The sequence below is a fragment of the Ciconia boyciana genome, chromosome 1 (genome assembly GCF_034638445.1).
Source record: "Ciconia boyciana chromosome 1, ASM3463844v1, whole genome shotgun sequence".
Classification (NCBI taxonomy): Eukaryota; Metazoa; Chordata; class Aves; order Ciconiiformes; family Ciconiidae; genus Ciconia; species Ciconia boyciana.
This window is the reverse complement of record NC_132934.1, coordinates 56369975-56606710: the sequence shown is the minus strand read 5'-3', so window position 1 is coordinate 56606710 and position 236736 is coordinate 56369975. Positions and strand designations below refer to the sequence as shown.

Here is a 236736-nt window from a genome sequence, read left to right as displayed (position 1 = left end):
GACTTGACATGGCCAAAATAAGGAATTGCAGTAGAAACTGAGTGGATACAAGGATGTGTTGGATGTCTTTCTGGTCTTATGGGGCCTTAACATAGAATCAGTGGAGGATATTTGGTATCTTTTTCCTGTTGTGATGGCAGCTGGCAGCAGCACATGTTTATTCTACAGTGCCTTCTTTTCAAGGAGCTTGTATGTTCTCTTGGGTGGGTGGGGAGCGAGTTTATAAATGTGCTAACTCTGCACATTATATTACTAGTTCCCTTCAGGAAATTTTGCAGCCATTAGTGATCTGAAAGATAGCAATGGAAAAAATGGCAACCTCTTACTCAACCTCCTTCCTATTGTGTTGGAATTCCTGTGCTGACCTCAGGACTTCAAATGCGTTTGTACTCATTTTTGCTCCTCCTGGCTACACCAGATCCGCAAAAGAGCGCAGAAAGGGTCTGGCTCCTGTTTGGTTTGTAGCGCTCTGTAGCGGCAACTGGAATGCCTTGGTTGAGAAATGTGCAAGAGCTGCATCCACCAAGCTCTTCTGGGTTTTGCTTGTTGTTGGTTGTGGTTGTTGGCTAGACATGGCCGCTGAGAAAACATTTGAAGTGTCTTAGGTGTCTTTCAAGTGATACAATTCTCTTACAGCTGGGAAGACTGTTGGGCTTTGAGAGGCTAAATCTGTGGGGTGACCAGGTTGCAAAAGTGGTTTCAACTTCCACTTGCCCCTGAATTCCCCTTCAGGCATCCCATGGCATTGTAGCCCTGTGTGACTGTTCAAGCAAGAAGGAATGGAGGTGACTGAAGAGCAGGCTAACACCTTCTCTGCTGATATGCAAAGCTGAGAGGCAGCCTACTGTGGTGCCTGGGGAAGCAGCAGGACCTGCAACAGGGTGGGAGTCCCAGCTCATGGATGTGGGTGAAACCTTGCTGGAGACCCTGTGTATATACCAGACCCACCAGCCAATGTAGCCTCTGCCTACAGGATGACACTGGAGCCACTTGCCTGCCCTGGAAGAGGCAGAGGGGCTGGAGATGCTGTTGTGTAGAGGCCTTGAAGCAAGAGTCTGTCTTCTGCCCTGCCTCAGTTGTCCAGCCTTGATGCTGGAAGGGGAGGTGGGAAGGGAGATCAGTGCTGCATGTAAGACCTGAGCAGGCTTCTAAGGAGTGAGAGGGCAGTGGAAGGAAACTGGGAGCAAACTGACGGTGAGGGCATCAAGCCAGAAGTTGGTGGTTTAGGTAGTTGCAAAAGGACAACATGGGACCAGCCTTCCTCCCCTCTGGAAAGGGGAGGTAGCAGAAGAGGCTGGCTTGGGAGGTAGCTAGGCAGAGTAGAGAGGAAAGGTGCTTGGCAGTATTCCAGACATGGAAAGATGTGAGTTCAAGTACCTTTTCCCTCTTGTGCTTGATCACAAGTTTATGGTCAAAACTGGCTCTTGAATGCTTTAATTCTGAAATTTGCTTCCAGCTTGTGAGAGCAGGCTCAGCACCCCAGCATGGCTGAGCAGGAGCAGCAAGCCTTTGAGCCAGATCCGTGTGCATGCTCTGTGGTGGCAGCATGGCAGCAATAGGCCATGCACCTGCACTTTGGAGGCCATGCTCCAGACTTTGTGCTGCGGGTGCACTCCGTGCCACAGTGCTTCTCAACCCACTCGTGCTTGAGGAGATTGCCTGTAGCTCCCAAACAGCAGCTGCTTAAGCCAGCTTCAGTCTTTGTCATCAGTCAGCTAATGCATTCATTTTATCCTGCTGGCTGCTTGTTTGCTCCTAAGGCTTTATATGCTATCTATAAATGTAAAATACATGATTTGAGGAGAAGTAGCCTCCTCACATTCTCCTAGATTCATGTACTGCCTCAATCCAGCAAGCAATGGGTGCTCCAGTGTCCTGCTGCTGCTTGGGACACTGCTGCAGCCCAGGAAAAGGTGCCATTTCCAAATCCTTCTCATCGGAAGGTAAGGCTGGCTTCACCGAGCTACAAGACTACAGGCTTACTGCAGGACATGAGGTCTGGGGACTTGCTGCACATCCCTTCTCGGCAACTAGGAGCTGCCACGGATGCTCACTGCCTCGTGCAGCACAACCCCTATCAGAATCTGTGAGATCAGGGATGTTCCCAGAGCTGAGGACACATAACCTACAAGTAGCTTCACCACAACGACATCTCAGCTACTCTTTGTACTACCAAGGCCTGCTGACCAAAAATGGCTCCTGAGAAGGGATTAATATCACGTTGTTGTGGTGTGCTGCCATTTGGTGGGGGCAGCCTTATATTTGGGCAGAAAGCCAGTCTCCATCAGAGCCTAGCTGGGGAGTGCCAGGCCTGGGGAGGGTCCCTGGGTGCTGCTGCTTGGGAGAGGAGGGATCATGGCGGCCAAGGCACCATCCTGCACCCTCAGGTTGGGGCTGTGCTGCCAGTGTGGCAGGCTGGATGTAATGCTCTCTTCCCCCACCCCAAACCTCCCAGTGGCTGGGGAGCAGATGGCTGGCTGGGGCACTCATTTGAGTAGTGCTGCTGGAGGGCTGTTTGTGGTCCCAAAATGTTGAGGAAAGATTATTTTGTGTTTAAGTTGCCTTTGAACACTGGGGCATCAAAACAATGATGGGCGTGGTGAAAAGTTGTGAGTGCAAGAGCTGGGGATCAGCTCTCCTGTCCGTGCAGCCAGGGCATGGTTGTGTTTGCTTGCTGCAGCTCACAGAGGGGCACATGGCTCCCCCCTGCCCAGAGTCACTGGCCTCTTGAGGCTCCAGGGTATGCATGCACGACAGGCAGGGCTGCTCACGGAGAAAGGCAGGCGTTTCAAACCCTTTGCGTTTCCCTGCCCAGTTAATACTAGCCTCAATACCTAAACCCAGCTGTGAAGAAATGCGCGGCGGCTCACAAGCAGGCCAAGCTGGGTGCTACCGGTGCCCGCTCGGCGTGGCCCAGCTTGACTCTGGAAGGAGGCAGCTGGCACAGGCAGCACCGCGCCCCGGGGCGAGCTCGGCCCCTGTCTGTGCCGCCCCAGCAGGGCTTTTGCCAGCCCGGCGAGCAGCCACCGGGAAGCGAACGCCCCCCGCCCCGGGCAGCCCCCAAATGGCGGTTGGGCCGCGCCCTTCCAACGGCCGCCGCGAGGTGGCGCTGCGGGAGCGCGCACCGCACCGACCTGCCCGGGCCTGGGCGGGCAGACGGCGGCAGCGCCCGCGGCCTCTGCCGCCCGCCTCACGGCCCGGGCGGGAAGGCTCTCCCTCACCCCATGGCCACGGGAGCCAGCACCCCTCCTCCGGCCCGGCGCTAGGCACAGCTCCCTCCTGGTCCCTGCAGCCCGACAGCAAACCAGGCAACCTCTGCGGTGGGGGGGAGAACAGCGAGGATCAGCTGAGGCGCTTGGGTGGGACACAGTGATGGCCTGGGAGTAACCTCTAAGAGATGAGAGGCTGGAGGAGGCAGCCTCAACCCTCCTGCAGGGAACTGCTGTCCCCTGACAGCTCTCCACAGCCTCCTGAACTAACCCGACCGTAGTCCTCATCAAGGCTACCACTTCAGGACAGCTCTGCCTGGGGCTCTGCCCAGCTGCCCCTGGCACTGAGGAGGACTCAGAGCAGGCAAAAATAGCTGGCACCCTCGTCACAAGCCTGAGGACCTTGTCATGGTAATGTGGTAACATGGGCTCCACACCACACAGAAGTGTAGGCCTGGTACTCCTATCCTGACCTGCACACACCGTAGTGTAGTGCCTGAGTCCAGACATGTAGGGACCATCCAGGGAACATCCTGACCACCTCATCCTGAAGGCACACCCTCACTTCCCATGGTGAAGGTCCACAGAAGCCTAAAGATATGAACACAGCAGAGGGAGCAAGTGGGAGAGAGCAAAGGTGTCTCTAGCATCCCCGAGCTCCTGCAACAGGGAAAATGCAGCCAAGGAGTCCCATAAGGGCATTGCTTCCCACAATGAACAACAGCTCTAGCTCCCCAGGTCACCCCAGCACACCAAGCCCAAGGGAAATGCCTTCCCGGCCCTAGAGCTGGCTTTGTCTTGAGCCTGTGAGCAAGGCAAACCAACAAACCCAAAGCATGACTAAGAGCAGCAGGAGTGGCCCTGTTCCTCCTCCCTGCCTCACCCCAACCCTGTGGCTAGCCCCAGCCAGAAACGTTACAGAGATGAAGGAGATTAAACAAGTTCCTAAAAACCCAGAAGGAAAAGAGGTGACCTCTTCCTTGCCTCTGCAAGGATCTGGGAGGACCCTGAAGCAGAAGACTAATAACATGTAACCTAAAGAGGATGCAACACATTGAGGTTTCAGCTCTGTACCAATCCCTCTGGGGACCAGCTTGGGGACGAGTGCAAGCTTCATTTCAGACATGTGTATGGCTCATTCTGGCTCCCTCCTCTCCTGCCATGCAGTGACTATCAGCCGGCTGCATCTCTTACCAAATCAGGCTTCTTCTGCCCACCTTCCAGCCTGACAGGCTGTCGCAGAAGTTTATACCATGGCTGGCTAGGAACTTCTTTCTAATTTTAAGTCTAAATATATTTGTGATCCAGATGAGCTTCTAGGAGTACAAATTAGACTTTCGCCCTAGCATGTATTTATGATGCGTAGATCCTGTGCCCCCCTCAGCTTCTCCTGTTTTAGATTAAACAAGCTGCACGCTCACAATGGCTGCTCACAAGCCTGCTCTGTACCTGCTGCGGGTCAGTTCCAGCCTTCCTGCGGAGAGATGTCTAGAGCAGCATCTACAATGCAGGTGAAGTGGTACCTCATACTTGTTAGTCTCTCCAGACAATTCTTTGATGGGCATATCCTTGAACTGAGTGTCTTTATTCAGAGCCAAAGTGGCAGCGCATGGGCAGCATCCACCCACTGCCAGTCTTCTTCCATCACTCCAGCTTGAGGGGCACCTGTCTTACAGCATTCTGGGGCAAAACACTGCTGGTTTTGACAACTCTCGTTTCCCTGTGACCGACACCACCTCTCTCTTAGCCAGCTCCTCACCCACCTTGCCTCTCCAGTGCCAGCAGCGTTCAGTGGGAAATGAGATGTTATGCAGTCCCCTGTTCCAGACCATCTGTCTCTTGCCCTCGATCTGAGGGACAGGGTGGTGCTGGGGTGTCACATTTCCACATGAGAAGGTAGGTTGTTTCTTTTTTCCCCCTCGAGATCCCTTCCGCTCTGTTCTGAGGAATTGCAATAACCCTGCGGCTCAAGGAGGAGGGAGTGACCTTTCTAACGTTACAGGGAGAGGCTGGGGGGAGGAAAAGGGCACCGCGAGTCCTGCCGGCAAGGAGGGCTGCGAGAGGTGGAGAGGATGTCAGGGGACTGTTGATGGGCAAGGAGGGCTGGACGAGGATGTGTCCTCCAGGTACCACCAGCCCCATGCTGAGGTGCTGCATGTCCCTCTGTAGCAGTACAAAGCATTGCTCAGGACCGGCTGGGCAGAGCCCGGCAGTACCAGTTGCTCCCATGGGGCTGGGGCTGGACATCCGCACAGCCTGGCTGGGGCTGCGGGGAAGAGCTGGAGAAGGGAGGCGGGGGGGGAGATTTAAAAATAGTCCTTGTCTCATTTTTGCAGCTGTCATTCATGGTGCGTAAGCAAGCCCGAGGCCTCCCAGCTCCTGTACACACTATGCCTTACATAATGGGAGACACACGGGCATCGCTTCGGGCCGGGAACAGGCAGGGACGTGACATTTACATGCCTTGCCAAAGCCGATGAGCAGCTCCCGGGTGCCGGGGCCCTGGAAAGAGCCTCCAGGCTGGGGAAAGCAGCTCGCATGGCTGGCAGGGGCAACCCAGCCGCAGCCACGGGCTAGGGAGGAGGTGAGGGAGAGCGGGGTGCAGCCCAAAGGCGAAGGCTGACCTCTTGGTATGGGCTGCTGGCAGAAAGCAGGCAGGAGCTGCCGAGCTGCTGCGGTGCTTCTGGGACAAACGGCTGTGGGAAGGGGTCGGGGGGCTGTGGGGATGGCTGGGCGAAATGCCACGGTAGGTCCTGAGGTTTGCCAGAGGGGAAGATGTGGCTGCAGGCGGTGGAGGAGGAGGGGTGCAGAGATGGCACCAGGAAGTGGGGAAGGAAAGGGGGTGCAGAGCAGCTCCCCAGGAGGCTTAGAAAGTGGGGAGAGCGGGAGGCGTGGGAGGACAGATCTGGGGGAGGAGGAGAGGGGCAGGCAGTGCAGGGAAGGACAGTGCTGAGGGGAGCTGGCAGAGGAGTGGGGGGGAGTGGATGGGGAGCGTTTGAGAGGGAGGCAGGGTGAGAAGGGCAGTGCTGGGACCGGTGGGGGCTGGGGAAATGGAGGATGATTCGAGTGCCTGAGGGAAGGGTGAAGGTCCATCCAAGCTGTCAGGACTGCCTATCCTTGTCTGCCTCCTCGGTGCTACAGGCCAAACGCTGCAAAGGGCAAAAGAGCGCTCCACGTTGTGTGTCCGTCCCCCCCATGTCAGCCACGCTTGGGCTCGGGCACTGCTCCCACATGCCTTTTGCCTACCTCCCCAAGCCACCCTGAGCTCTGAAAACTGCTGACTGGGGGAAATTCCAGAGACAAGGGGCTGCACATGTGGTGGCAGGTTAGGAGGACAGAGTTGGGCAGTGGTGGGGAGGCTGCCGCTCTGCGCCTGCAATCCTGAGCCTCCCAGCCGATCTCATCTAGAAACACTTCCACCCCTCCCACCTTCTGGCCAGGAACTGAGCCATATGTCTGCTCACTGTAGGATCCTCTCTTCTTCCAAAGATCACCGGCTTTCATGCTTTATACGCCAGCAGCCAGACTGCCTTGGGTAAGGCATGAGTCATTGTGGTGCGGTTATTTAAAGTGTGTCTTCTGAGTGCTAGCCACGTGCCTGTGCTGTGCAGGCTGAGAAGGAAAGCGCAGTCGGACCCCAGAGCTTACACGCAGAGGGCTGGATGCCGAAAGAAATGCTGAGCCCTGGTCAGCTTCTCCCAGAGCAAAGGGAAACCTCGGCATTTATCAGCAGCCCCCCCCTTGGTGGGGAGAACAACACAGCTCAGCCCAGGCTCAAGCAATGCTGAGCTATTTCCATAACCACAAACCAACCATGCTTCACAGGAGGTGACCAATTTGTCACCTGGGGGCTCAGCAGGCCTGGGGCTGGTTTGGCAGCCATGCAGCCACCTGCTGCACGGGAGGCATGACCTGGAGCCACCAGCATGGTACTGGGATGATGCTTGGGTTCTCCTGGTGCTGGAGCAGCAGCCAGAGTCCAATCCTGAAACTTCAGGCAGCTACGGACTTCTAACAACTGTTGGGGAAATTGATGTCTTAGCTAGTAAATATTTATGGCATATTCTAACAACTCCCTGCTGTTTTCCATTAGGACTGACATCCCAGAGCAATGAGTAAGTCCCACTGTATGTCCTTCCTGGCTCTGCATCACTCAGCCGGACCTGCTGTGAGGCCGCTGGCCTATGAATGAATTCAGGCTCAGGGAAGCTCATTCTCCCCCTGCATTCCGCTGGCACCAACTGAGGTCCCAGGCACACACCGTGCTTAGGCTGAGCCTCGCCACAGCCACCCCGTCCTGCCCCACTGAGGAGAGGTAGTAAGCCTCGTGTCCTGGCAGGAGGTTTGAGGGAGTGCTGCTGGCCAAGCTGAGGTGACACCAGGCATTTCTAGCATATGGAAAGTGAGGGGTCACTGGTGAGCGTGACATCCGCATTGGCAGTCAGCGGTGAGGAGCTGAAAGAGCAAAGCAGAGTTTTGCAGGAGGACCACGTGCAGACCAGCTAGACGTAAGCTCTCAGCTGTGTTTCCTTGCGAAAGTGATTTTCTCTGGCCCAGGGCAGGGGAAGCGCCTGTGATTTCCCAGTCTGGGGCAGTGAAAGTACAGGGCTGCTCTCACTGGTTGCAGGGCACCGAGCTGCCAGGATGCGTCCACAGCTTTCCCTTCCTTTGGACCGGGCCTCCTGGGACCAAAACAGCCCTTCCCTGGCTGCTTCTGCTGCCTCTTGCGCATTAACCTCTCAGGGAGGGTCTTTTTCACAGGGGTGCGATGATTCCTTGAGCCTACACAGGATCACTTTTCTCTCCTGTAACATAGGTCATTTAACTTCAAAGCATCACAAAAGGTATCAGGGAAGGTATTTGTGCTAATTGCTCATTAAGCATTTCTGGAAAAAAAACAGGCTCATCCTTTCCAAGATAGCAACAGCAGGGAAGAAATGTGCCAGGTATTGGGAGCTGTCGTCCTCTCCACGCCCAGCTCCTTCCTGCCTCCCTTTTCTGGCCTGTTGGAGGGCTGCTGTCTCTCTTCCATCTCTCCCTTTGTGTTACTCCTTGATTCTCCCTCCTTCCATCTCCTTTGCTTTCTACGCTTAATTTTTCTCTTGGCTAGACTTTGATCTTTGCATTTCTTTTGCTCTGTCCTCTTCCTTGTCCTTTTCCCTCTCCCCCCCACTGCCTCATCTCTCTCCCCCTTCATTCACCAGTCAGTGGTGGCCACGAGCCAAAGCAGTGCCGAAGCTGCCAATAAAAGAGCTCTGCAACTCCTACAAACCATATTACAGCCCCAAACACCATTTCTACCCGAGGCTGTGGGCTCCAAGCCCATCTGCAGCTCAAACCTCTCCCAGCTAAGCCCTCCTCCTACGCAGCTCCACCACACTAGACCTCCGCTACTTGTTGCTACAGCTGTAAAAGCAGAGTCTGACACAGCAGGGGAGGGATAGTAGCTGCTAAAACCAGGTGCTTCATGCACCAGCTCTCCTGTTAATCTACATCAGGCCCGTAAAGGCTGATGTTTTTATTGCATGTCTTCTCTCCACTGCCTGAAGTCCGTGTGCCACAGGCCCCTGCACACCTTGGGACCTTCACTGCAGTGATGGGACGCACTCAGGGGCTGCGTAGAGTCCACTTTGAGCCTGTCCTGACCCCCAGCTAACAAGCACCAAGCTGTTCTCTCGGGTCTCTCCCTTCACTTTGAAGTAGTTTCTTCATCCTTGTCTTCATTAGAGGAGCTGGAGAGGGGTCAGGACAGAGACTAACAGTTGCAAAATGATACAGGGCATGAAGAAGTATTTACATGAGGAACAGTAGGGCTTTGGGATTCTGCTTCCCATTGATGATAGTCTTATCCTGATCTTGAGTAAGACCACACTGAGCTACAATCCTCTTTGCAAGCTGAGACATCTTGGGCCTGCCTGGTATTAGGCCAGAAAAAATTATGGTTGCTGGAAATGGCATCGAACACTTGGGAGCCAGGGCTGTGCTCTGTGGATGGCTCTGAATCGATGCCTGGGCTTGGTGATGGGTAGCCTGGAGCTGCTTTCAGGTGGGATGATAACCTGATACCTTGACGACGATGTCTGGTGAATTAAGTCCTGTGGTATTTTTGTAATAGCAGAGCTGTGAATTGCAGCTTCCCAGCTAAATTGCACTTGAGTAATGCTCTCATGACTTGACTATCTCCCCAACATTTTAATTAGTCATTTCTGTCTTCCCTACTGCAACATGGTATTAGTACAAAATTATTGTTATTAGTACAAAATGACTGCCCTGACACCCACTGCCACACAGCTCTTTTCAAGATGGGGCTGTATTTCAGCAGCAATGGGTGGTCTTGAAGGTGTTTTTGGAGCCATTGGAGGAAAAAAGCATCAATGTAGTGGACAGAGACCCAAGAGCAGACCTTTTGACCCCTTTTCTTCGCAGCCCACTTGGGGGCTGACACCTGAGGGCCTGTAATGCTCCCACTGAAGTCAACTCTGATATTGAGCGCGACAGAAGCAGAAGCAGGCCCTGGGGAAGGACAGCAATGACAAGAGCTTGGGACAGAGAAGATTCAGAGGGTCCCTGTTCCCTGACTCCTCTGTGTGCGTAAGCAAGCAGAGCTGCATCAATACTCCTGCTTTATACAGAGCTCTACAGGAGCAGTTTGTACTCATAGATAACGCAGCGCGGTGATCACAAAAACCTGCCTCCCTTTTGGCTTAAGCAATTAGCCCATACTCAATGTTTCCATTAGTAAGCGAACTGAATGATGGCATTAGGTAGTTTGACATAATCCTGTTTGCCTCCAAAGAATATACAAACTCCTGCTTCTGTAAGCACAGCGGGAGTCAAACTGCATCAACAGCTTCTTTGGTCATAGCTCTAAGCCTCTTTTTAACCAGTTCTTCAACCTGCTTGGAAAAATCTCCTCAAGCTCTTGCTGCGTGTCAAGTTGCACGTTCTTTGCTGCACTGCCTGTATGCTTCTACAGTTTCCACTGCCACTCTTCAGCCTCTCCTCCCTCCCAGCTTCCCTCCATAGGTTTGCTTTGGGGTCAGTAGTTCCCAAGTGCCTCAGGCCATTTGTGGTAGACACACAGCACAGGAATTCGGTAATACAAAGCTGTCTTTCATCAGACAATGACATTTATGTCCATCATATTGCATCAACATGCATGGTGTGTCAATGCCCCATTGCCACTTTGCTTCTGATTAAACACCTTTGGGGTTTAATGAGTTTTCCTGCTGCTGTAAACCAGTGGTCATGGGTATGGTCACCCCAGTAATCCCAAGATAATTTTGGACATCCTGGGAGGGGTGGCAGAGCTAAATGCAGCTGCAGCATCCTTCAAAGGCTGAAGGGTGTTTTGGAGACTTCCACAAAGCAAGAATCCACCTTGCAAAACCCATCGTCCCAGCTGGTCAGCAGAGACTGGTCTCAACAAGCTGTTCAGAACGAGCTCCCCTCATCTCCAGCCACGCTTCTGCAATCCTCACATCTGCCACCTGCTCTGTCATTAGCTCTTGGGCCATAGCCAAAGACTGTGGCAACACCTGAACTACTAATTGGGCTATTGCAGCAGCGCTACAGCGCTGGGACGCCTCTGCCAGCCAAGCCAACTGCTCCAAGATGTGCCAGTGGGCAGCCAGCGCTCTCACTGTGCTTGAAGCCCCCTGCGCTACAATGCAGGGACGAGCTCCCGCAGCTACGTGCCATGCAGATATTTTTGCAAATTCTGTGTTGCTACACGGAGGGCAGCTGTTACCAGCCAGGCAGGGCATGTGTGAGGAGTGGAGAAGACCAGGAGGAGCTGTGGAGGGCGGAAAAAAAGGAACCAGCCGATCACAGGTGAATGGCACGGGAGGATTGGTCCAGCAGGAGGCAAAGGGACTATGGGGAGAGATATGGCTGCTCACTGGTGGCAGAACTCTCCCTTGTTCTCTGCTGCTGGCTGCTGTTTGCTCCCAGGACCAGACCACAGTATTCAGGGAAAATAATCCACTGGAGCAAGGAAGATAGAGAGGCAAAGAAGAGGAGAAGGCTGGGGCTCTAGAGAAGGATGCTTCCCAAATTCCAGAGGTGGATGAGTTCCCACCTGGGGAGTACCAGCACCCATGGTGGCATTAGCTGGTCTCAGAGAGCTGGGAAACCCTTCCACACTCTTGGGGTCTTCCTATAGCCTCTGCAGCAGGTGCATGTAACGGCAAACATTATAGAGATGCAGTTGCATCCTTCCTTTCTAGTCTGCTTGGTGAAGAGCATCCACAAGGGAGAGCAGACTCAGCTGCGGGCCAGTGTGAGTGTTTAACTCCCTGAGGTCCAACCTGCTTTGCTTGGCAAGGTGTGAAGAACACAGCACAAGCAAATGCTTTGGCAGGGCAGGCTCCAGGCAGGAGTGAAGCTGGCTGTGCCTCAGGGCAGGAGGCTTTTGAGTGGCTGAGAGGTGAAGAGCCATGGCCCTGCAGCCTGCTTTGCTGGTGGCAGAGCCTGGAAAGCCAGCCACTGCCACCACAAGATGAGTAAGACCCTGCCAAGTGACAATTACCTCCAGGAGGAAGCATGGCTCCCTCCAGGAGCAGCAGTTACTAATTCCCCCACCAATATCTTCAGGTGAAGAGGGTGGCCAACAGCCTCACCAGGCACAGGAGGAGAGGAAGAGCTCTCTGTGTATTCGGCTGGCAGGGCCATGGCACAGCCTGCAATGGAGACTCTTTTCTGTTTGCAGACCTTGAAGGGAGAGGGCAAAATTAAAGACAGTGAAGTAAATGGGGGTACCCTCACTAATCGTACCTTCCTCAACAGAATTGTATCACAGAAAAATACCTGGGGAGGTGTGGGGGTTTTTTTGGGAGATCATAGCCAGCTCCCTGTACCCAATTCTGTCGAGATCACACTGGATAAAATCAATATGGTTTTTCAACCAGGCAGACAGAGCGACCCCCCCTTTTACCTCCCAGGCTGTGGAAGCCGAAAGGCACCTTCAACCTTTTGCGGGAAGCTTTGCTGCACCACTGAGGCGACATGGGCTTCTCCAATGGGGTGCTGTGGTCTTGCTTTTGTGGCTTCCTCATGGTAATGGGCAGCTCCCACCAGCTCTTGCAGCCCTACATGGGGAGAGCAGCTCTAGGGAAGATGCTTGCGCAACTTTGCAGGACACTCCAGGTATGTTAAAGGAAGATGTCCAGCCCCAGCCGGTTCTGTACTATGAAGCTCTACTGGCCAGGCAAGGGAAGGGTCAGCACACAGTTACTAACACAGACCTCCACTTCCTAGTGATGCTTTGCAGATTAGTGTTGTGGTCCTCAGAGGACCTCGTTCAACCAGTTCATCCTGCTTTCCAGGGAAGCTCAGTGACGGAGCAGAGATCAATCGGGTGCTGCTGGAAGACCCACGGGTCCATGCAGCAGCTCTTAGCAGTTACTCTGTGTGCTCAGAGGAGTCAGTGCTTCAGTCTCAGGCACGCCATGATATAAAACACTGGGGCCAAGTTTGGATGGACTCAGGTCCCTTCGTAGCATTTTAAGGTGCACATTGGGAAGCCTGGAGTTTTTTATTAAAAATATAAAGTAGGAAAATCTCCTCAGCTGTGATGTTGTCTGTGTGCTGACTATCTGTATGACAAAGAGATGTGGTCAGTGGCTTTCTCCTGCAATAAATACCGGTCTAATATGACTTTGATGGAGTACATGCTGGTTAGATGCTGTATTATTCTCTCCTTGTTATGGAGCTATTGTAGTCCCCACTACCACCTCTGTAACCACTGACTTTGGGAAGGTTTCTACTTATGTGCACTGGTTGCTCAAAAAATTCCAAGAACAAGTATCTCCATGGAGGAAAATAATATTTTTCAAAGACTACTGTGCCTTTGGAGAAGAGAATAACTCCAAGATTAAAAATAAGGTCTTACCGGAATAAAATAGTCTTTCTTAGCTGGCTTTGTATCGACCAGTTAGTCTCAATGGCCAAGTTTCTAGTTTGAAGGACCAAGTGAGGTCTCTCTTGCATGGTTTTATACACTTGTTCTGTGCTGTGATTTATAATCTGGAATATAGGAAAGTTTCTTTGCTTACGTTTCCAAAAATCAGCAATTTGTGGTTGCCTGTGCTGATGTGTTAGCACTTAGGCTGTAGTTTATAGAGTTCAATGCCCTGTCCAACAGCGACAGCTTACACAGTGAGACTGCGCTCCTCAGCAGCGCTGGGCACCTTCGGCTCTGCCTCGGGGCATCACAGGCCACCCGTGCTCTTTCTGGGTTTATTTTGTTGAATCCTATTTTCATCTGGGTTTGTCAAGTCCTTTCCCTTCCTCAGTGGATGGCTGGCAATGGTGTGGCTGCAAGGGATAAGCTGTCCTCCCCTGGACTGTCTCCATCCCCTCCCTCTGCATCACCTCCTTTCGCACTCGGGGCAGCTCCTGGTGCTGGTGGGGTCAGCGTGAGGCGGCAGGAGAGACCGATGGGTGCCGGCCGCAGCGCTTATGCTCCCCATGAGCATGGTGAAGCCACGGCCCCTCCCTGAGCCTCCACGTCTCCATGTCTGCGCTGGAGGCAATGACAGCGCTGTGACTCACGGGCACGCTGCGAGAGCTGGCCGTGTCCTCAGAGGGGAACCACCGTGTCGGGACCAGCCCAGAGGAAGAGTCAGAGGATGATCGTGCAGGAGAGTGTGACAAGCAGGGACCCAGGTGGGGACGGGGAGGTTACGTTGGGCTGTGCCAGCCAGGAAGGAGGCCTGTGCAGCTGCTGCCCATGTTGGGTCACCAGGAACACGCACTGTTTCACTGGGTGGTGAAGGGAAGAGGGGAGTTCTAGCCTCCCTTGCCCCACTGCAACGTTTGCACCTCTGTGTAAACACCTCGGATGTCCCCAGGGTGCTGTCCTCCTTCCCTCTGCTCCTCAGTTCTTCCCTGGCTTGCGTTCGTGGTCTTTCAGACATCTCTGCTGCTCCTTTCCCCCGTGTTCTCTGCTGTGTTGCCAGTCTGTCCCCCCCCAAGGATGCAAACCCCAGCGCTCTGCCAGCAGATGAGGTCTCTTTGGTTCCCCCCAGTTTTCCTGCGTGCCCATGGTCTCTCACTTGCCCCGTGCATTGTGCGAGCGCTGCCGCTTTGGCAGGCGGCAGGCTCCGTGGGTGACACCAGTGTGTCCTCCCGGCTGCAGCCAGGCGCTGCACAGCGATGCTGGGCAGAGGCAGGGACAGAGGGTGACCTCGGCAGATTTTGGAAAGGCGCCCAGGGCCTGCTGTGACGTCGCTCAGGCCTCTGCGGGAGCCCAGAGCAGCACATGTTGACGCCGAACCTGACCGCAGGAAGATCAGGAAATGCAAAAGCGCCTGTTGCTGAGGGAAGCTGGAATTGGCCCTTGTGTGAATTCACCAAGCTTTGTGGGCAAAGTGAGGCCCATGGAAGAAGCATGTCCTGCTGCAGCAACATTGCCCGTTGCCCTCCCTGCACATCACCTTGTGTGGATTATTTTGGGTTTGTTTTTTTTTCTGATGAAAGCCCCAGCTGCACCTTCTGCAAGCAGTTTCTGTCTGATTCACTCGAAGGAAAACTTTGTCCTTGGTGGAAACACCCTGCCAAGTGGGAGGGACATGCTCCCTCCTGGGGATCTGCTTCCTTCAGCAGTCAGGCTGCGCAGGCAGTGCAGCAGGCTGCAAAGGCCAACAAAAATAAGCAAAAAAACCCCTCAACTAGGTCTCAACAACTGCGGAATAACACGGGGACCACACTTGCCTCCTCGACATTCGGTGAAGAAGGAGCGAGTTCCCCCATGCCTCCACCTGCACCATTCCCTGCCCCTCCTCAAGGCAAAGCAGCAAAATTTGACCCTGAAACTCCTTCACAGAGATCTCCTTTTCCTAACCCGCTGCCGTGCCTCTGAGAGCTTCTTGGGGAAAAAAAAATCATGTGTCCCTCCCCGGCACACACACTTACCATGCTGGAGTCACTTTTGCCGCTGGCAATGGCCGCACACAAATTGGCCGTCGTGCAAATTGGCCCTTCACTACGACTCAAAAGCACCACGCGTGCTGGCCGGGGCTTAGCCTTCACCGAGGCGTCTTGGGGGCAGGGAGTGAAAGCTTCGCTCTTCAACAGCTTTATAAAAAGCAGACCAAGTTTCTGGAGGTGACAACGCAAGCGGCGGCAGGGGGGACAGTGGAAGAACAGCTCTGCAAGGGCTGGGGTGAGCATGTTCCCGGCCATGTTTGAATTGGAGCCCGGCCATAGAAACCCAAGGAAAAAGCACAAGGTTTGGGCAGGCAGCTAACCTTGGCCACAACCTGCCTCTGGGCTGGTGCTTGCGTTCCCGCAGAGGACGCACGCAGGGTGGGAAGACCTGGCTGTCCCTCTGCGACTGTGGCGTCAGCCTCACCCCTTGCACCCGCCGGGGCCGCGGGCAGCACCCGGGGCTGCAGCCACGTGAGCAGGGAGCAGGTGGCATTGGCAGGAGCACTCCTCGGGGACGCCAAGGACTCGGCGGGTCCCGGTCCTCCCCCTGGTGTTTTTCCACCTCTCGGTCCTGGCACGTCGGCAAGTGCCGGGGCACGGGGAGGCACCTGCTGTCAGCGGCGCCTGCGCCATGTGTTACTCAATCCCAATAATCCCAAGTCTCCGGGAAGCTCTGGGGCACCGGGAGATGCTCTCCTGCCAGACCAAACTCGGGCTGTTTTGTTGGGCCTGTATTTAAAACACAGTCCAGGGCGCAGCCACCTTACAGACGGCTTTTCACGCTTGCATAAGGCTTTCCTCCGGGCACCAGCCCCTTCCCTCTCCCAGAACAGCCCAATGCATGTCAGAAACTGCTGTCACAGACTGAAAAGCCCAAGGCTGAAGCATGACATTTTCTACGCAAGCTGTCTCCTCCTTTCAGGTGGGAGCCCGCCCGCTCGGTGACTCAAGTTGCATGTTTCCTTCATAATAACGGAGTCCCCTGTGACGAGTGTCTAAACAACACCCCCACGCCCCTCACTTTGGAGGTTTCAGGAGACAAGTCCCATCTTGTTGACATGCCTTGCTGGAGCACCCTATTCGGGGACCAACTCGTCACTGCCCAAAGACCAGGCAAATATTCCCACACCCAGGCACCACCCGCACCAGCCAAGCGCAGGGCTCTGGCACCTCCTTTCCTCTCTGAAGGCTGACAGAGGGCAGATCCCCACCCCTGCGCGTCGCTTCCAGGGGGGTGTTTCACCCCTCCACACCCTTCCAGCTCCCTGAGACAGCACAGGGGCAAGCACCTCACAAGGAACAAGGCTCTACTAAACCTTTTCCCTAATCCCTACCCAGGACTGCGCAGCTATCAGCTGTAAACTAACTCCAGGCCCTATCGCTCGGCGTACCTGTGCCCAAAAAGGGAAAGGCTCCGTGCCTCCCTGCATCACAACCAAGCAAATGCAGGGCAAGGATCAGGAAGGCACATACTTGCCCTCGATTTTCCATTTCCAGAAACATGTCTAAGGGCAAGCATCTGTGTGTGCTTTAGATAAATGATTACAAGGGGTTTGAGACACAAAGGGGGAAAAAATAGTTTTGTTGCTTAGCAGAGTGTGATAGTCACATAGCGTGCAGCAGGCACGAGCAGCAGCCTAGCTCCCAGGGCTTGCAAAGCCAAGGGCCAAGCAGCCCAAGCTCTTCCAGGAAGAAATTCAGGCTAGAGGGGCTGAGGGAGCATGGGTAAGGATGCTAGTGGGAGCCAGCAGCCTGTACCAGCTCCACATTTGGTTTCCTCACATACATTCAGAGCAGCTCCCTTCAACAGCTTTTTAAGGAGGCGGTGTGGGGAGCTGCGAGCCACGCCTCAAGCAGGAGGCAGCAGGAGCACGGTGGGGCTGGGGAAGCTGGGTCACACAGCCACCCAGCACATATGGGGTGGGACAGGCATTTCAGCATCTTCTTCAGCACAGAGGGGCCATCTCATCTCGTTTTGCTAAAAAGGAGCAGATCCCTCTGGCAGAAATTCTGATTACAGCTGAGCAATGAGAGGTTAGAAAGAAGAGGGAAACAAAATCAGACCCTCATAATCACTGCTTGTTCTCATACCCAGCCTCAAGCCCACCCTGCTATGAGAAGTCACCCTGGCTGAGCATTCACAGCAGGGAGGGCACGGCCTGCACACACACCTTGAGGCTTCCTTTGCTTATCAAGTACCCCAGATGCCCCAGGATAAACCCAAACTGGTTTGTACAGAGGGGAGAGAAATCAACCCTCAAGCAGAAATCAACCCTCTGCAGGAACGACCGCCTGGGAAGGCTTCATCTACCCCATGCAATGACAGCAGACAGATCCCAGCCCAGCCCAGCCCTGCAGGTGCTGGCAAGCTGCAGCAGAAGCCGGGTATTTTAGGAACTCTGCTGATCGACTGAAGGCCCCTGAGGCACCACGCACCAAAGGCAAAGTGTCCCGCTCCCCCCTTGCCCCCATGGAGGAGGGCCAGCTCTCCCCCCCACCCCGGGGAGCTGAATCACAGCAGGACAGGGGAAGGCCAGGCACACCGCCGCTTTTTCCTATGCCCCTGCTATTCTTGGCAGCACAAGAGGTCAGGGAGACAGCTGCCCTCACCGTGTTGCACAAGCCTGGGCATCACCAGGCTATTCCTAATGCAACGAAACCTCCGCCAAGCGCACTGCAAACCAGTGACCTTGCCTGCGAGGAGATGACAAGCACCGATTCATCCAAAGGCAGGCAGGGAAGGCAGCCACGTCCCTCCTCGCCCAGGAACAGGCACAGCAGAGGTGTTCTCTCCCCACCAAGCACACACCACATGACAACCAGTTATTATATCATGCTTTTAATACAAACTTAAAAAAATCTGGAACAATAGAAACTGTACAGATTTGATCAACCTTTGTTTTTTTTGTTTTTAACTAAATCTCTAGACACACCAATGTCCCGTTCCAAAATATTGCACAACATTCTGAATACAAAACTCTGATTGTATTCCTCCTTTGCTAAAGAAAAAAAAAAGAAAAAAAAGACAGCAACTCCCTGGTTCCCCCTCTCAGTAGCCCCCTTCTCAGAAAGAAACCCAAGCAGAGCACACACAGAAACCCTCCGCTCGGAGACATACAGACTTCTGTCCTCTTTCACTCATTCTCTCCCACAAGGCAACTGTTGATTCACTCTTCAGAGAGGGGTGGGAAGGAAAGGAGGGAGGCTGACTGGGGAGAAAGGAATCTTCACCACTTCTTTTTTTTTTAAAGTTTTTTTCCTGAAAAAATATTTTTTTCTCTCCTCTTTTTAAGAAAAAATCTTGAAAAGAAAAAAATTACAGTTTTTTTACGTTAGAAATATACATATATTATATATACCTCTTACATTTTACAAATGTAGCAAATTATTCAATACAAACGGACATCAACAAAAAGAACACAAACCCATAAAAAATAAAAGTTAAAAAAAAATTTCTCTCTTCTCTTCCTAAGAAACCAGGTAAATTAGTGCAGGTTTTTAAAAAATAAAATTGAAGCTGAACATCTACATCCAAGACTAGAAAAGACCCGAAAAGGCCGTTAGTTTCCATTGCTGCCTGATGCTGGAGGAACATTTCTGAAGCACGCTTTTTTCCTTTTAAGATACAAAGAGGTTGGTCCCTCCTCTTTTCCTCCTTCCACTCACACCACTATTTTTAAAGCAGGTATAATACGTGTGGCAGGGCAAAGCGGCATCAAAGCTTCACACGCATAAGCAGGTGGCCATGGGGCATCCCCACCTCTCCCCTCCCTCCCTGTGCCAGAGGAGAGCACACTGTCCCACAGCAGCAGCTCACAGGTGGCTTTGCCAGATGTGGGGACAGTGGGGGCAACTGGATCGGGTCCTGCAATCACAGGCTGAACACCCCTCAGTCCAGCGTGGCAAGTGGGCTGGCACTCAGCAGCACACTCCTGGGGAGAAGGACAGAGTGGCAGTGGTAACATCCCTAAGTGGGGAGTTCAAAAAGAAGAAAAAAGGGAAACCCAACAGCTCAGCTGTTCCTCAAGAACTTGTCCTAGTCTGGAAACCTGCAGTTGAGGCTGCCAGTTTGGGTGAAGCTAGCTGGGCTCCGCTCTCCTCGCCCACCCGCCACGTTGGTCATAGCTCGATGGCAAGCAGCCTGCTCGGGAACCCATGCTGGGTGCGAGGTTGGGACCGTGCCTCCCCCAGTCACCCAGCAAGGGGAAGGGTGCACTGGAAACCCTCCTTAAAGAGCTCCGGGCAGTGGCAGTCTCCCTGGGACAGGCCATTACCTCTGCAAAGGCTCACTGGCAACACAACTACAAGAGGGCTGGAGTGCCTTCATCTCAGCTCGAGGGAAGGGAGTGGGAAAAGCACGAGTTCAAGCCCATCTCCCCTGAAACAGGGATGTCTTGAAAGAGCACATTGGTTCGACAGATACAGGAGAAGTGGGTTTCAGAGGGTGCTCCAGACACATCATTAAAAGAAAACCAAACCTCAAGTTTGGGAGGCAGCAAAAAGCTTATTTTTCTTTTAAACTGAGAACTTCAAAGACTGGAGTCTCATCATCTCCACCTCTCTCCTTTTTGCACGCTTCCATACTCCCACAACAGCCTCCAAGGAGACCTCCTTCCCACCTAGAGAGCCTCCACCCTGCCTGGGCAAGAAGCAGCCCTCCTTTGGCTTCCTGTGAAGGTGGGTTTTGGAGTCTCTGACACAGAAGCGACCTAGCTGAGAAGCCACTATCGCCTGACTGCAGCATATCATCCTGGGGAAAGCTGCAGGGGCGTTCCCAGATCCGGGCCCTGCAGCGGGGAGGCACTGTACATTCACATGCTGGGACGGCCACTCGCCTTCGGAGCGCCCATCCCTGCTCTGCTCTAAGCCTGCCACCGTCTGCGCTGATGTGATCTGGTTGGAATGATGAGTTTACGCTAGGTGCTTCCCTTCTGCACCAGATCAGCCACCTCCTCCCACTCCTCCAGAAGGGCAGGGGAGGGGATTTAGTCATGTGTATACCTGGCTGAAAGCACAAAACCTTATGCTACCACTCAAGAGAGCAGCTTCAACAACATAGCCCTTTCTCTTCCTCAAAAGTAGTGCTGCCTCTCAAAAAAAAAAAAAAAAGGAAAGAGGGAACTCCCTCTCTGAGACAATATGATGAATTCGCAGCAGGGAATGAGAACTCAGACCCAGGAGGCCGCCCCAGATGACCACCAGTGGATGCTGGCCCCTGCTGCTGGGGAGAATGTCCAGGAAGCGGGGGCAAGATCCAAGTGGGGCCGCCTTGCTCAGTGCCACCTCCCCCAGCCGCAGGGACAGGCGGGTGGTGTTTCTACACCACAGGGCTGTCACCCAGACCGACCAGCCGGCCCCAAGAGGGCACAGAAAAGCCCCCTCGCTCACACGCAGAAGGGGATGATAACCAGAGTCACTCAAAGCGCTGTTCTCCCATAGCTGCGGCTGGAAGTGCAGATGAGGAAGGGAGCAGGAAGAAGCCATTTCACAGTAACGCTCTGCCCTCCCTGCTGCGTGCTGGGAGATGGTCAAAGAGAAGAGTTAGTGCTTTTCAGCACACAGAACAGTTGACGCCAGCCTGGGCTGGAGAGCCTGGAGCAACAACTGCACAATGGTCTATGCCCGTGGGCACAGCAGAAGCTCTCCATCTACATGCAGAGCTGTAACAGAAAGCAAGCTCACCCACCCATTTCTGGCTAGCACACAACAACAGTGTGTGTATCTCCACTGACACCGACTCATCCTCTCCCCATCCCTCCTCCAGCGAGGTGGTACAAAGACAACATCCCTACACCCAGGTGGAAGGACCCTGTGTCCAGCGCTGGGAGGGGTGCAGGGAATCAGGAGCATCGTGACCTATGTTTGCACCAGTCCTGGGCTGGGGTGGGGGAAGGGGGAACACAAACCAAAAAAAATCCCAAGACTCATTTAAGGAGTAAAAAAGTGAGTAGGAAAAAAGCACAGGGACTGAGTTAAAAAACAAGTCAGTGCTTCAGGAGCGTTGCCAGCACAGCACAACAACACTGGGCTCTCTCTTTTCCCAAGAAGCTATATTTATAAGATTTGAATATTTTCTGTATATTTCTATTTTTCTTTTCTCTCCCTCTTTTTTGTTTGTTTTGTTCTTGTTCCCCCACCCCCACCCTCCCCCCCCAAATACTCTCCTTCCTTGTGTTCAGTTGGCCAGGACGACAGGCTGGAACGACTGGCTTGGATACTGCATGGCATTCAGGTTGTAGCTGAGTCCTTCCACAAAGGGAGACTTCTCCAAAAAGAGGCTGTTGGTGCTGCCACCGAAGACCTGAGCCATATCAAAGGTACCACCCGTACCGGTGTTGAACTGCGATGTCGGCGGGATGCTGCTGGCCTGGCTCTCACTGGCAACACCATCGAAGAAGAGACTGCTGGCTCCCGGCGACCCGCCACTGTAAACGAACTCCTTGGCGTTGGGGGAGAGCTGCGACTGTGGGGCTTGGCTCCCAGCGCTCCCGACGAAGTTCAGAGAGTGCATAGACAGGGAGAGACCCTTGTGCTTCAGCAGGTTGGTGGTGGGAGACCTGACCATCCTCGGCTGCTGCCCAGCCCCTGCTCCACCGCCCCCTCCTCCGGCTCCTCCGCTCTTCTTCATCTTGGTAGAGCCAAACTTTGTGGCAGCAAAGGTGGCAGTGGTGAAAGTGATGGGCTGGGCAGAGCGAGGGATGAAGGTGGGGCTAGGTGACTGGCCGAAGGAGGGGGATGGAGAGTTGGACAGTGAGTTGTCCTGGCTGCCGATGGGGACAAATACCTGGGCGTCAGGGTTGAAGCTGCTCTTGATTTCTTTGTCCAGCTCCACGGCGCTGCAGCCCTCGCTGTCATCCAGGTAGAGGACCTTAACAGAGCCCTTCTCGCCGATCTGGTAGGAAACCTCAAAAGGATCGATCCAGACACTCAGCTCTTCTGGCACATTGGCACGCACATCCTCCACAGCCAGCCCACTCCGCTTGGCTGCCAGCTCCACCACCGGATCCACTGTCTCCCCTATATGAACACAGCGATAGCCAGATCCCTTCAGAGGCTTCTCCGGGTACCAGTGACCCTCATATTTCTTCTTCAGCAGGCGCTCTAGCTCCTCACCAAACAGGTCTGCCCGCCTCCGAGGAAGCTTGTTGTACAAGTATGAGATGATGAAGTTAAGAGCAACTTTGATCTCCAGATGCATACTCCCTTCACAGCAAGCAAGTCAGGGCAGTGTATTAAAAGAGACAAAATGACACACGCATAGACAAGATTTGGCTCCAAACAGACCTAGGGAAAGAAAGAAAAGGATGGATGAAGATGAGCAAACACAACAACTCTCCACTTGTTGAGATGAACAGCCATGCTTTCTCATTAACAAAAGCAGAATGAGCAGTTTGCACAAACAGTAACAAGCATTGATGCTCTCTAGGAGAGTCACCCCAAATCTACTGGCCCTCAAAACAGAGAGATGCTGGTAGGGAGGAGTCTCCCTGCTCCTCTACAGAAAAAATAAGGGTGTAACTACTACCCGCGCACAGGCATGTACATTATACTCACCTCGCTGCCAAGTACCACTGCTGAAACCCGGCAGGCCAACTGTCTGCTCTGGCAGAGCTATTTCAGCACATCTAACACTCCTCCCTATGTCCTGGCAACTCGTCTGCTTCCAGCACGGCTCACCTGCACCAGCCACTCCAGAACATAAGCGCACCACCTGAACAGCCTCGTGACTCGCTCAGCAGCTTGTGCAGAGACCTGCTTGCGGTCAGAACGGCAGGGCCAGCCTCTCCTCCAGGAGGCCGGGTGGTCGTGCCGGGTGCCATGTCCTGCTGGCACAAGCGCAGGAGGGACGAGAAGGAGCAAGGGAGGGTGCTGAGGCACCAGCTGCCAGCTCGTGTTTACTATCTCCTTGACTGGCAGGCACGTATCTTATTAAGTGTACCCAGTTGAGGCTCTGCCTAGCTACAAGCCTAAAATCCCAGTTTAATTCAGTTGGGGGAGGAGAGGGGGGTAGGAAATATGTGTGGGGTCACAACACACACACGTGCCAACAGCCTGTCCAATACAGTTCACATCGCTTATCCCTGCGCAGAGGGAAGATGAGCTCTGCCAGGATCAGGTACCTACTTAATAAAAACTGAAATTGCTTGCCAAAGACTGAAGTAATCCTCCTTCCTTCCCTCGTTAGGAAGTCTCTGAAATGGAGAGAACCCACAAAAGCACAATGCAAAGCCACAACACTCAACTCTCCCATTATACACAGATTTGCAAACAATGTTCATCTGGGTACAAAAAACCCCAGGTAGGTCAGCACCACGCTCTGTCACCCATCCAAAGAAAATGAATCCCACAGATATTTTAAGAGGAAGCACACTTCCAGTAGCCTCCACGCCTCTCCAGGGGGAAGCAGAATATCCAGTTTTTAATTGACAGCTTAGTCAGAGGCCTCTCTGTCTTCAGCTGCCCTCACCTTGCTCAAACAGACACATTGTGTTCAACAGTCTTCCTAAAATGGGCTTCAGGGATGCTCTCACGCAGCACTCAAGCCAACATTTACAACTTGTGCCAATTATTTGGGGGTGGGGATGGAGTACAAACGTACGGTGTCAGCATTCCCCTGAAAAACTGGGAGGCCCGGCAGCACAACCAGGTATCCACACTGGCCTAGGTCAGGAGGAAGAAAAAACTGACCAGACTTGTTTGCTTTGGCCTGGTTTAGTGGACAAGAAGGATTAAACAAATTTTGAAGAAACCTTCAAGTATTTTGAGGCTTTATTACAAAAAAAGGGGGTGCACATTCTATGCTTTTTCTGTACTAGTCTGAGTTCAGAGAGGCTTGGCTTCAGGATGATGATAACCAGAAGCAGATCCCAAACCTCAAGTCTGCCAACAAGGTGGTCAGTTCTGGAAGAAATCCCCTTTGGGTTTGACTCGGCAACAAAAAAACCACAGAAACAAGGGGATGGAAAAAGAAGTCTTGCCTTTAAAACCTGCTTTAAGGAATTACTGCAGTGTAACAACTTTTGGTAGGTCACCAAGACCTGACCAAGTTCAAATAAGAACAGATGAACACCAAAGAAATAAGCAACCAGAGTTTTTCAGAGAACAGCAAGGAGAAGCCATTTTTAGAAGGCAAGAGTCTTGGCACAAAGACAGAGCCTTTTCCAGAGAAAACGGCACAAAGCAAAACCCTGAAAGAGCACACCTAAATGTTAACAAGAGCTTATACGGCCCATACTACCTCAAGAGGGGATTACATGGGGCCCTTTCGCTCCTTTGGCTTTAAGGCATCTGAGGGAGAGGACAGCTTGGGATCCCAGCAAATTAAGCAGGAAGAGAACGGCCAGTTTGTAAATCTTTTAATCTCATGTGATAAATTCTAATCCAGATCCAAAAATCTATTAAGAAATCAGAAATTACAGACTGGGAAAGAAACAAAGGCCAAAATTTGTTACCACCCTATTTGCAACACAAATGCCTCAATATACTTTGAGGAGCCCACACCCTCATCAACCTTCTGCAGAAGACAGTGAGAAGATACAATTATAAATCATTGCCTCCTTTTTTCTCTTCTTAAAGAAGTACTCCCCCTTCCTAAAAGGGGAATACTCAGTACCTTGACTATGAAAAAGATGAGTTAATTAGCCTAATAATACCAACAGCTGCCAAGGTAGCTGCATGTAGCTGTTACTTGCAGAAGGCACAAAAAGTCAGAGATACCACTGACTCCTCAGGCTGTTGACACAGCAAGATGTGCTCCTGTAGGACCCCCTCAATCTCTTTCTACTGCACCAAAATGTGATAATATCGCAATAAAAGAAGAAGAAGAAAAAAAACAGCTGAAGCAGCATAGCTCCAAGACAAGAAACAACTACGTATCAATTGTAAAAGGTATTTGACAAGGCTTCTATAGAGGCTTGCCCACATTGACAGCATTTCCAAAGTAAAGGCTTACTGTACCATGGGCAGAACACCGAGGTGCCGGCAGGGAACAAAGGGCTGCTCCTCTGCTCTGCGGAGGGAACGTAGGAGCCCCCTCAGACCCCCCGTCTATCAGCACACCGACGTGCTGAAGGAGAGGCCAAACAATCACTTGCATCAGAGGAGAGCAAACACGGGAACGATGCCCTCTCCTCCTCGCTACGCAAACACGGCGGGTGACCTTGCGAGTAACCCTCCACGCTCCTGAGAGAGGTCTGGCCCCCCGGGAACCGGCCGGCTGCCGCCTCACCCTCACCAGCGGCGCTTCCAGTGACTTTAACTGACGGCTGCCACGACGACCTGTGGTCCCACAGCAGGCCACACCCGTCCGGAACAAGGGCCCCCCTTCCAGCCTTCCCCCCACCCACGGGCGGCGGAGGGGCTCCCCCACTCGAGGCGAGAGGCCCTGTGGGGACGCACCCGAGGCAAGCGGCCGGCCGACCCCTCCCCGGGAGAGCGGCCATTTCTGGTGACCCGGCCAGACAGGTGGGCCGCCCTCCCCCTCCCCCCGCGGGGCACCCTGGGAGTTGTAGTCCTCGCCCTCCCCGCCCCGCGACCTACTTCGCCCCCGGCCTACGCCTCCCGTCGCGCCCCGCGGCCGGCCCGGCCCTTTGCTCGGCGGGGCAGGGCACAAAATTTTCCACGGCACATGCGCCCTGGCGGCCCGCCCGCCCCGGCGCTGCCCACGGCGGGGAACACGCCCCGCGGCCCGGCGCTCGGGACCGGCGGGCAGCCGCCCCCTTCTTCCCTTCCCTTCCCCTCCCTCTCGGCAGGGACGGGGAGGCGCGTCCCCACCCCACAGCAGCCTCCCCCCGCCGCACGGCTGCGGGACGGAGCCCAGGTGGCCACAAGCCCCGTGTCCGTCGCACCCCCCCCCCACCTGTCCCCGTCCCCCCGGTGGGGCACGCAGGGTCGCAAACAAGGTCCCCAAAAGAGCCCTTCGACGGAGCGGGGGAAAGGTCCCCCCCAAGGGCGAGCTCCTGGCCCCGCACACCCGGCGGGGCACCACGGCGGCCCCCGAGGCCTAAAGGACCGGGGTGTGGTGGGGAGGGGGTGAGTACCCCCGCCCCTCCCCAACACCCTCCCCCGAGGGAAACCCAGGCCCGGCCTTCCTCCGCAGCCGCATGACCCCTTCCCAGGGGCGGCCGTGCCCGCGAAGGGCACCTCGGACGGGCCCCCCCGCCTTCACGGGAGAGGCAGGGTCCCTCCGCCGGGAGAGGGGCCGCCGGCGGCGCCCAGCCCAGCCCCAGCAGCGCCTTTGTTGTCGCCGGGCTTCTCCCCCCCGGAGCCCGTGGGGGCTGGATCCGCTGTGCGGGAAGGGAGACACCCCGGCGACACCCGCCCTTCCCCCGGCAGCCCAGGGTGCCCGCCGCCGCCCCCGGGCCCAGCCTGCCCTTTTCGGGGCGGCTGCTGGGGCTGAGCCGCACCCCGCCCCCGTTCCCCCATCAGACTGGGGGGGGAAGACACCGAACAAAATGGTGAACTGGGGCACTGCAAAGCGTCACCGACCCAATGACTTTCACACCCCCCGCTCCCTTGAAGCCCCATTAATCCCCCCGGGGACCGGCAGCCGCACAGTCGCTCCACGGAGGAATAAATTATCCCCCCCGGGCGGGGAAGGGGACGATGAGCCCCCTCAGGCCGAGCCCACAAAGGGGATGGGGGCTGGGAGGACCCAGCCCGAGCAGGGGGGAGAGGGAGGGAAGCACCCCCGGCCTCACTTACTTCGTCCTCGGCTCCAGGGCCGGCGGCTGGTGGCGGCTGTCGGCGGGCAGGGGCCGTGGGCGCTGCCGGCGGAGCCCGGGCGGTGCGAGCGGGTCTCTGCCCCGTCCCGTCCCCTCCCTCGCCTTATCCCCGGCGGTGCGGTTCTTCCGCGGGGCGGGCCCGGGGGGCTGCAGCGCGGGCCGGAGGTGGTGCGGGACGCCCGGAGATGGGGGTGCGGATGCCGGTGCCTGTGTCGTCGTGGCCGCCGCCTCTCTTCGCCCCGCCGGCCCGGAGCCGCCCGCGCCCTGGCCCCAAGTGAGCCAACTCACGGCAAACTTTCACCCTTAGCAACCCCGCGCAGGGATCCGCGCTCCCGCCCAGCGTGATGCGGCACTGGAGGGCGGGCCGGGACTACTTCCCCCTCCCCTCGCCGCCCGCTCAGCCGCGCCGCCCGCAGCGCCCCGGGGACGGGGACGGTTTAATTCCCCTTTTCTCCCTCCGCTGCCGGTGCAACAGCCGCGGCCGGGGGCGCTGCCAGCCGCGTGGCACCGGGGACTGCCCCGACTCTGGGCGCCAGGGGAAGGAAGGGGCAGCGGGTTTAGCGGGGATGAGGATTGACCCGAGGATTTCCCCAAGCGGCTTAGCCTGAGGCGGGGGCCGGGGGGGGGGAGCACAGCGAGGTGACCGAATGGGAACCGGCCGGCGTTTTCCTCGCTTCCGCGCAGGACGGGTGCTTGGCAGCAGCCGCCACAGCAGGCCGGGGGGTCCTGGTGCTGTCAGGCCCCGGCTCCGTGGGAGGGCCGGCCCTGGGATGCGGGGGCCCTGGGGAATTCGGTCTCCCGAGGGGACAAGTCCCCTGCACAACCCCAGCAAAGTCTTCACGAACTCCCGTGCTGGAACCCCGAAGCCCTGCTAGCAGCGCGGGCGAGGGAGTTTGGGGGTGAGGCGCCCAGAAGGGTGTGAGGAGAACAGGCAACACCGGCTCCTTCCCTCACGGCAAACCCCTTGGGACCCCCGGCCCTGTGACGCGGGGGGGGGGGGGGGCAGGTACATCTCCTCACGGGACAACGGGACAAGGCCAAGCAGGCCTGCCGCTGTCACCCCAGGGAGGGCAGGAGCAGGCACAACCGCCCCTACGGCCCCGTGCCCCAGCACCCCGAGGCAGGGAGGGCGCCTCACGCCCACCGGCACCGCGCTCGCCGCCCCGCGGCGCAGAACCCGCGGACTACTTTGTCTCCACACGCCTGTGCGCCTCCGCCTTCAGCGGAGGGCCGGGCCAGCCCGGCCCGGCCGCGGCGAGGGACCCGCAAGGTGCGCGAGCGGCGGCCGTGCTAAAAATAACTGCGGCGTGTTAGCAACAGCCTTCCCATTGGCTAGCCGGGCCCGGCGGCGCCTTCGGATTGGTGCGCTGCCTCAGCCAGTGAGCCGAAGGGGGTGTGCGCAGGGGGGCGGTGACGGGCGCGGCGCGGGGGCTGCCGGGAGTTGTAGTCGCCAGGGCGGCGGCGGCCTGACCCCGCTTGGCCGCCCCCGTCCCGCACCGCGGGGTGTTCGAGGGCTCCGGCCGGGCCGGGCCGGGCCGGGCGGGCCTCGCCCGCCGTCGCCGTAGCGGCCGGGAGAGCCGTTATGTAAGCCGGCGCCGTGGCTGGTGCAAGGCGGGGGTTGCGTGCTGCCCTGGGGAAGGACAGCCACGGAGATGACCGTCCCCGGGGCCACCCAGGCGCCCGTCCGGGTCACGGGCAGACGGCAGGCACCTGCACCCCCAAAGGCTGAGCCTCAGCCGCCCACTAGCAAGCTGAAGGCACTCACCTAGCTCCACACGGCTTTTTATTCTGCAAACCTCAACAATGAAGAAAAAACAAGTGCACTTGCTTTGGGGTAGGAGACACCCGGGTGTGGTTACAAAGTCACCTAAAGCAGCCACACAAGGGGAAGTGTTACAGGGGGGGCTGTATTTTTCTCACGTACAATATCACCATACGCATTTAAAGGGCTCTAGCTGCCAGCACACACAGCTCCGCGCTCTGTATTTTAAACCAGACCTACTACTAGTTCTGAGGGAAATGAAGAAAATCCCTACAGGCACCCGCAGGCCATGTATTTTATGGTCCAAGGCCATCACCTTGGACAGACACCGCTTGCAAAGGGCTCTCGCTGCCCACATGTAAGGCAGCTTTTGATCCGAGTAAAGCTCCAAACAAGTGGAAGGGACACCAAGAACGGCATTTCCAGGCTCTCCCAGACACGTGTCAGACATCTTCCTCAGAGCTGATACAAGCAGACCAGGGAGGGAGAGACGGTCTCGGTGACCAAAGTGCTACCGCAATCCCTGTTGCAGCGGGGGTAGCTTGCCTGGCCCATGAAATGTCCCGTTTGTCTTGGTTCTGAAGAATTCCAGAGAACAATCCCATCGTGGAGTCACATTCCATCTTGGAATGGGATCTTCTCAGTAATACAGAGTTACGCTTGAATGTTTAATTTATCAGCCATTTCCAAAAGGGACAAAGACCACAGACGCTTCCCAAGCTGCTCCGTGCCCTCTGGTTAAATACTTCTCCGTAGCAACCGTCTCCTAAGTGCAAAAATACAAAGTTCCTCTCTTGCCCCGTTTCCACAAAGATCCTCAGCATCTTTCTGGGTTTGGTTTGTCCTCTCTCACTCAGGAACCCTTTACCTTAGGTACTGCCTTTGCCACTGACAAGGGCTCCTTCAAAAGGCAGTCAACACCACGCGATAAGGAATTTGTTAATGCTGTCCTTCCTAGCCACAGTACTACAGCAGCCGTCCTTGCTCATTTTCTCACAGATTAAAAAAAAAACAAAAAAAACCCCTCAACAACTTTTGAAGTTGTTTTTTCTTCTGCAGGGGAAGGGGGAGGAAGAGAAGGGGAAGATTTATGAGATCTATTATGAGCAGCCTTATTTTCATCACTCCTAGTTTAAAAGGAATTTAGTTACAAAAGAACGCTTTTTTTTCCTAATACTCCCTTGCTTTGCTGGAAACAAAAATCACGCTGTCAGCCAGAGATCAGGAAATTAAAATGACTGCGCTATTTTTAGCATTGTTAAGAAAAAAAGGCCATTACATTTCTAAAATTCTATTGTTGTTTTAATAAGGTGTTACTATGAGGGTGTTACACATTAGGGCTCTTTAAAATACTTGCGCCTTGACCGTGCTCCTTTAATTATCGCATCGCCCTGGTACACATGCAGGCAGAGGAATTCTGTCACAGTATCCGCTCACGCATTCTCAGCCATTTGGCTATTACGTCAAAGCAAAGCTACCGAATCATGTGTGCGCAGGGAGGGAAGGAATCGCCAGGCCAACGGGACAGAGCTCGTTTTGCTGGGTTATTTAATGCCAAGGAAGGGCAGTCAGGTTATAATCGGGTGTAATTAACACCACCATACCCTGAATCCTCTTGACATTCAAGTCACATGACAACCTCAAGGAAATGAAAAATTCTTTCCTGCTATTGAAACAGGCAAACAACATCTCCAGCTGATGCCCGTAATGAGAAAATAACAGCTCCTGTGCAGATAAGGTTCCAGAAGCAGGATTTTGTCTATGCAGCTCCTGCGGGGAAAGCTCACAGGTCTTTGCCCACCTTTGGGTTTTTTTAAAGAAAGGTAACGCTTCGGGCTCAAGGGCTTTGTCAAGAGAAGGTCTAGATGATTCAAAGGACCAGAGGTGTGTTACGGAGCTATTTGCTGAGCTCGGTTGTAGCTGTGGCTGGTAGTTGATCTGAAGAGTTGTGCAACAGGGAACATCTACATTTCAGAACACGGCAATGCCTTGTTAGTACTGGCAACAAAGAGGCCAATTACTTAATAGGCCAAGAGGTCCCATGTCCCCCCCCACCAGTGTAAATATTTGAAATAGAGGGATTTTTTTTACTTATTACATAACATCCTTTTGATTAAAAAAGAAAAAAAAGCGACAACCCTACCTAGAAAAGTAATGGCAGGAAGACACATTTAGCTCCATGCAATGCAATTACGATTTGCAGGCAGCACCACGGGGGTTCAGCTGCCACAGAGACGCAGCCATCCCTCCCACCCTTCCTTGCAGTTGTCATGCAAGTGCTTCACAGCTGGCAGCCAGGGAGCCCCTGACTCAGGCTGCTTAAGACTCCAAGGTCTGATGAAGCCCTTCCAGAGCTTGGCAGGCACACAGTAGCAGGACATGTCTTGTCTCACTCCCCCCCTGCAGGGAAGCTCGCCCTTTTAGCATGTGCTCTGGTCTCCAGTACTGCCAGGAAATCTCCTTCTACTGGACAAGTACTTTAAAATCTATTTAGGTAAGAAATATTGCACTTTTCTAAGGGCCCTGCTTGGGTTTCATTTGCTGGTGAACAGAAATCATTACCACGCCAGCAAGGCTGTTTTTCTGGGCTACCCAACTGTATCCCTTACCCTTGTCTGAATTAGCAGCTTCAAGGCAATGTCCCGTCCATGCTCTGAAAGTACCAGAAAGGCAGCGGCACTGAACTGATCTGAGCACCAGCAGCATTTGGCATTCTCCCCAGAGCTGTCTGAGCAAACAAGGCAAAGGGGAAAAAGCCTGTCCCTCCCTCTCTCCACCTGCCCAGTGACTCAGAACAACTAGAAATGGCAGCTTAACTCTCATTGCTGCCAGAACGCAGACTGATAGACCCAGCGGTCAGTTTGGGGGCATCTGGAGTGCCAAGAAAGTAAGTATGCTCAGCCGTTTTTGGGGGTGGGGGAAGGGATGGGGACACTCGTATCTCTATAGCAACCCCTGCCTGACTGATCCTGCTAAATGGTCAGGAACATGGGCTACTCTAAAATTAGATCTTCTAGGGGTCCCTGCACCTGGGGCAATAACTCTGAGACAAAAGAAATAATTCAAACTTCATTTTCCTCTACCTTCCCCGAACAACTTTTGTTATCTTAGAAACTTCCCGGAAAGAAAAAAAAAACCAACGTATAAACCTTCTGCATTCCTAATGTGATAACTTGGGTGGCCTGAGAGCAAATGATAAATTCTGGTTGAAGTGATAAAGTTCCAGGTACAAAAAAATCTGCATGTCATGCCCTGCTTTTAAAGAAATACAGAATTTAACACAGCTGATAATGGCTCTGACATGGGCCTCCAAGTCAGGAGCAAGAGGCAGCTGCTTATTCAGGTAGAATTCCTTTGAGAGAGTGTGTTTGCTGGAACCAAAGAACCAGTTTGCTCTGAACATCTTGGCAAATGGCATCCACATTAGTAAAAATTAACCAGAAGCTGTGTAAGGGAACCATGGTGCAGGGAAGAAGACATAGAGATACTCTCAGCACTGCAAAAAGCTTGGAAGAGAAACCTGACATAATTAGTAGATAGGGGGAGGAGAGGGAGGAGCAGCTGAGATAGCTGTAGGACCAGTCATAGCTAAAGCCAGCCGCAGCAGGAAGAAATGACTTTTAAGGGAAGGATGATCACAACTTGTCTGCTTGTTTTCACTCTTATCCAAAACACCTAAGTGGCTGGAGCAGGTAGAAGAGGCATTTAAGCCAGAGAGGAGTTAGAGGAATCAGTACTAACCTCAGGGGAACAACCGAAATCCTGGAAGGGGCACAAAACAGGCTCTGCACCCCAAGACTGCGCAAAGAGAATCCCGTTACTGTAGCGCGCACTCTGCTCAGACTATGAAGACTTTAAGGACTACAGGGCACGCTGAGCTAGGACTCTAATTTAACCATCTCAGGAGCGCACACACTAGTAGGGAACTCAGTTCCACCTCTGCATAAAGGCGCCCGTTCCCAGATCTCTGCTGAGCCAACAGACTGCTTTTAGCCTGTGCTGGTATTTGACAAACAAGCAGCCTCTGGTTTTCAGCATGCATATGGCTAATAGCCTAGAACACAATAGTTGGTTTCCAGTTACAGCAGGGAAGGCTTTAACTTATTCACAAGAACAGGATAGCAAGTCAAATAGCTTAGTAGGTTTTAGAAAGGGATTGGATGTTTGCATGGTGAAACAACATCCACAGCCGTATTAGCCAGGATAAGGGTTACAAGCTCAGCGATCCTCACGCTACGGGACAAAATGATCAGTGGCTGGGATCACAGGCAGACAAAAGCGACAGCCATTCCCTGAAGCTCCTTGCAGCAAGGTCACATGGCCATAAGCAGACACTGTCAGAAACCAGATAACCCATTGTGCAGTTCTAGCTGGGCTAATCCTGCATGTCCCCAGAAAGCTCCAGAGAGGCTAGGCACAGAATGAGCTGGAGAGAAATCCTTGTTATACAAAAAAATAAAAACAAAAGAAGAAGCTTTATTGGTATGCATCCTACAGAAATAGTTACAAGAAAGGACCTTGGATTAATCTGTCAAAGAAAACATGGAACAGCTGCGCTCTCCCTAGGAAGGCACCAGCCATGAGCAGGTTCCTTACAAAACAGGGCAGCATGGAAATATACTGGAGGAAGGGAGGCAGGGCGGAGCTGACATATGGGATTGGCGCTCTGTTCTTCAATACTGATGTATGGGGCGATTTCAAACAATTGAGAAGAGGCCTGGTAAGAACAACCGCAAGGTGTTTCCCCGCACCAAAAATGGCACTTGCTTTTTACTGAGCTGGTCTCCCCCATGTGTAAATACTTGCCCACCAGGATTTTTATAGCAAGCTGGGGCAGCTACTAGCAGAGCTTCTGAAAAGTCAAGAGACAGTAATCCTCATTTGCTCTTTCTGATAGTCAGTTCTGATCAGGTTTCAGTCCCCACTCAGTCTGTTACTTCTCCAACCCCAAGTATACTACTGAATTTGTACTGCTTTAGAAAAAAAATAATCAACCGGTTTTCAATAGTAAAGTCCAGAGATGTTCCAAGACCCTCTTGCCAACCCGACAGGAGGTGTAGCCACGTACAGATAGGATCACCTCTTCTTGAAGCCATACTTTTTCCTTTCATAGAAGAGATCTGTCTTGGAACTGCCCAGGTTGACAATCTTAGGGCAACCATCTCTCTGTAAGAAGAAAAGAGGATGTAAGTTAGGAAATGGGCAAACAGAACATCATCATCACTTACACTGGTCTAAGCAGGTTCTCAGGTCCCATGCTCCTCACCCCATCCTTAAGACGCATTTCGAACATCTGTGCAGACAAATTGCCCTCCAATTCTGGTTACTACCAGTAAGAGAGTGGAACAGAGAAGAGGATGGATACCTTTTTAACATCACTCTAGGATATTCTCTTCCTCAGGGTGAAGATGGAAAACAGCTCGTATAACATCAGCAGCTTAATGAAAAGGATGCTCAGAGCCTCAAGATTGGATTCTTTCTAAATTAGGATACAAAGGATTGATAGGGCCCAGAGGAATAACCTTTCCCCTCCTTAGCCAAAAAGAATCTTGTTGCTTTAGATGTCACCAAGCCATTCTCGTGTTTAGGGACCCCTCTCAGCTGTGACAGCAGAACTGAATCTCAGATTTCCTGCATCCTGGATTGATTACTGCAGAGGCTGTATGGTCATCTTGGGAGAGGACAGCTATTCACAGCAGCTACATGGATAAGTTCTTATACCTGAATTCCAGAGGACGGTGAGAAAAAAGCCACAAAAAAAAGCAAGAAGGGGAGCAGGGGAGACCCACCTTAGAGGTGTGGTTGCAAACACAAATCAGAGATGTACCTCTCGGTGTGCCATTTGTCCTTGGGCCATCTGAGTCCAGCATCTGCATAACTCTTAAGGGCAAAATGTTGTGGCTGGCAACAGCAGCTGTGAGGGTTCCAGCAGGCAGAGGAACACGTGTCCTTGGCTGTTGTGTAAGCCCGAGTGGATTAGATTTAGAAAGCCTCTGGGCAGATGTCAGCCGCTGTAGAAACTGCACCCAAGCTGCCCCACCAATACCTGCTCCTGTGCAGGAGATGCAACCCGGCGGGGAGGGTCTGCATGGTAGAAATAACAGGAGAGGGGGGGAAAAACCATCATCCCTCCCCCATACACCTGCCACAACCCGTATCTAGCTATTGTCTCCTTATTTGATTTTGAACCTCAATAGAAGGACTTTTCCAAGCCTTGCCTCCCACGATCCGGGGAGTCTGTGACAATCTTGACAGTATTATTGCAGAGCTCTGTTCATTCTTCCACCTCCTCCTAAGGAGGCAGCACAAGAGCATGCTCCTGTCCCCAGTAAAAGATTACTTTTTGCAACTCAGAGCTGTCCTGGGTAACATGGCAGAATTTTGGCCCTTACCCACAGAGAGAAGTGAGGTGAAACAATACCTCATTCCTCCCTCCATCAGAACAAACAAACCAAGAGTAACCAGGCCCTTTGCCTCGTGCCCAACAGCGTTCCACCTCCTCCCTCCATTTTAGGGTTTGCTTTCTTGCTTCACTATCTTTTTAATTCTTTCCCTGAGGAAGTGCTGTTACTGAAACCTTGGAGTGTTAGAGCTTCAGGTACCTCTGTCCATCTGCTTTTCTTATTCACTTCAGCACTAGCTACCATAATTGTGACAGGCGGCACACAACTGTTCTCATTCCGGGCATCTGCACCTGTGCCAGCACTTTTCAATCCTGCAAGTCAATCATGTCAAACCTGCTGTTTCAGATCTGCAACTTCACATCTGTAATAATCCCTAACATTTCAGTTTGCTGGTACAGAGCAACTGTCTTCACCCACTGCAGCCTTCACCCAGCTGTCAGAATACCTCAGTTCTGACTTATCATTCTCCTGCTCCTCCAGCTCTATGTTTTCTACAATCCTCCCTTGCAGAGCAGCTGGCTATTTCAGACCTGAACCAGACATCATAAGCTACAGGTGAGCTTAGGTTTTGAAAAAATACCTGTTGGGAATCAATATGAACTGGTAAAAATAAAACCAAGACTATTTTACTCATGACATATCAAGCCAGGTGTCTTGGTTCCAAAGGCAAGCGAACAAAACTACTGTTTCTCACAGCATTTCTAAAGCAGGAGGCAGCACCACCATCACAGCACTTATATCCATACTTAGATACTAAGAAAGATTATGGACCTGTCAGATCTAATGACTAAATTCAGACAAGGACTTGCCCCTGTCCAGAATTTAGCTGCAGGTCTCTAGAGAAAATGTAGGCACTGCAGAGAATTAAACCAGCAACTCACTCAGCTGAGCATGTTCCTCTAAATCAATCTGAACCATTCTCTCAGCATATTCTCCACTGTCATCAGGGTATGCTGGAAATGGCATTTGCAAAGCACCAAAACCGAAACAACCTTTAACAGACACTCTCACAGCTATCAGGTCAGTATTCTGGGGATATTGCAACTGTAAGCGTCATGTTCTTGATTCTCCCTAAGGTCTTTCTACCACTTCATTTGGAGCTCTTCATGTCCTGCACTCGTTGTGTTGGATATTAACAAATACCTTACCAGGGGTGAACAGCTGCCTCCCTTCATATGCGCAGTGGCTATCTTTCAGCACAAGAAGATTAAACAGCACTGACTATAGAAATAAGGGATCATTACACCAAAAAGTGTTGGCAGAAAAAGAGATGTCTACAATATAGGCCATTCCAGAAAAGAAAAAAAAAAAAATTAAATCATATCCCACTGAAATTATACAAGAAACTTTAAACTTGTAAAACACAGACAGCGTGCAGACTGCATTAGTAGTGCAGACACAGGACACTAAGATCTAGCTTTATGTTGGAATACAAAGTAAAACACAGGTGGTGACTCCATAGGCCTTACAGTACTGTACGCACCCTTGGTCAGTGGTTCATAATGGACTTCTAGTGAGGAGCTGCTCCTACCACAGCCTTTGCAGTGTCTGGAATATCTCTGACCCTGATAAAACCTAGGCTGAGAGATCTAGCAAGACAGCAACTTCAAGCTGTAACAAGCAGTGTGGGGAGGAAGTGAACTGTGAGTGTGCAGTGCAAAGTAGTCAGAGATCCTTCGGGATGAAGAGAGTTACGAAACCTCAAAATACGATACTTCAAAATGCTTTGCAAACACAGGGAACTACCAACAGGGGAAGAAAGGTATGAGGTAATGAAAACCAGTGCCAATATTGGTTGCGGAACCCCTGTTCCAACACCAGCTCCAGGCTCCTCAAAGATAAGCATGGCTACTAAATAAAGACATAACCAATTCAACAGGAGACTGTATGATAACATACATCTTTTTCCTGGATGGTACACTCCTTGCAGTAGTAGGCATCAGACACTCCTGGACCTCCGCAGATCACACAGCGCCCTTGGTACGAGCCGTAGTTACACTCATCACATATGCGCACGAGAGTGCAGGGCCGCACATAGGAGTCACAGATCACGCATTTGCCATCACCTGCAAGTACAGCAGAGCCTTTGGTTACAGAACGTCCTTTTCTCCACTCCCACACAGAAGAGAAAAAGCTTCCTAGTCAAGGAACTTGCCTGTACGCTCAAAGACAATACAACTGAACCACAGAAATTCATTTTGCAGGCACAGGGTGAAACTTTGTATTTGCACACAGACTTGAGAAGAATAAGGGCCAGTAGCCTGCAATATTTCAGTTCTTTTTTTTTTTTTTTTAAATAATGCATTCCACAATCAAAGAAGAAACCCAAAGTCACGTTTGTGATAAGCCAACACCAGCTTAGATCATACCATTACTTTTACTCTAGAACTTTTCCTGAATTTTTCACTTGTGAAAAAATGCTGGACTGACAGGACTAGCGTCCTTACCTACACAGAAGCAGCAGTGTAAGCTTCTCCCACAGTGCCACATCAACAAAAGTCTGGAGTTACTATCCTCAAAGAGATGAGATAAGAGATTGTACTCGTGGTCCTTTTAATCCTTCATCTGTGAGAAGGCCAAAGAAAGGGCAAACTGGCATAAACAGCCATTTCACAAAAGTTGCTCTTGCTTTCTCACGAGGAACTGAGTGAAACTCAAGTACTCATATCATACAGGCAAACAGCCATCAGATGCCATTAACAGGCTCTGCTGTGCTGGACCTTATCCAAAACACTGACCTAGGGATGAAAGGCTTCATATCCTATTACCAGTTCCCAAGGCATCTAATCCTGACTCCCACAAACAGTGCATCTAACCTGTTCTTAAATCTCCAGCACAACAGCCCTCAACTACTACCAATGGGAATCCGTTTCACTGCTAAGTGCTCTTGAAAACAATCTTGTTGCTTCAGACTGTGTTTCTCCCCACTTTGGTTACTTTCATACTATTTTTGAGTCGTGAACTAGTCATCTTATTTGTTCTGTTCCCCTACAAGGATCTAATGACAGATCATACTCTTTCTTCCCTTCTACAGTTGAGCACTGGCATTTGATTCTGCGGGTTTTTTTCTGGTCTAACTCTAGATGTTCCCCCCCCCATTTCTTATTCTCCTAGAATAACAGAGAACCTTCTGCTGAAGAGAACCTTCCTCAAGGTGTGAAGAAGTCAGATTCCAAAAATGCATTTTTTTCCCCTTTTTTTCATTTTTGAAATGATCAGGCTGATCATTTTGTATTACAGATTACAAGGAACCAATCAAGAAGTCACTGTAGCTTCAGCTACTGAAAATGCTGGCAGCATATGCTTTAGAACAGCATGCATTTATGTGAAATCTATTTAAGCGTGTAACTTTGTAAGTATTCATTGATTTACACTTGCAATACACAAGTAACTCTTCCCATCTCAAAAGGTAATATCACGTTTGTGGTTAAAGCAAAAATAGAATCCAATCCCCAAATCCAAACTATATGCTCTAGCCACAACACCATGTTCTCAAGCAACTATATGTAGAAGCTATACTTACATTTTTCACAAAGTCTTCCGATTGCTGTAAGAAGAAAAAGAAGAAAAAAAATTATTTGAGGCAGAAGCAGGAGAAAAATATAAGTAACTACAAACTTGAATGTCAAATAATTATCTTCTGCAGTGAGCCGCCTTTTTTTTTTTTAAAAAGTAAACTACAGAAACAGTTTGAGCATAAATACAAACACATTTATCATAAACAATATATATCCTCCTGGAGACATTTACCAAGATCAATGTTTAGATGCACTGTGAATACGTAATGATACCCATTGACAGTAAGAAAACCTACACTCATTATTCCATTTCAAACATAGCCAATGTACCTGACCAAAGGAAATCCTATACATAAGTCTTAGCATAGTTTTTACACTGGTTTTAATGAGACCAAAAAAAAAAAAATCAAGTGTTTATTTGATTTAAGGCAGCTCAAATACCTTCTTCACTTCAGAACAGGAAGGTAGTTAAACGTATCTTAGAAGTCTTGTCACTTGCCTAGGAAACTCACAACAATGATGTTAGTAACTTGGAAAAATGCCATGAATATCAAATTCTAAAGACCAGATGTCCACCTTCACAAAGACTAAATAGTGAGTCAGCTGAAGTTTGAGGGTCAAGGGATTCGTCAGGCTGGAAATGAATTTTCACCATAGATAGACTGTTAGCTGCATTAACTGTTCTAAAAAGCAGTTTCCTATAGACAGCGCAGCTGAATATTTTGTGTTTACAGTTCTTTCAGAAAACTACATGTTAAATTTGCTTTTCCAAGAAGTGAAAAAAATCTGGAAGAGATATCTTGACTTCTAATCTTGTATAAGACTTCTTTAAGACTCAGCAGAGCAGATGCTGACCCGAGTGCCAAGAACAAAGCTCATTATCTGTATACAGGTATAACCTGGAAGACAATTTTATCTTGCAGCCAGACAGATACTCCCAGCGCTGGCTGAAGCCTTCAACTCATTCTCCTGGCTGCACTGGTATGGCCAACGCAACAGGAGTAAAGTACATGAAAATAATCTTTTTCTGGGTACAGCCATCAACTCCATCTGCCTTTCCCCCCAACCTGAGGAATAAGAGGCTGCGGTCACGCACGCGTTAAAGCCATTCCGCTCTACCGAGAGAGGCCCAGGAGCACCTGCACGTCAGGGCGGGCCCCCGGGGGCATCCCGCAGGACAGGGTGACCCGGGAGCCCTCCTTACAGAGCCTCCTCTCCCGCTGCGGGGGAAGAACCCATAAACCGCGGCAGAACATCAAAATAAAAGTTAAATAAAATAGGAAAGGAGGAGCGAGCCGCGCGCCCCTCCCCCCCGCCAGGCCTAACGGCCACGCGCGCGCCTAACGGCCACTAACGGCGCACGCACACACACGCCCACGCGCCTCCCCCTCCCCTCGCAGCGGAGAGAGGGTGAGGGGGGACCCCTCCGGGACTCACCCACGCCCGCCTGCTTGCGGCAGAAGATGAGGTCCGGATGGTGCTTGGCCATGGCGACGCGACACCCGCCTGGCGCTGCCGCCGCCGCCTCGCGCGCTCACCTCCGACCCGCGCTCCACCACCGCCCCGGTCCTGGCTGGGGTGAGCGCAGCGCCTGCCAAAGCACTCGCCCCGAGAGGGAACGCCGGAGCGCGATCGCGCGGAGGGCTGCAGAGACAACTCTCTCCGCGGAGCCGCTCCATCGTTAACCTTCCCCCGCTCAGGGGAGACCCGCGTCGGCCGGTGGCCCTCCTCTTGGTGCTGGTACAACCCTGCTAGGACCTGCGAGACCCCGCCCCGCGGCGCCCCGCCCGCGCGCCGGAGGTTTGAAATGGGCCGCGTGACGCCATCGGGGCGCGACTTCATCTTTGTCAGTGAACAAAATGGCGCCGTACTGCGTCCTGGCGGCTCGGCTGCGGGTGAGCGGGGCGCCGGCGGCGGGCGGGCGGGGCGGGTGGCGGTCGGGAGGGAGCGAGTCGTGGCGGGGCCAGGGCCGTTACCCGCCGGGCGGGTGGCCGGCTGCAGCCTCCGGGCCGGGCCGTCCCCGCCTGTCCCCGCCTCCGCGTGTAGGTCAGCGTGTCCCCGGCGCGGCCCAGCGCCCCGTTTCCATGGCGATGGCGGGGAGGCCGCGGCGGCAGCGCGGCCGCCTCCCGGGCCCCGGGGCAGGGCGCCTCCCGCCGCTGCGCCCGGCCGGCCCTCAAGGTGAGCGCAAGGTGAACGGGGCGGCGGAGACGTGGCCTGGCCCCGCCGCCTCCCCCGGCCGGACCCCGCCTCGGTGGGCTGGGGTCGCTGTCAAACCCCGGGCCCGGCGGGGGGGTGAGCCTGAGGCCATAGGCTCTAACGGTGGAATAAAAAGCCTTTCCCGGGGCGTGCGTTTTTCTTCCTCTTGTTTTCTGTTTGTTCCCCTTATCAGCGTGCGGCAGCACAAGGTGACTCTCGTTGTGTTTAGTGAGCACAAAGGCTCGCTATCTTTTGCCTACTTTGCTTCAAAACTTCTACTTTTAATAACAACAGAGGCCCTTGGGTGAAAAAGATGCCAGGGTCTATATTATAAACGGGACCTAGAAAGACTGAAAAGCAACCCGGACAGGCACATTAACTGTCTCTTTTTCTAAGGCAGTGATAGTGATTCTCATAGTCTTGTCTATCGCGACCTCTAAAAATCATATCTGCCTGTAGTATGAGCTCGCCACAGAGATTCTCTTACTCGAGACATTATTGTGTTTAATGTGTACTCAATAATAAAGATTTCATGATCTTTTAAAGCCTGGAAGGCAAATATCAGGATGCAATTTTCTTTTTTTAGGGCTACTAACAGGGATAAGGAAGCCTTGCTCCCCTTAATAAAGCATGTGATGAAGTCAGGCAATTTGACTTTTTAGTTTGCCATTTGTGACCTTGGCCAACGTGTACCCTTTTCTTACAGAGCCAAAGTAAAAACTTGGCTTGTAGTATTCTGAAAGTACTTTGTGAAGCTTAATTTATGTTTTGTATTACTTTCTTACTTTACAGGTAGGTGTTTTAGTAAAGCTTTTTTAGTTTAAGCAAAAGTTACAGAATAGCACCATTTCAGTTAACTTGGTATATTCATTCTACTTGTTAAATAGTTTTTAATTTTTCCTTTGAACAGAAATGACTACTCATAAAATGAAGGTAAATCCTTTATTAGGATAATGAATTGGTTCTCGTTTTGTGGTGTGTCATTGCATGAGAACAAGCAGTCATTTGCTAAAGGCTGTGCTAGCACAGTGAATGTGGGGAATTTAGTATTCTGGGAGGCTGTCTTCTATTGTCAGGCTCAGGGTACATGTTTTTCCCCTGTGAAGGACTAAATCTGTGGTGGTAATCAAACATGCTTCTAGGTTATCTCTTTAGGAGGCAAATTTTTTTTTTGCACATATGTAGCAGCCTAGAGATTAATGAATAGGAGAATCACCTTGCCAATCACTGTGATAGTGCCAGCATTGACCATGGCATGTGTTATTAACGTCGATTCTACTCATCTCCCATCCTAGAACTGTTTTGGAATTGGAACTGCATAGGAAGCTTACCTCTGAAGGAATTAAATTGGAATTAGCCTGGTTTGGGCTGTCCTATTTAAAGTGCTATTATTCTAATAGTCTCAAAGGGTCAGGATCTTTTTCATGCCTATCTGAGAGATGCTTTTAGTAGCGCCCCATTTCTCAAGCCACGTTGGCTGAGGATTGACTGAATGAGTAGTACTGTCAAATGCTAAACCACCTGAAGTATCAGGGTTTTATTGAAGGCCTTGTAGGTAAGTACTGAAATTGTATATGGGAAGCTTTGTGTATGCTGGCAAAATGCAGTGTTGGCTAGAACTAAACTGATCTTCAGAACCGTAATTTTGGTTCCTCTTTGGAGGCGGGTCTAGAAAATTAGACTGCGTTTACAATTTGATTATACCACACTGCTTTTTTTAGGCTGAATCATGGTGAATCTTGGAAACTTGGCCAGTGTTCTTAGATCTGGGAGGATGAGGAAAGATGGTATTTTGGGTTTCAGCTAGGATTTCTAGGAGTGTGTGTAGCACAGTTGCTATGCTTTTGCTTACTGGATTTATCTACCATATCTGCTGCCAAAATGTAAGCTAGTTTCTGAATTCAGACTTCTCTTGCATCTGGACCATTCACTGTAGTGAGCTAAATGCAAGACAGCTAGCTTTTCAAGATGAGCTTTTAAAATCTATAAAGATAAGTGTTGGCTCTCTTAAGGAGATTTCAAAAGTAATGACCCATTTAATAGGCTAGCTTTTTTGTGTCTTTTAAGGAAGCTTTTCACCTACCAAAATACCGATAGACTTAGGAGCCCTGTAATGATTACTGCCATTTCTTTTACTGAAATCTGAATAAGGACACTCAGGTGCTGGGATAACAAATTCAATGCCAGATGAGAGGAGATCACTTGGCAGCTGTTTCCTGGGTGATCAGTCCAGAAATTAACAGTTCCTGGATAAAAAGGAAAATGTATAGATTGCTGGCTGCCTACTTCCCTTGGCTGTTGCTCTCAAGGCACTTCTTGCTACTCAGTAAAAAAAAAAACACTACAGAAGCCCCCCCAGACCACCTGCTATTTCAGGGAAGAGTGAGAGGGAATGAAGCTGGAAACTGTTAGGCTTGTGGCTTTTCCTTAATCTTGTAGTTCTGCCACCTCATTTCTGAGGATACAGTGGAAAAAGGACAGGCACAAAGAATCAACAAGTGTGATCAGTAATATATTGTCGACTCTTTATGAGGAGAGGTCAGACTTTTGAACCAGGCAGTGTATGCTGTTGCTCATCGCTGGTGATGGATCCTTAGGCTTGTTAGGTGCCAACGTGAGAACAACCATATTGAATCAAATCAGTTCTCAACAGAGTAGAGATGTGGAATGAGATTTACATCCTAGTAAAATGAAGATATCTTTCTTTTAAAAGGTGTCTTTTAAAAGTCTTACATAGACAAAAATGATTCTCTAGTCTTCTGAAATCGATTGGCCTAAGTGATCATTTTCACCCGGTCTTACTGGCCATCACAGAAACAGACCTTCAGTTTTCCAGACTTCTCTTGCCACTCTCCATGTCCAGCCAGCATTCTTCACTTCAAACATGCTCATTTCTCTCCCTTCCCACTTCTGGCAGCCTGAAGTTGTGGTCAAGCAGAAGTCAACTACTTTGTATTGCTACTTCTGTGATTACCATTTGAATATTTATATAGTATTTGAATAAATACTAGATTTAACCAAGCCATTTAAGGAATTAAAAAGGTACATAGATGTGTATATTTAAACAGAAGAGATTTTGTCTGAATTTTATCTGACACATTTCTTTGCACCTCTTTTTGGAGAGCTCTTTTTATCATAATCAGCTTTGGTCCCAGGCAAGACTAGAATGCTATGAAGCCCCTGCCATTGCTTTAATTTGCAAATCTGTTCCCCTTCTGTACTCTGAATTAAGGTGAAATTTAGCTTTCAGTTTAATGGGTGACATGGAGAAACTCCATTAATCAGTTGTGCTACAGGGTTAGATTGGGGGCGGCAGGGGAGGAAGGAATTACTGTGTTAAAAAAAATACCTTTCCTGGTCTGGGGAAGAGATAATTGTTTTTCCATGAACATTGTGGAGATACCTCAGTGGTTTTTCCAGCCACTCCAGCAGTTGGAGACTTTCACAATATAATGGATATCTTGTGACGTAAAGACAACATTGTCTACAGCATTAATTGTGCTGGGTAAATGCTTAAGTGGGGAGGGGGGTGAACAAAAAAGAAAAAAAAAAGGCAGAACAAAACAAAAACAGAAGTTACGTGGCTACTAGGTAAAGAGCAGCTTATGTATGTTAAACAATGAGAAGCTGGCTGGTGTTTGGTTTGGGTTTTTTGATTTCTTTGCTGGTGAAGGAAGGAAAAGTCTCACCTCTGACACCTGTGATACGTTCTGGAAGTTCTAAACTAAAGTGCAGCACAGTGAAATTTGATGAGTGGGTTTCATTTGCACTTCTGGAAGAGCAGTGCCCTCTCTTGTATCACCGTGTTCACTTGCTTCAGATTTTCTTTAAAGAAAATGGTGTGCAGCTGCTAGGTCTGTATTGCTCTTACTGAAAGCTGTATATCTAACAGCTTAGGACTTTAGTAAAAAAACAAACTACACCCTTATTGCTAATGTGCTGGCTATTATGATCTTGCCTAGATTTCCTGAAATTTTATTGTGTAAGATACTAACAAATGTTATCAAAAGGACAATAAGACAAGAGATTTGGATAAAAATTGGTGATGTCTCATTGATCATGATTATTTCAGGCAATGTTTTCAATGCTGGTAACAAGAAAACTGGAAAAAATATTCACAGGGAAAAATTAAAAATGCTTGAACAGATCTAAAGAATTGACTAGCATTTTTGATAATGCAAAAACAGTGGTTGGTATTGTGATTGTGTTCTGCGCAAGGAACATTTGCTGATTTACAGTCATATGTACAAAAGGGATATTTAGTGCAATACTGCTATGTTTATTAACCTGTACTTATCAAAACCTTGTAACGTTGAAGTAGAGGATGAATAGGAAAAAAAGGATTAAGATTAAAGTGTAATACTGGAGAAGGAAGAACTCTGAACTCCTGTCTTCAGTCTGTTTCCAGACTTCTAGTGCCGATGACTGAGACTTTCAAAGGATGCAAGAAATGCATGTGCCAAATCCTTGGAAGTTTTTATGGAGGCTGTCCTCTGACTCAGTTTTCAAAGCTGCGTGAGAGCCCTTTAACCCTGGGCACTGACCTGTCTCTTCTAGGTCAAGAGCTGTAAAGGTGTCTCGCCATAGCTTGCCCTTCTTCCATGTTCCAGGGAACTGTTTCAGTGTGGAGGCTGACAAGCAAAACTTGAGCTTTTTTTTTTTAATGGCATTTTCTGCTGATGTGTTCAGCCAACAGTATAGTTCATCTGTCCTGCTGTTAACTCACCTGTAGGGCAAGTGCAAGGCTTTTCTTAGGGGAAGGGTGAGGATGCCTTGGTGAGAGTGAAGATAAATAGCACGTGGATCTGCACAGCCAGGTTGGTGAAGCTGATTTGTTTGTTCCACATCTTGCCTCTCTCCTGCTTTGCGTTACATCGTAGACCAGACGCGTACATCAAAGTCACTCTAGCTAGCATTGAAACGTGGTTCACCTTAAGTGGAAATATAATAAGCTTTGTAACGGCATGCAGGGACCCTGCATAGGGAACTTAGTATGTGATAGTGGAAGAGATGGGTATCTACTTAGTCCCATACTGTGTCACCTGCCAGTCTGTCAATATAAACTCAATACCAGTGAGCAAATACAAACCTAAGGTTAGCTTGCTTTGGAAACTGAATAGGTTCTTCTCCACCATGGCTGTAGTATGTCAGGAGTATAGCAAACTGGTGTTTGCTTAAGAATTATTTCAGCATTGCCTGAAAGCAGATTTCTCACTGAAAGTGTAAGGCATCTGGTGCTGTAAATAGAAATGTAAAATAATTTGGTAAATGCTACCTGTTCTGGGTAACCTGGTGTCTCACTGTTTAACATAATATGCAATATTGTACAATCAAATGTTCCTTGGGTGCCTTTGAAAACATTTGCAATTTTTCTGTTCCTCAGCCCGTAAAATCCCAGGAATAACAACTGAAAAACAATTGGTTTACTGATATTTTATAGGAATTCACTCTGCAAGGTTCTAGTGCTAATACTCTCCTTTTTCCAGCATGCCTTGAACAGTGGGATACGACGCTACCATGTTGCTCCTGTCCTGTGCCAGCGGGCCAAGGTGGCCATGAGCCACTTTGAGCCTAATGAACACATAAATTATGAAAAGCTGGAGAAGAACATCAACATTGTCCGTAAGAGGTACGAGTGGAGGAGGGAAGAGGGGAGGGGTCAATGTGTAGCATGCAGCTATGCAGTGATGGGAGAGGAGGAAAAAAATGTCATGGGCCCTGGCACAGGGAATATTTACTAGGGAGAGCAGCTTTGCGCGGTGGCAGTCACAAATGTAGTGAAACAGGAGTTGTAGTGTCCCCAGGTAGTGGTGGGGCACTGTGGGAAGGGTTGAAGGTTACGATGAAGCACTGCGACATGCAGAGAACCAGGCCAGCGCAGAGGAGATGCTAGAAAGGGCTCTGTCCTCTTTGTTTAATGCCCTCTTTGAGGAGCCTTCATATTGGCCCTTGCTCCTTTCTCGGGAAGCAGCGCGTGGGCAGCGGTCATTATAGGGTAATGCTCCTTTGCACTGTGTTTCGACAGTGAATGTTCTCCTGTGTTCCACTGTAGGCGTTAGGCACGGAAAGGATGGCTGGGAATTTGTAGCATATGTAAACATAGTGACCTTAATCTGCTGATAGGGGCTTGTGTGCCTGCTAAGTTGTCATTCCTGCTCCACTTGCCTCGGCAGTGGTTTGTATGACATGTCCTTCAGTCTTTGCATCCTTTGTTAAATGCGGTAGCTCTCATTTCAAGTCATTGTATCTACTTAGTTACTTCTCAGAAGGTCTCACCACTGACATAAATAGGTTCCTCAACTGATACAGCTGCAAGATGAAAGGTCTGAGGTCATGAAACTCTGCTTAGTTGTACTTGCTTGCTGTGGGATCTGGTATTTGTGAATTGAATCTGACCTCTGTCTCTCCTCCACATTTGCTGCCCTGAGGTATGACTCAAGAAATGAGCAGAGTCAATGGTTTTTTTACTATATAGGAAGATTATAAAAGAAAGCATAAAGTTACATCAATCCATATACTTTTGAACTTTCTGAACTGAGCTCCTGTTTTAGCCGGCTGCCAGTTGATATTTTAGTGCTGTAAGAAGAGCATGCAGGTTTCTGTGTGTTAATAGGTCTTAACAGTCTGAGTGATACAGGGAAACGTTCTGTTACATGCTTAAAAGGGCAAATGTTGAAGTGCACAAGATGCAGATACTAAAATTTTTCTCCCTAGGCTTGACCGTCCCCTGACCTTGTCTGAGAAGATTGTATATGGACACCTGGATGACCCAGCAAAACAGGAGATTGAGCGGGGCAAGACCTATCTGCGCTTACGGCCAGACCGCGTGGCCATGCAGGATGCCACTGCTCAGATGGCAATGCTACAGTTCATCAGCAGCGGGCTGCCAAAAGTGGCTGTGCCTTCCACCATCCACTGTGATCACCTCATTGAAGCCCAGTCAGGTGGTGAAAAGGATCTTCGAAGAGCCAAGGTCACTATTGCAGAGACTGTGAATTTTCTGTCTGTTTGAAAGCCTCTTTCCAGTTGAAGGAAGAGATTTTTAGTTGTTTTTTTTCCCCCCACAGTTTTTCAGCTGTGATTCATCCATTACATGGTTTAAAGGACCATGAATGTAGGAAAAGCTAGTCTTAATCTATTAATGGTGGAAGCCCAGGTCATATGTGTGTTCTGGAGAGTGAGAAGATACTTCAGCTAAGGGAAGAGGAAAATCTATTTCAAAGGGAAAAAAAGGAATACAGATTACTCTAGAGAGTTATGCTCTTTATGCCGCAGTATGGCAGTGTGAAAACTTCCTGAACATGTGTCTGCATTGCACTGGTGTATCCTGTGAGGGGGGAGCAAATAACTACTTTCGTTTCCCAAACCATTTGCTAGTGATTAGCTGAAGAACACTCACTGAAGCATGTGCAGCTTTCAGGGCTAACGAGGGTAGGTATAAATGTGTATAGAAGCAAGGAGGATGTTGGTTTTTATTTGGGAATTTCAATGTGTTGTTTGTCCAACTGCTGATTCACTGTCTTTTTTAAACTTCCCGTTCACTGTTTTACTGCTTATTCCTCTGTAGGGGCTTCTGTTAAATACAGACACATTCACTCTGTCTTACATACCACAATGTATCTGCCAAGAAAGAACATGCTCTTAGCATAGCAGGGAGGTGAGGAAAATCTCGTTACTCCAAGTGGTCCTAGCCTAAGTTCACTGTCAGAGCCAGGAGGAATTGTGCCTTGGATGTTGATACCAAAATTTACGAACAGTAAACAGTTTGTGGGGGCTCAGCTGCATTTTAAGGTTTTAGTCCGTATCTATTCTCAGAAACTCCTGATGTTGAAGTAACTGCTTCTGGCTTCCTCCTTCAGGCCACAGTAAAGCAACTTACACCACTCAGGAGTGAATCTGGGGAGTTCTTGCTCCGCTTATCTCAGTCCTAAGTTGTGCCCAAATTGTGCAATTAAGAATTTGGGACTTACTAAATAAGATGGTTTCTCTTCTTCCTTTCACCTCCAGTCTTCCCCTTCCCCCTATTCCTGCATTTGTTCTCTGTAGTGCAATTATATTCACTGCAGTCCTGAGCTGAGCCGAGTCCCTCCTTTGCCATCCGCTCTGAGCAGAGCAAGTAAAGGTCCTGCCTTCTTCTGACTGGGTTCTGCTTCTGCTGCTGCCAGTTGGCACACAATGAATGCTGGCAGGCTGGAGAGCGGTTTGGATCTGCTCCTGGCATATCAGCATGCTTTACTGGGGGAGGGATGCACAAACAGAGTGAAGTGACCCGACTCCCAGTGGAAAACGAGGCTTAAAGAACTGCTGCTGCCTCATGGGAAACTTCAGCAAATGTGTGTTGAGACAATTCTTCCATTATCTCCAGTTTCCCCTTTCTCTTTATTCTGAAGCGTAGATGCATGAGAACAGTCTTTAAGAAACTCTCTCCTCCTAGCGCTTATCTTATCTACTCTGCCACTCCTCTGCCAAGAACTGTCAGGACATAAGAGTGTCATACTTCCTTGGCAACCATGGTTATTCTCACAAGCAATTTTCACAGTGTGACCTCCACCAGTAATGGTTATAGTGCAGCAAGAAAGGCAGCATTGTGTGAGTCTTAAACAGGGGACTTGGTAGAATGAGAAATGACACCCACCAACTCCGCTGGCAGCAAGAAACTTCCAGTTCCATTTCTTAATCTGTAAAAATAAAGGAGAAAGGCTTATCTAAAGGGTTTGAAATGTCTGCAAAGCATCTGTAAAGCAAAAGGAGCAGCTGGTAGAGAAGGAAGGAGGGGCTAGAAGAAGAAAGGGAAACAGGTTAAAAAAACCCCCTGAGAATACAAGAAATGAGCAGAGCATTTTGAAATGCCTTATTGGCAGGGTTTTCCTTTAATTGTGCTATTTCCCTTGTGCTGTTTGGAATTGGAAACTAAAAAAGTTGCTTTAGTAGAGCTACAAGTTGGATGAAATTAAATGGTCTGTTAACAACTGACTGGCAAACAGTCTTCATCCCTTTTGGTTTTAAAAGTGATATACACCTCCCTGTAGCTGCTACAAAACTGTGGAGCAAACTATGGACAGGCATGGGAGGGAAGGGAATGTGTTTGAATGAGCTCTTGATGTACGGAAGAACAAAGTGTGTTACTAATACTATGTGTTTCCCTGCGTGAATAGGACATAAACCAGGAGGTGTACAACTTTCTAGCAACGGCTGGTGCCAAGTATGGAGTGGGATTCTGGAAACCTGGGTCGGGAATCATTCACCAGGTAAAGTGTGTGTATGTGTTTGCAATCTTTGAACATGCAGTGGCTCTTTTACCTTATGGTGAAGAGAGAGCTCAAGTGCAACCCTTAGAGAATTTCACCAGCTTAGGGAAACAACTTGCTTTTGTTGAGGTGGGTGAGGTTTCTTGCTTGCTCTCTTTCAGTTATCTTGCCCAGAGAGGTGTTTCTTAAAGGTTATTTTGGTCAAACTGTAACCTGATGCATGATTAGGCAGTGCCAACAGCATGCCATGTGAATCACAGAAGCTTGAAATAACTGCTTGTGGGCTGGCTCCTCTTGGTATGATTGGGACAGTAAGGTGATGCCATGAAGCTGGCTACATAGGGCTAATGTGAATTGCTTTTGGTGGTAAGGAAAGCAGCTTTGGGAATATACTTTTTTTTAGGGTTATTTTGTATGTGTTTGGTTCCATAAAAACCAGGAGAGTATATAAGGACACAAAATAGAGAAGCTTACTTTAAGTACTCAAGAATGGCAACACTTAATGAGTTGCTATGTGAACTGATTAGAATGCAAAACAGTTTCCAACAGTTTCCAAGTATGAGATTCTCTTGTTATAGCACTTGCACCTTAAAAGAATATGACTGTCCCAAGATAACTTTCCACTTAATGAGGCTTTTTGTTTTTTAAAACCAACAACTCTGGCAGGATTTCCGTAACTTGCTTTTGGTTGATTTGCTTTGTGGGTCCAGTAGACATTTTTCATTGTTCCTCTGAGTCACAGGCAGTAAAAATTGAAGTGCAGCACGAAGCAAAAGGAGTGGAGAGGAGAATGCATGACTGGTAAGCATCCTGTCAGCAGGGAACTTGTGACCAGGTGGAGTCAAGAGCTCTGTCCTATGTTTTCTTAGCTACAAAATGAGTTACTAAGGTTACTTCAACGTGGTGTGACGCAACAGAGAAAGGAAATAGAACAGGTGAACTCCCCAAAAGGTTATGGGAACACCTCAGGTCATTTGTGTTCTGAAACCGCTTGTAACATCTGTCACATGGCAACATAGCTCCATGCTGTGTGTGGTTACCAGCTTTCTTGGGGCTGACTTTCTCCAGCTGGAGAAAATTGGTCGTGTTGTATAGCTTCAGAGTCCAACTCTTGCAAAGTGAGTCCTTGAAAGTGACCTTTCTTGCACAAGTATATTAATGTGAACTACAAGCAAATAAAGCTGGAAGTACTAGAGGCAAAACCTTGGTCATCGTAATAAAGGACCACCTTAGTTCTCTCCAAGCTGTTCTGTAACACACGTGCTGTGAGGTCTGCGCTTCCCAGAAAGGCTGTCCATAATGTTGGTATGGCACATATGCAGTGAGAAGTTCATTAGCATTGAGTTCTCTACTGTTTTGCTACCATAGAAAACTCATAATTTTTCATTGAAGAACTGTCTTGTGGCTTTGCTAGTAGTTGAAGAGTCTTGTGTGGAATCAATAGCAGCAGTAAGGGAAGGGCAGCCTCTTGGTGTATTTGTGAGGGATTCTTCTATGTGATTAGGTTTTGGCTGGCAGCATGGATTGGAGGAGCATGTTGGTATTCTGCTGCTGTGGGAGTATAAAGACTATGAAAGGTCTCGCTAGCATTGGATAGGTGAATTGGCTTGCTCAGCAATTGATTAAGGGTGTGGAGACTAAGGAACAGACTCTTGACCCCTAACAAAGGTGGCGCCTTAGCGAAAGCCTAAAGTGGAAGGAAGCAGTCTTCCAGTGAAAAAATGGAGATCACTTTTTAAGTTTTCTTACTGTTCTGGGATGAGCAAGGGGCTTATCGCAGGGGCTGAGACTTAGGGAAACAACTTGCTTTCCTTGAGGTGGGTGAAGTTTCTTGCTTGCTCTCTCTCAGTTATCTTGCCAAGAGTGGTGTTTCTTAAAGGTTATTTTGGTCAAACTGTAACCTGATGCATGATTAGGCAGTGCCAACAGCATGCCATGTGGGCATGCTGTTGAGGCTGAGACTTGGTACTTTGTTCTGTCATTACATCCTCCGCAAGGAGTTTGAAACAGATGTGAATTTCCAATCCAAACCAAATTCAATTACTTTCTTGCTACTGAAATCTGCAAATACAAACTGATCTAAATTATTATTCTTGTCTTCTTTCTTGCTGTCTTCCCCCTCCTTTCCCAACAAACAAGCAAGCAAACAATCCATTTTTATTTTCAGATCATTCTGGAGAACTACTCCTACCCTGGGGTTATGCTGATCGGCACAGATTCACACACCCCCAATGGAGGTGGCTTGGGAGGAATCTGCATTGGTGTGGGTGGAGCTGATGCTGTAGATGTCATGGCGGGAATCCCTTGGGAGCTCAAATGCCCAAAGGTAGGAGCAAAAGGAATACTAATCATCAATGTGAAGGGTGAGATATAAGATATGTAAGAAAAGTTGATTTTCAGGCACTATGTATATAAGGCACTATATACCATTATGGTCTTGGTGGTAATCACACACTGGCTTAAACAGCTGGTATCTGATTCATTGGCAGCTCTGAGTTTCCATTTCCAGCCTTTTTATTCAGGGACTGAGAGTGATAGGTGAGTAGTGATTTCCCTTCAGTTGGCCCTGTCAGTGGTTTCAGCCCTTGTGCACATGTTCTGATACTTCAGGATTTTCTCTTTTTTGGTATTGCGACCACTCAGATTCTTAGGAAAAATTCTGAGGAATTGTTTTGGCTGCTGAAAGGAAATGGTGTCAGTATTTTTTTTTTTTTCCCCACCCATTAATGTTGCTCAGGTTATTGGTGTAAAACTGACTGGCAAGCTTTCAGGCTGGAGTTCTCCTAAAGATGTGATCCTGAAAGTGGCTGGCATCCTCACTGTCAAGGGTGGAACAGGCGCCATCATCGAATACCACGGGCCTGGTGTGGATTCAATCTCTTGCACTGGTAAGACAACACGAATCTCTTATCTGGAGTGGATTGTTGTTGGAGTTGGGTGTTGTCTGTGGAGGCTGGGAAGGGAATCAGGCAAGAAGTGCTAAATGTTCTCCCTTAGCCTGGCCAGATGATTAGTACATGGCAAACTGGGAGAGTGGGTGAGAGTGGTGTAACAAGATAGCACTGCCTCTCAGTGAAAAAGTTAACTCTCTCTGTTAAATCTTCTTGTGACTTTGAGAACACTGAATGGTTAATTGTGAAGAATCCTGGAAGGTGGTGGCATCAGGATAAGAGTAAGGGTGGAGGTATTCCAGCGTATGCTTAGAGGGTGGAGATGTCAGAGATAAAGGATGACATTTTCATTTCAGCCTAAAATAGGCTGTGGAGAGAGGAAAGAAACAGGTTGAAGGGCGTACATGTGTGACAACTGCTAAAGAAAAAGCTTTTTAGAAAAGCAGGGCAGACGGGAGACCAGAAAGCAGCAGTTTGTAACATGCAGTCTTACACTAGCTAATTGTGGGTCTTTGGCTGCTGAATTTGAACCAGCAAAAATTGCAGTTGTCTGTAATAATGCTAGTTAGGACCGAATTATGAGAAGTGTCCCTTCCTTTGGCTTGAAGTGCAGCCTTCAATCTGGGCTTCTCATCTCCGTTTGCATGGCTTGGCTACAACTTGGAATATTTGGTTTTACAAACGTGAGAGCGATTTGGGATTTTTCTTCTGTGAAATCAGAGGAACTTGACCTGTGATATCTGCTTCTAGCTCATTAAATGTAAAAGCAGCTTCTGCAGCTTCATTGCTGTGTCCCTGAAAGGCATAGGTGATCCCCGTGCTGTGAGCAAATATTTTTTCTTTATTGTGTTCCATCACTGGAAGCTTTTTATTCGACCCATGAAGTTTCTCACAAATTTCTGGCTCTTGCAGTAAAGATAAATGAGATGGTAGGGAGGGACAGGACACCCATTGCAGGTAGCAGGGACACTGCTCATTGCTGTAAATATATTTGGTGCTCAGTGCAGAGAGGGGGTTCCCTGTCATCCCTTCCAGTATTTGCAAGAATCAGTGTAGCTTTCAGCTCCTTCTTTGCAGAAAAGTGGTCACAAGCACTGTATCGATCAGAAATGTTAGGGGCTGAGCCAGCCATTATGTAGCCAGTGTGTCCTCTCTGCTGTGAAATTGGGTTTCTGTGAAAAATGCCCTGGTCTCTCTTGGCTTTGCTGTCTTTTCCATGGACTGACTTTTGCAGAATTGGATGGCCGTGGACTTTCTCATTGACCCTGTGGTCTCTTCTCCCTCTCCTTCTCTAGGAATGGCAACAATCTGTAACATGGGGGCTGAAATCGGAGCTACTACATCAGTCTTCCCTTACAACGCACGGATGAAGAAATACTTGGGCAAGACTGGGCGAGCTGGTAAGAGGGTTTGGGGGTTGAAGTGCATAGAAGTGTGGGTTCAAGTGGAGAGGTGTATTCTGAGAGCAGCATCCTCCTACAATGGTGTCTGATGTGACTTCTGACCTTGCATGGTCCTGTAGGTCACCTGATACAAGCGGGAAGTCTGTAGATGAAGTGGCTGGGGAAGTATATGGTGGACCCCCTGTATTTAGCTGTTCCAAGTTTTTTTCTTTTCCCTCATATTTGCTGCACTTTCCAGATATCCCTTCTTTCTTATTCCAGACATAGCTGCGCTGGCGGACGAATTCCAGCAACACTTGGTACCAGATTCTGGTTGTCAGTATGACCAGGTGATAGAAATCAACCTCAGTGAGGTAAGGCTTCCTTCCTGCTTGCCATCTTGGATGTTGTGATGTGACTCTGCTTTGTGTGAATGAGGACCAAGCTGGGAGTTTGATGCGACACCCCTGGTGCTGTGCTAGAACATACAAAAAACACTCAGGTCTGCTTCACTGACAGCTCCTGCTCTGGTGTTTGTGTGGGAGAATCCTATTTAAACAGCTTCCAGATAGAGCTATGAAAGGAATTGATTTGCTGCTGTGTTTTGGGGTTTTTCTTGGCTACTGTAATTTCTGACTTTGTCACTGTTTCTTAAAGCTGAAACCGCATATCAATGGACCTTTCACACCAGACCTGGCGCACCCTGTGTCAGAGATTGGTGCTGTGGCAGAAAAGGAGGGCTGGCCTGTTGATATCAGAGTTGGTGGGTAGCATTTGCTCTTTCCTCTGCCTTCATCCTTGTAGCGTAAATGTTGCTGTCTTGGGATAAGCGGTTGATCACGCAGCTTGGGATCCAGTCCTTTAATTACTGCTGTATGCCCTTTGACTTTGCTGCAGTGTCATCTCTTCATGGCCATATGAATTTGCTGGGAAGATTAGTGACCACCTGGGTCAGGTGTGTGGGATGAGATCTGGGATAGTTGGAGGGATTTTAATCTCAAGAGGCAGACAAGTTTGTTTTTTTTCCTTCTTGGAAATTTTTGAATGATTGGGTTGGTGGGAATGTTACCTGTTGAAGAGCACCTTTGTTAAAAGTCTGTTGGATGGATTTGTCTGTTGCAAGATCTGTCAGGAGCCAGGAGCATGATTGTCAGTCCTCCCAGCAGCTGGCTGTTGAGCGCTTGGGACATAGTAAAGTTAGTATGTCCTAAAGAGCAGGCTTGGATACTTACACACTCACTTGTGGGATGGTAACCTGTCGTTTGGCTACTCAAGTGTTGGTCACTGGGGGAAAGAAAAGAATGCAACTATGTTGTAAAGGCCACATCCTAGGTGGGAAATGTATTATTTGATAGTGTTACAAATAGGATCAAGAGCAGCTGTAACTGCAAGAGTTTATTTTTTGCTGGTTAGCACCAGAATGCTGTCAGGACAGTATAGGATGTCCTCATGTGGTCTTTGTACTGTAACAAAGGATGCTTTCTTTTCATCATTTCCTCCATTTCTTGCCATCTTGATTTGAAGCCTCTTCTGTCTTCGTGGAACAATACCTCTCTGTGGTAATTTGCTTAACCAAAGTGCAAGTAGGCGACACTCTGATCTTGTAAAACAATAACCAGACTAGTGACCAGGTAGTGTGTTCTGACTTTGCAACTTCCAAAGCTGGACAAGGGATTGCTTGTGTCCACAGTATCTTGCTGGGAGGCTTGGCAGTGTTAGTACCTGAAATTGTTTCAGATTCCTTGTCAGCAGAAAACATGGTTGTCCCTTGTTTTTCTTCCTGAGAGATGAGTCAGGGAGAAGATTCCTAGAATGGGGGGCTGCAGTAACCACCTCCCTGTTTCTGTCAAACACCACAGGCTTGATTGGCAGCTGCACCAACTCCAGCTATGAGGACATGGGACGCTCTGCAGCTGTGGCAAAACAGGCACTAGCGCATGGATTGAAGTGCAAATCTCAGTTCACAATCACACCAGGCTCAGAGCAGATCCGTGCCACCATTGAAAGAGATGGTTATGTGAGTATGACTGCTCTTTACGCTTCCAAACAGTAAGTGTTAAACTCTCTTCCAGACAGTATTCGGGAGTCCAGATGTAACTAATGGAAACTTCTTAAACTTTGTCTTCACTTATTGCTAGAGGTGCAATTACTGGTGTAGTAACCAGTCTTGTGTTACTATGCCTGTGGGTCCTGCCAATCACCTTGATGGTGTTTTGATAGTAATATCTTTACTACCTGGGCGTATAAGACTGGGATTGGAACTGGGCAGAGCTGAGGCAGTTATCAGGACCTGGGGCCCTGAGGAGATAACAGTATGGATAGCAAGGAATGCCTTTTGTTTCTGGGATTCTGTGGATGGACGTGGCTGATGAAGGGCTAGCACCCACCTGCAATCCAGTTTTCTCCTTTAAGAACAGTTTAAGATGTGAGCAAGCCATTTGTCTGTAGGAAGGAAGTTCCCATTCTAGACTAAACTTATGGCGAAACTCATGTTTGATTAAAATGAAGTGTTTCTGTAGAGGAACCACCACCTACTTTCTCCCCTTTTCTGTGGGGAGCAGAAAATGATGTTTTGATTAGTTCTAGTATTTTAGTAAATACTAGATGCTGTCACAGCTTGGGGACCAACTATGTAAGTCTACATGTGGATATGTCCAGCCAATGCTTAATGCCTCCTCCAACAAGTCCACAGTCATACTTTTCCTTAACAGCTGCCCTCTCAATTGAATCATTTGCTGAATGGACTGAGCAGACACACATGCTTGCCTGCACTTTCACCAATTCTCCTTACGTGGACAGGAGGTATGTAGGGTATTGATCAGACCAGGCACTGCCCTTCAGTCAAATATCTGCGAGTAGCTGGATTGCTCAATTTGAAGTACGCAGAGAATGGGAACATCATGACAAGTCATCCTGTGCTCTTCTCCAGTGTTAATTTACAGCTTTACTGGGATCAAACCCCATGTATTTATAAAAGTGACTCAAAACTCGCAAGTGAAACAAGGGGAATTTTCTCAGGCTCGGTGCTTTCTGTTAGAAGGCAGGTGTCCTCTTCCCCTGAAAGAGCAACCCCAGAAACTTATTCCAGACTTCCTACTAGTAACAAAGTTGTTCTCTGCCCCCAGGCGCAAGTCCTGCGAGATGTTGGAGGGCTGGTTCTTGCCAACGCTTGTGGGCCATGCATTGGCCAGTGGGACAGGTAAAGTGAAAGACTGACCTCACTCTAGCTTTGTATCTCTTAGCTCCTAAAGCACTCTGTGAAGCCAAATTTGATTGTAAGTGTAACACACTGGGAATTAAAAATAAATGCTTAAAAACCCATTGGCCATAGCTGTCTGATATGCACTGGAGGAGGAGAAATGAAAGACTGCAGATTTATATTGAGCCTTTAGATGAAGGAAGCTACAGAATGGCCACAAGTGTGGCCACACCTGGAGGCTTCTTACAGTAGGCAAAAACTGGGGAGAGAGATTTGTTATCTGTGAGAGGGTGGACTGGAGTTTGTATGGTCTTTTTAAAATAGGAAAAGTGAATTAGTCCGACTTCAATCATTGGAGTGGCAGGGAGGAAAATTCCCAATAGAAGGGATGGGAGCCACATTCTCATGTGGCTTTGTCATTGCTAATGGTGGATGTCCAGAGGCAATGTGCTTATTTGATTATTGTTTAGACAGTTCAACAGTGCACAACATGGGCTATGAAAACTACTCCAGGAATCAGTGTCTGACTTGGTTTTGCACTGTCCTTGGTTTTGAGTCTGTGCTTAAGGGAGGAAAACATGTCCAGGCACCAATTCATGCCAAAAGATAGTGATTGCTACCAAAACCAAGCTGGGGGATTTTAGCAGTGAGACAAGTAGAAGCAATATTCCCTTTGGATTTGATGAGCATGTTTGTTTCTTTCACAGGAAGGACATCAAGAAAGGAGAGAAAAACACAATAGTTACGTCCTACAACAGGAATTTCACAGGTCGCAATGATGCCAATCCAGAAACTCATGCATTTGTGACCTCTCCGGAGGTAAGAAAAAGCCAGAGGGGGGCCGTGGAGTTGTTCAGGATGTCTTGGGACCTAATTCCTCTGCCTGCAGAAGACACCCAGTGTAGCTTGGCTGCTGGCTTTGAGACTGTTAGGCGTAGGACTTTCAAATGAAGAGATTGGTGCTAGAATATGCCTTTAAATTTGTCATTTTTTTCTTTCAGATTGTCACAGCCCTGTCCATTGCTGGCACTCTAAAATTTAACCCTGAGACAGATTACCTGACAGGAGCAGATGGGAAGAAGTTTAAACTAGAAGCACCTGATGCAGATGAGCTGCCCAAGCTGGTAACTGCTCAGTCTGGAGATGGGGGGAGGGAAGGCCTGTCACAAGTAGTGTTGTATATGTAGTAAGGGAACTTTCATGCACTGACTTCTTCCTTAGTGTTAAAGCTAGAATGGGTGCAGCTGCCTGTATTGGCTTGTTCTCTTAGTGTGCTGTTGGAGATGGCTGATGATTTTCCTTTCTTCTTTGGAAGGAGTTTGACCCAGGCCAGGACACCTATCAGTACCCTCCCAAGGATGGCAGCGGGCAGCATGTGGATGTGAGCCCCACCAGCCAGCGCCTCCAGCTTCTCGAGCCCTTCGATAAGTGGGATGGCAAGGATCTAGAAGACATGCTGATCCTCATCAAGGTCAGCAGTGAAGTTGGGGAACACCGGCTATGACAGGATTGCTTGAACAGGGGTTTGCACATCAATTGCTAGAAGCTTTGGATGTGCCTCTGAGCTATCTGTGATTCCCTCCCCTACAACCACATTGTTATGGAAGGTGAAGCAAGGGTCTTCCTTCCTTCCAAGTGTTTCCTTCTGATACTTCTATTATAACTAAGAGACTTTTCTCCTTTGGGCTAGTGGTTAGCTAATACCATGAAAAATGAAGCTTGTTATACCATGTGATATGATCCTACCCATACCATGCAGTCTGCAGAATTTGTCCCAGTTATAACCTGCAGCAGAAAGGTGGATGGGTTCTTTAATTAGCATCTCTAATACCTGACTGTTCCAAGATGCATTTTGTCTGAAATGAGGTTGTTAGGAACTTCTCATCCATCAGTATGTGTGTTCTCTTCCCATTGTACAGAAAGATAAATTACAATAGTTAAGCATTGCATTTCAGCCTCTTAATGAAGACATGAGTTTCTCCTCACTGCCTATGGTGAGTTAACAGGATGAAAACTTCAGTTAATACAATGATGAGTTCTGAAATGCAATCCCTTAGGAACTGACCTTCAGGAACATTGCTGATTCTCAATGGCAGAGAGTTGCAGGTACTCCCAAGGGCCATACTGAGCTGTGCTTGAGTTTTTGACACAGGCAATTCCTTTGCAAGCACTTTGGGACTTAGCAGTTGGAAGGCCATTATCTCTGGTTGGGAATTCTGTTCTTACAAGCTGAGAAGGCTTATGTGCAGATTGGAAACTTAAAGGAAACACCTGGCATCTTGCTGAACTCCCCCAGCAGGGAGGCCGAGCTGTAGCAGGAAGGGCTTAATTGCTTTTTGTACCTGAAGAACCTGCTACTGAGGGAAGTGGGACATGGCAGGAGGTGTCATGGCTAAGCTCATTTTTGTAATTTACCCTTTGGAACAGGGATGTTCTTCCTCCTCAATGCATGCAGAATGACCATTGTGTTCTGCCTTAGAGTGTCTTGATTCTGTAACAGATGCAATTCTCTTGGGTTCATGCCCTTAAAAAGAGATGTGAGGATCCTTCAGAATAAAAAGTGTTGAGGAAGGGTCAAGTCACTGATCCATCCTAAGACATTCTTCTCTTCTACTACCCTTTAGGTAAAAGGGAAATGCACCACTGACCATATTTCTGCAGCCGGACCGTGGCTCAAATTCCGTGGCCATCTGGACAACATCTCCAACAACCTGCTCATCGGTGCCATCAACATTGAAAATGGCAAAGCCAACTCTGTGAGGAATGCATTAACACAGGAGTTTGGGCCAGTCCCAGACACAGCCCGTTACTACAAGGTGAGACTTTTCCCTGATGTATCTATTTTAAGAGGACGTTTACACATCAGGCAGTCTGTGCCAAGACCGAGGATCTCACCCTCCTGCTCTCAAGTAACAGCAGCTGTGAATTCACTCAGTGTTGAGGCTTTTTCTTGGGACTTACTCTGGTGGCAGTTCCTGTAGGAGATTCTCTCCCTACCTGCTATGGGGAAGAGGGAGGAGGATCTTGTTGACCCAGAGGGGACCAGAAATCATAGACGAAAGGGGAAGAACTCCTTTAGGCACTGCACACCTTACAAGGCACGGGTGTGAACAGACTGCAACTAAATCTTGCCTCCTGGACTGTTTCACCTGTGACTAGTCTAATGTTTAAATAAATTCTAATCTTGTCCCCTTCATTCTTTAAAACTTGGCTTAGAACCTCCAGCAATGTCCTTTCACCCTCTGGTGGTCTCAGATTGGTTCTTCCAGTGGACAGAAGTTAAAGTTTTCTGTATTGCTTCCAGAAGTAAAGCAGGGATCATGACTGCTGTGAACGCTGCTCTGGCACAGGACCATGGAAGGAAAGGTGGCAGCAAGGATTTGCTCTGGGTCCCAAGCGCAATCCTCCTCAGCCCTCGTTAGCGAAGGATGGCAGTCCCTAACTGCTGTGAAGCACTTAATTCCTTTATTTCTGTCCTTCCTCAGAACCAAAGGGAGCCTTCTGGGAGGTGTCATAGCACAGCAATGTCAGTAGGGTAGCACGGAAATTACATGTGTGGGTGGATATTTATTGTTAGTTCCTCACTTGAGTGACTGCAGAAATGTAAATCTGTTTCTTTTGTCACAGAAAATGGGTGTCAAATGGGCAGTTATTGGGGATGAAAACTATGGTGAGGGATCAAGCCGGGAGCACGCAGCATTGGAGCCACGTCACTTGGGGGGCAGGGTCATCATCACCAAGAGCTTTGCCAGGATCCACGGTGAGTTGCATTTCCCCTGTGATGTGTGTAAACAGGATGTATTTGGTTTGGGTGGAAGCGGTGTTCACCTTGCCCCAGGGCTCAACACCTATGGGCACAAACCCTATCTGCTGACAGATCGCATGGTCCTTCTTGTCAGGAATCCTGTTACGTATCTAGTTAGATATGCCACAAACAGTGGATGTGCTGATTTTGCTACAAAGACAGTAATTGTTGCTGGAATACTACTCTGAGAAGCACTAGGCAGCCAGAAGGTACTCCTGATCCCCTGCAGTGTGTTCTTACAAGCGTGCTTGGTGGTTTGTTCTCCACAGAAACCAATCTGAAGAAGCAAGGTCTACTGCCTCTCACTTTTGCTGATCCAGCGGACTACAACAAGATTCATCCTGTGGACAAGCTAAGCATTGTGGGGCTGGCAGACTTCGCACCTGGAAAGGTAACTGTCTGGGTGTCTTGTCATTGCACTCGGGGGGCAGGGATCGGGGATGTGCCACTGTCCGGGAGCAGTGTGGAGCTGTGTGCCGGAGGCCTGAAGCAGCACAGGCACCCACGGGCAGTGCAGCCTGCCAGCCAGCCAGATGAGACACTTTGCGCCAGTGGTCTGGGGGCTAGAGAGCAAGTCAGAACCAGATCATGTTATTCTGAACAGTTACGAGAAACCCTTGTACAATATTCTGAATTCCTGGACTTGCTGCCTTAGGCACGAGTGCTCCCTAGAAGTGTTATCCCACAAGGAACTGCATCCGCACTTCTATGTTAAGACCCCCCTGAGCTGTAATTTTTCATTTTCAACCCTTTAAAAACATGTAGGAATTTTCCTCTGAGAAGCTTCAGTTAACTTGCTCCCTTGAAAGAGAAGGGGGGAAATAAAAACTGTCTTCTTCCTTTAGCCTCTGAAATGCATCATCAAGCATCCCAATGGGAGCCAAGAAACAATCATGCTGAACCACACCTTCAACGAGTCACAGATAGAGTGGTTTCAAGCTGGCAGTGCCCTGAACAGAATGAAGGAGCTGCAGCAGAAATCAAGCTAAGTGTGCACAATGCCCCAGTGCACTGGACTCGATTCAGCTTTGGCATTTTCATGAAAGTGCAATTCCATGCCTACTGTTGGAATAAATGTCTGATCAAATGTAACCATAGCTTCCTTTTTGTTATGGTACTTCCTCTTCACTGACACTATGAAAAGGGAGTGCAGCTAGGCTTACTTTTGTCTTTTAAATTCCCCAGCTCCCTTTTTCTATTTTGGCTCAATTTCGGTTGTCCCACAGTTATTTATATTTGGAAATAACCAGCTAAGGTGGGTTTGTCTGCTCAGTTGGTTGTTTTCTGCCCATTCACTTTACTGATGGTTAAAGAAATAAAATGAAAATAAAGAATGTGACCATCTCTTCTGTCTCATGTTATGTTCACAATCCTGCTCTTCAGCCCCTGCTTCCCCTGTCACTGTTGCTGGGAAAGAACTTCTTAGGGAGATGAGATGGTACCTGCCTAGTTCTTATTCTGTAAATCATTGCTGTGCACAGACACACATGGTAAAAAGAGCCCTCACAGCTGTCTTGCACTATTTATCCCTTGACATTAACCTACTGCAGGCTATGCTCGTGACTATCACCACCCTCCCAACTACATTCCTGGCCAGGGCAACAGTGCCACTACTGCACCAATGACAAACTTGCAAGGAGTGAGTGATTTATATGCTTTCCCAGCATTGTGCAGTAAACTAGTTTCCTCAAGCACGGCTTCCCTTCTCCACAACAGGAGACTGATGTTGAGGAGTATCTCATTAGATCAGCATGTAAAGCCATGCAGCTACCACCTTGCCACACTCCTGGGAGCTCTGACCCTGTGAAATGGGAGCTGAGCACATCAGCTACTTGGAGGTACCTGGGCTGTTTTCTTCCCCCTGCCCTGCACTAGGCACTACCCCCAGAACAGCCTGCATGGAAGCCTCTCTGGCTGTTGAGGCTCTAACTCACTTCACCTGAATTTCCACCTGTACAAACAGCTGGAAGTGTTGTGCAAACAGTTTGTTTCCACCATGTCTAGATGATTGCATGTCTGAGCACTACTGCTCTATAGACAGCATTCAGTAAGCTTATTGTCTGAGCAGATGGACCTCAGTTACTATGTGAACCTAAAGAATTCTAGGCTCTCTTTTAATTAGGGCAATGCACCAGGAATAACAGTTCAGAATTAAGGGGTTCTAACAACGCTGCAGGGAGGGCACTGGTGACTCAGGCTTTGTTTTCACAGTTGGAGGTTAAGCAGACCCACTATCCCAGGGAATTATAGCCCCTTCCTGCCAAACGTGGCTGGCTTTGTAATTATGTGCAACATCGTTCTCTTGGCAATGGGCCCTGCATAGATTTTACTCACTGTTTTGTTCCCCCCTTTCCTTTCACTGCTGTCAGGGAGGGTGATGGCAATTGTTACTGGCTGTTAGAGCAGAGCAAAGTGTTGGTCTCAACACTGTCTGCCTTGAAATCCAAGTAGCTACACTGCAGGAGGCAACTTTTTTCTTCCTGCTAGGCAGGAAGCTAATAGTTTCCCCACAAATTGTACAGGAAGGCAGGCTGTGTGGTTTTTACTATTTATTTCATTTCTGGTATTAGCACACCCCCACAAACAAGTATTTAACTTGTTCAAAGCAGCCTTGGTCCATTTCAGTTCATAAAGTAAGTTTGACTGTATTTTCAGTCAAACTCCTGCAAAGTGTAGCTCATTCTACATCAATACAGCCCACCCAATACTGTATTTCCATTCAGCACAGTAAGCAGCCTGTAGCCTTCCACAGTCGTCATCTTCACAGAGCCTAAGCTACTTTTGGGTAAACTACTGTCATTTCAGTTCTCTTTGGCTGACTTCATCAGTGGGTTAAGTGCCCATTCTTAGCAGAATATTACCACCACCTCCCCTGCCCTCCCAGCAGCAGCATTTTCCAGGTCTCCAGAGTACCACACCTCTATTACCTCTAGTCTTTCGCTGTTTCTTCTCCATTTCCTGTCAAGAGAAGGGCAGGTTTCTATGCCTCTGAGATCAAGCTCTCAGCCCAAGGAAGCAGTATTTCTTGACAGGCATTCTCTCCTGCTTTCACTTGCTGAAGTCAACTCCCTTCTTAATTCAGGCAAGTAAAGACCTCCCCAGTTTTCCCTCCAGGGCAGGAGACCAAAGCTCCAGCTGAGTTTGTTGCTGCTGTGCTCAAGGCTTTTTGTGCCTGTAAATTCACTTCTACAGATCAGTGAAGACATTTCTTGAAAGCGACTGTCTCGATCTGGCAGGTTGGAAGCTGAAGGGGAAACAGAGAATGGCAGGTCCAATTTCTCATTCAGCTTCAGAGGAGCAATGAGCACCAGCAGGATCCCATAAGCCCCCAAACATCCACCGGAAAAGACTTTCTGCGGAGCAGGCTCCGATTGCAGCTAACTGTTTGTCCACCACGACAGGAGGCCCAGGCCTGGCTCACTGATTGATCCCTGTTCACAGAGAGAAGAGAGCGTGCAATTATAAACTGCATAGAGAATACAGGAGTAAACGCATACAAATATAAAATCTCTCCCCCCTGAGTTACGGATGAGGTACTCACTTTTTTTCCTATCAGAGCCTGCCCAGCACTTGCCCAGACTCCTTTAAACCTTGTCAGCACCACACCAAACATTCAACGCTTGAAAATCAAGCACTTGCCCATTCCACCTCTGACTGTCCCAATATACTCCAGCTGTGAGAAAACACAGCTTTCATTGGTTTAGATCCATCTTTCTCTTGCATTGTACGCCGGTGGGTCTTAGCCAAAACACTGCATGGGAAAGACTGTTTAGCCGCTGTGTAAACATCGATGTGGTTCTCCCAGCTCTGTGCTCCTTGTATGCTCACTCCCACCTGCAGATCCTGCATCCACAGTCTGCTTTAAATCAGCCTCCCAGGGGGAACTCCACCAACCACCACAAAGTGTTCCGATGAAAACACACAGTGAACACAGAGCGACCACAAGAACAATCTCATTTCCCCCCTTTTCCACTCCTTTCATTTTGTGACTCTGTTTGCTTCACAGTCAGCTTAAAGCAATCAGTTCCTTGGGTAAGGGATGCTATTTTAGACATAGAATAAACTGCAACGTTCACAAGGCTGTATGAATTATGCATATAGTTACCACAAGAGTGTAGGGTGCCTCTTTCTTCTGAACTTCTTCTGTGGCACTTGAAGTGGAAGCCTCTGCAGAGCTCGGACCTGTTGGTGATGTATCGACAAATGTTTCATCCACGACTCGGAAGCGGATCTCCTCCCCAATGTCCATGTAAAGGTCATGGGCCCCTTCTTCCGTCTCATATTCCCACACCCACACCTGCTCTGCTTCATCGCTGGCCACACCAAGGGTTAAGGATGGAAACACTCAGTATTCCGCCTGACAGATCACTTTCTGACAGTTTTGGGAATAGACTCAACTCAAAGCCTTTCCACAATTATTTCTCAAACCACAACGCACTGTCCTAGGTCATCATCTGCACAGTCCAGGACCCCCATCTTGTTTCTGGTTTTCCTGTTTCAAGGTGTATGCTGCTGGGCAGAGTTGGGGTTACCCCCACCCACAAAAAAACCCAACAACAAAAAAGACCCCCAAACAAGCAAACCCCCTCAAACCCAAGAAGACCTCATCTACCACAAGTAAGTATATCAGACACACCATGTATCTAGACATTACATGATGCAGTAAAACCAGCATTCTGTCTTCAGCAGCCGCCAAGATTAGAGGCAGGGATTACAATGCAGTTGTTCGGGGGACATTGCCATTCGTTTCTATCAGTGGGCACAATGATCCTGCAAAACCTAATAAGCGTGAGGCCTGTCTAGCTGTGATAACAGTCTGTGGGACTTGCCCGACACAACAGCTTAGCTTCTGCCACTGAGCACCTTCATTGTTGCAACAGTGAATGCCTGTTGGGCCAGCACTGCACAATCTTTTGAAATGAAGTAGTAAAGTTATCAAAGGTGATCAAAGGATACAACTTAGCCGGCTGCTGCAGGGATTCTGGTGGGATGACAATATCATCAAAGAATCCAATAGAAACTGTGGAGAAAAAAACTTAAAGACTGAAATGATTCTTCGCAAATGATGTACCACAGCAATTCCTAAAATGCATTTCTAGACTCATTCTCCTTCCTCTTTCAGGAAGGACATCTGAGATCATGCAGGAATTATTCTTTGAGCCACAACGCTCAATTTCAGCTGGCAGCAAAGCAACCACCCAGCTGAAAAGTACATACAGCAACAGAGGGCACAGTCTTCACGCCCGCTGGGAAAGGAAAAGGCTGTTTGGAGCAGGATTGGAAACGAAAGCGTTCCAAGAAATGAGTCAGATGCTATAGAGGTCTGTGACAGAAAAGAGCTTAGAAATCACAGATGTAACATGTTAAATAAAGACCAATATAAAGTTAGAACAGCCCCCACCTCCCCCTTGAAACTTCATGATGTTGAATTTTAACAGAGAGTGGACATGCCCAAATTCAGCAACAAATGCAGCCAAGATAATCTTATTGTCCTAACTTAACAACAGAGCAGAGGAGCTCACTTGCATGGAAGACTCCTACAAGAAAGGAAAGCAACTCATCAATTATGTATTCCATTAATCTGACAGCACTCTGCACCCACAAAGACGTTTCCCTGCCATGTTTTCAGGTACAGGAAACGATCATGAATTTGCACATAACTATAGGGCACATAACTATATCAGACCAATACAAGCCGATGATACTACCACTTTAAAAAAAAACAAGTTCTGTTAACTGAAGCGAGAAAATGAATCCAGTCTACGCTCCAAATGGGCTTGCCTGTTCTTCTTGGGCATGCACATGAATGACAGAAAGAAAGGGGAGCACAGACAAAACCATCAAGGGCAGGGGAAGCTGCCAGGCTCAAACTACCAACCACCCTCAGGTCAGAGCAGCACTAGAGGCCAGTAATAGCCTTTAACCAGCCTACAGACAGCACTATACCACCTGAAATCAGAGTATCTCAAAGACCCAAGAGCTCTGCAGCTCATGGGTCCCCAATGTTAGAAGTTGCGGTTTACCATGAACGCCATCCTGACTGCAGCTTTTAATCTGTCCAATCAGAATCTCATCCAGGAAGGGATGGAAGACCACGTAGCGGAAATGCACTTAAAAGAAAATACATCATTAACGTTAGGTCCATGTTAGTGAACTATACTCTTTCCACAGGGTGGCAGCAAGTAAAACAAAATCCCACATCCTATATGCCTTCTAAAATGCTTACCCAGTTTCTTCCACAATTTCCTTACAGGCACTGATTAGATAGAAAAATGGGAATAAGAGCTCTGATTCCTAACTGTCTTGTATGAATTATGACAGTGGTTGATCAGCAGCCTCCTGTTCTCTACTCTTCAAGCTTGCAAGAGTTTAAGTTCACAGAATGAAGCTATAAATGAAGAACATGGAGCAGAACCTCTGCTTTAGTTATGATGTGAGCATTTCTGCACAATGCTTCAAGGCAAAGAATATTAGTTGAAATTATACTTTCTCATAATACTTCTGCTCCTTCTATCTTTGTCAGCAATGCTGTATTTTCTTTAAATGAAATATTTGCTATCAAATATTATTAGAGTAAATAAGATAACATAACTCTCTAACATAACTGTGTTTTTCATCCAGGTTAAATAAAATGTTTCTAACATAATTGATAAATTATAAGAATGCTATACTAAGACAATCTTAACCAAACAATGCTTATGAGCAATTTAAGGTAATTTTAGCTGTCCATACTCTGTGCTCCTCTTTTACATAAAATCAGGCAGTACATTAGAGAAAGAGTTATTACCAGACACAGCAGGATTTACTGAAGTGCTACCCCAGATTCTGAAAGCAGGAGGCTTTTTTCCAAGCTCAGAGAGAATATATTCTCTTGTTTCAGTTCAAGGAGTAATTAAAAGTTAAGAAGCTGAATGGAGATTAAAGCAAGCAGGAAAGTCTGCCATTCTCCTTCAGTATTAGAGAGGCTTTTATTTGCAGGGAGTTCTGTTGGAATTAAAATTTAAACAAGGGTAGCCACATACAGTCAGCCTAGTTCCCTTCTAACAGGAAAGATTTCATTTGCTCAAGCTACGCTTCCACATTGAAAATTGAACCTAGAAAAAAATGCATCTCTTTCCAGTTTAAAGAAACTTATTTTAACTTTAAAAAATATGAAATTTGCTTTTATGCATTTACTTTCAATTTTTACTCAGACAGATTTGCCAAAAGTCAAAGTAAAGAAATCAGTCATTTCTTATTAAAAAAAAAAGTCACTAGAAATGTGTGCTGAACCAGATCTGTCTAAGTCTCAAAGAAAAACGTCGCAAAACTTCCAGCTAGGAAAACAGCATCAAATGCTCTGCAAATGTTATATTTAGAAACATGTTTCAACATTCTAGATAGGGAAAATAAGCTTCAAAAAGAAAACATACTAGAGAAACGCAGTGCAATTAATACAACTTACTTTCTACGTGCAGATTTCCAATAATTTTAAATTAAATTAACCCCTTCTTTACCCCACGCTTATGGCCCTAATTGTGGAACAGAGATGGACTGCTGGAGAAGACAAACAGGACTGGCTGTTTAAAGGTGTATTTGTACCCCAAAAAATGCAAAGGAAAGATACTTTTGGCGTGTTCCTCTTGCCCTCCTAAAAGGAACAGAGTTATGGCTACAAACTTCGGTAAGTTCCTTTAAACTTACTTTCCCTAACAACTGAACTTAGTTTACATTTCCAGATCACTAACATTCTGCAAAACTGTGTAACTGAGGACAAGAATATACCTTTGGTATGTGATGCACCATCTCCAGGGAATATGTATGAATCTTCCAGCTTTGTGATATCATACAGACAGATGCAGAGGCCAACATTGTATACAACCTGCTCAAAGAAAAAAAAATAATTAAAAAGCAATAAATCAAGCAATCCACCAGGTTAAATCAAGCAAACCATCAAATTTATACACTGTGCACACCATTTCAAAGAAGGCAACAGAAGGGTGGCAAGATGGGAGGGAGGCTGTTTTGGTACACTCCTTCAACAGCCCCAGCCCTAACCACATTGCATTCTAGGAGAACCCCTAACTTATTCAAATGTTATGGGAGGATGTGTTTTCATTGGCACTGCAAAGAGCACCACTACAAACAGAAATGCTCGGGGTAATTGTCAGCGGTGAGAGAACTTGACCTGCCAAGATAGTAAACAGTTGCCCACAGACATCATTCACCAGCCCCACAGCTCGTCCAAAGGCTAAACATACTTTTCGCTGGAGTTACACTCTCAGAAGCCTCTAGGCTTGCCTTTGTCTTAAATTATATTAGCTCCAGGGAGAGACAAGAACTCTTGATTTCTCTGCTACTTCTGAGACAGCTTCACAGCCTACAAAATTTGAGGCGCCTACTAGTCATCAGTGGATGAGGGAAGAGTTTTGCCTTCCATTAACACCTTCATTTCTCTTCCAGTACTACTGTTCCACATTTGTTTACATTGTCTTTTTTAAAATTCCCCCACGGGATGGATTGGTTTGCATCTGTTTTTCAGACTGTGTTTTGGATTGCTGCTCCACACACAAGCCAGCAGTTACTCTCATTTCTCTTCCATGCTTCCCTGCCCCATCTGGTGTCTCAGTATCTTTGCATTACAGCATCAGCCATTAGAAAAAAGTCCCTTTTGAGATGATACATGGCTGTCTCTTTGTTTACAGTCTCTAATATTTCAGTCTCTGGGGATGGCCTTCACATCTAAACTGTTCTGATACCTCAGCCACACATCTCATTAGAAACAAATAAAAGGAAGAAACGCTCAGGGATGTTATGACGCTTGCATCAACCTGTACGTGACCCACGCTTTACCTTATTGGCCAATTTCTTGTTTAGCTCTTCCGCAATGGATTCATTCAGTTTCCTTTCAAACTGCCAGGGAGGAATTCTTACTGTGTCAGTCATCTCTACCAGGACAAACATGGTGGCGGGGAGCGCCTCTGAGAGAGAGAAGACACCAACAGCCTCAGGAACCAGAGCACCGCACAGGCAACCAAGACTCCCAACAACTGACGCGGGGCGGGCCTGGGAAACCACCCCAACGTCTTGCACGCAGTTTAGTGGGGCAGCACCCTGGTTATCCCAAAATGGGGGGGGGGGGGGGGGGTCTGAAGGCGGCCGCGCAACGGCTGTTGGGGGGAGGGGAAGAAGGAGAGGGGGTTGAAGGCGGCCACGCAACCGCTGTCGGAGACGGGCGGCCAGGCAGCCGCCGTTGCAGGGAGCGGGGGGAGCGCACCAACAGCCGCGCCGCTCGGCAGCCGGGAGCCCGGAGGAGCGGGGCTGGCGGCGGGCAGGCCGGAGGCGGGTGAGCCCGCCCGGCCCGGCGGAGCCGGAGCCGCAGCAGCGGCCGCGGCCGCTCCTCACCCACCTGCCGCACGCGGAGCCCGGCCGCGCGCTCCCGGGCCTCACGGCCCTTCCGGCGCCTCAGCCAATCACCCTCGGCAGGCGGGCCCGCGCTATGACTGACGCGGGGCGGAGCGCTCCCGGGACGTGGGGGCGGAGCCCTGCCGCGCCGGGCGGAGCGAAGCGTCCCGCCCCGTCCCGCCCCGCGGCGGCCATTTTGTCCCTCCTCAGTGCGGGGGGGGGGGGGCCTGGCCCGTTACCTGCGTTACCGGTGCGGGGCCGGGCCCGGCGGAGCTGGGCTGCGGTGGTTTCTGGTGGCCCCCGTGAGGGAGGTGGTTTTGGTCAATATAAACAGGGAAAGGCCCTCAGCAGCCGGGCGCCCTGCGCAGGGCTGCGCTGTACCTGCCTACCCCACCCCCGCCCCAGGTGTCTCCCTGGGCCGCCCCCCGGGCAGCGGTTGCGGTGCCGCAGCTATTGCCATTTCACTTATCGTTTTCGTAAGCTTCAATCCCGACAGGGCAGCAGAGATCAAAGTTTGCGTCTCTCCGAGAGCCAGTTTGCCTTCAGCTGTTTGCCTACCTCTACAGCAAAACTGGATGGGTTTATAGCCCCCGTGCCCCTGGAAGGTATTCTTCACGGCGGTGACTGCCCAATACTTAGGTCAAAGTTATTACCAGGTACAAATTAGCATCACATACAGCTGGAATAATTTATTCTGAGTGTTAATTACCAAAAAAAAAAATCCCTGTGGTATGATTTTGCAGCCCTTAGTGCATTCTGCAGTGAGGTAAGCAGCATGAGGGATGGCAGAAAACAAGGGGGTGTGCAAATGTCTGAAATTTGTTGGGAAAAATGAAAGGTTGTTTGAAGTGAGTTTAAAAAAAGATTCGCCAGGAAAACCAAGCATCTCTGGCTGACAGGCAAAACTGTGCTGTCAGCATAATGGCTTTGAAGCAAAGGCTAAGTGTGTCATCCCCCACACCCCCCAGCAGCGCATGGTGGGACAGTAATGAGTGTTTTAGATAAGAAATCATTAAATGTTGAGCTGTCTTGGAGCGGGAAGGGGAAAATGAGGTTGCAAATACTGTGGCTAGGCCTCATTAACAAGATACCTGTCTTGGCCAAGGAGTTTCTGATCTCTTTGCAGTGACTCCTGTTTCACCAGGATCTGTTGGGTTGTTGGGTTTTTTTTAAATAAACATGGCTGGTCTGCATGTTTGGTGTGTTTGTATTAAATGGGGGGCCCAGGAACAAGTTTTCCCCCGTCACCTGAGAAGAACAGCATTTTTCTTGGAGTGGCATCTACCTTTTCAGCAAGGAGCTCTGCTGCCAACGCAGCAAACACCGCTCTATCAGAACACCTCAACCCAAATCCCCAGCATTTCTTGCTCTTCTCGTCCTACTTCAGGGAGCCTTACAAAGGCTCTTTTCTCCTCCACTACAGTCGCGGCTGCGCTAATCTCGGCACGGCACAGTTTTGCTGGCACACGTGCCACATCCCTTGCTGTTCTGTCCTGGCCTCACGCAGGTCTGGCAGTGCAAGGTTTGACCTTTAGCTGGGGTGCAGGTTTTGCAGGTATCTGTAGCTACTTTTTCAGAAGAGAGAATAGTTCCTGACCCTGTCCCTCTTTCTGATGGCAGGGGAAGAAATAGCCTTGGTATCACACGAGGAGGTAGAAGTTAGACACTGTTGATATCGGCAAGGTGATCACTCTGGATGCTTTTGTATGTAAGAACTGCCAGGTTACGTAGGGGCAGGGGTTCAGGGGAATAGTAGGCTGAATACCTGCGAGAACATGGGAGATGGAGAGAAGTGGATTTGGACAGAGTCATATCACACTTCCATTTCTAGCCCATCCTTGAGCTAACATTTTTCATGCTTCCAATAGCCATGCCCCATTGGGGGCTGTTGGGTGCCCAATACGAAGCAGATGCATCTCCCTTCAGCCTGATCCACAGCCCCCAAAAACCAGCTGTGTGAGCAGCGGGGCTGCGAGGCCTTGCTTTGTACTGGCTCCTGTCTTATGGTTGGGTCTTAGGTGTCTTGTAAAGTGCAGGCACCAAGCAAGCTCTTCTAGGGTGGGGACATGCAGAATCTCTCCCTCCTGTATCGGCTCTATGATTGCCAACAAGGGCTGAACGCTGCAGGCTGTTCCTCGGGAAGGATGACAGGCTTCCTCTTCTCTATGCAGCTACGTATTTTGGTGAAACTTGCAGGTACTTTGATAATACTCTGGGGAAACGGAGTTGAAATGTGTGGAGGGAAAGCTGGAAATGGCAGTGTCAGATGAGCTTCATTGCCTTAGATACCAGGCTACAAACACCACCAGAGCTGAGTCTGACTGACAAGTTCTCAGCCTCCACCAGTAACATCACAGGCTGTGGGAAATGATTTCCAGTCTCACTCTCTGCAGGTAACCCCCCTGATCCCAAGTGGTGTGTGCCTGGACCTTTGTACACAGGATGGATGTTGCTCTGTTACCACCTAGGTTTTCTCCCTGGAGGAACTGTGTATTTCATAAGCACCGTCTCCAACGCAAAAATAAAAACAAAAGCCAAACTTTGCCCTGTAAAACCTGGGTGTTGTCTCAATTCAGCTATTGATAGTGCTCAGAGTTACGCTATATTTAACGCTGCAGCCAAGGTATCTTGATGTTGGAGATTGTGTGGACAGCCTCATTTTGCTGAGTTGTCTCTTTTTGTCCCAGTAGTACTGGCACAATGAATATCCACAAATCCACAGCACCTGTACACAACTTTTCATACATAACCATAAAGTCTCTAGAGTCTCTCTCAGCAGTATTGGTGCTTTTCCGAATTTTGGGAGCATGGTTTTTGGTTGCTACTTTTTTTGAAGCTTCAGCTGCTGGAATCCAGGGATTGCACAAGGGTCTTTCTGTCACTCAGAGAAAATCCCAGACATTTCTCATTCTCAGGATTGTACAGAAAAATTGGAAAATACTATTTGAAGTGCCTGAAGGCTCAGAAACTGGGAGGAAAATGAAAGGAACCCCCAAATTATTTTGCTTAAGATCTCCTCTGCCACCACATCCCCATGGGTGATGGGGAAAACTGGCTCAGGGACATTGAAGGAGATGAGTGGTAATTTGCATCTAGACTGTTTTGGCCCTCCTTTGATTGACTCCAAAGGAATTATGTATCTTCTCATGTACAAAGTCCTCCACGCTCCTGCCTTTGCTTCTGTCTCTGCAGGCATCTCCAGCACCCCCACTCCCGCTCTCTGTTTGATCAAAGCTTCCCCTCTTCTCCTTTTATCATTTTTGCATACTTTAGACTCTCTGCCTCCTCTGCTGCAGCGCATGCCCAGCTGCTTTCCAGTCAAACATACTTTGAGTTCCCGGGGCCTTTTCCATCGAGAGCCTTTAGTGACTATGTGGGAGAGTCAGGTTCTGACGCTTGTCTCCTCTGTTCAGTTTATATTGTTTAACACCTGCAGCTGGGCACATGGCTAACCCTGGTGTACCACAAATCAGGTGAGGAAGTACGGGTAATTATGATATTCAATGTACAAATGTTAAATGTTAAATGAATGCCTGGGGAAGAAGAAGGCATGCCCGTACTGCACGTCCCCAGCACTCTTCTGGCCTCCAGCTGTTTCCAGCTCAGGACCCTCCTGGTCTGGATGTGTAGAGCTATCCCTCAAGGAGAGGATGGGCCATCTCAGGAGAAGAGAGCTGGCTGGGTTTCTTCTCCCCTTCTTTTGCAAGCTTTTGAAGGGTAGACTGGGGAGATGAGCCTTGTGGTGTCTGTAGGGGGTGAATGGGGCTTCCCTTTTGTCATAGAAAACTGCTTGAAAAGCCACATGCAGAGTGTGATGGGCAATGGCAGAACCCACTGGCACGTGGGGTTTCAGTGCTTCTTGGTGGTCTTGCCATGCGCCGGTCTCTTCTGCCTACGGAGCCTTTTTCTGCACTATAGTGCATTGACAGGAGAGACACAACTGCTTTGTGATCCAGTCCCTTTGCCAAAGCCCCTGGACAGCCACGGATCAACACCCACCTACCTGGATGGATGGATACAGCCAGGCAGAGCAGTTGTGACCCCATCTCCTGACTCTGCGCCGTGCCTTGCAGCTTCCCACACAACTTGTAAGCCACCCTGCAGCCCCGGGGGTCGTTGGTGGAACACGTCCGGTTGGCACCATCGCGTTCAGCTACTTAGAATGACTCAAGGAAAGAGTCATGTTTAAGAAACCAAAAACAACCCACAACCACCCTACGTCACAAGATGCCTGTGACGGCTCCCTGCATCACCTGAATTCCCCCCAAAGGATGCCTACCCAGCCAGTTCTTAAAAACCTCCAGTCATGGAGGCTCTGGTGCTTCCCCAGGCAATCTACTTGAGTAATTAACTGTCTGTTCTGTTAGAAAGTGTTTCCTAATGTCTAGCATCAATCTTGCTCCTTGCAATTTAAACCCCATTACTCCTCACCCTATTCCCCAGCGGACGCAGCAAACGATTGATTCCCGTCCTCATCGCATCGCCCTGTGCCCCCAAGAGAGAAAGTCTCGGGCCGATTTATGACGTTGCCTCTGTCCGTGGAGATGGCTTTCCTGAGCACCGGCACGCCGGCACAGGGGAAAATGGAAAGAAAAGATCTTTTGAGGTCGGGGGGTTGGCATCGTGCACTGCTAGAAATGAGACCCTTAGAAAGCACCTGGGTTTGTGACGGCTACGAGCCCGGAGCAGGGGAGCAGGGCGGTAGGGTGGATTTGTGGCATGTGCCCCCTGTGCTCCCCAGCTGTGCTGGGGGTGACCGCGGCACCCGTGGGTGCTGGGGGGCTGCAGGCTTGGGCAGGCAGGGAGAGCGGCTGCAGCGGCACCAGCGGGACTCGGGGTGACAAGGGAAAGGTTTGACCCATCGCAGGGGACTCCTCCCGGTCCAGACCTGGCCTCCTGGCCCATTCCCCCCTCCGGTGCCTTCCCACCACCCCGTCCCGCTGTCCCTGCAGCCCGTGGGGCAGCCCCGTTGCGTCCGGCTGTGCCACCGATGCGCGTCACTGTGTAACCGGAGCAATGCAGCCCCCCGGGGCCGACCCTCATCCCCTCTGGCCCCCCATACAGACTTTCTCCTTTAAGCCTAGCTCAGAAATGACCAGGCTGATCCCTCCCACCTGCCCGCTCCCGCTGGCCTGGCCCTGACGTCAGGGGAAGGCGTGCGGATGCGTGTGTTTGCGAGGCGCACATCATACACACGCATCAGATACCGCAGATCCATCAGCAGGCAGCCGGCAGGCAGGCAGGCAGGCAGGCAGGCGGGCAGAGAAAGCCCCCCAGAGCCGGGCTGCAGGCGAGACCGCTGCTCCTCGCAAGGTAGCAGAGGAGCGTTTGGCCCCACCGAGCACCGATGCTTTGCGGAGCGCAGCTCCAGGGAGCCCGTCACTGCTAAGGAGGTAAGGGGAGGCACAATGGCCATCCAGCTTGCCCGGGCTATTGTAGCTGGAGGTTAAACTTCACGCACTGCCTTTTTCTTTCAAACCTGCTTTTTCCTTTTGACGACGGAGAGGTGCAAGGGTGAAGTGCGACTTCCCTCCTCCAGTTTGGTTATTCCCCACCAGCCTCAGGAACAATAACTCCTCTGGGGGTGGCGGCGGTGGCGTTGCATGTCTGCTTTGGCTGGGGGGCAAATTGCCGGGGCTTTGCCACGAGGGCTGAGATCAGCTGGGACGCAGCTCTCCGATTGCCGGGTGAGAGGGAGTAAAAGGGCGATTTGTAAAAAAATCTGTCTTATTAAAGCGGGCTGATAATGATGGGGGCTTGAATTGAGGTTTCTTTGGGACTGGCTGCACTATTCATTCCTGCAGACGGCAAGTTAGATCCACAAAGGAGGAAGGAAGGACACAGACGAGGACGTTTGCGCCCGGTCTTTGAACAGACACTATTCCAATGAAAAAAAAAAAACCACAACAAAACAACCAAATCCCACAAACTTGGTATTTGGGAGTGATTATTATGCATATATGCTTAAAAGGTAAATCAAGCCTCCATGATGGCTTCCCCTTTGCTTCCCCTTTGCATCTGGCAGCCTGCTTGCTCTCCCCCATGGCCTCCCCGAGAATTGGGCAGCCCGGCACTAAGGGAGCTTTTTATAATTGATCCATAAAGGTGACATTCATATTTTAGCGCTAAGCAGGCTGTATCGTAGGCGAGACTATCTCAGCAAAGATCCCTGGAGTTGTGAGTGTGATTGGCTTAGCTGGGGAGGGGACGCTGTCAGGGTGTATTCCCCAAAAACCGCCTAGTTTATTTTTCCTATAGTAATTTGTCTCAGCAAAAGGGTTTTTAACATGCAGGGTAGGCAAGGAAATCGCTTTGCTTGCTATTTAACTCTTAACAGCATGATCTGGTAACCAAAAAGGGGGGGGGGGGGGCTGAGAGGCTTTCATTAGCATCGGACAGAGACAGCATTTATAAAAACCTGCCAGACGCCACGGCTGTGAGCCTCCTCCGAGGAAGGGAGGATGGAGAAGCGTAGCCCAGCGAGCGCTGTGGAGGCCCTGCTTGTGGTAACCCCTGCCTGGAGCCATCCCGGTCCCCCAGCTGGTTCCTGCCCTTCACAGCAGCCCCTCGGGAAATGCCGATTCGGGATCTCTGCTGGCCACCGCGTTGTTGGTGGGTCCCTCGGCGTGTGAACGTGCCAAGCAGCTGAAAAATGGGATTTTTGTTTTTGCATCGAGCTCTGGGGACACGCTCCCGCGTCTGGAGGGGTGTAGCTCTTCTCTGTTTCAGCCCGTGTCTAGACAGGCTGGGTCTGGGGGGGCATCAGCCTCCCCGAGGATGGCGGCGGGCCAGAACGTCGCTTTCCCTGCTCCGTGGAGTGAGGAGATGGCTGCCGGCAGCCGGCTGTGGAGATGGGGTGTCTTTTTGGCATACAGAGACCTTTTTGCTACTGGGGTGGAAGGAGCAGGGGAGGTAACCCTGACTCCTAAACTGGGGCTACTGGCAGTCGCGAGGGATGGAGAAAACGTGATGGCGAGCGGCAGGGAAGAGCCCGTGCGGGAGCTCGCTGGAAAAGGCAGCAGAGGGAAAATAACCTCCAGCTCCTCGACTGGGGCAGGGGAGCGGCGGCACTCGGGAGACCCGAGCGTGGTGGCAGACAGCATCCGAGCCGGGGATTTGCAAAGGGACGCAGCAGCGTGAAAGGAAACGTCCCATAAAGACGATGGCGGGCCAACCGAAAGGTTACGTCCAGAGCCGGAGCGTGACAGCTGTCTGTCCATCCGTCCTGAGCAGTCCGGGGGTTCCGGCGGATGGGAAGGAGCACAAAGAAGCGCCGCGCGGGAGGGCCGACTCGCCGAGGGCGATTAAGCCAATTAAATATGTATTCCCTCACCCGGCTGAGGGACACGTGAGGGGTTTTTCTTCGCTGCCGCTAATGAACGGGGAGTGGCAGAGAGAGGCTGGTGCCTCTTCAAAAGGCTTCTTCCCCCCTTCTGGGGGACCTTGAAAGGCTGTTTAGTTAAACAAGGTCACAGCCAGCACCCAAGTCAATGTGTTTGGCTTTAAAGAGAGGGAGAGAGGCAGTGATTTTATTTGATAAACCGCAGACCTTTCAGTTGCTAGTGATGAATGGGGTACTTGGATCTCGAGATAAAAGCTGATGTGTCTACTGTCTGTCTGCCTTAATTGGCCTGGGTTTCCTGCGTTCGCCTGCGAGCGCTCCCGACTGTCAGCTCTGCTCGGAAGCCTGCCCTCTGAAAAATATAAAAGCAAAGCTGGCTGCCGCTGCCGAAGGAAACCCCATCAGCAGAGGGTTCTGGGGTTTCGCTCCGAGATGGTTTCTTTGGGAAGGGGGAAAGACGGACAGGGTGGGGTGTGTTTTTTACAAAGAGCATCCTTCCAGGGAGCGCTGGGCTCAGCGCCACTTACACACGTCCTTGGCTTGGAGGACTGTCACCCCGGGGGACCCTCGGAGCAAAGCCACCGAGGGGAGACAGGGAGGAGCGAGGTGGAGGTCCGGCAGCGGTGGCGGAGGGGGGGTTACGCTGGAAAGGCTTCCCCTGCCCCGCGGCAGAGCCGGGCTGCTGCAGCCTCTGCTCGCCTCCTCAAGTGACCCGATTTTGTCCCTGCACCGTATACATGCATGGGGTGGACACGGTGTCGTGGGTGGTGTGAGAGAGACCCGGGGCGGGGAGAGATGCTCTCGGCCCCGGCAGAGGTTGGCATGACCGCTGGCGATGGAGGAGAGAGGGCAAGTGCCTCCCGTGCCCCAGGTGCCCCCTCCTTGTCGCCTGCTGGGGCTGCAGCGTGGAGAAAGGGCTGGGGAGAGGATGGTGGGGTGGAGCACAGGGAGGGAAGGAGAAGGACAGGAGAGGCTTTCCCCGCTCTCTGGCTGGGCTGGGAGGGGAGGAGACACGGGCGAGGACATGCTAGTGTCTCCCCTCTTCTCTCAGCCTGCTTTTGCCGTGAGTTTAATTTTCTCAGTCCCTTTGTTTGCTGCGGGGATTTAAATGAGGTGGGAGGCAGGATGCCGCCCCGGAGCCCCCCGTGGTGCCAAAGCTCCCGCTCAGCCTCAGCTTCACCGGCACCAGCAAAGCCGGGTGTTCAGCCGCCAGGCCCCACGGCTGACCCACAAATTTGGGGTGCTCGAGCTGGGTGCTGGAGAGGGGCAGAGCACTGCTGGCGGTGGGAGCCAGCCTTGGCATGGCCTCAGGACGGGGTCTCTGCTCCAGCCCCCACTGCAAGCAGGGGTTAGCTGCAATGCCTCAGTTAGAGCAGGCTGCTCAGGGACGTGGCCGGGGGGGTTGCATACCCCCAGGGACGGGGATCCCACAGTCTCCCTGTGCCCTGTCCCCATGCTCATTCCGGTGAGCTGCCGCCCCGTGCCAGGGCTCTCCCCCACGTCCCCATGGGGCAGCCGGAGCCCCTCAAAGTGCCTGTGGGCGATTGCACCCAGCTTGTTCTCCCATGTGGGGCAAGCTCAGCTCATGGGGGCAAACAGCAGCCCCAGGAGGGCACCCTCCGCTGCTGCCCTTGGGCCTCAGGAGGGGGCTGTCTGCCTCTGCTCCCCCATGCCCACCATGCTCCTGCTCCCCACCACCGCTCGTCCCCCGAACCAGGGAGCCTTCCAGGGCACCCCAGCCTGGGCTGGTCCCACAGGTGAACCTGGGGCAAACCCACTCTCTGTTGCCACTTCATCTGCCCACGCCATTTTGTCCCTGCAAGGCTCCCCCTCTTGCATGCCCCTTCCCCTTCGCCTCTTATTTTTCTTTTGCCTCTGGGAAACTTCAATTTTTCCAGCCCCTTGTGGACCCGTCAGAGGAAGCTCTTTCTCCTGGCGCCAACCAACTCCCTCAGCATACTAATAGTTTGCTCCAAGCATCGTTATTCAGGTTAAATACCCTCCATTGTCCCTAATCTGGTGGGGGAACCGGAAGGCCTCGTCAGCGAAAGCGCATACCGAGGAGGCACGCCGTGGTGAGGCCATTTTCATAGTGGCAGCTCCGAGATGTGGCAGAGAACCAAGGGCCACTTCCCCCAAATTGTCCCCCTCATCCAGCCCTGACACCTCCTGGGAAGGCACCGGATCCTGCAGCGATGCTTGGGGACCACATCGCTTTTTGCTGCCCAAAAGCAGCCAGGCTGCTCGCCAGCGCAGGCAGGGCAGATGGACAGGGGCACAAATGGAGCAAAGAAGCAGCTTGGTGGCTGTCCCGTCTTTTGGGTGTCTCGTTTGGGTGCTCCCTGAGCCTCTCCAAGCTCCTCGGGCATGGGGGAAGGAGATGGTGAGCCTGAGCCTGGGCATGGGAGAAGGAGATGCTGGGCCTGGGCATGGGGGAAGGAGATGCTGGGCCTGGGCATGGAGGCAGGAGATGCTGGGCCCGGCAGGCTGGGAGCTGAGCAGCCCTGCTGCGGGGTGGGCCGTGGAGCAGAAGGCAGGTGTGTGTGCTCCAGTGGCTTCATGGCAGAGAGGAGCCGCTGAAGCGCAAGAAGGGTTTGGTGCGGGGGCAGATGGGAAGCCAGCGAGGGGAGAGACGTTTTGGAGGGGTTTGCGGCCGTGGCTGGCAGGCGTCTCGGAGGGCAGGAGGAAAGTGGTGGCTTCTGCCTCGGGGTGGGACTCTAGTGTGGCCTCTGCTGCCTGGACCTAGGGGTGAAGCTCTGCAGGGCTGAGAGGGGGCAGCTATTAGGACTGCTGTTAGGGCATGGATGGGCACCAAGGCTGGACTGGCAGCAGTCAGGACCCGGTGGCAGGCAGATCCCCTGGCAGGGGAAGCAGGCGGAGGTGGGCGAGGGGAACAGGAGTCACCTGGTCCCTCCCTGAAACTTCAGCTGCTCTAGAAACCTTTTCCCATGTCCTTGGTGCCTGCTAATTTCAGAGCGGAGGTGACCCCCTTTCACACGTCCCCCCAGGGCCTCTGTGTACTCAAGGGGCCGCAGATGAGTCAGAAACCAAATTAAATATTCTCCAGGTTTCCCGGTGTGTGCAGGTGTCATCCCAAAAGTTGCCGCACGCCCCAGCAGGGCGGGAGGGGCTGGAGGGGGTGGCGGGGAAGGGGATGGTAACTCCGTGGGATGTTGGGCTCCTCAGCTCCGGATGATGGGGAAACCCCCAAGCCTGAGGAGTGATGGAGATGGGTGAGCCCCCCGCCAGCACCCTCAAAGAGTGGTGCCCCCAGGCAGCTTCTGGAGTGGGGCACCCTGAGACAGAGGCACCCGGCATCAGATGCAGCAGCTGATGGGAAGAGAAATCAGCAGAGCAAAGGCTTTCTGAGCAAGCGGCCACAGTGCTGATCACGCACCAGAGCATCTCACTGGGAGGCTTAAATCCCCCCAGTTTCATGCTCAGGGTGGTTCGGTGAGGACAGCCATGCCCACGCTTGTTCTGGCTCCTGCTCTTCAGCAGGCGACCTTGCCCAGACCACGTCTTGCACATCCTCGGGCAGCCAAAGGTTGTGGGGTTTCTGCCCCTTGGGGCTTTAAGTCCTTGCAAACCGCATGATGCCAGCCAAAACCTGGAGTCTGATGATGGCAGTAGCAGGAGGTTGTGCTTCTGTCGTGGCTTGTCTGAGGTGCCCGAGGGATGTGTGTGCTGCTGGTGGCCCCAGAATAGCCTCCTGGTGTCCCTTCCCCATAGGGATATGCCTGGGTGGGCAGCGAGTCGCTGGCTGGGGCTGGGTTTGGTCCTAAATCGCATAGCACTGAGACAACCTCCATCAGTGGGGAGACCTCAGACCCCTGACCTTGACCTACCTGTTGTCTCAGCCTTTTTCCTTCACCCTTTTAGCAGAAATCTTGGGCTGAGGAGAGATCTCAGAGGCCAGGGCTGGGGGCCTGGGCATGCTGGCACTGCGTGGGCATCCTTCCCAAAATGGTCCCTGCCCATGGCAGCCCGTGCTCAGCTGCTCCTTCTCCCAGGGCATGCTTTTTAGCAACTTCATCTCTAATATGTGGGATTATCCCGGAAAATGAAAGATGAAGCCACAGACCAGGCTCTTTCCATCCCTCGGGATTGATTTGCTGGAACATCCTGGGTTGCTCCAAGCCGGGACAGGCTTCCCGGGGTGATTCCCAGCGCTGGGGGTTGGTGCCCAGTACCAAAGGCTGGCGGCACACTGCCTGCCCCCACAGATGTGCGGCCAGGAGCAGAGGGGGCAATTCCTGACAGCAAACTGTCCCTGCCACAAGCCCCCCTGGGGGGCCTGTAACCACCCCCCGCCTTGCTCCCCAGGTCGCAGGCAGCAGACCCGTGCGCCCGGGCACCCTTTCTTCTGCCGCCTGCCTGCCCGTCCCCAAAACGGAGGAGCCCGCCGGCCCCACCATGTCGTCGGACCCCAGCGCCCCGCCAGCGGTGCCACCTCTGCACTCCCCCAAGTCGCCGGTGTGGCCCACCTTCCCCTTCCAGCGGGAGGGCAGCCGCATCTGGGAGCGGGGCAACCTCCTGCTGCGGGACCTGCCCAGCCCCCTCCCCACCAAGAGGACCAGGACCTACTCGGCGTAAGTACCCGGCACTCTGTGAGCAGGCTTGGGACTGCCCGGCTGAGCCGAGCTGGGACCGTGGTCACCAGCAGCGCCTGCAGAACCCTTTATGCCTGGTGCACGCCGCCATTGCGGTGCCGGGCATCACCGCACCCACCTGCCTGGGGTGCTGCGGGTGGGTGCCATGCGCTCTCCCGGGAATGCCATGTTTTTATAGCAGACCTCTCCCCGTGCTGCTCCCTGGGCGAGTGCCACCGGTGAGACATCTCCGTCCTTTTCCTCCCACAGGACGGCACGTGCCTCCGCTGGCCCCATCTTCAAGGGTGTCTGCAAACAGTTCTCTCGCTCCCAGGGCCACGGGTTCATCACTCCCGAGAACGGCACAGAGGACATTTTTGTCCACGTGTCTGAGTAAGTCTGGGGGTCTTGTGGTGCCGGGACACCCTGGGGGAGCTGTGCCATCAGCATGGGGCTGGAGACCCGTGGGCTGGGGTGGGAATGTCTCCATGGGGTGGGGAGGGGGCTCTGCCTGTTCTCTACCCCCCATTGCAGTGGGTTTTCTTTCCCAAGGTGCAGATGGTGGGTTGGGTGCCTTCCTTGGTGCTGGGTGGTCCGGGATGGGGGTCCAGCTCTTGGGCCCAGCCCCACCACTTCTCCTCTCCCGCAGCATTGAGGGGGAGTACGTCCCGGTGGAGGGGGACGAGGTGACGTACAAGGTCTGCCCCATCCCTCCCAAGAACCAGAAGTTCCAGGCAGTGGAGGTGGTCCTCACCAACCTGGCGCCCCACACGAAGCATGAGACGTGGTCCGGCCAGATCATCGGCTCCTAGGCGCCCAGGGGGGGCCGCCAGCCGCTCGGCCCCACAGAGTAAGCCTGCCTGGCCGCTCACGGGGGGCATGGGGGGAGCCGAGGTGGCAATGGGGCCGGGGCTGCCCCCAAACATGCAGGCGTTTGCGTTCGGTGTCTTTTATAAGGTTACAGTTTCCTTTCTCTGTGTGTGTTTGTAAGTGTCTGTCGAGGGGGACGGGGGAAGCAGAGCCCTCCCCTGCTGTCCCCCAGCTCCGGGGGCAGCGCCAAGCCCCATGTCCCCTTCCTTGCCCCCGAGGCCGTGGGGAGCAGGGGAACCAGTCCTACACCCCAGCCCCCTGGCTGCCCTGGGCTGGAGCAGGTGCTGAGAGCAGGAGGGGGCCAGGGGGAGGCTGGGGGGGCTCGGCTCAGCCTCCTGAACCCTGGTCTGGCAAGACGGGCACCTCGCTTGGTCCCGCTGCCCACAGCACGGCAGCAGCAGGGCATGCTGTGGGGCTGGGGGGAAATGGGGTGGCCTGTGGTGGCATATCACTGTGCGGGGACTGGGTGGCTGAGACCCATCCCCATCGCTGGCAGCTCACGGCACCTGCCTGAGCCACGTCCCTCCATCAAAAGATCTCAGGTCAGCTGTGCCACGGGGAGGCAAGTGGCTTACAGAAAGAAAAAAATTTAGTTTTAAGGGGCAAACAGCTGCTGGCAGGGTGCCAGGGGTGCTCGGCGTTGTGCCCAGGGAGTGCGCCTGGGCGTGCACTTGGCATCTCTGTGGTCCCTGCCGCTGCTGGGCTGGTAATGCACTTTTCTTGGCTCGGTGCTGACATGGTTTTCGGGAGATGGCCGCCTCCTCCTCCTCCTCCCCTTGTCCCCCCAGCTCCCTGGGGACCCCCCTTCCACACGCACGTGTGTGTGTGTGTGTATGTGTGTGTGCACATCCGTAGCTTGCTGCGGGGGGGCGAGGGGCTGAGGGATTTGAGTAGCCTCGGCCATAGGGTGAGCACAGCCACCTCCTCCCCAGCCCCTCGGTGTAGGCAGGGTCTCGTATACAAAGCACAAACTTAGTTTTTGGTCTTCTCCACCATACCCTGGCCAGGTGGCTTCCGCGGCCCTGGGGAGGGACAGGGCAGAGGGTGGCAGGACAGGGGCAGAATGCACCCGGCTGGGCCTGAACTGACCCCAGGGAAACGGTGCAGGCACTCCGGAGATTATCAGCATCTTAAGGGGTTTATTTCGAAGCAGGGCAAGCAGCCCCCCAAGCAGGGTGGGTGACGATGGCCGGCTCCCCAGGCACCCACTCGGTAGGAGCCGCCGGCGCTGCCAGTCCTCAGCACTGATGGAGAGGGAAGTTTTCCACCTTTCTTGCTGCCGCTGTTGCGGTGGGGACAGGGGTCTGCTGTAAGCGGGGAGAGGAGGGGAGCAAGGCTGGTGCCACGTGGGACAGCTGGGGCCCTGTGGATTCGGGAGGACCACCGTGCACTGCCCCAGCCCGTGCTGGCGTGGGGACCGCCCCAGGCCCCTGCAGCCCATCACACTGCCAACCTGAAGGCCAGCTCACCCAGGGGCTGCAACGACGCTGGCTCAGGCCCCAGGCATCCCTGGGACACCCAGTCAGCTTGGCCACGGCAAACTTTGTTTGATTCTTTTTTTTCCCTCTCTCTTTTTTTTGGAAATAAACTAAAACCCTAGACTTGTTGGTGTTTTTACAACTCTGGTGTGGTTCCCGCCTGTCTGACCGTGTGTCGACCTTTGTAACATTGGCAATAAACCATTAAAAGTGACTTTCCCATGAGCCCTGCCCATCCTGGCTCTTTGTCCTGTGTACGTGTGTCGCAGTGGGGACACTGGTGACTCTCCCAGGTAAAGGACCTGGAGTGCCCAGGGATTTATCCAGACGGCAGGACGGACTCACCCACCTCCACACAGCATGTCCCAGGGGGTCCCAGGGTGCTCCAGCCTTGCTTGGGGGAGCAGACCCTGAGCCTGGGATGGGAGGCTGCTGCCCACCAGGAGGGGTGACTGGGACCGGGGCTGGTCCCCCGCTGCTGCAGGGATTTCAAAGTGCAGCTGCCTGCCGTCTGGCTCCGTTTCACCCCAGCAGAGCCCAGCACAAAGCACACGCTGCCTCCAACCACTGCATGTTGTAGCTTTAGTATGATTGATTTTATTTTTTTTAATATACATATATCTATGTCTTTAAATATATTTCTTATTTAACAGTTGGTATCAGCCAGACAGGAGCCACCCATCTCGCACAGATATGGAGCCATATGGCACGACAGTCCCCAACGTGGGGCCTGCCATGTCCGCTTGCTCATGCACACGCAGGGAGAAACCCCCACTCACGCCGTGGGCACCCACTGGGAGAGGGGCATCATGGCAAAGGGGTCCCAGGGATAGGCGTGCACCGTCCCCTAGGTGTAGGGCTCCCATGCCACCGCTGTGCCTCATCCCTGCCCTAAAAACACAGGGCAGGCAGCCGGGGCTCTCGGTGGCCCTGCTTCAGCAGGGAGGTGGGACCAGAAGACCTCCAGAGGTCCCTTCAACCTCAACCATTCTGTGGCTCTGAGACCCTGGGGCTGTCCCAGCTACTTCTGATGCCATCCTCCTCCTCATCCTTCCCACAAGACAGGGTCTCCTGGCAGGAGGTGCCCTCAACTAGCCCAAGCTTGGTGTAAGACAGAGACAGGAATGGGGAATGTTCCTGAACTTGATCTCACCCATGCACATGTGAGTTCCTGAGCAGAGAAAGTGATGGCTGGTACCTCGAAGGTCATCCCTGCCTCTGCTCTGCTCACCCTGCAACTCCCCTCACCCTGAGCAAGGGACGTGCTGCCATCAGGAGCACACTCGGACAGAGCCTGCCCTTCCCTTCAAATACGCAAGGCATCTTGGCCCCCAAGGGCACCACGGTGCCTTGTGCCTTCAGGGCCAAGACCTGCTCTTCACCCACCACCAAGCTCTCTAGAGATCCTGCTGACTTTGAATAGACTTACAGGAAAAATAAACCCCCAAAACCCACACATAACCTGATCCACAGTGAAACAGAGAAGGAGGAACCACAAAACACACGATTCCTCCATGAAGGTTGCAGTGGAGGGCCAAAACCAGTGGCCTGTGAAAAAGGCACCCTGCATCCAGGCTTCCGCAACAGGTCCTCTTCTCCCACACAGAAATTTTCTCTGGGTAGAAAGAGGAATTTGTGCATTTGTTGGGGATTTCCAGATGCTGGGCAGACGGCTGCACTCATGCAAATGTGATGCATTACAGACCTGATGTGTTGTAGAGTTAAGAGGTGCAGTCAGGTGGAGGAGATGGCACCCTGCCAGTGCTGGTCATGCAGCACCCCTGCTCCTGCGCCTGCAGCCAGGCAGCAGTGCCAAGGTCCACTCGGGACTCTTGCCCGTGGCAACATGGGAGCCCTGCCCTGGGTCTAAAAGCACCAACGTTATCTTGCCTGAGGAACTTGGCCCCTTGGTTTAAGTGGCAGTAGCCAGCGGAGAAACTTCTCTCTGCAGTCCAGCTGCTAGGTGGGAGATGAAGAGCAACAGTGAGGAAAGCAGGAACAGGAGAAAAAGAGGAGAGAAAACAAGACCAAGAGATGGGGCAGTGCCATACCAGCAGGGATATGCTGAGAAAGGCTCCCAGGGAGCAATGTGGGGAGCTTTTGCAGGAACCTCTGGCACCCTCCGGGTCCACAAACGCCAGACACGTGTGGTGTCCTGGGGAGCTATAAGCAGGACATCTCCCTGGAGGGGATCCCTGAGCTCCTCTTGAGCACCGAGTTGTGACTAGCGTCACTGGTGTGATCACACAGCCCAGCATAACGGCCAGGAATAAAGGGGCAACGTGAGGGAGGAGGTCAAGGGCCAAAGGAGACATGTGGTTTTGCAGCCCACGAAGACCCAGGAGAAGAGAGGAGCAGGAGGACACGACAGCTGCACTGGAGAACTTGCGTCCCTAAGGGTGACCATGTAAACCAAGTGTGTGGGACGAGATGGGGTGGAAAAGCAAGCTTGGAGGGCACTGTTGAGTGTGTACCTCTGTTGGCACTAGAAACCAGGTGTGGCCAATGTTGGCCTGCTCTGAAAATGTCTCTGGCAACATGATGGAAAGCTGAGCACTGGGAAGGAAGGGGACTCAGTCTGTTATGAATGCCCTGGGTAAGGTTTTACACTGACACATCTCTGACACCTAATGGACACGTGAGTGGGAAGACTGTTGGGAAGCCTTCTGCCCCCAACAACTCCGCAGGGTGCTTGGCACACGCCAGGCACCCGGGGTCCTCCAGCCGCAGCACAGAATCACAGAATCGTATAGGTTGGAAAAGACCTTTAAGATCATCGAGTCCAACCGTAAACCTAACACTACCAAGACCACCACTACACCATGTCCCTAAGCACCTCGTCCAAATGTCTTTTAAATACTTCCAGGGATGGTGACTCAACCACTTCCCTGGGCAGCCTGTTCCAATGCTTGATAACCCTTTCAGTAAAGTAAAATTTCCTAATATCCAGTCTAAACCTCCCCTGGTGCAACTTGAGGCCATTTCCTCTCGTCCTATCATTTGTTACTTGGGAGAAGAGACCGACCCCCACCTCTCTACAACCTCCTTTCAGGTAGTTGTAGACAGCAAAGTTGTAGCAGGCAAGGTCTGAGTTGACAACTTATGCAGAACATGGGAAATAAACCCACGGTAGCCTTTTTTTTTTTGGTAAGCTAATGAGGGAATTAGTTTCTTCATGCACCTGAGCAAAGCTCAGAGCAGGAGCAGAGTAATTTTAAAACTGTCATTCCCAGGTCACCTGTAGGGACTGGCACGGTATGGCACGGAGGTGAAGGACATGGTGATCCTCTCCATTAGGATGCACGATGCTGCAACGAGCTGGGGTCGCAGCTACCCCTTCCTACCACAGCTTGGAGCAAACAGCCTTCCTGGCCTCCCGCTTCAGAGCAGCCCTGGTGAGAGTGCCTGGGGCCTCAGCAGCCCCATCCTCCCCAGCCAGGACGCAAGGGGGAGAGAAAGGTGAGACGCATGTTCTCTCGTGCAGAAATGTTAAGAGAAACAGAGCGAAAAAGAAGAGAAGAGGGGAGGGAGCACGGGATGGACACACACGTGCTCTCATGACTGGCCCTTTCAAATGCTTTCCGACCATGAAAGCATCTGCATCGCTGCCCACCACGCCCGAACTGCCAAGAGAGAAGTTTTGCTGGAGGTGAGGAGTGTCTGGTCCCGTGAGCCCCAGCCGTAGATGGGGAGTGCCGAAGGGCTGCTCAGCGAAGGCCCCCTCCGGCACACCCACCCGCACTCACGCGGTACATCCCGACCAGCTCTGGAAAGTGGTTTTTTTTTCGGTCTACCCTGAGCAGATTCCTCAAATGAAGGTGCTTTTCCTGGCGGGGGGAGAGAGTGGGGCCGGGGCAGGGCTGCGGGGACCTGGCAGTCAGCACTCGTTTGCTCTCTCTGGAAAGAAGATTTCGCGGCATCGCTGGACCGTGTCCTGGGGGGACTGGACGCTGTGTCCCACCGTGCGGGGATCGTCGTAGATTTCATAATCGTTCCCTCCCTGCAGGGGAATAGAAGATAGGGAAAACGTTAGCAGGGTTTTCCTCCTTTTCCGTCAACAGAGCATCCTCATCCGTGAACCGGCCTCTTGCTCTGTCCTGTGAGGAGCTGGGGTGGGAGCCAGCGGCTGGGCAGGTAGGGACCTGCTGGGAAGGGGCTGCCAGCGCTGTGCTGGCTGCTGGGCTGGGAGCCCGGCTCCCTCCCTCTTGCCTCCCCCTTCAGTGCCAGAAGAGGAGCCTAGAAAGGATGGGGAAGGTCCTAGACCAGCAAAGCTTGTCCAGGAGCCTGGGGTTAACCCCTGCCCTGCCTGTGGAGGGGCTAGTAGAAGGTGGGGTGGGCACATTGGGGGGGGCAGAGGCTGCCATCATCTGGAAAGAGCCAAGCTGGTCTACAGCTGCAAGGAAGCACCCTCCACCACTCTAAAGGGAGGGCGAAGCTGTTCCTGCTGTTGAAAAGCCCTCTCCTAAGTGCTGGGGGCTCACGTTTTGGGCTGCAGGAGTGGCTGCCCCCCTCCCGAGGGTGCCGGCGGGAGGAAGGCGATGCTGAGGTGGACCTGCTGCCCAGCACAGTGAATCCACGGCGATTTCCCCACAACCCAGCGGGCCTGCCGCCGTCACGAGCCCGCCGCGAGCACGTGCCGCACGAGACCATCTCTCCCTCTCGCACCACCAGAGGTCTGTGTCGGCCGCCGGCGTGACCCAGGCGGCGGGACCCGTGATGGAGCAGCTCCGTGCAGGCTTACCAGGCCAAAGGAGGGAAAGCAGCCGTGTGTGGGGCGAGCGGGGCATACTCACAGGGGTTGTCTCATTCCCAAAGAAGTGGATGGTGTCAAATCTCTCGTCGTCAAGCACGTTGAGGCAGTAGCGCTTGTCCCAGCCCTCCGGGAAGACGTCAAAGCTGATCATGCCACCTGTCAGCAGAAGGGAGGGCATCGGGCAACGTTGGTGGGAGCCAGCAGGGTGTCCCCCCACCATGGGACAGGCAGGAGGAGGGAAGAGGGCTGGACATGTGGGGAAGCCCCCCCCCAAACAGCAGCCAGGCACCGGCTCTGCCTTGGTGTGCCTCTCCAGCATGTGGCTAGGACAGTGGCAGATGCTGTTCCTATGACAACAGGCTGGAGTGACATCAGCAAGGCTGGGGTGACATCAGCAAGGCTCCCCTGACTGCAGGCAGGCAGGCAAGCAGGAACCAGCAGGCTGCAGGGGGGGATACTGGAGTGGGAGGTCCCAAGAGACGCATCTGTGGGGGCGATCTGGGGTCACGCCTTGCAGATAGCATCAGCAGGTTCTGTGTCCCAGCGGGGGACAACGCCTCAGAGACTGGCACCACTCTGTCTCCTAGGCTCCTGCGTGGACATCACTGGCCCTTCTACAACCACTGCTCCAACGCTCCTTAGCCCTACAGGGACCAGGGGCTCCCAGCACCCTGCACATGCGAAGCAAACCCCCTGCACCGCACAGCTCAGGGGTCCCAGCTGGCTGCGCTGCAGGCCCCGAGCAGGCTCTGCACACTGATCAAGGACCAAGGACCTTGCCACGGAGGTACCATGAACCCGTCGACATAATTGGGGCACAACCCCACCCTGTCACCTCTCACCACAAGAGTCAACTGCAGGTTGCCAACATCGGGAGGGCCACCAAGGCAGGCGGAGCAAACGTACAGAGGTAAAGGAGCTTTCCCAGAGAGGATGCATATGCGTGCACATGGACACCCACAGCCACCAAGGGTTAACGAACTTCCTAGCCCTTGCTCTTAGACCAGGCAGAGTTTACCCCAGCACTGCGCTGCCTTTTGGGGGTGCACAGAGACAGCACCTTCCCCGTCTTCTCGAGCTGCCCCGCTCTGTGCACAGGCTGCAGAGCCAGTCCCTTGTCCCATCACTGACACAGGTGACACGCTCCTCCCAAAACAAAACCAGCAACTTAGGGCACGCATATGTTTGGGTCTCGCTTGGAACCTGGAGGAACAGGGATTTCAGCTGGGATGTGCCTTTCCCTGCCAGATCAGGTTTCTGCTCCTCTTCCTTTCAAGGGGGCCCCCCTGCTTCTCCAGGCAGTCTACTGAGCCACCAGCAATCCTGGAGTTTCACTCTCCTTCTTCATAAATCATAAATCCACCTCTCTTAGGAAGAGAGAGAGGAGACAGGTACCCTCAGGGGACGGTCCCTGCTGTGGGAGAGGCACTGATCCCCCAGGCTGTTCAAACACGTACATCCTGATGCCATGCTCCTCTCTTCCCTGGCTGCTTGAGGTGCTCCTGTTGATCCCAAACCAACCCTCCTTGGAGCCTGAGGAGCCAGGGATGGTGCCTGTGTGTCCAGCTTGGGGCAGAGGATTCACTGGACAGGACGCCCTGGGCAGGGCACTGCGGTACGGACAGGAGCAAGTGCCCTACAAGCTCAGGGATGGGGATGTCCCCAGGCTTGCAGCAGGAGCCAGCATCACAGCAGGAGCTAAACTTGGTTGCCTTCATTAAAATGCTTCCTGGTTTTGTATCCAAAGACATTTACCTGTGAAAAACGCTGCATTTTGCTGCGTTCTGGCCTTTTAAACAGAGCTAGGCAGCAAGAAGGGGCGCCTGATGCCATCTGGAGAGGGTAGGAAATCAAAGGGAGAAGAGGTGGTGTGGAGGACAGCCAGCACTGTCCCTTGCCTAGGCAGAGCATGGGTCTGGGGGGCTGCAGGGAGATCTCCTACAACCTCTGGGGCTTGCGTCCTCCACAGCCTGGGACAAGGCACACGGAGCCAGCTTGGCACAAGAGCCCCGTTTCTGCATGTCCCTGTTTTTGGATGCCTGACCTGAGACACCCCACGTTTTCTTTGTGGAGGAGCGCGGGGCCCGCAGCTCCCCTTGTCTTTATGCTTTTACACAACGGGCTCTTCATGGTGGCTTCCCAAGGTCAGAGCAGAAAGGCCCATTGTTCTGCTCTCGTCCCCCGTGCCTACAGGGACACGGCAGTGGGGACCTCGTCTTTCTCTGCTGTGACAAACGGTGTGTGTCAGTGCTGTGGGCAGCACAGGATGCCCCTGGCAGGACGCTGAAGGCAAGGGGAGGCTCTCAGGAGGAAAGCCCTTGGAGAACCAGAGGGCCAGACCCTTGGTACTGGCCCACACTGGGTGCAAGAGTGGGGAGTCACCTGCCGCCTCCCAGCCTCGTCATCCCCTTGCCCTTTGGCTAGGCTGTCACACGGCACCTCCTCATCCCACACATAACCCATCTGCTCTGCTGAGGGTCTTCCAGCGTCAGCCCCACCACTTACACACCCTTATTTTCCTCCCCATCCTGGCCAGACTCCTGGGATTGCTCAAGCCCCTCCTTCGGTTCCTCATCTTCAGTAAGCTGGCTGTAAGAGCCACCCCAAGAAGTGGTCCTGAGAAAGCCCATGGCATACAGCTGCAAACTCCTTGCCTCTCGGCAGCTCTTCCTCCAGGAAGAAAGATATTTCCCTTGTAGCCAACCCTCCCAAGAAAACCCCAGAGCTGAGACACGCATAAGGCTCCTGTCTCATTCCTAGAGAGGAGTGCATATGCCCGGAGCTCTGCTGGCCACCCTGCTGCTGATGCTCGAGCCAGAACAGACCTTCTAGGCAGGGGTGGGCTCCGCAGAGCTCACTGAAATTAAAGCAGGGATAACGTCACAGGACAGAAACCCACCTGTCTGGCTGATTCCTAGGGAGGCAAATCTGCAGCACGGTTTATTCTCTGCTGTCACCCTGCCACGGATGTGAACGTGACGCCTCTGCGGTGGCTTTCCAGGACCAGAAGCTCCTTGTGCTGTTCCCGGGGTCTCCAGGCCCCCAGAGGGAACAACCAGGATTCCCACTCCCCTTCCCAGCATTTTATGGGAAACACGATAAAGAGGCCAAGGCAAAGCCAGGGAAGCCCCCTCTGCTCACCTCGAGAGAAACGCAGACCTTTGCCAGCAAACTCCCTCTGCAAGGCTGCCACAAACTTCTCCCGGATCCGCTCTTTCTGTGGAGGAGGAGGAAAGGGAAGGAAAGAGGGTTTGAATAATTAGATGTTGACAGTCTACCAGAATCCACCGTAAGCTGTGTGCTGGGCAACTCTGGCTTATTGCTCTGCTCCCTTCCCACCTGCGCCAAGCCCCAGTGTAATGCCATTTAGCCAGCTTTCACCAGTCCTGCCCAGTGTCATCATAAAAGGCCACCAGCTCAGGGCAGCTCCAGCAGGCTCCTGGGAAGAGCAGATCCCAGCCCTTCCCTGGCAATGAAATGCAACTGCTTCAGTTTCCCAGAAGCCCAGTTCATAACCCAAAGTCTCCAGCTTTGCTTAAAAAGTCTTGCAAAGTCCGACTGATCCCTCAACCCCAAGAAAGCTCCCCCAGGCAGAAACTGCTGTGAGCATGGGCCAAGCGCTCCAGAGATCTGCCCAGCAGATCCACTGTGGCCCTCCCAGTCTGGAAAGCCCATTAGTTCCAGCTCTGTTGGGGCTGGGAGAGTGGGAGAGAGAAGACAGCTGCTGGGCCATCTTTGGTTACTGTAAACAAGGAAACACCCTGTTAAATAAATGCCTTATTCCCTGGGGCTCTCCCACAGCACAAGGAATCCTGCTGGCCATCCCACTGCATTGGTGGTTCCCAATGAAGTCAAATTATTCCACTCATCTGTGTCTCTACTTGGGTTTTCTAACCCCCAGCCCTGTCTCCACCTTGCTGCATGTGTTGGCCTGGTGCACAGCTCGGAGCTGGGCTCCTTTCTCCTCAGGGTGGGGGGAAGCAGGTAAGACCTGAGATCTGCAGTGGTGCAAAACCAGCAAAGGGTGAGCCCAAATCTGGCCCGTCTACCTTGTCCAGCTCGGAGAACTCGATTCGCTCCTCTGGCGTGCAGCTCCGTCCGATGGGGGAGATGTTCAGCATCCCGTTGCGAAACTCAATGAAGGTTCCTCTGTGGATGGGCAAGGGCACGAGGTTAATGGGACAGGGAGAGAGAAACAGACCTTTCCAGGGAAATGGCTGCTTGGTGAGGCATGCAGTCTCTGCAGGGACACTCAGGAGGAGAGAAGTCAATGCCCGCTCACAGGTGCTTCACACCAGGCAGAGACCAGGCATCAACAACTCTGCTTAAGGTCTCCAAGGGGCTCATAGTTTTATAAAAAGAGACTGTAAGAGAAGAGGAATAAACAGTTCCTGTGTGTCCTGGGGCTGGAAGCAACAAGCTTAGGTGAGATGATAGGAAACATTTTCTAATGTTGTAATAACTGCAAGGACAGCTATTGCCTGGTCTGGACCAACTGCCTGATGAGACTGTGGCATCTCCACTCCTGGAGGCTTTTAAGAAACGTTGGGTGAAGCTGGCAGTACCTTGGGGCAGTGGGATGGAACAGGTCAGTGTAACTCACTGCTGATGTCCGGTGGCAGGCTGATGAGCAATCAGGACCTCCTCGTGGGACATAAATCAGGTAGGACCTGCCTTTGTATCTCCTGTTTGTCGCCTGCACCTTTGACTGCAACTCTTATCTAAGTTTGCACGGACAGGACCCAGTTCCTGCTTTCACCCCCACCTTGCACTGGGATCACTACTCTTGCCACTTCCCCGGTGGGCTGGTTCAAAGCACTAAGCCGGCAGAAAACAGCTCCCTTCTTTTCTTGTTGCTATAAACCCATCCAGTTCTGTTTGTTTATCGCCTTGGAATAGCTCACCGAGGGGTCAGACAGGTACCAGCACTGGTGGGGCAGAAACAACAGGGGATGGCAGCACTGCCAATTTGAAAAGAGATTGAAACTCTTGTGGAAACTGAGCTGGAGCAGGGAGATTCCCTTCCCTGTCCAGCTGAGGAGCCCTGAGCTCATTAACCCTCCGATGTCCCTCCCAGCCCTGCCTGCTGTTTCTCTGTGATAAAGTGCTTAACACTCTGAGTCTGGGGGAAAAACTCTCCACCTCCTGTCTCATAACACAGTGAAGAACATCATGGGTAACAGACACAGGCAGTGATGCCTGCAGCCTGGGAGCAGCATCTCTGCAGCACCAAGGGTTTGGTGGCTCATGCCCCAGGCCAAGACTCAGGAGATGTGGGTTAAAGTCCTTGCTTTGCTAGAAATCCCATAAGCCTAAATCCACAGAGGCACTTGGGAGCTGAAACTTCACCAGGGTGTTGGGCAACCAGACAGCAATGAGGCAACCAAACAGCCTCGAGGGTTCTGGGTTACAGCCCACGCTTTCAGGGGCACGTTCAGCCGGCAGTCCTGTTGCAAGGAGCCACCCTGGCCCCTCTCACGGGTCCTCGTATTGCCACATGGTGACACATCAGGCAACTAATCTGGATCACAGTTTAGCAACTTTTACCAGTTTAATTTTGACCGGACAGCTCGCCTGCTCAGGTTCACCGTACAAACAGAAAGGGAGAGCAGGAACAAACCAGCCGGGGCGAGGGGAGGGCAGAGTCACTGCTTTCAACAGCCCTGCTGGCTCACGCTGGCTTCAAGCATTTGTGAAACTGTGGTCTGAGGGGTGGTTTGACACTGCACCCAGGCTGGTTTAACTGCAGGCTGCCTCTGAAAGAGGTCCTCCTGCTCTCCGCTTCCACCTTCATCCCATCTGTTCCCTCCCTCTCCTTTCTATGGTAACAGGGCAAGCCGATCCAATGGAAAACTACCCTTTTCTTTCCTGGCAGTGGCCTAGTCTTCCTTCAGAGGAGGTGTACCAACCCAACTCACCCTGTGGCTGCTGGATCTCACAGGGGGAAGCAGACAGGAACACACGGTCGGGGGCAGAGCAGGGCCAGCCCTATTACCAGTGGCACCAAGCGACACTGGGTTAGAAACAGCGTGAAACTGTGTGCTCAGGCACTGGACCTCCCATCTTAAGAGCCATTGTTTATCTGTTTGGAAACTCATACAACCAATGATGCCTGATGCCCTGACCAGTAACGAGCTGGTACCATTGTCCTAAATGAGACGCACGCAGTGGCTGTACCCTGATGCACACAGTGGCTGTACCCTGCTTCCCAGGGAAGAAAATCCAAGGGGGAAAAGAGCAGGCATTATACTAAAAAATAGTGCAGACTCTCCAGAACAAAGAACCTCCTCCATAATTTGCCCCCAGTGCCCAGCTTGGTGGGACACTGATCCTACACAGGGCCTCTAGATGCTAAGATAAAACCTGGAGCAAGACAAGCTCAGTAGCTCAGCTGTTCTTGGGAGAGCTCCGGAGCCCAGAGCTCCACAGAAATCAGTGATATAACTGCCATTTGCATGGGCCTGGGCCATTACCGTTTCTTGGGCAGCTTCAGCAGCGCCATGTAGTTGAGACAGAAGTTGATTAGATCCTGCAGCAGCTCTTCCCCCAGGTGGTCCTGAATGGCCTGCGGGAAGAGAAGGAGGAGTGAGGAAGATGCCTGACCTCCCATGAAGCCCACCCGAGAACATGACCTGGAGGAGTGGGACATTCAGATCTGGCATTTGGGGAGAAGAGGAGAGGAGAGAAGAGAAGAGACGAGACGAGACGAGATGAGATGAGACTGCCCATCTGCCTGGGGCCAGGTGCTGCTCCCCATGGCGTGCAGGGCACGGGGAAGGAGAGCCATGGCTGCAAGGGGGGCTGGACCTACCTGCTTGGAGACCAGCTGCCCGTTCTTGTATTGCACTGTGCCGTTCTCTGCGAAGACGTAGTCAAACTTATTGATGACTGAGGGGGGAGGAAACACAAGAGGAAACATGAGTACTGCCTGGGAAGAGGGGCCAAAAGGTCTGGCCTCAGGCCTGAGTGAGCCATCCTCCCAGTTCCTTAGTACTGTGCTTTCCACATCTCCTGTGCTCCGCAAAGGGCCACCGACCCTCCTCACTCTCTGCAAAGTGGGCAAGGAGATTATCTTCTGCTCACAGGTGGGGAGCTGACGCACGCAGGGGGAAACGACCTGACCGAGGTCACGGGCTGAATCAGTGGCAGGACGAAGATAAGGGCTCCAAAATGTCAGGCTTTCAACCACGTGCGTGTTGTGTTACTCTGCTCTCCCTCCTCCCCTCCCCACTGCCAGGGTGCTGGGGTGATGCAGTTACTGGTTATCTAACTCCAGCCCCCCCTGCAACCCGGACACACAGCGCTGCCGACTCAGCAATCAGCCTCAGCCGGGAATTTCTCGGCCTCCCTCTGCTAACAAGGCAGGAGACAGAGCTCGGAGCCCAGCCGCGCTTGGCATCCATGCCAGAGAAGAAAAACAAGGTGGAGGGAGCGGGAGCTGGCCCCTCGCCCTCCCGCTCCCTCCTCTACCCCATGTCCCTGTTTGAACACCACGAGGAACCCCCGGAGACCCCACCATGGAGCAGCAGGGAGGCAAAATTTGCAAGGGGCTCCTGCCCGCTCGGGGAGGAGGGGGGGAAGCTGTCAGAGCACAGATGAAGCTCATACAAACCCGACGCTGGAGCCGGCAGCGTGGGCTGGAGCATCCCTGCCTGCTCGCCGCAGAGGGAGAAGGAGCCGAGCGGCGGCTGCCGCCTGGGCACGGCAAGCCGCCCCAAGGGCAGGCTTGGGGCTCAGATTTAGGAGACAGGTGACCCCCGGGGGACCTCGTCGTCTGCATCTCACCTTCGTCCCCGTCCCCCAGCTGCTCGGCTATCTTGGCGTAGTCGGAGCCTCCCACCACGCCGATGTGGACCCTCTCCCGCAACTCCCGCAGGAACGCGTCCACCTCCGGCTCGATTTTCTGCAGGGGAAGCAGCGGGTGAGGGCCGCAACCGGCGGGACAAGCTCCGCCATGCTGACCTCGCACCCCCCCCCAAAAAAAAACCAAACCAAAACCCAAACAAACCAAAAGCAACCTCAATGCCCCCGTGCTTTGCTACCTGCCGAGCCGGCGTCAGGGTCCCGTCCACGTCGAAGAGGCACAGCACCCGACCCCTTGCCGCCGCCGCTGCCGCCATCCCCGCCACCGACCCGGCCTCTGCGAGCGGGAGGCGGGACCGCGCTGAGGAGGCGATGGCGGCCGCGCCGCCCTCCCCGGGCAGCCGCCGCACGAATGTGCGGCGGCTGCCCGGGGAGGGCCGGCGCGGCCCCGGAGGACCCCTCCAGCACCCCATCATCCGTACCCCCACGTCTCCGAAGGCCCCTCCAATGCTGCCGTAACGTGCAGGTCTTGAACGGCTTCCCCCGCTTCAGCTCTTTCGTTAAATCCTTTCCCTTCAGAGCGCTAAGGAAGGACCTGGGAGTTTGGGGGTGCATGGGGGTGCATCGCCTTTGCTGCTATTACCGCAGTGCCCCCCTGCATTTAGGGGCTGGGGGTCTGGATTGAGCTACCCGGTAAGCTCAGGTCCTCTGGGGGTTTCTGTGTCCTAAGGAAGGGGACAGGAGCAGCGTGCATTTTACCCGGTCGGTCCCCGTGCCTCACCTTGCATTTCTAATAGGATGCTGTTAATAGCTAAGATTTTCACGGGAGAAGTGCAGTTTTCAACCTCCACCCCTCTGCACAAAGCTAAATCTATTTCTTGCAGTAACTTTTGCTTTGGCCCACTTAGCAGTTACCCCATGAGTCGTTTAGGATTTAATCAGACCATCTGGTCAGATCATATTCATATGGCTCCATATTATGCTGGCCTGATACGTAATGGTGGACAGCCTGCCAGGCTGCCATCTCCTCCAAGAATTCCTGAGTTATTTTCCGACATCAAAAACAACGTGTGTGGAACATTCAATGCTTTGTGCTCAGCAGTTAGCTTGCTTTCTCTCCCCGGATGGCGGTCAGTGTGCTGAGCTAGGTTGGAACTGGGGGGGGGGGGAGATTTTTTTCAGTCTGATTGTTTTTTCTCAGTATTATTTGCTTCCAGGACATCGTGCAACCCCTTTCCCCAGTTCTCCACCAGATTCCTCTCAAAATGAAGCATTCAGGTGGCTTCACAGATTCTGGTTTTTTTGCTCATGGTTTTGTTTTTCCTGCTCCCACTCAATGAAAGGGGGATGTGCAGAAACAACGTTAATAATTTACCTCTGTCCCATTGCCTTGGACAAGGTTTACCAAAACATCCTCAGCTACTCACTGGGGGAGGCATTAATTGCATCCACCAGTTAATGTCACCAGGATAGCTATTTCCACACTGTTTCTGTGAGTTGCCTCCATAACATAGTGAGTCAGGCAGTCTTGGATGGGTATTACACATGGTATTTGCCCTGGCATTGATGTTCCTGCAAAATCACGGCCTCTGGGGCCTTCTGGATCAGACCCTGGTTATGAGCTCCCACCTCTGGAAAGCTGGACTCTTTTTTCAGATGCGTTGAAACTCCCAGAACGGTTTCTCGGCACCCAGCTTCTTAGTATGCAGTTGGGTGCTGAATTTTTAGTTCAGTTTAGGGTTATGCTCATTTATGGGGCTTGTCTAGGTGCGATTACATATATCCCTCATCAGTTAATGTGTGGACGCTTACTCCAGAATATGAATACTTCAAAGTGTGTCTACACTTCAAAGTGTGTCTACACATGGCATGCTGAAGAGTGAGTAGAGATTCCTTCATGGATTCGGGTTGCTTGCCTACCAGAAACCAAAGAGCTGCTCTCCCATGCAGCAGAGCCGTGAGCTAACGCCCAGGACTCTCAAAAGACAGCCAGGGGGTCAGATACACGGTGAACTCCCAGAGGTTCAGGAATGCAAGCCTTTATTTTTCATAAGCCACGACATGGTACGAGGATGAGACTTCCCACATCTGGGTGGAAGAGGCATGGTGTTAGGAAAACCTGCCAGCTCACTCCTGTTGCAGCCCTGGCATTGTAGCGGCACTCAGTTCTTGCTGGAGCCCAAGCTGCCCTATGGTCTTGTCTCCTACCTGCAGCTTTCTTGTCTGGGAGACACCTTCCTTCCTCTTTGCCTCTTTGCATTGACATTACTCTGGACATCCCAAAAGCAGGAGCTGCTCTCCCCGGGCTCAGGTGCATCCCTGCGCTGCAAGGCAGCAGTGCCACCTCGGGGCACTTCCCAGAATTGGGAAGTCTGCTAAAATACGGGTCAGCGTTCACATTTTTGCACTCCTACAGTGCCATTGGGTTTATGCTACCAGGAGAGCTTTCCAAAACTTGAACTACCTGCTGTGCTTTCTCCAGCTTATTTGTCATGCTGCTTTAGAAACTCTGTTCAAGTCAAAACACCTCTCCCAGCACCCCGACTGCTATTTGGTATCAGCCCATGAGGACTTGTGCCATCTTGGTTTCCCCGAGAGAATGAGTCTGCCTTTTGGTGAAGTGTACAGCTGTGCTCGTTCCTTCATCCGAGTTAGCTCCGAGAACAGGGCTGCTGCAGCTGTTTCAGTTATTTAATACTTTGCACGTAAAGCACTCTTGATACATTCCCTTGATTGCTGCTCGGATAGGCAGCAGCCACTGTCATGAATAAAATCTCTGTTACTAGCAGCAAGGGCAAATATTTTGTTTGACATTTAGAAGGTAAGTGGCTGTGAGCGCTGGCTTACTGTCTAGGGCTGCCATTAAGGTCAAGGTTTTCCTTTTATACATGTTCCCAGGTATTTTATGTGGGGCTAGTACCAGTACTTGATAGCAAACCAGCACCACATCTGAATAACACAGCCCAAAATAACCACAATCATGAATCTTAGTTACAGCCCCCTTCTGTTACAAGCCCTCTTCTGTATTACACTGATACAGACTGTTATACAAACAGCAAACCGTGTGGTTTATCATTTGGATGCCCCTGATAAGCATTCAGAAGGCTGAACCAAGCAGAATTCATTTCTTCCCCAGAGCCAGATATTTCCCCTGCTCCTTAACAGCCTACCAGCAGAAGCAGGATGGGCAGTGCTACATAATCCTCACCAATATCCTCTCTGCAGCTCCAGAGGAACCCAGGCATGAAATCTACTTCTTAAAGCTGCTTTTTTCCTTTTGACAGTAGTAGCATCAAGACAATCAGGAAAAGCTTAGAGCCTTTTCCTATGTTTAAGCTCTGTTGGGCCTCTTCTTCAACAGCAGACATTAGACATTTCATTCTTGCACACTTAGATGAGCAAGGGCTGCACAAAACCTGTGCTGACAGAACACCTACTGTCCAGCCTTCATTCACCTCATCCAAGCTGTGTCAGGCCTCAGGAGCGTGGTCTTGATAAGATACCACGGTGCTTACAGAAGGAAAATTTTCCCAGACTTAAATAAGAGTATTGCCTGTGACCAGTTCTAGCAAAGGGCAGTAGCCATCGCTACTTCCAGTAGCAGTACCTGGCACAAACTTCTTGGACAGTTTCTCATCTTGCACTTTCCAGCTGGGACCAGAGTGAAGACGACTTCTGGACAGCTGCATTTGCTGGGCAGCTGTGTGGACACATACATTCAAACAGGAAAACTTGCTGTATTTCTTTTTATTGTAATAGAAAAAAACCACAAATAAATCAAAACATCACTTTCTGCCTAAAGACGTTATTAACATTTTTAAAATGGCACGGGGGAACCCCAGCAATACAAGACAGAATAGTAAGTGTGGGCAAAAGGGTTCTGTTCCCTTTCAGGAGTTCAGTTTCCCTGCCCCTTTGTCAATCAGCTGGCTGAAGTTCATCATCTATATACACTTACATACACTTCTCAGTCTAGTTTATATTCCTATGAGTAGGTATGGCTGGGTAGAACGCTGGGGGCACAGTCCTGCAATTTACATGTAACCATCTTTGGAGAAAACGGGTTTCCTAAGAGGCCTACAGGGTACAGGGGTCTCATTACCCAGCAAGACCAAGCAAACAGGATTCCCTCCTATAGTTCTTTTGCCATGAAACACAGAGTAGGTCCCGAGCCCCGGAGACCCTGTAGGAGCTCCTTGGCTATTGTGAACAGTAAATGGCCAAGTGAAATTTTACCCAGTGACCTTAAAGTAGCAGCATTATCTCTGCAGAGGGGCTGCTCAGGAGAGGAAAAGGCAGATTGCAAAATGCATGAGGTGAACATTTTCCTTTTTTTTTCCATGCCTTCTGAGAGGATGTAAAAAGGCCTGAAGTAGGCAGCCAAGCAGAAACCAGGCTCAGGCCCTCTAAGGTGGTAGACATAGAGGGGATATCCTCATTGTGCAAGGGTGTGGGGCAGAAACCATGGCACCGGTGCTTCCACCGCAGGCAGCTGTGCCTGAAGTGATAGTTTGCTGAAAGACAAGCAACCACAGCTGTGCTGCTTGCAGGTACCAAACCAACATACCTAGATGTTGGGCTGCACTGTATCAGCTTGAGTATACCTGTTCAACTGAGGAAGCTCCAAGATCTCAAACATGCTACAGCATTTTGTGGCACAGTCATGTGTGTATTAAGATGAGAGACTGGTTAGTCTTCACAGAATAGGTATGGAAAAAGACTGGAGAGGATATACATACTAAACAGGAAAACTAAGCTATGGCTTAGCAGAAAACAAACACCAATCCTTCCTCCAGGAGCACCAAAAGGTATTCATAAATGACTTATTATAGAATGCTTTCTGCAAACAGGGCATTTTGATGGGAAAAGATTGAAAGCTTTTCTATAAACCAATCTGTACTAACTGCTACAGTTGTCTCCAAGTCCAGTCCATCAAATGAAATGCTTAAGGAGAAGCTGATGGCACAAGCAGAGAATGACAAGGAAAAAAAAAAAATCTAGGCTGCAAGGGCCACTGCTGTGCACTGAGAGCAGGTACACACATAAATGCAAAAGGGACTGACAGTACCCTATTTCCACTTGTGTAGTGACTCCATCAGGTGCAGGGCAACAGATTATTTGACAGAGTGACTAAACTGCAGTTTTCCTCCATTCCATCCCCTCAAAAATATGAACCATTATAGTCCACACCAACTAACAGGGTGAGAAACTTATCAGACCGTATTCTTCTGGGAGAAAGAGCCCAGCAGAGGAAAGACATCTCCTTTAGGTATGCAGGAAGTTTCCAGTGCAGGAAGTCTGAGATGCAGGACTGAACTTGCAGAAATACTTTTCACAACAAAGCACTGGACAAAGGGCTATACATTTGCATAGATGCTTTTTCAGCAGCATCTGGGACGTGCAATCCCCATTTATGGAGCATCAGCAATGTTATGGGGTTTGTCCGATGTCTGTCTTTGTTCCTTCCTAAATGTAACTGCTACAAAATTGTTCAGGAAAATAGTGTATATACATGCATGAAAAGAAATCAGTGTGCCTATTCTTTCATTCCCCTGATCTTTTTCCACTGCAAATAAGTGCAAAGCTATAAGAATCTTAAACTAGAAGATGCAGTATTGATACAATCTAATGTCAATCTAAGGACAGGACTGCTTCTGCATGTATCCCAATGAACTCAATTGCTCCACAGAAAAGCTTAATTTTACTCTTCCTCATTTTCTTTACATTTGGGGAGACCTACTACCTATTTCTCTTACACTTAAGCAGAGCCCTCTCTGATGTGCTTGACTGCTTTGGAAAGGACAGCAATATCAAAGAAAGTTGGAACTCCTACTCTGTCTGCAACTAGATATTGAAGACAGAATTGGTCCACCTTATATTATCGTGCAGTTGCCACGCTATTCCTGCCTTACTGTATTGTAACCCTGGCTTGGTAAGGAAAAAAAAAGCTCTTATGCAAAGGTAAATAGTTAAAAAGCTTCTGTCTATCTGCTGATAAGCTTACATGTGAGAAAAGGAAACATTTCACTTCATTTTACTTTCACCTGAAATTTATTTCCACCACTTCTGCTCATGAGATTCTGTTCTTTCAGCTGGTTCTTTCCCATAACTCTTGGATCTAGCATTACGAGGCTCTTGGTAACCTTCAGTTCCAGCCTCCCTCCCACACACAGCTAGTCCCATTGAAAGTTTCAACTTTTGAGTGTGACGCTGACACACAATTCAGCTTGATCACCTTTCCCACACAGCTGTGCCATTGCAAATATTCTAATCAGATGAGTTCAGCTTTTCCCCTGAGCAAATAACATAATGTCAATGAAATATGCAGAAGACTAATCCTGGGACACCTTCACTTCCTAGGCTACCAATACTTCCTTTGTCTTTTTGCTACAGACTTCAGCAAATACCCCCAATAATATAGGCAGTGACAGGAGAAAGAGATGCAAGCCTGCAAGGGATGGCTTGGACATCCCCTTATTTACTCCAAATTGTGTAACGGGCCCTTGAATGCTCATGGAATGAATTCCCACTTACCAGCACAGGAGTTACTTAGAAAGTCTCAGCCTACTCGGACAAGATAGCCTTTATAAATTAGTATAATACTATTAGAAATTATGGCAATCTTTTTGGTAGCATTGTCTTACATGCACCCTGATAAATCCTCTCCCTAGGAAATTTTAAAACTTGTCTTGTAACTTCTGTAGAGTTAATTCTGATGGGAAATTATAAAATAGAAATCTGGTAGATGTTTAAAAAGGAAGAGGCCTGGTGAGGCTGGGCACACTGGGTCACTCCTGTTAGCTCTGCCCATTATGTCTGCTGAAGGTATTTCCTCCGGGTGGCTGGATCTGGATGGAGTCCAGGAGGGGCCTTAAAGCTTGTCCAAAAGGTCTGAGAAGGTAAAGAAATAAACATCTCAAATAGCTTACTTGATGAACAACTTTTCCCATTTACTACTGAAGTGCACTCACTTCCTAGAGTGCAATCAAACCAACATTGTAGAAGCAAATTTGAAGAACAGACTTCCACTACAAACTAAAGCAAAGTAATTTAACCTATTAAAGAGAGTTTACTGTTCAATAACTAAGAATCTTAAACATGATTTTATATAAGCTAGTTCTGAGTCCCAACATGCCCAGACTGCTACTGTGGTAATACTGTGTCTGAAACTGGCTTTTAGTAACTCATTCTACTTAAGTGTGCAAACGAAATCCCTGTTATGCAACCGCTGTGCTCCATTAAGTACCACATCAATATTAAAGACTGCTAGAAGAATAGCCTTTAGCTCCCTCATAAGACAGTGGTTCAACACTCACAGAATAATTTCTGTTGCAATCTGTGGCACCTGGTTTATCTTTCAGTATGACTCACTCTGCTATAGACTTTATCTGATTTTGAGAGATCTGAAGCAATAAGAGCCCAGGGTAGAAGACATGTGTCTCCCAAATAATGTGGTATACCATTGTTATGAGAAATAAGACCTAAATGATGGAGCTTAAATCATCTCACTGGGATCCTCACTAGCTGAGAGTTTAAAGGGGGGGGGGGGGGGGGGGGGGAAGGTTGAGCTGAACTACCAGGGCAGGAATTCTTAATTTCCTCTGTTTTCTATCCTCTTTTTCCATCCAGTCCTAGCTTTAAAACTGCAGCATCAATTTAAAAATTACATCTCCCCTGCCTCGTCACAAGCAAAGCTGACACCTCCACTGCAATTATGGCGCTTAGAGTAAGAGAAGTGACCTTGAACAGACGCTGGTTTCCTAAGACAAAAAAACTTGCACCATTTTCTGAAACTTTCTATGCTTGTCTGGTCACATATGACAGACTATCACAAAATAACTAGTTTTAGTTAAAGGCAGAAGAACAACCTTTTCCTGCCTTCTTACTAATGCCAGTGCCAGTCAGCATTTGTCGTAGAGTGTTGTAAGTGTTGAAGTAAAGCAAATAGCATCCTCTCCTTAATCTTATGCTGGTCCTCAGAGAGAGCCAGCAGAAATTGGTACTGCTGGCTCTGTCCAATGTTTAAGCATTAGCATGAAGCAATACACTACAGAGAGAAGTGGCATGCATACTCACGTGGCAAGAACTTCAGCTGGAAGGTCAGTGATGTAGGAAGGGATTTTTCTTCCTGTCAGGAACTGTGCCACTTCATTACTGAAGGTGTTGCAGTTATGTTCAAAGAGGTTGTAAGACTCTCCTCTGTGCCACAGGAAAGGAATTGAAACATAAAAAAGACAGACTCAGCAATAAATCTAACAAGCAGAAAAACTTAGACCCCTAATGAGGAACATCTCCTTACATTAGCGCTTCTTTCCCCCATGAAGAATTCTAAGGCAAATAGGTAAAATAGACATCAATTCACCTTCAAATTCAATTGAATCAGGGTGGAAAATGACATCTCTCTGCATCACTGACTTTATACAATGTTTTTTTGGAGGATAAGTGAGGTCAGGTTTCTTCAATTAAAACCGCAGAAGGAATAACAAGAAATCACATGAATTATTGACACTGAAATATAGCCAGAACACTAAATGCTACTGTTTCCTATTCTTGTGAGAAGTAGACTAGACTCTTTAACAGTGAAGACCTTGCTTTTACATGTCTGAACGTTGGCGGCTTTATTACAATGCTTCACCTATGACTCGTGGGGCAAAGCACTATTTAGTGAAATATTTCATATAGTGCCTTCATTTTCCCTGGTGATTCTCTCAAAGGCTTTTCAGGCATTATTCCATTTTACAAAAAACAGTGTGAAAGACTTCCTGGAAGAATGCTTTCCCAGCCTAGCTCAAGGCTGGCACACCAGCGGGTTGCATATCTGGTAGCTCCTTCTATATTGGTACATCAGTTCCAGTCTCATATTTGGAGAGTACCAAATACTACACTAAACAGATAAAGCCTTGTGAGCAGGACTGGTTTCATAATACTTTCCTCCATTCTGCACCCCTTCGCCTAAAGGCTTTTTTTGTTATACAGATTTTACAGTACAAGCTGCTACTTACCGGAACATGGATTCCCCCAAAGAGGAAAGATACTCTAGAAAAATTTCTTCTGTGACTTCAGTGTTCCCCAGGTCAACAACTGAGTCTGGGGGGCCAAGAAGTGTCCCGCCCTGTAAAAATTAACAGCCAGAAGATAATGTTAAACGGACAGACTGAATTCTTTTGGAGGACTCTACTGAATACAGCTATTGTGGCTTGTCCAGGCACAAAAGGAGAAACTTTTGGTATGTTTGTTAAGCAAAAAGCCCTACTGGCCTCCTCTGTTCTGCACTCGGAGAATGAGAAGTAACATGCAACTTACGTTTCAGCTCATATACTCGGCTCTTTGTGCTGAAAGCTCTAAGCTATGGCAAAATTCTGCTTTAGAAGAATGGCCCATCAGTTTTGCCTCTCCAAGAACAGAAAGGTCTGACAAAGCATCATGATTTTTTTTTTTAATCTTAAAAAGGATGCCTTGAGTTGCCAAGTCTGCACGTAAAACCTATCGATACAGAATTAGACAAGGTGTCACTCTGGCAATGCAGCTGCAGAAGGTGTCTCAGAGAGATAGACTCCACCACCAGAAGCAACCCCCAACCTGTATTTAGTTGGGCTTAAACCCACTGTCCATGCTCCCTTTCCCTCAGATGCTCTGGGCAACCGTGGCAAGCAGCCACATCTGGCTGAATTCAGAAGCCTCTTGCTGCTTTTCTAAAAGACAGTGACACAAGCAATTCTGATCAGGTAACCCTATCACAAAATTATTTTATCAGAAAAATAAGTTTAACTTACAGGTGCACAGCTGGAGATTCCTCCACTGCCATAGAAGAACTCATCCTTATGGACTATTATGGAGGTGTGCCTGCCACAGAGAACAAAAAATGGGTGAAATAAAGGAAATATTTAACCTAGCACATAAATCACTGGTAAATTTGTGCACTCAAGGACATAATGAAGTTAATAACTGAAAGAAAAGGTCAATGTGTTTCTGTGAGTAGGAACAGGATCTGCTGGGACATGAATGGATATGGAAGCAATGATTATCAAGCCTACTGTAACTCTGTAAGCAGCTGGAAAAGAACATGCTTAGCTAGGTGCCCAAGCATGAAGGAACACAGGAAGAGAGGGACTTCCACACCAGCATGTGGAAGCAGCAGCCTCTTTCAGCTAAAGGGTTGAGAGTGAAGTCACAGAGACAGAGACACAGAGCTAGCCCTGCTACCACATTGACAGAAGTGCATGTCTGATAGACACTGACTGAGAAGGTCAGACAATCACTGGAGATGGATCAACAGAGAGGAAAATAGATGCACAAAGGTTTGGGGTTTTTGTTGCCTTTTTTTTTTTAAAAAAAAAAGCTATTGATATGAGTTATAGCAAATTGGGGGGTGCTTTTTAACTGAATGTAGCCACTGCTCTTATGTGCCAGAAGGCCTGATTCTGTAATACCTTCTTCCCACCTACTCTTTTACTCTCATGTTTAGTCATGCCTGCAATCAGAAGATGAAGTGCTTGGGACAAGGACAACATCCTACCCTTGAAAAAGTGTACAAGTGCACTAAAACACAACAACTACTACCAACACTTTTTTCATGGGGTCCACTGAGCTTTGAATGGAGAAGTTTAACCAGCACCTATCTGTACATCATCTTACTGTCAATCTGTATTCAGGAACAAAAAGTGCCTTGGTCTCTCTTCAGCACCAAAATGTTCTTAAGATCTGAAGCATATATAATCTCATATTGAAAATACTTCCTACACCACACAGTGTTTAACACACATTATGCAATTTAAATCTAGTCACTTACCAGATGCCATCCAGCTGTTTCCCTGTATGCAGAGAAAAGAAGAGTTATTAGCAACGTACTTTCCAGATTTCAGCCTACTTTCTGTCAGTCACTTAGGAACCATGCTTATTATTGCACCATGACAGTAATACCAAAGATTTCATCCCAGAGCTGCTTCTAAAGAAACAGAATATCTTTCTTTCAAATGAACTACTCCGTCCACACTACTGCTGTACTTTTTTCCTCCTGCATGCAGAGGTGACAATGCCATCCTATCCTGCCAGTGCTCACCTTCCTTGGGCTTTGTCTACAGACAAGAAAAGAAACCTTTTCCTAAAATTAGAGTCTTCAGTCAGGGCCAGAAGAGTTGCATTTTACACTGATTTCATAATTTCAGGCAGTTAGCCAGCACAGAGTATTCAGTTTTCTTTTTCAGTAACTGATGAGAGATCTGACTTAAACATATGGTCTGTGGTTTCCTCCTTCCCCTCCCTCCCCCTGCCCATAAAAATTAACAGTTTAAGTGGGAGTTGGGGGGGGGGGGGGGAGAAGTGCAGGGTTGAAATTTATACAAGTTATAAAATTGTGTGTTTTGTAGAACACAGCAGCAAAGACTTGCTTCAGGCACCACTAAACTGATAATATCATTGTGTCTTAGAGAAAAAGGCCCTTCCGAAATGATTTTCCAGTTCCCTAGAAGCGGGAAACCTAAACCTCTCTGTGTTCATGGTAGGATCTCAAGATCAAACCTCTCTTCAAAGGGTCACCAGCTGTTACTGCTCTAGGCTCAATTATTTTATCTATCATAACCTAAAGGCTTGGTCCCTGGTATCGTACCCCTTCGTAAACTTGTACGCAGCAAGAGCATGCTATGACAGATGCGCTATAACTTTATTTTGCCAAACAAGGTGCATAACACCCAGAAAAGTGAATTTAGAACAGAAAAAATGTGTGCATACCAACATTTGGTATTCTCCTGAACTCAAGCGGCAGGCTGGGTGCTCCTCTGCTGTAGCTTCTGCTTGCTTGCAGCAGGCTCCAGATCCTTTTAGTCAGCCTCCATGTGTAAGTGCTCTCCCCCAGCAGACCACTTCCCACACCACTACCCTTTATATCCAAGCAGCACCTCTTCCAAGATGTTTTGTTGTTATTGTTCAACTTTTAGATACAAGAATGTGATGTGATGATCTGCTAAAGTCATCTGCAGGTTTCCCAGAGCTAGATAAAAACCACTGTAGACATGACAAAAAAGCCACTTGAACATGAGAGGCACTGTTCTAGTAAAAATTTGTGCGGAAGGCTGATGGGTCAGCTTTCTGACCCATCAGCTGGCCAAAACTTTTGGCCAACAGGCTTTGCTCTGGTTTGGACACCATCTGTTTGCATCACACCAGCCTCAGGTCTCCCAGAGCTAGCCACAGACTTTCTTGCTTCCCGAATCCTGGGCCATTATGCCTAGATATTATCCTCCTTTAGACACAGCCTCAGAGCTGTGGTCTTCTTTTGAATGTTTTTTTCAAATGCTTGTGACATTCAGGCTTTTCTTAGCTATCTTGAGGGCCACTGCCTTAACTGAGCGTAACTCAGGATTCAGCTGCATCCCTCATCACACTGTCAGCTTTGCCTCTCCCTAGCAAATATTCCAGCAGCCACCCTGCTTGTATTCCCACAGCTTATGATGCTGAAAGTGCACTGTGACTGCTTTTCAAAAGGCTGGAATCAGATGCTCAGAATAACAATCAATTATTCCACTCATTAAAAAAAAGTTTGGTAAAAATGAAGCTTGGCTCAGTTGCATTCCCCTGCTCTTCCCCCACGATTCCCAAAGAGGAAGCAGAATGTTACACACTGGGCCGCAGTTAGCGTATCAGGGGCCTAAAGCTAAACCGTAGTTTGACAGAGCAATATTTAATCCCTCAGCCTCCAGGATGCTGGCTTCTCTGCTGAAACTTTAGGGGTCACTCTTCTTCTGTGGGTGTCCAGCTTCTTCTAAGATACCCGGTGCGGTAGCAGTGATGGGGTACGTCATCCCAGTTCCACTTGTCCTGTGGAAAGACATTCTCTGACTGTCCTTACTTAGATTAGTGCCACGGCATCAATGGCATACAGGGAGGCAGAGGCATTGCCCTTCCCTTTCTAATAGGCAGAGAGTCTTGGGGTATTTATCCCCTCCTACTCCTCTGGTAGGGCTGCTTTGGTCTCTGAGTGCCAGGAGCGAATATGCTACTTTGAAGCAGCAGTAGTTCTTCACGAGTTCCTTCTCTTGGGCAAAAGCAACTTCCTGTCATCAGGACTGGGTAAAACAGAGGAACAAAACTGATGAGGATAATCCTTCAAGAGTTCTGAGAAAAGGATGTTTATGTGTCCAAGTAAGGAATAAACAATCACTACCATATTTTTTCTGCTCAAGTCTGAAGCAAAATAGGCACAGAGATAGATACCTGCTTCAGACAAGGGTCATGTAAGAGCAGAGGCAGGGAAAAGGCTGTTGTGACAATAGAGACATCACTCAAAGCGAGCACACATGGTTTTGAAGTAGGTGGACTGATCTGTCACTATGATGGATCACAGCCAGGCAGCAAGCATATTCGCTGTCAACCCATCGCACAGAAATGTAGGCATGGAGTAGGATGAAGGCCAAAAGATAGTAGCAATGATGAGAGAAGCGGAGCAGTGTGTTGCAACATCTCAGGAACATTTGCTGCCCCTTTAGCGTGTCCCATGCTGTTGTGCTCCTCGATCCTCTGGCCCTTGTTCCACACCTTCCCCATCAGAGCTTTCACCTTGCTGTCTAGAGCTGCCAGAAACCAGTGACACTGCAGGCTCATCAGCAACACGTGAGGTAGGGTATAGTGCACTGCCCTAACTTTAGCAGCTGGCCTACAATAGGCTCTAACGCTTGGCTTTGCATAGTTAGTGTTCTGCATGTCTGTTAATAAATTATTACACATTTGTTCACAATAAATCACTGTTTTCCACTAGAAACTTGAACTTTATCCTTCAGGGCAGAGAAACAAACTGTTTCAAAGGCAGCACATACTAGAATTGTATCTGCCCTTTTGCATGCAAAATGGAAAAAGAACATCTTAATATTTACTTTCACACACATTTCCAGCAAACAATGACGAAAAGCTTTCCACAAAGCTGCCACTTTGCACCTAGATTCTGTGTGCAGGTGAAAGAGTTATAGCAGATGCTGACAATGTCACAGGTGCTGCCAGGAACCAGCTCACGCAACTACAACACCTACTTGAAAAGATCATTGCAGCAAAGGCTACCACACATTGGGCTGCTCTAGGAAGACTGCAGCCAGCAGCTCAAGGGAGGTGACTCTTCCCCCCATTTGATACCTGTGAGACCACATCGGGAGTGCCATGTCCACTTTTGGATCCCCCCGGTACAAAAGACACAGACATACTGGGCTGGAGCACTTGCTGTATTGAAGAGCGGCTGAGAGAACCGGTCTGTTCAGCCTCAAGAAGAGAAGGCCAAGAGTCCTTATTGCTGTCTACACCTACCTAATGGGTATGGAGGAGAGGGAGCCTTATTCTACTCGGAGGTGCACAGTGAAAGGCCACAGGTGCTAGTTGGAAAATGGGCAATTCTCAACTTAGTAAGAGGAGGAAAAAAATTACCATGAAGGTGGTCAAACACTGGGGCAGGGGTCCAGAAAGCATGTGGATTCCATTCTTGGAGATACTCAGAACTCAGCTGCCCAGGGCCCTGAAGAATCTGCTCTTGCTGGATCTACCTTGAGCAGGACCTCCAGAGGTCCCTTTCCACCAATGCAATTCTCTGATTGCATGAACAAAACCCAAACAGAATTCAGGTAAGGGACTTTGCATTAGACTGCAGTCCAGCCCTGAGGGGCTCCTCTCTGGCTGCTATACATGGAATCCGTAGCCAACAACAGGCAGCAACTGCCAGGGCAATAATAGGACAGCTCTTGGCAAGTGAAGCTGTCTGTCTTCACAAGGCAGGTCCGTCTGAGGCTGCTCAGCTAGGTCAGTTTGTGCCAAGTGCTGGTTTGATGATCTTAATGGAGCTGCTGACCTGCTATTTTTCCTTGGCTCCTGTAAGACATTAACCAGGTTGGCACTGTGGAAAACACATGCCAGATCTGCAGCACTGATGACGCTAAGGCATCCATGGTAGCTCTCCAGCCTGCTTGCAGACAAAATAAAATCCCTTTCTGCCACTGGTGGATTGTGCTTGGTCAGAGGCAGTGCAAGCCTCTCCAATGACAACACCGTTGGGGAATCCCATGCCTAAGAAACCTGCCATTATTGGCCATATACGCATCACCCAGAGACACCCAAGACCAAGAACTTTTGGTATGCTGCTGCAGTTTCTCACACTGCACAGCTGTCTGTTGTCATCTCAACTCCAAACTGACCAACAGAGGGAATAAGTCAATGGCCACCAGGTTCTGAGGAACTTGGGCAGCTCCCTTTCCTGCTGCTCAGCAAGAATCTCAATGTTGTTTGTCTGTTGCATCATGTGCAGACCTTCATGGACACCATCATCTTCCTCCTGAAGTTTTGCCTCTGTTGGTGGTCCTCCTATATGACTCTTCTTGCCCTTCTCTCAAACTCAGACATTGCACAGAACAGGTGACAGCTCACAACAACTGCCACTCCTGACAAGCTCACATAAAGCAATCAGGGCAGCCTGCACTAAGGAGTTATGTCTTGCCTTCTGCTGGACATTGTCCACTATATAGAAAATACATTGCTCGCAGCCTCTGAAGGCTTGATACACATACCAGCCCCAACAGTATGACTAAGCAAGGGTCAGTACGGCTCTGTTTCCGCAGCCAGCTGCCCAAGTGAGAGCATGAGTACAGCATCACTGTAGCAGTGCTAAGGCACAAGTCGTATCCAGGCCTTGCAGCGACACTTTCCAATAAAGCTGCTTCTGGCAGCACTGTCCAGCTTAAAAAAAAATAGAAGGTCAAGCTTGCCAGGGAGCCTCCCCAAATAATCCCACAGTGCAGGAGAGCTTACATCCTGTAGTCAATTGAGTGGTCTAGAAGGGATTGCAAATACCATCTGGGATACTGGCAAACATCATTGCTTTTCATGCTCTTCCACTCCTTGCCACAACACTCCAAACTCCCGTGGCATGCTGCAACGTGGGCAGAACTATACGCTGGTACTGCCACCAAAACCAACACATTTACTCATAACCTGAGGCTGTCTATAACTATATAGAAAAGTCTGATTCCCTAGTAATTTCCATTTGAGCTGCAAAAGCCTTTAGATTGCAGGCATTACCCTTCACTCAATACCTACAGCAAATCTAATCCAAACGATGCACAGTCATATAATGCAGAAGAGGAATGTCCTGATAGGATGATACTCTTTTGGGCATCTACTGTTCATCCAGGTAAAACAGAGAAACAGCAGGATGCCTAAAGAGTTTAAATATTCCAAGGGACAGAGGGCTGTTCAGCAGGAAAGGGTGTTGCAAATTTAGATGTATACACTTAACCATACAACAATTAGTGCACACGGTCAAGTTACCAGGTATCAGCTGTCCCACAGTAATTGCCTGTGTTCAAGCTCAGCCTGAAGTGAGGCAATTCAGCTTAATTTGATCTGCTTCCATTACAAGCTAACGCAAGTCAAGCTACCTTGCGTTTGTCACAGACCACAAACCCCGACATGAAAGTTACTGGGTTATATCTGTGAGAGTTTAGGGTGATAGCTTGTCAGTCTTTGGAAACCTGATCACATACCTATCTTTAAGTCTTTTTTGTTTTTACTTGCTGAGGTGCTTATATGGATCTTTCCTGAAAATACTCACTAGAACTCAGGAAGGGATGCCAATTCAGCATAGATCTGTGTGCTTAAGCATCTCAAAGATTCAAATTGTTTGAATGAGGGAGAGTATCATCTGTCAAGTAAACAAGGTTTTTTTATTTGCTGTTATTTTTCTTTATAACATTCATAGCTCAAACACTTTCATGGTGCTTACATGAGCCAGAAACCTATGAGAAAAATACAACATTCAAACGCATTAATTCCAGGACCCTCAGCTTAGTCACAGGAATGTGGAGAATGAAGTAGTTGGATTTGCTTGTTGTACAACTGATTCAGGAGACTGTCATAGTTAGGATACGAGGGTATTTTGAAAGAAGCAAGCAAGCCTGTATAATTTTAGAATACAATCAAACAGGATTACTTCCATGCTTGGATTTATCTGGAAGGCCAAGCAGAAGGGAGATTAGACGCTCGCCAATCTATTTTACTGGCACTGTTAATTTGTTAATCTTGAGGGCCACGCGATGTAGTTTATTCCCCTGCATTTCAAATATCAAATCAAAGTGGCGTTTGTATATTAATCCAAATTATTAGACTGAAGGACATAAGAGTTCCGAGACATGAAGGAATTATATAAGGAGATGCACACTTATTTTACCCCACTCAGAGCTTAGGCCACTCATCCCTCAGCACAAGAACAACACCTGTTCCTGAGCTGTAAAGTAAAGAAATAACAGGAAGCTTAGTATTTTTAACAACATATCTATGCTCTGCAATGGATATGCAAGCCCCAGAAGACCCTAAAAGACCCAAAAAAAGTAGTGAACTGGTCTCCTGTGGAACTGGAAGCAATATAATTTGGTCAACCACCATGGGTATTTCTAGCAGTGCATTCTTTTGCATATTGTTGCAATTTCCTTAGGCCAATCCATTAAGATTCCTGCCCTTTTTGAATTGAAAATTATCCTATGTGCTACCCAGGGTGCTCAACTGAAGCAAAAAAACCTAGCGGAGAGGGAGGAGCCTGCTTCAGTTCCCTTCTCCTTGAGGTGCCTCGAGAGACCAAGAAGTAGGCTAGACTGGGGGAGGGTAGTGCACTTGATTTTCATTAAATCTCTAGCAAATGCTCTGGAGCAAAGCTAATGGAATCTTACGCTGGAGCAATTCAAAACTCTTCAGAACTGGTGGAGGAGAGGCAGAGTAATGCGCTGGGTCTGGAAAAAAGGAACAAAGCAGAAGGTACCTCCTTTTAGCAGTTACCTTTTGCTCCGATTCCTTCTGGGCTGTTAAGTCCCTACAGCTGAATGCACCACCTAAATTTCAGCCAATACATACTCCCACTCAACTCACCATTAATTTATACTACACTGAGCCAAAGCTGCTGTGCTAAACTAAGCTCCTGCCCATTCTGTGTGTCACATGAGCAATAACCTCAGTTACAGGACAGGAGAACTTTGAGAGCTACAAGACATTTTTCTTTAAGCCCATGATGCAATAGGATTTTAGTCCTCCTTAAAAGATTTCTCTGCCTTTGGACATCTACTTCAAAATCAGCACCGCAAGCTGAACTATTTTGTTTTCCTCTCTACCCCCCACAGAATCAGGTGGATTATGTTTTCTGTCTTGAAAACAGAAATCTCATTGCCTTCAGGTTAACATTTATTATTATTAGATCACATAGTTGGACAGACAAATGTAGTCTCACAGACTGCGAATGGGGGAGAGAGGGAGAACAGTACCTGTAGAGAAGATGCACATAGAGCAAAAGCACACAAAAATTAAACACGCCACTTCTGATTATCAAAGACAACTGAACTACAATATTTGCTCATGTGTACTTTAGAATAGAAATATTCGCTGAAAAATTACAGGAAACTCACAGAAAAGTAAGAAGAACAAAAGTAGTCTGGGTAGAAAAAGAGTAAACTTGCCAAGAAAAGTGAAGACATGCCCAAGGGCATGACTAAGTCACTCTAAAGCCTGCTATGAACACTGCTGTATAGCTCTGCTTTCCAGGTTCATCATTCAACAACAACGGAGAGAAATGGCAGTGAAAAAGTTAGGATAACGTTTAGTAGTGAGAGCTGATCCTTGAATGCTGTACTGACATAATCCATAATACCTCTGGATCCTATTGGCACAACTGAAGACACCATGTGGTGATGCTCTCGCAGTGGTCAGCTCCATAAGAAGGGGTTCATCCCCCTCTGGCAGGGGGATCTGAGCTTCTGTTTTCGAGCATGCTAGGAATTGATTTTAGCGCAATCAATTATTGTATTTGTTTCTTCTCTCTAAAACACATGTATTTCAATATAGGTGATGTTACAGAATTATCACTCAAAGCAAAAGCATTGTTTCGATCAAACTTGGCATCTATGGAAAGAATACCATAAGTAGAGATGACAAATGTTTAGCACTAAATCATCTAAGAAATCCTTTTCTCTTCAATTTCTATGACTTTCTCTGATGATGAACAGTTTATGAACATCACTGACAAAAAAAAAAAAAGGAAAAATAGCTACTGACCATCTGAAAATTGACATACAGAGAAGTAACAACAGTTTTTGTTGTTCTTCAAGAAAAAAAAAAGGTGTGTACATGAAGGTACATGAAGCAAGAGGAGTATTCTCTCCATCACTTTGCTCTTGGGGAGGTTTCTAAATAATCCGGAGGTATGACAGAGCTGAGTGTAAACGCACAGAAGATACTTAACTTGAAGGAAAAAAAGGAAGAAACAATGGTTTGTTTTATGGACAATCCAGTTGCTGGATCTACATAATCGCAAATATTCTGCGGTCTGCGTTGTCACTGTGACCACGCAGGCCTAGTTGGCCCTGTTCCACAAACATGACTGAACTCAGCTAGTTACCAGGCAGTACTAGGGAGCAACACTTCCCACACTACTGAGACGTGTTCAGATTTTAAAGTTTTCCTTTTCATTGCTCAGACTCCTAGAAATTTAGCGCCAAACTGTATCACAAGCACAAAGTTTTTAAGTTGTTGTTTGGATAGCATAAAAAGCACCCAAAATGAAGTCATGCACTTAGTGTTTTTATGTGGAAATTCAGAAAGCTCCAAGATCCCAAGATTGACTTTGTGGGTAAGAAGAGAGCTAAAAAGCCTTCACTTGATCTGTGTGAAGATTGGCATGGAGATACATATAGTGACAACCTATTTCTGCATGAGTCTTTGCCTGGACCAACAGTTTGAAATAAGACTGGTTAAAATCTGCTCACCTCAAACACAGGTAAGTCATGCACACATGTAATCTGCATCTTAAGATTTATAACTCTTAGCACAAGATAAAACATGGCTATTATGAACTAACAGGTGAAGAGTTACTTCCCTGAGAGCTACAACAGAAGCATCTCTGACCACACAAAAAGTTTTGAGGTTATCCAGTGCAGGAAACACACATCCCCCAAAGTTGTTGTTGCTGTCTGGCTAACAGACCGCAACACATACAATCTCTATAATATTTTCTTCTCAACTTTGCAAGCCTGTCATTGACGTGTATGAAACCTCATGCTAAGAATTATTTGGACTTTCATTTTAAGCTTGCAGGAAAGCACAGAATCTCCTTGTAGGACAGATGAGTGAAGTGAATGCCAACAAACTGTAAAACAAGATTACATGGAGCCATCTGTTCAGACACTGAGCCTGTTGAGAAGTCACATCTCACAGACTGCTGGTCTGACACAGGCCAGAGTCTACATGTAACAGGCATGAACCACTCTCTCGTTGCGTTCCTAATTCACGCTTCCAAAACTTCAAGCAAAACCTAAGTTTCCTTCACATCCCCAGTCCAAGGTTCAGTGGAAAAGCACACATTCTTGATAGGACATACAACAAACTTTTACAAACTCCTCGGAAGGAGAAGGTGGCTAATTGCACATCGCAAACCATGCAACACCTAGCCCAGTCCAGCCTCACCACAACATGGAGCCACTTGAACTCAATAACCTTGTAAACAGCGGAAGGCTTTCTTCCAGTTCAGCCTTCCTGCCAAGGTGTCACAGCAGTCAGAGCATCAGGACCTGAGCTTTCCCTCACTTCAGGGGCTATGTACTACTTTTAACTGGCCTTTAGTAAATAACGCCAACGAAGTGGCAAAGGACAGATGGGGAAAAGAGGCTGGACCCTGTTCACCTGGAGCTGCCTTTACTGACAAAGCTCGTCCCGCTGACAACGGAGACAGGGACGCGGCAGCTAAAACCCACTTTGTTCCCACGCATCGGGCCCCCAAGCCAGGCCTGCAGACTCGCAAGTCGTGCTTCAGCCACCGGCCACCGCCGCGGCCCGGTGCCCGCAGCCGCCGAGGGCTGCCCGCACCCTCGGGGAGCCCTTCCCCGACGGGCCGTTCCCTCGGGAAAGCGGTACCGGGCGGGGGAAAGCCACCCCCGGGGCTGAAGGGAGTGATTTCGGCCCCGTTTCCCGGCGCGGCGAGGCCGGGCCGCGGCGGTCGGTGGGGGGGACGCGAGCCCCCGGGAGGAGGCGGCGGCGGGAGCGGTGGGCTGGGCCGGGCCGGGCCCCGCGCGGAGGCGGGGCGGTGCCGGTGCCCCTGCCGTGCTCTTACCCAGCATGAGGGGGCTGAGGCGCCGGGCCATGCCCTTGGACAGGTCGTACACATAGAGCTTCACGGGGTGCAGGGCCAGCGGCTCCTCCATGGGGGTGCGGGCACGGCCGCCGGGCGGCACCCGGAGCCCTGGCAGACGCCCGCCGCCCGCCGGGAAGCGGCGGGGAAAGGGAAAGGGAAAGGGCAACCCCGGGGCTGGTTCCGCCGCCGCTCCCGGGTGCGGCAGCGCCAACCGTGAGGTGACAGACGGAGCGGAAGGGGCGACGCTGCCTCTGCGCATGCGCGGCAGCCGGCGACCGGCCGGGCTGCCCCGTCACTGCGCCGTTATGCAGCGCGGGGGGTCGTTGCGGGGGCGGAGCTAGAGGCGGTGGGCGGGGATGGGGCAGTCCCCCTGCCGCCTCTTCCGACTTGCTAGCCGGAGCCACGCTCAGGGCGGGCAGAGCTTCCGCCTTCTTTCCCTTCCCGCAACCAATCCACGCGAAGGGGAGGAGCGGCTTCCCGTGGGAGGGGCAGGGCGCGGCGCCCTTCCTCTCTCGCCATTGGCCAGAGATACTATGGGAGGCGGGTCCCCTGATGAGTGGCAGGCAGCGGCGCGCAGCACGTTGGTTGAGCGTTTAGGGCAGGTAAGAGCGGGCGGGGCCAGCTCGCGCGGCCGGTGCGGGCACGGGCCGCCCCTCCCCCTCCCCCTGCGGTTCCACGGCCGTTGGGCGCTCGCGCCGTGCTGGGAGCCATGTCGGAGTGGGTGTCCTACTACCGGAGCGAGGGGCCGGAGGAGGAGGAGGAGGACGAACAGCAGGAGGAGGGGACTGAGGCTGTCGGTAAGGGCCCACCACCCCCTCACGGAGGGCAGCCGGGGGCCCGCTGCTCTCGGGGGTCAGCGGGCGGAGGGGGCCGCTGCTAAATCTGTTTCCCTCCCATTCCGTAGCGAACTACAGGTTCTCAGGTCGGGACAGCCTCATTTTCTTAGTCGATGCCTCCAAGGCCATGTTTGAGTCGGACGGGGACGGAGTGACTCCCTTCGACATGACCATCCAGGTAAGGCTGCTCAGGGAGCCCCGGGGCGCTTCACAACCCCCCCCAGGGATAGCCTTCTGCACCGCCACGGGTACAGCTACCGGCTTGTCGCTCGGCCTCATCTGTTGGCGTAAGGTCACCGTGGAACTCAAGCAACTCAGATCGCTGAATGGCTGTGGGTTTGGAAAGATCTGTTGCCTGATGGGCCGTGTCCAGAGTTCGGTGAGGGAAATGTTTTACAGAATGAATGGTCAATCCGTGTTCAGAGTGGTGTATTTAACAGATGCCTATTTCATTGATCTTGCTCATAGAAGGGGAATGGTAATGAAAAATACATAAGGCTGTGTACTGAAAAAAAGCTTTTTGAAAAACGAGATCCCAAATTCTTTCTGCCATTGAAATGTACCTTAAAGCATTTGTTACAGTTCCTCTGTTTGCTAGAGTCTACTTGTATAAACTGCTAATTGCCAAAGACAAAACTTTTGCCTCATTAATGCGACTGATGTTCTTCATATTCTGACCTGTGTACATTTTTTTCAGTGCATCCGGAATGTGTATACCAGCAAAATCATTAGTAGTGACAGGGACCTCTTAAGTGTCGTGTTCTATGGTACAGAAAAGAACAAGAACTCAGCAGATTTCAAGCACGTCTATGTTCTTCAGGAGCTGGACAATCCAGGTAAAGGCAGTAAAGTGATATGAAGGTTATGTAAAAAGATGGAGTAAGGAAATCTGTGTAGTAGCATTGTTGGTAACTGATCTCTCTGGAAACAGAGCTATCATATAACAAAAAAAATGCCTGTTACTGAGATATGTTGGGGGGTGGGGATAGATTGAGAAATTTATTGAAAGCTTGGAAACTTAGTGGGAGCTCAAGTTTTTCTGTTATACTTGGTGCAGATCCCTTTCCTATGCCTTTTCTTCTATTTTAACGTGGTGGTTCACCTGCTGTCTGCTAAACCTAAGAGGATCTCAATAGAACTCTTGAAAGCCCATCATGTGTCTGCCAAACTTCATAAAAGTGCATGTACATGCTAAGGCACCACGGATTCCAGCTGATGGAGAATACCACAGAATGACTGAGGTTGGATGGGATTTCTGGAGGTCATCTTGTCCAACCCTCTTGCTCAAGCACGGTCACCTAGAACAGGTTGTCCAATATGTTAACCTGTTTGGGATGTTCTGTCTCTTATTTCATAATAAGTTTTGCAATTCTTGAATTTAGGTCTTCCATTTTCTTAGAATTTCTTAGAATTCCCTAGCATCTTCTTGATAATGAGTGCCAGTTGCTGAATTGGAAAAGGTAGTAGGAGGAGTGCCAAGAATGCATGCTAGTGGTGACAAATTTTCTGACAGCGGTAAGTCTTGTAGGGGGATTTTGTCTACTAGCTTTTAATAGCAGGCTTTATCTCTGAGGAGGTTCGATTTCATTTTCTTAACCAGGAGGTGCAGGTTTAATAACACATGGGGTTCTCCTGAAAGAACTGTGCCTTGTCCTAGTTTCAGAATTAATTACAATGGGGACCTGACAAGACTGCCCTAGGTTCCTCTCCCTTTCCTGGCAGCAAGCACCCTAGGCTTCTCGCTCATCCTTTTTCCTCCTCCTTCCCTGCTTGTCCTTTTCCCTGTGTTAGAGGCAGTAGCTTCACCATGCTGATACAGTGCAGGTGAAAGGTGGGTGTTGTTAAAAAGGAATAGAATTGTGTATTTTCTGCCCCTGGAGATCAGCATGTTCTGGAGAGGGAAGAAATACTACAGTTAGTTATTATGTAGTACATAATTATGAACACTTATGCTATTAATTAAATGGCAGCTGAGGAGATAAAAGTAAAATAGCAAATGGGAGGGGGAAGACACGTTCCGATGAGATTTCAAAAGTGCTATAGAATTTGAGTGAAGGACAAAGGAAGAAGCTCTGCAGAATGCAGTAGCTGAAAAATGAAAGCTTGTCTCCCTTTGTAGAGTTATGGGAGAAGACAGAGAATCTGCTATTAGACAAGTGGGAAAAGGAGCCATAGTTGGGCTGGAGTAATCTGCAGAGCTTTAAAAAGGTCATCAATACCTGCCCTGAATGTTGCTGTGCTCCATGTGATGATCTGTGGGCTGAATCTGACCTCTAGGTTGATGCTATCTGGCATGTAGGGCAAGGGAGCAGGAAGAATTCTCCACCTTCCCAGTGTGCCGTGCAGATGCAGGATATATTTCAGCCTCCTCTCCTTTCTCTGGTGGCACAGCAATCTGCTGTGCCTCTGCAGCGGGTGCAATTGCTGCCTTTCCTGCTGAGAACTTGTCCTTTCAGTGTAGAGGATTGGCAATACTTTCATCCCTGCCTGTATCCCTCCTCCAGCAGGAAGGTGCCAGGGCACTTTGTGTCCTCTTGGCCCTAGTAGGTGCTTTCAAGTGGTAACCAGCTTGCAATATTGCAAATGTTAGGCTATCCAAAACAATTTTCTCAGCCAGGTGTTAGAAGAGCACCGCCACAGAGGTGCTAGGGGACATTACTCAGACGTCAGCTGCAAGGGACTCTCGGTGCATGTTTAGAAGAGTTTGCAGTACTTCTTTCAGTATTTTGAATGCACGTGAATGCTGTTATTGCCCCTAGGTGCAAAGCGTGTTCTAGAGCTGAACGACTACAGCGGAGACGAAGGACGAGTACTTTTCCGTGAGACCTTTGGCCACAATGCTGACTATTCACTGGGTGAAGCACTCTGGGCTTGCTCTAATCTCTTCAGTGATGTCCGAGTCAGACTGAGCCACAAAAGGATCATGCTCTTCACCAACGAGGATGACCCTCATGCCAATGATAGTGCTAAAGCCAAGCTGGCCAGGACCAGAGCTGGTGATCTGAGAGACACAGGTCATTATTTTCCCCTTTAATTTCAGGCAGAATAAAAGTGATGTATCCTTGCAGCAGATGTTAACTGCATTGCAAATTTGTGATGGAAAAAGAATGTAAAATCATCAGAACTGGGGAATCTTTCTGAAGCTTTCTAAATTAGAAATTTGGTATCTCATCTAAATTAGAAAATCTGTTATCCAATCTGGTATCCAACAACTAACACTTATTTTCTAGGATCAATTTTTCTACTCTGATAGCATAAATCAGGGCTTGAGAGAGCTGTTGAAAAACTCTACTTTATTTCATTGTTCCACCATTTTCCAGGAAGGGAATAACAACACCAAGTTAACACAAAAGGAAAATTTATGGCTCCATTTTGAATTAGCTGAAGAACAGCAACCTGAGCTCAGAGACTAGAGAGCAAATGCTCCATGAGTTCAACTATGTAGCTGAGATGATAACCAATGTTTTTGGAGTTCAGCAGATGTGCTGGATCTAGAAGATGTGAGGCTTCCTTAATCCATTAGCCCTTATAACTGGGAAAGGGGAAATTTCTGAACTCATTATTCCTCACTATGCCTGAGGTAAGATTATGTTTTATAGGAGCTTGTCAGAGCTGTTTCATCCACAATGTTGTCCAGATTCTTAATTAGGGAGGAAACATTTTCTATGCTACGTTGTTTTGACTGAAGTTGAAGAATGTCTTTGGCCTCTTTCCCTAGAAACTTTCACATCTGGTGCAGATGACAATTTGGAGCTTATTCTTGCTTAAATTCTTTGCTTAGTTAGAGAAATCTGAGAGTTCTGAGAAACATGCCAATGTAAGAAGAAAGCAGTGTCTGTGATCTTCCTCCTATCTCTTACTTTGTTTCTAGGTATCATCCTGGACTTGATGCACTTAAAGAAGCCTGGAGGGTTCGATATCTCATTGTTCTACAGGGATATCGTAAACATAGCAGAGGATGAGGACCTTGGGATCCAACCTGAGGAGTCAGAGAAACTGGAACATCTCAAGAAGAAAGTACGAGCAAAGGAGACCAAGAAACGGACTTTAGTCAGGTTTGTGCCTAGTCACAGTTTCATTCAATGGAGGCACCTGATGTTATTTTTAGATTACATCTCACCTCCCTCTTCTGGAATGATTGGTCTATAAAGGCATCAGTGCTTACATTCCTCAATCTTAATTCCTTAGTCCAAGATTGGTGTTTCTTCCATAGCTTCCAAGGATATTTGTCCTTGGTGGATGAGAAGAGTGGAGAGTGAAGCTAGGCCTCCTTTTTTCCTCTGTGTGACATCTCTTGTATTGAGCTTGGCCAGAAATTATAATTTTTCAAAAAATGACATCACTGCTAAGTAAAATCCTTACCAAAAAAATCTGCAACATGTAAAATGGTTAGTTTATAGTGAAATCTGATTGAAATCAGGCTTTTCTTACTAGTGTTAACTTAGAAAAATTTCATCTCAATGTAACTGGTATGTATTTTGGCCTATTATTAAATAGTTATATGTGGCCAGTCTGTCTAGACACTTGGCGTGGATTCACACAGCCTTGATATTTCTGATCTCCTACTGAAAGATCAGAGGTACTTACAGAGAGATTAAAGGGATCTTGACAAAGCAGATAGAAAGTATTTTTGGAACCATGTACTCCATAACAGTTGGTTTTTATAATGAGTGAGTTCATAGCAGAATGATGTGGAAGCACAGTAAGGGAATGAACTTCACAGCCTGGTGTTTTTTTAATATATATTAAAAAAAAAAATCCCAACCTGAGCTGTTGTCACTGGCATTCTTGCTCCTGCTCACAGCTTTATTTTCCTCTTCTGGGAATGTTCCTCAAGTTTTCTACTAACTGAGGAGGAAGAATCCCATACCAGTGATACCTTTTAGAGGAGAGGAAGTAATATTCACAGTAATTCACTGTTCTGCTCTCAGAACTTGAAGATTACCTCCAATTTTAAACCTTTACTTCTGAATTTTTCTCTAACTTCTGATTTTTTTTTTCTTAAATTGTAGTATTGTTTGTCTTGATGGGGTTCTTTTGGGGAATTTTGCCTTCTGCATGCACAGCTGTGTGAATTCAGAGGTCACATTGTATTAAGCACAAGTGGGGTGCCCAAATGTGAATTTGTCCTGTGCTCTGCTTGAGCATAGCTGCCCTTCAGAGTGAAAAAAGGTGAAAGAAATATGGTAAATTATTTGTGTTTAAATCATTTTTATGAAGAGAAGTGACAGCATTTCAAGCATTTTTTTATACAAGTGAGATTATGACTCAAGTAACAGTATGTTTCCAGAGATACATGTGATTTTGGGGGAGAAGGATAGGAGGAGGTCAAAGAAAATAAGTTATTTGAGGAGATTACTTTCTTTTGCAAAAGCGATCTTTTGGAAGTCTCAAGTCTGTATCTGCTTTTTTACACAGGATAAATCTATATCTGAACAAAGATCTGTCACTTTCTGTTGGTGTTTACAACCTTGTTCAAAAAGCTTATAAGCCATATCCCGTGAAGCTTTATCGGGAAACTAATGAACCGGTTAAAACAAAAACAAGGATGTTTAATGGAAAAACAGGCAGCTTGCTCCTGCCTAGTGACACAAAAAGGGCTCAGGTAACGTATTGATTATGTGCCTGCTTTTTCCTGTCTCTGTGATGTGGGGGGGAGATACTGATTCTCTTGCTGCTTTTGTTTGTATTTCACTTTCAATATCAGATGCAGAAATATTTACATCTGTGTGCCCCTGGGGATAGCCTGGTCACTTTGTAAGCCATGCAGAGTGAGAGTGGGTTGTTTCTCTGGCATGACTGTCAAGGGAAAGCATAGCTAGTGGTGGAAGTGCACTCAGAAATACAGGTCATTTCCTTCTGTGAGGCAGAACCAGGTTGTCAGAGCCTGACCTTATGTGGCCTTGTGCTATCACTGCTGGTGTTATCTTTTGATTCATTAGGAACAGATTTTGTCCATTTTATTGAACATACAAGTGTGAATCACGGGGGTGGGGGGGTGGGGTGGGTGTCAGAGCTCTTTTCCAAACAACAAAAAAGGCATATTACCTTTGTTTTTTGTTATTTTATTCTTTGCTTTGCCTTCCTGCTTGATAGTTTGGCTGATGTAGATTGAATGTCACATTCTGTTCAGGCACAGCCTTATTTCAAAGCAGGATATGCAGTTGCTAGGTATATTGTCACAAGCGCACTTTGTGTGTCCTTCCATGCTAAAGGCTCTTAAAGTTGTTGTCTTAAGATTAAATATTAAGTTTATTTATATTGGACATTAGTTTCTTGAAGTAAAGTACAGGAGATGAACAGAAAGCTGAGCATTAAGCCCTGATGTCTAACTTCAGCAGCTGGACTACAATATGTTTTTGTTTTTGTGATGTATGTGATGTTTTTTTTGTTTTTTGTTTTGTGACGTTTGTTTTCATATTGTGATGCTTCAAAAGCATTGTTTCTTGGTTACTGTTTCTGCCAGGAGTAGGTAGCTGATGTGCATCTGCTGAAGGAAGTTTAGAATCAGACAGGACCTCTGAAAATGTCTGGTCCAACCCAGCCCAGAGCAAGATTCACAAAACCAGATCAGGTCGCTAAGGGTTTGTTTGGGACAGCTCTGAAGAATGCCAGGGATGCGATGTGACAGCCTCTTTGTGCCAGGGCTTAACCATTGTCTTAGGAAAGTGTATTTTGCTAATGTCCAGGTGGAATTTCCCTTGGGATAATGGTCACAGACTGTGACTTGCCATTTCATTGTGCACTAATGATAAGAGTTTGCTCTGTCTTGTCTATAACCCTCTTTTCAGTAGTGGAAGACAGCAATTGCATCCTCTTCCTGCTCTCCCCCCACCACCCCACCATTTTTTTTATGCTGGCAGCACTGCTATCTGCTCTTTCCTGGTTTAGACATATGGAAACCGCCAGATTGTACTGGAGAAAGAGGAAACAGAAGAATTAAAACGGTTTGATTCTCCGGGCTTGTTTCTGATTGGCTTCAAACCACTTTCAATGCTAAAACGGCACCACCATATCAAGCCCTCCCAGTTCATCTATCCTGAGGAGTCCATAGTAAGTGGTAAGTAAAGATGGCGAGAGAAGATTCACTACCTTACATTAGGGTGACCAGCTGATTCACAGTGTGTTTGAGTGGGGATCATTGAGTGTAAAATCTTTGTCTAACTTAAAAACTTGCTAATGTTAAAAATTATAGAATTAACTGTTACTGCCCCTCTCAGCTGCAGTTAATTCTTGTTTTCTTCAATAGCAGAAGAGCCGATTGGGCTTCATGTTTCATCTATCATGACAAGCAGCTAATCAAACTATGCAGATATAGTCCCAAAATACTTGGTTTTGTCATTCATGAAAGTGAAGGATCCTAGTACCTGACAAGAAGGCAAAGGTGGTTAAAAAAACAAACAAAAAACCCCAAACCAGTGAAGATAATTGCTGTTTTTAAGTCCATATCAGCTAGGAGTGGAAACACAATACTCAGGAGGTACAGTTGAATTAACAGCACTTTATGGGCTTGTAAAGAGAGAAGGAGAGGATGCTTAGGACTGCTTTTTCTCCCCTTTTTATGTGTATATGTAAGTCTACTTATCTAGAAATCTAGTATTAATCCATCCCAAGCTGCAATAGTAAGGAAAGAACTCCAGCTCCTCAATCTACCAGTGGATAAAGAGGGCTGAGTTATGACCAGATGCTTTTCAGTGTCTGACTAAAGAAGAATCTTTACACTAGCTTCTCTAGCTTTGCCATTTCCTGAATCAAATACCTTACTTATATGTCAGTCTTTTCCTGACCGCCATGTCTGATAAAATACAAAGCAAACATGTTCCTCAAGAGAGGAATATTGCAATCTGAATTCTTAGTGTGTTACTTCTGCAAAAGGTCCTATGATGTGCTGCTACTATGATGTCCCACCAGACCAGAAAGAGGCTTTGTAGATAGCTGTTTCCAATTTTCAACCGTATTTCATTGTTTATATGCTAGTGATTTCATTTCTTTCACCAGACCTCTCACTGGCTGGTCAGGAGAGACACTAACATTGTCATTTTCGAGGGCTCCCCCTTCCAAAAGTTGCTTTTTAGCTCTGGAATATTGCAAGTATCTCAAAGAAGTCACAGGTATTGAAACTGTAATATCTAGGGTTACATTCCTGAACAAAGGATCAAAGCTGTCAATCTGACCAGTACAGTCTTTACTTTGCAGGGAGTACAACGCTGTTTAATGCCTTATTGATGAAATGCTTGGAGAAGGAGGTAATGGCATTGTGCAGATACACCGCCCGCCGGAACACTCCCCCTCGTTTCGTGGCCCTCGTTCCCCAGGAGGAAGAGGTGGATGAGCAGAAAGTGCAGATAGCCCCTCCAGGTATGGGAAGAGATGCTGCCTTTCCCTGCACGATTGGATGCAGTCACCATAATAGCCTCCTGTATAGCGTAAAAATATTCTTGGTGCTGCTCCCCTTAAAACTGGGGAGAGTGCTTTCCAGCATCCCTTTTCTTCAGTTGTGTCATTGTAAGCATCTGATGTTGAATCTGTTTCTAAAACTCCAGTTGCATCAGTGCTTGCTCAGGTATAAGATGGCTACAGTATTTTCCCGCCTCCTACCTTTTTTTAGCAGATTCAAGTAACTGACCTAAAAATTAAAAGCCCTTTTTTCTGTTTGCTGACTAGACGGAATGTCTTTCCCTGAATTTTATTGTATCCTTGGATACATTTTAAAGCCTTAATTAAATAATCTCACATACTGAGCCTCGCACCATAGCAGCTGAGTGGGGAATGATCAGGGAGGAAAGGCAGACTCTTGCTCTTTTCCATTTTCTCACCCCTTTAACTGGAAAATCCTCTTCTAGGAAGGATGGAAAGTAGGGGAATAACGCTGCTTGTGTACAATGTAAAGCATTTCAGAAATAAAATGTGGGCATTAACTTAATTTTCAAACAAGCCTTTTTCAAGCTCATATCCAGTGAGAGATGGGGAAGGTGCACGAGTTGATCTTGTGTATAAAAAGCAGGCAACAAGTTTCCAGCTCTTAGCTATGCATTTAGTTCGAATCACTTTCAAAAAGCCATTAGTGATGTTGGTTATATACATTGAGACTGGGATTGACTGTCATGCTGTAGGTACTAGGAAGTATTATGGATTGCTGCTGTTTACAGCAAAATAGTAGCTAGTTTGGGGAGTCATCAGAGCTATCTAGTAAGCATCTTGGTCTTTCCCATAAATTATGGTTTTGAGACGATGGTTCTGCATAACTGTTCTCTGCTCTCTGTCTTCTGTGTAGGTTTCCACATCATTTTCCTACCATATGCAGATGACAAACGGAATGTTGATTTTACAGAAAAGGTGCCAGCCAGTCGAGAGCAGGTAGACAAAATGAAGGAAATAATTCAAAAACTCCGATTCAAATACAGGTACATGGAGATAAATAGTGTGCATGTGAGGGGGTGGCATGGGGAAGAAAACGCAACACTATTGCTTGCTCTGTTGCATATGTTGTTCAGCTGTGGTGTCCACAAGGTGAGATTTTGATGCATTTTAATGCAAAATGCTTCCCTTTGCAGTAGCTTTGTCCAAACTTTATTCTTAATTATTCTGAATACCCAGGCACCACATGGAGTATGTAGCACATTCTGGAGTTCTTTATAGAATTGCTCTTGTTCTCTGGGCTGTTGTCATTTGTTGCAGAGGTATCACATTTTATTGTGGTTCTGCCAATCTATTGCAGATCAGACCTGGATCGTTTAAATTAGAGCACTTTAGAGAGAATAGTTAGGCCTTTTTCATTATAGATAAGATAAATTTTATGAAGTGCTTTTACAGGGAGATTTTTTTTCTATGTTTGTGGAAAGTAGCATAACTGGTATTAAAGTAGAATGCCACTGTCTCCATTTGTCTCACACACCTTTCTAAGTCTTGCACAGCTTTCTAAGTCTCACACAGCTTTCTGATGTGGTTGATGCATGACGGGATAGTGATTCAGCAGGTAAATTGAAAAGAGGAAAAGCAGTTCTTCGAATGAGATGGATTGTTATGTGGGAAAGAGGGAAGTTTTACTTTGAAATAGAATGGTGGCAGATCTTATGTGTCTTGTCTGTCTTCTTGGCAGCATGCATTGACATTTTTGGGGATTCTTGACAGGATTGACAGCTTTGAGAACCCAGTTTTGCAGCAGCACTTCAGGAATCTGGAGGCTTTGGCGCTGGATATGATGGAACCAGAACCAGCTGAGGATCTTACAAGTAAGAATTATTGGTTGGTGCGAAGGGAGGTGGGATAGAGGGCTCTTGACTTTGTTCTAAGTCAGAGATGTGCTACTACAAAACCAAATGTCTCTTAAAAAATATTTTAGTTGTGTGCAGTTCTAAGATGTAGAATTCTGGGTGTGTCCATTCTCAAATATTGAAACCTTACTTTCTAATGCTGTCACTTTTAATATAAAGGAAAAATTGATCACTTTACCTGCCAAAATTAAAATTGAATCACGTTTTTTCTATGGTGACAAATGTTTTCTCTGAAGTTCCTCTCTTCAAGAGCCTTATTAATAATTCATTCTGATAAATGGGCAGAATTACTTTGAGAATTATTCTGTTAGGAGGCAATGATGCCGCCTTGTGAGAGTTTCTATAGAAGAATATCTTGTCAAAGGATAGAAACCTACTCCCGAAGGGGAAGTTCCTTTTTTAAAATTATGTTGTACTCCAGGAATAGTGTTAGAGTAACTATTTGTCTCTTCTGAAGTCATACCTCACAAATAGTCTAGGTCCCTGTGCTAGATATCATACAAATACATGACAGAAACCAGGCACTGTTCTGCCTTAAACTACTCACAACCTTACATAGGAACCTGTTGTATTTTAAATGTCTGAGGTTAGACCTGAGTAACAGTGCAACCAGGTAGGAGATCTTCTATATCACTTCCACCGTGTCAGTTTTGTTCTGCGCATATATTTCCTGTTCGGGGATATGTGCGAGTCCATTACATATGTATAATACAAACTCTAGATATTACCAAGAGCTGTAAATTTCTCATTTGTGAATATCATAACATAGGTCTTTGTATTTTGCATGCTTGCAAGACACTTGCATGCTAGTTATCACAGAAGCACAATTGTATCTGGTGATGGTCTTGTTTAGACTTTCCTGTGGTCACTTTGTTTTTGAGAGGGCAAATCTTTCTCTTTTGCCAGTGCCAAAGACTGAAGAGATGAACCGCAGGCTGGGCAACCTGGTGGAGGAGTTTAAGCAGCTGGTTTATCCCCCTGACTACAATCCTGATGGGAAGGCTTTAAAGCGAAAACAAGGTAAGTAATGACAGTGCAGACATGCAGCATGGTGTCTATGTTCTTTGTTTAGAGGCTTCTGCAATTTCAGTTCGTCTCATAGTTTAAAGAAGCTGCTTGTGCAATAACTCTTTACTCATCTCTGCAATGAAGTGGACTTATATCTGGCGGTGATTCTTAGAGAGTAGAGGATATTGTGGTATCCAGCTAGAGAACTGCTGGAATGAGAAACTGCATAGTGAAAAAACAGAGAAGTATAGGAAGCAATGTGGGTAAATTACTGCAAAATATATATTTATTATTATTTTTATCATTATCATTTTTAACAACTTTGTTTTTTTTACAACAGAGTAGTAAAATAATTCATGCTTTCAGTTTGTGTTCTTTCTTGGTGAGGAAGCAGACTTTTATGCATGGGCTGTTTAGCAAGTCCAAGATAGGCATCTTTGGGGCTAAATGTCTAGGTAATGCTGAAGTACATGTGTAGTTTGGCAGTCTATGAAATTCTGCATAAAGTGGAGGTGTCAGTTAGCTGAACTCCCTGTGGAATAGTTGCATTGTCCTGTCTAGATGAGAATCCCTTAGAAGTTTCATTTGGGGGTGATCTTTCCATCAGAACACAAAGTTTCATACTTGAATTTGAGATCACTCATATCAATGAAATATAGTATATGACTTATGTAGTGAGTGACACCCCCTTCATAAAACAAAATATGGAAACTAGGTCTGTGAGTGTGTAGGTAGCTGTTAAAGTACCATGTGCTAACAGCCATTAACTGTGGTATGTATAAGAAACATTGATGTCATTCTATTAAGAAACATTTTTAAATCTTGGTGATCTAAAATTTATCTTTCTAGCTTCCGATGGTCAAACCGAGAAGAGGCCCAAGGTAGAAGTGTCAAAAGATGAGCTGTGGAGTCACGTGCAGAATGGCACTCTAGGCAAGCTCACTGTATCTGTTCTGAAGGACGCATGCAGGCTTTATGGGCTGAAGGGTGGGGGGAAGAAGCAGGAGCTCATGGACGCGCTAACTGAATACTTTAATGAGCACTAAGCAGGAGCAGAAGGCCCTGGTTGACTTCCATCTGCTTAAAGTTTTGGTTGTCCTGTGTGGATGCTGTGTCTGTTTAATCTTGCTATGGAGGAGAAGGCGACTAAATGTTGCTGAATCTAGCAGTGGAGAAACTTTTTACTCTTAGCTGTGAAACATCTCTGCAAAGTTGGGTTCTATTCACAGTAGCCAAAGGCAGAATTAAATTCCCTGCTAAAACTCAGGTCACCCACTGCAAGTAAACACAGTTGTGCCTTCCTGGTTTCTTAATAAAAGTTATTTTGGACTTCTTACTTTGCAACACTGGCTATACCGTCTTTGCATCATAAAGACAGCAAAACTTACTTCAGTGTAAGAAAACAATGATCTGTGTTAATGGCACCACATGAATTCAAGCAGCAGGTCAAGTCTGTGTGCTAACAGAGGGTATAAATGTGGTGTATTACTCTCCTGCTCTCCAAAACAGCCAATGTCAGTACTTGTAATCAAATTGGGTTCTTTTCCATCATCGGCGCTATAAAGATTACCAGCAGATCATAAAGGAGAGAATCATTACTGGGAAGCAGTAGCCAATCCTTTGGGCAAAAAGTCAGCACTTCACAAAGCTGCACAGCCAGGTCTTCCATTTTTAAATGGTAATAGCAAAAGCTGGTTTAAAAAAGGAAAAAACTAAGTCATGTTCCATGGAAGGCTGCAAACACCCCAGTTAAATTACTGAGATGGTATAGAGCTTTTCCACCTCTGTAGCGAGTATGACTCAGACTATTGTGCAGGCTTCTGTACTCAAATCTGTGCTTTAAAAATAAAAAAACAGTAAGTTGTGGAGAGTAGCCCTTGTTACTTCCAGTATTTTTATTTTTTTAATCGTACTTCTGGAGGCTGCATCTGGGGCTGTCTGTTTTGGTTTTTAAACTTCCACGCCTGGCACGTTCCACTTGCCTTGCAGTGCGAGATGATTAAACCCAATAGTCATTGCCCTTGCTCTAGGAAACAGTACTAATTGTTTAGCTAAACTGTAACTTTCTACGAGATGCAAACATGGGATACATGAGGTATCCATTTTGGTCTGTGTGGTGTTTTTAGGGATTCCTGTGTTTGGCACAGAAACTATTGGGCAACTTATCAAAGAATTAAGTCGTATATTAAGGTTGTGCCCATGCTGTAGTGTGGCACACGGATCGGAGCCAGCTGTGACCACTCTCTTGGCACTGTGACCACCCTCGCTGTGCCAGCACGCTGCTCACTTCCACCTCCACAGCTCCTCTCAGAAGAGCAGCTAGCCCATGTTGAGCTCTGCAGTATTGAAGCTACGTAGTCTATTTTACTTGTAATCAGCCTGCATTATAGTAGTTATTTTTAATAAAAATTTGTCTAAGCAATCAATTTATTTTGCCCTTTGGCAAATAAGTTACTGTAAATGCTTGTTGTAGCAAGACGTGAATTGAATGCAATAAAATAGTGAGACTATCCTGTCCTTAATTCTGTAAGTTTTCATTCCCCAAATGCCCTTGTTAACTTCTCTCTTGGCTTGCTAACCCCCAGGCATAATATGTTCCAGGCTTTGGATGATTATGGCATGTTTTGTCTAGCTTATTAGATCTTCCTCCTGGTTTGCTTTTTTTTTTAAAGCAGGCTATTGCATTAAGGAAAAGTTCAATAGGGATGGTGATGGAAGGCTTCAGAGCAGAAAATTAAGACAGTTTTGCTTGCTCAAGAATCCTTTATTTCTGCTCCTTATGTGCTTTGTCTTACATCAGCTGTCTTGGCATGGTACAACAGGGCAAGTCCTTTGCAAAGCTGTGGTTCTAAACACAACTAGCTCAACAGTCAGCACCAGCAGAAGGGAACAGCAGCATTTCTAAACCATACAAATGGAAGGACTCTCAGATCTTTGCATTAAGTTCACCTCAGTAAGGATATTAGCCATTTACAAAAATATACAGACGTGATTTGTCTTCAGTCTTCTGTAAGCTGATTTCATCTGCTTGGGATGTACTTAACTAAAGGTATGAAGTTAGTGCCTCTGTGGAAACATTACAGGAGAACTTACTTTCCCTTCTGCTGTTGTACCTATTGATCTTTCCATGCTAGCTTTGCTTTCGCATCCTGCAATAGAAGACAGGTTTGGTAGGACCCATTCCAACACAGAGGTTTAGACTCTTCTGCTCAGAGCAGTAAGTGGATTTATTTTACAATATTCAACTAAAGCTAGCTCCATAAAACCACCACTAATCCAGAATGCTGGTGGTGCTTCACGCTTTTCCAGAAGATGAGATTATCTAACATTCTCTTCTTGAGACACAAGTTGTTTTATCTGAAAAATTACTTGCTCTCTGTTGCCTTGGCCATGACTGAAAGGGTTTATCTTTAGTCAGGTGATGTACAGTATAGCAGCTTCCCTAAAAGCATGAGATATGTAGGCTACTTGTCACCCACAGCAGGCTGCTCTCTACCATGTGTTTTGTACTTAAATACCCCAGGAAGCCCAAGCTCATTGATATGGTCCACGCAAAGAAAACTCAAGGAATATGAACTACTACACTGCAATAGCCTTTAGGCAATCTGAGTAGTTTAGCTTCACAAGCAGGAACACTTCAGTTAGTTGCAAATGCTTCCCTGAGGGAATGACAATTGTATTTAGCTTTGTCAGCAATTTTTATTTTTCTTAAAAAGTCAGTATTTAAAAATAAGTGAGAGAAGATATTTCCCCTTGCGCACTGCCATAAGATTTCTGCTCCCCATACACCTCTTACAGAAGTCTCTTGTCTGGTTTCAAGAAGAAAAAGGATTGTGCTATGAGTACTGATCTTGGCTGTCATGCTACAGAGTAGCTGCTGCCTGCCTTATACATGGTCTTACGCTGCTCCATCGCTGAAACCAACAAATCCAGCAGTCTGCATGCACACACTGTGCAGGGAAATGACATGCCTTATCCTCAGTAGACTAAACCATTCAGAAACACAGAATTACTCACACCTGTTAGAGGCTGAAGCTTAGCAGAAATACTGCAACGCAGAGTAAGCTACTGGGTGGGTTAAAAAAAGCCCTGAGCAGGCAGACATGGAGATAAGGGGGGGATATTTTTTTTTCTTTCTTTTAAACATCAAACAGGAAATACAGTTGTACAATCACTTTTCAAGAATTAATACAATGAGAATGAATGTGTTGGAGTGGAATAATAGAAAAGAGGGGGAGGAGAGGCAGAAACACTAAAAATTAAGCTGTTATTAAACAAAAATGTGGTGTTTTGAAATGAAACACTGATATATAAACTAAATGTCTAGCTTCAGCTGAGATTAAATTCCCCCGACTTCAACTTTCCTATTCCACACACACTTAAACACATAGGCATTTAGACCAACAGTCTTTCTATAGCTTGCTGGACAGACTGGATCTGAGGCTTTAGCTGTGATCCCTCCTTGATGGTGATGGAGCAGGCGATGACAGGCCGGGAAACACCACATGCCCGGCCCAGGGCTTGCTTGGAACGCACAAACACATAAGGTACATTCTTGTCCTCGCAGAGAAGAGGGAGGTGCAGGATGATCTCCAAGGGCTCTGCATCTGCCGCCATCACAATGAACTCTGCTATCCCTCGGTTCAGTGTTTTGGTGGCTGTAAAAGAAACTGAAGAGTAAGTCTAGGTCCTTCTGGAAAGCACATCTAATGAAAAACAACATTAGGAGATGTCGAAATTGGCACGAGCAAGAAGGAGATCTAGTGGTAGCATGAGGACAGGCCAAAGGAAAGTGGCAGCCATAGGGCCAGGGAGGGGGTTCTTCACAGGGCTGCACCTGGGGGTTCTGTGCCCAGCGTTGCCCTCGAGCACAGCGGAGAGATTCACGAGGGAGAGAGGCCAGCCCCCAGCTGCTGACGGGCAGGGGGCTGGGGCGCATCATGGATGAGGGGGAGACTGAGGGAGCGGGGTTTGTTTAGCCTGGAGAAGAGAGGGCTGAGGTGGAAGTGGGGGGGATGCAGCTGCTGTCTTCTACTGCTTCAAGGGGACTGCAGAGAAGATGGAGACAGACTGTCCTTGTGAGTGCACAGGAAAAAGGACAAGTTGCAGGCTGTGACTGTTGCCTCAGGGAGATTCTGGGGACGTGCTGGAATTTTGTATTTTTTTTCCTCCCTTATGAGAGGGGTTTAAGGCATGGGACATGGGTCCTGAGAGATTGTGGAGTGCCTATCCTCAGGGATTGTTTTTTTTAAAAAGTTTGACTAGGGAAAGCCCCGAGCAACCTGATCCAACTGTGAAGGGAGCCACTCCCTGAGCAGGTTGCACTAGAGACCTCCAGAGGTCCCCTCAAACCCAAATCTTTTTATGATTCTAAACTGGCTAGGCATCTGGTAATCCCAGTGCCACACCACTAAAGTATGCGTGATCACAGGACACGCACCAGGAGCACAGTTTGGGGGTCTAACAGAACTGTATATAAATGTTGAAAAGATTACAGTTTAGTTCTGTCCCCGAATATTGCTTAAGCAGGCCAGAAGGAGGAGGAAGGAGAGGGACACTTGCAATATCCAGATCTATGTAACATTAGTGGCCCACCGCTAGAGAGAAGAGACAATCTCTAGCCACAGCTTCTCACAAAATCCTTGCTATGATTTCTAGCAACACACAGGTCCCACCTTCATTGGCTCCCTTGCGTAGCTGCTTATAGTTGCAGGATTGCTGCACAAGGTCCAACAGCGTTTTGGTGAGCTGTGCATCAGCCAGGGGGTAAGCTTTGGGATTCACTTCTGCCTCACTCTAGAGAAAGGAAAAAATAAAAGAGTATTACAACAGGAGCAAAGGGAGCTTTGTTCTGAACAACACTACATAGGCATCGTGTCCACCACATATACTGACTACTGGAGTCACCTCACCATTCTCAGTTGCTCTGCACATACACTAAAAATCCCACTGCATTTTATTTATAAAAAGGGATTCTTCTCATATTCAAAGTAGACACTATCTCTACTTACAGACAGCCAGTTTAGATCCTACAAACTAGCGGCAGTGAACTTACAAGGCAATCTTCACGCACTTGCTACCACGGATACTACACAAAATGAAGTGTTTCAGTGCACGAGGAACAAGCTCCTGCCAGCAGCAAGTTAACAAGCTCAGACATGAATTTTAAAGAAATCCCGAGAAGAGCACGTATCGGGTTTATTTCCGCAAGTTACAAGTAGCTTCTAAATGTTAACATCAACGGCGTAGCGGAACGGCAACGAAGCCACAAGCGGCATTAACGACCGGCACTGGCAGAACGGCAACTTCTTTAGCTCCCGCCGCTGCAGCCAAGGCAGGCGCTCCCAGCGCCTAGCAGGGGTCACCCCACGCCGCGATGCTCTGCCGCCTGCCCTCACACCCAACTACAACCCTGCCCCGGCCGCTCTCCCGCCAGCCGAGCACATGTTCCCGCTCCCCGCGGGGGCACAGTGGGGCCGGGACACGGTGCCGGGCCGGGAGAGCGGGTCCTGGGGGCACCCCAAGCATCCTCCCTCCGGCGCAGAGCGCCGAGCAGGAGACCCGTAACCGGCCGCAGCCCCGCCCGCCCGCGGCGCCCGGCCTCCACGTGCTCTCTGCCCCGCAGCCGCCGGGGAGGCAGCGTCCCTCCGCCCCAGGGCCCCCCGGCGTGGTGTCCCCTGAGGAGGAGGAGGAGGACACCGTCGCCCAGCCCCACTCACCATGGCCGCGGCCTGGCCTGGGCAGCGCGGTGCGGAGCGGCGCGGCGCGGCCCGGTCGCTCCCCTCAGCCCGAGTGCGTTGAGGGGGAGGAGGCGGGAGCGCTCCTGCGCGCTGCGCGCCGCGTCGCGTCGCCGCCGGAAGTCAGGCGTCCGCGAGCCCGGGGGCGGGGCCCGGGAGGCGGGACGGGGCCAGGGGCGGAGCCTCCGCCCCCGCGTGGTGCGGCACCGCCCAGCGGCGCCCGGCCCAGGCCGGGGCGGGGCGGGCGGTCAGGGCGCGGCCGAGCGCGGCTCTCCAGCGGCAGCTGCGGGTGCATACGGCGTTACAGGAGCGCGCACACTGCAGCGGTGCACGCTGTGACACACAGTGTCGCCGCAGGGGCACTGAGGAATCCCACCTGGTGGTTTATTTCTCCCCTGCCGAGCCAGGCTCAGCGCCTCAGGGCCGGTTACCGCTCCCCAGGGCGCTCAGGCTGCGCAGTAGCGCCTCACGGGAGCATCGTTCCGACACGACCAAGCTGTGCGGGTGGGGGTGACCTGTAAAAGGACCCTGTAAGAGCATGCAGCCCTGCGAGAGAGGGGAGGGGGCGGCAGCGGCAGCCTGAGGAGGCCGCCCCCGGAGCGCAGGGGAGGGCACGGACGGAGGGCAGGGGATCCGCCGGGACCCCCCGCCTCTCCCTGCCCGGCCCGCCACGGGCAGCGGCCCCGCGCATGCGCAGGGCGTGGCGCCGGGCGGCGGTTGGGCGATGGCGGCGGGGTGCGCGCGTCCCTCGGGCGGGCACGGGCAGCGCTGGGCCCTGCCGCTCCGCCCGCCGCTCTGCCTCGCCTGCGCGGTGGAGACCCTGGGCGACAGCAGCGCCTCGGTGGGCAGCGCCTGCCCCGCCGCCGCCCCTTCCCGGACAGAGCTGGCCGCCGCCGGCCGCGGAGCGTTGGCCCCTGAGCGTTGGCCCCTCACAGCTGGCCCTGCGGCAGCCCTCAGCGGTCCCCGCCCCGCCGGCCTGGCTGCCCCCTCCCCTACGCTGGCTGTGGGGCTGGGGGCCGGCCAGGTGTCTCACCTTGGCACTCGGGCCCTGGTGGCACTCTTTCCCCCCAGGGCGGTGGGAGCGGCGGGGTGGCTCGGACCTAAGTGCTAACGGGTTGTTGTCTCTGATCCGTAGCTGGTGCGCAAGAAGCACGTCCTCTCCCGTCTGCAGGATGCCCTGGCCTGGCAGGCGCTGCCAGTCGTCCAGCTGCTGGCACCGGATGAGAGGGTCTGCATTCATTTGATAGGAACTCTCTTTGGTAAGAGCTCTGCTGTGGCCTAGTGCAGCAGCAGGGAGAAGGCAGTTACCTTTTTTTGTATACACGTGAAGCTTCTCCACATTCGGAAAAAAAAAAAAAGGCGAAAGGATATTGAGGTACCTAATTCCATACTTCCACCATTCTGTGTTAGGTGTGCTATTACTCTCTGTGGAAAACTGCCTGTCATTTGATTTAGAATAGGTTAATTAATTTCCTTATTCCCCGAGGAGCAGGATTGGCATGTTTGTAAAGCTCTTGCAATTTTCCAAAGTATCTTGATGTATCTGTAAAGTCTTTCTGGAGAACAGGGAGTGCCTGGCGTATGACTCTTCCCTGAATGCCTTCCATTCTGGTCTCATGCCTCAGTGCTTTCTCATCTTGCTGAACTGTGGCATTATATGAAGATTCATACAGAGATGAAAGTGTGAGCTTAAAAAGGTGTTGCAGGATTTAATATCAAATGTGCAAAATACAAATCTACATGCTGGTATTTTCACACCATCACTTCACGTTTGTAGAAGTTCTTGTAGCCACAGGACTGTAATACCTGCTTCTTTCTGGTGGGTCAGCCTCACAGCAGAATAGTGCTCAGCAGGATGTCAGAAAGTGCCTTTCCAGTAACAGTCTCTGTGATCCTGAACATCTCTTATTGGTTTGTGTTTGCACAGCAGTGCTGTGGGAAAGGTCTTTAAAACGTTGCCTGAAATCTTGATGGAGAAGAAATAATGGTCTAAATGAGGGAACAGTAAGGCAGGAAGAGAAAGGTGGAGGGTATGAATGTGAGTGCTTTCAAAGGGGAAAGATACTGGATTCCTTTAATTCCATGATCTCATTTGCACATCACAGGTATTCTTGTTCTTTGGGGGAAAGTGACTTACAAGCCCCTTCCCCTGCCTTGACTCACTGAATAATTCAAACAGTGTTTTCCCAGTTGATTTCCCAGCACAAACTGTGTTGTGCATGTTTTGAAAGCAGCTTTGTTAGAAACAGAACTTTCTGCAGGTTTAGTTCTCTCTGTTGCACAAATTTTTACTGAGCGCTGTCTGCGCAAATAATCCTATACAGATGTGGAGGGAGTGGTGCTTATGGCCAATTCAGTTCTACACTATATGACCCTAACACGAAATACCCTAGAAGACAGGGGAGCTGTGCTTGCATTTCAGTGCTCTTGTCTGCTTTTAAATAATAATTCTCTCTCTCTTTACAAAGCTTTACAATTGGATGGTTTCGGGGCAGCTTTGGGATTTTACTGTACTTGGTGTAACTGCTAGAGCAGTTGGAATCCCAGTCTAAGTTTGGGGCTACAAACAATGACGTACATTTTGGATAGAGCTTGAATGAACCAAGGATCATTTGGTGCAAGAGTATAAGGGGGATCCCCAAAGGTTTGAGCAGTGCTGTGGAGGAAATATTAATAGTAAATTCAGGAAAATACATTCATTTTTGGAGAGAGAATATTGGGATAAGCACAGGCAGAAGAAAGAGGGTTAAGAGAACAGAGGTGTAGTGTGGAGTGTTACATATGAGGAGATGGTGAATTTCAGGTAAGCCTGAATTTCACCCGGCTAATATTGCAATGTTCACTAATGCTGTATGCAAATCTTTTCCAAAATATAAGGAAGTTACTGAGGATTGGGCGCATGAGGCAGGAAATAAGTAATTTCTTCACCTGCAATGTCATAACATTGCTTTAGCTGGTCAAATTTATGAGAGGTCATGGAGTCTCTGGAGTGGAGGTAATTTGACTGGATGTGTTGAAACAAGTGGTTTGGTGTGGCAGAAGTGGAGGTCTGAACCAGATGCCTGATGCTGTAGGTACCTGAAGTTGGAAGGAGCTGGGAGGTAGAGTTTCTTGTCTGTTGTGGTGTAGTAGAGTGAGACAGTGGCTTATTTTAATATATCCAATCTTACGCTGTCGTTGTACAAATGACTTGTAAAGTGGTGCCTTCAGTTTCAATTTAATGTTGGAATAGTTTCCTTATGCTTTAAACCTGGTGTTCAAGTTTGGTCTTGGGATTTTCAGTACTGTGGAGGGAGAAGACTATTCATGGTAACTGGTATGAATGGAAGATAGAAGGGAGAACTCATGGCTGGGCTCTAACTTCTGTCATTCTGGAGTGTTGTTTCAGATGGATAATATTGGATACAAGCAGTGAGATGTGGTGATGGTAGCAGTTACATATTTACTTACATAGGTGGAGCCATTGACTTCAACTATAAAGTACATAAAAAATTTGCAAGAAAACCAAATGCCGGTGTCCTGCTTATGGAGGCACCTTTTGCAATACTCCCTGAGAGTATCGGCCTTCCTTTGTCAAAGTCAGGCTGGTGTCATGCAAAGTGGGGAAAACAAAACAGTTCTGAAAAAAATTTGCAGCTCTTCTTACAAGAAGGCATTACAGCACTGATGATCACAAGCAGGAATGAGTTCTGTGACTGATTGTGGTTTATCTTTTAGGGATGTTGCATACTGTGGAAGACAGCAGTGCCCTGGACCTATTCGTAGAAGGTGAGAGGCAGATGCCATGTGTCAATTACTGGCAGTTTGTGAAGGGAGGCTCTGTCTTGTCTGATAACTATGGTGAGATGCTCAGCTTCTACACAGCTTGAATTGGGAAGAGCATCTATTTTCTGTCAATGCACCAGTGATGAGCAGACTGTTCCAATATTTGGGGACAGGGGAGTGCATGCAGATTTAAATATTTAGCATTTCTCTCTCAGGTTCTGTGTGTGCCATGAATTTAGTGTGAGATGGGTAACAGTGGTAAACAATGCCTCATCTTTGGACCTGACCAAAGTCTCAAAGCAAATGGAAATCTTCCTGTAGGCTCCAGTCTTTGGGATCTACTGCTTTCTCCTCAGGACAGAGTATTTGGGATTTACCTGTACAGGCTGCAGATTCCTCTTTGTGAGCAGTCCTTCATTTGAAATCTGAAGGAAACACCTGCAGGGCTGACAAAGGAAACTCTGCAGTCCAGTTAACCTTGGGCATCTCTGCTGAGTCTAGTGATATTAGCAATGGAATGATTTCCTCCTGTCCAGCCATGAAAGATGAAAGAGGGTGTGACCAGCTCCTCCTTCCAGAGGGGTTTCAGTTTTCAGGCACTTGATTTAAATGATGTTGAAAAGGTGAAAAGTCTCTGTCATGTTACCAGTCTGTTGAGAGATGGATGCTTTCAAACAAAGGAATTTTAACTTAGTGTTCCCTAACTTTTGAAAATTTTTAGAGATTCTGAGAATTCAGGGCAAGAAAGGGCCATTAAACCATCTATAAATCACCCCTCTCAAGATATGCCTCCGCTGAGATGCGTAGCTCTTTAGCTAAAGCAGGTCTCCTAGATAAACCTCCAATATTGCCCCGGATATACCAAGAGATGGTGAACCTAGAAGTCTCTGGTATTTTTTTTTATGATGCTTTCCTAGAATACAAATCAAGAGTGTGTTTTTCAAATGAGTCATGCCATGACAGCAAGATGCATCCAAGACAGCCTCACCAAATCCTATGGAACAATATTCTGCACAGTGTCTCAATAATGGGGCTATTGTCAAAACCTTATCTACTGAACATTTAGGTGCCCAGGTTCTAAAAATACCAGAAGAGGATCTTTGCTTCCTGAATCTGGTCCACTGGTATATGTGTGGAGGCAGAGGCAGCCTGCCAGCATCAGGCAACTCCCTTGTGATTTTGTTAGGGAAGCCCCAGGTGATGTGCAGCCAGTGCCTGGTAAACATAGTTTCTTGTTGATTCCTCTTACTAGGACAGAGCCGGCAGAGTTCTTAAAGTTGCAGTGAACCAAGAATGACAGCCCTTACTTGGGGCTGAGGAGGTGAACAGTACCACAAAGGTGACTGGGGCCTTGCTTTCTGGCGAGGTATATGGGGTAACTGCAGTGGGGAGGAACGGCTGATAGACTGCACTGTTACCTCAGGGACAGTAGCAGCTGGAGGAGGAGCTCTCAGTCTGCATCTAAGGATACTCAGCAGTTTCAGTTCTGCTATCTTATCTGGAAATATATGTTTTTAAAGACCAATTTTCATACTGTAGGAAGCCTGCTCTATTCAATTACCAGAAATTTTTATGCTTTTAAGCCAGGGCTTTGTTTCCTTCCCTTCTTAGTTCCTTGTGTTTACTTGGTGTGCTGATGCTCAGTTTGTCGCTTGCGGTTCATTTCCATGCATGGTTTGTAGTGCAGCTAGAACAGGACTGCTGTAATGTTGCTGAAGAGAGCTCGGGCTGGGCTATCAGAAGTAATAGTGCTGGGAATGCTGACATTACCCTGCTCTCTCAGCACCTCCGTGCTCATTTAATTTCTAAGCTCTGTGCTCACTGGTCTGCTAAAACCCTGTGGAAGATGGATTGTGAGTGCTCTTGGGTGTGAATTACTGATCCTGTTTCTTCTGCCTAGTTCTGGTGCGGCTTGTAGTGGAGCTGAAGTCAGAACAGTACTTGCGCTGCATTTTGGATGAAAGCCAAAAAGAGGTCAGTGAAGATGAATTCCCTGCCCTTTCTTTGAATCCTTCAGAGGTTGAGGAGATGGGAATGAGTGGCCCTGCAAGACTGCAGCTACTGTGCTGGGATGCAGCCTCTGTTGCAGTGGGATGTCCTAGTGCCAGCTCCCCTGCCGTGATTTTGGCAGTGTTGTTGGTGTCTACCCTAGAGTTTTCCCATTGTTCCCATGATGCCTTGCAGCCATATGGCTTCACTGATGCTCTTGTGAAGCTGTGTGGCTTCCTCAGGCTCTTCTTTTCCTACCTTACTGTTTCAGTGATATGGGGAGCTTTCCCAGCCTGTGCAGTGGGCTCTTGCTCTCTTCATTCCTAAGTTTGTGATGGTCCCATGGGGTACAAAAAATTGGGAAGTAGCAAAAGTGGGGAGAAGTTCAGCTGGTTCATCTGCTCATGTAAGAGCTGGAGGGGAGAGAGAAGAAAAGGAGCAACAAACAAGAGATTTCTTGGATTAATTAAAAGACATTTTGGACACTTAGCAGTGTGTTCAGGGTTTTCCTGTGGTTTATCCTAAGTGGTGAAGAGGACCCAGTTTAGGAAGAGATCCTGTTCTGGAGGATTATGCATCACCGAGAGCTTGCTGGTTTGGGTGCCTTTCTGCCTTTGGACTGTGTCCTCGCCAGTGAAGCATTTTCTTTCTCTGTCTCCTCTACAGCTGTGCAAAGCAAATACCATGAGAGGCAGCCTGCCCACATTCACTCTCTTGGGCAAGCTGGCAGATGCCATCCCAGGCTTTGCTGATATACTGGTGGTAGAGCACAGTGAGTAATGTGTCATGCCCCACTGAAGGGTATTATTCACAGCCCTAATACACATGTGCATGCACGCACTCCCCTGTTCCCTGTGCGAATTCATGAAGGTCACACAGAAGCCTGTCCAGAAGTCGGAGTGGTGTTCAGGCCTCCTGGGTTGCAGGTCAGTACCTTCATAGCAGGCTTGTCATTGTGCTCTTAGCCAGCCTGGCAAAACCAGCCTCTGTGAACTGGGATTTGTGGGTCTGCCTCACAGGCAACATACATTTAGTTTTTTTTTCCTTGGTCCAGCCCCTGGGGGTCTGGTGAGCAAGCTTAGCTGTTTGTGGAAGTAGCTGGGATGATGGATCTTCATATGGTGAACAGCGAGTTCCTCTAGCTGTTTATTACTGTACCTCTGCTCAGAGGGACAGATGGTGGTGAGCATATCATCTAATTGTGGCATTCATTAATCTGCATACACCAGTCTGTCCAGTGGGCTTTTGCAAGTTTTCAAGGGAAATAGGTTGGTCCTTCTAAAAAGTCAGTTCGTTAGTGTGAATGTTTGCCGTTTCTGTTCCTCACGCTAGGTAATTTAGTGGATCATCTGCTGATGGGCTTGATGTACCCAAATGAAGGTATAAAGGCTGCTGTCTGCTACTTATATGGCAAGCTGTACTCCTCTCCTGTTGGCACGGAACGGCTCTCAGCACACTTTGAAGAAAGGCTGTGTGGTCTCTTCTTGAATACCTTGGGGCGTGCACAGACAAAGGAGCTGCAGGTTAATTGTTTGGGTAAGGCATTGCTGAGAGAAACTGCAAGGTGCAAGGGAAGGCTTAGAATGAGGAAGAAATCCTTGGCTGGTTTAGACGCTCTAATGTGGGTTGTTCCCTAGAAGAGCTTTTTGCTGCTTGTCTGAAGCAGTCAATCCTTTCTGTTATGCCATAGCAATCAAATGGCTCAGACCTGCTGCTGAGCTCCCCCAGCCCTCCATTGTCCCTCGAGCCCCACATTTGCCTAGCACTGACTAATCTTCGGAGTCTCTTCAGAGCTTGCACAGTGGCCTGGCCTGTCTCAATTTGATGTTTCATCCTAGGAACAGAGCATCCCTCAAAGTGTCCGAATGCAAACACTATGTACAGACAGGTGGGTTTTGTAGAGCAGTGGGATGAAGTCTAACAAGTATGGTCGTTAGATGTGGGGCATCATGTTATTTAGGTTAGAAAGCTAATGTGGAAATGGCGCTTTCTTGCATTAATGCTTCCAACTGCACATATCAGCTGTTGCTGGGGAGCACAGTTTCAGCATCTCTGACATTGCTTGTTTGTAAACCATCCAGGGAATTCCTTTTTCTTGTAGGAGGTAAGCAGGAACTGGATTGCTCCTCAGATCATCTACTCAGCTACTAGAAATGGATGATGTCTCCTTTGAAAGTAGAATTCTATAGCTCAGACGATACCCCTTGTGAATTTGTACTGACATGTACTGATGATTTGCATCAATACCTGTAGCAGTGCTCTATACTTTTATCCTGAGGGCTTTTTTGTGTGTGTGGATATCCTTTAGCTAGACACAGCTGTTTCAGTAAGAGCCTGTGAAAGTAAAAGGGGAAGATAAATGCCAGTTCTCTAGGAAGTATTCCAGGGAAAGTGTCAAGTTATTGTTGGGTCACTGACTGTAGCATGGAGAAAAATGCAGGTCAAGAGCTCTCCCAAAAAACAGTTTAAGGGGTGGGTACTGGAGCACAGAAGACAATGCGAGTACAGTGCTCCTGAGATCACATACCAGTGCGGATGCACGTCTCTGAGAAGGAACAGGGTACTCAGCAAATCAGACCCAGCAAAAAGCATCAGTGGCAAGGGATTGCAAGACCTGGGGCTCATGGCAGTATCTGGGGACACAGTGAGAAGCAGCTCCCTAAACTGGAGGTGAGGGCCTTTGTTAGGAGTGCAGGAAAGGAGAGAAGTTGGCAACAAGTCTTAGGCTGTAAATACTCCTGTGTTAATATAATCCTTGCTATGCCCAGTATGGTGCTCACTCTTGCTCCCCCTTTTGCAGGTTTGCTAAAGGAGCTGCTGAAATCTGACTATTTTGTATCCATTCTTATGAATAATTCAAGGACAGAGGAGGAGTCTGAGAACCCTGACTTCTTAGAAGGGGAAAATCCACTGCCACTTGTTCTCAAAAAGGTGCTTGCTGAAGTAGTCGTGAATTGTCAGTAGACGTAAAGAATTTGCTGGCCTGTATTGAATCTTTATCTGAGGCACTTGAGTATGCTGTTGCCAACACCAGCAATAGAGGCTGCAGTGGGAAATGAGGACACCCCCATAGATCACCTCATTGTTCATTCCTGCATCCTGGAGGGGGGAAATTTTACTCCTGACCTCAGCTGATTTTACTCACTCACACTTGAGGTCTGATACAGCATTTGTAGTGCCAGCATGACTAAGCATGGGAGCAGAGCTATTCTTACTCATAATCTTCTCTGTTGTGGTTCTCATTTTGCATTTTTTTTAGTGTATTTGGTCCAGTGTTTTATCTTGCCTTAGCAAGTTTGATCTGTGAACTACATGCCAAAAGAGAGATCTTCATTTATGTTTTAAATTTTAAAATGTAGAGGAAACTGTTTCCTACTTATATCTGCATAGTTGACTTCCTCTCTCATTTTGACTTTTGTTTCCCAACAGCTTTTGTTGACCAGAGATGAGATGTTACAGGCAGCAAGTTCTCACTGTGTGACTGCAGTGCTGGTTCACTCTCCCAGCAGATATGCTCCTGCTTTTATCCATGCGGATGTACCAGGTGAAGAAATGCAGTAGCATCTTATTGTTCATCTCCCAATATCAAAGCATTCCCTGGCTGTTTGTTTTAGGAATCAGTCTGGCTCCATGAAATCCACTGATGGCACAATGTGTGCGGTGACCATTTTATACCAGTAAAAATGGCTAATGTGATTTTAGGAATAGAAGGGGAGAGTAAGTTTTCAACTGAAAGTATAAAAGCAGCTGTCAACAGGCAGAATGGAATTTCCACAGCAAGAATTTGGATAAGTCCTTGAGGTCAAGGTCCTTCTTGCAGGACCTTAGATACAAGCCTGAACAGACTGGGCTTCCATCTTATCCCACTAAATATTGTAAGTTTGCACAGAATTCGGTCTAGGATTTAGCTTTAGAATGCGGCTGTGGAAGATGGTTTATTATTTATCTCTAATTCCAAAAGACAGAAATGCTTTCATTTTACAAATTTTTTGGGAGATGTAAAAGTTCTGAGGAAAAAAAGATCACTGCATCTACGGTAAAGCTTGCTTTGTGACTTTTCATTTCTGCCAAAGGCTAGAGCCACAAGTCAGCTCCTGCCTGCTGAGTTTGTGCTGGGAAGATGCCGGCCTGTGGGACTCTGCTCTCCAGTCACCTTGTTTTGAAGATTAGCATACCCCCAAGCATCCAGTCCATTCTCCATTCCTGGCATTTCGTAATATAACCGTTCTCCCTGTGGCTGTTGCTATGTTTCCTTGTTTCCTTCTTCCTCTGCTCTGTTCTAGGAGCAGCTGCGCCGTGCTGTGAGCAGACTGCCTCTTACCAGGGTGACCTTATTTGTGTGTGTGTGTTTGCAGAATTCCTATTTGAGTGTCTCTCGTGCAACAGTGAAATTCTCATCTGGTCAGTGTATTGCTGCCTGCTTCTCCTAACTGAAGAACACCTTTTCTTCTCGAAGTGTCACACAGTCTATGGTGAGTCATCAACCTTTCTGACAGAGTGACTGCAGTAATACTGTGGGCATTTGTTGTGCCTCTGGCTGAATTTCAACACTTTACACACAATCACAATTCCCAGTCAGGATGGATAAAGGACTGGAAATGAGTACCTATCAGACATGTTTGTGATGTCCAACATAGCTTGGATTTACAGTGTCACTGTCCTAATGAGTTCCTGATGAGCATGCATTTGTTATAATAACCAGTTATCATGACTGACGCTACCTAAGTTACTATTAGGTGTTTCTGTGGACATGCCAAGAGTGGATTTAGGAAGAAATGCTAAAATCCTTCCGTTCTTCTGGACTTACCTCCAGCAGTGGAGGTTGGGGCCTATTATCAGGGAGCTGAGTGAACACTCAGCAGTTTTGGGCAGTTGTTTTTGTCAGTGGCTCAGAAGAATAATTGTTAAAATCTTCCTTCCTTTTAAAAATTAATTTTGCTTCTGTCCTGCAATTTGGGGTGTTAAAAGCTCTCTCTGTGACTTCTCTTGAACACGTGCAGGCATTGAATCTCTGGTGAGGAGTCTCCAAGATGTCCTGCAGCTGAACAATGTGGAGTTGCACAAACAAGGGCTCCTGCTCTTCACTGAAATACTGAAACGGTAAGGGAGTACCCCCTTCAAGCTTGCACAGGCAGAGTTTGGTGCCCCAAAATGGAGGCTGTGGTGCTTTTGCTTTTTAAGGTTTTTTGTCCGAGACCAAACATATACACCCCCAGAGCCTTTGTGTTTGAAAGACATTGCTAAACAAATGCATCTTCTTTATTCTTGTGAAGAAGGGCCTGATGGTTGTTTCCGAACCTCCCAGCTTGTCCTCTTTGCGCATACATCCACCAGTATATCTGCCTCTTCCTGCTTCCTTGTCAATCTGGGAGGTGAAATCTCTTTTCAGCTGTAGATAGAGCAGGAAGGAGGGCTGGGAAGGTCCAGGCGTATGTGAACAGGCCAGCTCCTGCTAAGTGCACCTGTGTGACAAAACAGAGCATGCAAATTCCATGGCTTCTAGTCTTGTATCATCATCTGAGCTAAATTCGAACAGCAAAAACAAATTCTAGGCTGAAATATTAATGTCTTCTGTCACTTTTTTCCCTCTTGTTTTCTGCTAAGGAATAACATAACCTGGCTTGTTTTTCTTCTGTGCTTCCTGTTCTTGCCTCTATGATCTTGTTCCTGTCCTGTCATGCTAGTGACAGAGTCTTGTTTTTGCCACTTAGTTCCCTCAAGAGAGCCCTTGAGCTGAATTTTGGAAATGTCATAGTCAATTTTGTAGCAAATGGCAGGGTAAAAAGGAGAAGAAAAAGCAACAGTGCTAGAACAGTGTGATGATGCCAGTGTGGGATCTGTCAAAAAGAGAAACCAGGATGTGGGAAACACTAATTACAGCATTTATGCTTGTAAAACAAAGAGAACGCTCTGTGCAATTACTCTCATTTTCTAGCATACCCATTCTGTTTCTCTGAGCCTTGCCTTAGAAATGATGTTTTATTTAAAACTATCTTGTAGTGGGGAAAGGGGTCTCATCCTGGAACCTCTCTTCTTGGTTTTTCCTTGCAGCTGGATTCTCTTGTGTAAGCGAGCCCCATGCTCTGGTGTTGTCCAAGCAGGACATACTACTCCCCTTGGCAGTATGTCAGGAATGGTGGGTAGCTCTCCCTGGCGTGTCCCTTGTCTCTCCCAGCACAACCAGAGTGGCAGACACAGTTTGGGGCCCAAAGACGAGAGGCTGCAGGAAGCTGCGAGAGTGCTGTCCGTCACACTTTTCTCCCAGGCCCTGAAGACATCATAGTGTACCATATTGCAAGTGGGTTTGTGCCTCTTGAATGAGTCAGCAATACTCCTCCATCCCTTCCTCCCTGCATGAGTCAGTGAAGACTTTTTTTTTTCCCTGATGTGTTTTATTTCAGAAGGTCAGTGATTAAAGAAAGGCAATACAGAGGATTAATAGAATTACAGTATAAGTAGAAACAATTTGGAAGTTCAGCACATCGCTTATGGCTTGGGCCAGAGGCTGCTCCTGGTGCCTGAGTTCCACAAGGCCTTTTCCTTGCCTTGCCCACCTCACAGCTTTTTCTCACAGCAGAACATGAGGTGACTGCCAAGCTGGGTTTCATCCCACTGAGTGACTAAAAAGAGTGGTTCTGCCTTTGTTCACTTTTTGTCCTGTAGCTGGGCTACTGGTGTAATTCTGCTGAAGTTCACTTTCCTGTTCCATTTGTGCATGGGAGCATGTGCTCCTGGCTTACTTTAGTCAGGCACATCTGTGAAAACTGAATAACAGGGAATACTTTTGGCTCCCAAGTCTGGCTCCTGTCGTGCTGTGCTGCTTTTCTTGCTTCACTTCGGAGAGGCCCTCTGGCAGGGTGTTAGTGCCTCTTGTCCGCATGTAACTGCCTGTCTTCTCCCTGCCTTCCCAACTACCTGACTTGCCAGGAGCCAAATGAGCACAGTCTGCCATTTATACAGCTCTGTCCAATAATGGGATTAATGGCTTGTCATCCCTCCATGCTCTCATGCTGAATGCTCAAAGGTGTTGAGCCACAAGGTGATCAGATGACCAAAATGCTCACTATCAAGAAGAATTGTCAGAACAGTTGGATTGTGTTTATTTTCCTGATTACTTTTCAAATTCATGAAAGTCCCTGCCCTTCTGGCAGCATCTGGCATTGGAAGTGCTATAGGACTGTGAGAGAAGCTATTCTCATGGTATCGTCCTTGTTCTAGGATGGTTGTGTTTGCTTGTTTACTCAGAAATATGAGTTGCCAGATGAACCCGCAAATGCCAGAGCAGATGGCCTCAGCATAGAGTCCTAGGGAGAGAGATGGTGGTGTTTTGCAAAGCCTGTTTTTCCTGTGCTTTTCATGTCAGTGTTTGCTGGTGCAGTCACACAGTTATCCAGGCTGTGGGTTTTTTTCATCGTAGTAGGGCTCCAGACCTGCTGAAGTTCACTCTTTGTAGCAAACCCCCCACCTGCTGAAGTTTGAGACTACATCCTTGAGAGCAGCTGGCTCTGAATACTGAAAAACATGTCTGGAACCACACGGCTCAGCTGTCCATTTGGTGAAATGAGGAGAGGGCACTACAGTTACTTAAGTCTGACAATATTCTCCTTGTTTACTTCATTTCCTCTTCTCAGGCAACCAGTGGAAATCAAATTATTCACAAACCGCGGTGTATGTATAGAAGCCATTGATGTTCTGATGGAGACAGTGAACTGCCCAGTGCTGGAGGTGGTAGTGGAGGCTGTAAGAGCTGTGGCAGCTTTCCTGAGGTAGGCAGGAAAGTCTTTGCAGGCTTTTCTTTAGATACATCTGTTGATACCATGTTGGTCTCTGCAGCTCCCCAGTGGCTGTGTGGGTGAGCATGCTCTGCAGTGGGACTTCTGGCTGAGACAGGCGTGGGTACAGCAGAGCTAGCTTCCCACCCACCTCAAAAGGCTGCCAGGGCAATGAAGCTGTGGTAGGCAGCAAGTCGCTGCAGCAAGGACCCCGCATCCCAGGCAGGTTTGTACTGCAGCTGCTGTGGCTTTGTCACTCTGTGCCCCATCCAGATAGATAACAGCTAGCATAAGACTCTGCACAGTCACATGCTTCCAGACTGTAGTGGGAGCAGACAGTGAATGCAGTGAGGGTGTGTTTGGGCTCACATCTGGATGAAGGCACTGTTCAGATACGGTGACCTTAGTATGCTGCACTAGAGAGAAGTGGCAATGGCATATTGCTGTCAGAAGAGCAGTTATTTCTGCTGGTGTTGCCTTCCCAGGTGGAATGTCCCCAGCAGGGAATGTGCATGCTGTCTTTCTCTCCGCTTGTTCAGGAAGGACCATCTGAGCTCCCCTCCAGTCCCATATGAAGAGCTACAGAAGCTGCTGGAGGCAGTGCTGAAGCGATGTGCTGACCTTTCCCCACCACAGAGTAGCAAGAGGCATGCAGTAAGTCAAAAGTTGTTGTTGCTTGTTGGTAGGACCAAGCAGGACAGGGATCATCCCTGATCCTCCTAGCACACTATGTAGATGTTGTATATATGTTCCGTCCCCTTACCCTGTGGCTGTTGGGTTCTCTAGTGTTTCTTTTGATCCTCATGCCTTGAGATGGTACCAATCTTTGTCTTTGAAGCAGCTGAAGATGGATGCTCGTGAATGTTGTCTTTCTAAATTCATGAAGATTTGTGGGGCACCACTTGAGCGTGCTGCTCTCTTTATGTGTCCAGTACTCCAAGGTCATTTGAACTTCCCTTCTTCAGGCCCCCACCTTGTAGGCTGTGTTGGTCAATCTATTTTTTTGGCAATGAACATCTCTTGCTGTGCCTTCAGACCAAGAGGGTCATCATACATGCACTGTGATGCCTCAGCAAGGGAGCTGGTAGCCACTCTTTGAACTGCAAATCCTTTCCTATTCCTGGAATATGTAGTTAGTGTGATGTGCTTCTGGGACCTATGCACTTCTGAGGAGAGCCTCCATTACAAGTGGCTAGTGAAAAGACACAGGCTGAGCCTTCTTGCTCTAGGGTTAGAGCCATGTAGGTTTAGATCGCATGTCTGTAGTGGCAAGAGCATCTTGCTGGAGTAGCAGAGCTCCAAATGCCTGCTGAACTGTCTTTAAGCCCAAGTTCTGTGGTACTAGATGTCTGTCTTCTTTGCCTGGAGGAGGCAGAACTGCTTTCTGCTGCACAGGCAGATGTTGGTCAGTCTGTTTGCACCCACACAGAGTGTGGTGTCCCATTCAGAATAAGGAGCTTCACAGGAAGGAAATTAGGCAGATCAGAAGGACATCCAGGCTGTCTTTAATGGGAGAAAAGGGAAAGTGATTGTACCTGTACTAAGGTATCTCAGCCATCAAATGCAGAAGGAGAAGGAGTTCTGAACTGCCAGGCCATGCCCTCCTCTGGTAGTATTTGGAGAAGACCACCACAACAGGGTAAGGCTTAAAGGCAGATTTTGAGTTCCAAGTGGTTCCCAGTTTTGGCAAATGATTAACTCTGACGCTGCAGTTGGCTTCTGGCTGAACTCAGTAGGATGCTGTGTGGGAACAAGAGCTAGTACATGGATAGTTGCTTACAAATCTGAGCCAAAGTAGAGAACTTCTAAGAGTTCAGTGCTGAGCAGGGAGAGGAACTGTTCAGCATTGTCTGAAGAGTAATTGGAAGAAACAAAATTTTTTAAAAATACCAAGTTTTCCCAAAGGGTTTGAAGCTCCATTAGCTGAGCTGTTTAAAACTCAGATTAGACCAAACCATGGCAATACAGACTGTAAAGACAGGGCAGTGTAGAACTAGTATCTCTGTAACTCTGTCCTCCCTAGGAAGGGCACGGAAGCTTTCTAACTCTGCCCTCCCTGGAAAAAGCACAATAGAAAAAAAAGTTATGTGAAATAAGTGAGTGAATGGAAATCTGTTGTTCTTCCTGCTGCTGGTATCAGAGAAGAAACCTATTTTTTCCAACAGTGGACATAAGATTTTTAGACTTCTCTCCTTTAACAGGGTGATCTCCTCTTCTCAGTGTCTCAGAGTCACCCAGCAAGCAGAAATCTCAGCAGAGTTCCTCAGAGACAGGGACAGTTCTTGCTCAACACCCTGGAAAGTTTCAGAAATGCTTGCAGGTGAGGACAAGTCAAGGAGCTGGGTGGGTGTTGTGTGTGTCCATGTCCGTCTGTCCTTGTAACGGAGTTCCTCTACCCAACCCCACCAATGAAATATCACAGGTGAGTTCAATGCGTGGCACTTGTCAGTGAAACAAAAGAAGGAGGGATATGGAGTGATAGTGAAAATTTGTGACACCTGTATGTGTCTCCCAAGAAATTTGCCTGGGACATATAAGTTTATTTCATGTCTTTGGCCTTTGAGGAACTGCTTGAAAGTTAGCCAAAACTGATGATGATGTAAGAATGGTTGGAAGGTATGTGTGAAACCATATTCCTGTGCCGTGGGGTATGTGGTCTCACTGCTGGAGGGAATTAACCATTTAACAAATGTGTGTCTGCTCCAGATGCTGGCCTTGGATTTGCTCATGTCTGTGACCTGTTACTCAAGTGGGTTTATAGGCACCAACTTTTCCTGTTTTTCTGGATGAGAGCTATCTCTCACTCTTAGCTGCACAGCAGGCAGTGGTGTGTGAAACCAGATCTGTTGTTAGGGAAGTCTGGCCAACTTAGTTATTTTGCCTTTCATCACTTGCATTTGGTTTGGCTGAGATCATTCAGTCAGAAGCAGGTGTCCCTGTCTGCACTGACCCAGTGTCTTGGGGTGGTGTTACAGGGCACTCGGGTTCTGTCATGGTTTTTAGAGCAGCTGAATGGTCCCCTGGCTGATTGTCATGAGGTTTGCTGTATTGTGCTCCAGGCACTCTGGCCTGGCTGGGAACCTCTAGTCTTGCCACACTAGGGCTTCCCACACCAGATACTTTCTTCACAGAAGTTAAGTCTTCCTTTCCCAACTTGTACTGTTGTGCAACATTGCTGACTTCTAATAGCTTTTAATAGCTTCACTCAAGAGCTATCACTCAAGCTCTCTGTGATTGCCAGGTTCCTGTGTTTCCAACCCATCAAGTGTTTGTGGGGTCCTTAATGGTGAAAGTTGTGATGGAAATGCAGTATTTCCCAACTTCCTTTGCAGAGTGAGGAGGATTCCTCTCTCCTCTGGTATCCGCTGTGTGTTTGTAGGTTAGCAGTGGAATTCCAGAGTGACCCCATGGCCCAGGAGAATGCTTTCACTGCCCCTAACTCTGAGAGCAAGGACACGCTGAGCAACTTCTCTGAGTTCCTGTTGAGGATTTGTGACAGTCTCTGCATCCCCATGGTCATGGTAGGGTTTCTTTTGAACTTGGTCTATTCCTTGGGTACCTGGAAAGGTACCAAGAGTGGGTTGCACAAGTTTTTTTTTGGGAAGAGAGCATGTAGAGTAAACCAAGAACAGGTGTGGCATTTGCCAACTCTCCAGAGCCAAATGTGGCATTATACAGTTCATGCAAAATGGGAGTGTACCATCTCAGGGGGTGGAGAAATTAATAAAGCTTCCATGTAGATGGCAGTGTGTTTCTTCAGACTGTGCAATCCCCATAGCCTACCTGCCATGTTATCTAATCCATGGCAGCTCTGGATGTTGCAGAAAATGAAGAGTGCCTGAACTGTTGTTTCCCCTTCTGCCACTTTTTCAAAACTTGCCTGTGTCCCGGAAAGCAGCGGTATTTTGCATCTGCAACTTCGTTTTCACACTTCTTTCCAGAAGGTATTGAGGAGGCTGCCCAGTCTACAAGGCAAGGGCAGTACTAAGCATTGTGCCTCAGTAAGGCCAGGGACATGGTTTAAAAATCAGCCATGGAGAGTCATGTGTGCTTTAGTGCTCCATACAGACCTGTCACTAAGACACTTTGAGCAGAATTGTCAAAACAATGGGACTCTGGTTGTGGTTCTAAATGTTGGCTAAATTTTGCTTGTGCTTTGCCACAGGTTCAGGTGTATGGATTCTTGCAGTTGTTGGGGGCTTGGAGATGTTTCGTTTTGTATGTTTTTAACCAGTCTCTTGGTAGGCAGCTGCAGTGGCATTGCTGTTCTCGTCCCTGAAGGGAGGGTGCAGTGCATATCCAGTTTGGCAAAGCTGGAGTCAGCGTGCTGTTTCTTGCTCATTGAACTTGGGTAAAAATTAATGGACTGTGAGAAAATTGTCCAGTGACCTTCTACAAGAGTGAGTTGAGTCGTTCTGTTCTAAACAGTTTAGGGCTGGACTCTGTAGAGAGCTTAAATGCCTGTGTTTGCCACTACTCAATAAAATGCTGAAGCACAGATGTTAAGTGTTACTGAAGTCAGCTGCACTTAAGCGTATGTCTTATGTTGTATGCCATGCTGGAGAATTAGCCATCTGACCTGTGAGACCAATTACTTCCAGGGCAATATGGGCAGTAACGTCAGTTGCTGTGCATTAAGGCCTAACTGGTTGTGAGCTGGAATCACTAAGACGTTTCTTGTTTGATGTAATGTCTTGCAGAGTTAGCAGCACAGCTCGTAATGTTGGCAGAGGGGAGAGTTAGTTGCTTTCAAAGTGCTCTGTAAGCCTGTGTACTTGCTGCCAGGCATTTTGGTAGAACTGTTACTCCATTTGTTTGGGTTTAGAAATCTAACTTTCTGGGCGGGCAGGAGGCTTGAAGAAAGCTGCTGCTTTCAGTGTTTATTGTGTATCACACACCTGATCTTTTCTTCTTTCCACAGAACTACCTGGAAAGGGCTGTCAGCCCATCAGTGATGGAGGTTTTCATCTCAACACTTAATACCCTCTTTACAGTGGTGCCAAACATGCGGAATAAGTTCTCCAAAAAGCTGGGTATGGGGTAGTGTGGGATCATGTTCTCTGTGCTCTTAACTGATGGAACTTGCTGCTACTGCATATTACTGAGGCAATGAGCTTAACGAGACTTTATGTGGAGGATTATATTACATGTTTATATGAGTAAGAATAGAGTGTGCAGTCATGTTCAGCAGGATGAAAAAGTTACTTGGTCTAGCAATGATGATGGGACAGATTTTATTTTAGATAAGTAAGTTGTGTCAGCTTTACCCTTTCCTCTGGAATATTCAGAATTCGCTGTTCCTGTAGACAGGGATTATGCTGGAATTGTTGGTGGGATTTTACTATGTAGAAATCCTATCTACTCTTTGTATTCCTTACTCTTTGGACATCAGAGAGGTGATGTAGAGAATTCCTCTATTCTAAACATGTGAAGCTGGCAAATCTTCCCTTCTCCTCCTGAGAAAACAAATGAATCTCAGATACTCCCCTCCAAACCAAACTTGGAGTAGTTTGCTTTGGGAGAGAAGGCCTAAAAAATGTATTCTTACTGAGATGGCCTGCCCTGTTCACCAGGTTTGCGTGGAGATGTGTGGGGACGGTTATGGGACCTGCCTACTTTTCTCCCTTATTGTACACGTTCTGTGCTCCTTCGACGTTTTTGTCTTGCTTTCTGTCTAGCATCCTCCTCCTTCATCCGACTGACACTGGAGCTGAAGGCCAGATTTTGCTCTGTACAAAGGTATTGTGATGTGGGTATTGTGAGCAAGTAAAAAATTTCCAGATGGGAAAGCAGATCATGCCTTATCTAATGCACCTGATCAGGCAACATGGGAGGCTGAAAAGACTCAAGAGTTGGTTGTATCCTATTGCAAAATGTAAATGGTAACTGACAATGGAAAAGCTGGATGTGGGAGAAGGGAGAAGCAGTCGGATAGGGGGCGGGTAGATTTACACAGCGTTGTGAGAATTCTGTGCTCCTTTGTGAGCTGTGCAGATAGAGATAAAGCCTCCTGACTTTGGAGTAGTCAAATCAGTGGGTGTTTTGAAGAGAAGTAACAGTAGCATCAGTTCCATCTGAGCTCTGGCTTCCTAGGCACATATTACCACTATCTTGGTTCCCCATGGTGTGATAGTGTGTAAGAAATGGGAGGGAGGAGGAAGATTTCAACAGCAGACATTGCAAAGGGTCTTCTGTAGCAGAGGCTATGATTTCTAGGTTGAGGAGCACTTGGGGAGACTCTTTGTGGGTCTGCAGAGATGTTTTACCTCCTCTTTCCTGTGACTACATCTCATTAAAAGAGCAAACAAAACACACAGCACCCCTAGTCCAGGTTACCACTGTGGAACTTGGAGTGGGGATGTTTATGCCTGTGAATGGTGTGTGGAGGGAGTGATCTAGGCCTCTCAATACAGTAGTGTGGGGCACCAAGGATGGTGTGTTACAGTGCAAAGGTGTTTGGTTATGTCCTATTCTGCAAGGAAATCATTGGAGAGAGAGAAATACCTGGAAATAGAGCTGTTCTCACACTTTTAGTTAACGTTTTGGCATTCTTCATTGTTCATCCCTGGAAACACCATTGCTACAAAATCTCCTTACTGGTGTTTGCCAGTGGAATCAGGTATCGGGAGCCACCCTCAAAAACCTCCCATTCTCTGGAGTGTTAGGGGTCCTGCCCTTACAGGACTCCCTGTGTATGCCAGGTATGATGATTGTGAGAGTACCCCACTGTATTCATATTGTCCCAAGGTATGTGAACATGTTCTCTGTCGTCACTGTGCTTACCCGCCACATCTGTGAGCTGACTCTCCTTTGGGAACTCCTCATTTTCCTGGAAGCCCAGGTTGGGTCCTGGAGTCTTGTTGTGATGGGGCAGGTGCTGCTTGTATGTGATCATTCGGTAAACTGAGGTTCTGGCAGACAGCATGTGATATTAGCAGTATGAAGAGGATGATTCTAGCCTTCTTCACTGTATGTTTCTGCTCTTCTTCACAGTAATCCTGCCTTGAATCAGGCCTGTTCCAGCTTCCTCTGCAGCTTGTGCCTGAGCCTTTATTCTGCCACAGAGAAGAAGAGAACTTCTTCTCAGGAGGGCAAGTTTGGGGAAAGAGACAAATTGCTTCATTTAGTTTGAGGCCCTGCCACCCTCTATTTAGGCAATAGGTGCAAAAATTAAAAAAAAAAAAAAAAAAAAAGACAAAGGAGGAGGGAAGGGAGGACACACATGCGCTCTATCTAGAGATTTTTTTTCCCAGCTTTTTTTAAGCTGGTCCAGCAAGGAGATAACACTCAGAGAATGCCTTTTGAAGAGTTTGGAACCGTACCTGAAAGAACGTGTTTCATCTGCCTATGGTTTTGTTTACATGGTGACATTTATTAGCACAAGTGTGCATGGCTTAATTGGAACAATATTACCTGCCACATAGTTACCCATATCTGCAGTTTAAGGTCATTTTTTCCTCTGGCATACTCTATAAAGCTTTCCTGTCTATACTGTGACTTTCTATAATAGGTAAGTCCCAAATAAAAGAGATGAAAGTTTCCACATCACAAAAGCCACTTTTCCCACTGGCAGTGGTTGGTCACCATACAGGCAGCATCAGCAAAGAGCTGGGAACCTCTAACAGAAGTGTCTTTTCATCCTCAAAGCCAGCTTTATTAAATCAGATCTCACACCCGTATTCATGCTAAATCATAGAGGTGTGCTTGCCATATGCAGGCTGTGGGGTAGTAGGTTGGCTTTGATATATCTTACATCAGGAGCTTCCCTAATTTAATGTGCTTGAGTTAGGGCAGGCAGATGCTTCCATCCCCCTGTTCCACTCTGCTTTGTCATAGACATTCCTCATCACTGCCTGCCTGCTCATATTAGTTTTATTTCTAGAGCAAGAGATGTCTGAGCTCCTGCAGAAGGGTCTACCTCAATTAAACTACACCGTTGCTGAAAGCCTTCTCCTCCTGGCTGAAACCCCTGAGCCTTTCTCTTTGGATCAGTCTCTTTGCAGCCACCAACACTGCTTCATACTACTCTTATACTTTGCCTACACCCTTGGGGACAGGTGAGCCAAGAGAAACAAGGCAAGTGGTTTTGTGGCCATTACATACCATGTATTGGTGAGTAAGGCATGTCTGATGTTATTGTTTCCACTCCAATCTCCTTGAATGCAGGTTTGTCCCAGAAGCAGAATTATTTTTAGCCATAAGAAATTTCCTCCTATCAGCACAGGACCATGGAGACTGTCCCCCTCCATACATACTCAGAGCTGCACTCTACCTCCTTGCTGTCTGTCAGGACAAAGGCAAAGCCCTGGACTTGGTAAAAGAAGATGTCTTTCCTACCTCTTGGACCCTTTTTGTTGAAACTAAGGTTTCTCCCCACTCCTATCAACCCTTGTGCAGAAAGTATTTTGACATAGGTGGTGAGCGGTGAATGAGTGAAGAGTGTGCAGTGCATCTACACTCTGGAAAGTTAACTGTGAAAAGCCACTAGGGAATATAGATTTGACTGAATAAACTTGTGCATGTGTGGGAAGTGTAAATGCGTTGGACAGGCTGTGAATTCACATACAGAATATAATAAATTTCATAGCTTCAGTCTCCTGAACACATCTACAGCCTCTGCAGCAGGCTTTCTAGTGTTCCCATATGGCTCTTTGCTGCTGCACAGCTTTGAGCACTGTATAAAGCCTACAAGTTTCTTAGCCTTTGTGATGCAAATGGGCTTCACAAAATGATGTTTAACTGATATATTTGATTGTCTACTTAAAAGGCAGTGTGACTGTTTCTCACGGTAAACTCTCATCACTTCAGCTTTTCGATATTCAGTATCTAGTGATTATTTTGTTCTCTCTCTCCCTCCCCCTTTCTCTCCCACACACTTACCAGAGGTCGTTGTGTACCATAAGGAGGATCCTGGATAATCTTCCAGATCTGAGCTTGGTCTACGTCCATTGTCCTCTCCTGCTGAAATTCTTCCTGCGCTACCCTGAACTTATGGGTAGATTTGGACACCAAGTCCTCCAACTCTGGTTTTCCTGGGGAGCCTGCAAGCAGGCTGAGACTGAAGAAGCTGGTTTTGGCATGTCTGAGCAGCTAAACAGTGCTAACCCGTTACTTCCCATTCTGAAGAGCAATTCCAGCATTTTGCTTATTTTACTGGTATGTGGCTTTCACAAGGACAGGCTGCTATCCTGGCCCTGATATGGGGAGCTTTTTGGTTCTTAAAGCTCTTAGTGCTGTTATGAGGCCAAGGATTCTGTTAGAAGGGCCCATGTGTATATACACAGACTTCCACCTCCCAGGGAAGCCCGATATGGAAAATGTGACTGTGTATGTGTGTTAGCTCTTTCTCTCATCCATCCACTGTGATAGAAAGGGGTCTTTTGAGAGTTGGCTAGGAAGGGATCGGAAAGGTGCTGCTGATGTATGCCATGAAAAACCCCATTCCTTTCTCTATCCAGATATACTGCTGAGTACTCCAGATTCTTCTGTGGCAGCCTTTCAAGAAGCTGTTTTGCTAATTTGGGAGCAATGGTTTACTACTGATAGATGAGAAGGGTATGAGGAACAAAGAACTTTGAAAAGGCAGCGTGCAGAGAACTGGTCTTAAGGGCACGGTTTTCTGTTTGCTTGGGGTTTTAATTTTGTTTGTTTTTAACTGGAGAGTCTTGTCAGAGATTTTTGCAGTACTCCTGAGTTTTCAGAACTGCAAATAGCACATTTTATTGCTCTTAAAAGATAAAATAAAAATCTTGGGACAGGGAAAAATAATCAGTGCAAGGGAGAAAGGGGTCTTGAAGTAGCAGGACTAGTGTGTTTGCCTTTAGCTGGTGTAATGAGCTCTGTTAATGGATGTAATCATGACAGAATCCAGGTCCTGATGGCTGCTCAGAGGCCTTCTCTCATTTCCACCTCTCCCACCTGCCCTGTCACCCCTCCCCATCAGTGGCCACTTGTCCCATGACTGTTCAGCCAGTCACATAGTAAATTCTTGCTAACATTTCCACACAAGAACGTGAGATTTGCCTGTAAGGGCGGAAGTTAAGAGCTGTGATGTTTCTTTTCCAGCCTGTTAGAGAAATTAAAACTATGTATCATTGAGAATAGAAGCCCATGTCAGCGAAGAGGCAAGGTTTGGTTCTAAGTGGGCACCCATCAGGCATTACAGATTGGCATGTATTTGTTCTGATCCAAGAGGCTATGAAGTAAATTTTAATATCCCGGGTTACTGAAATGAGTGACAGGAGGGCTCTTGCATAGGGCAGTTCTTTCACAGTTAGGTTGATATTGCAGAGTAGGTAGCAACATCCAGGCATTTGATACCATGGCACAGCATTAGTAAAAGTGATCAGGGTACTGTATCAGTACAAATTAAGGAGAAGTGTCCCATGAGACTTGCCTACGCTGTTACCTTTGGCAGTAGTTCTGGAACCTACCACTCCATAAACTAAAGCAGATGTATGCATCAGAGGTCTGTCAGTAAGGAAAAGAGAAACACTGGCTCCTTCCCTGAATGGTACAACATTCCTGCTTTCCCTTCCCTGTCTTGCCACGTGCTTTTGCAGAAATAAATTAATTTAGCGCTGTCCTGGTCTTTAAAGTGAGTTGTAATAAATCACAGGCTTTGACAATTCACCTTTCAGTTGGGGAAGAGCATAATCAATCTGAATTTAGATGGGCTAATAAAACAGTGCAATATCCTGGGATAAATATACTGTCAGATGTAAACAAAACTTATGAGGTGAATAACCTCAGCCTGAGAATGCACTAGTAAAATGGAAAGGCCTCTGCATGGTACAGTGAAACAAAAATGAATGTCCTTTCAAGGATGATTTATTTGCTTATCTGCTTTTAATAATTCTCTGGATTAGATAGACCAGATGGTTAGTGGCTTCATCTGACACCTTGAGCTCCTGAGTAGGAAGGAAAATGTTAACACAGTGATGCATTTACCAGGACCAGGAAGGCTGTGGCCCTTGGTTAGTACCATTTTGTTCTGTGTGTGTTCATCTGGGGGTAAATGTGGTCATGATCACACACTGTCCCACTTGTTTTTTCTATGCTCCAGATCTGAGCTGCTCTCTCAGAGAACGGAGATAGGCTGACTGATGTTAGATTACATTCCTGAATGTCTCATGGAGCAGATCTATGTCAGTGGAGCCAATTGTGCAGACAGCTCCCTGCTCCTTATTTCTGAAGGTCTCAGTTATGGGCAGGAATCAGGCTCAGAACTAGAGAGGTTTTTCTGGCACAGGCAGCCTGTTCTTACGTTAACTGCTTTCCCTGGGTATGGGGTCCCACAGACATTTCTTCTCCATCATTCCAGTCTGGATGCATGACTACTGTGTGATAGGGGAAGGCAGCTGGAAAAGGCAGTAGGCTGTCCTGGCAGGCTGTAGGCTTGGTTGCTGAGACCAGTTTTCTGTTTACCTCTTTCAGCTGTACCATTTGCAATGCAGTAGCCAGGACTACTGGGGGAGGAGAGGAAAGGTAGTGCTGACATAATACATGTTGAGACGATCATATTATGTCAGCGCTACCAGGCATTTTCTGCCTGATCTTTATGGAACTGCATCTGTACATGCTGTGCAGGTGAATTTAATGTTAAACACCTTAACAACAAAAGTATGACCAAATTAAGGCTATTGGCTGTGGGATTCAGCTCAGAGACTCCAGACAGAGCTCTGTAGTCAAGAAGCAGGCTCGTGGGCTGAATGCTGTGTACACGACTCTTCCATTTTCCGTGATTGAGTGATTGCTTGTCTGGTTTATGTACGTTTCATGCAGTTTAGCTGTTATGTTGCTACTGCAGATACAAGGCTGCCAGCCTTTTGAAAATGAGTAACTATGGACTGACTCATAAGCTTGATTTTAGGTAAGCATCTTTAATGTGCAACCTGATTTTTCAAAACAACAAGGAGAGCAGAAGTGCCAGAGGCTCTGTGCTGTTGGAAACAGGGCCCTGGCTTTAGGATCTCACTTGTCTAAAACCTTGACCTTAAATGTACGTTACCCCTACACTCGTGTGCTGGATGGGAGTTACATAGCCAAATGCATGCTTTAAACGGGATATTACTCAGAGGTGCCTATCAGATGAGAGTCCGTCTGCTTTATTCAGTTCTCTGTTTAATCAGGACATACTTAATCTGAGCGGTGCTTTATTAGGCTGTTTCCCAAGGCACCAGATTAGCATAATGGTATTAAATAGCAGTGACTTCTGCCTAATCAGGGCAGAAAGGTAATGTGTGTGCTTCTTCCCTCACAGGACCTGGTCTGCTCAAGCTCTGTGGAGGTGGCTTGGAAGGTGCTGATGACTCTAAGGACCTTCCTGGAAAGAAATGAGGATGTCCTTGTCTGTGACCTCCTCCGGAGTCAGTTCCTACAGATTCTGCAGCAGCTGCTGGTAGAGAGCAGCTCGGCCTCCTTACAAGGTGACTCCCCTCTGTGACTCGGTCTTGCTGTAAGATCAACTAGCAGGGTAGATGGCTGAAGGGATGCAGTCTGGGATAAAGTATTTTTGAACTGCTGATGTAGCTTCAGTACTTACCTGCATGAGGAAGTTTACGGACAGAACTGCGCTGATTTAGTTTCCTTCTCCGGAGATTCTTGTTTTGAAGTGAGAGAGTCTTTTTCTGATTTAGGTTGTTCTGGCTTCAAACTGTGATTGTTAAACCAAGGCAAGGTTTTCTTATGCTGTCGTAAGTGTTCAAGTGGAGAGCTGTACTGGTAAATCTCCCAGCTTGAACAGGGGCTCAACTGATGGCTGAAAGACATCCTCCTTTTTGCCTCTTCTCTGTGCAAAACAGCTTGATGTGCCTGAGTACACTCAGTTCCCAGGGCACAGGGACCAGGAGCAGAGATTGTTTGAATCATTCATGATATTGATCTCCAAGCAGGAACTGTGGTATCACCAGATCTCATAATTATATTAAATCTCTCAAAGATTTAGAAGGGTTGTGACTGGGGGAAATCCCTCTGTTTTCCTTACTAGCCCTGGCTGTGGAGTTAGGACTGTTGTTCCATCGTGAATGGTGCTGTGCAAAGCAGTCTGTGAGCTTGAACTGAAAAAGGGAGCAGTGCTAGGATGTCCCTGGCTCCCCTGGATAGGGGCCCAGCACAGGTTTTGCTTGTTCCCGAGGGGGCCGCTGACACTTGTAACAGCCTTGCTCTCTTTGGGGTGTTTTGCTGTGCAGCAGTTGGGATGAAAGCAGCAAGAGGGAAAGTGTTTTTGCCTTACCTCCAGCAAAGTCAGTAGGCTGGAGAAGAGGGGGGTTGAAAGCAGGAGCATGGTAGAGCATGAGGCTACAAGGTTATGGATAAAGAAGACAATGCTGGCATCTGCCAGATCTGATCTTGTTTGGAATTGTGCACATTTGGAGTTGTGGTGTCCCTCTGTCACTGATCTAGGGGTGCCAGGGTCTGTGGGGAGGTAGATTGTCCATTTCCTGTTGCGGGATTCAGACCTATTCCTCCAAACTGCTGGTGATGGAGACGGGACACTGGGCTAGAGGGACTTTTGCAAGATTAGAGCCCTTCTGCTGTGTCTAATATCCCCAGCTCCTCTTCATAATGCACCTTGAATTCGTTAGCTGAGTTACTGGCAGCCCCATCCAGAAAGTCAAACACCAGATGTACTCTGGAGACATGACTTTCTTGTCTTCCAGCACACAGGCAGCTCTCTGTGAGGTCTGGGGCAGATAAGTCCAGGGGATCTGCATCCTTGTTCAACCAGTAGTCTGCTCTTAGACAACAAGAAGGCCCAACAGTGGGTCTCCATCAAGAATATGTTAACATTAAAGACACCTGTAAACATTTCCTCTTCAAAACCAAAAACTCCCGAGACTCTGTGAAGACATCTTCTGGAGGTGATAGTTGCTTGCTGTAGGTATGGCTATATACAATGCAAAATCTTTACCTGTTTACAGTGCTGCAGAAGAGTGAATATACTAGGGAGGGAGTTGCCCTGGGGAGTTGGTGGTCTGAGCATCTCCATTCTTCTCACGTACAGACCTGCTGTGTGGGGCTCTCACCTCTACTGTCTCTGCTCTGCCCTGTGGGGTGGGATAGACAGCATTTTCCAGCCTCACAAGATGCTGTGCAGCCGAGCACTCTGAGGTTCTGGGCTGCGTCAAAGCATGGGCTGCCAGTGATGGTCAAGTAGATGGGAAGAGAGCAGTCTGCAAAGGGCTGGTGACTTCTAGCTTATTAGAGGTGTCAGTTTGGATGTGCAGTGACCATGCCCCTTACATGGTTCACTAAGGGTGTAAAAGACCCTAGCCTCCTTCTCCCCCCTCTTTTCTAGTTGTTCCTAGAATGGTGTTGGCAGGACCCAGCGTGTAACTCAGGCCAACCCACAGTGGCAGAAAGGGGGCCTGATCCAGAGGGGACTGTAGAGATGAGAATTAAGTTGGGAGCATGTGTGTCTCTGAAAAGGGGGAATACTTCCTCCTCTAACCCACCCTCATTCCTGAGCCGGAAAATTAACAATTCTTGCCACGCTTTAAGGTACAACAGTTTAAAGTTCACTGACAAGCTAAGCTGTCTGCATCCTTCTTAGCTAACAGGAACCTGCCCATTTTGCTGAGCCTCCTTTTCCTGGTGCAGCTGCGGAGCAAGGGTGTGAGGGAGCTGGACAGCACAGACTTCAGGCTGCTTCACCAGGGTGAGTTGGTACCTCCATCTTCTCCCAGGGGACTTTGATCTGTGTTTGTTAATTGTTCCTTAAGATGATTAGGGGCTGGCTCTTTGTCCTTTGAGGAAAAGGCGTATCTTGCATTACAGTTATGGTTGCTTTGAGATACTTCCATAGCCAGAGCATTGTAAAGAGCCCTAATTACCAGTTCAGTCAAAAAACCCCAGGTTCTCTGCCTCTTGCTTTTACAATATGTTTGTGGTCTGAAACCTCACAAGGTGGCCAAAGTATTCTCCTGGCTGTGACACAATTTCAGGGTCTGTGACTGTTGTTGACTTGGCACATGACAGTATTGCTGATGTGCTTCCTGAAATATCCTTCCCTGTCCACACTTGCTAACACACTACTGTGGGATTCAGGCCACAGGGATGTCCTGTGAACCAGCCATGAGGGACCAGCAGCCTAGTGAACGTGGGCTCTCCCTGAAGTGTGAGTCCAGAGTATATGGGTCCCAACCAGCTGCAGGACTTGCTCACTCCACCCCAGAGACATACAAGAGTGGGCTGTGTTTGTTTACTCACCATACCGTGACCTGCTCTCTTGTCCAGTGATCCTTACTCAGTGAATTCTCCCTTCTTACTTGGCTATTGGAGGAGGTTCATGTAGGCTGTGAAAAAATAATAGATACTAGAGGGAAGTTCAGCTGATCCTTCCTCTCATCTCTTCCCTGCGCTGACAAATTGATCTCCCCAGCAGACTTTGAAGGACTATCCCCTTCAATTTGAAATGTTCCATGTCTTGGGGCTGCCTGTGTTGCCCTTGTGAAGAAGCAGTGTTTCTCAGACATTCATTATCCAAGGGAACTGGGGGTGTGGAAGAAGCATGTCCTCTTTATACCAGCCCTTTTTAGCTGCTGTGATTTCAGAGTACAGCTCAGCTGCTCCCAGGAGTCACAAGCTCCTTCTGCTCTTGCTTTCTGCTCTGTATGTTTCAACACAACTCTCTCCGTGCCCCAGCTGCCCCCTTCATTCCCTGCTTGGCTCCCCAGGCTATGTTCTTCAGGGGTGGGTGTGCAGGGCACTCTCCTCTGATGAGACTTACGTGAAACCAGCTCGTAGATGGAAGGGGTGTGGGGAGGCATGTTGATGTGTGTTTTTTGAGAATTGTTTACTCAGACTTTAAGCTCTTCAAAAGATCTCCTGTGACAGTGTTGCTGAGCCCTGCAGTCCTGGATTTCCCTCCCAAACTCTGGCTAAACATTGTTTCTAAGTGTTTGGTGCTTACAACAAACATGGCACTTCTATTCCCAAGTGTGAGCAGAGTTGGTGAGAGTGGAGGAGCACAGCTCTCCATGCCATTCCCCAGTCTGGTCACCATGTGAGATAGGCACATGGCTGTTTACGGTTGACCTAGTATTAGGATCTAACTCACTCTGTGGAAACAGGTCATTTATAGTTGGTTGCTCTTGGATTCATTACTGCCCAGTGTGATATATGCCCTTTAATATACCCTTTTCTATTCCCCCCTCCCCGTTATCATCCTCCACTGCACTGTCTGGTCTAAAGCAAACACTCTAGGGCAGATGCCTATTGCTTTGTCTGTACCATGCTCCGTTTATTTTCACTTCAGGTTGTGTCGCTTTTGTCCAAATTCTCTCCCCACTGACCGGCTTCTTTCTTGTGCTGAGGTGCTCTGTTATGTTGGCGTCTTGCGTTATGCATGTTCTTTTGTTTCCAGTCAGTAATCTCTGTGGGAAATGCAGGCCGAGGGACACTGACCTCCTGCAGCCATCGCTGAACTTTCTGTACTGGAACCTTCATCAGACAACACCTTGTAGTCAACAGAGAGGTGAGGCAAGACTATTGATTGCTAAGTTAATCTCAGCGAGGTTGTAGCTTGGCCATCAGACTGTATTCTGACTGTCTCGGCCCGTAAAGTGGATTTTTCCCCTTCCAGATGCAGCATTACAGTTAACAAAGACCATTTTGTATTTGGGATGAGGTTTTTTCAGTTGGGGGTTTTGTTCTGTTTTGGTTTGGTTTTGCTGCCTTCTGATGATTCAGGAATTGGCTGCTGAGAGACAGAACCACTGTATTTTTCTTGTTCATAAAACACAGTAGTGGGACTTTGGTGCCTTGTTTGAAATGTCCTGGTATTGCCATGGTTCAAAAAATTAAACAATAGTAGAGAACAGCTCTAACCAACCTTCCAGCTGTGTTAGCTGAAGGCTGGTCATTTTATTAGCTGGCCGAGCGGTTGCTTGTGCTGTGGGAGATGAATACCAGTGTAGCTGGACAGCCTTACTCTGATGAGCTGTGGCAGCTGAGGCTGCCTCACTGCAGCAGGGGTGTGCTCTATACTTCTCTTCTGCTTGTCAAGCTGGTTTAACCTGTGCCATCCCGTCAGCCTCTCTGATTATGTTTCTCCCACACAGCAGTGGCTGTGCTGCTCTCCAACGTGTCCTTGCTAGAGCTCCTGCAGAAGGTTTTGGAGTGTACCTGGTTGCGGTCCCCTCCCTCTGAACCTGCTTACCTATCGTCTGAGGATGCTTTGCTGTGCTCTGGATGGCTGTTGGTTGCATCCCTCTTACTTTATCAGCATCGCTACAATACTAAGGTTAGAACCACTCTAGTGTTCAGATCCAGGGAGTGGCTAAACCTTAAAAAAAAAAAAAAAATCTTAATTAGCAGAGGAAAGTGGTTTGCTTTGGCCTGGAATCTGCTTGCCTTGGTTGCTCCTTTGTTACTGTCCACAAGTTATTCCCTGGTGCACTTCTCCAGCAGGACTGGAAGTTAGCATATTGCTGAAGGCTGAGACCCAAATCATTGGAGAGTTAGAGAGGGGCAGAAATCCTGGGGGAAAAAGTGCATACACCTGATCCAAATCACTTTCCTTTTCAGGACAGAGAAAAATACATTTTAAGGCCTTTCTCAAGGGAAGGCTGGAGGTGGGAGACACAGCTCCCATGTTGTAAACTGCTTTTTTGGTACTAAAATGATCAACAGTAGAACACTCACAATCCAAACCTATTATTGGCAAGTAAGTGTTCAATATTAGCAAGCTCATACGAATGTGGGCAGCTGTCATTGTATTTGATGCTTTGCAGTCCGACAAGAGAGCTAAGCTGGAGTTGTCAGCTGATGTTGGAATTACAACTTTGAGGGAAGCACTTTCTAATGCCAACGTAAGGGGATAACGTTTCCTTTTGAAGTATCTATGCAGCCCTCTCTCCCTCTCTTGATATGGAGTTAAACAGCACGTCATGAGTTGTGAGCTCTGCTCTTGCAGTTATGCCCAGCAGATTATGTGCTTTGGGAGTCAGTGCACCTATTTGCAGATGATAAAATCCCATTAAGGACATGTGTGCATCTGCACAGAGAGGCAAGGGTTGGTTTTCTAATGCTGAGGGAAGACGTTTTCCAAAAGGCCAACCCAGACCAAGTCTGCACCTGTTGCTTCATGGGTGTGCTGCCTCTGCTTAGGTCTTACAGCATGGGACTTGTATGAACTGTCAGCTGTGTGAATGCATAGCAATTCCTGCCTGTCCCTGCTCTATTAACTGCTGAGGACAATTTACCTTCTCAGTTTCCAAGTCAGGGCTGTGTCTGGGTGTTCAGTGTTGTGTCAGTCCCAAAACGGATTAAATTCTAGCGGCTAGTGTTGAGCTTCATCTTCTGGGAGTGACCCTCTCGGGTCATATTGATCCTTGCAGTGCAATCTTTTAGTGATTTAGTGCACTTTAGTGAAGTGCAACTTATAAGCCTGTTGTTTGGCTTCATCAATACCTTGCTGGTTTGATGTGCTGTGACCTGCAATCCAAAATCCTTCTTGCACCAGAGATGGGGAAAGAAACTACAGATGCAGGTGGCAAATGGAAGGTGTTCAAGGATGCTTCAGCATTTCTGATCTTCAGCATTTCTAAGCTTCAGTGTTTCTAATCTTCTGCTGAGGGGGAAGGAGAGGCAGTAAGAGGAAGAGTCACTTCTGCTGCTTTCTGCTGCTCAGTATAGCTGAAGCTGCACAAAGCATCCTGGAGGCCCTCGTAAGAGATCCTTTGGCGTTTGTGGCTGTGAATGTGAGCTGATGCTAGGCTGTCTCCCCGACCCTGCAGTTTTTCAGAGGGGAACAGTGGCTCTGAGAAATGGCCACGTTCATCTCAGACTGGTGTTAATAGTGAGGACTTGTCTGGCCATAGCAAGCTTGCGTGTTAACTGTGTTACTGCTGCTGGCTTTAGCAGAAGCCTGTGGATAAACATGGGTCATGGATGGTAGGCTATTAAAGGCTTTGGCTTGTCAGTTCTTAGACAAGTAACCACTGCCACCCTGTTGCAAGAGGTACTCCTAGCTCTCCCATTGAAATTTCTTTCTTCAGAAGACAGTTTGAAGGAATCAGCCCTTATGCCTGCCCTCCCTTGTGAACTCTCTGCCTTACTGAAGAGCTTGAACCCTTCTGGGGCTCTGTGAGGCTTTATGCCATCGTGGCTGAATGGCTGCTCTGTGAGGGAAATGGTGTATTGCAGACTGCCCTCTCAAGCCCACCTTTCCTGTTTCCCCAGTTCCCAAGTCCCTAACCTCCTCTGCCTCCTTCACCCATGCCATATGTCCTAGCCCTGGGCTCTCTGCAGGCTTCCCAGCTCCAGCAGGCAGGGCCAGATTCTTGTCATCGCTGCCTCGCTCCTCAGTCTTGCTGACTGGCTGTGGGGCTAAGGTACAGCCATGTTTGGTGATGGCTGTTCCTGCTACTCCATGTGCTTGGCAGTCTGCCAGCCATGAGCCAGAGGACCTGCAGGGAGTAGTGAGCGCGAGACAGGCAAACGAGTTGCACTGTGGCTTGGAAGCTGTGCAGGGCTGGCAACTGGTGGTGAGTGAAACTTGAGAGCCCAGTGATGTGACTCTCCCTTCTGGATCGGACTCCTGAAACCCTGTTGTTTTTCAGTGGTCATCACGAGGTAGTGTCTAAAGACTGAAAGTATGTAAGGGAGCTTTTGACCTGGTCCAAACCAGCACCATTTATTCTGTTATATTTCATTCTCCTCTAGGTTCACCAGACACTCTCTCTAGACCTAACAGAAGTCCTGAATGCAGTCATCTTCAGGAAGAAGAAGCCAATCCTGCTGTTAGGTATTTTGCATGTTACAGAGATTTGACTGGAAGCAGCTGCTAGTACCATGCTAGAAGCAACAAGGGAGAACCAGTGACTATGGGATGGGATGGTGCATGGTGCTGGTGGGAATCTGGAAGCTTTGGTCCATTTGGCTTTGGGAGTACGTAACTGGTGGTGAGAAAGGGCAAAAGGGTACTGTCTGGAGTTCTGCTGCGTTTGGACAAATCTTCCTTGGAGGTTGGTAGTGAGTCACACTCTGGAACTGAGTGTGAACTGGGATAGTGTCTCACAGGGAGGACATGAACAAGGGAACTCATGTTGCCATTCCTGCCTGCAGCTGGGGCCCTTAAGCCCAAATTTTCTCTCCTCACCTTCTCCCATGCTGTTACACAGGCACCAACACACAGGGCAGGGGAGAGGAAAACACTGACACACACTAATAAGCGACTCCCTGTCTAGTGAGCATCATGCAGTTCCTGAGAGCTGTCCTGCGACAGAACTTCTCCTCCTCTCTGCTGGTGATCATTGGCCAAAACACAGCCCAAGGTGCTACGCAACCACAGCCATCATCACTGCAGGATGCTGCCTTGCACCCCCTTGCCATGCGACAGGTCTTCTCACTTGTTGTCAGTCTGCAGAACCTTTTGGTGCATGTCCAGTTGCAGGTATATAAAATATGACTTTTGGAACAACACTAGTGTTGTTGGGCTTCAAGCAGGACCACTAACCTGAGGAGAAACCACGCTGTTGCAGAACCTAAGGGGCTGCCTTTTTTTTTCTTCTGCCTGTATTTTCCACCCCTTACAGACATGTGATGAGGAGGAGGGAAAATACTCTTGCTGCAGCATGGCGCAGTAAGAAAGAAGGTAAATCAAGCTATGCAGTACTCCCTGCTGCTGAACTGGATAGCTGAAATTCTATGTACTAATGACGATCTCTGTTTTCCCATCTCCTGCTCTGCAGGGACGACACACCCATAGGGACAGAGGTGGGAAAAGTGTAACAAATCCCGGTCCCTCCCCCATGCCCCTGGCAAGATGCTTTGGGGGTAGCACATCAGTGTACATTTAACTTGCTGAAGTGATGTCGGGCTCCAGGGGATAGTACATCAGTTTACATTTAACTCTCTCGAGTGATGTTGGGCTCCCATCTTTATTCTTTGGAGGCTGTTACTTCATTTTTTTTTTTTTTTTAGTCTCAGAATAAGTAGTTGTGCCTTTGTCTGGCTCCTTGATGTGACAGATAATTTGCAGGACGTTGCATCCCGTGAAGGAGATGAAGGGTGTTATTTTCCTGTGCTGCATGCTCTTCAGATCCCACCACTTTATGAATTTTCCTCTTGCAATAGCTGTTGACTGTTTTTTTGGGTTTTTTTTCTTCTTCTTTTTTTTCCCCCTCTTGGTATTCCAGAAAGACTTGCCGCTCTCTCAAGCTGTGGTTGCCTGCCTGGAAACCTTGGTGGAATACCTGTACATGAAGAACCAGGATGTTGGTAAAGTCTTCCTCTTTCTTCTCCTGGGTTTCCCTCCTACAGTGATTTTGAGCTCTTTGATCTCCATCCAGTAGTACCCTGGAGCAGATGCTTAATGAGTTTATACCTAATAAGAAAAAATTATTTGTATGCCTAAAGTTAATCATGTGCTTTGTGGGATGAAATCACAGTGCCTGGCTCCCCTGCAGGCATGAGCCCTCACTTTGGCTCTGGACACCAAGACACTTTCCAGAAGGAAAAAAGTCATTCCCTACCCCCCATATGGTAAGAGTGAAAGGTTTAGGAATGGAGGGAGTATAGGGATAGTCTTTCACTTCCAGGCCAATTGTAGCAAACCTTTAGAGCATAAATATAGGGGAGGGAGGATCTGAATATGTTGTGTCTTCCACATGGACAGTGTTGGTCACAGTTTGGCCCTGAGGGAGGGGAAGGGAGACCAGGGTACTAGGCAGCCTTAAGGAATGGAAGCTGGAAATTCTAGATTTCCAGGAGCGAATGCAGACCTTGGTTTCCAGAGTCCATGTCAGACCTAATGTATACCATGTTAGCAATATAACATAATATGACAGCATGGTACAGTCGGGGGGAGAATAGACCCTTCTGCTTATTGTCAGCCTTCTGCCGCAAAGTCCAGGTGCTGGCTCTGATCTTAAAACAGACAGCAAGTTCTCTGTACCTTGACCTGTTCAATTCAGTCATTTAAACACTGAGAGAGAAGGGGATGGAGTGAATGAACACCAGACAAAAGGGACATTGGTGGGAGAGAGGAAGCAGTTGAATGAAAATGTAATACTGCAGATGAATGACAGCCAGTAGATGAAGGGAGGCTATTAAAAGGCTGGGTTAAAAAAAGAGAAGGTGGCATGTTATGGGGAGGTTCCACTGATTTGGGATTAAGTTAATGAAATGCTGCTTCAGCAACAGCTGGACCTGTCACTTTGGCTGCCTAAATTCTTGCTGTGGTGCAGAAGTTCACAACAGCGATAACAGGAGTCTTCTTATTCCAAGGAGAATGAGGGTCATAGCTATATTTGACTGAAAGATGCGAGAACACTGCAAGGAGTGTGGCCTGGACTCTGCCTCTAGGAGTTGCCTCATTTGAGGCTTTCTAAAAGCCCGTCTTGGTCCAGAGATTTTTACAGATGTGCAGAGCAGGCTCAGTGCACAGTGCTGGTACTTTGTCATTTCCACCAGCTAAAAGATACCCCCCCAAACATTTTACATTATTTTTTAGTGTTGTTTTCCCATAGAAAAGATTCTTGTAGTGGCAATAGGGAGGTTACGTGAGTGCCAGTGGAAAAGGGACCTTTCTGAAACTCTGGTGAGTTGCCATGGTGTAACAAGCTATATCAGCTGACCTATTGTAACTGTCCATCCCATGCAATAAATACATCCTAACCTGCAATAAATACAAGGTAATAACACTTAACTTTAGCGTTCAGTAAGAGACTTCACGCTGTCACGGATGGTGACCTTGAGCCTTACCTCTGTTTAACATGTATGCTCCTTATTAAGAACATTTTCTCTACTGATCGTTTGCATTGCCTCCATCAGCCTGGCTGGTCCCCATAGTACGCTCTCTGATGCAGTTCCAGGCTCAGTTTGTGCAGCTAATGTTATAGGTCTTTCTTCATTCCCCAAAGAGTATTCTGCAGCTAAATAAAACCCGTGGTCAGGAAACTTGTCCTCATATTGAAACCAGAGGGTATTATTTTTAAAACCCTGGGCTGAAGATACCCCCTTACTATTTTATGACATGCACCCCAGGAGAAGGTTTCTCTTCCTGTAGCAGCACAAAGATGGACAAAATGTATTTTCTGCTTTAGAAAGCTACTAAGCTTTTGTCCTCATGACTAAACTCTTGCCCAGAGTGACAGATTAAAAAGCAAATAAGAACGGAGCAAAATATCCCCTTAGTGTTTCACAGCGTGGGGTCTAGAAGAGAAAACTTGGGGTCAGTATTGAAGACTGTCCTTATCCGGGTCCAGCCTGTCACTTGGCTGATTTTAAAGCTTTGATTGGCTTCTCCTTCTCTCCCAGCTCTACATGTTGCCTCACAGCCCTGGCACCAATTCCTGCTCTTCACACTACTCAGTGGGGGCCAGAAGTCCTTTCTGCAGCCAGAAGTTCTCAGGCTGATGACTTTGGTGAGCAGGGAAGGGCAGGGTGTTCTCCGTTTTTTCCAGTACGTTGGTACAGTGCATGTGGGTCAGTTATTGGAACTTACCCCCTACGCACACACAATCTCAGATACTGCTGTGGCTTTGTCTGTCACTGTATTCGTGCCCTATAATAATGATACTTTCAAGTGAACTTCCCTTCCACACCCTGCAGAAACTGACTGCTGTTAGTGAGCACGTCCTGTTCTTCTGGTGTTTGTAGCATTTATTTCTATCATCTAGGACCCATGGGGATGAGAGGGGAAACCTATAGAGAGCATGCCACTGCTGTTTCCAGTAAGGGAGCATGCTGCGGCTCTCTGGAGAGCAGAGCTCTGCTTGGCATCACAGCTTGTCTCCCCGTCTTTGACCTTACAGACCTGACTTTTCAGGGCAGGCAGTTACTGCAGCCTACTATGCTGCTGTACCTGGGGCCTGCAAGCAAGAGAGGGAATGTGGTCCTACCCAGCAGAAATACTGAAGATAAAGCCCTCATGGCAGTGGATGAGAGGAAGGGGTTATTAATGTGAACCTTCCCCCTCCAAATACATGATGGCTCTGTGAATCTTTGTTATTTCACTTTTTAAAGGTTACCTGGTTTGTTTCAGTTCCTTCCCAACCTAAACCAAAATAAGTCTGGTTATAAATCAGAGCACCATCAACACGGATATTTGCACTGGTTCTATTAGAAGTGATATAAAAATCAGGCCTGTGGTTAAGGTGCTGCAGCATCCCATTACACAGAAGAGGTCTTTCCAGGAGATGAGTCACTGTTGGAGTCTGTGGGTCTTTTGCTATTTAATGCCTCTATTTTTTCCTTTGTTCAAGTTTCTGAGATATCAGAGCAGCAATATTATTTCTCAAAAAGAAATTAGCCAGATTCTCCAGGAGGCAGCAGAAGCCAACTTAGCAGAGCTGCCTGAGGCCACATCTCGTGCTCTCCACCTCTTCCTTTGTCAGGTAAGAGAGCGGTGACTGCCTTAGAAAGTGAGAAGGGAATCCCTGGGGAATTGCTTTAGCCTTTGATGGGGAGCCATAAACTTCCTTTGGGGAGGTTATAGTAAGATGAAGAAGAATCCTGCAGCTGCTAGCTTGGCCTACTGCCTTGAGGGATGTACGGTGAAATTGGAAAGAGAGTGATGCCAGCAGCTGCCTAAACTGTGTCATCATATTGGGAGGCCCCTTGATTCCCTGCAGATCAAAGTTTGAAGGTGACATTGCTCTGTGTGGAGATGAGGGAGGGAGGTATGAAGGAACAAGCCCAACAGTTTCCTGTTGGTCTGGAAGTCATTCTTTCTTCTGACTGCTCAGATTCAGAGCAGTCATTGCCAGGTGGAGCCAGTGCAGTCAGGGACCATTCAGACCTTGCTGGAGCGCCTCATGGGACAGAGGAGCACTTGTGCGAGACATCAGGACATTGTGTATCCTTTGCTGGGCAGATGCCTTTGATAGGTGATGTGAGGGTGGTAGGTGTAACAGGGGTAGAAGGGATACTTAATCCTTCCCTTGCTCCAGCTGAAGGCAAACAGAAGTGGAAAAACTCTGAGTGGTTGCTACACTTGGCTAAATTTGGGATGAAAGACTTCATCATCCCCAAATTTGAGAAGATATTTGGGAAATGAGGAGACATTTGGGATGAAAGATGAGTGTCTCTGCTGGGATTGCATTCGTCTGTATGGCAGAGGTGATCTGATAAAAGGGGAGCAGGCCAGGGAGCCTGTGACTTCAAAGCAGTAACGATCCCTTGTATTGATTTCCCTGAAGGATGATCACTTAACCTCTGTCTGTGTGCTAACTAGCGCCAGTATGCCTGTGAAGTCGTGGAAACCCAAAGATGACTTGAGCACTTTCAAAGTACAGCGAGCATTTGGAAACTGCTGAGTGGAGTTACCAAATTGTGTTCTGCTTGGTCTTAGAGTCCTCTGCTGAGAACTGAATCCTCCTCTTCTCTGTGGATGGGAGGCAGGGCCTGCTCCCAGCTTACTTGTGGAGAAAGAGGGAGCCTGATGCAATATTTACTTATTTCTCAATCTGTCTGCTTTTGCCTTCCTGTTTTCATCATGCCACATTGCCTCAGACAGGTGGCAGTGATAGTAGTGATTTCCTGTTGGGGTGGGGACTTCCTCCATTGTGGGACACTGCCATCAGCCATGTGCAGGGTGTGTACTGGCTGAGGTGTCTGCTATCTGTGAGTAGCTTCTCCTTGTGCTTACCCCCAATGTGGTACCACTGCTCTATGGTCGGATGCTCAGAGCGCAAGTTGTCCAGGTGGAGATGATCCAGCCCCGTGAAGTTTGTCTCAGCTGCCTTTGCTTGACTGTACGGGGGTGAGGGAAGGTGGACGGGAGGTCTTTTTACATTGCTAAAGTGGCTTCTCATTTCTGGGTTTTCCACATATGAAGAAGCCTTCAAATCTTGGTTGTTAGGAAGGGTTTTGGATATGGTCAAAGAGCAGCAGTGGTGGCTACCCGAATGGGATAGTCATGAACATGGAAGACAAAATCCTCTGGTCAGAAACAAGCTTTGACATCAGTTTTGTCAAGAAGGGACTTTTTTCAGGTTCCCCCACACTGGTGTTTCTCACACGTGTTGGGGGGGTGGTTCCATGGCTTGGGGGAGGGTTGCTTTAGTAATGAAAACCTCCTGTCAGCAAAGTGTCAACTGTGGGAATTCCCGTAGCATGCTGGAGTTTCAGCCATGCCTTCCCTTTGATTTCCACTCATGCCATCAATGACAGATGTCTGGGAAGTGTGGCAGTGTCCCTCTCACACATTGGAGACTGAAATGAGAAGATACGGTGCACGCAGCAGAGGAGCAAGGCAAGAACGGAACAGGAGACCCCATCCTGCCTTTTATTCCCAGTGAGTAGTAGAGAGAAGATGGGTGAAGGAAGTCAGTTGTAGCTCACTTTCAGAAAAAGGTTTGTTGAAAATCCTTTATAAAGCCCCGTTATTGAAATGGCTCCTCGTTTCGTTTTCTGTGTGGGATGAGGCTTGGTTGATGCTCTTCAGTTACCAAATACAGAACTGCCTGGCGAAAGCCATGTCGGATGGGGTGGCAGGCGCCCTGGAAGAGCTGCTCTGCTCCCCTGCCGTAGCTGGTGGTGCTGCGGGATGGCCCCTTTCCTCGGGGCTGGCAGGGGCGCTGGGGGGCTCCGGCCCGGACCCCCGGGGAAGCAGATACGCTGCTTGTCCCACCGGGAGGAGGAGACCTCTCCTCCAGTTCACGGGTGACCCCCTAGGCTACAGCCCCAGACCCCCACTTGCCTCCGGCCTCTCTAAGTGCCTCTCTCTCGTTGGGGCTTTAATTAAGGAGGTTCCTTCCCTTGCAGAGCCGGGGAAACCGTCCCGCTGCTGGGGCCGAGCAACGGGAGCAGCCCCGGGGGGCGCGGGGCCCCGCTCTCTCCAGCCCCGGCCGCCCGCGGGAGCCCCGCCGGGGCCGGGCCGGGCCGGGGCCGGGGCGGGGCGGGAGCTCAGGAAGTGACGGGGCGGGGCGGGGAAGCGGCGGCAGCGGCGGCATGGCAGCGCGGCGAGCGTGAGCGCCGATCCCGCTACCGGTACCCGGCCCGCAGGTGAGGGGGGCCGGCCGCGCCGCGCCGCCCGGCGGAGGGGGCCGGGGGAACCGGCCGCCCTCCCCTCCCCGGGGGTCTCAGCGGGGCCGGCCCGGCCCGGCCGTGGCGGGGCAGGAGGGAAGGGCGGAGGCGGGGGCAGCCCGGGGGCCGCTCCGGGGGCGCGGGCGGCCGCTGCGGCGTTGCCCCCCTCTACCGCCGGCCGCTGCCGGAGGGAGACCCGGGAGGGAGGGAAGCCAGCCCGTGCAGCCGGGGTGGCCGGTGAGCGGGGCGGGCGGTGCGGCCCCGGGGCGCCTCGCTGGACCTTTGGTTGAAGGGCTTTGCCCTCCCCCGAAGGGCTCTGCCATCGCCGCTTGCTCTCCCCCCTCCTCGTCCCTCGCTCCTGGCCGGAGCCCCGTGTTGGAGCGGGTGTGAGGAGCAGGCTGCCGGGGAGGCAGCCGTCCCGCCCCGCGGGTTCGCATCCCCTCGCCTGCTGCCTGCTGCGTCCACTTGACACGGCTCTGGGTGGGTTTCCCAGCGGGGTGAGTCTCGGCTAACGCGACTTCCACGCCTCCGTCCCCATGTGATTGCCATTAGTTTCAGCTGCGCTTGAAAGAGAATCCCCATCGCCCCGTGCCCGCAGCCGCCCGAGCCCCTCGGGGTGCTGCTGGTCCCCTCCGGCGGGGTGGGAGGCACGGAGGTGGGCTGGGATGGATCCGTCCCTGGTGGAAATCACAGCAGCTCGCTGGCTTCGGTCGGGGCTACCTAACCCCGGCTGGCAGCCGCCCCTCCGATACGTGAGATCTGGTTTTGGTGTTTAAGGGACTTTTGAGGTAAGCAGATGTACACGGCTGTTGTTGTTTCACTGAAGCACCTGATCCTGTAAGCCCTGTATAGAAATGCGCTAGCAGAAGAAGTCGTCTGAGCAGCCTGTGTTTCACTTCTGAAGCTTTTGGTTCGGCTGTGACAAGAGATTAATCCTCATCTGGTTGACGGAGGAGTGGCTCGGGGATGGATTCGTGGGGCGGGGAGTTTTCATTCCTTGTTTTGCTGCGGCGTGCTCCTGGGGCAAGCTGGCTGATGATGCTTTTCCCTCTGCGTTTCAGTGCCCTGCAGAGGGGAAGGGGGGGGTCCTGTGAAAATCTCTCCTGGGAACCAAAGCGTGGCAGCGTGGCTCTGTCTTGCGAACTCATTAAGCGAATAAATCCTGGGATGCTTGGTTCAGATGGGGCTCCTACAGGAGAATTTATAAAGTCATTAAAAACATTTTAATGGAAAGTACTAACCATCTATAACACAGCATCTGTTGTCGTGTCTCTGGAAAAACACGTCTAAATTAAGAGGATGCGAGACAACGAGACAGACTGGTGGGCTTTCTGCTGAAGCAACCAGCTGGCCGGGGCTGCGAGGGAATATTGGTGGAAACTCCTTCCCATCTGTAGCATCAGGCCAGGCCCTGGCTCCCCGGACTGCTCTGGGAGCGCCGGGCAGAGCCGGCTTTGGCAGGGATCAGTTCAGGGAGAAGCAGGGAGGGAAGAGAGGAGCAGGTCCGTGGTGTTTCTGTCTCATCTTGTCCCTCAGCGGGTGTGAAGACGCGAGGGAGGGTTCTTGGGGAAAGCATGGAGGAACATCTGCAAGAAGCTTTGGCATCCTTGTGCTTACACAGTCCAGCTTGGGGAGGAGGGAATGTCCCCTGCTATTAAAACGGGGTGAAATGGGGAGGGCAGCGAAGGGCAATAAGCTCAAGCTGGTCCCACGTGGCACCAGCAGCCTCACTTTCCCTACGGGTGAGGGCAAAAACTGGCTCCTGCTTCATTGTCACTGGGGTGTTTCAGCCCTGATGGACAACGGTGGTCAGTAGCTTTGACGTGAGAATGAGTGTCAGCAGGGAAGGGGTCAGACAAAAAGGTGATGGGCTTCTGGTATGGTGTGGTTCTCCAATCCTCTTCTTCCGACCCCGTCCCATGGCACAATCTGTAGGGCTGCTGCAGGAGGATTTGTAAGGTCATTAAAAACATTTCCATTGAAAACACCAACCACCTATAATGCAGCATCTGCTGTCGTGTCTCTGGAAAAGCCTGTCTCCGTTCTGACACTCGGGGGCAGCCAGGCAGGCTGGTGGGCTTTCTGCTGCAGCAACCAGCTGGCTGGCAACTGCTTCAGCCAGGAGCCATGCTTTGCTGTGCTGTTGCCTGAGCAGGTTTTTTTGCAGCTCAGCGTCTTCCTCCTCAGAGTGGCCACGGGGCATCCTCCAGCCACCCGGCTCCCGTGTCGGAAGGGGGGAACGTGGGAGCCTCTGCCCTGACCAGGCGTGCTGGGACTGCTGCGGGCAGCGCGGCAGAGCCGTCACGGGCAGCATTTCTACTGTTTGCCTTTCAGCCTGGTCTGGAGGCCACTGGCTGCCTCCAAGGTCTTTCTCCAATTGTCCACAAACCCAGCAAATAGCCACCCTGGTCCTTATGGCCGCGTGTCTGATCCAAGGGGCAAACAGGAGCCAGGGTCCCAGGGCAGTTGCAGTTTGTGCTTTTAAGTTGCTGCTCTTCCTCCTTCCCGTGACCCTGGGGAGGGAGCGAGCAGCTATGGGAGGCTCTGCAGAGGGGGGACCCTCACCCCATCACTGAGCCAGGCCTTGGGCCCTTGAGTTGTGGTTTTTGGCAGGGTGAAGCAGTCTCTCGGAAGCCAACCAGGCTGGTGGGTCTAGCAGAGCTTCTGCTTGCCCGGGCTGGAGAATTTCTCCTTACAGCCGCAGCCTGTTGGCGTGCTTTGCAGCCTTCAGGGTGGCTGGAATATGCCTTGAGCCTCGCACCACAGCGGGCAAAAGGGACAGACCCTGGCCCCCAGTGTGAGAGGCTCGTGCTGCCATCCTGGCTCTGCATCGCGTCTGAAACACGGGTTGTGTTGCTGAGCCCGCTCCAGGGGCAGCTGTGTCTTCCTCTGCAATGCTGGTGGTAGGTACTCTGGTCTGTTCCCTTCCAGGGGTGCTGCCTTTTGCAAAGCACAACAGCAAAAAGAAACGCAGAGGGTTTCTCGTGTTTGCCTGACACCATTTCCCTGCCCGAGCCGGGCGTGCGAGGGCGCTTGGCTCGGCCTCGGCAGGAGGTGCATGGCGCGAGCCGCTGCTCCTCTCAGGGCTGGGAGAGCTGCCGGTGCTGCCCACTTTGCCTCACTCAGGGGCCTGGGGTTGAAAAATTGTATTTGCTGAAAAAAGAAAAACAACAAGAAAAAAAAACCCAACAGATTTGGTGTGAAGAAGGGATTTGTTTCTGTTCCAGTGTTAGGGCATCGCAGAGAGGCTTGGCTGGGCATGCGAGCTTGGGCTCGGGATGGGAGCGAGGTGGCAGGGTGAGGGCAGCTCTGGTGGCCTTATGTGTCCGCCTTTCCCTTGCGAGCAGGAGGCGGCTTGGGGGATGCCTCTGAAGGAGCTGCTGCTTCCATAATTGCTGGTGGCCACTGCTTGGCTCTGCGGAAACCTCGTCCCTGCGGACAGGCTGCCTCGAGTCCCGCTGCCTGGAGGCTGAGGTACTGCTCTCCTTTTCAAGGTCTAGGCTGTCCCAGGGACCGGAGTCCTCGCTCTGAAGGACCTTCTCCTCTAGCCTCTCTTCTGCACGCTGGCTCTGTCTGAGGGACCCTCGTGGCCAGGAGCAGCTCTGCCCGACTGCATCCCTGCAGAGCCCCAGGCGCTGCCTGGGGAGGGACGTGCTTGGGGCGAGGGGGGAGTTACCACCAGGTCACCCAACTGCTGCTTTTCGGCGTGGGGCCCGCAGCTGGCTCCCGGCTTGTAGCGAGGGGAAGGGTCCAGGTACCAGCACCCCAAGAGGTGAAGTGAGATGGCTGAGCTGGTCAAGCCTGGTGCTTGAAGGAGGGGTGGATTTCAGTCCCTTGGCGATCCTTCTTCTCCCTTTGGCCCTGCTGCTTCAGTTGCTGGGCTGCTCTGACTCGCAAACCCAGCAAAAAGCTAGCTGTTATTTTTGGGGGAAGGGATAGGACTTAATTTTTCTGCTGTGTCAGTGCTCAGTCAGATCCTTGGGGGCCCAGCCGGCAGTGGAGGCAGGAGGAGAGGAGGGGGAGACCAGGGCTTCCCTCGCGGGGGAGAGCAGGCCGGCTGTAGCATCGCCCCGTGGCCCTGCTCTGGCCGCTGTCTCCCTCAAACCGCTTGCGGGGAGAAGGGAGAGGTGGGCAAGGACCCTGGTGCCGGGGGCGATGTGCCACCGGTCCCGAGAGGCTCGTGTGACTTCTCCCTTTGGTCAGTCTCCTCGCTGGTCATTGGTTTTGTTGGTCCATTTTGTTCCAGGCTGCAGCGGCCGACATGGATTTTCTCTTCATCTGCCCCTTTCTGCTGGTGCTGCTGCTGTCCCGGGGCAGCTTCGCAGACCTGGAAAAACAGAGGGTGGACTCTGGCTTGGAAATCTGTATCCTCTGCAGCCTGCCCCTCGCGTCCTGCGTACGCGCTCGCGCCTGCTGAGGCTGGAGGGAGCTCATGCGCAGGGAAATGGTCAGAGACCACGGAAAGGGGCACAGTGGGGTAGAAGAGAGAGGACCCAGAACTGCTGGGCAGTTGCTTCTCTGCTCTTCTGGGTTTGCTAACCAAGTGCCTGGCTCGGTGCAGGAGCAGAGACGAGTTTATCAGTGGTGCCTGGTGTTCTCCCGAGCGCAGCGCTTTTCCTTTCTGGTCCAGCATGCTGGGCACCAAGCACGTTTCCCAGTCCGCTCTTGGGAGTGGCGTGGGCAGCCAGGTGGCAGAGCACGCCTGCAGGTCTCAGTGCTTTGGGGTCACCGGCTGGGATGATGGAAAAGGGCTCCTGGGCTGGTGGGACTTGGTCTCCTCTGTGCCACAGGCATTTATTGCCCACGAGGAGGTGGGCTAATGCAAGCCCTTCTTAGCACACAGCAGCATCCCCTGGTGAACAGGCAAAGTACGAAAAGATATTTAATACGTGTGCTCGTGGAGACACGTATGGGGAAGGTGGGAGTTCACGTTCCTCCTCCAGCCCGTCAGCCAGAGCAGGGGGGGCTGGCAAGTAGGAAGCTCCCCACGAGCACCCGGCGTTGTTAAGTGCCCTGCTGGGGTGTCTGGGCAAAGGGGCTCACTGGAAACCCATGTTTCATCCTGTCTCAGGCGGTGCCCCCTGGCCCTCAGGCACCCCCTGGAGAACTGGGGGGACTGGGATGGTGCCGGGTGCCCGGCGGAGGGGGAGAGTGGGAGCATGGTGGGAGCGTGCCGGCGGCACCCTTGACGGCAGTGCAGATAAGAAGCTGTTTGAGGTGAAGCGCAAGGACCAGATGAACGCGCTGAAGAACCTGATCGAGCTCAACGACGTCAACCAGCAGTACAAAATCATTGACATCATGCTCAAGGGACTCTTCAAAGTGAGCCACAGCGTGGGCTGCCCTCTGGACTCAGTGTGCCGTGGGGCCGGGGAGGGTGAGCAGGAGAAGCGGGGAGGGCCAGGGGGCCTCCGTGGGGTCAAAGAGAAGAGTGGGGTGGCCATGTGGGCTTTAGGACCTGAAGGGGAACACTGTGGGGCTTCAAAGCGGGGCAGCTGGGGCAGCACCCCTGGGGTACAGGGAAGGGCCGGCAGGACGGGGCAGTAACAGAGGGCTCTGGCAGGTGCTGGAGGACTCCCGCGCTGTGCTCATCGCTGCCGACGTGCCTCCCGATGGGCCTTTCCCTCAGGATGAGAAGATAAAGGATGGTAGGTCCTCTCCGGTCCTTACCCCCCTCCCTTTTCCAGTGCTCTGGTGCATTGCCGACATTCCTTCTGGGACCGGCACCGGGGTATGAAAACCCCACGTACCCACACCAGACCTGGGCTGGTACCTGTCTGTCGGGGACCCTATTGCTGCCTCTCTTACCAGTTCGTACTGGGGAGCCTACCCGTTTGCCTTCAGCCTCCCCACCTCCCAGCGGGGCCGTAGGTGCCGGTGGGACGGGGTGCACGTACCAGTGTACCGATGGGGTGGGTGGCTGTCCCTGCAGCATACTCCCACGTGGTGGAGAACACCGCCTTCTTCGGGGACGTCGTCCTGCGCTTCCCCAAGATTGTGCACCACTACTTCGACCGCAACTCCAACTGGAACAGCCTCATCCGCTGGGGCATCGGCTTCTGCAATCTGACGGGCGTGTTCGAGCAGGGACCCCACTCCCAGGTCCTGGGGCTGGTACGGCTCCTGGTCCCCCCCGGCCGTGTCCCCTCTCCGCTGCTGGGGCTGGGGTGTGAGGTTTTTGGGGTAAAAGGAGGGTGGGCAGAGGGCAGGGGGAGTGTACCCCACATCTGAGGGGTGTCCTTGGGCTGAGGGATGGGGAAGAGCACAGAGGGGGTTGATGGGGAGGAGGGGACCCTGGTCACGGGGGGGGTGTGGTGTGGGAGGCACCGCTCCCCGAAGTGGTCTCCGCTTTGCTCCGCAGATGGCTCAGGAGCTGGGAATCAGCGAGAAATCACCCGATTACCGCAATCCCTTTAAAACAGACCACTCTGAGGTAAGATGGCAACATCGCCAGCTCGCCCCGTGGGCTTCCCCATCCCCATTGCAGCTCCAAGCAACTGGCTGGGGAAGGGAATGGGTGGCTTGGTGGGGAACGGCCAAAAACCCCCAGCATGGAGGAAGCTTGGCCGAAATGTGTGCATTGAATTCCCCAGCTGGGCTGTGGCTGGTTTTGGGTGCCCGGTGCCATCTCTCCCGTCCTGTGGCCACCTGCCCCGTGGGAGCATCGGGACCCCATTCACCTCATGCCACATCCAACCTCAAGCCCCCTGGCACTGTGGGGCTTGCGTGATGGCTTTGGTGGGTTTGGGGGGGGGTTGTGTATCTGTGAGGCTGCGGGGGCTCCCCCGTGCTGACCCCCCGTGCTGACGCCCCGCTGTCACCCTGCAGTTTTTCCCCAGTGCCGACACCTTCCAGAAGGCGCTGCGGGAGGAGGAGAAGCGGAGGAAGAAGGAGGAGAAGCGGAAGGAGATCCGCAAGGGCCCGCGCATCTCCCGCTCGCAGTCGGAGCTGTAGCACGCGGGGGCTTGTGCCTCGCGGCAGGGGCGACGCTGCCGGGACACGGAGCGGCTCGCTCCCTCTCGGCGGCCTCGGGCCGGTGCCCGGCGGTCCCCTTTCCGTTTGTGCCGTGGGTTTTGTTTTGTTGCCTTTCCCTTTCGTTCGGCAGGGGCCAGGTGGCAGTGCCGGTGGGTTGCCCCAATGGGGCTGGGGGGAGCTGAAGTGGGGTACCCCTTCCCCAGAGCCAAAGCACAGACGGGAAGGCAGCGGGGCCATCCCCTGGGCTGGTCGGGGTGCTGCCACCCCTGGTGGGGTAGGGCGAGGGGGACATGCTGCGGCTGAGCCCCACGGGGAGCCCGGGGAGCCTTCCCCTCCGCAGGACAGGGTGCCCCGTGCTGAACCTGCCTCCTCCGTCGTGGGTGGGCTGGGGAGCGCGTCACGCCAAACAGCCTCATGAGCAATGCTGCTTCTCTCAGTTTTGGGGTTTTTTTGGTTTTGTTTGTTTTTTTTTTTTTTTTTTTAAGCCGCTGATCTCATTGGCACCCCCCCACCCGGTTATACCTGGTCTCTGCCCAGCTGCTACCTCTGCCAGATCAGCTCTCCCCTCTTCCCAGCGGCTATTTTACCGAGCAACACGCATTTCATCGGTCAGCCGTAGTTGAAAAGGCCAATGGTGCTGGTTCCTGGCCCGACGGCATCCCGCTCTCCTGGGTGGCTACCGCAGCGCATCCCCGCAGGGAGGCAAATATGCAGTGAATTTTTGGGAAGGAGGGATCTCAGCTTTTGGCCCTCTCTGCAGCCGATGTGTGCCTGTAGTGTAAGCACCGCTGATGTTGAAGGTGCTGGGGAACCAGCCCTGAACCCCTGTGAGCCTGTCCTGCACCCCACGCCCTGCCCACGCCGTCCTGCCCCCATCCCTCTGGTGTGGGGCTGATCCTCTCTAATTTTAGTCCCCCAAACCCCCTTCTCAGGGGGACAGCCGGCTGCAGGCACATGGGGACAGTAGGGCTGAAGCAGGGAGGGAGCCAGCCGAGGGGTTGCGACCCTCTGTGGGGCGTCTGGGCTGCAGCGGGAGCAGAGGCGAGGGGCTGGCCCCGGGACCCGGCACAACCACCCTGCCTTTTCTCATGGTTGCAGATGAACTCGGACCAGAGGAGGCTCTTGCAGAGGGACCGTCCCCGAGAAGTGGGTGCTCTGTGCCGGGCTGGGGGCACCGTGGCCTCCGGGAAAGGGGAAATGTCCGCAATTTCTAACTGCGGAGCCAGGTCCGTCCGGCGGGGGGGGGGGCAATGGGCGCGTGTTTTTGTTTTTCTTGAATAAAATTGACTTTTTTTTTTTTTTTAAGTAAAAGAAGCCTAGCTGTTGCTCCTGTTCCTGGTGGGAGCGGGCGTCTGGTCTGGCCCTCAGGAGGTGAGGGTCCGTGGGGAGCTGCGGCGGGTCGGAGATGCTAACGGGGGGAGAACAAACCCCTTCCTCTAACCTCCGCCGCCGCCTTCCACCTGGCCTTTCCCCTCTGCGGCCGGGCTGGGTGCCCGCGGGTGCCAGCTCGGCCCCTGCCGGGTTTTCTGTGGGCAGAGGGGGAGGCGGCAGCGCTCGTCCGGCTCCCACGCGTGTCCGCCGCCCGCCGTGCTCGGCGCTGCACAGCGCAGCGCATCCCCGCTCCCCGCCGGCACCGCCCCCCTCATGAATATTCTAATCGGGAGGGCGGGGGGGCGCGGGGCGGGGCGGCCTATGCTAATCGCAGCTGCTGATCGCTGACGCGCCATCACACCACGCGCCGCCGCGGCCGCCGATTGGCCGGGGGCGACCTGGTCTCATTGACAACAAACCGCGGGGGGCGCGCGCGCCGCTGCCGTGGCGGCGGGCAGGTGGGGGCGGGGCCGCCGGCCGGCCGGGGCGGCCCAAGATGGCGCGGGGTCGGCGGCGCTCGCCGGCAGCCTCCGCTTGAGCGCCCGGGGCGGCGGCGGGGGTTCATGCGCCGGTGCGCCCGGCCGCGGCAGGCCCCTGCGCGATGGAGGGCGGCGAGCTGGGCGTGGAGAACATGGAGACCCTGACCGAGCTGGGCGACGAGCTCACCCTGGGCGACATCGACGGTGGGCGCCGCGGAAAGGGGGTGGGGTGGGGAGGCGGCGCGCGTGGGCTCCCCCACGCGGGGGGGGGGGAGCTCTCATGCCCGTCCGCGCGGGTCCGGGGCTGCTGGTGCCGCCCGGGGGGTAGGGTGCGTGGGTGGGGTGGCTCTAGGATCTCGCTGCGTGGGGTGTTCCCCCCCCCCCCCCAAGTGGGGAGTGGGAGCGCAGGGTGGCCGCACCGGCTTGGGCCCGCGGCGTGGGGTGCGCTTCCCACGCGGTACGGGCTTCCAGCGCGCGTGGGGGGGGTTAGCGGGGAATCCCCCGTCCCGGGTGGGTAAAGGCGGCGGTGCGGGGCGCGTCCCGCCGGGCAACGCTCGCCTGGCGAGCGGCCACGCGTGTCTCCCCACGTGGCGCGGGCAGCCGACGGCCAGCTCCGCCTGGGGAGCGCTTTTGAGTGACTTTCATGAGGCTGACCCACGCCGGGGGGCGTCGAGGCAGTAACCGCAAGAAGCCGCGTGGGGGTCCGAGCCCACACAGCCGCCGAGCCCTTCCTCCCAGCCGTGGCCGCTGCCGGCACGGGAGAGGGTTGGAGAAAGTGATTACCTTGCCTCTATCCTCCTGCCTCAGACCCACGGGGCAAATGGTGCGGCCCGGGTTCCCCTCGTGTTTCCTCGTGGCTCTCTTAAAGTCAGTGCCAAATGATTGCTGGAGCTGTGCCGCCACTAGTGTCTGTGGGAGGAGGCCGTGCCTCCTCGCCCTCCTCCACCAAAACAGGTGTAACTCCTTAAATGTCCCTTTTTTTCCCCCCCGTCCCACCCTAAAACTTCACCGCATCGACGCCAGAGCTCAGACCCACGAGAAAATCCCCGTTTTCCACCGAAGCGCAGCGGAACGAAGCGCCCGCGCGCGGCGCCGTACTCAGTGTTTCCCCAAACAGCGCCTGAAAGCCCAGGAAAGATGTCATTTCTCGACGAGCTCTGCCGTAGGCTGGGGACGGGAGCGGGCTCAGCTCCCCTGCTCTGCTCAGCTGGAATCCCAGCCAGAGCGCGGCTTTGGGGGGTGATGCCTAAAGCGTCCTCGTTTAGCAGTTAGGAAGTAAAATTAAACTAGTGCTTTTAAGTTTCTAATTGCAATTGATTTGTGGTGTAGCTAGGGGCAAAATTTATACTTTTTTTTTTTTTCTTTATCATACATAAAAGAAGAATATACCTTATGAGAATGTAAGGGGCTTAGTTATCACTCATAAAGTTGCCGGTGCAAATCGAAGGTGGTGTTTGCTCTTGTTTAAGCGCAACGTAATGACTTCTCAGGATCCATATGGAAACGGAGACGAATTCCGATGAACCCGGAGCCAGCTCTGAAGCGCGGTGTGCCCAGGGAGGTGTGATTCAGAGCGATGAGTAGCTCAGGAGAAAGAGCTTCCCCTTCCTCCCCAGCTCCTGGGGTGGATTTTCCTGGGGTGGGGGAGGTATATGACAATCCTGATTTTTTTTTTTTTTTTTGGTACTCCGACACGGATTCATCTCAGGGTTTGAAATTCTGCAAGGGTTTTGATTAGGTTTTTAAGTCTTCTTGTTGGCGGGTCTCGGCGTTCCTCTCCCGTTCAGGCCGAGGGGCCCTCACCGCCTGCTCCATGGCTTTTGGTTTTCCGCGGTGGAGGAGGAACCACGCCGGTCCAGCAGATGTGCCGACGCCTCTGGGATGCCGGCGCTCACCGGGTCGCACACCAGGACGGGGCGCGAGGCTGGTCGGGGGGGTCCCGGCGCTGAGCCGAAGGTGTCTGGCTCTGCCTTGGCACAAGCTCCTCCGCCGTCCGTGGGCTGTCCTGCGTGGCCGCAGGTACCTCCTTGCTGGAGGGGTGCTGCCGGGTGCCGCCTTGCCCTGGGGGTAACGCCGGAGAGCGAGGCCCGAGTCGGTCATGGGTGCGAAGCGGGTCTGGGTTTGGGGCAGAGGGGTTGTTTCTGTCGAGGTTGGGATCTCCGCCACTTTGTATTTCTCAAAGCACGGCGTCTCCAGCAGCTTGAGGAAGGGCCGCCCGTGTGCAGGCTCTGAGCTACCACCTGGGAGAGGCAGCTAAAGCCCAGCCCTCGCCTTTCTGCCAGGTATTCGGGCGCTGGGCTAATACAAGCAGCAGAAGTCCTTGGTGGGCTTGGTTTCGTAATACCTTGTTGACATTTTTTTAGCCTTGGGCTGGGCTGGGATAGTTTTCTGCAGTAACATCTCACTCCACCTTAGGGACTGAGAACTCTTTGGCACCAAGGGTGCCGGTGATCTGGCGACGATGGGTTTATCACCGATAGCCATCCTCCCAAAGCACCCGAGCTTCCTAACAGTTAATGTAGACACTTGCTCTGTTCTCTGTGTAGGCAAAGGTGTTTTAAAAGAAAGAGATTAGGATTTTGCCGTTTCTCCTGCTTTTTATTTTCCTTGTGTTGCTGCTAGGGCAATTCTTCGGCACTCTAAAAGAAGTGGGTTTGATCCCCTGGCAGTCTGATTTTTAAGAATGAATGTTTAGACTTTTTGCATTTAGTCAAAATTGTTATTTATGATAAAGATGTGATTTAACTTGTGAGAGCAAGAGTAGGTTTTTAAATAAGGTACTAAATCTGCTGCGTTGAACACAATGTTCTTTAAAATACAGTACTTGAAATTTGTCTCTTACACTGGAATTTGCTCTTCCAGAGCAAATCTCATCCGATTTATGTTTATTCCCCGCTTGCAGTAGTGCGGTCTGATAGTGAAATAGCAGTGCCATCAAATGAAGAGCTTGAGAAGTACGTAGTTGGGATTATCAAGTTTATCATGTCGGCATTTATTTGGGATGGTCTCAGCTGCAGTCGGTTAGAGGGTGAAAAGCTGCTTAATACCCATCTAGATGTTATGCAGAAGTGTTAATCTTTAAACAGCCCTCCTTGCTCTGGTAATGTTTTGTGAAAGTTTCCTGAGGCATTGCATTAAAAAAAAAATAAATAAATCTTTCGTTCATCTAGTTAAAAGCGGAGACAAAGGTTTGGTCCGGCTGGTCCCCGAGGGCGGCTGCTGCTCCGTGCCGGGGGAACTGCGCGTCCCCACTTACTGTCGGGTTATAAATAGGTCAGGAGGACACATCTCCTCCCAAGCTCCTCCATCCAACAGACTCAAGTTCTTAAGAGCAGTGGTTGTGGTCAGTGCTTAAATGTGTGTCAGGGCGTGGAGAGATTGCTGTCGGAAGGGGAGAAGAGTACTATCGTAGAAATATAGAAATATGGCGAAACATTTGTTGAGGGAGCAAGAGGCTTGGAGGACGATCCCTGTGCTCTGTCTCAGGAGTGTCAGGCAAATTAATTGGATGAAGTGTGGGTGGCATTTTGGAGAAGCAAATTAATAGTCCTCTTATTGCTGGGACAATTTCCACAGAAACATTTTGTGAAAAGTCTGCTTCTTCGAACCCCCTTCATAAACCACAGCATCAACGTCCTTTGGGTTTGTGGATTGGAAAGCTCCTGGTGTAAGGAGCACTTTGCCATATTTTTTCCTCTAAATCGGAAGTCTATTTTCTACTTTCTAAACCTGAATTTATTATTTAGTTATAAACCCTCTGTTATGTTTGTGGGTCCCCTTCCTTTTTTCCTACTTCCAGAAAAAAAATAAACAGGCCTTGGAGAAAGCTGTGGAAGAGCCAGTGCAGCGTGGGCAGATCCTGGGGTGGGGAAGGATGTCTGACTCCTCACGCCACCGCCCATGCACAGATCAGGGAAAGCGTTCAGGTAGCTTAAGGTACATAATTGGATTAAATTGGATTAGACGGAGGGAAGAGGAAGCCTTGCTTATGAACAATGACTTCTCGGTTGTGAATTTTTTTTCTGTGGGGGGAAGGCTGTAGTGTTGTGTAGTGTTGTGGTAGGAGCCTCTTGATGTGGGCTGATAAAATACTGGAGAGGGTGGGATGGAGAGAAACTGCTGTGCAGGGGTTGCAGGCAGGGGATAAATAGGCAAAAAAACCCAAAAAAAGTTATTCTGGTGGTTTAAACACACGCATGGATTTCTCCTGTTACAGTTCTATAAAGTGTTGTTTCCTTTAGTGTTTTTTCCCCAATTCCTGGTACGCTTGAAAGTAGAACAAAGTTAAGATGAATTCTTATCCTATTTCTTCATTTTCCAGGTACTCAGTGGGGCAGGAGGGATAGGGGACTTGAAGCCACCCTAAAAGTTGGGTGGGAGAACAGTTAGTGCTGGAATTGTGGAGGTGCTTGGTTTCTCCCTTCTGCAAGGATTAGGTTGGAGCAGTGACGGAATGAGACTCTAATATTTTAAATGTATTGGAGATGGCTTTACATTCTAGTATTTGCTTGGAGCCTGTAGCCTGGAAAAGTGTTGTAGGAGAGTCCTGCCTTTCCCCCTGAGCAGCAGCAGCAGTGCCCCACTGCTGGCCACCTCTTGGTTTCTCTCTGGAGATGTTAGATTGGTGTGATATGTTCTCCAGAGGTTTTGAAGGACCTGGACCTCCCTTCTGTGCATGCACGCCAGCATTCGAGTCCTGACCTCGTGGCAGGTGACAAGGTGTATGGGCAATAAAATAGCACTGAATGCTTTTTCTTCTGTTTTGCAGAGATGCTGCAGTTCGTCAGTAACCAGGCAGGGGACTTTCCAGATCTGTTTTCGGATCACTTCTGCGGCACCTTCCAGGGCAGTGGCGGCAGCAGCAGCAGCAGCAGCAGCGGCGGCGGTGGGACCCTGGAGCCGCAGTTGCAGCGACCGTACAGCCAGGTGCAGCTCCAGCCCTTCCCACCGCCTCCCGCCTCCCCCCAGCTCCAGAGCCTGCCGGTCAAAGCGGTGCAGGCAACACCTCCGGCCCCTCCGCGGTCGGCCCCTCTCCTTCAGCCCCGGCCCCCGCTCCAGCCTCAGCTCCAGCAGCAGGCCGTGATGATTACGCCAACGTTCAGCTCTGCTCCCCAGACCAGGATTATCCAGCAGCCGGTGATCTACCAGAACGCGGCCACGAGTTTCCAAGGTAGCGGTCAGGGTGCTCAGGCTATGGGTGCGCATGGTGCACTCGTGATTTCAGGGTGCTTAGGCTACGGGTGCGCATGGTGCATTCGTGATTTTGGGGTGCTCAGGCTATGGGTGCGCATGGTGCACTCATGATTTTGGGGTGCTCAGGCTACGGGTGCGCATGGTGCACTCGTGATAAATGGTGTTGGTGTTCAAACTCCAAAAGCATCCTCAGCCACCACAAGCATGATGATCCTTCTTTTGCAGTGCTGTCTGTGGGGTGTCCCTTCTCCTGCCTACATGGCTTTGGAGTTGGGGGGGGCGTGAGAAACTGTCATAAATGAGATCTGAAGTCTTCATGTGTCCTCTTGTGATAGTTGTCATCTTGCTGCTCTCCTCTGTTATGGTCTTCTCTCCTATGCCTCTTTGGAGGCCTGAGAAAAGTATGTCTAAAAAAATGGTTGTCAGCAGCCCTGTCCTGCTGATGGGTGCAGTAGGCAGGTCCAGTGCTGAAGCTCTGGTCTGTCCCATGTGGCAGTCTGGAATGAAGGGACATTTTAATTACCGAAGTCTCAAGTACAGTACTTGTATTGAACAAAGACACTCATAGGGATGTTTAACGATGACCGGATCTTCCTTTGTGAATGCTGGTCGGTCTTGATCCTTTTCAGTAGGTGTTGATTCTTTACATGATAAACAGGATCCTAGGGTACACCAAGATCAGCAGGAGTGGGCAAGTACTCCGTAATGTCACTGAAGTAATGAGTCCTGTGCTATCAAACCAATGGTTTTTTACTTTATTTTCTCTTAGCTGATCCTCCGTGCCTCCTGGAAAGCTGCTATTCTAGATGCAGTGTCTTCTTGCAGGAGGCACCAAAGGAGCTGGAAGCTTCCCAAGGTGTGGGATGTGTTAGCTGAAGGCTGCCTACAGAGAAGCTCTGGGAAGAGGAGGAGTGAAGCTAGGAGCGTTTATGGGTTCCAGCACAGAGACCTATGTCTCTGGACTATTCCTGACATCTCTTCTGCTTTTCAGTTCTCCAGCCTCAAGTCCAGAGCCTGGTGACATCCTCCCAGGTTCAGCCGGTTGCCATCCAGCAGCAAGTGCAGACTGTGCAGGCCCAGCGAGTGCTAACGCAGGCTGCCAATGGCACCATCCAGACGTTAACACCGGCCACGGTCCAGACGGTCACTGCACCACAGGTCCAGCAAGTTCCAGTAAGTAAAAACGAGGAATGAAACAGGGATCCAGCAGCAGAATAAATTGCTTTTGTGGGTCTGGTCTCCTGGCTTGCCAGGGAGAAGGTGGTGAAGCTTGTGGGGGTGGCGGTCCTGGCTAGGATTACTTTTGCACAAAGTGTGAGAGGTATTTCTAGCCAGCCTATGTTCCAGAAGCGTTTTACTTCATGCAAGTCGTGCATGAGAGTCCCTGTTGTGAGCCGTGATGTGACTTGAAGTAATGGGCAAGAAGGCTCAGAAACCGTTTTCACTAAAACATCTGCGTAACTAAACTTGGTCTAAAATATTTTTGTAACTTGGTGCTGCCAAACTGGATTGGAAACCTTACTTGAACAAGCTTTCTTTGACTTTTTCCTCCTTCTTTGAAAGTCCACCACCTCTACCATGTCTTATAAGGGACGGGTGATACGGGAATGTTTTCTTCCAATTCTTCTGCCACAGTTTCTTTGATCTTTTTGCTGCTACAGTGTCGTGTGACTTTTGTTTTAAAACATACATATGAGAGTGAAAAAGTCTTGTATTTCTTTGTGTTAGATAAAAACATGGCTAGGGGATATTCTCAGTATGGCAAAGTTGCTTTGGTTCAATTGTACCATGCTATCTATAGTGTTCTCTGTATTTGAGACTCAGCGAGGTATTTGAACACGTAAGAGCAAGCTGTCTTATGGCAAAATAACTTACTGTTGGTTTTGATCTGCTTAACATTCATGGTACAGATCCTTTCAGTGAAATCAGAGGGGGGAAAAGCTACTGCAGCTATCTGGGAAGTGCTGTAGCCAAAGCAGGCTGTTCTAGCCATGTTAGACTCTGGGTACTCAACCAGTTACTGCAGAGAGCTAATTATAGGTGTAATTGGAGAGGGGAAGGGAACTTTTCCATCAGCTCTTCCGTGTTTTTACATACTCGCTTACTTCTGGTGACTGATTTGAAAACCAGTGTGCTGGTGTTTCCTCTGCTCCCCTCCCACCAGTGCTGTTTAGACTGTCTCATGGTCAGAGTTTGCATCAGGGGCTGACAAAAACCATTCAGGTGATGCAGGGTGCAAGGTGAAAGAAATACTCACTCTGCTCTTTTGCCATCCACTGAGATGTCGTCGCTTACCTCTGGCTACTGAGATCACCAGAGAAATACATGCCTACTCTCTGCATCACCTGTAACTTCTTTCAACCTAGGTTCTGGTCCAACCTCAGATCATAAAAACGGACTCCCTTGTCTTGACGACCCTGAAAGCGGACGGTAATCCCGTTATGGCCGCGGTACAGAACCCAGCGCTGACAGCACTCACTGCTCCCATTCAGACCACAGCTCTGCAGGTACCATACAGATGTTCTTCTTCCTTCCCTCTCCTCGCTGACGTCCATCCCTCTTAATGCAAGGAAGAGGTGTGGGCTTTAGTATTCTGTAGTGGTGCAAATGGGAGGGGTTTCAAGGGCTGCCCCAAACATATCCAGAGTGAGTAATACCCTGTTTCTGCCAAGGCTAAACACACAGATTGTACTTTTTTTGGCAGCCTCCCATGGCCAGTAAGCAAAGACCAAGGGCACGTTTCTGTTTACCTTTTTCTGGTATTACAAGGAGAGGAATATGACCTAAAAATTCCATCCAGTTTTTAACCTCTGGAAGATATTTGAAACTGAAAGCTAACTCACTCAGAATACCTGTGGAACTTCCTTGTCCCCCTCAGTAGTGTCTAAGAGCAGTATGTTGAATGTGAAAACTAATTAAGCTTCTTTTCAAAGGGTGTTTGCAGTGAGGATTCAGTATAATCATTGGAGATGGCAGCTGTGCTTCATGGCCTCCACTTCTTATCAACTCAGAGAAACTTGTGCCCCCAAAGACGCATTTATTATAATCTAGTACATTCTGAACAGATATCTCTGTTCAAGTATTTACTGGGGGAGATAAACTTGCAAGTCTGGACTTAAGTTTTGACTTCTTTTGCATAGCATGGTAGGCTTCTTATGTACTTATTAGCAGCCAGGCTAGTCTTCAATTAACCTCCTTGCTTTTAGGTGACATTTTCACCCAGAGGTGAGGCTTATGTGATTGTGTCTGGCTGAGCGACAATCCATAAAGCATTTTGAACACATGGAAATTTGGTGGAAATTAGCCAAGGAAAAGTGTAGGACTTGAATTCACTTATTTGTCAAGGTCCAGCTTGAAATGAAACTAAATTAATTTCTAATATCCCAATTAAAATAATATTTCGGAGTCAAAATTGTTCCTGAAGTTGCTCACGGCTAGTTTATTCTCATTTATGTTAGTCTGTCTTTTGACAGAAATACCTCTTCCTCTCCGTAACCACTTCCCTGATCCTTGGTGTACTTTAGAGAGCATGTGTACCCTTCTCAATCTTGTTTTGCTGGGTTAATCTAAACTAACTTTACCCCAACTGCCCTAGAAGCCCCTCTGTGCAACTGTTCTGGTGGGACTCATAATCTTTATCGCAGAGTACATACTGCTTTAGTTTGGTGTAGATGGCCTGTCCTACATCGAGATGTCCCAAGTTTGAGCTTTTCACACCAGTGTGTATCACTCATTGCCTTAGTTCCTCATCTTAAGGCATCTTTATAGCTTATGCATCTATTTTTTTTCCATTTAATTGAATTCAGATCAACTGCATTGCTCAAGCCAAGGTTTGTTTTTCCATAGTCAGGTCCTTTCTAACATTGCCGTTACCAGTTTGGAAGTAGCATTCCCTGTTGGTGATTTGATGACTTAATTTGTCCACAGAAAAGGTAGATTTGGACACTTGGGGTGTAAGGATTGTAGGAGCAAGGAGGAGCCTTGGTCTGTTTCTCTATTTAGTGGATGAATAGAGCACGGTATTGGCGGAGGAGTGTTGATGCTCTTGGAGAACAAGAGATGTCCTTACTCCCTAGTGACCAGTGTGGGAGGCAGAGTGGCAGATTTTTCCTGTGCTGCTGTGCCAATGCTTGTGCCAGCTAAGGAAGACGGGAGGAAATTGACATATCTCTTCTTTTCTGAGCTGTAGAAACTTGTCCTGATTCTTCTTTTGTTTACTCCTTTTTCTTTTGCCATCGTAAACCTGATCTAAATTGGCTGATTGCTCATGGCCCTTGTTACGCATGGTCTTCGTAGACCCTCGTTGGGAGCAATGGGACCATTTTGACGACAATGCCGGTGATGGTGGGACAAGAAAAGGTGCCTATCAAACAAGTTCCTGGGGCTGTCAAGCAACCAGAACCACCTAAAGAAGGAGAGAGGAGAACAACTCACAATATAATTGAAAAGCGTTACCGGTCATCCATAAATGACAAGATAATTGAGCTGAAGGACCTTGTCATGGGGACAGATGCCAAGGTAAAGATGTGGAATAAGAGCAAATCTAGTGTCATAATACTTTGTCTTCAGGTGCTCATTGCTCTACCAAATGAAGTAGTTGGGTACATGCGACTGTTAGTAGTATGCACACGTACGCTGGGATAAGACTGGTGAGAAACACTTGTGTGATGGAAAGCTTGATCATTGTATTCAGGAAGGTTCACCTGCAAAATGTTTATTTTACTATCTTAGTGGTACTGTTTCTTGAAAATAAGCTACATCTTATGCATTTGTTCTTATATCAGGTCTAACTTAAATAGGCCCTCTAGGTAAAATATCCAAGTGGCTGTTCTGATAACTCTGCCAAACCAGAGCTTGCTTGATTTAAGTTTCCTTTTCTGTGTGACTGCAGTAGGGACGAGGGTTTACAGAGCTTTCTAGTTTGTTTCCTTTAGATACTGAGTTGTACAAACTCTTGCTTGCTCAAATATTAGAAGCTTTATTGCACCAGGTATTCAGGGTTGTCCTATTCACTTTATGCTATTCACTTTGTCCTATTCACTTTATGCTGGCAGAGCCGGGAGTAGTATTCTTGATACCTTGCATGGTCTCCATACAAATACATTCACTAGTGAAGTCAATTCCTGTTGCTGGGTGGAATTGGAAGCTTACATTTTAAAAACATTGGTAATGTGTGGTGGCTTCGTAGTACTTTGGGCTTGTGTTTACAAGCTAAACTTTGCTGCTGCTGGAAGCAAGTATGTTCATGGGGATGGCCAAGGGAGTGAGGCAAGAGAGAACCACTTATCTCAGAATTAAACAGTGAACAATAGTTAACAGACAGCAGCTTGTTCCATCCCAGAAGAGAGCCACTTAATTTAAAAAATGTGGTACTTTCAAAGGACTATGTCTGGCTGAAACCTAAATGTGAACTCTGTTGTAATTTGGATGTTAATCTGTTTCCATTGTACTATTTTTATAAGATCTTTGAGAGACCCCAGTCCTTGTGTGTCTTTCAAAGTCTGATACCTTGCCCACAGAGTGTGCCCCGCTACTAGTTTTTTTGCAGCTGCTGCGTGGTCCTTTACACTCTTTTCTTTCTATCTATCACCACACGATACAAAAGGTTGTGGTATCCCTACAAGCAGGAGTGACCCTTTGTCGCTCTTCATATAAACTGCTTTCTGTACGTCTTAATTCCTTGCAGATGCACAAGTCTGGAGTCCTGAGAAAAGCCATTGATTACATTAAATACCTACAGCAGGCCAACCATAAGCTGAGGCAGGAGAACATGGTTCTGAAGCTGGCTAACCAAAAAAACAGTAAGTTGTGGAGGCTGTGCGGCAGGGGGGAGGCAGTCAGCATGAACGTCGGATGCCTTTTGCAGTTTCTTACCCTTGGCAAAGGTAGATAACGTGCACGTTGCATTGATAGTGGCCAGTGTTACTGCAGATGACAGAGCCAATCTGAGTGATGCTAGCAGGATGCAGGATTGAGAAACGTGTGCACTGATTTTTGCAGAGCTGTTGAAGGGCATTGACCTAAGCAGTCTGGTTGACAACGATGTGGATCTGAAGATAGATGACTTCAACCAGAACGTGCTGCTGATGTCTCCTCCAGCCTCTGACTCAGGATCCCAGGCTGGCTTCTCTCCCTACTCCATTGATTCAGAGCCAGGAAGCCCACTCCTTGATGATGCAAAGGTATTTGTGACTTCAGTTGTCAAATTCGAGGCATCTACTTCAGGGATACCTAAGGGCCAGAATTTAAATTCTCCTAATTCTCAACAGTGGAACCAGCGGACATCTGGCAAGCAGATCTGTAGGGGTCAGAGATCCTTTGTAAGGATGAGGAAGGTGCACGGGTGTGTTTTATCTTTTCTTAAATGATTACTTAAAAGTAGTAATTATGTGGTTATGATTTCTTAAAAGACTACTTCCTGAGCTGTATTATCTGAGCTGTACTTAGCCTTCAGCCCCTGTGGAGTCTCTGTGGACTTACAGTGCATGTTCATGACCCAAAGAGCCCGTGGCTTTCCAGGGATATGTATGTCCAGTGAATAAAGCAGGAGAAATTGGAAAAGGATGATGACATTAGCTGTGGTTAATGAGACCATAAGTAACCACAGTAACAGAAAGCTGTTAGCTGTCTTCGGCTGACAGGTTTGTTTTGTGGATATCACAGAAGAAGTGGGTCTTCTGGGAGATCCTCAAAAGAGTAAGGGCAGCAAAGGTTAATCCTAGCCTAAACCAGGGATCCAGTTAATGATAATTGAAATGACTGGGAGCAGAAGGAAGGTGAAGGTACTCAAATACTTCAGCCTTATCTTACTAAGCCAGGGAAAGCTTCACTGAGTTGCTGATCTTGATCTTAAAAGCAAATTTTAAAACATGTTCTGTTTCTCCTTCTTCCCTACCCCTCCCTTGGCGTAAGCATTTTTTTGTTCTACAGAATGGTAAGCAGCTTTTTCTCTCCTCTTTTCTCTCCACTCCTATTCCTTTGAAGGTTAAAGATGAGCCTGACTCTCCTCCTGCGGCCCTTGGTATGGTGGATCGCTCTCGAATACTTCTCTGTGCTCTCACGTTCCTTTGCCTTTCCTTCAATCCTCTGACATCCCTCCTGGACGCCCGGGGAACCCCGGAGTCCGACAGCCCGGTGCGCCACGGCTCTGGCAGGAACGTGCTGACCATTGAGTCAGGTAACGAACTAGAATAGTTTGGACCACAGAAAGTGGCCAGGCTTACGTGGTCTCCCTGAAGACCATCTCCAGCTACGACGGCTGCAGGCCACGAGGTGGATTGTCGGTGTGATTCAGTAGAGTGGTTTTGTGTGTTCTGGGAGTTGTACGACCTCTGTTTAATGGTTGGGGAGGGGTAGTAACTGCAGGGCTGGGTGTGGGAGGAGAGCCAGCCCAGAGTGCTTGGATGTGGTTCTGGTTGACATCCGCATCCAGTGTTCTTCATGCACAAAACCAGCCATTGCTCAGCATGGTGAGGTAGAGGGGGCACCCATTTGTACCCCAGCAGCCTGGGCTCTTGGGACAGACCCTTGAAAAGTAGTTCAGGATAAGGGGAGTCCTCCTGTCCTTACCAGTCTTTGAGGCATGTTCACTTTATATTTGTTTTTAAGGTAACTGGCTGCTTTTTGTAACTTAATAATAAAGTAATAGGTGAAGAATTACTTCAGAAACACTGTTGCTATAGACTCTTGCAACTGGCCCGTTCAATACACTTATTCCATAATATTCCTAGTTTAGAGTACAGCAGCTTAGGGGAGGGCAGGGGATTCTGTAGGCGTGCTGTCATTTCCCGGACTGGTAAATATGCTTCCTCAGTGTCGCTTTGTAAACTTAATTAACACCAGAAAATGACACTGAAGTATTGAGTACCCATGGGTGTATGATAGAGAAATCAGAATACAAGGTGGTCTAGGAAAACTAAATGCTGACTCAGTTATTTTATAAATCAGTCTTGTAAAAATAACTATTTTTATTTAGTTGGGAATGTTGTGGCTTGGAGTTTGGATGAAGAGCTGTTGATACAGGTGTTTCCTGATTAAAATGCAGTCTTTGCAGAAGTTGATACCACATGTGGCAAGCGTAGCAAGACATCCTTCTGGATCTGTGCTCATCCTGTTGCTAGGCTTTTGGTGTCCAGATTAACTTTTAACTTTCCTTTTGGGATGTCCATTGCAGATGCAGGTGGTTGGTTTGGCTGGATGATGCCCACGCTGATCCTGTGGCTCGTGAATGGAGTGATTGTACTGAGTGTGTTCATAAAGCTCCTTGTGCATGGAGAGCCGGTGACCCGGCTGCACTCAAGGTCATCGGTCACGTTCTGGAGGCATCGCAAGCAAGCGGACCTGGATTTGGCACGGGTAAAGTTGACTTGTTGTTTTGCATCAAACACATCTTCTAGGAGGGGGTGCGGGTAAATGCAGCTTAGTGAGGCAGTGGCTCGGCACTTGCAAGAGCATGGTATTCCTCGAGTGGATTATCCTGTCTGACTTCAGAGAAGCTGGTGCTAGGTTGTCTTGAGTGGATTGCCGTCCTCCCTCAGCCTAAATTAGTGAGGCATGGACATCAGCATTGGAAGAGGCTCCTAACATCTGTCCTTGTTCCTTGCTGCTGCATCTTGTAGCAATCTTTGGCAGCAAGGTCTTGGTTTTTGTCCAGAATCTGGCCTCTGCTGTGTCTGTCTGTTTACTGTCCTCCTGCCTCTTGGAAGTCTTCTCCATCGTTGAGGCAACATTTGGCTCTTGATATGGGGACCCTGAAACTTCTATGTTGTTTGAGAAGGCAGGAAGCTCCTCTCACCTAGTGCCGATGTGTCTCACGGGCAGTGCAGGATCAGAGCCATGTGTGGAAAGATATGCGTAGGGCCAGATTTGAAGCTGGTGTAAATTGCTTTCATGTTTACCGGGACTGACTTCCCTCAGCTAAAGATCTTGTCCTAGCTTGCACATCAGTTTGTCTCGCTCCCAATGCTAAGGAGGTCCCAAAGTGTCTCTGATGGTGCTTTTTGTTGTTGAACCTTTTGTCGTGTTATTTGCCAGGGGGATTTTGCTGCAGCTGCGTCAAACTTGCAGACTTGCCTGTCGGTACTCGGCCGAGCGCTGCCAGCTTCCCGCCTGGACTTGGCCTGCAGCCTGTCCTGGAACGTGATCCGCTACAGCCTGCAGAAGCTGGCGCTGGTGCGGTGGCTGCTGAAGAGGACTTCTCATCAGTGGCGGGCAAGGGAGGCCACTGCAGGCTTCGAGGACGAGGCCAAGACCAGTGCTCGGGATGCGGCTCTAGCGTATCACAAGCTCCATCAGCTCCACATAACAGGTAGGAGCAGAGGTGGCAGATCTGCTGTCCTCGTTTTGCCAAATGAGGAGGCTCAGAGCTGATCCTGGGCAATACAGGGAGAGCACTTTGGCCTCCCTCCTCTGGGAGGGCTGCTGTTGGAAATTAGCCTGATGAATTTCAGGAGCCACTTACTAAAACACAGCAGGTTCATGCAATAAAAGAGCTCTGTAAGAACGGCCGAAGCAACAGCAGTGTCTTGAGTTACGTGTTCCTGAGTCTGCAGAGGTGGCTGAGAGTCTTTCCCAAGCAGCAGCTGATGGAGTCCAGTCACTTTTTGCTGCTGTTAAGGGCTTGTTTCGTCCCTATCGCTTGGGAACGTGATGTGGAAGCAGGGGCTGGGGTTAATTGCTGGAAGAATTTACATTTCCGAAGCTGTGCAGAGCGCAGATTGCCAGTTGGTGTTGATATGCTTTGAAAACCTGGGCGTGTGCACATGTACTAAGGAAGTGCTTGAATGTTCCTTGTGAATGGTTGTTTTTGGCGTTTCCTTGGCAAACCAATTTGCGGTGTTAATAGGCTCCGAGCACATCAGAAATCCAGCTAAACTTCCTTCTGCCTAATCATGCTGTGTGAATTGCAGCCATGCCGCCAGGGATAAGTTCCTGTCCTTAATGTTATCTGTGTAGGTACAGGTGTGGATTGCAAAGGAGTTCAGTTTTAAGATAATGATGAATATAGCGAGACAAAATTTGCTGATGGTTTTATCATAACTGGTTTAGCTATGCAGGGCTTTCTTGCAGAAACAAAGCTGTGGATGCCAACCTTGGTATCTGTGGAGGGAAGACTCAGTTAAAGTTGTTCTGTTGCCTGAATACAAAGTAGGCATATGATGTTGTAAATGTCTCGTGTTAACAGGTTCTCATTTGTCTCTTTAGGGTAGTAGCGCTGCAAATCACAGTAGTATTTAGTAGCTGGTACTGTGATGTCAAAAGTTAACCCTTTTCCTGTCCTTTCTGGTGCAGGTAAACTTCCCTCCAGCTCAGCTTACTCAGGCTTGCACATGGCCCTGTGTGCTGTGAATCTGGCTGAGTGCGCAGAAGAAAAGATCCCACCCAGCACAATGGCAGAAATCCACCTGACGGCTGCAGTTGGCTTGAAAACCCGCTGTGGAGGCAAGCTTGGCTTCCTGGCGGTGAGTTGTCGTCTCCTCTCCCATCATACCTTCAAGCAGAGCTCTAGGAAGGCCTGCAAGCTGGCACTGCTGTAGCTCAGGGCATCTGCTAGCACTACAATTACAATATGGCCCGCAATTACGATACGAGCTGTAATGACCTTCGTCCTCGGTGGTGTGTCTCCCTGGGTGCTGTTCTCAATCTTAGCCTCTCCTTTCCCCAGAGCTACTTTCTAAGCCAAGCTCAAAGCCTGTGCAGCTCGGAGCGGAGTGCCATTCCTGACTCGTTGCGTTGGCTGTGCCATCCCCTGGGACAGAAGTTTTTTGTGGAGCGAAGCTGGACGGTGAAGTCTGCTGCGAAGGAGAGCCTGTACTGCACCCAAAGGAACCCCGGTGAGAGCTGCTTGTGTCCCGAGTGCGTGGCCTCCCAGCACTTCAAGCCTGGCAGTCTCTCCACCTCTGGGACAAAAGCGGGTGTCTTGTTTGAGAGCGTGCTCTTGTACGTCTGGCCTGCTTGTGGTCTTGATGGGCGAGAGGGGCTGTGGAGCTGAGGGACGTCTCCTCAGCCTGCAGGAGCTGGTTCTCTTCCCTTTGTATACTGTGCTGTGTCGTCCCGCTTGTGTCTTTGTATGCTGGAGCACAACCTAGATGTGGCCCCAAATGACTGGGGGGTGACTTTGGGGTGACCAAGGTTTATCCTCCGCAGAGCAGCATCACCACCATTTTGCTGAGTGGCTGAAGTGGCACAGGGATGTTTGGCCAAGGGCTGCAGCTTGTAATGGGTAATAAGTAAGAGTAATGGCTAATGAGTACGAATGGTAGTTTAAAAGGCCCTGAAACTTAGTCTTTAGAAATTTTTGCATTAATTCCTCAAGAATTTTCCTCTACTGCTCTTCCTCTTGCTCCTACATTTTGATTCTTTTTGGTTGTGTTGGGAGGTGGCTATCATTGTAGGCAAGTGAAATGGTTTGGTTTTTTAATTCCTCTCTAGCGGATCCCATTGCACAAGTTCACCAGGCATTTTGTGAGAACCTGCTAGAGCGAGCAGTGGATTCGCTCGTGAAGCCTCAGACTAGGAAAGAGCTAGCGGGACAGGAAGAGGAGGAGGAGCCATGGTAAGTTTGTGTGCTGTGCTGGGGACTGCTGGCCGCAGCTGCAGGCTCTGAGGCAGAGCTCACAACCATTGACCAAGTGCTCTGGGGCAAACTGAGTGGTTGGTCCTTACTAAAGACTTGAAACGACAGCGTAAGTCTGATCACCACAGCTTATTAGATGGGTGAGCTCTACCTCTTCATATTAAAACCTCTGAAGTCAAAGGTGAACCCGGGTGTGGTAAGGGTTTTTGGTGTCAGCTGGCATAGTGCTGGTTGATTCCTCAACTGGATGGATGGCACTTTCTCTGCTGACAAAGCTTAATGTTCAGGAACACTAAAATTAGTGTGCACCTACCACTTCTATAGACCAGAACATACGTCCTGGCCTCTAAGAGCATGAAGGTCTGGCATGTCAGAGAGTGACCCCTCCAGCTCACTATGTTATGCATGAGGGTGTTCTCCTAACTCAACGAAGTGCCACACTTACCACCAGTGAAAAATCAAACCGGCGCGTGGCAAGAGTGGGAGAGATGATGTTGGCCGAAATTGTCCTTGGTCTCTGCAAGCTCTGTAACCAAATGAAAGGGGCTGATAGGTGGGAATTGGAGCAGCTCTTTCCTGGACTCGGCGGGAGGTGGAGCCCCAGCCTTTTCCAGTAATTCTGCACTGTTTCTAGCTGATCTCCAGATTTGCTAATGCCAGGCAAACAGTAGGTAAATATATGGGAAACTCTGTAAGGATCCTGTCCCCAAAAAGTGTGGGTAAAAGCCTCAAATGGGAATATAACCTGGTTTCCCTACCTGTGTAGGGAAAATATTGCACGTTTAGCTCCCCCCCCCCCCCCCCCCCCCTCGCAATCTCACGTCTGTTTTCTAGCAGCATTGCAGAGAACGAGCAGCAGTTTGGTCTAATTGCTTGCAAAATACAAATGCTTGTGATGCGATGCTGCTGTTGATGATGAGAGAAGGTAGCAGGATTTGTATAAGTGAGGTGGATTGCCAATATACTTGTGGGAGTCCTGTCTCATGGAAAGGACTAGCTTTAATAATACAGCAAGCCTTCCGCCCCCACCTCCACCGGGGGTAGGAGCTCAAGGTCTTCCTCTGTAGCATGTCCCAGGAAATTAGATCATTGCCACATGCGCTACTTTGACCAACACTATGAACACGTTATCACTTGCATTCATATATATTTGCATGTATGCAAATAGTCACTCGCAGAACTGTAGTTCAGTCTCTTTTGGAGGCAGCGATTGAAAAGGAGCCTGTAATCAACTTGTAACATATGTCATGTCCAGCAACTCTGTAGTTGAGGTGAGACTCCTGAGGTTGACTCTAGTGCTGTGCTGGTCTCCTTGCATGGGGAGGTGTGAGGCTACTCCTCCATGAGCATCTGTCGGTGCGCTTCCACTCAGGGCAGTCTCATCAGTCTGATGGTGTTGTGTTACTTGTGGAGCTTGAACTTCCTGCTGGCTTAACAGGTCAACATTGTTTAAAAATGCCTTGTGACTGATGAGAAATGCCTTCAGGCTTTGGTATCTCCTGTTTGACAGCATAGCGAAGGTCTGCCTTGCTTCTTGTTTCAGTGAGTTCTCTAGTGCCATGGAGTACCTGAAATTGCTCAACTCTTTCTTGGACTCGATGGGAAGTGGAGCCCCACCCTTTGCCAGCAATTCTGTACTCAAGTCTGCCTTGGGTAAGTCCAGCAGAACCGAAGCTCTCCCAGCTGCAGGAACTACTGCTGATACGTGTTCCCTCTCTCCCCATCGCTTCTCAAACTCCAGGCAAGGAGGAGCGTGGTCCTTGGAGTGAAACTTGATTGCTGAGCAGCAGCACACCACAATGTGGTATGGCAGCTCAGACTGGAAGAGGGTGGTTGGGAAGGCTCGTAAATTCGGCTGTGTGTCGTAATGCTGGGTGCCCAGGTGGGACTGCAGTTACTTGTATCGATGGGCATTTTCCAAGCTGAAACCTGTGCCCTCACCTGAAAGCTTGCTCCTGGCAATGCAAAGCAAGAGGAAGGGTGTAGCGTATAAACGAGCATAGCAGTGTTGCAGTTGAGGTACAGAAAGTTTTTTTCTTTTCCCACTTAATTACCTATTGGACAAAATACAGATTGACCTCCCTTTCACAGCAGCTGTCGTGTATATTCCTCAATCTCCAGAGACCTGCAACCCCTGCTGTAGACAAGCTCTGGGCATCTATTGGGAGGCACTTGTTTTGGTCCCTTGGTGTATATTTAGTGGGATAATGAGAGCTGTAGAGTCCCTCTGAGCCGTGCGCTCATCTGGGCTTGGCTGATAGCAGGCTGCTGGAGTATTTGTCTTGCTTGGTGTTGCTACAGACAGCACCTGACAGCTCACAGGGATGCTGCTGGAGCTTTAGACACAGACTAACTGTGCTATACCTAAGATGTGTAGAGCAAACACTGAAAGAAAACTAGATACTTCTTTTTCAAGGGATTGGTTTTTTTTATAAAGGGAAGTCTATATTTGGGTCAATCTTGTAATGAAATTTAAAAGCAACTCAGAGTAGCACAGCCTATGTCCTTTGGCCCTAGATAAGCTTTGGGAAGTTTTTGAAGGGATGTTAAATAACGGAGGAAGTGCTACAGGGAACCTGATGTATTATTTACGAGCTTGATGGTGATTAGTGCCAAGGCACAGTATGTACAAGTAGAGTTGTTACTTTGGGGTGGTGAGCGGAGATCCTTGTCAGGAAGAAAATCAACAGATTTCTAGACAAGTAGATGGGGTAAGTTCTTGTTGACAAGATACAAACTCAGCACCCAAAACTCTGCGGTCAGATGTGGGGTGTTTCCAAGTCCCTTTGTGTTCCTGCAGCATGTTTCAGCGTTTACCCAGACAGCTGCATTCCCATGGGATCAGTTTGGGCTCGTTAGCATCGATCTTGGCAGAAGGCACTGGCAAGGGCACGTGACGCCTGCCCGATTCTCTGAGCAGGAAGGAGCCGGGTGTCCTCTCCTGGGTTGCAGTTTGTGATTCTGTTTCACAGGCCCTGATGTGGTGTGCAGATGGTGGTCAGCAGCAGTGGCTATGGCAATCGGTTGGCTCAGAGGGGATGACGCAGCTGTGAGGTCACATTTCGCGGAAGTGGAGCGCATGCCGAAATCCCTGGAGATGTCAGAGTGCGTAGGCCTTGTACGACTTTCAAACCCCTACTCCTTCTAAAGAGGAGCAGCTCTTCCCCCAACCCCTGTCCTGTGGGCTACCCCTATCTGTGCTCTGGAGTTGCACATCTCTTGTGCTCTGGGACGCAATAATGCACCATGCTCAGAAATCGATGTGTAGATCAAGGCTTGAAGGCTGATATTAGAACTGTGGACTGGAAGTGTCAGAATTGGTGCTTTAGGGATGTCTTTTGGCTTTGTTCTAATTGCACAGCCTCCCGCCTTCCAAAATCAAACAACAGAACTCACGCACTGATGGAAAGGCTAGTGTCACCATCTTGGTTCTTTTGCATTAAAGCTGCTTAGCCAGTTTCCTTCCATTTCTCTGAGCAGTCTGTGTAGGTGAGGAATAATTTCCATATTTTTTCACTCTAAGAAATGATATCTCTGCTCTTGGAGATGGGAGGGTGAAAGCTGATGCTGGTTGCTGCTTGAGCTCAGCTCCTAGGGCTGCCCTGTGGCAGCATGACGTGGTACTGCTTGAAAGCAGCGCGCTCTTTCTCTTTCAGGAATGCCCTGGTGAAAGCCACCTTCTACGTCTGTAAAGCCATGCAGACCTCGCTGTCTGGGAAGGCAGATGGACAGCAGAGCTCCCTGGGTCACTGCGAGAGGGCCAGCAGTCAGTTGTGGAACAGCCTCAACATGAGCAGCGGCGTCTCCAGCACCGTCCTCAACAACGTAAGAACTATAAGCCCCGGGATAACACGTCGTCTGTTGTAGTTGTTGGTCTTGCTGCAGGTGTATCACTTCCCCATTGTGTGTATCTGCATTCTCCATCGATCCTGTGTCCGATGGGAGTAGAATGGAAACTTCCTCCCTTTCCTTCCAAAGGGCATTGACATCTTTCTGCCCCTGCTGTATGGAGGAGCAGAGCTGCAGGTACAACACCATTTCCCTGGGCATGGTCTCCCACTCTGGGAGTTGGCTGAGCTCCCACTCTTCTCCTGCCAGTACCTGTCACCCCTTTCTGGTGCTTTGACCACTTTGAACTTGGTCCATGGAAAGCATCCATCTCTGTCCTCCAAATGAAGTTGCTGACACCTGTAAAGCAGGACCTCATTAAGTCAAGTCTGCTCTGTTTTGGGCAGCACTCATGAGTGTTTGAACCCTCTACCGCAAAAGTAGGACTATGCCGTGCTATTCCTGAGTTTGTGTGGGGCTTGTTTCTCTTCTTTCCAGGATTACCTAAAGCTGGAGCTTCCCTGCATGGCATGTGGGACACCGTTCTGGTCCCTTCTGTCGCTCCTGGGTGGCAGCTGTAGTGCATTGTAGTTGCATTGCATGTTGTGGCAGTAACTGTGCAATGTTTCTGCAGTGCAGTACAGAGGCACTCTCTGCTTCGGCAGCGCGAGTAGAGTGCCCTAAGAGCAACTAGGACAGCGAGCGATGCTAGGAGGCAGCAGCAGATGGGGAAAAGGGATTTGGGCAGCCACTGTGGGCTGTGTCAAGATTGCCTTTTTTTCTCTGCAGGCAGCAAGGCTGTCTTTGCTGTTTCGCACTAGTTAGTATCGCCATTTGGGCAGGAAAGCCTTTGCAGAAGGCTGGGGCATTGCTGGTGCAATATCCCCTTGGCACGTCTTGTCTGGAGTGGGGTCGGGGTCAGTCTTGCGGGGGTGGTGGCTCTCCTGGAGGGGACAGCCGCTCCTTGGGCACAACCTGGCACTTGTTCCTTAGGCTGGACCTCTCGGTGCCAGGCCCCAGAGATGCCGCATGGGCAAAAGGCAAAGTCCTGCTCCCTTCGGTGCATCGTGGTGGGGCGACTCGGCTGGGAGGGCCGGGGAGCCCCCCGGGTGGGCAGGAGGTGCTGCGGCTGCCCTCCCGTGGGCCGTGTCAGCAGCTGTGTAGCAAACGGCCTGTTACTCGCCTGATGGGTTGTGTTAATAAGCGTGTGTGCCCGGGCCCCCTGGCTCTTGCAGATGATCCAGCTGCTGGCCTGTGACTTGCTGCTCTCTCTCCGCACCAGCCTGTGGCAGAAGCAGGCGAACGCCAGCCAGGCCCTGGGTGAGACCTACCATGCCTCGGCCCCCGAGCTGACGGGCTTCCAGCGTGACCTCGGCAGCCTGCGCAAGCTGGCCCACGGCTTCAGGCCCGCCTATCGCAAGGTGACGGCTTGCATCCCCTGCCCGCTCTGCCTCCAGCTTAGCTATAGCCCTTCCTGGGGGGGCAATGGGGAAGCTGTGGCCCTTGGAAGCGTAGGGTGTACCTGGGCTTGAGGTGGGATGGGGTCTGCCACCAGCAGCCTCCATACTTTCTCTTGGTGGGTGATGAGGGAGGCTCTCATGGGAGTCCGTGCGTGTGGGGAGGTATCCGCCTTAGTTTCTACGTAGAAAACCATCAGCACGTCTGTATTGCCAAGCAAATACAATGGTATCCTGTTCTGTAACGTGGCTTCGGACTGGGTCAGTCCCTCTAGGGAGTGTGGAAGGAGGCTTCCTCAGCCATGTTGGCTCTGCGGGTAGCGGGGGGTCAGATGCCTTCTGCACCTGTAGAGCACCAGGTGCTTCTCTGGGGGTTTTCCCCCCACTTCTGTTCTGTTTAGTCTTATCTAGATTTAAGCCTCTGTAGAGGAAGTGTAGTCTACTACTTAGCCGAGAGAGTTGTCCTGGTATTGTCCAAACTCTGGATTTAAAAGTTTGATGCTGTTACTGGGGCACTGCACGAGCAGCCTGGGGCGAGACGCCCGCCTAGGCCACAGTGCCAGGGTTTGCTCTCCCGTTTTCCACCCTGTTTCCTGCTCTCGTTCCTCCCCCTTTCCAGGCCACTCACAGTTATGTGTCAAAAGCTTTTGTTTTTCCTCCTCATGGTTGCTCTGACCTGCAAATTCCCCGGAGACAGGTGGAAAAATGAGGGAGAAGCATGGAAGTGGGTCTGTGTTGTTGTCGAGGCATCAGCGCTCTGCTCTCGAAACGCGGTGGCTGAGGGCTGATGCGAGTTCAGCCGCAGCATCACCCCCGTGCTGGCCCACCTCTCATCCCCTGTCCTGCCTTCCCTTCCAGGTCTTCCTCCACGAGGCCACCGTGCGCCTGATGGCGGGTGCCAGCCCTACCCGCACCCACCAGCTGCTGGAGCACAGCTTGAGGCGACGCACACCCCAGAGCAGCAAGCAAGGTCAGCCCCGGGGCTGGGGCAGCAACCCACTGCCGGGGGGACTGGGAAGGGGCAGCGCTCGGGAGGGGGCATTAGCTGCAGCCTGCAGTGTCTTCCCCATGTCAGAGGCTCAGGATAATGAGCTCCTGTCAGCCTTTGGCTCACGGCGATGCTTTTGCCACGCTCTCTACAAGCTGGCTAACGTGAGCTGCCAGCCCTGGGCTGGAGGTGTTGGCGAACGGGCTGGAAAACATTTGCCTTTGTGTAGCCACGCGTGCATGAAATGGCAGGCTGGAGTTCAGGGCAGTCAATGCAAAGGCAGAAGCCAGGAATCCTAAAAGGGAGAGTCAAGAGATGTGCTGGCTGTAAAATCCCTTGGGGGTTTAAGAAAATGGGCAGATGTGTGTGCCCATGCTGGGATGAGCCCTAGGAAGGGAAGTGAACGGGACCGTCTCTGTAGAAGACAGGATTGCCCGTCTCTGCCTGACTCCAGCTCAGACTGTTCTCCCCTGCCAGCCTAAAGCAGCTGCTTGGGGATCCGCAGGGTGCCCCTCGCTCTTGGTACAGCTGGGAGACACCAGCAAGGGATGCCTGTGCTAACTGGTGCCAGCCGAGGGCCTGCATGGCGGGGTTTCATCATGCAAGGTGGTAGCTTCATCGTGAGCTTTCTCTCTCCTCTTTGCGCATAGGTGAACTGGACACCCTGCCGGGCCAGAGGGAGCGAGCCACGGCCATCCTGCTGGCCTGCCGCCATCTCCCCCTCTCCTTCCTCTCCTCGCCGGGCCAGCGAGCAGTCCTGCTGGCTGAGGCCGCCCGTACCCTGGAGAAGGTGGGGGACAAGCGCTCCTGCAACGACTGCCAGCAGATGATCGTCAAGCTGAGCGGGGGCACAGCCATCGCTGCCTCCTAATGCTGGCGCGGGGCCGCCTCGTGCAAAGACAGCCTGGTTGACCATCAGCCTGGACTTCCCTTCTGGAGCTTAAAAAAAAAACAACAACAAACAAAAAAACAAAAAAAAACCCCCAAGTGCTAGGTTAGGGCTGTGCTGGTGGGATTGCGATGGGGTGGGGAGGGAGGGAGGGTTTTGGTTTTTTTTAACTTGCCCCAAGTTTAGCTTTATTAGCCCCCTTGCTTGTTCTCAGGCGCTGCAGCAGAAATCTGTCTAGTTGTGGTTTTTGCGACTGTGCCTGGGGCTGTTGGGAAGCGCTGCCCTGACCTGGAGCCCCCATCCCTGCGGGGGGGGAGAAGCCCACAAGCCCAAGGCATAGAGAAGAGGCACATCCCGTGTCTGTCCTCAAGGGCATTTTGTTCCCTTTCCAAACACCTCTGCGGAAAGAAACCTTTGGGGAGGGCAGAGGATCTGCTCAAGCCTTGCCCCGCGGGGCTGCTGGGGTCAGGGGCTGTTCCCGAGAGAGAGGGGGAAGGCACCAGCTTTCCTTGAGCTGTGTGTCAGGAAACTGAAGCCCCCTAGACCCAACTTAGAGGTGCTCTGGGAGTATCGCTTGGGTCCAGTGCTGCCCAGCAACTTTCTCTACAGTTTTTATACCGGTCTTTTTATAGGAGTGTTTGTGGCTTTACAAAAACGTAGGGAACGATGCAGCAGACTTCCCTTCCTCTCCACTTCATGTGTCTCCTTCCTGTGATAGCTGCCTCTGGTTTTTGGCAGGGGGCTGGGTTTGTGGCAGCCTATGACAAGCAGAGCCTTGTAGAAGGCCAGGGTGTCCCTGGTCATCTGGTGCTGGGTGGCAGCAGAGGCGGACATGCAGGCCCCTGCGCTCGGCATGAAGGGTGAATGCTTCTCTGGTGCCTTTTTGTTGATGAAGAAACAATTTTTAGAAACAGTTTTTTAATTTTACTCAACTCCCAGAACTTGTCTTCAGGTGTTTCTCCTTCCCTTCTCCAACTGCTCAACAGCTCCTGAGCTCCTGCAGGGACTGGGAGGCACTGGTTCAGGGTGCGAGTCTCCCAGCTCTGTTACCATCGCTATTCAGAGCAGTTTGACTTGGAGGTGTTGAGTCGCCTGTGACTTTCCAAGAGGGGGAGGCAGATTGGGGACAGGGAGGGAACGGTTTGCCCTCCTTCTCTCTGCCTTTCCTGTTGCATCTCTCCAAAGAAGTGCAAAGCGGTTGCTCTCACGTGTGCAAATGCGGGAACCAGCCTTTGGCAGGTGGGCATTGCTGTTTCTCTGTGCGTAGCTGGCATGTGCTCCGTGTCGGCAGCTAGTAGCACTTAGGTATGGCCAGCAGCCCAATCCTATCGTGTCCCAGTCGGGCCCGCACAGGCTGACTCCTGCGAAATCAGAACTTGGGCTGTTTTGCAAGAAGCTTCTGCACGTATCCAGCTTTTGCAGAGGGGCACAAGAGCTTGAGCTCCTTCCCAAATGAAGGGAAAAGGATGGGGGCTTGTTGTCCTGCCTTGCATGGGTTCTTTTGGCATCTGGGAGGGGGATTTCATGTGCTGCAGGAATTTAACGCAAGTAATGCTAGCCTTAGAATTGCCTGGCTTCAACAAGATGGAAACGGGGGCCAGGAGAATCCTGTCTCCCAGCAAAGCCTGTTCCCAGTGATCCTGGGCTATGGCTGCGAACAGAAGCATGGGGACCAGAAGACGCTTCCCTCCCTCCCCCGTATTTGGGGAATAGCTGGTGGACACCCAGCTGCAATGGCTGGCAGCCTGTGCTTCTCGCCCTCCTGGCAGGCAGGGCTGTCCCTTGCTTCCCAGTGTCAGCAGTTGGAGGGGAGCTCATCTGTGAGGGGGAGAGGTTGCTCTTGGGTGTCTTTGATCAGTGTAGGGGTGCTCTGGTGGCAGCCGCTTCTGCTTTGAGCAGGTATCCTAAGCGTGCAGAACAGCTCTTGGGTTTGAGTGGGTTTTGGTTGCCCATCCTCAGTTTCTTAGCTTATCAGTGATCCTATTTTGGGGGGTGGATCACATCCTCCTGCTTTTTCTCCTCTTAAGCGGCTCTCGCACTCACTTCCTGGTCATGGGTTTTTCCTAAAATACAGAAACTCCTTACCTGTGGCAACCTCCGAGTTACTTCTTATTTCCCCAGATCTGCGTCCGACATGTGGAAAGTTTTGTGCTTTAGTAAAAGAGGAAGCGAGACTTTTGGAAAACAGAGATGCTGAGGCTTCACTTTGTCACTAACAGTGGACCGAGTCCTGGGGGACGGGCTGCAGGGAGTCCGGCTGGGCTGGGGGTGGGAGGCCGAAACCCTGGTAGCTAATGGCATGATCCACGGAGGGTCCTAGCACTGCTGGTACTTCTCTCCCCTCCAGGGCAAGGGATCTTTGTCCTGTTTTTTCTACACTGTTCATAAATTTGCTGCCCGTCTGTCCCTACAACTTTTTTTATATGTGTGTGTATATACTGTAACTTTTTTTTGTTTGTGGGTGGGAGGAAATTGTTTTATGGATTATGTGAAGAAAGTCTATTTATCCACGTGGATTTCAGAGTAGGGATGCTTTGTGAAATGAGGTGCAACTGGTGGTGGGGAGGTTCCCCAGGGAACATATCTGCTGTCTGAAAACCCTGTTCCAGGGCTCATGGGCACCTGTTACCTAATAAAGGCGAATGTTACCACCACCTCCTGCCTGCCCTCTTTCTCTCAGCCCTCTTCATCCCACCCAGCAGCTGCTCTTAAGCATAGGTGAGCCTGAAATGTCCTTCAGAGAGATCCAACCACACCAGTGCCTCAGGAAGGTGTCACTCCTTTGTCCAGATAACCTGGAAAATGGAGGTGTACGGCTTGCAACGAAAGATGGTCCCGTCGTGGGGCAAGCGTGGGGTGCTTGTGCTCCTTTGGAAGCAAGAGGCTGATGGCTTGGAAGCAAGGCAGAGCTGGGCCCGAAGCCTGCAATTTTAAGAGCATCTATATGGGAGGAAAGGTTTTACCTGACCTTGCTTGGAACAATGTCCTTTCGCTCCATCTCTTCCTTTCTCTGCTCCCCCTGGTAAAACTCTGTCAGAACCATTAAACTTCAGACAGAGGAGATCTGTTTGGTTTTCGTGTAGCTGCTCAAAGGGTTTTGCAGTTGGCCCTGGAAGCTGTGTTCCCACCACGTTCCCCATCAGGGGGGGTTCCCCAGGCCCTGTGGGAGTGGGCTTTGCACTCTACTGCCCGTGGGGAAGGGGTTGGGGTTTTGGGAGCAGCGCGGGGTCCCCCAGCCAGTCTATACCAAGCCCATACAGTTTAATGTATTATTTATTGACAAGGTGGAGGCTGGGGAAGGGGAGGCTGGAGAGGGAAAGAGGCTATGTGGGCTCTGCCGGCAGTGCTGGGACGGTGCTCTTCCCCTGCCTGGACACAGGGGCTCGGTGGGGGTGCCTGGCCCCAGCAGGATGTGTCCCCCTGTCCCGGGGGGCTGTGGTCTGTCCAGCATCGGCCCCGGTCCCCGGAGCAGTGCGCTGCTCTGCCAACGTGCCCCGGGCTCAGCCTCTTCGTGGGGCGGGCTGAGAACAGCTGAAACTTGTTGCCCGGAGGAGAGGGACGGCCTGGCCCGCGGTGCCTCCTCGGTGGTGAAGTGCAGCCGGCAGCCCCCGTCCCCGGGAGAGGAAGGACGGTGCATCTCCCGCTGTCGTGGTTTACGTAGGACCTACGATGCGGGCGGTCCCCAGGGGAGGCCGTCAGCGATGCTCAGACGAGGGGGCAGCCCCAGCCCTGGTCCTCGACGGCACTGGCCATCAGACAGTGACCTCGGTCTTGCTGTTGGTGGCGAGGTGCCGGGCGGGCTGGCCGTACAGTGGGGTGGCGGTGCTGAAGGCCTCGGGTGGCCCCTCGGGGTGCAGGGCGGCCAGGCCGGGCCGGCGGGGGCCGCGGGGGGGGCCGCCCTCCCAGCCCCCCGGGAAGGCTGGGCCCCCCGGCAGCTTGGGGCCCTTGGCCTTGGCCGCGGGCGGGGGGCAGCCCTCGGGCAGCGCTGGGGCCTCGGTGGGCGGGAAGGGCAGGGCGCTGGCGGGGGGCGCCTCCGGTCCCCCGAACCGCCTGTAGAAGTCCTCAGGGGCGTTCTCTGTGGGGACAGGGTGCGGTGTCACCCCTGCAGGGACACCCCACTCCGCAGGCACGGGGGATTGGGGGGTGGGAGGGATCCTGGGTGCTGATTGGCTGGCGTGTGGGGGGATCTTGGCCACGGATTGGGTGGGGAGTGCTGTCGGGTTTTGGGCACGGATTGGCTGGGCAGTGCAGTGGGTCCGTGGGGGATCCTGAGCTTTTGATCGGCTGGGCAGTGCTGCAGGGGGTGGTGGTGGGGGTGGGGGTGGGGGGGGTCTGCGTGGGATCCTGGGCGCTGATTGGCTGGGGAGTGCAGTGGGTCCATGGGGGATCCTGGGCGCTGATTGGCTGGGGAGTGCAGTGGGTCCATGGGGGATCCTGGGCACTGATTGACTGGCTGGGCAGTGCTGCGGGTCTGTGTGGGATCCTGGGCGCTGATTGGCTGGGCAGTGCAGTGGGTCCATGGGGGATCCTGGGCGCTGATTGGCTGGGCAGTGCAGTGGGTCCATGGGGGATCCTGGGCGCTGATTGGCTGGGCAGCGCAGCAGTTCGGTGGGGCAGCGGGGGAGCTGCAGAGGCCCTGCCGGGAGCAGCCGCCCGGCAGCCCCGGGGGACGGGGGTGCTTGTCCTGCCCGCGCCGCTCCCCTCCCCACCCGTCTGCGGGGTCCACGGGGCGCAACCCCCTCCGGCCGCCCTCCGGGCCCCCGCGGCAGCGGCACTCACCTCCAGCCGTGAGGGTGGCGTAGGCAGCGTAGGCGGGGGCCGGCAGGGCCAGGCTGGTGGCCAGCGGCAGGCGCTTGCCGTGGCCGTGGGGCCGCCCCAGCGGCGGGGCGATGGCCACCGCGTTGTTCAAGTGCGGCTTGTCTGGGGGGCAGAGGCAGGCGGGCGGGGGGCTCAGCCGCGGGCAGCGCCCTCCCGCCGCCTTTATTCACCCACGGGGACTTAAGTTTTCCCCACCGCGCCAGCGCCTTACCTGTGCCGTTCCTGGGGGGCCCCCGGGCCAGCCCCTCGCCCAGCGGGACCTGCACACCCGCCATGAGGCCGTCCGCGGGCTCGGAGGGGCCATGGCCCGGCTGCTTCAGCAGGTCCGTCAGCGTCCTGGGAGGGGGCAAAGGGCTGTTAGGGTGATACCCCGCTCCCCCGGCCCCACCAATGCGTCCCAGTCCTGAACCCCCCTCTTTAGAGGCAGAGCTGGGCGGCCCGGGGCTAGGAAATGGCCGCTGGGAGCAAGGAGCATGTCCAGGCTCCCAACCCAGCTTTTGCAAGGGGGCTGGCGAGCCCCCCCAACAGTGAGTTGGGGTCTGGCTGGGGCTAAGCCCTCCCAGGGCCGGGAGTGTCAGCGGGTGAGGGTGGAGAGGGAGACGCGTGGCTCGGAGCAGGCTGCAAGGGTGCGACGAACCGAGCCGGAGGAACCCGACCTGAGGGTGGCTGGAGCAACACCTCGGGGATGCTCCCCTGGAGCGAGAGCCCGGTGAAGGCGGGGAGAGGAGGCGACACCTCCACTCGAGTCCCTTCAAAGCCGAAAAGACCCCGAGGAAGGGATTAGAGAGGCCACTTGTGCCCCTTCGGGGAGGAGGATGAACTAGTGGCGGCCTCCAGCGCACGCGCTGTCCGTGCATAACGCCCTCCTTGTAAGTAACAGCATTAAACATTAAACACCATTACATAAGATAAAGCCCTATTTCGTTTAACATTCATGGACGGAGATGCTGCAGTCCCACCGCGGCACACCGGCGGTGCCGGAGCAGGGCACACCGACAGTGCCAGAGCGGGGCACACCGGCAGTGCCGGAGCAGGGCATGCCCATGCAGCGTTGCGGCCTTTGGCAGCGAGTCCTGGGGCAGCACAGGATGGTCCTGCTGGCGTGGGGCTTCGGGATGAGGAAACCCGCCATTCCCCCTGCAGAGACTGGCCCTGCGTGACTGCAAGGGCGCAGGGGTGTCCACTCGAGGCTTTTTTTGGCTCCCTAATCCCCGGCTCACTGTCAGCATGCCTGGTGCCTCGAAGGCTCTGGCTGGCTCATAGACGCACACTGGAAGCTGTGGCAGGAGCTCACGGTTAGCAAGTGGCTGGACGATAAAAGAGCAGATTAAACTCAAAGTACATAAATGCAAATTGGAGAGGAAGGGGGGAATAATCCTGACTTGGTGGATGTGTCAGCTCATGGCTCCAGAGCGCTCAGAAGCCCAGCGAACCTGGTGCAGGGAATTGCCAGGGAAGGCAGCGAGAACAAGGGGGAAAGCAATGCGTTATGCCCGGGGGTGCAGATGCTCGGAGGGCCCTGAGGGCTGTTCCCGGGACATTTTCCCTCCCAGTTTGGATCCAGTCAACATCACAGGGCGTTGGCAAGAGCAAAGCTACAAGGGAGGGTCGCTTGCCCTTTGGGTTCATTTCACATAATTCTTGGGGAGCTTTGGGTAACAACCCCCCTGGGATCACTTAATCTCCAAATGGGCCAACAGGACCCTCAGGGAGCCAAACAAATTGAAATGAGGGAGGAACAACCTCTGGCACCAGTATATACTGGGGACTGACCAGCTGGAAGGCAGCTTGGCAGAAAAGGGCCTGGGGTTCCTGGTGGACACCAAGTTGACCATGAGCCAGCAATGTGTCCTTGGGGCAAAGGCAGCAAATGGTCTCGTAGGCTGCGTTAGGCAAAGCGTTGCCAGCAGGTCCGAGGGAGGTGATCCTTCCCCTCTGCTCAGCACTGGTGAGGCCACACTTGGAGTGCTGGCTCCAGCTCTGGGCTCCCCAGTACAGGAGAGACATGGACATACTGGAGAGGGTCCAGCAAAGGGCCACAAAGATGATGGACTGGAGCATCTCTCCTATGAGGAGAGGCTGGGAGAGCTGGGACTGTTCAGCCTGGAGAAGAGAAGGCTCAGGGGGATCTTATCAATGTATGTGAATATCTGAAGGCAGAGTGGAACAAGGACAGCGCCAGGCTGACAAGAGGCAATGGGCGCAAACCAAAACACAGGAAATTCTGTTTAAACAAAAGAAACGACCTTTTTTCCTGTGAGGGTGGTCAAATGCTGGACCAGGCTGCCCGGGGAGGGTGTGGCAGCTCCATCCTGCAGCTACCCAAACCCCGCACCTCCCCAGGAGCCCTCCTGCAGCCGACTGACCCCAGCTCTGGGCCCCGCCAGGATCCTTTGGCCATGGGTGCTGCACCCAGAGAAGCTCTGAGCACAAGCCTGGGCGGGCGGCGGGCTGTGCCCAGGCAGGGCGGGGGGGAGCAGGTCCTCCGAGGCCGTGGGCACAGACTGTCAACCTGGGGACCTGCTGCCCCGTCGGCTCCCATGTTCCTTGGGGTGCAGTGCTTGGTGGCCCCCTCCCCACTGGCCACTGCCTGCTCTCGCCTGTCCCCGGGGCCCAGCGCTCAAACAGGCTTGTTTCACCAGGAAGTTCAATGCGATATGACCTATTTTTTGAATTTTTTTTCCCTCAGGTCTCTTTATGAAGCTTGAGCAATCCTTTATCTGTGACTTCCTCTCCAGATAAATCCATCAGTGCTCTTTCTCATAAGCCTGCCCTCCGCACCGACTGCCCGGGGTGTGGGGACGATAACAATTAACAATAATGGCACGAGCAGCTCTTAACGAGCTATTTTGCTGAGGTGAGAAGCATGCATGAGCCCTCAGTCCTGGCAACACCCCGACTCACCCCCCAGACCCTTGCACCACGAGCCATGCCGCCGGCCAGGGCTACCAGCAGGGCCACCGGGGGCTGCAGCCCCTGCCCGTCCCCAGGCAGTGCGGTGCAAGGGGAGGTGGACCTGGAGGGTGACACCGTGCTGAGGAGCTGCTGTCTCACCGTACGTGTTTTGGGGGTTTTATGAGCCCTAGCCTGGTCCCGTGGCTGGGGGGGCTTGGGGAAGCTCAGGCCACATCTCCCTAGGTCACCTGGTGGTCTGTGGCACCAAGACGGCTCCAGGGTGCACATGGAGGTGTGGAACACAGGGCAGATGTGGCTTTAAACCTGCACTGCTCATCTGCAACAAAACACTAATGAGTGGCACCACTGTGGCCACAGATGCTGAGTGCATGAGGCCACGTGTGAAGGTCGCTTGCCACCCGGCTTGCGTGGGCGTGCAGCCACCTCCTCAGCAAGCCTGGTTGTGCCAACGGGTGCAACCGAGGTCCCCCAAACCAGCTTGGTGCAAGCCCTGAGACCAAGCGAAGAGGCAGATCCAGGAGTAGTGACGACGGAGGCCAAGACAGCTCCACAGCAGGAGCTGCCATGCAGCGCTCGGTGCTCCCGAGCTATCCCTGGGGGAGCCGCCAGCGCCTGAAATGGAGGTGCCTGCGTAGGAGCAGGACCTAGGGCCTGGCACAGCACCCCAGCCTAGGGGCTGACACGCTTTTGGGAGGCCCAAGCCCCACACCCAGCAAGCCCAGCAGGAGAGTGGCTGCAAGTCCTGGGTGAGAGGGCAGGGAGTGATGGGAGGAGACAGGAACGCAGCCACCAGAGGAGAGATGACGGAGTGACGGCCAAAGTGACATTGCCCCGAGCTGAAGTGAACCCTTGGAGGGGACACAGAAGGTGGTAGCCGCCAGCCGAGCGGGGCGGTGAGGTTTGGAGCAGAGGCGCGGTGGTGAAGGAGACACACAGCACACCGTGGCTGCGGGTGGGCTGGCACCCCGGCCAGCCGCCTCCGTGCCCAGCGAGAGCGTCACCTTCACCTCGCGGGGGGGGACATTTCCTATGGCTTACAGTGCGTCTGCTCGGGGCAGGGGGTGCCCGTCCGTGCAACTGAGCAGCGCGGGCACTACGGGACACCCGCCCGGCGGGGCTGGGACACTCGGGGATGCTCAGGAAGGCTTGGGGGTAGCAAGGTGCCTTTGCAAAATGAGTTGCAGCGGGGGTAACGGAGCTTGGGCAAAGCATTGGGTGGTGGGAGTGAGCCCACCTGGCTGGACATCGCATCTAGTCCCGGGACAGGGGTCCGGGTGTCTCTCCCTGCCGGAGCTGGGTCCCCTCTCTCGTCCCCCAGAGAGCCGGGGTGGCATGTGACGACTTGCCATGCTGCCTGCAAACACCTTTTCTAGGTCTTCACTGCCACCTGCTACCATGGGCATCGACCGCAGGCATGGCCATGGACTGGAGCGTTGCTAGAGAAACACCCGGTGCAGTCAGATGCACAGTGGGGCTGGGTTTTGGGACCCCAAATAGCACAGGGAGGCCCAGAGAGTGAAAAGCCAGCATCAGGGGCTCAGCTACTGTGGCTGCCCGGGCACCTGCTCCCACCGGCTGTTTTGCCCCTCTCCAGCATCCCCACTGCCCCCCAGGAAGCTGCTCCTTGCCCAACTCTTCCCATAGGGATGTTCACCCCAGCTATAACCTGAATTCCCCCGCCATGAGGTTTCAGGGAGAGGCCCGGGGTGCATGTCTGCTCTCCTGCAATGGGCACAGCCAGATCCCGGTGGCCCCCAAGGACCTGACGTCCCCGGAGATCCGGGGCCTGAAGAAAAACACGGGCAGGTGTTCCTGACTCAACGCGGGGTTTGGCCAGGCTGAGTGAGTGCCGGGGACGGGTGCCAAGCGTGAGCTGAGCAGAAAGGAAAGGGGTTTGCGGGAGCTGCCATAAGGCCCTGCGGGAGGAAGGCAGATGGGGAGGGGAGAACGCACCAGGTAGCTGCAGCCACTCAGGTGCCCACTCCCCTGGGTGGACCAGCAGCCAAAGCTAGGAGGAGAAGCTGTGTTGGAGGCCACCGAGGCATGGGGGGTCTCAGGACAAGCTGGATGAGGGCTCAGGTGCCTCCATCTGGGAGGAGATAGTGGGGTTTCTGCACCTGGTCCCTCTTCCTGGGCTCAGACCAGGACCAGGACCATGACAAACAACGTCTGGAGGTGCAGAAACGGTTGACCTTCCCCCCCACAAGTGGAAAGCCTGCAAGCAGCGGTGGCGGGAGCCGTCCCGGGGCAGCAGGCAGTGCTCCCCAGGAGCGGAAAAACCCTGGCGGGAGGGAGGGATGGGAATGGAAACCAAGCCGGCCGTGCAACAGGGAGCTGGCCCGAGGCCACGATGCGGTGCCCGAGGAGCAAATGAGAAGCTCCTACCTGAGGCGCCGGGAGGGAGGCGAGGTGGCACTGCCCATGCCTCGGGCTGCACGTAGGTACAGGGGCGAGGCAGCTAGAAATAGCCCCGCTCTCTCGGAGGCACCGAGATGAAATGTATTGCCTGGGCCAACCGGGCGCACAGCGGGATGGAGGTGACAGCATCCCTTTTCAGATGCCTGTGCCATGTACCCAGCCCCTGGCACTGTCTCCATCAGCCCAGCACCCGGGAAGCCGTGCCGGCCTGGTGCCTTGCCTGGTGCCTGGGGCTCTGTACCCGATGCACCGCTCCCACCCTGCCGTGGCTTGCCGGTCACCGTCCCCATGGAACTGGAACCACTCATGGCTTATGCAGAAGGACACAGGGCACGGGAGATGGCGAGACCTCTCCTGACTTCTGCAGTGATGGAGGTGCCCTTCTGAATTTGTCCCACAAAGGCGGGCGAGGAAAACTCGCCTTCTCCCGGTCCGTATCCCAATGCCCAAAAGATCTGCAGCTTTGGGGAGAAAAGGCACTTATCGCCCCAACCTCCTCGGGAAAGTTTGGACTTGCACGAGCAAGAGGGAGGGGGGGACATGGAGAAACACATGGCTCCGGCAGCACAGAATTGAGGCTGCCCGCAGAAAACACCCCCCAGTGAGTGGCAGCAGTCCCACCGGCGGCTGGTGATGGGAGAAGGCAAGGCACGCTGGCAGGGGATGAGGACCCAGGTCCAGGCGTCACGGGGCCGACCCCTGCCCAAGCACACTATCTCCTTCCCAGGAGGTGGGGGGGGAGACCAAAAAAAGACACGGTGGCGGGCGAGTGGAAGGGGAGTCGGGAGGCAGGGAGGCTGGCGGAGGCTGTATTGATCCTGTCAAGGTGCCAGCGCTTCCTCAGGCGATGCGGGGGGGGAGGCGCAGGCTCACAGCGGCACCCAGCCAGGCTCCCTGCCAAGGGGGGGCCGCAGCATGGATCCCCCCAAAACTGCCTCGCATGGCTCAGGAGGGCCCTGCGACCCCCATCAGTGCCCAGATATGACCCTCCTCCAAGCAGGGGGGTCAGCCTCTGCTCCCCCAGGTGGGTGCAAGGAGTGGGGTGGGTCTGGGATGCAGTAGGTCCGGAGTTGGGGTGCAGCACCGCGTGGCTGCCCAAGCCCCAGGTGGGCAGGGGGAGGCAGGCGCCCCAGGGGAAGGAGAGAGGGTGTCTGTGCTGGGGGGTGCAATCAGGGTGGCTCCCTGATTGTCCCGGTGAAAACATTTCCTCCAGCCCTGCTTTTTTTTTTTTGAAGCTAAAATCCCTGAACAAAATGGCATAAAAATGGGTTTATCGTCAGGCTCGATGTCCTCACTGGGAAGACGTGAAGTAGAGCGTGGACCCTGCTGCTCAGCAAGGTGCTGGATTCGGCTCAGCCCCGGCCTCTCTTTCTGCCCCTGCAGCCCTCACTGGGTCCCCTCTCCATCCCTCCCCTTTTGATTTGGGGCACCCATGACATGACCACGACACGACCACGACATGACCACCTTGGTGAACCTGCCCTGGCTCCACTCCTGTGTGTGTGCGTGCACACATGTGTGCACACGTGTGCATCGTGTGCGCGCCGGGGGGAGGCTGAGAAGGGACAGTTCTGAGTCAGAGCCGCAGGGGCAGAGCTGTGCTGGGGAGGCTGGAGCTGCCGGCAGCCGCTCCGAAGTGTTAAACTCATTGAATGTGATCAGTAAAAAAAAATTATTTAATTAATTTAAAAAAAGGATGGAGAAGAAAAAACCTACCTAAGTGGAGGACCCGTACAACATGACACCGAGGGGAAAGTGAGACAGCGGAGCCATTGCTGGGGCTGGGGCCACCAGCCCTGCCCTCCCTTGCCTGCACATCCTCCCTTGCCCTGCCACGCCCTGCCCCACCCTGCCTGGCCCTGCCCCTCCCCACCCCAGGCCAGGGGGGTCACCTGCCCCTCCTGCCTGTCCCCATGTGCCCCAGCATCGGGCAGACGAGCCCACTGCCCGCAGGGAAGCTGGCGGTGCACCCTGCGGGGCTGAGGCCGAGCTGCTCGTGACACCTCAGTGCTGGGAGCTGGGGGGAGGCCGTGCGGCAAGAGGGGGGGGTGGGCTGAAATGGGGCGAGAAGCATGTATCTGGAGCCAGGACAGGTACGGGAGGGAGAGGGGAAGATGCACCGACGGCCACGGGAACTGGGTGGGAGCAGGGGGAGGCGCAAGGGGGTCCCCAATGCCAAAGTGTGCTTGACACCCAGACCTTCCCCCCACCAGCCCCACGCTCAGTCCCACGAGTGGGCTGAAAAGCCAGGGGCTGGAGCTGCAGGGCGCGGGGGCCGGGGGAAGGCTGCCCAACTTTCTGCTGCAGGCTGAGCCCCAGGGAGTGTGCAGCCCGGCCCCCCTGCAAGGGCGATGTCCCACCCCGCTGCACACAGGCAGGCACCCGTGCACACCTGTGCACACCCATGCACACACACACATGTGTGTGCACACACGTGCACACGTGTGTGCACACTAAGGAGGCGCAGCAGCCACGGCGGAGCTGTCTTTGCTGTCTCCTCTCCCCCCGCACTGCCAGCAAGGCTGAGCCCAAGGGGACTGCAGTCCCAAGTCACCCCATGCACAGTCGGACCCAGCCTCGCCTCCCCCACACATTGGGAACCACAGCTTTGTTTTGGGGGTGGAAGCCACATCCTATAGCTCACATGTCACCCACCCCACTGGCCGGTGGGGATGGCTCTCCTGACCCAGGGACAGGCCTGCTCAAGGGACGGAGCGGGTCATTTTGAGAGGGGACGGGTGTACGATCACCCTTTCTCGTGGAGGCTGTCCTGGCTGGCAGCCCTCCCTGCTGGAACAGGTTGGGAGGCTGCAGCCAACCCCCACCCCCACCCCCCACCCCCCCCTCGGTGTCTCAGCATGTCGGGACAGGGGCCACCTCACCCCCTTGGCAGCCCCAGGGTGAGGCCGGGGCTCACCCTACGCAAGGGGCTGGGGATGTGGGCTGCCATCCGTGGGGGGATCGAGCAGGGCGGGTGGGGGGATCGCACCCCTTTACCTGGAGACGGTCATCTCTGTCTGGGGACCCTGTGCCTTCTCCAGGCCCAGCTTGGTGAAGATGCCCACCAGCACCATGATGGCCACCACGCCGCAGATGATGTAGACGATCATGTTGGTCTTGTCGCGAGTGGGGTCCTCGGGGGTTTCGTCCACCCGGGTGGGCGGCTGCCCCGTGTTGACCCAGTTGGGGGTGTCGTAGTTGGAGCAGCCGCTCTGGTCCAGCCGCCCGGGCTTGAACTGGCAGCAGAAGCGGTACCCGCAGGTCCCGCAGCAGTACTGGTAGATGCCGGCGTTGCAGTTGAACGGCGGGTCCCACTGCCCCATCACGTCGTAGTACCCGCGGCAGCGGTCCCCCCCCGCTGGTGCCGCCCCGGTGGGCGCGGGGGCCGTGGTCTCCGCCGCCGGTGCCTGGCTGCCGTTCCCGCTCTCACCGGGCCCCCCGGTGCTGGGCTCGCCGCTCCACACCCGGCCCGGCTCCAGCAGCACCAGGCAGCAGATACCCACGACGTAGCTCGGCTCCATCCGCCCGCGGCTCCGGGGGGCCATCCGGGCGAGGGGGCGAGTTAGAGCCGCTCGCCCGGGACCGGCCGCATGGCCGCCGAAGAGCCCCCGCGGCGGAGAAACGGGCTGGGGGGGGGATAATGGGGGGAAGGCAAAAAAAGGGGGGGAAAAAAGAAATGGGGGGAAAAAAGTGGAAGGGGACGTACCCCCTTCCCCGCCTCTCCCCTGATCGGCCGACGGGCAGAAATTCAGAGCAGGAGGCGAGGCGGGCGGCGGGGGAGAGCCGCCGCCTCCCGCCGGCCGGGGAGGGGACGCGGCGGCGGGCGGCGGGAGACGGCGGGCGGGCTGGGGGCCGGCGGCCGCCCCATCCCCGCGCCTCCCGGCACCGCGCTCCGCGGAGGGGAGAGGGCAGGAAAGAAAAGGGAAAAGCAGCGAAAGCCCTTCGCACCAGGGCGGGAGGAGCAGCAGGAGGAGGAGGAGGAGGAGGGCGGGGGCAGGGAGGGAGGGAGCCGGCGCGGCCAGCGAGGCGCGGGGGGCTCGGCTCCCCCGCCGCCTGGCAGCCTCCCGAGGAAACCGGAGAAGGTCCTTCACCGAGTCCTCTGCCAGGCTCCCCGCCGCCACCGGGCGGCAGGACGCCCGCCCTCCCCGTCGGGCTGCTGCCGCGGGCGGCCGGGCACGCGTGGCACCCGCCCCACGCTGCCCGCCTGCCCCCTAAGCAACCCCCCCCCCGGCAGCGAGACCCCCAGTCCCCGGGCGGGAGGTGCGGGGCGGCAGGCGGGCACCTTGGGGTGCTGGACGAGTTTGTGCTGGGGGGTCACAGCTCGCGGGCGGTGGGGTGCCCTCCTGCAGCCCCACAGCTGGGGCCACGCGGGGAAAGGGGGGAGAGCAGCAGCCCCGGTCCTGCGTGAGCATCAGAGCATCCCCCAACGGGAGCTGTGCACAGGGGGGGCTGCAGGACGGGCGAAGTGGGGAGCTACTGGGGCACCCCCAGAAACGCATCCTCCCCAGAGCCACGATAATTTTTAGCAAGCCACTGGCCGGTCCCTTGTTTGGGCCTGAAAGTCTGGACGTCTCTGGGTGACGTGCACCCACTGCTCTGCTCTCTGGCCGGTGCCACCCGTAAAGACGGTATGAATCCTCACTGCCAGGTCCTCTCCCCAGAAGGGTGGGATTTGCTTTCCCTGCTCTGGGGCTGTTGCGGCAAGAGCAGGGTGGGGGAAACTGAGGCACCATCGAGCCCCTTGCCCAGCACTGGCACGTTGTGCAGCTTGGGACAAGGGTGGCTGGAGCGAGGGGCAGCGACACGTGGGACCTGTAGCTGCAGCCTCATCCTTCTCTGGACAGTCCTTGCATCCTGCCCCAGCGAAGGGCAGCAAATCTGGCATCACCTCTGTCTCTCGGGACAAATCATTCCCCCATGCTCCAGGACAGGGAGGCTGGATACGGCCTCATCCTGCCTTGCCCTGGCAGTACCCGAACCTGGGGGACGGGGCTGCCTCTGGGCTGCACAGTGCCGGCACGGGAGACCCCAGCCCCCAGCCAAGCAGTGATACAAAAAGACATGGTAATGATGGAGGTGGGATTAAACAGGTCGGGGAGGCTCACCTCCCTCCAACGGGTGCCTCCTTTGGGCCAACACTGAAGCCCCGTGGACCAGCCTGTCCCCAGGACCCATCCCTTACCTGCCCTACCATGGGCGGCAGGCTGAGGGACTCATACCGACGTGGAGCTCCTGCAGAGACAACCGTCCTGGCTGGGGGCTTGGGCAGCCTCCTGCGGGGACGTGGGGCTGGAGCTGGCTGGTGCGAGCTGCTCCGGTGGGAGAGTGCTGCGCCACATGCCGCACAGGGGGACGAAACATGCCTTCATCATCCTCCCCGCGCATCATGGCGACTTGATGTTTCGGGCCAGAGGTTTGTACAAACAGCTTCCCCCCCAGCGATGGTGAAACGCTGCCGTGTTTTGCTGCAGGAGGGATTTAGCGGATAAAATATCCTCTCCCTGGTCACCAAGCTTGGGCCCTGCAGGGTCCCGGCCGCTTCCCATCTGGAGGCTGGCAAAAGCCAAAGACATTGAAAACATGGCTAAGGAGAGCAGCTGGAGCCCGGGACATGTCCAATCGGCCCCCAGTGCCACAACCTAATAGAGATCCATTAGGTAAGGTAGCTTGCAGCCTCCAGAGCTTCCCAAAAGAGATAAAAAGCCAGTGAGGTGGAAAAAAACTGCATGTCTCCAAAAGCCACGCTTTCCCCAAATCTCGGAGGGGGTCTCTGATGAAGAGCCCCACTGGCTGGAAGTTGCAGACATGAGGGTTGTTAGTGCTAATAGTCAACAGCAGTGTTGGCCTTGAGAGAAGCTGCGCAAGCAAAGTTTGCTGGCTGCCCAGGTAATGCCAGCAATCATTTCCCAGGCGCCGGGCAATCGCTCCCGACGTGCGTGCGAGCAGAGCCGCCCCAGGGGCCAGGAGGCTTTAGCAGGCTGTTAGCAGGCAGAGTGAAAAACTGGCCAAAATTGGGGAGTTTGCTGGAAAATGGTTGCCTGGCATGACCTGGGAGAAAGGGAACGCTTTTAAGGGGGAGAGGATGTTCACTGAGTGTGAAGCAGCTGATTTAAAGGGTCTCTGGGAGCAAGAGGGAGGGAGGGCGAGACGCTCGCAGGCGTTAGCTGCATGCATCAATCCAGAAGGAAACCAAACCCAAGAGCACAGCATGGAGGAGAACCCCCCCAGCACATCCCCAGCATGCAGGGCAAGACCCTGCAGGGGCTGGCTCCGTGCGGTGCTGGCACTGGCGGCTGCAGCCCGCAGCCCCGCTGAGCTGTCAGCTCATCTTCGTCAAATAAGTGACCCGGCCGCTAGCTGCATCCCAAAAGGGAGGGGGCTGCGGGAGGGAAATCCTATAGCCCGGCACCCACACCTCTCACATCCCCAGGAATCAGCAGCAGGACCCGTAGGAAAATTCAGGTCAGCAGCGACCTTCGGAGAAAAAGCAAAGGATGTGCTTGCAACATCCGTGGGCACTTCTGGGGATGGGGATTTGGGAGAGGAGCTCTGGTAGGCTTTGGCCACAAGTTTTGGAGGATGTCATGGAAATATCCCCTGCGGTGACAACGCCACCCGAACTACAGAAGGGTGTCTCTGTGCCTGCAGAAATAGGATATGGGCGGTTCAACACTGAGCAGGGAGGGATACACCAAGCGGTGACACTATAAACAGATTGTTTCTGGCAGGGCATGGCAATCTGGAGGAGATCCTCTCTGTTGCAGCCAGAGAGCCCAACAGACCCAGATCCCCACCGACTGTGGGGGTGCAAGCCAGGCAGAGCTGCCAGGCCCCCGCCCGAGGAGGAGGAGGAAGGAGCCATCACCATCACCAATGGGAAGCAAAGCCACAGGAGCCTCCCTGAGCGTGGGAGGCTTTGGGGTGCAATCAGCTCCCAGGAAAAGCTGGCAGTGGGTGGTCGGAGCCCCAAAGGTACCCAGGGAGCCCCCCCTAGAGCTGGGGAATCAGAGCCATTTGCCCAAAAAAGTGATTTTTTGCCATGCAGGACTGAGCTGACCCTGGGCCGAGGGGTGAATGGAGGAAAGGATACTGCTGTGGGGTGGATGCCCCACGCCGAAGGGCTGTGCCGGGGCAGGAGGGCTCCTGCCAGCCAGCACCTCCTGCCTGTGTGCCGAGGAGCGCTGCTGGGGTGGGTTTTGCTGCTTGCAAATCAGCAGCTAATGCCTGACATCGTCAGCTGGGAAGGACCGAAGGCGAAGGAAGGCTGTCGGGAAGAGCTTCCAGCACGCACTGCAACGCTGTGCCCTGCCTGGAGGCAGAGCAGAGGCAGAGCTCCTGCCACCGTCCCTGGGGGTACATGGGGCACTGGTGTCCCCCACACCTCCCTCCCTCCCCCAGGACACCCGGGAGAAACCTGCTCTCCTCCAAAACTTTGGCTGCTGAAGCTGGTGCCGTTCCAGCCGGGGGCAGAGTGGGGTAAGAGGCTCTCCTTGCATTTCCCATTCACTATGCAGGAAATTTCTTTGGACATCAGCATCCTGCTGGGAAACCCTGACTTTTCCCAGACCTGCTGTCTGCGGCTGGGATAAGGGATCCCCGGGCTCAGGTGCTGAGCTAATGCACAGTAGGATGCTGCTCCCCTCCGCACATCCTCATGGGCTCAACAGATGAAGGAACCTGAAGGAGAGCTTGGGCTTCTGGTGTCAGTGGTAGAGAGCTAAAGTGGGGGAAAGTTAAATTTTGGGATTTTTGGGAGCACAGGGACATGGTGGCAGAGCCTGGAGCAGCCCCAACCACCCTATTTCCAGCCCAACATGCGCAAGGATTTTATTCCCCCGCCTGTGCTTGATGCTCTGGCTGTAAAACAGCTGTAAAAGAGCAACTATGCCTCATAACGGCTTATAGAAAACACAGAAGCATATGTGCCTTTACCATTATGATCGTAATTGCAAACATTCAAAAGTTGAGATTTGCGAGCTCCCAGGTTCCCAAAGGCGGCTGAATTCAACTCCAAATGACATCCAGAGGAATCAGGAGAAAATCAGCTCAAAGCAAGCATTTATTTTTAATTTACGCTACGGTATGGGTAAGCAGGATCCGGGCTGGCTGCCCGAGCTCCCCCAGCTGCTGCTGTTAGAGGGCAGCCGTGCCCCCAGATACAGCCGCAGAGACCCCTGAGCATCAGCTGCGACCCCCAGGGTCCCCGCGGGGCTGGCTGCATATGGACTTTGCATTTAGGATTAATCCAGGAGACCGTGCTGGTGGTGGGGGCCACTCTGGTAAATGCTCCCCCTGTGCAGGCACTGGTACCCAGCAGCTTGCTGGCACCTGGGGCTTTGCTGGCACGGCCTGGAGATCGTGTTGCAGATGGGTGCGGGGTCTTTGCAGCCACCTTTACACTCATCTGAGCTTGCGGTGGCCGATGGGACATTGGACCCAAAACTGTCCCCTCACCGGCGCCTGCAGGCGAAGCAGGAACAGCCCAGCCCCAAACCTCCCTCCCATGCTGGGCTTGTGCGGCCGGTCCCTGCCGCTATCCTGGGGGGAGCCCAAGCATCCTCTGCTTTCCTGTTTAAAGCAAGTTTCCACCAGCTTTTTCAAGCATTAGAAGGCCATATAAGCACACCTGGAGGTGGTGGTGCACAGCCCAGCTTACCTGGCAGTGCTGCCACATCCCTGGCTGTGATCCCCCTTCCCCGGCCGCTCTTACCCCTGACCACCCCTCATGCAAGGCACTAATTCAAACCACAATCATTTACGGCAAAACACACACAAACGGAGAAGGGATGAGAGCAACCGGCCCACGTGAGGCATCCCCAGGGCTGGGGGAGACTGCTGTGTGTAAAGGGGGGTCCATTGCAGAGCGGGTAGGAGGCAGCTGGGCCAGCCCCGGGCTGCTTTTGCCAGCCGCGGAGCAGTAAAAACCAGGCAGTGGCAGCAAAAGGGACCCAACGCTTTCCCTCCGCACTTCAGGACCCGAGATGGCTGTGGCGGCAGAGTGAGCTGTTGGCATTTGCTGCGGAGTGGATTTAGGGCGCTTGTTCTGGCAGCCAAGGCAGGGTCGGCGGGAGGAGGCCATATGGCTGGGAGCAGCGTGCAGCGTGCCGTCCCGGCAGCAGACCGGCAGCAGCAGGCAGAGCCTCTCCTTGGGAAGGGTGACCGTGCCAAGCGCGGGCTCCGGCACAGGCACCGGCCGGCTGCCAGGTACACTCAGGTGCCATGGGAGGCTTGGAGCCCGCGGGGCGGCACGCCACGGCCGGCACGGTGGGACATCTCCGTGCAAGCCACCTGCCCCTCCTCTTCCCCAGGCAGCAGGGGACGTGAGGGGGCTCGTCACACCCACCCAGCACGGGTTTGGGCCAAGTGGGTGTACCTGTGCCTGTGGTTGTGGCAAAGTGTAAGTGCCGGTGAGCTGGGGTGAGCATGTGGAAGGGGACGCAGCCATGTAAATGTGTGTGTGTGGTGTGCGTGTCTGAGTGTGTGGTGGGGGACGTGAATGCGCGTGGGGGGGGTGTGAGTGTGTGTGTGTGTGTGTGTGTGTACGTGTAAATGCATGGGGAGCTGCACGTGCGTGGGCACGTGCATACATATAAGCGCCTGGCAGAGCGGGGCGTGCATGTGTCAATGCATGGCAGAGGGGTGCAGGCGTGTGCTACATGGCCCTGTGCTGGCGGCCATCTCAGGGAGAGGTCGGGTGGACGTGCCGTGGCCAGGGGAGCCCGCGGGGAGTGAGGTGGCCGGAGTGGCCAGAGCAGCCGATCTACTGCTCGAGCCCGCGCGCCAGGTAGGCTGGCCAGGGTGGCCGGCTGGCAGCCGAACAGGGCTGCCTGGTGCCTGCAGACCTCCCAGCAAGCGGATTAAATCTTTTCTTCTACAAGGACAGTGTTTAAACATGGAAACAGAGGATGGCTAGTGGGACACTGGCAGCAGGGTCACATCCACCTCCTCCTCCGCCTGCTCTGCCCCACGCCAGGGGACAGGCTCCTCCAGCGGGGGCATGGAGGGGCTCAGCATCTCCCACCTCTCACAGTAGCCCTTTTCCAGCAAAGGCTGGCCCCAGACCTCCCACTCCTGCCCTTTCTTGAGGTGCAAAGGGGTGAAAAAGCAATCAGGGATGTGTCCAGAGAAAGAGGGGTTTCGGGCAGGCATCAGAGAAGGCTCATGAGCAGAACTGGGCAGGAAATGTCCTTAACTAATACCAGGGAAGGGGAAGGGGAAGCCCAGCATATCAGGTTTGCTTTTCACATGGCAGAGGACCAGGGTGAGCAAGAAGCTAAAGTGGAGGTGCGGACGTGCTGCCCCCTTGCATCACCTCCATACGGAGCAGCGTGCCGCCTTTGGGACCATCACCTTCCTCCGGCCGCCCTTCCCCGGGCACATGCGGAGCTGCCTCTTCCCCTCTCCATTGGCAGACCATGGGCTCTGTTTGCCCTTGGCTTCCCAAAAGCCGTCCCGGGGCAGATGCGCTCGCCCTTTGATGTCTCTTTTTCCCGGATTAGAGAGGAGGGAGAGGGCTTTGCTATCAGAGGGCTGGCTGCAGGCAGAGCTTGCTTGCCCGCTGGGAGGCTGCTGGCTCTCAAGCCAGCTTGTTTTGGCCTGATCTGCCTTTGCGAGTGAGACCTGCTGAAGATGGCCCAATCCTATTAGCGTCAGGGATTTGCTTCAGGTCTCCTGTCATTATGCCGATGACATTGCGCTGTGCAATAAGCCTCTGTCTTTTGGGAGACTAAAAACCAAGCGTGCGGCTTTCCCCCCATGGGAACCATCCCTGCGCCGTGCTGGCAGGAGCCTCGCTGCAGCAATCGGGAGTCACCTTGGTTTTCCCACCAGATACAGCATTTTCCTTCTGCCTCCCAAATCCCAGCCCGGGGACAAGGACAGATGCCGCCAGCAGCAGGGCTCTGGGAGAAACAAGTCCTGTGTTTGTCACCCAGGGACACCAGCCAAAGCCATCGTGGCTTTGAGCCCCTCGGAAGGAAGGGTAAGAGCAGGCAGGGTCAGACCAAGGGGTTGTCCAGCCCCAGGAAGCATCTCTGAGAGCGACCAAAGGGAGATGCTGAGGAGATAGTAGGAGGGCAAGTGTTTAATGAGACTTTCCCAGGCCATCTCCTCACCTCCAGCAGCCTGGGGCTGAAGGACTCTGACCCAGGGGCTGTTTCTTGGGTTTGGTACGTCTCAAAGGGTTTCTCCTTCCTGAGCTTGTCCAGGCTTCCCTTGAACCCAAGTAAGTGCTCATCACCTGCGATAGCCAGGGGTGTAAAGTCCCCGCTGCCAAGCCTCAGCCACCCCCTCCATCCCACTCCTCTTTGCCATGCACTGGATAAATGCAAAATATTCACTATACCTTCCTGAAACTCATTTTTAAATGCCATTTGTCTGCTTGCCACCGTTTCTAACAACAGCAGAAGAGCCTTGGCATTGGGGCCGGGTTGCTCCCGTGCCTTGGAGATCCTGCACCCCTCCTGCCCCCCGTCTCAACAGGCAGCGAGGGACCATCCCTCAACACGTGTGCGCACATCGCCCGCCCGGTGTGCACCACCAGAGCATACGGCAATTGCAAGCTCGTGGAGTGAGATCCAGCTTAAGTGAATATTTCTGGGGATAAAAAATCCCATATAAAGCAAGGAAGGGGTAAGGCTGGCACTGCTCGGTGTACTCTAAAGGTGAGAAGAGAGCAATTAAGTGAGCAGATTTGAGCCAAACCAAAGGGCATCGTCCCCAGCCTGAGGAGACAAGGGACTGGGAGACAAGTGACAGCAGAAACTCCAGTGACCAGGGATGCAGGGGGTTGAGTGGAAAATCTTGGGGAAAAGAAGGGAAGGAAAAGAAGGTGAGATACTGACTCCCAACAAATTATTTCTGAAGATCTACATGAGGTTTGTGAAGTGCTGAGACCAGACGAGAGGCTCAGTAACCACTTGCAGCTCCACGAAGGACAGGGTAAGAGGGAAAATGTGTAATGATAGGAATAGGACTAAATTAAGAAGAACAGGAGACAACCTGAAAATCCAGGCAGCAAGACGTATGTGGCTATAGGAGCATCTCAGGCTGGAGCAAGCCAAGCATCATTAAAAACGTGCCAACGCAGCAGAGCGGGCTCAGGGCGGAGGATGTGACAGGTCTGCTCTCACTTCTGCAACCGCCCGAGCGCGGCGGCCGAGGCGGCTGGGGCATGTACCGCGCACGTGGGATCCCACCGGCGGGGCGTGGGCGGAGGGGACGGTGAAGCCTCACCTGCGCCAGCTCATGTACGGCGGGCAGGGAAGGCCCGCGACCCATCGGGGAGAGCTGCATTCGAGCCTCCCCAGCCTTCTGTAGGGCAGGTGTTAATCCTCGCCCGTCGCTCCTCTTGGAGGACTAGTTCACAGTCTCATAGTTGCTGCAGAGAGAGAGGTCCCCGATGTCCCTGATGTCCCCCCAAACAGGGCTCTCAGTGATAGACATTCATGTTGTGATGAGAGCCCATGGACACCCTGTGCGGTCGCCTGCTGGTGCTGACGTTTGTCTTGCCCTTTGCTTTTTACCCCCCGCGCTGTGTTTCAGGATGTGCCGTCGGCCTTTCGCAGGCAGAGGATGATGATGCTCATGCCCTGGCTGGTGATGGGCTTAAATGCAAGGTCGGGGCTGCCGGAGCAAGGGGCGTAAATGCAGGGTTGCGGCTGCCCTGCTAATTTTTAAAGCTTGCCAATAGTTGTCACAACCAACAGAGGTAATCGCAAATGCAAGGAGAAAAATAAGCACTTGGCATCCACCAGCAATGAGTTTCCCCTCTATGGCCGGCAGCAAGGAGAGCCCAACAGTCTTGGGCCACGTCCGAAATAGGTGTAAAAATTCCCGGCTGCCATCCCTTTGAAGGATGGAGCAGCCGGTATGGATGGAGCAGCTGGCCCTGGCACCGCTGGGGAAGGGGAGGCTGCTGTGCCCCAGGTCGGGCGCTGGGAGAGAAGCTCGGCCAGGGGGTCCCTTCACCGGGGTCCTGCCTGGGCGGTGGGAAAGGGGAAGCGGACTCAGGGCAGAGCAAAGCTGGGTCAGAAAGCAGCTCCCTGCCTGCCCCAGAGCTGCTGAGTTGTCCCAGGCACGTCGCTGAGCACAGCCCAGCCAGAAGCATCTCCTGATTTCTATTCCCTTGGCGTTTAGGAGCCTGAGACAAGACCTTGGGCCCCTGACTTTGGGAGGCTTGGAGGATGCAGAGCACTAAGCGTTTGGAAATGTGGGAGCTCTCTTGCCCCAGTTTGCCCCTCTTGAGTGAAGGCTGGAGCCCCCGTTTCATGGGGAGGACTGAAAGCTCGAGGCTGCTCTACCTAAAGTATATTTCCAATGCTTTAGGTGAAGGGGAAAACCCCAGACACTTGCACCATCCTGCAGCGGCGAAGTGGTATGTACATCAGAGATGCCTCGTACCAAAGGGCTCTTTGGAGGGGCAGGGGATGTTTTAGCATGGAGCTCACATTTAGGTGTTTAGCTCACTTTTCCAGGTTGTCCTTCAGCCCCGAACAAGAGCTTGCTGGCTGCGTGGTGACAGTGGCCACCATGAGCCTGCCCTCGGCGGGCAGCAGGACCAGTGGGAGAAGAGGCAGCCGGGACGGAGGAAGCGGCAGGGAAATGTCATGCCTTGCCGAGCAGCCGAATTGCAAAGACAAAAAAAGCTCCGTCTTAAAAATTAGCAACACCTGAGCAGCCCTTCTGCCATCTTCCACATCATCGCCAGAGACATTTTCCTGTTGCACTGGCCTTACCTCGGGGGACGGATGCCTCCGCAAGCTGCGCTGCCCTCGTTGCCGCTCTTGTGCCGCTTCCCCCTCCCTGGCCGTGCGAGGGGGGCTCAGTGGCTTTAGAAATCGAAGGGGCTGGAGCCCTGAAAGCCCTGCCAGGTTCCCCACCCACACAAGTGCCTGCGGAGCTCTGCCTTCATTAGCAAGATGTGGGTTTCTTGTCCTCCGGCTCACAGAGAAAAGCCTTGCGAAGGTAAAGCAAGTGTAGCCTGGAGGCTCAGGAGCTGGAGATGAAATAAGAGAAGTTCCAAAACTTTGTTTTTTTCCTTTTTTTTTTTAATCTCGCCATCTTTATGCCAGTTTTTGGCTTTCGGCAGGCCTGGCTCCTGCCTCGAGGTACGCGAGGGTAGCACTGTGCCACGGACCCCCAAGAAGGCTGCTGGTGGCCTGGGAGGACTTTGCAGTCTCCTCCTGCACCAAAGATGCTTTCCCACCAGAGTGGGCAAGCTGGGCTGCCAGCACCCATCGCACCCCCCTGTGCGTGGTAGGGGTCCCGGGCAGGCTGCCAGCCCCCCAGTCTCCATCCAACTCACACCGGGGGACACACCACCATCCTCACGACGTGCCTGGAGCTGTGGATCCTCTCTGGGACGTCTCCAGGTGAGCCAGTCCCCCTCCCCTTGCCTCTTCTCCGGGGCGGCTGCGCCATGTGGCTCTGTGCAAGCGCCGTGGGAGGACAGATCCGAGGAGACAGGAGGAAAATGAACTCCCTTAAATGCGATGGAGGCGACTGCCTGGTTCTGTCAGCCATCGCCCCGCCCCTGCACCCAGCTTGTCTCCTGCTGTTTTTGTCTCTCTCTGGGTATAAGATGTCACAAGGATTAGGCCCAAATCTCCCCTGGGTGCTGTGGCTCACCCCCTGCTCATCTCTTGAGGTCACCTTGGAGGCTAGCTCTGTCCTCTCCAAACTGGGTGTCAGCCGCAAAGGCAACTGCCGTGGAAATCGCACCCTCGAAACACTGGGCGCAGGCAGACGCGGAGCTCTGTTGTCACCCTTCGTGAGCAAACCCTTTAAAATGCCTTGGCCTGGCGACCAGCTAGTGTCGCCGCTGGAAGAGGGATGCGCCGCTCGCAGAGCCAGCCCGGCTGCACCAGGGCAGGGGGGCTGGAGCCAGGGCAGGGGATATGCTCAGGCAGAGCCCCGGCTCCAAACCCTCCAAGGTTTCCTGTGGTTCCCGGGTGGAAGCGGGAGGCGTAGCCAGATGCTCGCCCATGAAACACGGTGCCCAGGCGGGCTCGCCTGAGCCGTGCCAGCATGATGATCCCGAGGCGTACAAGAGCACATGGCAGAGCGCGCTGGGACTTGCAGCAGTGAGTGGCACTACGTCCCAGGAAGATCACCATTGCTTTGGGGTCATTGACGTCAAATGCTGTTACAGCCTCGCTGGCAACAGCTGCAAATCTTGTGGGCTCTCCCGGTGCACCTCATCCCCTTCCTGAAATGACTCAGTGGGGCCATACTTGCCCCCGATACCCCAGGGCCAGCCCTGCCACCGTGTACCCACGTGTCTGGGCACTCTGGATGGACGTAGTTTTCCTGCTGCCCCTTTCCCCTGCGCATCCATCCGCCCCGGCACGCTGCCTCTGCCACTGTCAGGGCGGCCACCTTCCTCCCCGCCGTCCCGGGAGAGAGCCCGTGCTGTCCTGATGTGCGGCACCTCTGCAGCGGGGATGCCTCACCACTGGGCTTTTAATGGGGAGTTAATTGCAGCGGACACTGCCTGAGTGGGGAAGATCTCTCCTGGGTCCCCGGGTCCATGGCAGCACTTGGCCTGGATGGAGAACAAGCAGAGGGAGCGTCAGTCCTGCCGGTAAATGTGCTCCCAGACAGGCAGCGAGGGAACAAGGGCTGAGGCATCTTTATTCCCTCTTGACCCATTTAAAGCAAGCACCGGTGACTAAAGGAGCTGGCAGGAGGATAAAAATACCTCCCACATGTTCCCTAGGAGGCCAGGGACAGAAATAGGGGTGCCATCACCTCTCTGGAGAGCAGTTGGGGTCACCCAGTATTTTGCAATCCCAAAGGTGGAGTCCCCCAGTGCTTCTCACAGCAAACACAACCACACAGGGGGCTCAGAGC

At 50.8% G+C, this 236736-nt stretch overlaps 13 protein-coding genes across 25 annotated transcripts; 6 read left to right on the top strand and 7 right to left on the bottom strand.

Annotated features, from left to right (window-relative positions):
- Positions 1 to 17969: 17969 nt before the first annotated feature.
- Positions 17970 to 27163, bottom strand: TOB2 (transducer of ERBB2, 2). The gene is made up of 2 exons (XM_072868209.1): positions 26844 to 27163; positions 17970 to 22424 (listed from the first exon to the last, which is right to left on the bottom strand). The coding sequence occupies exon 2, from the start codon at positions 22336 to 22338 to the stop codon at positions 21316 to 21318; it is 1023 nt and encodes a 340-aa protein (XP_072724310.1). The 5' UTR covers positions 22339 to 22424; positions 26844 to 27163; the 3' UTR covers positions 17970 to 21315.
- A 5918-nt stretch (positions 27164 to 33081) lies between these two features.
- Positions 33082 to 40234, bottom strand: PHF5A (PHD finger protein 5A). 5 transcript variants are annotated; one of them, XM_072868171.1, is made up of 5 exons: positions 39985 to 40234; positions 38553 to 38576; positions 36929 to 37095; positions 34453 to 34579; positions 33082 to 33791 (listed from the first exon to the last, which is right to left on the bottom strand). In XM_072868171.1, the coding sequence occupies exons 1-5, from the start codon at positions 40034 to 40036 to the stop codon at positions 33775 to 33777; spliced, it is 387 nt and encodes a 128-aa protein (XP_072724272.1). In that variant the 5' UTR covers positions 40037 to 40234; the 3' UTR covers positions 33082 to 33774. The 5 variants fall into 5 exon arrangements, with proteins under 5 accessions (XP_072724272.1, XP_072724287.1, XP_072724295.1 ...); XM_072868186.1 differs by lacking the exon at positions 34453 to 34579 and adding an exon at positions 33991 to 34104; XM_072868166.1 differs by lacking the exon at positions 33082 to 33791 and adding an exon at positions 34121 to 34346.
- An 85-nt stretch (positions 40235 to 40319) lies between these two features.
- Positions 40320 to 62607, top strand: ACO2 (aconitase 2). Its single transcript, XM_072868159.1, has 18 exons — positions 40320 to 40442; positions 46230 to 46372; positions 47458 to 47716; positions 49899 to 49991; positions 52159 to 52317; positions 52729 to 52879; positions 54178 to 54282; positions 54547 to 54638; positions 54922 to 55027; positions 56124 to 56281; positions 57390 to 57463; positions 58171 to 58282; positions 58465 to 58587; positions 58779 to 58934; positions 60088 to 60279; positions 61091 to 61223; positions 61538 to 61659; positions 62114 to 62607. Exons 1-18 carry the CDS (start codon positions 40407 to 40409, stop codon positions 62255 to 62257), a joined length of 2358 nt encoding a protein of 785 aa, XP_072724260.1. The 5' UTR covers positions 40320 to 40406; the 3' UTR covers positions 62258 to 62607.
- A 1203-nt stretch (positions 62608 to 63810) lies between these two features.
- POLR3H (RNA polymerase III subunit H) lies at positions 63811 to 70738 on the bottom strand. 2 transcript variants are annotated; one of them, XM_072868140.1, is made up of 7 exons: positions 70657 to 70738; positions 70101 to 70228; positions 69033 to 69129; positions 67292 to 67378; positions 66225 to 66288; positions 65374 to 65581; positions 63811 to 64699 (listed from the first exon to the last, which is right to left on the bottom strand). In XM_072868140.1, exons 2-7 carry the CDS (start codon positions 70209 to 70211, stop codon positions 64646 to 64648), a joined length of 621 nt encoding a protein of 206 aa, XP_072724241.1. In that variant the 5' UTR covers positions 70212 to 70228; positions 70657 to 70738; the 3' UTR covers positions 63811 to 64645. The 2 variants fall into 2 exon arrangements, with proteins under 2 accessions (XP_072724241.1, XP_072724250.1); XM_072868149.1 differs by having other exon boundaries at positions 70525 to 70659.
- Positions 70739 to 75914: 5176 nt separating this feature from the next.
- CSDC2 (cold shock domain containing C2) lies at positions 75915 to 85123 on the top strand. The gene is made up of 4 exons (XM_072845700.1): positions 75915 to 76045; positions 82321 to 82586; positions 82857 to 82979; positions 83236 to 85123. The coding sequence occupies exons 2-4, from the start codon at positions 82411 to 82413 to the stop codon at positions 83396 to 83398; spliced, it is 462 nt and encodes a 153-aa protein (XP_072701801.1). The 5' UTR covers positions 75915 to 76045; positions 82321 to 82410; the 3' UTR covers positions 83399 to 85123.
- Positions 85124 to 85520: 397 nt separating this feature from the next.
- Positions 85521 to 97837, bottom strand: PMM1 (phosphomannomutase 1). Its single transcript, XM_072868127.1, has 8 exons — positions 97730 to 97837; positions 97473 to 97590; positions 96499 to 96575; positions 96161 to 96252; positions 93737 to 93836; positions 92829 to 92904; positions 89728 to 89843; positions 85521 to 88934 (listed from the first exon to the last, which is right to left on the bottom strand). The coding sequence occupies exons 1-8, from the start codon at positions 97805 to 97807 to the stop codon at positions 88812 to 88814; spliced, it is 780 nt and encodes a 259-aa protein (XP_072724228.1). The 5' UTR covers positions 97808 to 97837; the 3' UTR covers positions 85521 to 88811.
- A 3396-nt stretch (positions 97838 to 101233) lies between these two features.
- DESI1 (desumoylating isopeptidase 1) lies at positions 101234 to 118912 on the bottom strand. The gene is made up of 6 exons (XM_072868114.1): positions 118600 to 118912; positions 108280 to 108301; positions 107264 to 107333; positions 106493 to 106602; positions 105567 to 105689; positions 101234 to 104381 (listed from the first exon to the last, which is right to left on the bottom strand). Exons 1-6 carry the CDS (start codon positions 118877 to 118879, stop codon positions 104288 to 104290), a joined length of 699 nt encoding a protein of 232 aa, XP_072724215.1. The 5' UTR covers positions 118880 to 118912; the 3' UTR covers positions 101234 to 104287.
- Positions 118913 to 119191: 279 nt separating this feature from the next.
- On the top strand, positions 119192 to 133267 carry XRCC6 (X-ray repair cross complementing 6). Its single transcript, XM_072868058.1, has 12 exons — positions 119192 to 119417; positions 119525 to 119634; positions 120154 to 120292; positions 122216 to 122470; positions 123328 to 123511; positions 124875 to 125061; positions 126348 to 126516; positions 127653 to 127814; positions 128731 to 128860; positions 129588 to 129688; positions 130637 to 130750; positions 131588 to 133267. The coding sequence occupies exons 1-12, from the start codon at positions 119330 to 119332 to the stop codon at positions 131782 to 131784; spliced, it is 1836 nt and encodes a 611-aa protein (XP_072724159.1). The 5' UTR covers positions 119192 to 119329; the 3' UTR covers positions 131785 to 133267.
- Positions 133268 to 133947: 680 nt separating this feature from the next.
- SNU13 (small nuclear ribonucleoprotein 13) lies at positions 133948 to 137617 on the bottom strand. The gene is made up of 3 exons (XM_072868102.1): positions 137458 to 137617; positions 136414 to 136534; positions 133948 to 135396 (listed from the first exon to the last, which is right to left on the bottom strand). Exons 1-3 carry the CDS (start codon positions 137458 to 137460, stop codon positions 135134 to 135136), a joined length of 387 nt encoding a protein of 128 aa, XP_072724203.1. The 5' UTR covers positions 137461 to 137617; the 3' UTR covers positions 133948 to 135133.
- A 229-nt stretch (positions 137618 to 137846) lies between these two features.
- Positions 137847 to 177782, top strand: MEI1 (meiotic double-stranded break formation protein 1). Of its 6 annotated transcripts, none has more exons than XM_072868022.1 (31): positions 137847 to 138005; positions 138611 to 138734; positions 141193 to 141243; positions 143141 to 143214; positions 143896 to 144001; positions 144562 to 144765; positions 146030 to 146160; positions 146659 to 146773; positions 147585 to 147701; positions 148230 to 148329; positions 150861 to 150995; positions 151541 to 151655; positions 153203 to 153321; positions 154381 to 154522; positions 155923 to 156034; positions 156680 to 156740; positions 157995 to 158092; positions 158884 to 159058; positions 159168 to 159315; positions 159885 to 160157; positions 163264 to 163429; positions 165556 to 165660; positions 167368 to 167478; positions 168065 to 168246; positions 170670 to 170751; positions 171194 to 171399; positions 172145 to 172226; positions 174267 to 174373; positions 175214 to 175345; positions 175697 to 175806; positions 176185 to 177781. In XM_072868022.1, exons 3-31 carry the CDS (start codon positions 141195 to 141197, stop codon positions 176264 to 176266), a joined length of 3639 nt encoding a protein of 1212 aa, XP_072724123.1. In that variant the 5' UTR covers positions 137847 to 138005; positions 138611 to 138734; positions 141193 to 141194; the 3' UTR covers positions 176267 to 177781. The 6 variants fall into 6 exon arrangements, with proteins under 6 accessions (XP_072724123.1, XP_072724104.1, XP_072724114.1 ...); XM_072868003.1 differs by lacking the exon at positions 137847 to 138005 and adding an exon at positions 138126 to 138316 and having other exon boundaries at positions 176185 to 177782; XM_072868013.1 differs by lacking the exon at positions 137847 to 138005 and adding an exon at positions 138126 to 138316 and having other exon boundaries at positions 177123 to 177780.
- Positions 177783 to 177857: 75 nt separating this feature from the next.
- On the top strand, positions 177858 to 186186 carry CCDC134 (coiled-coil domain containing 134). 3 transcript variants are annotated; one of them, XM_072868088.1, is made up of 8 exons: positions 177858 to 177956; positions 181325 to 181451; positions 182224 to 182341; positions 183178 to 183299; positions 183541 to 183625; positions 183910 to 184079; positions 184339 to 184410; positions 184806 to 186186. In XM_072868088.1, exons 3-8 carry the CDS (start codon positions 182239 to 182241, stop codon positions 184929 to 184931), a joined length of 678 nt encoding a protein of 225 aa, XP_072724189.1. In that variant the 5' UTR covers positions 177858 to 177956; positions 181325 to 181451; positions 182224 to 182238; the 3' UTR covers positions 184932 to 186186. The 3 variants fall into 3 exon arrangements, with proteins under 3 accessions (XP_072724189.1, XP_072724174.1, XP_072724183.1); XM_072868073.1 differs by having other exon boundaries at positions 177859 to 177956; positions 183910 to 184091; XM_072868082.1 differs by lacking the exon at positions 181325 to 181451 and having other exon boundaries at positions 177862 to 177956; positions 183910 to 184091.
- A 591-nt stretch (positions 186187 to 186777) lies between these two features.
- Positions 186778 to 213386, top strand: SREBF2 (sterol regulatory element binding transcription factor 2). Its single transcript, XM_072867990.1, has 19 exons — positions 186778 to 187006; positions 191571 to 191972; positions 192987 to 193168; positions 194362 to 194502; positions 196292 to 196513; positions 197682 to 197796; positions 197996 to 198177; positions 198980 to 199172; positions 200169 to 200350; positions 201029 to 201302; positions 202286 to 202455; positions 202659 to 202827; positions 203426 to 203549; positions 205114 to 205223; positions 206543 to 206675; positions 207227 to 207395; positions 208634 to 208819; positions 209714 to 209825; positions 210494 to 213386. The coding sequence occupies exons 1-19, from the start codon at positions 186925 to 186927 to the stop codon at positions 210712 to 210714; spliced, it is 3369 nt and encodes a 1122-aa protein (XP_072724091.1). The 5' UTR covers positions 186778 to 186924; the 3' UTR covers positions 210715 to 213386.
- A 632-nt stretch (positions 213387 to 214018) lies between these two features.
- SHISA8 (shisa family member 8) lies at positions 214019 to 224504 on the bottom strand. Its single transcript, XM_072845565.1, has 4 exons — positions 223882 to 224504; positions 215762 to 215886; positions 215512 to 215652; positions 214019 to 214807 (listed from the first exon to the last, which is right to left on the bottom strand). Exons 1-4 carry the CDS (start codon positions 224427 to 224429, stop codon positions 214485 to 214487), a joined length of 1137 nt encoding a protein of 378 aa, XP_072701666.1. The 5' UTR covers positions 224430 to 224504; the 3' UTR covers positions 214019 to 214484.
- Between the last annotated feature and the right edge of the window lie 12232 nt (positions 224505 to 236736).

Bases quoted from the DNA above. Each gene is read 5' to 3' on its own strand.
- TOB2 (XM_072868209.1), bottom strand. From the start codon at position 22,338: ATGCATCTGGAGATCAAAGTTGCTCTTAACTTCATCATCTCATACTTG.
- PHF5A (XM_072868166.1), bottom strand. From the start codon at position 40,036: ATGGCCAAGCACCATCCGGACCTCATCTTCTGCCGCAAGCAGGCGGGC. The intron at 38,577-39,984 runs GTGAGTCCCGGA...TTCTTCTTACAG, and splicing joins CCGCAAGCAGGCGGGCGTGG to CAATCGGAAGACTTTGTGAA. The intron at 37,096-38,552 runs GTAAGTATAGCT...CTGTACTTGCAG, and splicing joins CGGAAGACTTTGTGAAAAAT to GTGATGGCAAATGCGTGATC.
- ACO2 (XM_072868159.1), top strand. From the start codon at position 40,407: ATGGCGCCGTACTGCGTCCTGGCGGCTCGGCTGCGG. The intron at 52,318-52,728 runs GTAGGAGCAAAA...AATGTTGCTCAG, and splicing joins GGGAGCTCAAATGCCCAAAG to GTTATTGGTGTAAAACTGAC. The intron at 61,660-62,113 runs GTAACTGTCTGG...TTCTTCCTTTAG, and splicing joins CAGACTTCGCACCTGGAAAG to CCTCTGAAATGCATCATCAA.
- POLR3H (XM_072868140.1), bottom strand. From the start codon at position 70,211: ATGTTTGTCCTGGTAGAGATGACTGACACAGTAAGAATTCCTCCCTGG. The intron at 67,379-69,032 runs GTATATTCTTGT...TTTTCTTTTAAG, and splicing joins TGGTGCATCACATACCAAAG to TGCATTTCCGCTACGTGGTC. The intron at 64,700-65,373 runs GTAACTATATGC...CTCTGTGAACAG, and splicing joins AGGCACCCTACACTCTTGTG to GGATCAATCAGTGAGCCAGG.
- CSDC2 (XM_072845700.1), top strand. From the start codon at position 82,411: ATGTCGTCGGACCCCAGCGCCCCGCCAGCGGTGCCACCTCTGCACTCC. The intron at 82,587-82,856 runs GTAAGTACCCGG...TTCCTCCCACAG, and splicing joins AGGACCAGGACCTACTCGGC to GACGGCACGTGCCTCCGCTG. The intron at 82,980-83,235 runs GTAAGTCTGGGG...CCTCTCCCGCAG, and splicing joins ATTTTTGTCCACGTGTCTGA to CATTGAGGGGGAGTACGTCC.
- PMM1 (XM_072868127.1), bottom strand. From the start codon at position 97,807: ATGGCGGCAGCGGCGGCGGCAAGGGGTCGGGTGCTGTGCCTCTTCGAC. The intron at 97,591-97,729 runs GTAGCAAAGCAC...CTTCCCCTGCAG, and splicing joins CCCTGACGCCGGCTCGGCAG to AAAATCGAGCCGGAGGTGGA. The intron at 89,844-92,828 runs GTGAGCAGAGGG...TTCTGCTGACAG, and splicing joins AGGTCTGCGTTTCTCTCGAG to GTGGCATGATCAGCTTTGAC.
- DESI1 (XM_072868114.1), bottom strand. From the start codon at position 118,879: ATGCGCAGAGGCAGCGTCGCCCCTTCCGCTCCGTCTGTCACCTCACGG. The intron at 107,334-108,279 runs GTAAGTGACTAG...TCTCTGTGGCAG, and splicing joins AAACAGCTGGATGGCATCTG to GCACACCTCCATAATAGTCC. The intron at 106,603-107,263 runs GTAAGTTAAACT...TAATTTTTACAG, and splicing joins GAATCTCCAGCTGTGCACCT to GGCGGGACACTTCTTGGCCC.
- XRCC6 (XM_072868058.1), top strand. From the start codon at position 119,330: ATGTCGGAGTGGGTGTCCTACTACCGGAGCGAGGGGCCGGAGGAGGAG. The intron at 119,418-119,524 runs GTAAGGGCCCAC...CCCATTCCGTAG, and splicing joins GGAGGGGACTGAGGCTGTCG to CGAACTACAGGTTCTCAGGT. The intron at 126,517-127,652 runs GTAAGTAAAGAT...TTTACTTTGCAG, and splicing joins TGAGGAGTCCATAGTAAGTG to GGAGTACAACGCTGTTTAAT.
- SNU13 (XM_072868102.1), bottom strand. The intron at 135,397-136,413 runs GTGGGACCTGTG...TTTCTTTTACAG, and splicing joins ACGCAAGGGAGCCAATGAAG to CCACCAAAACACTGAACCGA.
- MEI1 (XM_072868003.1), top strand. From the start codon at position 138,200: ATGGCGGCGGGGTGCGCGCGTCCCTCGGGCGGGCACGGGCAGCGCTGG. The intron at 160,158-163,263 runs GTATGTGGCTTT...CTTCCCTCACAG, and splicing joins GCATTTTGCTTATTTTACTG to GACCTGGTCTGCTCAAGCTC. The intron at 175,346-175,696 runs GTAAGAGAGCGG...CTGACTGCTCAG, and splicing joins TCCACCTCTTCCTTTGTCAG to ATTCAGAGCAGTCATTGCCA.
- CCDC134 (XM_072868073.1), top strand. From the start codon at position 182,239: ATGGATTTTCTCTTCATCTGCCCCTTTCTGCTGGTGCTGCTGCTGTCC. The intron at 182,342-183,177 runs GTATCCTCTGCA...ACGGCAGTGCAG, and splicing joins GGACTCTGGCTTGGAAATCT to ATAAGAAGCTGTTTGAGGTG. The intron at 183,300-183,540 runs GTGAGCCACAGC...GGGCTCTGGCAG, and splicing joins TGCTCAAGGGACTCTTCAAA to GTGCTGGAGGACTCCCGCGC.
- SREBF2 (XM_072867990.1), top strand. From the start codon at position 186,925: ATGGAGGGCGGCGAGCTGGGCGTGGAGAACATGGAGACCCTGACCGAG. The intron at 187,007-191,570 runs GTGGGCGCCGCG...TCTGTTTTGCAG, and splicing joins CACCCTGGGCGACATCGACG to AGATGCTGCAGTTCGTCAGT. The intron at 200,351-201,028 runs GTAAAGTTGACT...GTTATTTGCCAG, and splicing joins CGGACCTGGATTTGGCACGG to GGGGATTTTGCTGCAGCTGC.
- SHISA8 (XM_072845565.1), bottom strand. From the start codon at position 224,429: ATGGCCCCCCGGAGCCGCGGGCGGATGGAGCCGAGCTACGTCGTGGGT. The intron at 215,653-215,761 runs GTAAGGCGCTGG...TCTGCCCCCCAG, and splicing joins GCCCCCCAGGAACGGCACAG to ACAAGCCGCACTTGAACAAC. The intron at 214,808-215,511 runs GTGAGTGCCGCT...CTGTCCCCACAG, and splicing joins CGCCACCCTCACGGCTGGAG to AGAACGCCCCTGAGGACTTC.